Source organism: Schistocerca nitens, chromosome 1 (assembly GCF_023898315.1).
Source record: "Schistocerca nitens isolate TAMUIC-IGC-003100 chromosome 1, iqSchNite1.1, whole genome shotgun sequence".
NCBI classification, from domain to species: Eukaryota; Metazoa; Arthropoda; class Insecta; order Orthoptera; family Acrididae; genus Schistocerca; species Schistocerca nitens.
This window is the reverse complement of record NC_064614.1, coordinates 932,076,713-932,330,550: the sequence shown is the minus strand read 5'-3', so window position 1 is coordinate 932,330,550 and position 253,838 is coordinate 932,076,713. Positions and strand designations below refer to the sequence as shown.

General features: G+C 41.8%; 1 protein-coding gene across 3 annotated transcripts; it reads right to left on the bottom strand.

Annotated features, from left to right (window-relative positions):
* Nucleotides 1–66,293: 66,293 nt before the first annotated feature.
* LOC126193722 (transcription factor kayak) lies at nt 66,294–192,099 on the bottom strand. 3 transcript variants are annotated; one of them, XM_049932711.1, is made up of 5 exons: nt 191,946–192,099; nt 71,695–71,866; nt 70,674–70,882; nt 70,414–70,521; nt 66,294–70,238 (listed from the first exon to the last, which is right to left on the bottom strand). In XM_049932711.1, the coding sequence occupies exons 1-5, from the start codon at nt 192,063–192,065 to the stop codon at nt 69,660–69,662; spliced, it is 1,188 nt and encodes a 395-aa protein (XP_049788668.1). In that variant the 5' UTR covers nt 192,066–192,099; the 3' UTR covers nt 66,294–69,659. The 3 variants fall into 3 exon arrangements, with proteins under 3 accessions (XP_049788668.1, XP_049788667.1, XP_049788669.1); XM_049932710.1 differs by lacking the exon at nt 191,946–192,099 and adding an exon at nt 74,695–74,890; XM_049932712.1 differs by lacking the exon at nt 191,946–192,099 and adding an exon at nt 72,311–72,523.
* Nucleotides 192,100–253,838: the final 61,739 nt, after the last annotated feature.

Here is a 253,838-nt window from a genome sequence, read left to right as displayed (position 1 = left end):
CATCTCACTTGCTTTTCTTCTTCAGACCATAAACATGAACTGATATTCTGGTATTCTGAGCCTCAAATTTAGATATGTCCTCGATGTTGATGGGGTACTAGATACCATTCAAGTTATAATATCCACGAATATTATCACCTACATAATATGTACCAAGACGATCAGTGTGATCCCTGTATTTCTAATTTCTCTCCCAAGCCAGGATTGACCATGCAAAAGAAGCCTGATCCTTTCTGCTTTCGACATTAATGCATGCCATCTGATTAGTTATATCCTTAGAGCGCTTGATATAGCTGGAACTTTCATTTACCAGATCATAGACATGTGGATTCCAAATGTAGTATTCGGCTGAGTGCTTTAGCTGAATTTCTCACTTCTATCTCAGGAAACCGGTCCATTATAGCACTCAAGGTGGATTCAAGAAACAACTCAGCGATTGCTGTGCCCTGCGTAATTTCACCCAAAAGGTAATGAAGACTTGTCCCTTCAGCGCCAGAGCAACTTTGGGGCAGGTGCGATAGTTTGAGGAGGGCAACCCACTGCATTTAATTGTAAGATACTGTGGATCATTGACTACTTTGAGGAGCTCCATTTCCATGGCAGGAAGGCACGCTCTTAGAAACCAGAAAACCTGCAGTATGGTGTCACTGACCTGATGTCCTCTAAAAGGACTGGAGAGGGATCTGCTGCTAACAACAGGATCATCCCTATTACTAACAATACTACTATTAGAGGGTGATGATGTCCATCCTGACGATAATGGAGTCAGCGAGGTGCACAGGGGTATGTGCTGAGGCACAAATAACTTTCATTGCCGGCAATGATTCTGATGAGGCTGAGAAAGAGGATGAGGTGGAGCTTCTGGGTCAGGCCAGTAGGAATAGCCTGGCTATGGTGACGGCTCTCGATGCTGCTGCTGCTGTAGGCCTAACCTGCTAGCCTGAGGGCTGATAGCTCGTTGCTTGATTCAGAGACGCAGTGCTGGGATGACTTTGGCGGTCCAATGTGGCTGCAGCCTCTCATGTGGCGACTAGTGTTGCTTTTGCCGTGCAGCATTTCAAGGAGCCAATAGGAGTGCTGCATACCATCCCACCTGCTGATAAACGCTGGTCTGAGCAAGCAGGACAAGCTGGTGCTGGTCTGCTGGCCACGGATTTCGCGTTCTTTTGCTTGTGGGGTTTTGGAAATATCAACTTGTTATTTGTGCTGGAGTGCCACCACCTGCCAGCGTCAGATCCCTCTGTTATGAGCATGCCTCGTGTAAAATACTGAGAAAGTGTATTTAGCAATATTTTCACGTGATGTAAGATCGTCTTCAGAGTTTCGACGTAGTGTATTTGTGCTCATTTCTTTACGTTTCAGTTAATAAATAATATTCCCGCGCAATATAGTTTCGAGTGTATTTGCATTCATTTCTTTTTATATAACGTATTTCCATTCCATGTGCACCTGGGAAGATAGTGCAGTGTTTTATGTGCGAATGTATTTGAAACAAATCGTTTAAAGCAACATTTGCAAATGTAATGAGGCATTAAACATTTTACCTAATCTGTTTATGCACTCAGATATTGCAGAACAGTCTCGATCTGTAGTTTTAATTAATAGTTCCTTTATTTAATTTATGAAATATGTCCCAGCAGATTGTTTAACGATTTATTTATGACACGTCTTGGAGCAAACTACCATGCAGCGACTTTCTGAAAGTGTATTTAGAGACATATTCAATTGGATTTAATAACTTCTGAAGCAGCCTATGCTCAAAGACAAGTGAAGGCTGTGGTATTTCCCGCAAAAGCGTCCCAGAATGTCTCAGGGAGGAAGCCTGAGAGGTTTCACGAGTGTGCTGTTGTCTCTTTAGAGTCAATGTTAAGATGTTGGGGTATTCCTCGGAATAAAACATATAATTACATTGCAAATTGTAGAAAGGTATTCACCATACTTTCACCCATTATGTTTTCTTTCCATTCAGTCCTCAGCTGTGTGCTTCCATGTAGTACATCCCTGCTCATCACCAGGATTTCCTCAATTAAACATATGGATACTTGCGTCAGAATGGGTGAACGCTTTGCCTCTTGCACTTCAGAAGACTGATTGGTCTTTTATCGAATGATTTAGAGTTACAGTACAAGCATTTATCAGCATCAGCTGTGAAGTGTAACTTAGCCCCATCTTGCTATATCCTCATGATTTGATGAAGCATATTCGTCTTCTTCATACATTCACCAAATATCATTGCTTTCCAAGCATTTTGCAGGTGGATGAGTTCTCAGGTGCGTGATTACAGCTAATGTACCTACTTAACTCTTCCTTCTCTAGCAGACATCTCATCTGTTGAACACATAACAAACAGTAAAGCATTACGTCTAGGGGGAGGGTCAACAATGCCCTATGCTCATGGTGTTGTGAACTACGTCAGTTGGCCTCAGGACCGCAAGTTGGAAACACTGTATGGAGCTACTGTCTAGTGCTTGATCAATGACAACTGAAATTTTTAAATGAACAATATACCGAATTACATACAAAATAGTTAAGTTCATCCTATCTGGCAACCCAGCATAGACCTGACCTTTCCCACCAATTTCCAGATGGGCAGGGAGGGGAGGGTGGGGAGCAGAGGAGGAAGGGGAGGGGGAGTTAGGTTAGGGGAAATAGCCCAATTGACCTATTTTCCCGACAAAATTTGAACTTTCCACCATGACGTCAGTGCAACATTACCACATCTATGGCCGCCATCATAGATCTAGCGTCTTTAATGAATTTGGCAACACTGCAGAGTGGAGTGATTCTGTCTTTGGCCCACCACCACCACCACTTGTACTACTACTACTACTACTACTACTACTACTCTTAGGTAACTTTGTCAAAGCGTTTCCTAAATTTAACTTAGTTTCTACTGTATTAGTTAACTCTTTCTTAGTGGAATCTAACTTGTTGCTTACTGTTTATACTGTATTAGATAACTCTACCTTTGTGGACACTAACTTTGTGCTTAAATTCTTAATTTGCTACATAAATGCTTGTAGCCAGACGGAATCCTCGACAAATAATGCAAATATACCCTTCTCTTTTCCTCATCTTCTATTCAGCAAGGTACCTCACATTTTTACACTAACATAATAACACAGAAAAAATGTGACAATATCTCCACAAAACATTTTATAGCTCTTAATTTTAATAGCTCACCTTTTCTGTCAAACTACACCCTCAGATTTTGTAGCTGACGCAGAAGTGTGTATGATATTATGCACCGCAATGTGTTGTGCCACGTGACCCTGCCGATGTCTCGAAAGAAGCGATTCGACTGCAATGTGGCGCATCGCAACACCTCTGCAGCGTTGCTCAGCTACTACTGCATCACCTGCCACATCCGTCGTCAGGATTCGAAATCTTCTCCGAATCCGCCGAAAAAATCTTCTTCCGCGAACCCGCCAAAAATCATTTACATTGTAGGGAAACAATGCTTTTCTACACGTGTCGACATTATTTTCGGAACGCGTGAATTTGATTTCAGGTGATATATTTGTTAGTCAACAACTATAGAACTGTGGATTGTTTTCAAATTTCCTTACTTGTCCAGAATACATTGGTTCACTTTACTCATAGTATTTCGAAATAGCTTTTTGGCAATAAGGTTAAATACGTCCACTTATATCTTCTTAGTCGGTTTATTTTCTGTTGCTCTTGGGAACACTGTAATCTATCTCTTTGTTAATTTACGATTCACGCCTTTTTATGTCCTTCCTCCTCACCAATGCTCCGTGTCCTGATCACTGGACGCTAAAATGAAATGTTCTTGACCCTCTTCTCACGTGTTTGAAGCTGAGTCAGAACACTCACATTTGATCTGTTACCCAAAGTGTCGTGTGTTCATTTACTGTTATGTGGAGGTCTTGCAGAGCCGTGTGTAGCCCCAGAAAGACTTCAACTCTTCTCCTTTGCAGCTGTTATTGGTGGAAGGAAAAAACGATATCTACTCTAATTACGAAATGACTTCAACATTTCCTCATTCACTGTCTTGTATTTGTTTCAGTCAGTGTACGGTTCACGATTATTTCGTAACTTGGAGCAGATATAATACAAATTAAAAGCAACATACTCCTTGAAGGCTCGGCAAGAAGCAAGTGGCATTTCAGTTTTAGAGCTTCCTCTGTTCGTTACTGTTGACATTCTTTGAGAGGGTGTCTGATTCTTGACAGTCAAGACGCCGACAAACTGCGATGTCAAAACATAAAAGGCCCCGCCTGCAGCAGGTGAAGACGTTTACTCGCCGTCGAGCCTTGCCGATTACTCGAATTGTCTCTGGAAAAACTAAAAAGAGAAATACAGAAACAATTTAAGTGGGACAGGGACGTGATCTCTCCTGAGGCCTTGAATCTTTTAAGCATACCTATGTCGTATAATCCTTTATTTTGTCCTGTTTCAGGGCCTACCAAATGCATTCCTTTGAGATGCAGTATGTCTTGTACTTTGTATGGTCCCCCGTAATGAAGGAAAAATTTATTTGTCTCCTTCTTAAGATTGCTCTGTGACGAAAATCACGCACTAATACCAAGTCGTCTGTTTGAAAGCAAGGTGTAAGAGCATTATTCTTAAAGATCTTGAGTGTTTTCTGTGCCTGTGTATGCAGATTCTCCTGCACCATCTTCTGCAACTTTTCTGTCGGTCTCAGGCGATAATGGCCAGGTACGTATTTTCAAGATGGGTTCATCTATACATGTTTTAGTCATAATCTCTACCAGAGCCAATCCCGTTGACATATGTGGTAGTTCACCTCTCCGTTCAACTCTGTACGAACATGAAACGAGATTACTGTGCACAGTTTTCGCGACTTATTCCCTACCTAATATTACTTTACTATTTTATCATGATTCTCTTCCCTTGTCATAAACAGGGATGGGAAATGCCGTTTGTATAAACGGCATGTAACCCTGCAGACCCATCCCAGCTTCTGAACAATTAAGCTTCGACACACTGCAACATCAGAAATTTCCCAATTCTTAAAAATTCAAAACACATTTTAGCTTCTCTCTCGCTTTTATTTTGTGGATTGAGTCACGAAGATTAGTAAAATGGCTACACCTGCAAGAATATCAAATCACCATTACCTACATGCCTGGTGTATTGAATATTGTGGCCAATCCACAGTCCATGGTAGGATTAACAGAAACCAAGGAGAAGGATACACAAGAAGATCAGTAAAGTTTGTACTAGATGAAACAGATAACAACAGTTTTACCTACAGCAGCAAGGAATATCATTTCGGAGAACTTGGGGGAGCGTGTATTGTTATTGTGTATACAAGAACAAATCATATATGAATTAATATGATATACTTGTATGGGTTATGTACATTATATATCGAGATTATCTAATGTGTTAGCCACCTGGAAACCATGCCAAAAGTCAAAACCGCTAACGACACTGAACCAGGATCATCTATTTCCTACCAAATGGCTCTGAGCACTATGGGACTTAACATCTGAGGTCATCAGTCCCCTAGAACTACTTAAACCTAACTAAACTAAGGACATCACACATATCCATGCCCGAGGCAGGATTCGAACCTGCGACCGTAGCAGCAGCGTGGTTCCAGACTGAAGCGCCTAGAACCGCTCGGCCTCACCAGCCGGCTCCTAACAAATAGATTGAGACAACTAGCAGCAACTGATTTAATGGGACAGTTATCGCCTATGAGAAGGGGCTACAATTATATTTTGATAACGATAGACCTGGTTTTGAAATACATGATCTTGATGCCATTGCGGAAAGTTTCGGACACATTCCAGAAGGTAAACCTGAAACAAGTTGGGCAAGTGGACAACGTTATCTCGGACAAGAGTTCTTAATTTATGTCAATGCCGATGGAAAGCACTATTGAAGACACATAGGATTCGACTGATATTTCCATACCAGCCCTCCTCAAATAACTCTGAAAGCATTATGAGAGTACTGGGATTGCTCTGTCGATTATACCGCAGTAAACATTGTGCATTGTGGGATGTGTTGCTTAACGACCTTCAGGAAGTGATGAACAATTTGACTCTTAGTGCAACAGAGTTTACTCAGGTAATAGTGCTAAGAAATTAGGTAGTAGCAGAAAATATCACACAAATGATAGGTTCCCCAAACAGGCAATACCAGTGGCATAGAGAAGTGATCGAATCGGCGCTGAAGAAAATACGAACAATGGTGGCCAAGTGGAAGGAAAGAATGGATAAAAACACAAAGACAAAGAACAGTGAAATAGGGCAGAAGCTTTTAATATGGTAGCATAGACTATCAAGGAGACAGAAGGCAGTTTGTCATTAATTATTTCCTCTGGGTTATGGACCAATGAAGATCCAGCACATTATACATGCCAATGTCGTGGAAGTAGAGATGATCAAAACTGACAAATATGGTGGAAAACACATTTTAGAGAATGACATAAAAAAGGAGCAAAGACTTTGGGATATGAGAAACGTTGTCATTAAATGGCAAAAGTAGAAGAATCAGTTGATAAAATACGTGGTCGTACTAATGGTAGTATATTAGCAAAAGCAAATGTTGGCTTAGTGAAAAAGGAGACTAACTTGGGAATACAGTGTGTGGTTCAGAGGTCTAATAGTATTGAAGGAATAATAGAAATGAAGGGCAAATGTGAGTTAAGTGAGGATATGTTGCAAAGAGGATTATAAGACCCTATAAGAGGGTTTGTGGTATGGCATGAGAGGAGGTCGGGGACGTGAATGTAAAAGGAATGCACATAACTTTAGGTACACTGGGAGTTGGTCTGTCGCTTTGGGAAGTGAAACAGAAGAAGAGCATATGTATACTGAGTGATAGGTGATCATGTGTGTCCAAACCAAGTGAGAGTGACAACTTGATAAATAAGGGTGAACAGAGTGGCCCTTGGTCAGTGTACATGTGGTAAATTGTTGCTTTGGAAGGAAGAAGGAGTGATATTGTTTACAGTGAGTATGTCGCACTGCAATAATTGTCGAAGATAGCGAACAAGTGCTTTGCCTTAAAAGTAGTCGAGGGAAGTAAAGGATTAAATAATAAGTGGACTTATAAGTGGTGTGCACGAAATTATGTTCGACTAATCGAGTAAAATCTATATGATGACGATTTCTTGTAAGTTAAATATATGGATTTGTTTGTTCTTTGTTACATGTAAGTAGGAGTAACCCTACCCAGTTCAGAGATGAAAATATCTAATGCAGATGGAAGAAGTATATACACTGTCCATGACTTCACTGATGGCCATAGTGAAATCTAAGGAAGCCATACAGATCGCTGTTTATGGAAATGAATTAGATTAGATTAGATTAGATTTACTTTCATTCCAATTGATCCGTAGTGAGGAGGTCCTCCAGGATGTGGAACATGTCAGAAAAACAACAATACATGACAAATATTTACAATTAAAACAAATAAGCTAATGTACCATTCCACAGGTCCCAAGTGGAATGATCGTCATTTTTTAATGAACACTAAGAGTAATTTTACAAATACTAATGCACTGAATTTAAAATAAAAAAGTTTTTTATTTATTTATAAGGTAATACAACTACTGTAATACTTATTTACAATGAACACATTACTGCACTGAAATGGTGCAGAAGTTAGATTATACTAACACACACACACACACACACACACACACACACACACACACAAATTTTCAATGAACACATTACTGCACTGAAATTGTGCAGAAGTTATGTTGTACTTATATACAAATCAGTTGGTTTTACTAAGAAATTCATCAATGGAGTAGAAGGAGTTGGCCACCAATAAATCCTTTAGGCTTCTCTTAAACTGAATTTCATTGGTTGTTAAGATTTTTATGGCTGCTGGCAAGTTATTGAAAATGTGTGTTCCTGAATAATGCACACCTTTTTGTACAAGACTAAGTGACTTTAAATCCTTGTGAAGATTATTCTTATTTCTAGTATTGATTCCATGAATTGAGCTGTTGGTTTGAAAAAGTGATATATTTTTAATGACAAATTTCATTAAGGAATAAATATATTGGGAAGCAGTAGTTAGTATCCCTAGTTCCCTAAACAGGCTTCTGCAGGATGTTCTTGAGTTCACACCACATATAACTCTCACTGCACGTTTTTGTGCCCGGAAAACTTTAGCTTGGCTTGATGAATTACCCCAAAAAATAATCCCATATGACATTATGGAATGAAAGTAAGCATAGTATGCCAGCTTTTTCATTTTTATATCCCCTATGTCTGACAAAATTCGCATTGCAAACAGAGATTTGTTAAGACGCTTCAGCAGTTCTGTGGTGTGCTCCTCCCAGTTGAATTTTATTATCAAGCTTATGAGAAGAGAATACCACTAATCCACTACACTATAAGGTAAACCAGGTAATAAAATCGCATAAGACGGTATAATTCATTGATGTTTTGTTTTGATGATGTTCACAGGAAGGAGATAGCTGCACCAGAAAGAAATCGCCAAAAAGTGGACAGTCTCATGCAAGGTACAGAGGGTAAGGTAGGAATAACAGGATGGTTGACGGAATGAAAATAGGAAAGAAGGCAGCGTGGAGATCCACAGATAGGAGAAGGAGGCCCAATGTGCCATTAAAGAGTAAATTGTATTGGATGACAATATTTTGTTCCAGTCTATGAATTTAACATTAACAAAAAAAGGATGTATGAAAAAGTAACCATAGGCAACATATGTCATAAAACAGTTATATAAAACATAATAGAAATCATAATGTGTGTAAAGAAAACATTAAAATTATATAATGATGAGTTATAGATCAATACTTGTAACGAAAAGTGTATAAACCAAACATGGAGACTACCTAAAGGGGATTTTCATAGTAATAAATGTAACAGGATGCAAAGTTCTGCGATCAGGAAATCTGTATAGCACTAAGGAATAGTAGAATAGTACCAATGTGCAAATGAGAGCTCTTGAGGACAACCAATGTAGTAACAGATGCTAATGTCAAATTGAATTTATTTGATAGTAAATTTGTGTCAATACTGAAAGCTGCTTTCCTAAAAAATTATCCAGAAGATACATAAAAAAAGACAAGTAAGCCATGGATGACTAAACGAACATCTCATATAAGAGAAAGAGATACATTTATATAAAAGCCAGAGTAACTCAAGAGCCAATATTACTTCCATACCACAAAAATACTGTAATATTTTAAGGAAAGTCATTAAAATGTCCAGAAGTGTGCATATAATAAAATTAAAACTGTATGGGACATTGTGAAATGAGAGACAGGACACCCAGTCAGAGTACAAGATTCCACAACAGTTAAACTAAATGACAATGATGTGACTGATAATTCACAAGTTGCAAATACTTTTAACATCCACTTTCTAAACGTAGCAGCAAATATAAGATCAAATGGTTCAGCTGAAAAAGCAAGAGAACATATTAAAAAGTCATTCCACCAAACTTTAAGGAGCTAGAAGTACCACCAACATCTTTCACTGAAATAATACGATTATAAAAATTCTAAAAAACAAAAGCTCATGTGGGGCTGACGGAATTTCAAACATAATTCTGAAATATTGATTCAACTTAATAAGTAATGTCCTTAGCAACATAAGCAAATGCATCACTGTCACAGGGATTTTTTTGATATGTTGAAATATGCAGTAATTAAACCACTTCATAAGAAAGGTGATTAGTCATACTTTAACAATTACCATCTAGTTTATTTACTGACATCTTTCTCCAAAATATTTGAAAAAGTAATGTACTCAAGAATAGTTGCTCGCTAATGCGCAAACAATTTACTTAGCATATCACAGTTTGGATACCAGAAGGGTTGCTTAACTGAGAGTTTTATTTATACATTCACACATCAGATAGCACAAGCCATAAATAATAGTATATCTCTATTTGGTATTTTTTGTGATCTTTCCAAGGCATTTGATTGTGTAGATCATGATAATCTCTTAGAAAAATTTTCAAGTTTTTTGGAACCGATGACTTTACACACAGCTGGTTTGAACTATACTTTTTTTTTAAAAAAAAAAAAGAACAGAATACAAATGTTGTGCTCAATATTTCAGACAGTCTCGAAAAGGTAGAAAATCTTAGTGGCTGGGGAAAAAAATCACAAACGGAGTCCTACAGGATTCTATTTTTGGTTCACTCCTATTGCTTAAACATATGAACGAGGTTCCACTTCACATTAAACAAGCAAAACTGGTACTTTTTGCAGATTATATTAGTGTTATAACAAATTCCATTAGATAGAAAGCAACTCTAGAGTTGATAAATGCTATTAAGAACCATTAAGTGATTCTCTGAAAAGGAACTCTATCTAAATTTTGAAAAAAAAGCATTAAACTCAGTTCTGTACAACAAATAGAATCACACCAACAATTGATGTAGCACAGGACCAGGAGTCAGTAAGTAGGACAGAATGGTCCAAATACATATTGATGAAAAACTGAACTGAGTTCCTCAAACAGTTAAGTTCAGCTACGTTTGCTCTTCACATAATTGCTAATCTTGGAAACAATCGAATCAGCCTCCTGACATATTTCGCATATTTCTACTCAGTAATATCGCATGGAATAATTTTCTGGGGTAACTCGTCACTTAGAAAAAAAAGTATTTATTGCACAGAAGCGTGCAGTAAGAACAATATGTGGTGTTCAACCACGGGTGACATGTACGTACCTCTTTATGCAGCTAGGCATTTTAACTGCACCAACACAACACATACACCACTAATGAAATACGTCCTAAATATTCGATCACAATTTGAGAAGAACAGTGATTTACACATCTATAATACTAGAGGTCAAAAAGACCTTTATTACCCATTGTTAAAGCTGTGAGTGGCTCAAAAGGAGTTAAATATGCAGCTTCACAAATTTCTCATGATCTCCTGTCTGACAGGTAGCAAAGCAGGTTTTAAATCTAATTTGAAATCATTTCTCCTGGACATCTCCTTCTATTCCATTGATGAATTTTTACTTAAAAACTGGTAGTGTAGCTGTGTGAGTACAACTAAAAATAATAATGTGTTCATTAATGTTAACACCAAACATCTACACACCGTGTAAAAGCACTCTTTTCAAATCGTTTCGAAAAAAAAATGGTTCGCGTGATCTATGGAAAATCTAACTAACTAAGTGGAATGTACAGGACAGCACTGGAGCCATTGGTACACATGAGAGAGGTAAGAGCGGACACACAGAGGTGAAATCCGAGCCAGTTGACGGCCTAACTGCAGGGCACCTACCTCCAGGATGGGTTCAATGACTAACAAAATGAGGCCAGTTACCTGTTCCATTGTCTGGCAACCATCACAAGGATGTCAGCTATATTCAGCCACAACACAGAGACAAAGTCACTAGCAGTAGGGCAACATTCATTCTACGTCACTTTGTTAATGCAGGTTGCATACAGTCAGGCACAAGCATACATTCAGTGGCAAACTTGATTTATTTATGATCCCCTCCCACTCCCCTTAACCTATTGTTATGCTAAGTGATTTTTGGCTCATCCTTATGAGAAACACCACCCCTCTCCTCCTCCCACCCCTCTGGGAATTCCCCAACCTCCCCATCCCCCTCGCCAATACAAGCACACTTCTGATATAAAATTAATTGACAAACTAATAAAATTCATCAATTAATAACCCTCTTTTCCCTCCAGGGGACTCCCCAGTCTACCCCTTCCCCACTTTCCCTCCTCCCCTTCACTTGGAAATCGGTGAGTAAAGGACTCGTTCTGTGCTGGGATAGAAGGACCCCTCAATAGGAAATTCAATTACATTGCAGAGCGTATAATAATACCGGGTGAGTCACTAACTATTGCCACCTAAAACAGCTCTGGAAGTATGATAGTAGCTGAAAAATGTGTGGGACAATTGTTGCATGGGACAATGTAGGCTATAATGTGACGCTGGTTTTTTGTTGCTAGGTGGGGTCGCTTCAGAGACATGAAGGTGAATTTTGTTTTTTAAATAGGATGCTGTAGTTTGGTACTTATTTTCTGATAGCAGCTATCGAGACGAATCCAATGATGTGTAAGAGTGAGGTATTTGAAGGTCAATGAAGGTCACAAAGGTGGCATGAACGTCCATTTAGAGAAGGTGTACGAAGTGATGACTTTTGGTATCAATGCAGTGCTGCAATACTCTTATCATAGATTGAGCGGTATTCCTTATCACTTCAGCACTTATTAAAGCACATGCTCTGACAATTCTCTCTCGTATATCATGCAAATAGTAAATATTCGCTGAATATGGCGTATCCATTCCTGCAAGAAACATTAGGTCTGTTATTGGAAGAAATACCTTTAGAAACAAGGAACAGAATGTGGTACCAACACGATTGCTGTTCAGCACATTTTTCGCTGGTGGCTAGAAATGAGTTGCAGAGATAATTGCCAAATCGTTGGATTGGACGTGGAGGAGATGTGTCGTGGCAGGCTCTTTCGCCAGACTTGACGCCTCTAGATTTTTTCTTGTTGGGATTCGTAAGAGATATTGTTTATAAAGATGTTCCAACAACACCTGAAGATATGTGAGAGAGAACAGTCAGAGTGTATGCTTCGATAAGTGCCAAAGTGATGAGGAATACCACTCAATCCATGATAAGAAGATTGTAGCACTGCATTGATACCAAAGTTCATCACTTCGAACTCCTTCTGTAAATGGACGTACATGCCACTTTTGTGACCTTCATTGAGCTTCAAAGACCTTACTGGTACACATTATAGAATTCGTCTAGATAGCCGCTATCAGAAAATAAGTACCAAACTACAGCATCCCATTTAAAAAAACAAAGTTGACCTTCATGTCTCTGAAGTGACCCCACCTAGCAACAAAAAAACCAACGTCATATCATGCTCCCCATTGTCTCATGCAACTTTTGTCCCGCAAATGTTTCAGCTCCTGCCATACTTTCAGAGTTATTCTTCGTCCCAATAGTTAGTGACTCACCCTTTATATTGCTTATTTATAAATTTCAATTTGTAGCGGTTGGGGCTCTCTTTTACTCGCCAGGAAAAACTCACCATTCTCTGCAGTTTTTGACGATACAGATCTTGTAAAATACATCAAAAAGAAGTAATTAAATAGGTCGCTTTTTCCAATCGCGCAAGGAATACCGTCACGAAATCGACATAACTCACCGCACATAATTACTTTGTTAAAAAATCTGCTGAACCCGTCTTCGCACCTAACGCAGTGCAGATGGGCCAGGACATTGCGTGCCCATGCGCCATCCAACTAGCATATTATCGCAAATGCAGGTCAGGTGAGAGTCTGCACACAGTGTGGGAGACAGATTCATCCTATTCCACTGCCCCAGACAAAATGAACCAGACGCACTCAATGCAGAGACTCCTGTGTCTCCTATGAAAGATGTCTTGTGACTCTCGGACGTCATGGAACTTCCTGTGAATGGAGCATTGTGATTGGTTCTTACTGTATTTACCAGCCAAATTGCTGCTGTTGGTGTGGGAGCACTGTCCGCCACTAACTACAGATAGACTAATTACGAGAATTTCAGCGGAAAACTATTTTGAACGCATGGAAAAATATACAGCAGTCATATTGCACCGAAAATAAAGACCTGCAGAATTGGTCTACAGACCATGGAAAATGAAAACTATCGCCAAAGACACTGTGTCACTGACACTGCTCTGCTACAGTCGAGGAAAGCTTCAATTTTTCGGCGTGAAACCGATCTCCAACCAGACTACATCACCACAAATGACTATACCACCATACCATATCGTTGTGGTAAACACAATTCGTATCCTGCACCATACAAAATCATCACTTCTGCATCCTGAATATAGCTATTGACCACCAGACATTCGTACATATACCATGAAGACTGACAGATCACAGAAAACATAAGCACTTGCACCACATATAGAACTCACAGCACTAGATATTCCTTCAAGGTCAGTCGGTCATCCACCATGGCCAACAGTCACGAATCAACTGCCCAACGCACACGCTGCCCTGATGCAGATGGGGACCACTCTCTGAACTGGTGTACAAAGGCTGAGCTGGTTCACCCAGCAGAAAGACGTCCGTTAAAGGTACTGTTACTGGTCTGGTCTGCTTGCTGCTGTGGTATCTGCAGCGAGCTACGACCATCTCCAGACTCTGGGATTGCAAGAACTCGTGAAATAATTTCTATTTCAGCTCCAATATCCAATTTTAAAAGCCAGAAAACGATATATTGATGACATTTTTCTGCTGAAACCATCAAGGAGCATAATTATGAAAATTTCATGTATTTTCTCATAGTCTGCCAGAATATAATACCACTTTCGTGACTATTCTCGGTGTCAACCACACAGCAGTGTACTACCAATCTGTTGCAGAGTATAATTCCGAAGATAAAAAGTGGAAATTATATCTCTAGAAAGCCAAAACTTTAGCGAGGTTATTATGTGGGACATTCTGCAAGCCAATGAGTAACTAGATACTTAAACTGTCTGTGAAGTTTTTGTATGAAAACTCGAAAATAGAGGGAACTGGTAGTTCCGCTCGCGTTTTTTAACGAATATTGCTGTCAATGACATAACAGATTACTTGTACTTTACAAAGTCATGTAAGCCTTTAATACTCATACCCGTACGTGTTCCACATGTCTAGAGAATCATCAAATGTCTCTTCCACCTGTGTTTCACCATGCTGATGCAAACAACACATCACAATCTATGTCCCTTCCAACAATGATGGTAAATGTTTAGAATAGTAGCACAAGCAGTCAAAAGATCAATTTATATGGGTGGAAAATAAATGTCCAGTGCAAACACTCACCACTGAATCTTCTCACATTTCCACATAAGAATCAGAAATACTCGCAACACACGTCATCATGAAGGATCAGTATTAGTTTGCTATTCACCTGCCCAGAGGGCGACAAAGCTAGGTTAACTGCATCCCTGTTCCTTTACTGTCTGGTTTGGGAATCTCAGCGGCGGTCCGCACCTAAGCTGGATGTATTCATTCATTCTAGGCACTGACTATCTCCCCATGCGCCCCACACGCCAAGCAGTGTCTTCCCGGGAAACCAGTCACATATTTATTTGTTTACATACAATTAAATATTACAATTGCAGCACCGATCTGGTACATTCGACACTGTGTGAAGTATCAGATATACCTCCTTCTAACGACTGTGGCTGTGGAAATATCAATTTCCCACATAAACCTATTTCCTCCTTATGATGAGACATTTTTTTCCACTTATATTCATTCATACCCCTTATGGCTATCGACGCATTGAAATTTTAATTTCCCAATGCAAATCTATACCTCCCCTATAAACGGACATAATCATTTTCCCTGCACATACCGGAACACTGACCACAGAGACGTTATGTTCCAACAGTACAACATTCCTGACAAGTAACGTGATTATCATTTACATGCGTATAGCGTCCAAAAAACTATGGTATGTCCAAACTCACACCAGCTGGGTGCCTTTTGCTCAGCCTATCATAGCTTCCCAGAAGCAAAACCCTCCTGATACATTGTTGGTATCATGTTTTTGTCGAGCAATAAAGGGCTTAATTTCAGTTAAAGAGCCCTCGCATCTTTTATGTACAAGTACGTTACCTAAGTTCTTGCATGATAGCCAGCATTTGTCAGGGTAGGTAAAACTGATATCCCTAGCCAAGTCACAGACTCCTCTTGCTAAATCGCTCGAAATCCCTTCATGTTCCAACAGCACTGTTCCATAGTTAGAAGGGCTCTCTAGTGCTCCATCAATTGCTGACCAGGTAGAGAGCTATTGCATTGATAAAAATAGCATACTAACTTACAAGAGGAAATTCACAACCATGCAGAGTGTATGCAGACTACACAAAGAAATTTAGAAGCACAACACCTATAATTCATTGATACCAAATTACAGTCTATAAATATCACCATGTACATGTTCTTATCTCCTTTATCGTATACGTATGAGTGCCGCACTAGATATACAACAGTGTAATGGTGTTGTCGTTGGCTGCACATTCTCTCTCTCTGTCTCTCTCTCTCTCTCTCCACATTATTTTTGTAACATCTGATGCAGTAAGACTAGAAACTACAACAGCTTCGCTAACGTTACCTGGTAGAGAACTCAATAAGATTTTACCGTGTCTCTCTCTTCCAATATATCGGAAGCAAATACCGTCTGCACGTTGACAGCGACCATATGTGGAAATCCCATTAAATATACATACCTTGACCCACAGGAGCAGGCAGCCAGTGATGTAAGTTGCCTCCATGGACCTGTGTAAAGTTTATTCGCCTGTATTGGAGGAAATCCGTATCCCAAAGACTATCAATCACAATAGAGGGTTCCTGTGTTGTTGTTTCGTAAGCAGTTTGATTCCCTGTTCTGTTTTTTGCTGTAATACATCTAAGCAGTGTATGACTACAGCTGTATACAAATCCACACACTTTTCTTTTTTGTGGTCTTTGTCAGTTACTAAAGCGAAATTAATACGTTTCGGTCCATTAACCCTCACAGACTGCTGTGTAGCTGTTAGTGTTAACTAAGCTGCTCCCACAACACACAAAATGGTTGAAATAAAAGACAGAGGCGGTATTTTTATCGACAAAAACTTGGAAGACATCTCAATATATGGAAAATGGAAGAGTCTGCTGCAATGTAGAGCGTTTTCAACTTTATTGCAGCCTGGAAATGCAAAAAATGCTAAATAAATATTTTCTTTTGTATGAAAGGACACGAGGTGACAGAAGTACAAAATCCGGTAAGCTAAGATAATAATCGTGTCTGCGATGCAAAACCAAAGAAAATACAATGTTCAATGTTAACACCAGTTGTGTAAAGACTGTCATACGATTAAAAACTCTTCGTTAGGAATCCTTGGAAGAATTAGACGCAAACATTTTGTTACATGGATGGAAAGCTCTGTGCTGTGATAAATTCTGTTTGTTATCTCAGAATATAACGATTGTTTGTCAACATAGTATAACAGATTTTATCTAATGTTCGCTAGTGTGTAAAACACCTTTCCTTGGGTCTAGTGAAGCAGGGGATACAACCCGTCGGCTTTGACCAATGACGTCATACATTACTCATAAATAATAATGGGAGCGATGCGTATACGACACTGAAAATGGCAGTAGCGTCAGTTGTTGACTATGTTTGCTGGAACATTCTCTAAATTCACCTAAAGTGAGCACAGCGCCCACATACAGTATTAGCTAAAAACTGGCTTCATTAATCAAGAGAAGTAAAATGTTCAATCAGTGCAAGCACATAAGGACAGAATTGTAAATTGTTTCAGGTACATCAGGACGCAGCTCAATTTCACTTACGATTTTCAGCTACTTAACTTTCTAGGTTATCAACAGCTGTACTTGCAGACACCGCATTTACCCTAAAAATAAGATAGCTCATGTTCTCCTATTTAATCTGCTGTTGAAGAGATTAGTAGTAGTCTTACGAAGCTAGCTACATCTTTCAACAAAAAGTAATTATCGTGAGACATTCGACTAATTACATACAATGGACATAATTATTTTAACAGTGTTGCATATATCCAACTTCTGTGAGCCTCATATGAAACATAAAGAACTTTACTTTTCATTAAGTGAAGCAAAATTAAAGTGCAACTTTTTTTCTCCTTTATTCATCAAATACATCACCTTTTTTTAGCTAAGATAAATTACAGTTTCCAAACTGCTATCCAAAGAAGATGATCTCAACATTTAATCTAATCTTCCACAGTGACAGGGAAGCAGATGTCCAGTGTTCTCTTTTCGAAGAGACGCACAGCACTGATTCTTCATATTGGTGGTGCATATTGCATCCAGATATGTGATCGCTGTTTCGGTGTTCTAGATGGTAGTCACCCTGACACAAAAATCTTTGAACACTGCATCTTCCTTTTTTATGATTTCCAATTCATAATCATGTGTGGATCAAGGGGGTATTCTGCAGGACTTAAACATGGATAGTATGCACCACCAGTTGTCAATCCCACTGGTGGAGAAATGGAATGATTTTCACACACTCAGGGAAACATGTAAGTACCCTCATTCTTCCACATTTTTTGTCGTGTTTTCATCAATTTTACGTATTTTTCGACAATTTTTCGTAATTGTACCATGGTTTTCCAGGTTATCCGCAATTTCAAAGCACTTTACTCAGTCACTCGAGATGCAGACCATTACTTTCGACGAGTTCTCACGTCAACAAAACGCCTCATCGTGCCGAACTCGTAATGCAGTACGGTTCTCAATTTCTGTATCATTGCTAAACTACCCCCTCCATTACTTTGCGAGCGTCATGTACATATGGACATATTGCAAACCCTGTTACCCTGCCTACATCGCATGACGCAAATATTGTTTCTTAAGTAAGGAAACAGCCATCAGTAGAGAGGAGGTGCAGAAACGTCGTTCCTTAGCCGAAACAGTTTATAAATTTGGTAAAATTTTATTACGATTTGCCATTTCCTCTGATGTGGATGGGGTCACAAAGTATTCTCACATTCCTAGGATAAAGTCGGAGATTCGAAGATCTATGTACATAAATCACATTATTTCGAAACAAGCTACCACTTCATTGAACCTATTGGCTAAAGAGCCTCAGAAAAATCTAGATGGCCTCTCTCTATGGATCTCATAACCCTTCTTCTGTCTTTAACCAACGCTTCCTGCAACACTGTGTCCAGTTTAATTTGGAACAGACCACAAGCAGGAGGGTACTATAACCATTCGATGTCTCATGAGAAAACAGAACGAGCCGAGTTCCGCATAATCAATATGCATCGATATTTTGCTTATGCAAAGAGTGTAACATGTGTTCCAAACTAGTACTGAGAGACACTAGCGATATATGCAGGTATCCTCATACCAGTACTGTAACTGCCGTTCTGCAAAGACTGCTCTGTGCCAATCTTACATCACCCATCCTGGCCGGCCGGAATGGCCGAGCGGTTCTAGGCGCTACAGTCTGGAACCGCGCGGCCGCTACGGTCGCAGGTTCGAATCCTGCTTCGGGCATGGATGTGTGTGATGTCCTTAGGTTAGTTAGGTTTAAGTAGTTCTAAGTTCTAGGGGACTGATGACCACAGCAGTTAAGTCCCATAGTGCTCAGAGCCATTTGAACATCACCCGTCCAATTACACACAATCTCTCTGAATGCTTGTATGCTCAGGACTTTAGCACTTCTTATTGGCGTATAACAGATATGGGCCTGATACATTTGAGAGTATTGTGATGATATAACAGACGATTAAGAAGAAGAAGAAACTATGATTTATGCATAATGGGGCTCCAGATGGAAGAAGTTTGAAACACTTTACATAAATCACTTGCACTATCAATTCTGTAGAACAGTAATAGTGTTGATCACAGAACATAAACACACACTCTTAACGCTACATGGTTCTGCACTCAAGCTTGCTATAATGTTATAGCAGTGTGGTTTCCGATATATTAATCACAGGGAATAAAGCACTGTTAATACACCATTGTAGGAAAAATTTCCAACACATGACATGCATTCACCCTGTTTCCTTCCCTCTCACTATGGTGAGATACTTTATGATGATATAACCATTAATTTGTACACCAAAGACAAAATATATAAAACATACATTCTTGGTGATCCATGCACAATATAGCTTTGGGGAGGTACATAGCGTCGTCCACTGTTCGACCTACCAGGTTAGCCAAGAGCACTAATGCTCTGCTTTCTGGACTCGGGTAGGCGCCAGCCCCAGATCGAATCTGCCTGGCGGATTAACGACGAGGGCCGGTGTTCCAGCCAGCCTGGATGTGGTTTTAGGAGTTTCTCCACATCCCACCAGGTGAATAACGGGCTGTTCCCCATGTCCCGCCTCAGTTACATGACTCGCAGACATGTGCAAGACATTCGCACTATTTCATAACCCCACGATTTACAGTAGATGCAGACAGCTGGGGTTCACTGATTCTGTCTGTGTGTGGGGGGGGGGGTAATTGGGTGGCGGCAGGAAGGGCATCTGGCCACCCCCCCCCCCCCAGAACTAACCATGCCAAATCCGATTGTAATAGTGCCGACCCTGCGCAATCTATGGGACAAAGGCTCAAGCAATAGAATAGCGTCCACTGTTCATATCCAATTCAGGTTCAGAAATTATGCTATGCTCGCGTCAGTCCTATAAAATGATCATCACCGATGGAAAATGCAAGAATCAATGACATCTTATAAGTAAATGACAAACACCTAGCAGCAATGTTTGACATGTGAAATTACACACCACGTTGCTCTAACTCCATGAGCAGAACACAGTCTCTTCTATATATGCCTTCTGTCAAGAAAATGTATACACAGGGACTGCAGTACCCCACAGACCCCTGTCATTAACTTAGAATCACTGCAGTTGATGTGGCAGGGGGTTGGAGCACTTTGTGTACATCTTTGTTCATTTAGAGAAGGGTGTTTTTCGTTGGTATGGTGGACATATTTCATCACACATGCGTTGGAAGTCCTCTGCTGACTGCAGTATGGAGAGGTTTCCTGTTAACGACTGCACATAGATAGCACTGTAAGTGAGACACAGAACACATAGTTGTATACAAGTCAAAAGCAAGTTATACCACATGACTAATACACCCCAAGAGGGAAACGGAAGAAAATGATTAAATGAATGATAAATGCACTGCTGTAACATCACTCTGTCTCTAGAATGCATCATCAGTCTACCATTAAATCATACCTCGTTACAACCACTCCCAACTCATCACTCCATCTACTTTCTATCATCCTTTGACTCAGATCCATGCCAGTTTAGAGCCAGGTGGTTATCTTTTCCAGGAAAGCATCAAAAACAGCAGTCAACTTTCATGTATCCCTATTATGTAAATGGAAATGTAGCAGAATGTTGTTCAAAACCATGCAGCAACTATTCTGTAAGATATTTCTTAGTTGACACTTCACAGTAGTGACTGGTAAAGAGTAGAGAGAAGCACATTGTAAATACTGTCTGTTAGAATTTAAAAAGGTAACCATCCTTGCACAGGGTCAAACATGCGACTCATTCTGTAGTTGTATATTGCAGCCCCCAAGCTGGTAATAGAACACTCTTAGGCTAAGGACACTTTATAAAAATCTGTAAGGTGATCGTAAATAACTTTGGGGTAAAGCACTGGTATGAGTACATTCGAAAAGGCAACTTATACACACAAAATTTACTTGAGCTTATAATACTTACAGAGAGGTTTTTCAACAAGAGAAAACTTCTGAAAAAATTTTGTGGGCGGTTTAAGACTCTTGTTCGAAATAGTGTGTAGCCTATCACATTTATTCATTGCCAGACGAGATATAATCTCCAACCTTCCCACTGCATTCTTGTTAGCGAGCCATTGGCGCCTAAGCTATAAAGGCATTTCCAGTGCTGCTGCTAACAGTGCATTGATAGGAGTTGATCTCATCCATCCTAAACACGTCTGGATGCAGCTATACTGAAATGTCTCTAATTTATAGAGATACTTGACACTAGCATTACCATAGACTGTGTAACCATATTCAGTTCTACTCCTAATTAAAGCTCAATATGAGGTTAACAGAACACTGGGGCTCACACCCCACCACATTCTAGTTAAAGATATGATGATGTTCATAACTGGAAGGCAAGTATCAGTAATGTGCATGATGTCAGTAATCCAACTGAGTCTGGAATCAAACCACTTTTCCACGAATTTAGTTGCAAATATAATATGAAATGTATAGCTTCTTCCGTGAATTTCATTATGGTGCACTTAGCGCCTTGAAAATATAATAACTAGGACTTTGAAGAATAGATTTCAAGGCCATTAATGTGTAACCAGTCATCCATTTCTAAAGTTGCCTCTATCAGCTTGCTAACAATAGAATAGTCTGAAGATCCAAATGAATATAGATGTATATAACCTGCAAGCTGCAGAATATAAACGTTAGGAGGAATAATGTTTTCTAAGTCCCCAGAGGAAAGACTGTATAACAAGGGGATAAGGATAGCTCCCTGGGGTATGCCTCTGGAAAGAATCATAGTTCCCAGAAAGTGGTTCTGGTATTTTACATAGATTGATCTCTTCTTGAGGAAAGTGTTAATGCCATATTCCAGCTGACAGAAAGACTAGTTCACTTCAACTTTTCCAACAGCATGGAGACCTGAACATTATCATAAGCTTATGTCACATCTAAGAATAATCATACTAAAAACTTATTTTCGTGAAAATCAGATAGAATGTCACTGCACAATATTGTTAAGTTGTATAATGTCCTCTCCCCTTGATGAATCCAAATTTTGATCAAGATAAATATCCATTAATTTCCAGACAAAACTGAAGACGGTTTTTGACAAGTCTTTTAATAGTTTTCCCCACACTAGAAGACAAGGTAACTGACTTGTAAGAGGTGTGATTTTTTAGATCGTTCCCATGTTTCAAAGCAGGCATAACCATCTGTGTAGTCCATTCCTCCATAAGCTGCCCTCTTCCTCATTTCATTGCATACCCAAAGAAGAATAACTAAAGCTGCCATTGGAAGATTTGTTATCATCACATAATGAACATAGTCAATTCCTGGAGCAGTATTTGTCGAATTTTTCAAAGCCACCTCCAACTAATGTATGGAACGTGTAGCTAACAGAGGATGACTGATATCCATTTCTTATGGAACAGCCAAAGGTGCTTCAAGACAAGGAGGAGCTAATTTTGACACAAAGCCTTCTAACAATACAGGGTCCACCACTGAAGATCTAACTGCCTGAACATGTTTTAGAGAGTGAAGTATCTTCCACACTTCTGATATGTTAGAGTCCTTGTTCAGTGCATTACACTAGTTGATCCAAGCCACCTGGTAATTTGCATCAATTCTTTTGAACTCCAGGAATCTATACAGTGTCTGTTCACTACAATATTTCGTTAGTGCTAATCTTCTTTCAGCCACAGCCTTGCAACATTCGGTATCTCACAAAAATACACATGGTTTATAAGAGACAACTTCTGTTTTCCACTGGGAAATTGCATTGCAACCTGTTTGATCAATAGTTGCCATAAGAGCTCTGTAGGCTTCCTGTGATATCCATGCTGGCTGCAGTTTCCTGATTAATTCTTGTATAGTTTGTGGAAATGTCTTCCAGCAGACATCCTTTATTTTCCAGGACTGTTTGAGCAAAATCTCTATTTCAATGTTTTAATGTTTTGTAGGTCCCCATAGTAATGAATGTTTAACAGTGGGATAAGGATAGCTGCCAGGGGTAAGCCTCTGAAAAGAATCATAGGTCCCAGAAAGTGGTTCTGGTGTTTTGCATAGATTGATCTGATCCCATAGAATACCTTAAGGTCTCCCACTTAAAAATTTAGTGAAAATCAGGCGACACAAGACTGAGGTCCTCTTCAGACGGTCGTCTTTAAGGCGAAAGTAACATTGTTGGCGATCCATCATTCAAAATGACCGAATCTAGGTCCTCAATTGCACTGAAGAAGTGACAATCTTATGGATCATTGACAGCATTGCCCCAAGCACTGTGATGAGAGTTAAAATCCCTACAGATAAGTAAGGGTGGATGCTACTGGTTATAGCCCAGGGTGCTTTATATATGCACACAATACAGATGTTACCATCTAGTGTTAGTGTTTTGCAGCTGCTACTTGAAATGTTAAATAGTTAAAGTTTAAATATATCACGTTGTAACTAATGGCGGTCTTAATTAACAATGCTGATCCTCCTTTACCGTCTGGTCTATCTGACCTTACTAGATCATATCCTTTAAAATTAACTGGCGTTTGTGGTTTGAACCAACTTTCATGGACAGCCAAACTGGAGGTATTTTGTTTATCTAATTCTTTTTCCATTATTTCTAATTCAAAACTGCTGACCTAGCATTCCACTGTAACATATTAATGGGCATCCTGAAGTTTGATACATTTTTAGTGGAAGTGTGGTATGGGATGTATGTATTCAGTAGTGCTGTGTTGACCTGTGATGTTATCTGTTAGATGATGAAAGACTGCAAGGATAAATTTGTAGAAATGATTAAATGATCACTGACAGCTAGTTAACTTTTTTCACTGGCTCAGAGCTGACAGAAAGACCACCCCACTTTCCTGAATCATCTATTAAGGTGCCAATTGATTAAGCTTTTTGATTTTTATAGAAATTTTCTGTTAACATTGTACTCTTTTTAAATCATTGTTGACTTTGTTAAGTATAGTATTGTTCAGGCCAATGTTATGTGTGAAGATCACATGAAGTTTTACTCTGTCTTTTTGAATACATACTTCATTCTAAAATCGTTGTCTTGGAATATCATTTCATAGGAATAGTTACTCACTCCATCGCATTGTCTATTATTATACATTACCACATTGCACCATGTGGTATGCAACAGTTTGAATATAGTTAGGAAATTTTATTTAGAAATAAAAGTCTAGCTTAGCTGCTGCCTACTTGCTGTTCTGCTTTCGAGATATCTGCAACAACAAGACGCGAGTTAAGTGGAAATTTTGATTAAGATGAGATAATTCTTTTCTTCAGTTGCTCAATATAAAGACGAGTGTATTCAAATCAGTTAAAGTTCAGTTCAAATTAGGTTCCGATTAGTCAAAGGTTAGCAAGCGAGTTTAAATTGAATAACAGTTTGTGGGTACACAGTATGGTAATACATAAACTTTCATGGAGTGGGAGGTAGATCTGGCCTAAATTTCATACATAAAATTAATAAAGTGGGAAGGTTACATATGTCGACCAATTCTGCAAGGATAGTTTGTTGATTGTATTGGGAATACGTAGTCAGATAGTGTTGGATTTCTCGAAACTAAAAAGCATCACTGTGCTAATTTTACTAATGTTGTGCTCCTTCTTACCAGACAACGCATTTAAAATTTCGTGTCCAATTTGTGAAATTTTGTGTTGTGTGACGATTATTCATTACTTTATTACATAAACTGTCGCCATTATAGTACACGTTTTGTGCAGATTTCTTTCATTGTTGAATATTTGCGTATGTGATAGTAAAGTTTGTATTTTTGTTTCCTTGGTCATTGTAGCAATTTGTTTCTCCAAGAAATAGCGTTTCATAGCGTTTGGTACAACAGAAACCAATATGAAAATCCGTCATAACACAAGACAAGAGAGGGTGTAGCAACTTAACGATTCAGTACAGTATGAGATAAACCACCTTGTGCAATTAGCAAATACCAATAGTCTATATAAGACTACAGAAAATTGCGCGAATCCACAATTTTAACCAATTTATCGAAAACAATGAAACAGAGCAAACGATGGGTAATGAACACGTCAATTCTGAACTTTAGTCGGTCAGCGATCAGTCTCCCCAGTCTAACGGAAGCATAGTAAAGCCGCTACAGAAGTGCGGAACTTGGCTATTGGTTTGAGACACATCAGAATCAGATTCTGCGTCAGTGTCTTTTGAACAAACACCTTCATTGAAAAATTATATAGAACCACAGTGTGCGAATCCGACAAATTTTCTAGAATAATGAAGTTACATAATACGAAATTATAAGAATGAATGAAATATATAACAGAAAGAAGCAAAGAGTTTAAGTAAACAGTGGTTTTTGTTGGAGGTTTGATTGAATTATGGGTGCAGTGATTAAGAGGTGGATAAAGGATGAAATGCAACTAGATAGCGTGCTAATTATGGACTATATTGAGTATAATCATACATTTACTTTACTCCTGTCTTTATATAGGTAATTGCATACTGTAAATATAACAAATTCTAATTGATTGACCATTCACCACAAATGATTTAGACTTGCCAGGGTAGAGAAAATGTTGATGTTGTTGTTGTGGCCTTCAGTCCAGAGGCTGGTTTGATGCAGCTCTCCATGCTACTCTATCCAATGCAAGCTTCTTCATCTCCAAGTAACTACTGCAACCTACATCCTTCTGAATCTCCTTAGTGTATTCATCTCTTGGTGTCCCTATACGATTTTTACCCTCCATACTGGCCCCCAATACTAAATTGGTGTTATACTACTCGCTGTTGAGAGGAATGTCGTTACACGTATTGCCAAATACATTGAGGTTGACGGACATCATTTTGAGCATTTATTGCATTAATGTGGTATTTACAGGTAATCACGCTTTAACAGCATGCGTTCTCAGGAATGATGAGTTCGCAAAGGTACATGTATTACATTGGAACAACCGAAATAAAATGTTCAAACGTACCTACGTTCTGTATTATAATTTAAAAAACCTACCTGTTACCAACTGTTTGTCTAAAATTGTGAGCCATATGTTTGTGACTATTACAGCGCCGTCTATCATAATGCGAAAAAAGTGGTCCAACTAAAACTTTCATATTTCTTTATGTACTACACGAATATGTAATAAAAATGGGGTTCCTATTTTAAAAAAAAAAACGTTGTTGATATCCGTTTGACCTATGGCAGCGCCATCTAGCGGGCCAACCATAGCGCCATCTGGTTTCCCCTTCAAGCTAGACGAGTTTCGTTCTTTGTAGTTTTTTCGTTTGATGCTTATTTCGGGAGATATTTGGCCCGGTCACTATCAATGGACCACCCTGTATACTGTAATCTTCTCTGTCAAATGTTGGTATACTTCACCGATACAAGCTGCAACTGACTTTCATAAGGAACTGTTCAATACCACAAGATGGCATTGGAGTTATCAATGGACCTACATTCTGCTTCAAGCAGATACTACTACATCTTACTGTTTTTTGAAATGTACAGTTGTCAGATGAGCACTGTGCTTAGTCTCACTGAGTCTGTTTCCACATAGCTTCCCACAACAGTGACATTACTGCAACGAGCTAAAGAAAGTTTGATCGTTTGTGACAAGGGCACACCTACTTTCATCGTGCAAATTACTATGATATGACTGTGCTTCAGAAATGTAGGCCTTGTCTGATGTAGATATTTTAACCTACTTCCTGTGTGCTACAGAAACAATGTAGACAATCAGTATTACTACAATACAAAATGTGACAAACTTTCAAAACAGCCCTGTGCAGAACATTCTAATAGGCATCATGAAATACGATAACCAAGCTGTGGTGAATACTGTTGATTACTTAATTCATACATTCCTGAATTTTGTAAACATGTTCTTATTTCTATTTCTTTTAACTCACATTTTAGTAAAACTAGTTTTCTCTTTGTAGTTGTAACATGTTTTGTATGCTCCTATCCATATGTTTAGAATTTTCTCCTCATCCGATTCCTACCTGAAATGATTGTTATACAAAATTCTACTGGGTATAGGTGTAGGATATGTAAGTTAGTTGAAGTATGGTAAGCGATGGACATATTCAACAGTATCCAGCAGTGCTGTGTTGGCTTGCGATGGTATCTCTTAGACAAAGAATGATTTATTGTAAAGGACTGTAAGGATAATTACGATGTATACAATGAAAAATGAAAGAAATACAATTTTTGAATAAATTTTTTTAAGAGAAGAAGTTTGATGTAAGCCTGCAGCACTGCACACCTCATTTGTAGAAACGATTAAATGATTGATGTGATTCTTCAACTTCACCCGGCGTATTTCTTGCTCGAACAGTCCACGGATGTACTGCCGGTCCGTAGTGTCCAACCGGCACAATATTTCGGCGATCAGACATGTCGCCATCGTCAAGTGCGCTGACTAACTGAGCTCCTGAGGGCGGGCGGCCGTCCTAAATCCCCTTCCCCCGCGAGGCTTTCTCTCCGCGGTCCGCGACCGCGGCCGCGCGTCGGCGGTCGCTGAGTGGCTGGCGTCAGCGTCTGTCTGTGGTGGCGTCGGTGTAACTGCCTCGTCCGCCCTGGTCGCTCGTTTTCTTTGCTGATACTCTTTTTAATTAGACTCAGTGCTGGTTCCCAAGTCTTGCTGAGGTTGTAGTCGCAATCTCTGTTGACGAGTCCGTCCCTGGTACGAATTTCGATAGCCCCTCTAACGACGCTGTTCCAGTATTTAGATGTCTGTGCCAAGACCCTGGTATGTTGGTAGCCCATTTCGTGATTTTCGGACAAACAGTGCTCTGCGACTGCCGACTTGTTGGGGTACATAAGTCGAGTGTGCCTCTGATGTTCTCGGCAACGATCTTCGATGGTGCGCTGTCCAATGTAAGTCTTCCCACACTCACAGGGAATCTGGTATATGCCGGCCTTCCGCAAAGAGAGATCGTCTTTGACACTTCCCAGTAATGCTCGTATTTTATTGGGCGGGCAAAAGACAGTTCCTACTCGGTGTTTCCTCAATATTCGTCCTATTTTCCCCGATAGTGCGTCTGCATACGGTATATAGGCGGTGGCTATCTCTTCCTCCGTGACTTCGTCCATCTCCACACGCTGTACTGTAGAGGCGGGGCGGAGAGCGCGTCTGATCTGCCATTCCGAGTACCCGTTTTTCCGAAATACAGTTTTATGGTGTTCCAGCTCAGGGGGCAGACTCTCTGCATCCGAGACGGTGCGCGCCCTGTGCACCAGTGTTTTTAGTACTCCATTACTCTGTGAAGGGTGGTGGCAGCTATTTGCATGCAAATACAGGTCGAACATCTAATTCACTATGGAGACCGAAGCAGAAGGAAGTTTACCATTCCTGGACGTCAAGGTCAAAAGAAGAGCGGATGGCACCTTGGGCCAGGGGGTATACATGTAGAAAACGCACACCGACCTGTATTTGCAGGCAATATATATTTTTTTGTTTTCGTCGGAGAACAGGGAGAAAAATATATATTTTTTCATTTGATGCAACTACAGATTAAGAATTTTCGGAATTTTTCCTTTACTCGTATCGTAGAATACTGCTTGCTGCCACATTTCATGTTCTTGGTTAATGGGAAGTATCCTATCGGTTTTGATGAGTGAGTTTGCAAGAGTCAAAATATGTGACAAATAACCGTATTTTTTGATTTCATTGACTTACACGCTTAACTTTTTTACGCCGCCAAGAGACTGTAGGTCCCAGTATGTGACGTAAATTTCAACTTGATACATCATCCTGTTCAAGAGAAAAAGAGGTCTTAACACCCAGGCAGACAGACACACAGATAACAATCGTAAAAAAAAAATTGTGTTATATAATTTCAGTGAATGAGTTTGTATCAAATTATGTGACGTAAATGGCCGTATTTTTTGATTGCACTGATGTTGAAGTTTAAACTTTCTTCCACCGCCAAGGGAAGGCTTTAGTACCTCACATATATCTGAAGTTGACATGTCTACCAAATCATGATGGAAAGGGTTCTTAAGATTCATGAAAGCGGACGACAGAGAGATGGTCAACAAAGCGATACTATAAGGGTCTCACTTTTAGCAACTGTGGTACGACACCCAAAAAAATAATAAAATTTTTCTTTATGCTAAATATGACAACAGTTCATGTAAGATTACGATTTTTCCTTGTGTTTCTGCATGCACGTTTTTATACATGGCTGATATAAATGTACCTAATAATTTGAAAAGAATCCATAATAATATAACCTGAATAAAACATGCTCCTATTACAACACAAAAAGGCAGACACATAATGAGCAGAGTTCTGGTTCCCATCTTTTCGTCTACAATGATTTTCTATTAGACTGTCATAGCTTGACAACTGATGGAGATTTTTGTTGATTCAGATGACACATGATCTGGTATACGTCTTTTTATTGGCTTTAGAACCATGTTTCTTGAGTTGGACATAATTACTCTAGCTCTGCTACAGTTAGCTGCTTGGCATTGTTGAGCATGTCCAGTATTGCAAACTGTGTCCTTAGAGCATGCAAGATTCATCACCAAGTCAGTGTCACATGCCCACAGGAGATTTCTTGTTTTCTTTCTTATTTTTTCAATCATTTTATGTTCTTTATTATTTTGTTATTTTGTTTCATATTTTTAATTGATTTTAATTAATTTTTATTTTCTAATTTTCTGTTTTATGGTTAGATTTTATTCATATACACCTGAGACTATATAATCAAACATATGAAAAGTAACCATAAATACCTAATGCAATGCATAAAATAACAGTAAACATAAATACTGTACCGAAAAAACCATTAAATACTGTGTGAAATATATGATGTTAATGTATGAAAATAGTCTATATTATGTAGATAAAGTTATGGTATGACCATATTACATAGGGTCAGAATACCAGGTCACAAGCTCTTTCAAACCTAGTGCTGGACTGGGGCAGGTTACAGAGGATTTAGGTTGACTATGTAGAGGCTTTACTAAGGAAGATACCGTGGTTATTGTGGGTGGGCCAGGCAACAGTATTGACAGAGATCCGGGGTACAGCATAGAGTGTGACCTGGCAAAGATTGCATCAACATCAAGTCATACCACTGTTGGATTTGTGTCGGTTCTGGAGCACCACAACCGACCTCAATTGAGCTCTTCTGTCAGGAGAGTTAATTTGGAGTTGGAATGGCTTCTTGGATCTGGTGTAGGGTCACACATTGGTGTGGTTCCTGTTGATTCACTCTGTAGGTGGGACTATACTAGACATGGCCTACACCTCAACAAGAAAGGGAAGGGTAAACTGGCTGGGCTGATAGCAAGAAATTTAAAGGGGGGAGGAACTACATCTCATGGCGGAAACTCTTTTTTAGTGTAAGATCAATGTCCAGTGGGAAATTCAGCCAGGCAGGTGCTGAAGATGTTAAAAAAGTTAAAGATACAAAATTAAAGTGAAAAATAATGTTAGTATATTTCATCAAAATATTGGGGGATTGAAGAATAAAAGTGATGAGCTTCTGCTTTGTTTAGAAGATATAGAAACTGAGAATGTAATAGATGTACTATGCCTGTCTGAGCATCACATTGTCACTGATATGCAAAAGGTTAGCATCAATGGGTACACATTAGCTGCACATGTAAGTAGAGATAATATGATGAGAGGAGGAGTTGCCATATATGTCAAAAGCTTCCACAGTGTAAAAAACATAGAAACTAAAAAAATTTGTGTAGAGCAACATATGGAAGCATGTGCCACTGAACTTAAACTAAATGATGGCACTTTCATAATTGTAACAGTGTATAGGTCCCCCTCAGGGAATTTCCAGCTATTTCTAGAAAACTTGGATGCTTTGTTGTGCTATCTGTCAGACAGGGGGAAGCAAATTATCATTTGTGGGGCTTTCAATGTTGATTCCCTGAAAGAGTGTAATAGGAAGAATGACCTTGTAGTATTACTCAGTTCTTTCAATTTGAGCTCCGTCATTGATTTTCCTACTCGGATAACAAAGAACAGCAGTACATTGACAGATAACTTTTTTATACACCAAGATAAGTTTAAGGACATAAATGCTTATCCTGTTGAGAATGGTCTTTCAGATCACGGTGCACAGCTAGTTACAGTACATGACATAGCTCCATGCAATATATCAAATCAGACTTTCAAAGCAGTGCGTTCAATTAACAATATAAATATTGCAAACTTTAGGGAAAGCCTACAGCAGCTAGACTGGGATGAAGTGTATAAGGAACCCGATACAAACTTGAAATATAATTTATTTCACGATACATTTTTAAGGGTATTTGAAAATTGTTTTCCCAAGAAAATAGTTAAACATAATTCCAAGAAAACATATAAAAAAACCTTGGCTAACTAAAGGAATAAGAATATCTTGCAACCATAAAAGAGAACTGTATCTAACAGCAAGAGGGAGTACTGACCCCAAAATTGTTCAATATTATAAAAACTATTGTGCGGTACTAAGAAAAGTTATTAAAAAGTCCAGAAGCATGTGTATCATGTCTGAGATCAGCAACTCTGATAATAAAATTAAAGCAATTTGGAATATTATTGAAAGGGAAACAGGGCAACCAAGAGCACAGGAAGACTTAAGTGCCATAAAACTGAATGACAAGTGTACTAACAAACAATCAGAAATTGAAAATATTTTCAATAATTATTTTTTAAATGTTGTGGAGAAAATAGGATCTAGATCTTCACTAGAAGAGGCAAGGCTACTAATAGAAGAGGCCATACCTGTGCAGTTTGAAACAACTGTAATTCCACCAACCTCTCCCTCTGAAATCAGTAAAATAATAAACTCACTGAAAAGTAAAAGCTCTTACAGAATTGATGGCATTTCCAGCAAGGTACTTAAAGCTTGTTCCCCACAGATAAGTAGGATTCTCAGACACGTATGTAATAGCTCTTTGGAGCAGGGTGTTTTCCCTGATAGACTGAAATATGCCATTGTAAAACCATTGCATAAAAAGGGGGATACATCGGATGTCACCACCTACCACCCAATCTCTCTTCTGACAGCTGTATCAAAAATTTTTGAGAAAGTAATGTATTCAAGAGTAGCCTCCCATATTTGTAAAAATAAAATAGTAACAAAATGTCAGTTTGGTTTTCAGAAAGGCTTTTCAACAGAAAATGCTATATACGCTTTCACTGATCAAATATTAAATGCTCTGAATAACCGGACATCATCCATTGGTATTTTTTGTGATCTCTCAAAGGCTTTTGATTGTGTAAATCATGGAATTCTTTTAGATAAGCTAAATAATTATGGTTTGAGTGGGGCAGTGCACAAATGGTTTAATTCATACTTAACTGGAAGAATGCAGAAAGTTGAAATAAGTGGTTCATGTAATGTTAAAACAACAGCTGATTCCTCAAACTGGGGGGCTATCAAGTACGGGGTCCCACAGGGATTGGTCTTGGGTCCTTTACTGTTCTTGATATACATTAATGACTTACCATTCCACATTGATGAAGATGCAAAGTTAGTTCTTTTTGCTGATGATACAAGTATAGTAGTAACATCCAAAAACCAAGAACTAAGTGATGTAATTGTAAATGATGTTTTTCACAAAATTATTAAGTGGTTCTCAGCAAACGGACTCTCTTTAAATTTTGATAAAACACAGTATATACAGTTCCGTACAGTAAATGGCACAACTCCAGTAATAAATATAGACTTTGAACAGAAGTCTGTAGCTAAGGTAGAATTTTCAAAATTTTGAGGTGTGTCCATTGATGAGAGGTTAAACTGGAAGCAACACATTGATGGTCTGTTGAAACGTCTGAGTTCAGCTATGTATGCTATTAGGGTTATTGCAAATTTTGGTGATAAGAATCTCAGTAAATTAGCTTACTATGCCTACTTTCATTCACTGCTTTCGTATGGCATCATATTCTGGGGTAATTCATCGTTGAGTAGAAAAGTATTCATTGCTCAAAAACGTGTAATCAGAATAAAAGCTGGAGCCCACCCATGGTCATCCTGCAGACATCTATTTAAGGATCTAGGGATCCTCACAGTAACCTCACAGTATATGTATTCACTTATGAAATTTGCTGTTAATAATCCAACCCAGTTCAAAAGTAATAGCTGTGTGCATAGCTATAACACCAGGAGAAAGGATGTTCTTCACTATGCAGGGTTAAATCTTACTTTGGCACAGAAAGGGGTAAATTATGCTGCCACAAAAGTCTTTGGTCACCTACCAAACAGCATCAAAAGCCTGACAGATAGCCAACTAACATTTAAAAATAAATTAAAATAATTTCTAGATGACAACTCCTTCTACTCATTAGCTGAATTTTTAGATATAAATTAAGGGGAAAAAAACAAAAAACAAAAAAACTCAAACATTAGTGTCATGCAACATTTTGTATAATGTAATATCTTGTACAGACATCTTTTATTAACCTGAGACGTTCCACATCATTACGAAGTGTCGTATTCATGATCTATGGAACAAGTATTAATCTAATCTGTCCAATTTACTGGGAACTTTGTCGATCTGTGGATAAATCTAACTTACATATCAGCTGAGTAAATGTATTGTTTCGAAATATTTGAAAATTTCATGAATGATGTTGTAAATGACATGTTGCATCTGAAACAAAATAAGAAAAGAAGTGGCTGTGTTATGAATTGTGCAGTACATGAACAATAGGTGATTTACGCAGCAAATAATAAACTACTGAAAAGTATGCATCTTTTATTAAAATTCTTGCCACTGGTTATTTAAAGTATGCAATAACGAAAACTAAAAATTAAGAAAACGCCGCTAGAAAAACTTATGTGAATGATTTTAGAGGAAATGTCGCAACAATCAGTCCCAGTTATGTATGAATACGATTTGCTGAATCCAGCAGAAGAACTGCGGAATTCTGTTTGGCCAGAGAAGTGTGCTAAGGATTGTGAGAGTAGTTTTTACACAGCTGGTGGGGAGAGTGTGAAAAATATTCGAAAACTATGCCATTGGATAATGCTGGCAGCAAAACGGGAGAATGAGTAGGAAATCTGAACTGCACAAAAACTATCATCAGGTGTGGAGCAGTGCGCTTTTTCGACATTAAGATTCGTAACTGCCAGAGAATGAAAAGCATTCGCACTCGCGGTTTCGAATAAGGACATTCGAGCTCAGGCTGTGGAGTGGGAAAGATTCAAATCACGTTGTGGCGTTCAAGGCAGACTTCAGACCTGGAGATTCGGAATCAGATGGACTCAGAGCAAAGCAACAGTAATTTGGGGGGGGGGGGGGGGCGCTCTCGATTTACTTTGATTCGACGCCGACCATCGAAGCTCATGGCAACATTACATTGCATCACCAGCATGATAGGGACCGATAGGCATAATAACTTGTTGGTATGGATGGAAGGCTGATCTCTCTAACGGTCGCCCTGCCCCAGTATGATATTTGCCTCCATTTGCTGTCAGCTTCATGCCTTGGAATCACCACATACTCGCCATACAATTTCACTATTCTACAATCGTGGTAGTGAATTGTCATAACCAAATTGATGTCCTCATTCATCTTCGAACCTTGCCAACAACACTGGTTACAGTCACTAAAGTGACCCATCATGTACTGTTGGATGTGAGACTGAATAACGAATCTTCAATCTTTGCAAGTTTTAATATGTTGTTTGCAAAATAAACTCTAGATATATTGTATTCTATGATTTTACATGCATCAGTAAATCTCACGTCACAGAAAGGAGTAATAAAAAATTCAACGAGATCCACTCAGGGTACAGTGCTTAGGACCCCTATACCAGAGCACATTAATTAAGTTCTGTTGTGCAGCTTTATTAATCAGAGCACTGGCTCCTGAGGAGTTCTCTGCTACTGTAATTAGACCACTCAGATCAACTAGGTGTAATGCCTACATATGGGGGTGGAGTCTCACAATGGGCACTACAGATCTGACCATCGTTCTATGATGGGTCACAAGAGTGTTTTGTAAGCAATGTCCTTTGTAGATCGACTACAAGTTTCCAAAAATTCAGTCAATAAATCGAAGTCTGATATACCGTATGCTTCATTTACAGGTAAGCCTAGGTACTGTAATCATTTCATTTCAGATCCACACAAAATACTAATCAGAGGATTTTGTATGAGTTTATTCATTTCAGTGAGACCCACTGATATTATAATCTCCTCCTAAATAGCCGATGAGAGCATAACGTAGCAGAGGCTGTCACCCAAATGGCTCATTATGTGTGGGCTACACACAAGGAGTATTTTTCTTTTTTTTTTAGGTCAGCTCACTCTCAAACCAGACCAGATGAAGATAGTAGTAGAAGACCCTGAAGTATTAGTCTTAGGTACAAAGAAACACCCCACCCCCCTCTTCTTCCAAAGTGGAACTATAACATCCTAGTGAGCAACTGCTAAAGCATTCACAGAAGGTGGTAGTTTGAAGCACTTATGAGCAACAGTGGACCTCATATATACTATGCAGAGAAAGTCTGCTAAAACCCAATATTTGCAGCAGTGGAATTTTTGGGATGAATCTAAGTATATTTGAAAAGGATAGACTCAGTAGGTGCTGTATCCATCACAAATCCATTTCACGAAGTGAGAAATTGAAGTTGCATGCAAGATTGTTCGAACCAAGATTCAGTTTCATAGGTGGGTATAAATACATTCAAGAGTTCTCCCAAGAACCACCATTGCAAGAGGTGACTGTAGGGAGAGCGGAGATAGAGACTGTTATGTGTCAGGAAGCACTCTCCCTACATATCGATGTAGGTACTGTATCGATAATACTATGCCCTATCGATTAATCGATGTTGTAACGATCTTCCAGCAATGAGATTTGAAAAAACATGGGCAGGTTTGAATCTTAATCGGTGTCATTTTCTCAAAAACTGGAGATTGTATCTCCCATATAAAATAAAAATGGGAGACAGGAGTAGGCTTAAAAATTTGGAAGAATATGGGAGAGTTGGCAACCCTACCTTCTATATTATGTTCCCAAAATCCACAAACTAACAATTCTGAATGCCCCATTCTAGTGTAAATTTGTGCTCTTGGTGACCAACACATCCATACCATTGCCCAAAGATTATCTTCACATCAAAGATACTAACTGCTTCCTTCATTGGCTTTCCACCATTCCCACTTGTTTACCACCTGGATCCTTACTCATCACAGTTTTGCAGCCTTCCTATACACCTTGTGTCCCTCCCTTGCTCCTATCAAATACCACCTCTCCCAATGTCCTTGAGATTCCAAACATACTACCTCATTCCACATTTAATCAACCATCTATATTCTTAGACATTTCTCCTTCAAGGAAATATGAACAAATCTATGGCACAGCTATGGGCACCAGCATGGCACCCTGCTATGCCAACCCATTTATGGGCCATCTGGAGGAAACTTTCCTGGCCTCATAAAACATCCACAATTTCAACACCTTCTCTCACATCTGCTACATCTGGTCCTCCTTAACTCAACATGCTGCTTTCCTGGACATTGACCTTCACCTCTCTGAGGGCTCCGTCTACACCTGTCCATTAACAGTTTGCATTTTGATAGCTATCACTTCTTCCACACCAAAAAAATCACTCCACTGCAGCCTGGCCACCGGAGGATGGTATATCTGCAGCAGTGAGAGTACTCTTGAACAGTAGGGCCTTCACAGATAAACACAACCGCCCACTCCCCTCCAAACCTGGTCCATAAATAATTTCCCACACCATATCCCCCTAAACCCATAATCTTCCCATTCAGCTATGAAAGAACACCCTCTTCTTCACCCAGTATCACCCGGACTGGAATGACTGAAACATATCCTTCACAAGAGCTTTGATTACCCATCATGATTCCTGGAAATGGGCATCCCAGCCAACATCCTTCCAATCCCTCCTAGTGGTATTCCATTGCTCACCCAGCCTACACAATATCCTTGTCCATCCCTCTGCCCCTCCTACATTCAGCGCCTTTCCACAAGTGTCGTATCACTCAGGAAGATGCAGGTGGAATACCTGCCCAATTCACCCATCCCGTACCTCCCTCTCCAGTCCTGTCACAGGCTTATCCTATACCATTAAAGGCAGGGCTACCAGTGAAAGCAGCCACATCAGCTACCAACTCTGCTGCAATCACTGCATAGCTTTTCATTTCAGTACGGCAACCAGTCAGTTGTCCACCAGAATAAATGTCCACTGCTGAACTGTGGTCAAGGACAAAATTGACCAATTAGTGGTGCAACATGTAGTTAAGCACAACATGCTACATAGAGTTCAGTGGTTGCTTCATAATCCACACCATTTGGATCCTTCTCTCCAGTACCAACTTTTCTGAGCTATGCAGAAGGAAGTTACCCTTGAAAATATTGTTTGCTCCCTCAACCCTACTGGCCTCAAACTCTTCTAACTCACTGTTCCCACACCCTCCCTCAACAGTTTCCCCCTTTCCTGTCCTATCACTCCCTCCCAGTACACACTCTATGTCAACTTCATCATGTGCTACACACCACTGGTTCTTGGACCCATGCATCACATGCCTAGCTTATGCACCTGCTGTCCCTCCCTCCCATATTCCTAACCAAAAAATTTGCTGCATCCCTCTGGGGCACTAGCTACCCATTCCCCAACCCATCTTCCTCCCTCCTACCTCTATCTCTCTCTCTCTCTCTCTCTCTCTCTCTCTCTCTCTCTCTCCTTCTACCCAGCCAGCCCACCCCGCCTCCACCCCCACCACATCACCTCCACCACCACCATCCAACTACCACCATCCCACCACCACCACCCCCACCCTGACTTTGTAATGAAATGCTTCTAGTTGAAACTGCCACATTAAATCAAATATCTAAGCTCCTGGGATGCAAGGCTTAGGTGACAGAGGTGGCTGAGTTACATCACACCCTTAACTTCTGTACAGGTACAGTTACCTGCTCAAATACACTGCTGGCCACCGTAAATGCAACACCCTGAAGGAAGCATCCGAATCAAGTGAAATTTACACCATGAGTTTGCAGCGATGAGATATGCAACTGATTAGAATTTCAGCGCAGACGCACATCACGCGCGCCTGTGGCGCCACCTCATAGCGCCATTTAAGGCTTGGCGATTTCGACGAGTGTACGTTCGGCACGTGTGTTTACCTTGTGGTTGTTTCACAAGACGATTAGTTATGCCTCTTAGACAACAGCGAACATCTTTTGATCAAGTATCCGAGTTCGACAGAGGAAGGATAGTGGCTTACCGAGATTGTGGATTATCATACAGAGAAATCGCTAGTCGTGTTGGACGAATCCAAACAACTGTAATGCGGATATGTGACCGTTGGATGCAAGAGGGTACGACGGACCGACGTGGTCGATCGCATTCACCTCGGTGCACCACTGCACGTGCTGATAGGCAAATTGTGCGCATGGCAGTGACGGATCGCTCAGTGACATCCCGAACCATAGCACAGCACATTGCGTCTGTAATGCGTCATCCATTGTCTGCGCGTACCATTCGACGCCGTTTACAGCAGAGTGGTCTGTCCGCAAGACGTCCATTGCTTCGTCTACCATTGACGCAGAACCATAGACGCCTCCGTCGCCAATGGTGTGATGACAGACGGATGTGGACGGCAGAATGGAATGACGTTGTCTTTACTGACGAGGGACGCTTCTGTCTGCAGCACCACGATGGTCGGATTCGAGTGTGGAGACACCGTGGAGAGAGGATACTGGACATCTGCATTATGCACCGCCACACTGGTCTTGCACCGGGTATTATGGTATGGGGCAGTATTGGATATTACTCTCGCACGCCTCTAGTACGCATTGCCGGTACTTTAAATAGCTGGCGCTACATATCCGAGGTGCTGGAGCCAGTTGTCCTTCCTTACCTTCAGGGCTCGGTCACAGCCATATTTCAACAGGATAATGCGCGACCACACGTGGCACGCATTGTCCAAAGGTTCTTCGTCAATAACCAGATTGAATTGCTTCCCTGGCCGGCTCGCTCTCCGGATCTTTCGCCGATAGAAAACATGTGGTCCATGGTTGCTCAACGAGTGACCCAGATTACATCCCCAGCTGCCACACCAGATGATCTTTGGCAACGTGTGGAAGCTGCTTGGGCTGCTGTACCCCAGGAACACATCCAACGTCTCTTTGACTCAATGCCGAGACGTGTGGCAGCGGTGATCTCCAACAATGGCGGCTACTCTGGCTACTGATTCTGGCAGGAACCACATGTCACAGACGTCTGTAAACGTAATCATTTGATACTTGGTCAACATGTTATCTACAAAATAAATTTTGTTGTGCTACCTCTTGTCTTTCTTGGTGTTGCATTTACGGTGGCCAGCAGTGTATAATGGAGGTGAACTGTAAGGAGTCACGTGAAGAATGGAAAAATGGGATGTCATATAAATGCAGAACTATATGAGGAGAGTCAATGGTGCATTTGAAAAAACTGCAACAATTATTCTAATGTTCAATACTCTGGAATAACCTGAACATATTCTTACAGATTATGCCTTCATTTAGGTTCAACCATTTGTTCTTAGCCCAATATGATGCTTCAAATTTCAAAGATTTGGTCTTCCCACCATAGCATGTAATGGCAGGTCTACATGTGAAAATTGTGGAAGCTCAGCTCATGGAGGCAATTCTTGTATACTTGCTTCAAAATGAATAAACTACTCTGGGGATCATCCAGTATGGAGCAGAAAGTGTTAGGTTTATAATGAGGGAAGGAAACTTCATGAGTTGCAAGTTGTGACACACATACCCTACAGTGAAGCTAAGAAAGCATTTAAGGCTATACAGTTTCCAGTGTTAACTATTTCTTTGGCTTCAGCGCTTAACAAGCCAGTCATTGAGTATGATGTCTTCACACAAAAATCCAGACAACAGAATCAAGAATGAGTGTATACACCTATGGAAAAATGTGTGTGGTTTCAGTTGCCTGAGACTGCAGTTGAGTGTGTGTTTGTGTGCCCGCACGCACACGCGCACGCGCACGAGTGTGCACATGTGTATGTCTGTCTATTGTTGATGAAGGCTTTAATGGCTGAAAGCTATAATTGTGAGAGTATTTTTGTTGTGACTATCTGCAACTCAGTATCTCTGCTATATGGTGAGTAGCAACTTCCCTTCTTATAGTATTGTTATATACACTTATCAGCATATCTGTGGGGGAAAAGCTATGCATGTACCTCAAATCTTTCAGAAGCCATTGACCATTGACTTGGAACCTCAGCCACATACTGCTGCACACCATCAGGGCACCACTAAGCCATCCTCTCTATCTATGCAAGCAACTCCTCCCCTAGGAAAGGAAAAAAGTCACACGAAATGTTGTTCAAAATCGAAGAAACTGGCAGCTAAACCTTTGGATCGGCAAGCTCTCTCCCTGTCCAACGGTGATTTTACTGTTGAATATATTGACATCCACCTGGAGGAATCAGAGAGCTTGGTTCCATCTAACATTCCCTCTGACCTCCTCCACTGAGGAAGGAGGACAATAACCACTTATCAATGGTTCCCACATGGACTTCCATGTGCAGTGCACTTAGATATTGATCACATTTGGAAGAATTACAGCTGCTGGCCCAGGAGAGCCCATTCTGTATCTGCTTACAAGAAACTCATTTTTAAGTTACCAATACACCTGCAATAACGGGTTACAATCTTTACACGAAGGATGATGTTACTGAAGATATGGCAAAGGGTGGAGTGGCTGTTATTGTTGATGTCAGATGCCATTTCTCTCCTGTCCCTCTTACCATGGCTATACAATCAGTTGCAGTGGAAGGTCACACACTTGTTAAAATCACAGTGTGTTCATTATATTTTCCAGCTCATGGTCCATTGGATGCAGATGCACTGACAGAACTCTTCCAGGAACTTCTTCATCCATTACTCCTCATGGGGGACTTCAATGCACAGGACTACCACTTGCTCCAAGGGTTGAATTATTGACTGCCTTGTCCATTCAGAGAATATCTGCCTTTTGAACCCTGGTCAGCTGACACACTTTTCTACAGCTGCAGGGTCATTCTCAACTGTTGATCTTTGTTGTTGCTCCCCAGCTGTTGCAGACTCATTTCAGTGGGAAATGTTCACAGATCTGCATTCCAATGACTACATTTGGGTGTGAGACCATGGTGATGGGTCCTTCAAAGGGCAAATTGGTCAGTCAGCAGGCCATCTTTGAACAACAGGACTGTGCCAACAAGACAGTGGACTTTATCACCTGTAAGATCCATTGAGGTGCCACAGATTCCATCCCCCAGTCCAGCAGCTGCCTCAGACAGCAGCCTGTCCCTCGGCGGAATGACAAATGGCACTCGGAAATCAGAGCAAGGCATGCAGCTTTGCAGAAATTCAAACACTATCCAACCACAAAAACCTTCATGCTTTCAGGTCTGTGAAAGCCTAAGTGAGGTCAGTAATGAGAGAATAGCAGAACAACTCCTGGAAGGAATTCACAACTTCCATTACTCAGTCCACTTCCACTGCACAATTTTGAGCTTCAGTAAGGCACATTTCATGTGAAGGTGGTGTACATCGCTTTATAACCTTGTTGAGAAATGGGTGCACTGAATGACATGGTTCAGGTTTTAGCTGAGCATTTTTTTACCATCACTGCATCCTTCAGACAAACATCTGCATTCCAGATGTACTGTAGGACTGTGGAGGTGAGAAAACTTACTTCTTCTCATGTAATGAGGATGTCTACAATCTTCCATTCACCATGTGTGAAGTGGAATCAGCTCTGTCCGCAGCCAGAGACACTGCTCCAGGACCTGACCTATGCTCCATCATCTGTGCCCTGAAGGCAAAGGCAAGCTTCTATCTTGTCTCAGGCAAACCTGGTTTGATGGATTGTAACCCATGACTTTGAAGAAGTCTTTCCATTATGGAAAGAGGGGAAGTATCATACTGATCCTAACTATTATTGGAGTGTAGGCCTTACCATTTTTATGGGTAAAACTCTCGAATGCATTGTCAACCACCATCTCGTCTGGCTCCTGGAATCCCAAGGTCATCTGTGCCACTCCAGGGGCGGTTTCAGGCACTACCATTCCACCCTTGACAACTTCATTCTCCTGGCGACAGTCATACAGAGTTCCTTCTTATGCCAAAACCACTTGGTTAGTGTGTTTCTGACTTCGAAAAAGCGTGCGACACCACATGGAGGTACATCCCTTGCCGACCTTATGAATGGGGACTGTGGACATCAGCCACTTATCCAATCCTTCCTCAAGGACCAGTGCTTTTGATATCACTTTGGTGATACCTTGTTGATTGCTATATTCAGGAGAATGGGGTCACTATAGGCATTGTATTGAGTGTCACACTGTCTGCAATCACTAACAGTAGCATCTCACCTGCAGTCTGGAGTGCTGTTAAATGCTCTTTGTCTGTGGATGACTTTGCAGTCTTCTACTCTTCTTCCACTGTAACAGCAACAATGAGCCAACTTTATCTGACCATCAGGTGAGTGGAAGCTTCAACCAACAAAACTGGTTTTAGGTTCTCGCCATAGAAGACTGCGTGTGTCAATTTTGATTTGGCTCATTGAAGTTTTGAGCAACCAAAGTTCACAATGGAGGGCAATGTTTTACATTTTAAGGACACTGTGCACTTCTTGGACTTACTATTTGATTCAGAATTAACTGGCTCCCGCACATGGACGACCTATGGAACAAGGGCTTCAAATCATTGAATATTTTGAAATACCTCAGCGGAAAGGCGTGGGGAAGTGAGAAGTCCTACATCCTTCAGTTTTACAGGGCATTTGTCAGATTATAGTTAGATTATTACAACGTGTTTTATTTCCTACCTCAATATGTTGGACGCCATTCACCAATCAGACCAGCGCAGTTCAGAGTCTGTGTGCAGAGACTGAAGTACCACCCCTCTCGATTTGGTGGTGCCTAAAAATCTCAGTGTTGTCAATCATTGGCATTTAGTGTGGAGATCAACTCCAGGAACTGGCCCATGTGACCAAGCCATATGGGATACGTGCTACTGACTATTTCAAGGATCCAGATATATGTCCTCCAAATACACAGGCAGAGATTGAAGAAACTGCTGCTTTGATGTCTTCAATAGCCACAAGTGATTTTAGGCTTGACATAGTACAAGAAAACTTGTACTCCAGATCAGGTTTTTACAACATTGTTTTCTTCAATTTTATGTACATACAATAGTTTTATCATTATTTGTATGGGTGGGTCCCAGCAAGAGAATGTCCTCAGTGGCTTAGCTGTTTTTACCAGTAGGGTTTTCCAAGTATGCCTTCCAGAACAATTTACAAATTATGATGCAGAGTTGTATGGCATTATGACAGCACTGGAGTGGATTCACAGGCATCACAGTACAAGGTTTCTCATTTGTTATGACTAACTCAGTGCCCTAGAAGTGATGCACCAAATGTATCCTGTAGAATAGTTGATTCAGCTCATCCATGATCCTTTACAGTAGCTCCAAACTGTGGCAGTGAAGTGATCTTTTCCTGGGTACCTGGGCACATCAGGATACAGGAAAATGTCATAGCCAACAAAAGAATCAAAGAAGCATGTCTGGATGGTCTTGTACCATCCCCTTGCATGTTGTCATCTCATCATCTGACGGCAAATTGTGCATCAATGAGAAACTGGATACTGGTAGGTGGCAGAAAACAAGCTGTGGTTTTTCATATCAAACACACAGGCATGGCAGACTTCATGCCAGCTGCAATAATGGAAGGAAGTGCTGCATGCCAAGCTGTGTGTAGGACATAGCCCTTTAACACACAGTTTTCTTCTTCAGCAGTAGGATCCACCCCTCTGTGAAATTTGTGGTGTGTCACTTTTGATTTAGCATGTTTTGGATAGATGTGTATTGTGTACTGATATCAGGGTGACCCTCACTTTGGCTGGAGATCTGCCCACCATCGTAACCGATACTGACACCGGATTCTGAAATTTTGTGAACTGTTGGGCTTCATCCCTAAGGAGATGGGCAGGGAAGGCGAACTTTAATGCATTATAAACTACTCTGCTTGTGGGGACAGAATTTGTCCCCCCCTCCACTGAGAACGACATGTTCACTTTTTGTCAGGGCACAGATGTTGAGTGCCCCACTACCAGAATCACAGAGAAGTGTCTCACAGCAGGGAAATCTCTCCGCTAACATTTTGCAAAAAATTTGCTCTGGGTGCAGGCCAGCACGGGTTTTTTAGCTTGCCAATACAATTATTTGATAGGAGCTTTTATTGCTGTTGCATAAAACCCTTCTTTCTCATACTAAAAGAAACACACATTTGTCAAGAATATTTGAAAGTACTTCCGACTAATGCTAGTTTTCCAATATCTGCAAAATTCCATGTCTTGCTTAGTAATAAATTTTGTCATATCCATTCAAATGGTACTTCCATTGTAGAATTATTACTGTCCCTGCAGAGCAATAACATGCTGGGTGCTTGTGTGAGCTTTCTGTTTAATACAATATTGTTGATTCATATGTAATACAAAAACAAAATATCCATTTGGTAAGTTTCAATGCTTTTTAATTATAATCATTAAGTGTATAATTGCAGTTTTTTGTGCCCTCTGATGTTCTCTGCATGGTGGCTTCCTGTGAAACATTAACTGTTGACAGGGATTTGTCATTTCATATCAGCTTATATGATCTGTTCATACATTAACATTTTCATTTTCTATAATGGCAGATGGAAATTTGTTAACTGTGCATACTTCTTCGCATTTAGATGATGAAGTTCATATATGGGATGTCCAATTTGGCTACAGAGGGAGACAATCTAAGATTCTTAGGTCTGTACCACATATATCTGAACATTCTTGCCTATTTTTACCAGCTTGTCCCCTTAAGGTTTCTATTGAATTGTGTTTTCTTAATCACAGTACTTTGTAATTTTTGTGCATGGTAGTGGACAAGTCAAATTTCTATAAGCAAGTCAGTTACATGAATGTGTGTACAGTAATACAAAGACTGTCACAGGCATTTTATTTCAAACTGCTATAACGTCAAGTTTAACAAATATATTTCAGAACGACACAACACATATAAGTCACAGAGTAAGTTGGCAAGCAAGTCATGTGTACACGTTAGCATTCGAATGAGCACTGAGTCCCAGTCTAGCGGCCGCTGCTCGGCTGGCCGCTTAGGTGGCGCAGCTGCTGCATGGCTGGCAGACAGCGCCGCACGTAGAGGACGCGCGTAATTGCGCAGCGGCGCTTTGAATGATCGGCGAGTCACAACACTTTTCCCCCCTTTGAAATTATTGCACTGGTCTTGATGGAGGTGTCCTGGAGATGGCTAACGTCCATAGGCGTTGTTTGACTCGCCGTAAAGTCTCGAGGAGGAGGCTTCCCGTACGGACGGAAGTGTCCCCAATGATAACGGGTCGAGATGACAGGAGACATGGGGGTCGAATCTGCTGGGGCCCCCTGCACCAATCTGCCCGTTGCGGCAAGTCCAGTTGATATAACAGGAGACATGGGCGATGTGTCGGCGTCCGTTGGAGGAGGAGGTGAGTAGATTTGCTCCGACAGAGGATGGTCATGCGGTTCCTGCATGGGCACGTCTCCTGGTGACATCCGTTCTTGCGCTGGCATCGCGATGACGGTGAGAGGGATGCGTTGTGCGTATTGAGAGATGCCAAGATCCCGAGCGTCAGGTAGGGCCAAAAGTGGTGTAGCGGCATTTGGAACAGGTGTTGCTGGCACACGAGGCCGAAGCTGGTCCGAATGACGCACTGCAACACCCGTGTCCGTTTGGATTTCGTACAGGCGTCTGCCACGGTGTCTTAAGATGCGGCCCGGGCTCCATTTTGGCCGCCTGCCATATCCCCGTACCCAGACGAGGTCGTCGGCGGTGAACCGGCCAAGTGAAGGCACCCGCGGCCGTGAGGTGGAAGGCCGCAGAAGATGAAGTAGCGCGCGGGGCTGTCGGCCATGTAAGAGCTCAGCCGGGCTGTGGCCGCCCATGGGGGTGAAACGGTAAGACGCCAGAAACTGGAGAAGCGCATCATCAGCAGCAGAAGAAGTCAGAAGTTTCCGTATCTGAGCCTTAAATGTGCGAACCAGTCGTTCAGCCTCACCGTTGGATTGTGGATGGAACGGCGGGGCCGTGACATGCATAACGCCATGATGAGCAAAAAAATCCGCAAATTCGGAAGAGGCAAATTGCGGACCATTATCAGTAACAAGAGTAGAGGGGAGGCCTTCCAAAGAAAAAATGCGGGCAAGAGCACTGGTGGTTGCCGCGGTGGTAGGCGACATGCAATGGACAATGAAAGGAAAGTTAGAGTAGGCGTCAATTATGAGGAGCAATAAGTACCTAAAAAGGGTTTCGCAAAGTCAACATGAATGCGCTCCCAGGGCTTCTCAGGCGAAGGCCACGGTGACAAAGATGGCTTCGGGGCAGCGGCCTGTGATGCACAAGGGCCGCAGGCAGCGACCATGTGTGCAATTTCAGAGGCGATGCCAGGACAGTACACATGACGGCGCGCCAGAGATTTTGTGTGAGACACACCCCAGTGCCCTTGGTGAAGGAGGTGCAAGACAGAAGCACGAAAAGACGCAGGTACCACAACACGCGGCGAAGCATTGTCAGTGGAGAGGAGGATAACACCTTCCCTAGCCATAAGGCGGTAGCGCAAAGCGTAGTAGTTCCGCAACGGATCAGAAGTCTTAGCCGACGGGCGATCTGGCCAACCCTTCTGAATATAGTGTAAAACCCGGTAGAGGGTAGGGTCAGAAACGGTAGCAGCCGCCAGCCTGTCCCCAGTGATGGGGAACCCATCCACAACCCGCTGCTCGGCAACATCCAGGTGGAAACACAAAAGTTCGTCCCTATCGAATGCCTGATCAGGACCTATGGGAAGGCGAGACAGAGCATCAGCATTTGCATGTTGAGCCGTTGGCCGGAAATGAATCTCATAATTGAAACGATACAAGTAAAGAGCCCAACGCTGGAGGCGGTGTGCAGCCTTGTCGGGAAGTGACGTAGATGGATGATACAAGGAAACAAGTGATTTGTGATCCTTAACAAGATGAAATTTTGAGAGGCGTCTGTGGCAAGAACAAGATGTTGGCCAGGTCGATAAGTAGCCAGGCATGGGGCCTGTTTCAGCATAGTCTTCAATTTCTGGAAAGCCGCATCGCATGACGCGGACCAGTGAAAAGGCACGTTATTATGCAACAGGCGATGCAATGGTTGAGCCACTGAAGCCGCAGACAGTAAAAACTTGTGATAGTATGCTATTTTCCCCAAGAAGACATGCAGTTCCTTAACATATGTAGGGCGAGAAAGGGCATCGATTGCAGCGACAGTTTGCTGAAGCGGACGAATACCATCCCGAGAGAGTTGAAACCCCAAGTACGTGATAGATGCCTGAAAAAATTGTGATTTCTGAAGATTACACTTAAGACCGGCAGTCTGTAAGACATGAAAAAGTGTGCGGAGCTTTTGAAAATGTTCTTCAGTGGAGGAGCCAGTGACAACAATGTCGTCCATGTAATTGATACACCCAGGGACAGGGAGCAATAATTGTTCCAAGAATCGCTGAAAGAGAGCAGGGGCGCTAGCAACCCCGAATGGCAAGCGATGGTATTGATAGAGGCCGAAAGGCGTGTTAAGGACCAGAAACTGCCGGGAAGCAGCGTCGAGAGGAAGTTGTTGATAAGCTTCTGACAGGTCAATTTTAGAAAAATACTGGCCTCCAGCAAGTTTAGTGAACAGTTCTTCAGGACGGGGCATAGGGTAAGTGTCGATGAGGCATTGAGCATTTACAGTGGCTTTGAAATCGCCACAGAGACGAATATCACCATTTGGCTTAGCAACAACAACGACAGGAGAGGACCACTCACTGGAAATGACAGGAAGCAAGACCCCTGAAGTAGTGAGACGATCCAACTCCCATTTTGCCCGATCACGAAGGGCCACAGGAATGGGCCGAGCCCGAAAAAACTTAGGCCGAGCAGTGGGTTTGAGCGTGATATGAGCTTCAAAGTCGCTTACACGGCTTAACCCAGGAGAAAAAAGGGACGAAAATGTCGTCAAGGAATCCAGTCGAGCATAAGGAATAGCATCAGAGACAATATTGACAGAGTCATCTATGGAGAACCCAAAAACGCGAAAGGCGTCGAAACCAAAAAGATTTTCTGCGTTGCTCTCGTCGACCACAAATATGGGAACAGTGCGAACGACGGATTTGTAAGATACCTCAGCATTAAACTGTCCCAAGAGAGAAATCTTCTGTTTATTGTACGTCCGTAATTGCCGAGTGACAGGTGACAGGAGTGGAGAACCCAACTGAAGATACGTCTGAGAATTAATTATAGTGGCAGCTGAACCGGTATCCACTTGCATGTGAACATCTCAACCAAGGATTTGGACAGTGAGGAATAACTTCCCTGAAAGGGAAGAAGTGCAATTGACAGATAACACAGAATCAGAATCAGTGTCATGTTCATGAACATCATGTATGCGGTCAGATTTGCAAAACGGAAGACACATGACCTTTCTTTTTGCAATTGTGACACACAGCCCAACGTTGGGGACAATCCTCGCGTGAATGTTTCGTAAAACACCGCGGACATGAAGGAAGTTGCCGGGGGTTCTGCTGCAGTTTCTTAGCGGGTTAATTACGGCTAGGCCGAGGCTGCGCGTGGGAGCGCACTGCGGCCACGTCGGCCGGCGGGGGCGCGCCGCACGCGTCGTCAACAGCGCACAGAGGTTGTATTTCCCCGACATCACCCCACGCCTCTATTTGCGCCCCAGCGGCGCGAGAAATTTCAAAAGACTGCGCAATGGAGAGAACTTCATCTAGAGTCGGATTCGCCAACTGAAGGGCACGTTGCCGAACTTCTTTATCGGGCGCTGACCGGATAATAGCATCCCGTACCATGGAATCGGCATAGGATTCTTTGTGAACGTCAGTAACAAATTGACACTTTCGACTGAGGCCGTGAAGTTCAGCAGCCCAAGCGCGATAGGATTGATGTGGCTGTTTTTGACAATGATAAAAGGCAACACGAGAGGCTACCACATGCGTTTGCTTTTGAAAATAGACAGACAGAAGTGAGCACATTTCAGCAAAGGACAAAGATGCAGGATCCTTCAAAGGTGCCAATTGCGACAACAACCGATACATTTGAGGTGAAATCCAGGAAAGGAACAGAGACTTACATGGTTGTTCGTCCGTGACATGAAATTCCAAGAAGTGCTGTCGAAGACGTTTTTCATAATCAGACCAGTCTTCCGCCGTCTCGTCGGGTCAGGAGGAAAAGGAGGTACAGCCAACGACGAGAAACGCCCCGCATTTGACGCCGCGACGAAATCGCGAATCGCCGCTGTTAGAAGCGTTTGCTGTTCAAGGAGATTTTGCATTAGTTGCTCGACAGTAGCCACGGAATCCTGTGGGTCAACGGTGAAAAGGAAAAATCCCATCCTCGTCGCCAATTGTTATAACGTCAAGTTGAACAAATATATTTCAGAACGACACAACACATATAAGTCACAGAGTAAGTTGACAAGCAAGACATGCGTACACGTTAGCATTCGAATGAGCACCGAGTCCCAGTCTAGCGGCCGCTGCTCGGCTGGCCGCTTAGGTGGCGCAGCTGCTGCATGGCTGGCAGACAGCGCCGCACGTAGAGGACGCGCGTAATTGCGCGGCGGCGCTTTGAATGATCGGCGAGTCACAATACAAACATGAGTAACTAATTAGATGAGAATAAAAATGTAAAACTTTTATAAAATGTAGATGAAAATAACTTTTGACGTGATAAGAATGATAGGAGCATATTCTATGCAGTAACATGTATAACATAGGCTATTGTGCATACCAGATAAACTAAATTCATGAAACAGAACTTATTAAGTATACTTATTAAGTATAAGTCCCTTTAGTACATTGAGTCAATATAGTAGTTGCTTTAGAAAATAATTTACTGTGTAAATGATTAGCTGAAATTGATTTTTATTTTTGCATGAGAATTATCTTGATATTCCTGATTCTTTAGTGTTATTTGGTAAATTATTGTATATTCATTTGTACTCAACATTTTCTCTGTTTCCTAATTTAACTAGACTATGGAAGCATAGATTGTTTTCAATATATAGTAACGGACATAAAATAACTGACATTACAGTTTATACTATAATATATACAGAAATGTTGTAGATTTATTAAATTTATATTTAAGATAATGCCACATAACTTAATGACTGATGCAGTTAATGCTGGTGTCCATCAGGTTGGTGGAAAATGAATGTCACATTAGTTAGCTACATTTTCTGCAGATCCTCATGCAGTACATTGTAATCTTGTTTACATATTAAATTAAAATTACATGTTATATTAAAACCTGTTTAAATACAGTGCTTGCTGATCAATTGCACATGAGGTTACATAACATAACATTACATTTAGTTGAATAATATTGTTACACAAAAGAGCATTTCCCTTAGCCAATTAAAGGCAGCCATGAAAAAACAAAGCCTGGCTCTCATTTTGGTTGAGGAGGGCTATACTCCCTTAACTAATGCATCACCTCACTTGCCGTCCTATTTTGGAGACAGTTAGTTCACTCACATGAGCTACTGTACTGCAGCACCTTTTTACTTAAATCTTCATTTCATCATGCAATCTGTTCCTCAGTGATGTCACTGTCACTTTTTTTTTTTTTGTACTCTGTGATAATCAAGAATATTCATCACCACTCATCATTCTGCAGTGAAATATGACTTAATCATTGGTGCACTGACATGCAGTCATTGTATGAAAGCTATCAAACTTGAAACTATTGACACAAATGGACATTTTAGAAATATTTACATGGTGTGTATATTAAACATCTATTAGAACATAGGTAATGCTGAAAGCCTTACATAATAGAAAGTCGTTATCTATAATTTGTTTTACAAACCACATATTTTGTTTAATACAAGTAAAATTTTATAGTGTTTGTGATCTAGGAAACAGCTACTTTATCTCATACCCTACTCTGATGATACACAATAAAACACCAAGGAGCTCGTGTAATACATGAAGAAGAGCTAATAAATTTTCCTGTGACAGTATTATGAAAGCAGTGTTACAGCCATTAATTGTGAATTCCTGGTGTAAATCATCTCCCAAGTGGGGAGGAGAAATTTTTCTTTGTTCTAGTGAAATATGCATTGTAATTAATCCTAAATGAGCGAGCTAACCAGGAAAATTATAGAAAGAAAAAAATGTGCCATTCACTTTGGTTTCTGCAGTGATATTATCTAAATTTTAGAAAAGTACACAAAATTCAGTTCAAGGATGTTGGACATGTCATGATATTACAATTTAACAGGCATTTACAAGCCTACTTCGACAAGGATCAGATAGGTATTTTGTCATCACCTTATAGTGGGAATCATCCCAGCATTTGCCTGAAGTAAGTTAGGGAAACCACAGAAAACCTAAATCAAGGTGTGTAGATACTAAGTCTCTATCCTTCCAAATACAAGGTCATTCTATTTAAAACCTCATTTGGTTTATCCCTGATGTACAACAGACTATTGTTTTGGAAAGTGGTTAATAACAAACTAAAGTAAAGTAAACTACCAACACATTGTTCATTAATGTCTCATTAACAGTTACTGCACACATCACACACACACATTATCATATAATTTAATACTACAGACACACTATAAACTGATATTAGGGTCATAGCGACAGAGAGTATTTGCTTTCCATTTTGTATATCACAGCTTCCATTTACTTGTATGAAAAATTGAGTCAACATCTCTCTATTACAAGTGGCAAGTTGAGCTCAGAAAGAGTATAAGGTATTATTTAAGTAGCCCTTCACTGCATAGAATGTAGTGTTTAACAGGTACTTTTTAACTGCTTTTTTCTATAAGTTTGTTTCAGTAAACTGATATGATATTCATGTTACAAATAAAAGTTATTAACTAAAACAGTCATCATCTTTTAGATGGAAATGAAAATGATTGTATGGCATTATGGCATTATTGCCTGGGAGACTCCATCTGGGGTTTTCTGGCTGCCTGGTGCTAGTCTTTCTATTTGCTGCCTCTTTAGCAACTTGCATGTCTTATCGTTTAGAGTCTTCTGTTAAAAGGCCTTACAGTCCAGAATCAATATGTGAATCAGGAAAAATTGCCATGAGCATTGAGGAAATCATCCCACCAATGCACATGGTTGAAGACATCTGTCTAGTAAAACACTGTGTCCTGCTGCGTGAAGAAATCCGTAACTGCTTGCTGCACATACATATCGGACAGGAATCATCGACCTTTCAAGCCCTTTTTAAAGGGCCTGAGGATGTAATAATCACACGGGGAGAGATCATGATTATAGGGTGGCTGTTCAAGTCCCTACCACTTGAGTTGGTGTAACTTCTGCATTACGACATTTGTAACATAGGAACAAGCATTGTTATGAAGCAGCACACCCCTTGTTGCACTGTTTCACAACAGTGGTTTTTGACAGATGTGCTGCCCCATACATATTCTTCATTCTCTGAGAGATGTCAGACAGTGTTTGTCCTTCAGCAGCCAAGAAAAGAATAACAGCATGTCAGTCTTGTGTGGACGCATTTAGTAATAGTGTGACCATAGTTCATGTTTCCACATTTGCCACAGCCACAGTAGAAAAATACACATGCCACACTAATCACTTGCCCACATGTCAGTTCTTATATGCCCAACTTAAGACTCACACTACATTACACATACGCTGCAGCAATGCCCTCAAATGGAAACTTTTATTTTACTTATTTCACTCACTAATATTATTTGTTGCAATACCTTTACCATTTTATGCCTTAAACAGTTTTCATTACACAAATACTATCAGAAGTACAACTTGAGTTGTTCATTCTCAGTTTCTTCTATACGGCTATGAAAGCCGATTATTAACATTTTATCAGTTTCTATGCAAATTGTATCTTAACATGTCAGATTTATGTCACTAGTGGCAAGATAAACTGAAAAAAATTACCATTTTCATTTTATCATTATACTATAAAAATTACTTACGTAACAGAGTACTTCAGGTGATATCTTGGAACAAAGGAATTTGAGCTTGTCAGAGATCAAATGTAGCCCCGAACTAGCCACCAGAACAGAGATTATATAATTAAGAGATGAACATCAGAGCTAACTGTTCTTTCTGTAACCACTTCAGATAACATTAGGTCAGTGACTATCACCATTGGTCTGTGGTTACTGTCTTTGACTAATAACCAGAATGTACTGGGTCCTGGCTTTGAACCCGGCCATTGATTAAATTGTGAATAGAAATCAGCAGTTGTGGCAGCCAAAGACTTTCAGCATAAGAAGTCACCCTCATTCTGCCAATGGCTTTGTCAAAGAGGGTGATGGAGCAGACAGAGATTTAAGGCACTCACTTTCCCTTGGGGTGGGAAACATCTGCTGAAAGACAGGAGAATCAGCAATGATGAACAGCATGAGGAATCAGAAGGCAATGGAAACCACTGCATTAAAGACAGGCAGGGCATGTGGCCTGCATTGAAACAAGTGTCATGGTGATCTCTCCATTGTCAAAAGATTCTGGATTAGTCTCCCCATTCAGACCTGTGAAAGCAGGATGCCAAGGGCAAGGTGACCATCAAAAAAAGATGGAATAACCAATGACATGACAACTTTCTATGAGGTAGAGCACAGAATATCAGATTGGAAAAGTAGGAAAGCAAGAAAATCCAAAAAGGGAAAAGTAAAGGCTCTTTCTAAATGTAGTAGGAGTCAGTAAAGTGAAATTGAAAGAAGATAAGAATTTATGGTCAGACAAGTATAGTGTAATATCAACAGCAGCATAAAATGATATAACAGGGAAAGAGAATCATACATGAACCATAGATAGGATTTTAGTGGTGTAAGTGCAGGTATTGCGATCTTTGGTATCTTAATCTACTCACTTCGGTGTGTCAGTTTTTTTTATTTTTTCTCTCTGCATCTAACAGTCCTCCTGCAAGCAAGTCATGTAATTAACTATCTGATGTTTACTGCACGAGTGTAACTGCACTACTAAGCAGACTACACCTATCAGTATAGAATAATCATTTTGTGTGCACACCACCTGAAAGTAAGCTTAGTGGCTTGCTCTTGCCACAAGTAACTTGGAGGTACAAGCCAATCTAAAAATATAATACTCCTAATAGCTATAATTCTTAGTCAGCAAATGAAGTAAATACTGATATAATGTTGTTCAGTACGCTGTCCTCAGTAACAAATAAAAATATCTGCACTTACATGCCTAACACAGCATATATTTACACACACACACACACACACAAAATGCTTCATGTCACAAAGGGGCATCTATGCTCACAAAAGGATTTGTAAGTTCAATTCTCGATTGAGAATTATATTGTCAATTGTGTAGGTGCACAAAAGGTTTCACAAGCCAAACAGAAACCAAAGTATGCAAATAACAGCTTCATTCAACATAAATTTCTTCCTTCCAAAATATTTTTAAGGTTAGGAAGCAAAAAATTGTCACATCAAGACATACCTGTGGAATATGTGGATACAGAACATTTCACAGACTACTGTCTGTACTATTGCCATCCCAACAGCTGATTTGTAAGATGACGCATTGTTCTAGTGTGCACAAATTTTAATCACTTCTGCTTCAATTTTGGGAGCAGTCCAATAATACTGTGTGTTAGGAGTCAGTAAATGTTTGGCCATCCCCTACCCCCTTCAAATAATGAAATCGTGATTATACCTCATGATGCTCACAAAATAGCTGCCATAGCTTTCCTTGCCAAGAGTTTCCTCTTGTTTGATGGACATTATTCTTTATCAGTCCTCTGTCTTAACTGCAGTTTTGACTGCTGATGAAAGTTTCATCTAGAACCACACACAGACAAATGAAGTCTTCAACAGTTCCATTTTAATTTCCTTCCTTGAACACTACTAACCAGGAGGCAACAAATGCGAGACCCAACATGCACACAGCTCCTTTATGAGCAGATTTTAGTTATGATATCCACTTATATTTGATGCTCACTGTTTCAACAATCTCATGAAATCATGAATTTTGTTAATAGTCTTTTCAGAAAAGAAGCCTCATTTGTTTGTCCAGGGTGAGCCATGTTTTCTGTGCTTTATAAATTTTTTTAAATTTATTTACTTAGTAATAAATAGTTTTCAGTGTGGGTGTAGAACTCACATGAACATACTTTAACTCAGTTTATATCTGCCCCCCCCCCCCCCAGTCAACAATTATGAATAAAAAAGTCTTACTGCTGCACAGCACCAGTACTAATCTCTTGCACTTTGTTATGGATATCCTTCAGTATGTAATATGCAAAACATAATGTACTAATTTTAGCAAAATGTTGGGGTGTTTTTCATTCCTAGTGTAGTCATGCATACATTTTCTATGTGCAACGAGTTATACCATCAAGATGCTGTAACTCAAATGAACTGTGCTGACGTAGTACTGATTGCAAGATGGTATTTAAACCAGAAATCCACCTAGAAAACCTTTGTTCCTGTCTGACTGATCAGCTTGTTACACAAGGAGAGCTAGAGTTGTAATTACATATAAAAGATACCTATGAGATCACTGGACAAATGTAGTCTACATAAAACTGAATGAGGTGGTACTGTGGTAAGAAAGTAAACTTTAACTGAGAAGAATGTCAGTTCCAGATCCCAACTAGCCACCCAGGTTTAAATTTTCCACAGATTCCCTTAAAATCATTTAAACCAAATGCCAGGATGGGTCCTTTAAAAAGGGCACAGTGCTCTGCCTCTGATAGCATGACTTACAGAAAGTTAAACACTAATCTAGGTCCCTTCCTTTTTACAAGTACATAAGATTTATGTGATTATCATCATTTGCATAGTTCAAGACTGAAATGAAAATTTCCAAAACATATGAATTTCTGCTTCTCTTTTCTTCACGCATCATGTCTTGTGTATCCTATCATGAAGCAGAAACTTCTTCAGGGCTGTAGAATGATTGAAAGTATACTTTAATCTACTGGAAAATTAGAAAATTATGAGAGACTGCTGGTCAGCACTTACCTGTGTTGACATGTAGACTACATTGCTAGTATCCTTTCACTCAGTTCTGCTTTATGACATACTCAACTGTGGCATTGCAGCTAAGGTGAAAAAAGTGTTTAATCTATATAAGCATGCAATAAAAATATATGTAATAAGAATATTGTGTAAAGCTGATAACTTAATGCTTCCAAAAGCCCCTTCAAGGATCTAGGGATGGTTAGACTTACAAGCCAGTACTTCCTAAAGGTATTTGCAGTTAATAACAAGAGTGACTTTAGCAAGAACTCAGCACTTCACAGCCATAATAGTAGAAGTAGAAATAATTTCTGCATAAACTATGCTTCTCTCTGTAAGACTCAGAATGGGAACAATTGTCTGGGGAAAAAGTCTGTAACAGTTTGCCAGTGAAGATGAGGCAGAAAACTGAAAACCCCAAATATTTAAATACAAAGTTAAAGAATGCCTCATTAGCCATCCCACAATAAAATCTTCCTAACTCTAATACTTGTATCAGATAGAACCTAATTTTGCTAGTATATAGACAGCTAATAGTGGTCTGTGTAAAGTTAAAATGTCTTGATTGAAGAATTAGATAATAACAGCAGATGAATAGTGTAGAAGGTGGAGCAGTGGCTTTTTCAAAGTAGTAGTTTTTCTCCTTATGCACACATATAAAGTAATCTAGGAGCACCATAATTATCATTGTTAGGAAATTGGCACTCATCATAATTTTTTCTTAGCATACTTTACAGAAGTGGTTGCTTCCTTTTCTTAATGAAAAACTTGACTCAGGCCACATCCCTGAAGGCTGTCCATCATGATTGGTACACAGTGTGTAAATCTGTGTAAATGAACAAATGAGTGAATGAATTAATAACTCCAGGATAAGAGTACCTATTAATTTCCAAAGCTACTATAGTGTGTGTACTTTTTATACTGGGTGTGACACCTATTGGTGACTGAGTATGGTGTACTGCACAATATTGCATCAGTACTTGTGTAATTTTCAGACTCATAATTAGAGCAATTACAAATGGTACATTTTTAGGTTAGGTAGTACCTTCAATTACAAAGGGCAAAAGCAAGCCATAAATCCTTACTTGCCACTAGGCAGCAAGTCAGGTGTTTAAGTGTGGATGCATGGATGTAAAATGGCTAGTCTATACTGACAGATGTAGTCCACTTAGTGGTGCAGTTATGACCGTGCAGAAAACATAAGGCAGGAAAGTTTGTGACATTCGTGGGAAGATTGTTCAACACGGACAAAAGACAACCAACACACTGATTTGTGTACATATTAAGGTAACGTATATAAAAATATCTGCACCTATACCCATTAAACCCTGTATGTCTATTAGTACCAAAAGCTCAGAAATTTTGCCTTCTGATGGTAAGTAGGCAACAGTTATGTCTGGAAAGTTGAAATAATTATTTAACAGTGAAAAGTAGCATCAGAAACCACCACTGTAGTATGTATTTGAAAATAATTGTCGTACTTAAACTCTATATCGATTTAAAAAAAGGTTATTGCTGATGATCATAGAGTTGTATTTTGAAAAGAGCTGCTGATATCCCAAATCTACTAAGTAAATGTTGTCTGCTTACTTATAATTGTTTAATATTAGGGTAGTCTGGGAAACTATCTGCCTTAGGACTGAAATTTAGTCATGCTGGTACATGTTGTGCATTATCATAAATCAAGTATCTGCTTAACGTGCAGAAGATATAGGGGATTAAAAGGGTGTGCTTTGTGATTTTTGTTCAAACTGGTAAACCAGAATATCTTGCCATTATAAAATTTTTCGTTTTGTACTGTTTGTTGTAAACAGTAATTCATTCAAAAGTTGGTAAGTTCTGTATTAGTTAGTGACTAATTATACAAATATAGTTAACTGATACTTCATTCTGAGGGGCACATAAATGCTTACACTTACTCAGAACAAGTAACGATGAACAGTTAATTCATCTGCATTGTGTCATGGCAACAAAGACATATAGATCATAAAGGACATGTGGGCAAGATATAAACTGAACTTCACTGCAGATTAAATAATAATAATAATAATAATAATAATGCATGAAATGTTTTCTGTTATAGAAATTGCTTGGAGGAGAACACACATCAATATAGATTTTCTACTTTGAACTGCCTCCCTCATCTCTCAGAATATTATCTTCTTCCAGAACACAGTATACAGCACAAGTATGCATTACTATCTACTACACTACTGCCAGGGGTTTCAAATCTCCGAATCTAGGTGATTTGATAATTTGTAGCAGTAACCACAATTAGAATGTATTTTAGAACTTTTATCCCTCCAGTAGAGGTGCACTTAACAGACATTCTATCGTTTTAAACTGTATGGTGCATCAGAACACAAATCTAGGCCCAAAATTAGAATACTAAAACCAATTGTAGATTTTGACATCTTTGTACAGAATCTCTTTATTCCCGATAAAATACTCATGATTTAGCACAATTTTTTGAAATAATAGTAATGCTTGTGATAACAAATGAAAGTAATGAGTATATACAATGTGAACCATTTTCTCAAAATGATTAAAAAGGTCTTTGAAGGATGTACTAAGACTTGTAGTCTGAAATTGTCAAATTGCCCAAAAAATGTTCCAGAACTCATTAGAGACCAAAAATATACAAAACAATTTCTTTAAAGCACCTGTAGATAGAACCACATATGTTGCAAATAATACTAAACTAAGGCATTCCACTGAGTCTAATGTGTGAGTTTTCTTTTTCAATTTGCACTCATTTATTGGTATAACCAAAAACTGAATGCTGTCTACTTATTGCGTTCCAGTGTTGGAACACACTACTGCTGTAACTTTAGTGTCCACAAAAAGAACTGAACTGTATAATATTTACTCTTATCAAAATACATTGAGTGTTTTTTTACTCCACAGCAAGGTCACTAATGCTTGTTAATGCAATGACATTCAGTGCAAATATGGGTGGTTCAAATCCTGAGGAGAGATGGAATTTTGATTAGGGAGGGGAGGTTTTAGGGTGTAGTTCCTGACCTTGTGCTAATATCCTAGTTTAAACTTGAAACTTCTCCTGAGCATATCAGAGTGAAAGCATATGATACTGTTGGTGACAAGATTTCTGTTGCATGAGGATGTTAATTTCAGTGGTCCCTACTTGAGACAAGTTGACAAAGTTCTGGCACCAGGTTTCATTCTCTTTATTCTCACTCATTGTCATCAACATTACAAACATGGCCAGGCTCCTGGAGAGCAAGGATGGGCTCTAGGATAAGTCTTTTCAAACTGTCTGACTCGACTACAAAATGTACTCTAAAGGTTTGTTAATATTTTTAGGTTGTGGAGTCCTGTAACCAAATCTGATAATCTATTTTTGGTCATTAAAAATTGAAGAACATTCTTTATTCTTTCCAGCATGCTAAACAATCTTTCAGCTTTAGCCACAAACACTGATAAGTAAGAAAATAACTTAGAACAACACAAATGTTTGGGAAAATGTTGTTTAGTTTTTTTTCTTAAAATTTTATTTAGGAGCTGAAGTGGAGTTGTTTCTTCCACTACATCTATTGCCATATCACTACTACAAAACTTAGACCATCTTTTTCTCCTCTTTTCACACTCTACTCTGTATTAGCTAGCATACAGTCACAAGAAGCTGAACTATTTGTTTAGAGCAAGCACAGTGGCCTGTGAGGTTGCCTGTAACAGCATCTAGAACAATGTAAAACAAACGTTTCTTTTAATTTTTCTTTAGGATGATTACTACCACTCTCAGCTGCCTGATAAGAATTTTTTAATAAAGCATTATGGCTTCTCATAGATATACATTATTGCAAAATCTCTACCTCTGTCCTCATAACACTAGTGCAACATCCAATGTTACTTCTGTTGCCTCTAAAATGATCCTTCTACAGTTTATGGCTGCTAGTACTTTATACCACACTGATGACAGGGGCACACATTATTCTGGTAATTCACTACCTATTCATGATATGTATAGTTTCAGCACTTATGACAACTCCTTTAAGCAGAGAGAAATTATTATCTAAAAAATGTGCCAGGAAGTCTCCTGTAGCTGTTCAGATCCTGGGGATAGAATCCCAGTTCACTCACCCCCTGTCTAGTTGGGCCCAAGCACAACACTGAACACTTAACACAACACCAAAAAATCTCCACATAGAAAAGGAATGCGAAAAAAAAAAAAAAAATCTTTCCAATCAGGCAGCTAAAACTACTACTCGGGGTCTCCATGACTTCCTCTTTAGTCTCATGTTATTTCAAAATATTTCTTTAAGTTTGCTTAAAATTGAAGGCTAGAGCTATTTTTATTTGAATACTCATAATACCTGTGAGGAGAACAAAATTTGGATCTTATGCATCTTTATTCTAAAATACAACCTGGCAATGAAAATATAGGATGGCTCAGTTCAGTTGTTGGATGAAATCCAAACCGTCTCTAGCGATATTGTTTATGTGCCTATTTTTTTTTAATTCTGTTGTAGATAGCCTTCCTTAAAAAATCTAAAGAAACTAACAACAATTAATAGACTGGTCCTTACTATTGTTACAACTTCTTTTTGTGAAGGGGCTTCACTAAAGCATATTCAAGTCTGTCTGAAAAATACCACTTCCTAGTGTTTCATTACTCTAACAACTTAATTTATTACATTAATGGACATTCCAAGGTGGAAACAATAAACAAAAGATAAGAAAGGTAACCATTCATCCTTCCCTACTTGAAATATAGCACATAGAAATTGGAACAGGACAGAGAAATTAGTAGCTTTCAGCCAACTGTTATGTTTCTATAGACTGATTAATGAACAATGTCAGTTCATGCATTCAAGACTTGGATGGGGACTGCATTGTTGCCAGTTTCAAAAGGCAGCTGCAATCTGTGCACAGGGGGACTCTGCACTTCAGAAATGCGTGATCCTGCAGATTATGTCTCACTTATGTACAATTTGTCACATACCACCATCACCACCCATGGCAAATCAGAAGGAAAGGGAATAAAAATTCACTACATAACTCACTTCAATCACATTTAATGGTCATAGTGGCTACAGTTTTTACAGCACAATGCTCAGAATGTTACTGAAAGCTCATTGGCTGTTGGAGATTCACAGAATGAGTCTAAAGAAGACTGGTGTTATTTGTAACACAGACTACAGTGCAAGTACAAACATAGATGGGTGGATTTAAATGCCTGTGCAGCCACGGATGAACAATTGTGGGTCTCTTTGTGGTTTACGTGAGAATACACTTACACTAGAAAACAAAGAGATGGCTCAAAAATAAGACTCAGTATTTATGGATGAAAAAATATTTTTTCTTTGAAAAATACCATTGTAATCTAATAAATACTAAGCTAGCAGTAGCTAATAAACAGCAAGTATGTAATAAAACTGAGGAGGCAGCAGCTTTTTCCAAAGCAGTAGCTACCTCACTAACTGACTTGATTAAATTTAGGTGGTGTAAGTGTGAATCATGTTAATGAACACACTGACTACTTCCACACCCCTGAAGGTTCTCCTTCTTGAAGGGATCCACAGAACATGCCCACCAGACTCATCTCCTGATGTAACGGAAAACTTTGGAGAAAACCTCAGTTCACTTGTACATAGTTCCCCAATCATATTGCAATCATCATTGGAGGCTTTAATCATCCAACAATTAATTGAAAAAGTTACAGTTTTGTTAGTGGTGGGCGTGATAACACATCTTGTAAAACATTACTAAATGCCTTCACTGCATACTTCCTCAAATAGATAGTTCAGAACCCCACTCACAATGGAAATATATTGGGTTTAATGGTAACAAATAGACCTGACCTCTTTGAGGATGTGCACATCGAAACTGGTATCAGTGACTATGACACAGTTGTGGCAACAATGATTACCGAAGAATAAAGTACAACTAAAATGAACAGAAAGATACATACACGGATGATTTGAAAAGTTCTCAGAATCACCATGAGAGGTCAGCGCTAGTCCAATGAGTTGTTCACGTGATATTCATTGGACTGTTGTCTGTAAACACGTGCCACATCAGTGCTCTTGGAAGAGAGCTGTGGCGGTGATGTGGCTCTGTTGTTGTTCCTGGATAGTGATTTGCGAAGATGGAAAAAATCGAGATTCAAGCAGTGATTAAGTACTCCCTAAAGAAAGGTATGAAAGCAAAGGACATTCATGCCAATTTCCGGAAAACACTGGAGGACTCTGCTCCTTCATATTCAACTGTTGCCAAGTCAACAAATGAATTTAAATTTGGTTGGGAGAGCTTAGATGATGATCTATGCAGAGGTTGGCCAAGATGTGCCACTCCTCCAGAAATCACTGCAAAAGTGCGCAAAATGGTCATGGTGGATCGCCGATTGAAAGTGTATAAAATTGCTCATGCTTGCCAGATGTCATCTGAAAGGGTATATCGTACTTTAACTGAAGAACTAGAAATGATAAAATTATCAGCAAGACGGGTGCCATGACTCTTGATGCTGGATGAAAAACGCACAAGAACGGAGCAATGTTTAGCCCGTTTTAGGAGAATTGAACAAAATTTTTTGCACTGGTTTGTGCCCACAGATGAAAATTGGATGCACTACTATGCCCCAGAGGCAAAGCGACAGTCAAAGCACTGGAAACATTCTGATTCTCTGCCACCAAAGAAAGCAAAGACAATTCCTTCGGCGGGGAAAGTCATGGCATCAGTTTTCTGGGATGCAAAGGGGATTCTGTTTGTAGATTATCTCCACACTGGCCAAACCATTACTGGGCAATACTATGCTAACCTCCTGGGCAATCTGAAACAAAAGATACATGAAAAAAGGCCAGGTTTAGCAAGAAGGAACGTCATCTTCCATCAAGACAATGCACGTCCACACAATGTGCCGTCGCCATGGCAAAATTACACAAACTAAGGTATGAATTGTTGCCACACCCACCTTATTCACCTGATATGGCTCTGTCAGACTTTCACCTCTTCCCAAAACTGAAAATTTTTCTTGGTGGACAAAGATTCACTTAAAACTAAGAATTGATTGCCGGAGTTGACAACTATTTTGCAGGCCTGGAGGAAACTCAATTTCAAGATGGGATCAAGGCACTGGAACATCATTGGACCAAGTACATTAATCTAGAAGGAGATTCCATAGAAAAATAAAAAAAAAGTTTAAGTGATGTAAATACTTTCTTTCTATTCCATTCTGAGAACTTTTCAAACCACCCTCATATGTTCAGTAAACTAGATAAAAAATCAGTAGTTTAATATCTCAATGAGGAATTTGAAACTTCCAGCACAGGGCAGGAGCATGTAGAAGAACTGTGGCTCAAGTTTAAAAGAATAGTTAACCAAACACTGGATGGGTACACACCCATTAGACAGTTCATAACAGGAGGGAACCTGCATAGTATACTGTCGCTGTGAAGAAACCTCATGAGGAACAGAGATTACTGCCTAATAGGTGTAAAACAAAGTGCTGGACAATGGATAGAAAGATGCTGAATGAAATGCATTTGGCTGTCAAGAGAACAATGCATGATGCCTTCGGTGACTACCGTAGCAGAATATTGTCAAGCGATCTTTCATAGAAACCAAAGAAATTCTGCTTGAATGTAAAGGCTGTTAGTGGCACCAAAGTTAGTGTCAAGTCCCTAGTGAATATGACAGGAACTGAATTTCAGGGTAGCAGAACAAGAGCTGAAATGCTTAACTCTGTTTTCTCCACAGGGAAGTGTATTGTGATTCTTGCTGTTCATGTTCTATATTAATGACCTTGTAGACAACATTAATAGTAAAATCAGGTTTTTTGCACATGATAAAGGTATCTATAATGAAGTACTATCTGAAAGAAGCCACATAAATACTCAGTCAGATCTTGATAAAATTTCAAAATGATGCAGAGATTGGCAACTTGCTTTACATGTTCAGATATGTAAAATTTTGCACTTAACAAAATGAAAAAAAATAGTATGCTATGAATATAATACCAATGAGTCACTGTTGGAATCAGTAACTCATACAAATACCTGGGTGTAACACTTCTTAGGAATATGAAATAGGTTCTGTCTGAGGTAAAGCAGGTATTAGACTTCAGTTTATTGGTAGACTACTGGGGAAGTGGAATCAATCTACAAAAAAGAATACTTACAAATCACTGGCGCAACCAGTTCTAGAATATTGCTCCAGTGTGTGGGAGCCATACCAGATAGGACTAGCACGGGATACTGAATGCATACAGAGAAGGGCAGCATGAATGGTCACAGGTTTATTTAATCCAAGGGAAAGTGTCACAGAGATACTGAAGGAACTGAACTGGCTCTTGAAGACAGATGTAAACTATACTGAAAAAGTCTATTAACTAAAGTCCAAGAACCAGCTTTAATTAATTACTCTAGGAATATACCCCAACTCCCTACATATCACTCACATAGGGATCGTGAGGATAAGATTAGAATAATTACTGCACGCACAGAGGCATTCAATCAATCATTCTTCCCGCACTCCATATGTGAATGGAACAGGAAGAAACCCTAATAACTGGTACATTGGGATGTACCCTCTACATGCACCTCATGGTGGTTTGCAGAGTATAGATGTAGAATGAATGGATGCTAATTATACCTCTGTGCTGCTGTTGTGTGTTCCCACGTGCCATACATTAATCATACTACAGGCAAGTGGCTGACATTTCCCCCTTTTGTGTAATACCTCACAGTTTTCAAGAGAATAACATTGGATCAAGTCAACAATGATCACATCATATCTCCTGCTATACCTGTACTTGGCACAACTAAAATCATCATTTGAAGACTACAGGTGAATTTTGTGAAACCTGTCTCAGTACATAATTCTTAGCAACTGTTCAATCCTAAATTATCCACTACTAACGTGAAATAGTTACGGTCATAATGTTTAAAAGAATTTCCTTGGCTTGTGCTGTCAGTCTTATTGTTAATAAGCATACAACAAATCTTGTCTTACTCTAGTGGACCTTATTCTGTTCTCAATGTAAATATATAAATTCCAGATTATAATGGAATGTCATATTCTTGTGCCATTCACAACATATGATTTAGAAGTTTTTAAACTACTTGTATTGTTTCATTTTTAAGATAATTTTCAAAATGGAACATGACTAGACTGCACAATACATGATATTTTCCACTTACTCTACGTATATGGTGTAATCATTGCAATGAACCAAGCATTTAGTCAGCCTGCCATCCACCAAGTAACTCACATTAGACCCTGTACATCTGTTTTCCATTTAATAGCCACAAAATAGTACTGTCACCAGTTTACAATCTGGAAATAATTCCTAAGAAATGCACTATAACTTTATCCAGCATCAAAATGGCTTTAGCTTCTATACATTCTAATTCTCACTATTTCTACTTAATTTCACTCATATGAGATTTCTACTCTGACAAAATATGCTACATTGGTGCGAGGAGCTCATATTACAATATGACGAGTTGTTCCGATTACCAGAAGATAAGTGTGCTCTGTATGAAATGAAAAATCTGCCATTTGGTAAATATACATTCAATATTTTTTACCATTTACTACTGTGTTGTCGGTTTCCAATTTCATAACTGAAGCTTCACTATATTAAATATCAGCAGTTAAGCATCATAAAATCTAAGATATGCTATGATGCCTAGTGTGGAGCCGTACATAAAATTATTATCAACAACAGTGTTGTTGACCCCCATCACTGTGGCTGCTGTTTATAGATGGAAGTCATGCATGGCTGTAGAATAATGATGTTCTCCGACATTTAAATACCTTCTCACTATTAATTTATTATCAGGTATGTTTAGTAACATTTTTTTGTCAAATGCTCCATCCTAGTATTATATGAATTAGATCATTATTATCTATACAACTGAGAGGAAGAAGATAACAGTTCTTTTTCATGTTACTTATTCTATTATCGATATTTGGCGAAATGAGAATGGGAATGATCTTTTCCTAATATGGTAACTGTCTATTATCTGCAACATAGTTTTCATTAAGTTTCTTATTTACAATAACACTTATGTGGACAGATTCAGTTTGTGGGAGTCTGCACTACACACATAGTCAAATAACTATACCTTTTTAAATTGTTTATTACTTGCCACATTTCATGCGACAAAATATGTGAAAGAAACAAACTCAGAGCCGAACATATATTAAAAACTGTATTATCAAAAACATGAATACTCCAAGAATTACACCATTATACTTCACACTGTTTCTCAGCCATACAAATTGTATGGACTGATCATGCTTAGTTATTTTTAATTATAGATATTTGCACTGAGAGTTAATATGGTAGTTAATATTCATGTGGGTACAAGCTACTCTTTTCTTGTGTATTTTCAAACTGCAAATATTAAACTGTTATGATCCTTAACTGAAATATTTTATTTATGATAAAATATTCACTGAACCGAAAATTTATCACAGGTTAAAACTGTTTGCTGTACTGGGATATAAGCCAGGTCTACTGAACATAATCTTCCATGTCATAAAACTGGGCACATGGACAGTTTCAATTTGTCACAAATGTTCAACAAAGTGACTCTTCTCATGCAGAGGAAGCACTGAGAATTAGACCAGAACATATGATGAACGCTGCAGTTCAGTCATCAATTGCATCCTTGGTGTAATTTTTATGTATGATTTGAACAAACACTGCTACAAAGAAACAACACAAGTCTGAAATCTGAATTTTAATTTGTATCACCTTTTTCATATGACTTGTCAAATGCTTAAATCTTTGGTTCTATAGTACACCCTCTGAAGTAATAATGAAATGGAATAGCAGGATGGAGCTGCAAGCTGGTTCACAAAGTTTCCATGGGCCACTGAGCAGGAAGAGCACTTGCACCAGGTTCAAATCTCAGTCATGCACAGCAGCCTCTGATTTTATCAGGAACGGCTTTCTTGCTGACATTTACTATTGATAACTGAATCCACTGCATTCATTCTTTATTTGATACATAAACATTATCAAAAAACTACCTGGAAGAGTAAAGTTGTGTGGGCTATATGAGCTCTTTAATGCAGATCTTTTAACCATGTTAGCCAAAGTACTTTATCTCATCATTTAAATAAAAATTTCAGTCTTCTATTAGATCTCATCTTCTGAACACTTGCAGTAGCGGAGAAAGATGCACATATTTTTTTAACTTAACAAAGTACTGTTAGCCACGTCTAACACAAAGAAAGGCAGTGAGGTAAGTCACCTTGCACGTTTTTAACCAAAACCCTGACACACTTTAGACAGTTTGTGTATTTGTTATCAATATAGTTTTACCTTCAGGGCATGATTTCATCTTATTGTATGTCACTGGAAATAGTACTTACAGTGTCACTGAGAACTCAAATCAAGAGACAGTGATTACTCTTTCAGTACTTCATTTGATACAGAACACACTAAAGCATAACGAATAGTATGTGCCCACATCCCCTTTTTCTTTTGCCTGTGTGGATATAATATATTACTGATTCATGCCAAGTGGGTCATAAATGTCTTTAATATGGTGAACCATTAAAACTGTCTCATTATGAATGAGTTCTGGACAAGTAGTTAAATCATTTGCTGCTTGCCCTAAGAACTAATGGTACTACAGATAACAGAAGCAGACACCCTAAGTAATTTTACTATAAACGATTAGTCACGATTGCTTCGCCATCAAAGTAAAGTGTATTTGTGTAACAGGACTTGTGGAAACTGCCACTGAGAAATGATGACAAAATAACATCTTAAGAAGCAGAAGCACTTTTAATGCTTCACACATTTTAATAACCAAACTGTGGCAGTGTGGATGTTTTTCCTTCATATTTCACATAGTAGATCAGCCAAGGCCCAACAGCCTCTATGAATAAAACAAATACTAACTTTAATAACAGCTTTGTCCAACCTGCATTTGTTAGCCAGAGATCTGTAATGAAAAGAGGCAGCAACCCATCAAATTACCAAGCAATGCTTGAAAATTGTCTTTTTCATTTACTGTTTCTCTTTATGGTTTTTTAATACTGAACATTGAAGTAAAAGATCTGTTTACATGTTGTCCTACCACGGGAAGCTTTTACTCATACATAAATAATTCATATGTGTGTGTACTCCTTTCGTCTTTCCCTCTTTCCTGACAAAGCAACCGTTGGTTGCGAAAGCTTGAATTTTGTGTGTGTGTGTGTTTGTTTGTGTGTCTATCAACATGCCAACGCTTTCGTTTGGTAAGTTACATCATCTTTGTTTTTAAATATATTTTTCCCACGTGGAATGTTTCCCTCTATTATATACAGCTGTAGTGATGTTCACAACTGGTGGCAGTTATTAGGCGCCCATGAAACAAACTCGCAGTTATCAGCATTGACCAGCTAATATAAAATGCATCAGGGCTACTTTCTGTGTGTGGAACAAGCAGTTTTTTCTATCATGTGCTCTGGCTATTTATTTACAAAAGGCACAACACATTTTTACTTTTGTTCCCACAGAAGTATTTGAAATTTCACTACTAAAACTACAGATTTCTTCTCTATTATAGGACCAGTAATACACTATTCTGTATCAAAGCTTTCTTTTTATTCACATTATGACCATAATGCACATCACAAAATTAAATACAACATGCAATTGCGATATAAAAATCTCATTCTCCAATTGTTGGAAGACGAATTGTAAGTTACGCCTGTATATTAAATTATTACTTAATTATTGAGCTGTTTTCAATTTTTCATGTACGCGTATATATTAAGTACAATATCTATAGTACAGACTAGGATTTCACATACATTTCATTTCATAATGACATTCGCTTCATTATGTACAATTAATTCACAATTTTACTAGGAAAATAGTGAATGTTCATAAAATTGAAAGATAAAAGCACTTGGGTGATGTGTCTGCTTACGAAGTGTGATAAAATTTTACTTTTTTGGACTGTGTCAATGAGCTAAATTGACAAAACTTCCTAACAATTTGGATATGGCCAGTAAATCAAATGGCAATTTTAATCTTACAATCAGAGTGTCCTTCTCATACAAAACCTACACAATGTCCACAATTCATTGTGCAAACAGCTATCAAGAACTTGCTTCTGTGCTCTAGTGACTGATCACAATTCTAGTACTAATTACTGAATTTCAAATGCACTCGCAGAGCACTAGATGCCATCTTTCTGCCATTACTTGAACGCACATAATAAGTTCTGCATATCAAAATAGACAACTTTGTAGAAAATATGTATTGTAAAAAACCATGGAGGGAATAATTTATGTAATACAATTACACTTAAATCAGAAGACGAGAATACAAAACACATTATAAAGCAGCAGTCTTCCTGACTACAAATTAGGCGACACCTAAGAACAGGATGCAGCCGTCGACCGTGCAGGAAGGTTCAAGCAGACCTCACGGAGAGAGGAGTAGCAGACGGAGGCCCGTGCCGACAAGCGGCGAGGCGCGCCATCACAAAGACACAAGCTTCGCAGGAACAGCATCTGGAGAAGCCAAGTCGGCACTGTTGCGTTGCTGGCTTGAGCAAGAGGGAATGAGAGGTGCTGACACAGGCGTGAGGCCGGTTCCCCCTTCCATAAGTGAATCAAAGTTGAATGGCATTCCAGCTGAAGGTGTAGTGACAGGAACACCTGCAACCTCAGACACAGATGCTGCCACTTTAAGTGTCCCAGCAGCGGGGGTGAAAGCGGCCGCTACAGGCAACGAGTTTGGCCTCGGCGGCTTGGCTACACCACCGGTACCTGCAACAGGCCCCGGCAGTGATGGTTCTGGTGCTAATCGTTTGGCTGGAGGTGGTCCATGAGGATCCTCATCCGTTTCACGTTTCACACACATCTCCTCACTGACTGATGTCGGCGGACGATAATCGAACGGCTTGACTTCGAGAGGTGAGCACGATCCAGCTGTTCCATTCAGTCGGCAGTGTCTCTGGTGAGCTTCCAATAAGAACTCTAAGTCTTCTTTCTGTTGCGTAAGTTGCTGAATTTCCAATTGTAAACCTTGTTTCTTCTGCTCCAACCCCTCTGTTTCCTGTAAGAAGAGAAAGACACATTTCACATCTTTGTCCCACATTTTATGAAAAGAAAAGATAATACACTTGAAATAAAAACTCATGATAAACTTCATTTAGTTTAAGGAGTTTTGCTTAAGAGCTGTTACATGAAGTAAGAAAACAGGGTTTCTTAAATTGATGGGAAGAAAGTACCTGCAATAAAGCATTTGTATGATCCAGTCTCCTCTTTCGGCATCTGGCAGCAGCCATTTTGTTTCGTTCACGCCTCACACGTCTTCTCTCCTCCTCCTCAGGCGAAATCTAGAAAAGGAAGGATTAACATTAGCATTTCTTTTAACAAACTGATGGCTGTCATTATGTCTTTTGGAGTTAATACACCATATTTTTGTGCAACTTTATTTGAATATTTTTTTGTTAGCTAAATGTGCACGTCAAGAGATGAAAACACTAACCCCAGTATTCTTCGTCGGCCGCCGCCCGCCTACATTACGACGTGGAGCTGCAGTAATACTAGCAGCAGTGACTGGAATTGTAGCAGTGGTGGCCACTGTTGTTGGTAATACTGAAGCAGTTGTAACAACAGTGGGACGAGCAGCTTGTTGACCCACATCTGCTTGCCATGCGGGTTTGCTTTCCAAGAGACTCATGTACGTGCCGCCAACTGAAGTTAAAAAAATTAAAATACAAATAAGTCTTAAAAAGTAATTTCACAGTTTCAGTAAAAGGGAATAAAAATTTCTGAGTCATCAAATTTTAGTAATATTCTGTGGAAAATTACAACTGTCTACAGATAGAAGAAAGACACAATAGTGAGCACTCGAGAGATCTTACTTTTGAAAGAAATTAATAGGAGACTGACGGCAATACTGAAGGAGACTGATGGCAATACAGACAAATTAAGGATGCACTGAATTGCATAGTTTGAAATATCTGATTAATCAACTTCAGTGTAATGACAGTGAAGGAGAGCCCTATTCATGGCGACTGCAGTATAATGATAGTGAAGAAGAGCCCTGTTCGTGGAATGCAGTACATTTGCATTACATGAAAAGAAACAAAACTGTGTAGTAAAGAAACATTTAGCAATGCTTGACACTTTTAAACTATTAAAATTTGAAACTTCCTGGTACATTAAAACTGTGTGCCAGACCGAGATTCGAACTTAGGACCTTTGCCTTTTGCAGGCAAGTGCTCTACCAACTGAGCTACCCAAGCACGATTCACACCCCATCCTCACAGCTTTAATCCCGCCAGTACCTCGTCTCCTCTGCAGAGTGACAATTTCATTGTACAATTAAAATTTGAATGTTCAGTGATGACAAGCAATGAGAGTAGAATCTAGTACCATTGAAAGTTCAAGAAATTAACAGGAAAATGCGCAGAACTGTCAAATTTGCCTAAAATATCATTAACTTCCACTTATCAGTCCAAAACTATAACATTAAAATAGTACAATATTTCTAATTTACACACCTTGTGATACTGGCTGCACAACGGGAGGGACGAAGCCAGCCTCGTTTTGATGAGAGCTGACCTCACACTCCAGATCAATCAATGTTTGTTCAATATTACGTAGTGTGGTGGGAGTCAGTGTAGCTGTAGTTCTTGTAGGTACACCAGAGTTCAGGCCATCCAGAGTGACAAACTGGAAAGAGGAAAAGTTACTGTCAGTAACAAGTTTTGAAAGCGTTTAATAAAGATTTATGTTGCAGTGAAAGTAATTTGGAAAAAAAGTATGTTACATTCTCTGCTGTGGTACCAAGCGAAAGGGTTTTCAATTGTCATTTGACGAAATGTGGTTTCAGTACAACATTCAACCGAAACTGTCAGGAAAGAACATCAATAATAATCATAGCAACCTGCTTTACCCAAAAAGAATGCAGTTCGCGTACGGGAAAATTTAACTAGTGTTATTTTTGGCTCAATGAATCAGATCAGATACCTTTTCCAGTACCAAGTCTCAGTTTATTGTCATTGTGTGACCACGCTGCCAATGACGCAATAAATGGGTGAGAAAAGCAGCTTTTCTCATGCACAATGGGCGATTACGCATCTTTTTTCCCGATGGGTACTATGACGTAGGCTTTACCTGCTGAAACCACAACTCCGGCGGGATGAGGCTGCTCAAATCTATCGGCTCCATTTCGGCGTGTTTTTTTCGAATGTATCCCGTCAGATCGATCGTATAGCTCCTTCCCTCGTATCGTAGGCCGAAGAAAGGAGATCGTTCGTTCGAGTACGGAGGGCGGCGCGGACCCGTGCTCTCGTTGCGCCGAGTGGCCGCCTAACTGCGGCTGTTTTTAACTCTTGCCCGCCCGCTGCTGAATTTTCTTCTCTCCCTACTGCCGGACGCCACCAGCACCACAGTTTTGGCACTTCGCCGAGGCCAGGGCTACCCAAAAGCATCTCACAGTACGAATAACTACTGGAAGACGCTCATGCCCGACAACTGGCTGAAGAAACTGCAGGTTTTTCTCGATACCACCGAGAGCCAGTGTGATCCGAAACACTATTACCGTGAAACTTTTTTTTTTTTCTTCAAGTAACAATACAGACCTTTACGTACAAGCTGTTGTGGAACTTTCTTAGCCCTACGTGGGGCATTCTGGAAGGTGAGTCAAGGAGGCGCGTTGTGGATTTCCTCGGAGAGCAGGCTGCGGCATGTCCGGTCCGGAAATTCCTTCTGCCGCCCACTACGTCGCTACCTTCTGGGTGTCACTCTGAGCACCACACATCAAGGCTAATACGGAACCGCGTTTGCACTCCACCTACAAGTTATGTTACTTTATCAACTATCAGGAACATTTTCCGAAGACCGTCTCCTTTTCTCGAATGTCTGCGACGGAAAGACCATATAAAGATAAAATCCAATACTAGGTCAGCAATCATCTTAAGTATTTATGGATATTCCTATCTGCGTGACAGGAATTCTTAACGATTTTTGGGACATATCCTGTTCTTGATTTCGGTCTGAACATCATCAGAATACGCGAAAATATCAGGGTCCGGCAGCACGAAGCTGAAGCATGGCACGACCTACACTCCTCTCTCCATGGAACGTGAAGCTAACTTTTTAAGAAACTGCTGCTTCACGAACGCCTTAATTTTGACACACGTTGTACTGACAAAGAGACGTTGCCTGTCATTAAAATGTCAGACTGGAACAAAAGGCCTGTTCCTTGCATTAAACACTGATGAAAAATATCTGGAGCACACTGCGCTGATAATCTGAGGATGCGCTGGGATACACCTTGTAAATCTGCCATTCCTAGAAATGACAGTTAACGAACACCATGACCAAAAGAACAAACACCTCCCGTAATACGGTAGGAAACTTTCAATTTACTTGGATGATGCTACATGATAGTCAAGTTTCCATATTTGTGCGATTTTATAAGAAGCGTAAACTTTTGAAAAACGTAACTTGCATTTTCCATTTAAAAAACTACAGTGTCAGAACAATCAAAAGCGCGATGTCGGGAACTCACCACTTTATTCTATGGGTTTGGAATGCTAGCACAGCACACAAAGAACTGTCCAGATGGACAATGGCTGGAACACATATCTCTTTCACGTGACAACTCGGTCATGTGACTGCCGTCTGGACCTCTGGCACCGCCCTTACTGCCAGACCAACTTGCGCAAGAGGAAACTCCACGCCTCATTTGCCGTTGCTGTATTGCTCATATATGGCAATAACTATCGCAGTTTGGAATACTACCGAAATCTCAAATATCACTCTTCGCTTTACGTACTCTACAATACGATAATGCAAAATCGGTTACTTTAATCATGAAGGTAAGTAAACTAAAGAAGTTGGTGCGAATTAGTATTAACTTTACTATCTAGTTACAAGAAAGGCAGATTTCTATAGCGTCCAAAATCTTCATTTCATTTCGTTCTCTATTGCTACAGTGCGAGGTAATGACTTGGCAACGCCGTGCTCTCTCCAAGAAACGCATGACGTCATTCTGACGTCACAACAATTCAGGCCCTGAAATGCCACCTGACTGACGCAATGCAACGAATAACGATGCGTGTGCAGGATTTCGCATCAAATTTCTGAAATTATGTCGTCTGGCATTGGACATCCGTAGGTACATCATAACAACCGTTTGGCACTAAACGGGCTGCTAAAATCAGAGGGCACATGTCGAATAACAGAGAAAAAAATTAACGTATCTACCCTGAATTGCAAATTTTTATGGAACGCAGATAAACAGTAACCACTAAATGCCACAGTACGAATTGGAGAAATAGCAAGGGTTGCAGTAACGCACATGAGCAAGAATGCTTCGACGAGATTACTTCAATATCATTGTACACCAATATCGCTGCACATTGTTGTAGACTTTTAGAATAACTATATGCGATGTGTGTGTGACAGATTAAGACTGACGCAATTATCAAAAAAGTTTCAGAAAAATACAATATAGTCTTCGGTATGACTTAGCACTTAATCGTTCTACGTACCATTCGTTGTTTATCGCTGTTGCGACTCCAATCAGAGTACATAGTCAGCAATTGATCGTCCTCTCTGTCCAGCACTTGAGAACTCAAAGGTACCAGCTGAGGCATCAAATCCAAATTCATAAGGTCCGACGGGAGACGAAAAAGCTGAACGCTGCGAGCACTTCGCGACACAACCGCACTCGGCCTCTCTCCACGAGCGACTAACAGCCGTTCGGTGCGCGCCGTCACTTTTACAAGGTCGGCGCGCAGCGGCTGACGTCATGCGGCGTTGCTAGTTCGCGGAACTCCACTATCTCGCCTTCCGCAGGACAAAGTGCCCACTGCCGCTTCTCGGTAGCGAACCCGCCACCTGTGCTAGGTCCTTCGCTTTACTGGCGTTTTGACATACTTTCTTCCGGGCGATGGTCGAACGCATTAACTGGCATAATACCAAATTCAAACACCGTTCACAAATACAAATTCTAGAACGTTCTCTCATGAATCAATTTTGCTAACTGCGTTAGATTCTTTTTACACTGAAACTGCCTAAAAAAATGAAACTTTATCAAAGAACATAGGTAAGTCCGGTTTTAAGTGGCCTGCACACATTCAACGTTTTTCGACAATTGCATTATTAGTTTGTCGAATCTTCCATATATGATATCAAAGGTTAAGACGTCGAACTGCAGAAAAAACGTGTGCCGCAATATGTTACCTACAGCTGGTAAGAAACCACGAACTGAGGAAATAGGACCGAGAATGCCTTAAAAGAAGAAACGGCTTGTCGCATGATAATTTACTAACTACAATCAGAACCACGCACCCGAAAAATTTCATAAACTATTTCCGGATGAGTCTTACATCGTACTACGAATTACTAATGTTGATACGACATAAAATACCGAAGAAAAATACATTGCTGAGAGAGACAATTGCACTCAGAGAGAAATTGAGAATACCGTAACAAATTTCTAGCGACAGGCAGGTCATTCGAATGCTTGAAGCTAAGTGCTGTATTATCAGCACACGCAATCAACAAAATTGTAGAAACTTGTGAAGCAATTACACCTGCTCCGGAAAGATAAATTCTTACGAATTGTGATAATTTAGTGAGACACATACACTTTGCACACTTCTTACCAGTCACTGCATGCACACGGCGTACCATTCAAGCTAGAGGCGTTTTTCCACACACCTCTGTAATTGAACAAGCTAGTACTTAGTTTTCAAATTAATAAAAAAAAACAATGTCATAGTGAACCCTCCTGTGGCTATACGAAAGTCGTGAATACAATGACAGCTACTGCTTAACCCCGTAAAACTGTTTTGTGTGCTTGCTTAATAGGCATATTTTTCATAGACGGCATATTTTTAATATTTGTCTATATATTTCTATGAAGAGTGACCCCACAGTGATTACTGTAGTGCTCGATAAATTCAACCAACATTTATTTGGTCATTTTAGAAAGAACAATGAATTGTAAAGGCGTGAATATCTATTAAAGGAAACAAAGACGAACTGAAGAACATTAACGCTACACGCAAACACTACTTGGCTAGTCAATGAAGCTCTGTCAAAAACCCGAACGGCAACCCGTCAATGACATCACATGCTCACTACGTACTGACAATTCTAGTACATACATGTTATAAAATGTATATCTATGTATGTACGTTCCATATCTCCTCCTACACCACCGGTTCAATGTCAACCAAACTTGGAACACATATCACTGTCTGGAAAGAATCACTGTGGAGGGGGCGGTAAGAACAACCCAAACTATCAAAAAGGTGTGTGGGGTGAAAAATAGTGCGCGAATATCCAATCTTTATTCAACTAGTATTTGAGAATGAACGCGCTTAGTGACTTGCAACGAACTTTACACATCATGTCAAACCTTTACGGGTCTTTTTTCTCGCTGACAAACCTCCACAAAATTATACAAGTAAAATACGTTTATCGCTTTCTGCGTTTTCACTTTCATGCAGTAGAACTGCTGCATCAAGTTTGACGTTTTAATTTATTACTACTTTAAGAGTAACTGTCTTCCTGACTCATTTTGCAGACAGTGTTCATAGATACCAATGAATGTACTTAAATTTATATCTTTGTACGAATAATTGTTCAGGAGATACGATATTATAAAAATTGAGCTACATGAAAACTAAACTGTAGGATGACATTCTCTAGAGATACAGCTGAAATATGTGTACTAATATGTGTGAAATGTGTTAAATATATGTGACTTGTGGATATTCTGGCAAAGCTACAGGTAAAAAGCTCCTCCTGAACCCCTGGATCGATTTCGACCACACTTGGTACACGCATTACTCACTACCTGTAAAGAAATACTGTGGAGGTAAGAACTACCAGCCTGCTACTGGAGTTGGGGGATAACTTGGTGATAGTGAAAGAAGGTGGTGAGAAGGAGATGGTCAGAGGGGGGGGAGGAAGAGGTGGTCATAGAGAGCAAGAGGAGGAAATGGACAGAGAAAAGGAAGAGGAAGAGAGGAGGGAGGAGTAGATCGACCTAGAGGGGTGGAAGAGGAGATGACTAACACCGGGTATTTGGATAGTTGTGAGAATAATCTGGGTGTCATAAATACTGTTCATCAATATTTCTGATACTGATAATATGTCAATAGGCACTGTCAGACAGTCAGTGTATCGATGGTTCTACAATACTACTACATGTGTGAGGACCTCTAAGTTCGTCAACCGACTGTATTAACTTGAGTATTTCAAAGAGAGAACGATATCCTCAGGGATCACAATTTCCGTTAAGGCTCGCCATGATAACTTGGTGAAGCAGTCACGCCTGACGGTGGATATATTGACAGATAACTGCAAACACATACATAAACGTTAAAGTAAAAGAAACTGCAGCAAAACCAAATGAAAATCTGTTCCTTGAGACTACCATCGTCTGAAATACGTACATATTCATAGAAAATTAAATATGCTGTCTGTAAACTGAAACCGATTTGTGCAGTACTTTAAAAATGACTTTTCTTACAGTGTTGCTATCGCAACAGTACTCGTTTGCAAGTATGAACAATTTCACATCTATTATGTATTTTGCAGATTCGTTTGTACGACATTGGATGTACCAGGAAATATTCAGCGTAAGAATCTGCACCTTATCTGACGTCTTTTATGGATGGGTTCTGGCCTTTGACATTCGCTGGTTATGCAACACTTGTCTTTGCCTGTGTGTCTCGATATATTGACAGACCTAAAACGTACATTTGCACAACACATTCTTGCATGCCCAGTGTTTTGGCCAGTTCGCAAGCGGAAACTATTATACGTCGTTCCACAGTAGCTATCAATATGCTACGGTACGTGATTTATATTATAATGAAAAGATTATTTGCTACATTTTAACGTGAAAATTCACCATTAGTATAGATCTTTCCAATATTTTATCTTTTTGTTTTCGTGTATAGTCTACAACAGTATACGTATGACCACTTAAATGTAACAAGATTTTAATATTTTTATCAACGTATTACCTGGTTCTCTATAACTAGGTTTACATGCACTCACTTTTCCGCCAATACTTGTAGTGATTTTTCGGTACTTAAGATAGTCCCTTTTCAGTGTTCTAATTTAATCTCAATATACCGGGTGATCAAAAAGCCAGCATAAATTTGAAAACTGAATAAATCGCGGAATAATGTAAATAGAGAGGTACAAATTGACACACATGCTTGGAATGACATGGGGTTTTATTAGAACCAAAAAAAAAAAAAAAAAATACAAAAGTTCAAAAAATGTCCAACAGATGGCGCTTCATCTGATCAGAACAGCAATAATTAGCATAACAAAGTAAGACAAAGCAAAGATGATATTCTTTACAGGAAATGCTCAATATGTCCACCATCATTCCTCAACAATAACTGTAGTCGAGGAATAATGTCGTGAACAGCACTGTAAAGCATGTCCGGAGTTATGGTGAGGCATTGGCGTTGAATGTTGTCTTTCAGCATCCCTAGAGATGTCGGTCGATCACGATACACTTGCGACTTCGGGTAACCCCAAAGCCAATAATCGCACGGACTGAGGTCTGGGGACCTGGGAGGACAAGCATGACGAAAGTGGCGGCTGAGCACACGATCATCGCCAAACGACGCGCGCAAGAGATCTTTCACGCGTCTAGCAATATGGTTGCTTCTAATAAAACCCCATGTCATTCAAAGCATGTGCGTCAATTTTTACCCCTCTATCTACATTATTCCGTGGTTTATTAACTTTTCAAATTTATACTGACTTTTTGATCACCCAGTACATGATAAATATGTACTCACTAGCTCCATCCCACAGTGTTACTCGCGGTTGAACAGCTGGTTAAAAAAAAAAAAAAGGGTCTGCTTATGTACTTATCCCAATCTTCTATTAGTCCTCCCCTCCTCCCCCCTCCCCCTGTCCATCTCCGCACCCCTCTCGTCCACCTCCTCCAACCCCCCCCCCCACCCTCCCTCGACCGCATTCACTGTCGACTCCTGTTCCCCCTCTCCACCTCCTTCGCCGGCCGCGGTGGTCTAGCGGTTCTGGCGCTGCAGTCCGGAACCGCGGGACTGCTACGGTCGCAGGTTCGAATCCTGCCTCGGGCATGGGTGTGTGTGATGTCCTTAGGTTAGTTAGGTTTAAGTAGTTCTAAGTTCTAGGGGACTTATGACCTAAGATGTTGAGTCCCATAGTGCTCAGAGCCATTTGAACCATTTTTTTCCACCTCCTTCTGCCTCCTCTTCCCTCTTTCTGTCCATCTCCTCCTTCCTACATCTGTGTCCACCCCAATAGGAGGCTCGTGGCTCTTATCCCCACAGTATTTCTGTCCACATCGTAACTAATGTGTGTACCAAATTTGGTGGAAATCCTTTCGCGTGTATCACTAGCGAATTTCGCTCCACAGTTTCATTTTCACACAGCTCACTGTTTATGACATCGGTATCTCCTGAACTATGTATCGTATGATGTTATAATCTTGCTGGTACATTTAGTGGTACGTGTGAACACTGTCTTCAAAATGTGTTGCTATTGCAGTTAGCAGTAAAGAATTAATAAATTAAAGCGTCATGCTTCACACAGCAGGTTTTACTGCATGAAATGCAGTAAGCGATAAACTTTTCTCCCTTAGTCACTTTGTGGGGGTTGTCAGCGAGAAAAACTTGCGTAAAGTTTGAAATTATGTGTAGTGTTTGTTGTAAGTCAAGTCACTAAGTGCTCTCATTCTGAAATAATGGACGAATAAAGTATGGGTATTTGCGCGTCGTGGACTACTCTTTCACCCCAATCCCTTTAATAAGAAGGTATATAGAGTAGTCAGAAACAGTCTGAAAACTTTGTAAGAATGTTACAAGGTAGTGTGTGCTGAGAAATAATCGTTAAAAAAATTTGATACGTCGCGCAGTTGCCGAGTTAGTTAGCACTTATCCAATCGGGCCGTTTCGTTTCGCGCACATTCAAGCGACACGTCACATACAATTAGTGTTCTCATAGCGTAGAGGATAGCGCACGACACTGCTTAGCCTCTGCCGCGGGTTTGATCCTTACTACCATCCCATGTCCAATTTTTTACTGCTCTCTTGTTCGGTTTTAGGAAATCAAACGAAAAACTCGTTTGGCGAACACCGTCCCTGGCGGGCCGCTTGAATTTGCGCGCGCAACAGCCTGATTGGCTAACTTCAACGTTGATTCACTCTGAAACAGCGCATCGTCTTATTTCTCAGCACAACCTATTCTGCAACTCCCTTAAAGTTTTGCAGCCCGCTACTGGTAACTTTGTAAATATTTTGGTAGCATATGTGTTAATTCAGGGTTTAAGCAACCACCATTCACAATTTGATCCAAATCCGACCAGCCGTTTCGGAGTGAAGGTGTAACAAACATTAAATCTCTCTCTCTCTCTCTCTCTCTCTCTCTCTCTCTCTCTCTCACACACACACACACACACACACACACACACACATTAGTAAACACATTAAAAAAAGATTTTTTATCACCCCGGTTCCCAGAATTCCTGAAGATAGACGTTGATTATGGATATTATAACACAGACACAGTCCCTTTGTCTGTTCAGAGAGATCACAAAACGCGCCCAAAGATGTAAAAAACCATGCATAAGCACCGCCTTTTAGACGGGGGGCGTCCGACAGTCGATCAGTTCCAGTCATTCCACCAGGAAGGAGGTATACGGCTCGTGTTGTCTGTAGTTCAACCAAGCCTAGATGTTCAATATCGCAGTTCGATCGCGTCCGCATTGTTACTTTGTCCAGGAAGGGCTCTGAACAAGTGTCTAGGCGTCTCGGAGTGAACCAAAGCGATGTTGTTCGGACATGGAGGAGAGACAGAGAGACAGGAACTGTTGATAACTATGCCTCGCTCACGCCGCCTAAGGGCTACTACTGCAGTGGATGACCGGTACATCCGGATTATGGCTCGGAGGAACCCTGACAGCAGCGCCACCAGGTTGAATAATACTTTTCGTGCAGACACAGGACGTCGTGTTACGACCCAAACTGTGCGCAGTGGGCTGCATGGTGCGTAACTTCACTCCCAACCTCCACGGCGAGTTCCATCTTTGTTTCACATTCTCTTAACCGATGAGTGTAGCATATGCCTTCAACCAGACAATAGTCGGTGACGCGTTTGGAGGCAACCCGGTCAGGCTGAACGCCTTAGACACACTGTCCTACGAGTGCAGAAAGGTGGAGGTTCCGTGCTGTTTTGGGGTGGCATTATGTGGAGCCGATGTACGCTGCTGGTGGTCATGGGAGGTGCCGTAACGGCTATGCGATATGTGAATGCCATCCTCCGTCCGATAGTGCAACCTTATCGGCAGCATATTGGGACGACAATCGTCGTGCACGTCTTGTGAATGATTTCCTTCAGGGTAACGACATCGCTCGACTAGAATGGCCAGCATGTTCTCCAGATATGAACCCTAACGAACATACCTGGGGTAGACTGAAAAAGGCCGTTTATGGGCAACGTGACCCCACCAACCACTCTGAGGGATCTGCGCCGAATCGCCGTTGAGGAGTGGGAAATCTGGACCAACACTGCCTTGATGAACTTGTGAATAGTATGCCACGACGAATACAGGCATGCACCAATGCAAGAGGACGTGCTAATGGGTATTAGACGTACCAGTGTGTACAGAAATGTGGATCACCACCTCTGAAGGTCTCGTTGGATGGCGGTACACATGCAATGTGTAATTTTCATGAGCAATAAAAAGGGCGGAAGTGATTTTTATCTCTATTCCAATTTTCTATACAGGTTACGGAACTCTCGGAAGCGAGGTGAACTTTTTTTATGTGAGTACAAGATTATTCGCTGACGATAGGGTAGTAATAGCTGATAGTGAGAAATCCTTTCAAAGATCCGTTGAACTTATTATACCTTATAGTTAAATTAATAATTTTAACATCACTACTATCGAGACCAAAGCCGTGGCGTTTAAAGGACTAGGATGTACTAGGTGTAAAATACTGTCTCGCGCTGGAACTAAACTGCAGTGCTACTGGCAGCCTCTCGAGCGTTACGTAATATTGGAACGAGTCATGTTACTTCAGAGATAAGCCTCTAGTTTGCACACTGGAAGAGGCGCACTGTTTACGTATCTACTTTTTTTATGTAAGCCACATTACAGAACTTGTATTCGTGCTACAACACTGGCCGGAACCTGAGATACTGGAAGTAGACTTGGGCACTGTTTATATGTTTCGATACAGTGTATCGATACGTGAAACTGTTTCAGTGTTTCGGAACGGCTATGGTTCACTGTTTCGAAACAGTGGTGTTTCATTTCGCCCCTGTCTCGGACAACTGGACCAGATTCGATCTCGAGCCAGACACACAAACTGTATCGTTGTTTCAAAATAAGACTGTTTCAGTCCACTTGTGCTTGGAACGGACTAATTGTATCGAAACAGTGATGTTTCATTCCGCTCTGTGTCGGACGAGATTCGGGCTCGGCACAGGTACTGAAACACAACCCAACACTTCATGAAACACTTTCAAGAGTGTCGAAATCTTTTTGACAAGCAATAGCATGAAGCTTAAGATATCCGAAAATAAAGCATCGTTTCTAGCTGACTGTCCTATTACGAAATGGCGTAACATCTGCTTTATAAACACTAACCAAACAATAAAACAACGCATACTATTCACATTCAAAATAATAAATATGTGAAAATCATTCAGTTAAATTACACTTTTTTTATAACATACGCTTCTCTGTTCATGTACAGTAATCACATTAAGAAACGCAAGTAAGCCTACAACATTTTGAATAAAAAAAAGGCGTAGAGTGATAGTTATTGGACATATACATAAATTTGATGTAGGTATAATTGCAAGCAATCTGTTTGACGTATCACTGACAGTGTAATGGTGAACGGGAAGGGCTGGGAAGCATTGGTGAATTTATAGTAACGGTTCGAAACACCTTGAAAGACAAAATTTTTTTCTGTTATATTTTGTTATTTATTCGAATTATTTGGCGTTATTTGTGAGTCTATAGCCACTGTGCCTATTATCCACAATGATTCCCTTTATGTGAATGGAAATTAGCAGGATGGATATATTACCCATACTAACAGAATATGGGAAACCCAGTAGCATATCCGTTGTTTCTGCAGTTTGCTCCCACCTCCAGTTCCGTTCGTGGTGGTTCTTCTATCTTCAGCTATGGCTGTCCTCAGCCAATTGAAGAGTATGAAAGTCACACGACACGAAAGCAGCGCATTTGCTGCAGGAAATACGAAACTGCCAAGACGGCTAAGTGATAGTTTCATGCTTTCTGCGATATGATTTGTGTTTATATGGACATACTTGTAGAGTAGACATTCAAGATGATAAAAACGTGTAGGTTTATTAGATTACAAACTGTTTCACTGTTTTGAAACAGCGTATCGAAACATTACATTGTACTGTTTCATTTGTTTCGAAACAGTTACGTGTTTCAGTTTGCCCATCTCTAACTGGAAAGCAACCCACGGTTTTTTTTTTTTTTTACCGCAAATACTTCTACCAACAAACAAGCAATAACAATGTTCAGTCAAACACAAATAGTAAATCACACATTCGGGTGCATTTGTTCCGTATTCGACAAGCAGAATTCTTCGAAGAAAACCGTTTTAGTAAAAAAACATAAGATGGTGCTTCAACACTTATCCAATCTGTGGCAGAAGGTAAGAGAAATCATTGGACATAAATGTTAGAAGGTCTAGACATGACGACAAGGTGTCGAACGAGATGGGAATCTCCTATGTCGTCAGAATGAAACAATTCAGGCAATCATTTCCCCAAACCAAATAGCACAACAGATCTTTAAAAATGGTGAACAGAAAAATGGGGCAAAGGATCTACGACTATATCTAGAAGCGAATGAGCTGTCACCTCAGTTTTCTGAAAAAGTGCTGCAAAAAGCATAAAACAACGTAAAAGTAACAAGGCAGTAGAGCTCGCTTGGACGGCATGCGAATAGAGCAACAACAACACTGAATTTGGCTTGCAGTATTGTCATCTTTATTAAGATATCTGAAAAGATGCTTTTGAATCGTCCACCACGAAAAGACTGATAGCTTAGTTATACCTGAACAGACCGGTTCCAAGCCGCAAAGAAACTGTACAGCAAAATAACGCTACCTTACGCAGAACGTAAGGGGATGAATTTGAAAGCACTGGAGTGGCATTTACCGACGTTTCATCAGCTTGCGGAACAGTCCACTACCCGAAGGTTTTCTGTGCATGGAAGTGAAAGATAAGCCTTGTAAAATCGGACATTTCTACTGAAAATAAAAACTAAGCAGTCCTGTGCTTAAGTTAAAAATTAGTAAACCCTAGATTGTTTATTGAATCTAATTCCCAAGTATAAAACAGCTTCAGACTTCTGATTGCTTTACAAATGAATTAATGCATTAAATATTTGAAATTAAGCATTCAAGCGAAAAATTGTTTAGAAGACGTTTGAAATTGTGTTTAAAGATGTTTAGAAGTCGCTAAGTGTTCTCATTATCACACACTGGGTGACTATAGATTGGGTAGTTTGCGCTCCGTTATAAGAAAAAGCTAGTTTTTTTACACATCTGGATATTTATGACACTGTATCTCCGAAATGTGTATCCAATGACATAAATTTGCAGGTATAATTCAGTGGTAGACGTGAAGACTGCCTGCATAATTTATTGCAAATAGAGTTAGTAATAAAGAAGTAATAAACAAAACTTCATGCCTGCTGCGGCGGTTTTACTGCATCAGCAGCGAAAATGTAGTACGCAATAAACTCTTTTCCTTTCATCATTTTGTGTGGGATGTTAGCGAGACAAATTTTCGCAAAGGTTTGAAATTATGTCTAGAGTTGGTTGCAGGTCGCCATCTGTTCTCCTTCTCAAGTACTAGATGAACACGTGTATAGTCTGGACATTTCAGTGCTATGAGTTAACACTGCATCTAGGCATACAGGGTGTAACGGGTGTACCATAAGTGCAGCTATTTTCATATATGGTACCTTCAAATCTACACACACAAGTACACACAGAATAGCACAATAATAACAAAATATATACGCAAAATTTTGCCTCACCACAATCATTTTTTTAAAAAATCGAGGGATAACTTAATTCGCTCAAAAAAATTAAATTTACGTCGTTTGGTTTGCAGATGAAAAGCTATAAGCCCACGGCACCACAGAGATCCTGGAAAACCATATAATTTAAATTGAATGTAAGAACAAGAAAGCAACGAAAACTATCTTTAGTCATGTTGTTAGATCAATTACAACCTAAAAAATGTTCACTTTCTACAGTTATTCAATAAACAAAACCCACTGATGATGGCAGAGAGGTGTCAAAACATGTTTGGGTAACAAGAAGGAACAGTGTTTTGCGTAGAAGGCGGAACCTTTATCCAATAATTTTAACTGCAAACACACAAAAAAGATGAATGCGTACATACATCAGGGTGTTGCGTTTTTTTTTCTGCGTCGAAAAGTCTTCCCACAAACACGTTACAACGTTTACCACCTGATGTGTTCTACATCGTTGTAACTGCACCACTTTCGTGGACGACGTCTATAACTATAGACTAACCATTTTGCGCCCACAGTTCAACACCTGACCTGCCTGCCTAGGTGAATATAAACATTAATGGCTTGCTCTTGACCCATGCACTTAGAGGTACTATCCAACCTAAAAACATACCCCTCCTAACAGCTACAACTATTCGTCTGCAAATCGCTCAAATACTAGAGTAATTTTATTCAGTACACGTCCTCAGTCACCAATATAAATCTCTACACTTTTACCCGATACACCTTGTACATGCAATTTCTAGCTGTAATAACTGCCTTGTGTGTTAAACCTGTGAGATAAGATTATGCCTAATAATGAGCAGACTGTCACTGCGTTTTAAATTCGGTAAATAATTAACGGAATATTGGAAATCAAATTTTTGTTGCATCTGTAAACAGTAATGTAGGCAACTTGCAAGGGGGCCGTGTACCACGAACAATGAACCGAATTAGCTGATTAGTAATGCAGATTTACCGAATCGTTTTCGAAACACACCATCGACGATAGAAGATGGATGCATGTACAACACATTCAAACCACTACAGTACACGTAACCTGCGCTTCACAACCATGGACATGTTATATGGACTGGGCGCTGACTGACCATATTTTGATATTCATTTAAGACTGACAATTTTTACATCATTAGCCGCACTGGACATATCGAAGCATATTCAGTTGTTTGTATTACTATGGTACAGGACCTCAGTGAGTGAAAATTGAATTCTTATGGGTTGACCTTTTTGTCCGCGTCCGTCCGACTGTTAAAAACCCTTTAACTCAGGAAGGGGTCGATATATTAGTTGGAATTTGTCTCATACTAAGGTCTACGGTCCCTTGATGGTTTAAAAAATGTAAGGTTCTAAGCGAATGCAAAAAATACGGCAATTTTTGTCACATACTTTGATACTCGCAAATTCACTCATCAAAACATGCAGGGTACTTCCCGTTCACCGAGAATCAGGAAACTTGGCAAGAAGCAGGTTTTCATAGTACAAATAAAGGAACTGCTGTACAGGTTTTGATACGGTCAGGTAATTCCCGGGACCGATACCTCGCCAGTATCGATAACAGGCCAAAATGGTCGAGCTTCTCAGTTCCCGGGATGGCTGAACTGTCTACATATATAATTAATTTGTACGGAACCCCCAGTGCATGAGTCCTATTCGCACCTGATCAGCTTTTTAAATCCAAAATACACTAAAAATATTTTGGCCAGAAGTGTAACACATCAAACAGCTTTCCGACGTGTCCAGGTTACACGTTCAAAGTGCAAAAAGTTTGCGCAGTGGAAACGTTGAGCAAGCAGTGTCGTAGCAGTACTCAGAGCTTCAGTATTTGCCCAATCATCAGCGCTCAGCGCCCGCACTCTTCAAGGCGTGAGGAAAAATCGCTTTTTCAGCAGTCGCAGATCCATAGGGCGGGTTAAGGGTTGGGTTTGTTTTGGGGAAGGAGACCAGACAGCGAGGTCATCGGTCTCATTGGTTTAGGGAAGGAAAGGGAAGGAAGTCGGCCGTGCCCTTTCAAAGGAACCATCCCGGCATTTGCCTGGAGTGATTTAGGGAAATCACGGAAAACCTAAATCAGGATGGCCGGACGCGGGATTGAACCGTCGCCCTCCCGAATGCGAGTCCAGTGTCTAACCACTGCGCCACCTCGCTCGGTCTGGTTAAGGGAGTGGGTGGTTTATGCGGGTTCAAGATACCTAGGGCCCCCCCTCCCCCAAGTACGTGTGTCAATGTCCAAATTCCTAGAACAGAATTCCTAGAAAGCAATAGAAACTCTCGTGATGTGCGGGAGGGCATTATTTTGCTGAAACGTATGACCAGGATGGCTTGCCATGAAGGGTATCAGCCGGCCGCGGTGGTCTCGCGGTTCTAGGCGCGCAGTCCGGAACCGTGCGACTGCTACGGTCGCAGGTTCGAATCCTGCCTCGGGCATGGATGTGTGTGATGTCCTTAGGTTAGTTAGGTTTAAGTAGTTCTAAGTTCTAGGGGTCTAATGACCACAGCAGTTGAGTCCCATAGTGCTCAGAGCCATTTTGAAGGGTATCAAAACGGGGCTTAGAGTGTCGTCGACGTACCGCTGTCCTATAAATGAGCCGCCGGTTGACAAAGAAAGGGGTCGTACTACGAAAAGAAAGGCCCCCAGACCACCACTCCTAATTTGGGGGCGACAGTTGGGTTGGGACTGGCGGGCGACAGGTGGTTGCTGCCCCATCGCCCTCCGGGGCGCCTCCAGCCTCCAGACACGTGTTCAGCTTAGAATCTCATTGACTGGTGTAGAATTGTCTTCAGTGATGAGTCCCAATTCGAACTGAATCGATTACCTGTGAAGACGTGTCTCGAGACGCCCCAGGCAACGGTGGGATACCTACCTCTCGTCCGTCAAACGGCCCGACAACCAGGAATGATGGTCTGGGGTGCCATTCATTTTACAGCAGAACGCCTTTGGTTGTCGTCTCCGGAACGCTTACAGCACAGCAGTACGTCGACGATATTCTACGCCTCGTTTTGCTGCCCCTCTTGGGCTTGCATTTTAGAGATAATGCTCGCCCCTACACGGCGAGAGTTTCTACTGCTTGTCTTCGTGCTTGAGAATCTCTTACAAACTACATCGTCAGTCCAACAATTTACGACATATTTTTTACCTCGAGTGTGAGCGACGTCAGCGCAATAACTATGACGGCAGCTTGAATTAACAACTGTAAACAACAAACGTCCGTTAGAACACTCAGCTTGAGCAGGCAATGTTAAGTAACTGGACGTGCCACCGTAGCGTGTCAACATTGTTGTTCCATCACACATCTCTAAATCAAGGGTTCTAGATCTTCTTCAGAATGTTTGGAAGAAGACAAAAACGTTTGCTAAGTTTGTCCCACACACGCTACCGAACAAAATCTAAGTGTGGACGTCTACTGCAACCTGATTGAAATCACAATGCGGACAATCTTATTTTGAACAAATCATCATGGGAGACGATACTGGTGTTGCCAACACCAACCTACCACAAAAAAACAAAGTGCAGAAATCCATATGAAGGGCCAACGCTTTACCGATACGTTCGAGTCAATGTGACGTGCGAGTTGAACATCATGACAAACAAGGAATTTCCTGACAGTTTCACAAATATGAAACTTGTGTGCGTTGTGTTCAACTCTGGGGAGACATAGAACACCTGAAGCATTAAATCCAACATCTTAAGGTTTCTCCATTTTTTTAAGCCAGTCTCGAAACTTTTTGGACTGACGGGGTATGACACCAAAAAGCCAACCCTGCACCCACACCCGTTACGCAGACTAAATCTGACACCCTGTACGCAAGATAAGAGTGCACAATCAATGTAGATGCTCAAGTAAATAATAAGAATACTGGGGACGTCAGGTAGTGCCAAAAAATTATCATTCCCCGTAGGAACAGAAGGAGTAATATTTTAGCGTTTGAGCCACCAATAAACATGCAGTCAAGTGAAGTAGGAACCAGTACAGATACTGCACTGATAACACAAAGCTTTTTGGAGTACCGGTGGGAGTCGTTTCCGTTGTGATGATTAGGGCCACTAAACCAGTCGTCAGTGCCTAAGAACACAGCCATAAAGTTAATGCACTCCGTAGTTCATAGGTCACATTCACGATAAACGTTCAGATAGAGGACATGTCAGTGGAAGAAAGACTACGGACGGATACAATCCATATAAATAAAGATGTAAATGTTCCCAGAATGAGATTTTCACTCTGCAGCGGAGTGTGCGCTGATATGAAACTTCCTGGCAGATTAAAACTGTGTGCCGGACCGAGACTCGAACTCGGGACCTTTGCCTTTCGCGGGCAAGTACTCTACCAACTGAGCTACCCAAGCATGACTCACGCCCCGTCCTCACAGCTTTACTTCCGCCAGTACCTCGTCTCCTACTTTCCAAACTTCACAGAAACTCTCGTGCGAACCTTGCAGAACTAACACTCCTGGAAGTAAGGATATTGCGAAGACATGGCTTAGCCACAGCCTGGGGGATGTTTCCAGAATGAGATTTTCACTCTGCAGCGGAGTGTGCGCTGATAGGCCGGCCGCGGTGGTCTCGCGGTTCTAGGCGCGCAGTCCGGAACCGTGCGACTGCTACGGTCGCAGGTTCGAATCCTGCCTCGGGCATGGCTGTGTGTGATGTCCTTAGGTTAGTTAGGTTTAAGTAGTTCTAAGTTCTAGGGGACTGATGACCACAGCAGTTGAGTCCCATAGTGCTCAGAGCCATTTGAACCATTTTGTGCGCTGATATGAGCACTTGCCCGCGATGAGCGATCGTGTGACAGCCAACTCGCTTTATTTGTTCATGAGACCCAGAAAATATTAGATACAGGCTCCCAGGTAGATGCCATTTTCCTTTACTTCCGGAAGGCGTTCGATACAGTTCCGCACTGTCGCCTGATAAACAAAGTAAGAGTCTACAGAATCTCAGACCAGCTGCGTGGCTGGATTGAAGAGTTTTTAGCAAACAGAACACAGCATGTTGCTCTCAATGGAGAGACGTCTGCAAACGTTAAAGTAACCTCTGGCGTGCCACAGGGGAGTGTTATGGGACCATTGCTTTTCACAATATATATAAATGACCTAGTAGATAGTGTCGAAAGTTCCATGCGGGTTTTCGCGGATGATGCTGTAGTATACAGAGAAGTTGCAGCGTTAGAAAATTGTAGCGAAATGCAGGAAGATCTGCAGCGGATAGGCACTTGGTGCAGGGAGTGGCAACTGTCCCTTAACATAGACAAATGTAATGTATTGCGAATACATAGAAAGAAGGATCCTTTATTGTATGATTATATGATAGCGGAACAAACACTGGTAGCAGTTACATCTGTAAAATATCTGGGAGGATGCGTGCGGAACGATTTGAAGTGGAGTGATCATATAAAATTAATTGTTGGTAAGGCGGGTGCCAGGTTGCGATTCATTGGGAGAGTCCATCAACAAGGGAGGTGGCTTACAAAACACTCGTTCGACCTATACTTGAGTATTGCTCATCAGTGTGGGATCCGTACCAGGTCGGGTTGACAGAGGAGATAGATAAGATCCAAAGAAGAGCGGCGCGTTTCGTCACAGGGTTATTTGGTAAGCGTGATAGCGTTACAGAGATGTTTAGCAAACTCAAGTGGCTGACTCTGCAAGAGAGGCGCTCTGCATCGAGGTGCAGCTTGCTGTCCAGGTTTCGAGAGGGTGCGTTTCTGGATGGGGTATCGAATATATTGCTTCCCCCTACTTATACCTCCCGAGGAGATCACGAATGTAAAATTAGAGAGATTCGAGCGCGCACGGAGGGTTTCCGGCAGTCGTTCTTCCCGCGAACCATACACGACTGGAACAGGAAAGGGAGGTAATGACAGTGGCACGTAAAGTGCCCTCCGCCACACACTGTTGGGTGGCTTGCGGAGTATAAATGTAGATGTAGATGGCAAAGGTCCCGAATTCGAGTCTCGGTCCGGCGCACAGTGTTAATCTGCCAGGAAGTTTCATGTAAATGTTCGTTTGTTCAAAAACTGTTATTCTCGGGAAGTTCTTGATTGCTTTGAAAGTTTGCCACAGTGTTGAATTCTAATATGGGCGTGTTTTTAGCTATCTAATTCTATAATACGTGCATATTTTTAATACGTACATACATTTTGTGACTTATTGGTTTATGATTCGAAACTACTACAGAATCTGGATTTGCAATAACAATAAACAAGGCTCATGGTCAGAGAGACGAGGGAAGAGCAGATGGACAGAGGAGTGGCAGGAAATGGACGTGTGTGTGTGTGTGTGTGTGTGAGAGAGAGAGAGAGAGAGAGAGGAGGATGCATTGACAGAGGGAGAGGAGGGGGGGAGAGGGAGATGGAGGAGACGGAGTGAGAGCGGGGAGGAGAAGATGGACGGAGGGTGGGAGGAGGTGATCGACAAAGAGAAGGGAAGGACGCGGACAAAGATCGGGGGAGCGAGAAATGGACAGAAACAAGGAGGAAAAGGATATTAGGACGTATATCCAATTCCCATACTTATTAGAAACGTAGTCTTTCGCTTTTCTTTCTTTTCCATTTAAGCAGACTGAGCCAAAGTAAAGCGTGGCCGGGTACAGCAGGTTAGAATTAAATATTTGTGACAAGATACTGCCAATTTATAAGTTTGTAAGTGATTAATTCTGTTTACAAATCCCTCTAGGGTATAGAAAAAGTTGTTAGGAGAAACAACTACAACAGGTGGACGAGTGTGTCACAACTACCAACACAGTAGCCCATTTGTGCAGCGAAGTGTTCGGTTGTGATCCGTCAATCACCTCGTATGAGGAGGCCCCTGTCGCCGAGCGGTTCTGGGCACTTCAGTCTGGGACCCCGCGACCGCTACGGTCGCAGGTTCGAATCCTGCCTCGGGCATGGATGTGTGTGATGTCCTTAGGTTAGTTAGGTTTAAGTAGTTCTAAGTTCTAGGGGACTGGTGACCTCATACGTTAAGTCCCAGAGTGCTCAGAGTAATTTGAACCATTTTTGAACCTCGTATGAAAGTGCTCGCAGATTGCGACATTACAGAGTCACAGCTGTGCTGCCAGCCGGCACTCGGGAGATCAAACAGGTTTTCGCGACCTTGTTCCGATGATGACAGACGCCTCGCCAACGAATCGCCGTGCTGTTGTTCATTGCGTGGCCTCCCTAGACATTCTGCAAGCGCTTTGCGATGATCTGGTTTTCCGCCAAGAGAAACTCAATCATAGCTCTCTGCTTGTAACGCACCTCTTTTATGGACGCCATTTTGAGGGCTACGTATAGCACCGCCACAAATCTGAACTTCGTGAAACTATAGGGGATGAAGCGAGAATATTCCACGGTGTCCCACAGTAAATTCCGCATTTTTTTCAACCGAAATTGGACGAAGAAGAAAATGTGTTGCGTTACTTACTGAACGTCTCTCATAAGTTAGGATGAACATCTGTTGTGTGTCAGATTTTATTTCAAGGGTAATACAGCAATCAGAGTTTTACAGCTGTGCATTTCACACATTTCTGCGCAAATGTTAATCACTTGAGGGAAGATCAGATTTTTTCCTTCTCGTATTATATTGTTGAACGTATTTTCTGTTTTTCTAATTTTCTATTTTCTAATTGCAGTGGGTTGTTGACAACAGATTTCATCAATGAGTAGATGTACTACGAGGCTGTGGCTAATGTTTAGATTCAAAATGATTCAATAGGCTCTGAGCACTATGGGACTTAACATCTGAGGTCATCAGTCCCCTGGCACTTATAACTACTTAAACCTAACTAACCTAAGGACAACACACGCATCCATGCCCGAGGCAGGATTCGAACCTGCGACCGTAGCGCCTAGAATCACTCGGCCACTCCAGCCGGCGGTGACCTTTGTATCGGGTTAAATAAATTATTAAAGTGAATGTCTTGGTCACAAAAAATTTTATTAAAATTTATTACTGCTTTTCAGTCACCATCAACTGATGAACGTTTACAATCTTAATAGGCCGTTCGAAGCTGATCCATGTTCGTTAAACTAGAAAGACATCCGAGAAATGCTCTAAGCTGACCATGGTTTAAAAAAATAAAAGTTCTTCCAACATATGTGGCTGGCTCACTTCACTAAAACACAACCTGTATTTCCGTACAGTTGCGGTATTCCTTTGTCTACAACGTCCAAAATATTGACGCCTGCACGTGTTTTAAAGGAAGTGGTAATCTGAGTTTTCGAAATCTGACGTCATTTCACGGAGTAAATAGCAACGCTTCCGTCATACAACCTGTACTTCTTAGGGGGAAAGAGCGCGCGCATTTAAGGAAGCGCAACATTACGTCGTCATCGTTTTCATTAGTGACGAACTTTGTATGTTGGCCACGGTGGTACCTCTCTCACGTAGTTTTCCTTGTTCGAGGTACACGACTCAAATGGCTTCGAGGAACTGCACAGAACCTCATTAAATATTACGAGAAGGGGATTTGAACACCGCTAGCCGACCGCTGTAGACGAGCAGTTCTAGGCGTTTCAGTTCGGAACCGCGCTGCTGCTACGGTCGCAGGTTCACATCCTGCCTCGGGCACAGATGTGTGTGATGTCCTTAGGTTAGTTAGCTTTAAGTAGTTCTAAGTCTAGGGGACTGATGACCACAGATGTTAAGTCCCATAGCGCTCAGAGCCATTTGAACCATTTTGAACACCGCTACTCCCTGTGTATTTCACTGCGCTAAGTCCCGGAATTTCACACACATGCATTGGCCAAGAGTAAAGTTTGACGCGACAGAACAGAAAATGTTGCGTCAGCACGAGTTCGCGAAGACATCGTGACGCAGCAGTCGTGCGCCGCGGATGTGAATCCAAAGACCAGCAGCTTAACAGCTACTTCACAAGACTGACTCAAATTTTATGCTTGTTCCGGTGGTTGGTCTGACGCTCTATTTATTTATTGGGTTGGTGCATTAAGTGTGTAACGTTTTTCCACAGTTTTAAGAAACACATAACAGTTGCATCTAACAGGGACTTCAGTCATCAATAATACAGTCTCCTTCACTATTTTACGACAGTTTCCCAACGCTGGGCTAACTTCACGATTCCGTGGCTGTAGAAATCACATTGTTTTGAGGCGAAGAACTCGTCGAGCTTGCCATGTTTGGAGCACACTTTCATCCTGAAAGGAAGTGTCTCGAAGGTTGTTCGATAGCCAGAGGAGAAGGTAAACATTTGAGGGAGCAAGATCAGGTGAATAAGGTGAGTGCAGAACGACTTCCCAACCCAACTACTGTACAGCGTTTGGTGTCAGTCAAGCAAAATGCGAGTGAGCGTTATCGTGGACTAGCATCACTTCACGCAGTCGTCCTGGTCGTCGTTCTTGGATTGCGTCTGCAAGACGTAGTCGAAGTCATTGGTGTTTCAAGAGGCACCATATCAAAAGATTTATAACGCATACACGGCAGCCGGAAAATAATCATCCACCATGTCACAGCGCGGACGAAAGTGTGTACCGAGCGACCGTGACAGACCGTCAAGTAGAAGATGAAAAATAAAAGACAACAGCAGCAAAAATCACTGCAGAACTGTAGGTCGCACTCGCGAAGGCAGCAATGAGCACCAAGTCAATACGGAAGGAGCTCCATAAGCAGGAAACCGCAAGGCAAACAATTCCGAAATCACTCATCAGCTATGTAAACGCCCGTAGTAGTGAAACGTGGTGCCGAAGCTATAAAACCTGGACTGTAGAGCAAAGGAAGAAAGTCATTTGGTCCGATGAGCCTTGTTGCACGCTGTTTCCAACTTCTCGCCCAGTTTACGCCCCAAGAGTGAAACTTGACGGGGGATCGGTGATGATTTGGGCAGGCATATCTTGGTATTCCATGGGCCCCATGGCTACACCGCAAGGCCGTATTACATGCCACATTTAGTAGCGGCCGCTTGAGGCGTCAAGAAGAGAATGACGCCCAAGTGCGACATTTATATACAATGCGTTTCACAGTTAAGTAGCGAAAACTGACTTGACAAAGTGTACGAGGGAACAGCACGGAGGTGCAGAGCGCCTAATAGTAAGTCACTTGTGTGGAAAAATGTTCTTGAGCCGGCCCTGCGTATAGCTTTGGTTCATTTACATAAAAGAGTTCTTTGGAGCCACAGTAGACGACTCGATGTTTGGTCATTCGCATTCCGTCCCGTTCCAACGGCGTTGCCGCAGTGGTAATACCAGATCCCGTCAGACATTGAAGTTAAGCGCTGTCGGGCTTGGCTAGCACTTGGATGGGTCACCGTCCACGTCTGCCGAGCGCTGTTGGCAAGTGGCGTGCACTCAGCTCTTGTGTGGCCAGTTAAGGAGCTACTGTATTGAGAAGCAGTGCCACCGGTCACGGGAACTGACAACGGCCGGGCGAGCGGTGTGCTCACCACATGCCCCACATCCAGTGACACCTAGGGGCTGAGGATGACACGGCGGCCGGTCGGTACCGTTGGGTTCAAATGGTTCAAATGGCTCTGAGCACTATGGGACTCAACTGCTGAAGTCATTAGTCCCCTAGAACTTAGAACTAGTTAAACCTAACTAACCTAAGGACATCACAAACATCCATGCCCGAGGCAGGATTCGAACCTCCGACCGTAGCGGTCTTGCGGTTCCAGACTGCAGCGCCTTTAACCGCACGGCCACTTCGGCCGGCGGTACCGTTGGGCCTTCAAGGCCGGTGTTTATTTGTACATGAATCCTATGCAGATGAGAAGCCGCTGAGTATACAAGGGTTGGGCAAAAATATGGAAACACCGCGACTAATGCATACTTGAACACAAAATGCAGACGCTAGTCAAGCCTGCAGTTGTGCTGTTGCACTTGACCACGAACGGCACCTGTGCAATGCTCCCAACGCGTTGCAAGCGTCAGTAGCGGTCAGAACAGTGTTCTGTATAGCTGTGAGAGTATCGTATCGGAGCTAAGTTAATTCCAGCGTGGGTAAACTGTTCGTGCTCGTACGGTGGGCGGTTCCGTAACCAAGCTAGCTGAAGTGTTTGGTGTTTCAAGTGCCACCGTATCGAAGATGTATACAGCATACAGGGAAACCGGAAACTAAGGTTAACACAGCATGCTGGGAAACCGAAGAAACAACATCCGCTGTGCCGCTACGCGGACGGAATACAGTGTGTTGTGCGATAGGACAAGCGGTCATTAACCCTCTAAATACCGCGTGCACATCACAATCTCGTGAGAAACCGCACGCGGACCTGGGTGCCGCATTTCCAAAATAGTACCATCCGCACATTTTTGTAAATATTATTACTTGCATGGTGTCAGTACAATATACGCGCATTAAGCGTCACAGAAAAATAATATTTATTTTAACTTCGGGACTCACTTAAGAGATAAATGAATACGTAAGTATGCTTTATATTATAATAGCAATACCTTTGCTTTCAATAATGTATAATATTGAATATTTACAGCACAAATCACATACATGTAACTCTCATATTAACAGAAACTAATGATATTACAAATTACAACACATATAAATATGAAAACACTAAATATCAATCGCTCTGTACTCCCATTTCCCCATCTTCTCTTCGGCGACACCAATCGCAGACTACTTGGCGTGTTGTTTGATTCTCACGTACAAAATGTTTGCATGTCGATCAACGACAGTAGTCTTGTATTCTTGTGTGGTCCACGTTCCTGTCACGGACCTACTTGGCAAATTCTGAAGTTTTGCACGGTCTTTGTAATGTTCTTCAAGAAGCCCGAGAGCAATATTTTCGAGGAATTCCTGTCCACTACCAGTTTCGTGTGTATTATTCTACATCCACAATACGTGTGCATTTATTTCTGCAATGTCCAAAAACCTGAAGAATGTTGCCAGCGGCAACCTTTCCGTTTTTCTTGATGTCGAATAAAGCGCACACTTTTGGTCAACTGCGTCCACTTCCCCCACCCCCCACCCCTCCTGGTATGGTTATATAATAAGGGGCGTTCAAAAAGAAACAAGCCGGAGGCATAATTACAGAAACCAGTACCTGTATGTTAGAAGTATTGATCCTGGCTGTTGACACACTTGTCCCACTGTGACACAAGGCAGTGAATGGCTGTCTCATAAAATTCCCGGAGCTGCGATGTTAACCAGTTCTGCACGTACATCTGTACAGCTGGACGTCGTCGTCCACATGAGTGCAGAAAAGGTTATACTGACGTTCTTCTTTGACCAAGGTGGTCCCTTCTGATTCACTTCCTGCAGCAAGGAACAACAGTGAATGCCCAGCGTTACTCGCAAACCTTGATCACTCTTCGCGAAGCGATCAAATCAAAACGACCAGGCAATGTCATCCGTGGGGTCACATTCTTTCCACGACAATGCAAAGCCTCATACGACCAACTCAGTCGCAGCACTCCTGCAGAAATTCAAATAGGAGGTTCTCGGCCACCCTCCATACAGTCCGAACCTCTCTCCCTGTGGTTACGCCATTTTTGGTCCCCTTAAAAAGGCTCTGAGGGGCAAACGATTCACTTCGGACGACGACGTCCAGCTCTACGTGCTGAACTGGTTAACATCGCAGCCACGGGAATCTTATGATCATCCGCCTTGTGTCACAGTGCGACAAGTGTCTCAACAGCCAGGGTCAATACTTCTAACATACAGGTACTGGTTTCTGTAATTATGCCCCCGGCTCTTTTTTTTTGTTTGTTTTGGACGCCCCCTATAGTCCGTTATTGGGATAGGTTTTACCGTTCCTGTGGCTATTTCCTCTCAATCATTCATTTTAGATGACAGGACGAAACATTTTTTTCGGCTTTGGCATATAAGATACTTGGGTGAAATCGTCCTGGAATGGAAATAGCGAAGAGTTCCCTTCTCGGTATTTCAGATCCAGAAAGACAGATAATTTCTTTTTTATTCGTTTTCATTACGCCAAGAAACGTTACATTGTTCTGCAGAAGAAAGGGCGCTAATGAATAAAGAGGACAACGGCTGCAAAAGTCATTGCAGAGATGAATGTTGCACCAGCGAACCCTGTCAGCACCAAAACAACACGACGGGTGCTCCATAAGCGGGGAATTACAGGGCGAGCAGGAGTTATAAAACCGCTCATCAGTGATGCAAATGTCCGTAACAGGAAAACGTGGTGCCCGAAGCCATAAAACACGACCCATGGAGCAATGGAAGAAAGTCGTTGGTCGGATGAGTCTTGTTACATACTGTTTCCAAATTCTGGTCGAGCTTAGTCCCAAGATCGAAACGTGGCAGGGTTCGGTGACGATTTGGGCAGCCATATCGTGGTACTCAACGGACCACATGGATACTGCGCAAGGTCACATTACTGGCGAGGGTTATGTGACCGTTTAGGATAATCAGGTCCATCCCATGGTATTTTCCTCATTGGTGTTTCCGTGTTCCAAGACGACGGAGTTTCTACATTGTATGACTCATCACAATGTGTTCTCTTTCGGTGTTTCCGTAGTATTTGCCCCCCCCCCCCCCCACTCCCATGTATACTAGCATAATCAACAACAGAACACAGAAATTTGATTACTTTTTCCCAGGAATTCAAAAAATGATTCAAATGGCTCTGAGCACTATGCGACTTAACCTCTGAGGTCATCAGTCGCCTAGAACTTAGAACTAATTAAACCTAACTAACCTAAGGACATCACACACACATCCATGCCCGAGGCAGGATTCGAACCTGCGACCGTAGCGGTCGCTCGGTTCCAGACTGTAGCGCCTAGAACCGCACGGCCAATCCGGCTGGCTTTCCAGGAATTGCTCGACAGAATGGAAAGGAATGAGACACTAGGAAATCTTTCGGTTTGGACGTAAAAGTGCACGGATTACTGCAAAGACTTTTTTAATTCTTAGGGTTACTTGTTAAAATGGATGAAGCAGAATACTATAAGCCTTTCTGCTCAGGAGTCGGGGAGGTGTGATCCGAATGCAGACTGGATTTCTGCCTAATATTAACTGAGTGAATGCTGCCACTTTTCTTTGGAGTAAGCTCATGTTGTGAACAACGAAATGACATTAACGAAAATATATGTATATTGTCAGAATTCTGACTCTGAAACAGCGGTCGGAAACTAACACCACATACTGCTCACAGTGTCCGTTTCCGAATTAAATATTCCCTTCGTGAATGCGAAGAGTTAAACCAGAATACAATGCCTTAAGTCACAAGCGTTTGAAAATACACAAAATACAATGGTTTCCATGTTGTTCTATCCCTCACTGTAGACGCTGTTCTAGCGGTTAATACGGCAGCATTCAGTTTCTGAACGAGATCCTGAACTCGGGCGTTACATGACAGCTTACCATCTATCTGAGTACCAAAGATTTGGGTTCTTCAGACTCAGTAATCAATGACCGCTATATGTAATCAAAATGTCAGTTTTTGTCGAACTGCGTTTTAGAAACTGTAAATACTGAGCCTTAACTGCGATTTATCATCAATTTATTTTTTGCAATCCGTAAACGTGTGTCTTCACATCCCGTTCCGCAGATTCATGACTGTAGCGCCTCCCCGCAGAAGGTCTTCCTTATCGGAAACATTGCGCTCGTGTCGCCGCAGCCTTTAGGGTCTTGAGCCTATGCGGTTATTCGTTATTTTCATAGCCTGACGAACTGTGTACCCGCCGGGCCCCAGATCGAATCCGCGCGGCATATTAACGACGACGGCGGTCGATGTGCCAGCTATTCTGGATGCTGTTTTTAGGCGGTTCCCCCACATCCCGTGGGTGACTACCGGGCTCGTACCGACGTCCCGGCTCATTGACGCGATTCGCAAACATTTAAAAAGAGTTTCGCCCACTTGCATATGACTGACACTTTACTGATAGCCTTGCGAGAGCCAGCCATGACAAAACTCTTCCAACTGGTGTGCACGATGTACGAGACAGGCACAATACTGTCAGATTTCAAAAAGAAAGTAATAATTCCAATTCCAAAGAAAGCAAGTGCTGACAGGTTTTAATATTACCGAACTATCGGTTTAATATGTAATGTTTGCTAAATACTAACACGAATTCTTTACAGAAGAATGGAAAAACTGGTAGAAGCTGACCCCGGGGAAATTCAGTTTAGATTCCAGAGAAATGTGGCAACACTGACCCTACGACTTATCTCAGAAGATAGTTTAAGGAAACGAAAACCTACGTTTATAGCATTTGTTGTTGTTGTTGTTGTTGTGGTCTTCAGTCCTGAGACTGGTTTGATGCAGCTCTCCATGCTACTCTATCCTGTGCAAGCTTCTTCATTTCCCAGTACCTACTGCAACCTACATCCTTCTGAATCTGCTTAGTGTATTCATCTCTTGGTCTCCCTCTACGATTTTTACCCTCCACGGTGCCCTCCAATGCTAAATTTGTGATCCCTTGATGCCACAAAACATGTCCTACCAACCGATCCCTTCTTCTAGTCAAGTTGTGCCACAAACTTCTCTTCTCCCCAATCCTATTCAATACCTCCTCATTAGTTACGTGATCTACCCACCTTATCTTCAGCATTCTTCTGTAGCACCACATTTCGAAAGCTTCTATTCTCTTCTTGTCCAAACTAGTTATCGTCCATGTTTCACTTCCATACATGGCTACACTCCATACAAATACTTTCAGAAACGACTTCCTGACACTTAAATGTATACTCTAAGTAAACAAATTTCTCTTCTTGAGAAACGCTTTCCTTGACATTGCTAGTCTACATTTTATATCCTCTCTACTTCGACCATCATCAGTTATTTTACTCCCTAAATAGCAAAACTCCTTTACTACTTTAAGTGTCTCATTTCCTAATCTAATCCCCTCAGCATCACCCAATTTAATTTAACTACATTCCATTATCCTCGTTTTGCTTTTGTTGATGTTCATCTTATATCCTCCTTTCAAGACACTGTCCATTCCGTTCAACTGCTCTTCCAAGTCCTTTGCTGTCTCTGCTGCTTGCTCAATATACAGATTGAATAACATCGGGGAGAGGCTACAACCCTGTCTCACTCCTTTCCCAACCACTGCTTCCCTTTCATGCCCCTCGACTCTTACAACTGCCATCTGGTTTCTGTACAAATTGTAAATAGCCTTTCGCTCCCTGTATTTTACCCCCGCCACCTTCAGAATTTGAAAGAGAGTATTCCAGTTAACATTGTCAAAAGCTTTCTCTAAGTCTACAAATGCTAGAAACGTAGGTTTGCCTTTTCTTAATCTTTCTTCTAAGATAAGTCGTAAGGTCAGTATTGCCTCACGTGTTCCAACATTTCTACGGAATCCAAACTGATCTTCCCCGAGGTCGGCTTCTACCAGATTTTCCATTCGTCTGTATAGAATTCGCGTTAGTATTTTGCAGCTGTGACTTATTAAACTGATAGTTCGGTAATTTTCACATCTGTCAACACCTGCTTTCTTTGGGATTGGAATTATTATATTCTTCTTGAAGTCTGAGGGTATTTCGCCTGTCTCATACATCGTGCTCACCAGATGGTAGAGTTTTGTCATGACTGGCTCTCCCGAGGCCATCAGTAGTTCTAATGGAATGTTGTCTACTCCCGGGGCCTTTTTTCGACTCATGTCTTTCAGTGCTCTGTCAAACTCTTCACGCAGTATCTTATCTCCCATTTCGTCTTCATCTACATCCTCTTCCATTTCCATAATATTGTCCTCAAGTACATCGCCCTTGTATAAACCCTCTATATACTCCTTCCACCTTTCTGCCTTCCCTTCTTTGCTTAGAACTGGGTTGCCATCTGAGCTCTTGATATTCTCTCCAAAGGTCTCTTTAATTTTCCTGTAGGCAGTATCTATCTTACCCCTAGTGAGACAAGCCTCTACATCCTTACATTTGTCCTCTAGCCATCCCTGCTTAGCCATTTTGCACTTCCTGTCAGTCTCATTTTTGAGACGTTTGTATTCCTTTTTGCCTGCTTCATTTACTGCATTTTTATATTTTCTCCTTTCATCAATTAAATTCAATATTTCTTCTGTTACCCAAGGATTACTATTAGCCCTCGTCTTTTTACCTACTTGATCGTCTGCTGCCTTCACTACTTCATCCCTCAGAGCTACCCATTCTTCTTCTACTGTATTTCTTTCCCCCATTCCTGTCAATTGTTCCCTTATGCTCTCCCTGAAACTCTCTACAACCTCTGGTTCTTTCAGTTTATCCAGGTCCCATCTCCTTAAATTCCCACCTTTTTGCAGTTTCTTCAGTTTCAATCTACAGGTCATAACCAATAGATTGTGGCCAGAGTCCACATCTGCCCCTGGAAATGTCTTACAATTTAAAACCTGGTTCCTAAATCTCTGTCTTACCATTATATAATCTATCTGATACCTTTTAGTATCTCCAGGATTCTTCCAGGTATACAACCTTCTTTTATGATTCTTGAACCAAATGTTAGCTATGATTAAGTTATGCTCTGTGCAAAATTCTACAAGGCGGCTTCCTCTTTCATTCCTTCCCCCCAATCCATATTCACCTACTATGTTTCCTTCTCTCCCTTTTCCTACTGACGAATTCCAGTCACCCATGACTATTAAATTTTCGTCTCCCTTCACTACCTGAATAATTTCTTTTATGTCGTCATACATTTCATCTATTTCTTCATCATCTGCAGAGCTAGTTGGCATATAAACTTGTACTACTGTAGTAGGCATGGGCTTTGTGTCTATCTTGGCCACAATAATGCGTTCACTATGCTGTTTGTAGTAGCTAACCCGCACTCCTATTTTTTTATTCATTATTAAACCTACTCCTTCATTACCCCTATTTGATTTTGTATTTATAACCCTGTAATCACCTGACCAAAAGTCTTGTTCCTCCTGCCACCGAACTTCACTAATTCCCACTATATCTAACTTTAACCTATCCATTTCCCTTTTTAAATTTTCTAAGCTATCTACCTGATTAAGGGATCTGACATTCCACGCTCCGATCCGTAGAACGCCAGTTTTCTTTCTCCTGATAACGACGTCCTCCTGAGTAGTCCCCGCCCGGAGATCCGAATGGGGGACTATTTTACCTCCGGAATATTTTACCCAAGAGGACGCCATCATCATTTAATCATACAGTAAAGCTGCATGTCCTCGGGAAAAAATTACGGCTGTAGTTTCCCCTTGCTTTCAGCCGTTCGCAGTACCAGCACAGCAAGGCCGTTTTGGTTAATGTTACAAGGCCAGATCAGTCAATCATCCAGACTGTTGCCCCTGCAACTACTGAAAAGGCTGCTGCCCCTCTTCAGGAACAACATGTTTGTCTGGCCTCTCAACAGATACCGCTCCGTTGTGGTTGCACCTACGGTATGGCCATCTGTATCGCTGAGGCACGCAAGCCTCCCCACCAACGGCAAGGTCCATGGTTCATGGGGTGGGGGGTGGGTGGTTTATAGCATTAGACTTAGAGATAGCTTATGACAATGCTGACTTGAATACAGTCTTTGAAATTCTGAAGATAACAGAGATAAAATACAGGGGGCTAATGGCTATTTACAACTTTTATAGAAGCGAGACAGCAGTTGTAAAAGTCGAGGTGCCTGAAAGGGAAGCAGAGTTGAGAAGGCAGTGAGACAAGGTTGTAGCCTATTCCCAATCTTATTCAGTCCGTACAGTGAGCAACAGTAAAGGAAAATAAAGACAAATTTGGAGGAGGAATTAAAGTTCAGTGAGAAGAAATAAAAACTTTGAGGTCTGCTGATAATATTTTAATTTTGTCAGAGACAGCGAAGGACTAGGAATAGACAGCGTCTTGAAAGGAAAAGTAAAAGATGAACATTAACAAAAGCAAAACAAAGATAATAGAATCTAGTCGAATTAAATTGGGTGATGCTGAGGGAATTGGATTACGAAACGAGACACTTGAAGTAGCACATGAGCTCTGCTGTTTGGGCAGCAAAATAAATGGTGACGGTCGAAGCAGAGATGATATAAAATTGCTGGAAATGGCAAGAAAAGAGTTTCTGGAGAAGAGCAAATTGTTAGAATCATATATAGTTCTCGGGGTTGGGAAGTCTTTTCTGGAAGTATTTGGCTGGAGTGAAGCCATGTACGGAAGTGGAACATGGGCAACGAACAGTTTAGACAGATATAGAATAGAGCAGTTTGAAATGTGGTGCTACAGAAGAATGCTGAAGATTTGACGGGTAAATCGCGTAACTAATGACGAGGTACTGAACAGAATTGGGGAGAAATTTGCGGCAGAACCTGACTAGAAAAAGGGACACATTCTAAAACATGGGTGTCAACAATTTAATATTGGAGAGCATTCGGGGGGTAAAAATTGTAGAAAGAGACCAAGAGATGACTACAGTAAGCAGATTCAGAAGGTTGTTAAGTTGCAGTAGTTTTGCGGAGATGAGAAGAGGGCTTGCACGGGTTAGAGTAGCATGGAGAGCTGCATCAAACCAGTCTTCGGACTGAAGACCACAACACTTCAGGCAGACAGTCGGTTTACACATCTTCCGTCTTAGGGGTAACAGATTGGCGACCGGAAGAACGTCACATGAGCTAACCATGCGAAGTCCGTTCATAACCATACCAACACTGCGCCGCTGCAGGACAATGGCATAAGGAAAAGATGTCCCTACGGACTGTTCATTCTTTGTATGACCATGCTATAATCATGTTTCATTACAGACCACTAACGATGTGTTATATTAAGAAGTTGTCTGGTGCAATTTGTAAACTATCAAAAAAATGGTTGTAAAATGGGGAGCAGCAAAATGCCATGATCGCTCATTCAGCAAGGCATGCTAGTATATTCTACGGTTATGTATATTTCTATTTTCACTGTACTGTGATGACAAAACTTGTATAAGTGTGAGATGATCAATGGAATGAATAAATAAATAAAGCAACAAATAAATAAAACGAGACGCATTTTGTGACAAAAGACACTCTTCCTTGTAGTTGCACAGACGGAATTAAGAGTTGTTACACCCAAGTATTTGTGTGAGTTGGCTGATTGCAATTGCGACCGATTTATTTGGATTTTTGTGTGCTGCGAAACTTAGCAAGTAGCCAGTCTTTGCACTACTTTTCTGCGTACAGCACCTCCGCCGTGTGGCTATGGTGCATTGAAGACGCAGCCGATGAAGACCCATCTCTTAGTGCTAGTGTATCACGGTTTGTGTTTCGAATAGAGAAACCAGACGCAACTCAACGCTATGACAGGCCCACGCGGCGCCGGCATGGGCGGGCGGTCACGCGAGGCACATTAGCAGAGCCGGGCGCGCTCTTGACTCCTGTCCGGCCCGGCGGCCGCGTGCTGCGTGCGGCTGCCGCTGCGCTGACGTGCGCGCCCACTGGCTGCCCGCGCGGCGTTGCCAAGCGTGGCCCCGGCTGCCCGCGTGCCGTTAGTCACACAGCTGGCCAGATACTCGCCGGCACCTGTTGACGAGTCCGCCCCATCTCACAAAGGCAATTCCAGCAAGGCGCGTGCCCCCGTTCTCACGTTTACACATCTGCAGTCGCTGTCCACACTCTCTCACTCTTTGTCCTGGTCTGCTTTTGCCACTGTTAAACTTCTTCCTTTATCGTGAATAATTCTGGCTTTCAGCTAATTCTAAGTGAGTAATTAAACAACATGATATGAAGTGAACTCGTTATGATGAGGATCTTTTTATTGTTGCCGTCTTCAGTCCTAAGGCCGGTATTACACTATAAAATTTCCAAAGATTTGATCAAAGATGTGATCAAATATTTGGAAATTTTATTTGGCAAAGATCTTTGACGTAGCGCTAGAAGGGGTATTATTACACCGTCATATTTTTCGTCAAAGTTCAAGATGGCTGATTTGATTTTTTATTGGTCCAGTTTTATCATATAGCACAAATTGTACAATTGATATTGGACAGGTCAAAGATAAGTTACAATAATACATAGTATTAGCAATTAAAATTAGGTACCTACTACAATTAATTTTGTTACTTATTCAGAAATTCTCTGACAGAATTGAAACAGTGCTTTATTAGAAATGCCTTTAGTTTAGCTTTAAATATTGGATGAGTAGTATTTTTTATTTCCTCTGGTATCTTATTGTGTAGTATTACACCAATGTTAATTATGCTCCTCTGATAGGTGGTTGTTCTGTGATATTTTTGATGTATATTTGATTCCCTTCTGGTACTATAGTTGTGTACACTTTTGTTCTGTAGCAGTTTGCCTGTTTTCAGGAGGTAGTCCCTAGTGAACAAGATAGTTTCATAAATGAATGAACTTGGAACATTTAGAAAACCAAGCTCAGTAAAATGGGATTTACAGGACTCCATCATTTTAAGGCCACAAATTATTCTTAAAGCTCTTTTTTGCATTCTAAAAACCTTTACACTGTGATTTGAGTATCCCCAGAAAATGATCCCATATCGGATTAGTGAGTGGAACTGTGCATAGTATGCCTGCAGTACTGTTGTTTTGCTTGTTGTAGCCTTTAAAATTCTTAGGCCATAGCACACAGAAGATAGTTTTCTACACAAGTTATTTATATGTGTGTCCCACTTTAAGTCTTGCTGAACCCAAAGACCCAAGAATTTTGTGACACATTTTCTAGGGGATCATTTTTTAATTGGGCTTGAATAGACATCTGATTAGTTGGAGGAATTAAATGAAAATCGACACACACAGTTTTTTCAGTATTTATAACGAGTTTGTTTTTTGTGAACCACTCAGAGAGTCTTTTCATAGAACTTTCTGCTGTGGACCACAAAGTTTCTGGACTGGATCCAGTGAGCAATATGCTGGTGTCATCGGCAAACAGGATAGTTTTTGTGGGACTCATATATTCAACTAAGTCGTCCACACAAATCAAGAAGAGTAGTGGACCTAGGATTGAGCCCTGTGGTACACCATATTTTATTGGTAATTCCCTAGAAAGAAAGGAGTTGTTTGTTGTTTTATTCATTTTGTTGAATTCATACTGAAGTGATACTTTCTGCCTGCGGTTTTTTAGGTATGAACACAACCAGCTATGTGCTACACCTCTTACTCCTCGTCTTTCTAATTTTTCGAGCAGAATGTTATGGTCCAGGACATCGAAGGCTTTTGATAGATCTAGAAAAATACGTGCAGCTAATTTACGTTGATCAAGGGATTTTAAAATGCAATCTAAGAATTCGAAAATTGCTGTCTGTGTAGATTTAGACTTTCTAAAACCATGTTGTTGTACTATAAGAGGTGCATATTTATTTATGAAACTTAAAAGCCTGTCATAGAAGAGTCTTTCTAGAACTTTTGAGAAGGAACTTAACTGTGACACGGGTCGGTAGTTTGATATTTTTTCAGAAGGACCTTTTTTTAGCAGTGGTGAAACTTTTGCTATTTTAAAAATATCTGGGAATACACCAGTTTTTAAAGAGTGGTTGAAAATTTTTGCCAAGGGGTTTGCTATGTGGTGAGCACATGCTTTTAATATGAAATCAGGTACTTCATCAAGACCACTTGACATTTTATTGCTTAATGATTTAATTTTACTTTAATTTCATTGGGGTTTGTTTCATACACATACATAGAAGCATTGAAGGTCACTGGCTTGCTGGAGAAACTTGGGACTGGTCCTTGACAGTGTACTTGAATGAGGTCTTCAGCTAGTGAGGTGAAGTATTCATTGAATTTTTCCACAACTGAATTTGGGTCTGTGACTTTTGAGCCTTTTAGTGTTAATGATACATTCTTTTTCTTTGGCACTGAACTACAAGTTTCTTTCTTTATAACTCTCCACGTGGATCTCATTTTGTTAGATGAGTTTCTTATCAAATTGTCATTCCACATAATTTTCGCCTCTTTGACTACTCTACCATAGACTCTTTTGTAGGCTTTTGAATAATCTGCGAATTCTTGGGTTACTCTATATTTCTTACAAGAGTACTGCAGAAATCTGTTTCTCTCACTGGAAATTTTTATGCCTTTAGTTACCCATTGCTTATTATTGTTAGGTTTTACTGTTTTTACTACTTTTGGAAATGCTACATTAAAATAGTGAACAAAGATGCTCTGAAAACTCATATACATGCTATCAACATTGTTCTGAGTGGCGATGCTTTCCCAGTTTTCCTTCGCCAGTAAGAGATTAAAAATTCTAATGTTATCTTCAGAAAAGGTTCTTTTTTTAACTACTTTTCCGGAAGTGATACTACTTGTTGGCATTTCTATACACAGCAGCTGTGCCTCATGATCACTATAACCCATGCTCAGTACTCTGCTTGTGAATCTGTAAGTTGTTTCTGAGATGAATATTTGGTCAATAATGGAATTTGTGCATTCTGTTAATCTTGTTGGACAGTGTATTGTGGGGATCATATTGAATGTGTTGGTCATATTTATCAAAGCGTCTCTGCTGCTGCTGTCTTTTGAAAAATCAATATTGAAATCCCCACAAAGCACTATCTTCATATTTAGTGTACTGATCTTGTTCAACAGAACCTCTAGTTTATTCATGAAGACTGACAGGTTTCCACTTGGTGCTCTGTATATGTTAATAACTATGAAATTAAGCTCTGGCAGCTTGGTAATGGAAAGCTCAAAGTCTTTTTCAATTGAGTCAATATAACTTTTACTGACATCACAGAACTTTATTTGTTCTTTCACAAAGATAGCAGAGCCACCATGTTTGGAAAACTCTCGGCTGAAATGATTTGCTAATCTATATCCTGAGATTGAGGTTAATTTTACTTCGTCATTTCGTAGCCAACGTTCAGTAATGCACATTATATCTATGTTTAGTGCATACTGGAGTAGTGCTTCCAACATGGAAATTTTATTTGTGAGTGACTGAACGTTATGGTGTAGTATAGCAAAATCTGGGTACTTAGTAACTTTAGTTGAAACGGTTTCTGATTCTTTATCTAATGGCATTTCTAATACAGCACTTACCCTAAAAAATTTTCTGTATGTTTCTTGTGTGTGGCTTCTGTTCGCTGGTGGCAATCAGCAGGTGAGTTAACTTCTGGAGCTTGTATAAGTTTTTCCTCATCCACATCTGTCCTCTTCGGTTTAAACCATTTCGTAATTTTCGTTTGGCTGACGACTTGATTGATTGTTTTTTGCCTAATCGGTTTGAACCACTTGGTAATTCGCGTTTGGCCGAGGGTACAGCTTGTAACTCGTATAAAACACTTCTTAATCTCCGTTTGTTTGTCACTTATACTTTTTTCTTCACTCTTCTTCGAAATGCGAGTACGTATTTTTTCGGCTAGTAATTTCTTTCCTGGCGTATTTAAATGAAGTCCATGGACTGTATGGAACCTTCGCTCCAATCTGTTTATGTCTACAATATCGACATTCTTAAAGTTTGAGCATATTTCAGTGATACACTCGTTTGCAACATTAATTTCGCGGTTCACACACGACCAGGGTGGTAAATCATGACGATGCGGGATATTCACAATGAGTACATTTGTGTGGGTTAAATTATTTTGACATTTCTTCATTTCTGTAATCACCTTGTGTGTCTCGTTTCTATAGACGTCGTTTGATCCTCCTATTAACACGGCGAAATCGTCTTTATTCAAACTAGCTACGTCAGTTGATGTTGTTAGGTCCGTTATTTCACTCAATGGAGCCCCTGGCTTTATGAAACCAGATGCCTTGAAACTAGATGTTCTCATCAACACTGCGGAAATTTCACGGCCGTGACTATCACCTAACACACAGATTGTTTTGTGTTTCGCACTTTTTGTAACCGGAGGATTTAAGATTCTTCTTCTGACCTGACTAGGGTTGTTTTTTGGCCGCACGTGTTCTAAATGTTCTTCAGTTTGCAGTTTCGCTGGAGATAACTTTTTTAACGTAGTTTCCTTTGTTGCATTGTAGTCTGTGGTAGTGTAGGTGGGCACACTTATTTTAGGAGTTTTTAGAATATCTCCTGACGCAGTATTTTCATTGTTTGACCTACTTACAACGAGCAACGGTTTGCCTACTTTGTTTTCCAATTTTTCAACCCTTTCCGACGTGTTCACTGAATCCACGGCAGAAAGCACTTCAAAAGATTTTTTTTGCACTAAATTTTCACTTTCTTTCACATCTTTTACTTTTTTCGCACAACAACAACTTGTTATTAACCGCAGCAGTTGCATGTACCACAATTGCACTATGTGCACATGCGGAAGGGAAGCGGGGGATATCTGGGTGAACCCGTGAGTTTTACGACGACACGATAAAAGCATTCAACAAAACTTGTTACGTGAGCTTATAGTGGAGGACGACAAGTCGTACGTCAATTACTTAAGAAAGGATGAGCATACATTTCTGTATGTGCTCAGTGAAGTGTATCCTCATGTCACAAAGCACAATATTCACTTACGAACTGCTACATCTGCAGAAGACAGGCTCACTGTAACACTCCGGTTCCTTGCTACAGGAGAGGGTTAGGTTAGGTTAGGTTAGGTTAGGTTACATCAGGTTACATCAGGTCTACAATCTTCTTAATCTATTTTTGTATTCAGGGTGCCTCACGTTGTAAAGCGCCTCATCAGCTTCATACATCTCTATTAATTTTGTAGTTGTCGGCACACACCAATTGTATTTACCGGCAATGTTTATAAAAACACTATAGACGACAGAACGCTCCAGCGATACTAGCCCTCCCTGTGGTAACATGTCACATTGCAGTGAACAGAAGACAAGCGACTTCTTTGATCAAATCTACAGCGAGGCCCTACATTTGATCAAACATTGGACGACATTTGACAAAGTTCCCTATGACACCATCAAATATCTTTGACAAAGATTTTTGACAAAGAAATTTGATAGTGTAATACCGGCCTAAGACTGGTCTGATGCAGCTCTCCACTCTGTCCGGTGTCTCTTCACCTCTGCGTAACTGCAGCAATCTACATCAGTTTTGATCTGCTTAATGCATTCATCCCTTGGTCTCCCTCTGCAGTTATTACCTCCAACACTTTCTTCCATCGTGAATTTGACGAGTCCTTTGTGTTTTACAATGTGCTCTATCAACCACTCCACTCTGAACTAACGCTTAACGTCCCAGATGCGGCCTCACAGATCTCCAGCGTTTACTGTTAAGTCTGTTGTTAATGAATAGTGGTGAGGCAAGAGATAACGGCGATAACAGCATTGCCTTTGTTTTTCTTCCCCGAACCCGTTGAGGTTTCCTTTCTCAGTAACCACTTGTGTTCCGTGTTTCAGACCCTTGACATCGAAGATACTGATTTAAAATGGTTTCAGTAAAGGTTAGGAAGTGATGTTGGATCAGATATGACAATGAAATTGAAAGTGAAGACAAATTTGTTTTGCCATCTATGAGTTTCTTGTGCGAAACAAGTGATCAAGACAAAAGTGTAGAGACTGAAAATTTAGCTAAGGATTCTGTTAGAAATATTTCTGGTCGACATGTCCGTCGAACGCTCTTCCAACGATGGCCAGTAGCATTGTTTTTGCTCGTGTTGGACATTAATGGGATGAAAGCGTTTGTCTTTCACAGTTCCTACAAAGACAGTACACAAGAGTGTCGCTTAATTTTTTTAAAGAAGCTTCCAAACTAGTTGTGACACTACAGATAAAAAGCGAGTCATCGACTATCATTTATCCTGTGAACTTTGTGCAACCATTCACTGTGTTTCGGGTGTAGCAGAACCAAGAGCAGCAGTCTTTGTAGAACTATTGGAACAACGCAACACATGCTCCACCTGTGACCCAACACTAATTGAAAGACAATGCTGTAATCAGACAATCCAACTTGAATTCTCTACAACAATTTCCAATGAGTGCAAAGAAAACCTCTGAGAAGAAAAGCCTGAAAAGTACTAGTATAATTTTAATTTTATGAATGTTTTATGGCATTTTTGTGTTTTTGTTATATGTATAATGAACAATAAAGATACAGCAGAAAGTAAAATTTAGGGTCCAAGATATGTGAGTTTGCATAGCATTAACATTTCCATGTAATATTATGGTCATTGTGTGCAGTTTTCTGATTACATGCTGTTTTTTTCGTAAAAATAAACTTTAAAATTTACTTGAATATATTTTCGTGTGATGTTAATGTAACCCTTTACATAATAAACTAAACTGTTTTACTGAAATTGCTGAATTTTTATGAATATTTAAACACAGCAGTCTGTCAGGCGGCACCTGGGACAGAATGTGACAAAGAAATTATCTGGGAATCTAAGAGTTTAGTTGTGCTATAAATTTCATTTTGTGCCAATTCTACTTAGTACTTCCTCATTAGATACTCGGTCTATCCATCTACTCTTCAGCATTCTTCTGTAGCACCACATTTCAAAAGCATCGTTCTCTCCTTATCTGAACTGCTAATTGCACGCGTCTCTCTTTCTTACTAGACTACACACAACACAAAAAAACTTGAGAAAAGACATTCTAACACTTAAATTTATATTAGATAGTTACCTTGCTGCTGATACAGCACTACTGCTTCTAATTTCTCATTTCCTAATTCCTTCAGCATCACCTGGTTTCAGTCGACTACATTCCATTACCCTTGGGCAACTTTTGTTGATGTTCATCGTATAACCTCTTTTGAAGACACTATCCATTCCATTTAACTGCTCTTGCAAGTGCTTTGCTGTCTCTGACGGAATTACTATGCCACCGGCAAATCTCAGATTTTTACTTCTTCCTGAACTTTAACTCCCTCTCCAAACTTCTCCTTGCTTCCTTTATTACTTTCTCATTTTAAAAACTGAATAATGTCGGGAATAAGCTACAATCCGTCGCATTCGCTTCTGAACCTCTGCTTTCCTTTTATGACCTGCAGCTGTTGTAAGTGCCGACTTGTGATATGGTTTATAATCAGTTTTTATAACCACAGGAGTCTATGGATTGAAAGGAAAGCAGTAGTTGCGAAGGAAAGTGTGTGCACTGATCACGCAATAAAGGAAAGCAGACATTTGTTAAAGGAGAGGGCGAAACCTGGTTTGTACGATGTCTATTAATCGTTGGCAGTTCAAATGTACAGAGAATGATGATACTCTTGCGGAAATGGCAGCAACAGGCATGAAAAGACGCCAGGTGCACTCAGAGTGTATGCTCGGGACATCATTCAACATGTTGTAGAGCCTATTCCGGCAGCCACTGAGGGAACAGGATGCAACTATGTGCAAATTGTGGCACACGTTGGAACAAATGATGCCTGTCCTCTGGGCTCCGAGCTCTTACTTCGGTCATTCCAGTGACTGGCGGAGAAGGTTAGTAAGACCAGTCTTGCACGAGGACTTTCAACAAAACTCACAGTTTGCAGCACTGTCACCAGGATTGATCGTGACCCTTGATTCTGAGTCGAGTGGAAGGATTCAAACGAAGCCTTCGGAGGTTCTGTGAGAAGCTAGGCTGTGAGTTCCTGGATTTGCGCAATAGGGCTGAGAGCTGTGGACACCCCCTAAATGGGTCAGGTGTGCACTACACACATCAGAGGCTGCTAGCCAGGTAGCCGACTGTGTGTGTGTGGAGCGCACACAAGGGCTTTTAGATTACGCGTCTCTCCATTCAATCCAGATAACGATAGTTATAGGAAACCTAGAAGTACCAGTGTAAGATAATGGCTCCCATAGGTGAGAGTATTAATATGCTAGTGGTTAACTGCCGAAGCAAACGCAAAACAATACCCGAGTTCGAAGTACTCCTGAAAAGCAGTGAAGCTCACATAAAGTAGGTACAGAAAGCTGGTTGGAACCTGAAATTAACAGTAGTGAGATTTCTGGGGAAAATTTAATTGTATATCGAAAGAATAGGCTAATGGGAAGTGGAGGTGGTGTATTTGTCGTAGTAGACAATAAACTCAAATCCATCGAGATTGTTTGGGCAAGACTCAGTATCAGGAGTGCGCATAAAACGGTGATTGGATCCTTCTATCGCCCACCACTTATCTCCTGACGTAACCGAAAACATCAGAGAAAACCTGAGTTCTCCTGTATGTAAGTTCCCTAATCATACGGTAATTATCGGTGGGCACTTCAACAATCCAACAATTAATAGCAAATTCACAGTGTTGTTAGTGGTGGGCGTGATAACACATCCGGTAAAACATTACTGAATGCCTTTTTCGAAAACTGACTAGAACAGATAGTTCGGAACCCCACTAACGATGGAAATATATTGGGTCTAATTCCAAAAAAATAGACCTGACCTCTTTAAGGATGTCCACATCGAAACTGGTATCAGCGACTATGACGCGGTTGTGGCAACAATGATTAGCAGAGTACAAATTACAACTAAAACGAGCATTCAGGAAACTAGTTAAAAATCAGTAGTGTCATATCTTAAAGAGGAACACGAAACTTTCAGCACAGAGCAGGAGCACGTAGAGGAACTATGGTTCAAGTTTAAAAGAATAGTTGACCATGCGCTGGATAGATATACACCCAGTATTACAGTTCGTAATGGGAGGGACCCTCCATGGTATACAGTCCCTGTGAATCAACTTTTAAAGGAATAGAGCTTACTGCATAATAAGTGTAAAACAAAGCTTTCGACTATAGATAGAGACCAGAATGAGATTTTCACTCTGCAGCGGAGTGTGCGCTGATATGAAACTTCCTGGCAGATTAAAACTGTGTGCCCGACCGAGTCTGGAAGGTAGGAGACGAGGTACTGGCAGAAGTAAAGCTGTGAGGGCCGGGCGTGAGTCGTGCTTCGGTAGCTCAGTTGGTAGAGCACTTGCCCGCGAAAGGCAAAGGTCCCGAGTTCGAGTCTCGGTCGGGCACACAGTTTTAATCTGCCAGGAAGTTTTATAGATAGAGACATGGGAAATTAAACGCGTTTGGTTGTCGAGAGAGCAATGCGTGAAGCCTTCACTGACTACTGCAGCAGAATATTGTGAAATTATCTTTCACAATATCCATAGAAATTCTGGACTTATGTAAAGTAGTGGCACCAATGTTAGTGCCCAGTCCCTAGCGAATGAGACGGGATCTGAAATTGAGAGAAGCGAAGCTAAAGCGAGAATACTTAACCCCGTTTTCAAATGTTCCTTTAAAAAGGAAAACCCCGGAGAACTGCCCCAATTTAACTCTCAACCCACTAGAAGGTCGAGTGAAATAAGTAATACTGTCAGTGATGTTGGAGAAATAGCTGAAATCAATAAAACTGAATAAAGCTCCAGGACCCGATGGAATCCATATCACATTCTATACTGAATTTGCGCCGAGCTAGCCTCTCTTCTAGCTATAATCTATTATAGGTTCCTCGAACAGAAAACCGTGCCCAGCACAGGTCACACCCGTCTACAAGATGGATGGTCGAAGCGATCCACAGAATTACCGTTCAATATCGTTGACATCTAATTGTTGTAGAATCTTAGAACATATTCTGAGCGCAAACATAATGAGGCATCTTGAACAGAATGACTTTCTCAATATCAATCAGCATCGATTTCGAAAACATCGATCACGTGAAACCCAACTCGCACTTTTCTCAGTTGACGTACTGAAAGATTCGAATCAAGGCAGTCAGACAGATGCACTATTTCTTAATTTCCGAAAAACGTTTGACTCAGTACCACACTTATGTTTCTTGTCAAAAATTCGATCATAGGATAGGGGGTATCAAGTGAAATTTGTGACTGGACTGAGGACTTTTTGGTAGGGATGACAAAGCATTTTATCTTGCATGGAGATTCATCATCAGATGAAGTAGTTTCGGGTGTGCCACAGGGAAGTGTGCTGGGACCCTTGCTATTCATGTTTTATATTAATGACCTAGCGGACAATATTAATAGTAACCTCAGACGGTTTGGAGATGTGCAATTATCTGTTCAAATGGCTCTGAGCACTATGGGACTTAACTGCTGAGGTCATCAGTCCCCTAGAACTTAGAACTACTTAAACCTAACTAACCTAAGGACACCACACGCATCCATACCCGAGGCAAGATTCGAACCTGCGACCGCAGCGGTCTCGCGGTTCCAGACTGTAGCGCCTAGAACCGCACGGCCACTCCGGCCGGCTGCAGTTATCTGTAATGAAGCGCTGTCTGAAAGAGGCTGTATAAATATTCAGTCAGATCTTGGTAAGACTGGCCCCGCCCCACATCCCTGGGATACGCTGTAGCATTTCTCAACACACTTCCAGGTCGAATACAACGAATCATCATGCACCGAACGTTCTTCGCTATTATTCAGAGCGTACTTCAGAATTCTCAGCTAACTAGTGGTACAAAATAAATGCAAACAACTTTCTGGGGAGGGCAACCACTGCCCAGAGACATTGTAAACAACAATAAAAAAACACTCAACACCTAATAACCATTTAAATTATCAAAAAAATTATATCAATTTACAAGTCAAGGGTGCTTCCAAAGCCGTGTAAAAGTACTTTATTCGCAACTACAGGTTCCGCGTTTCTACAGACCCATCTTCAGGTTTATTTGCCAAGAATACAATACAGTGGGTGAAATTTTTCATAATGGTAGAAATAGTGAAGCGTAGATACTATTGGCATCCAACAAAAAAGTATGACACGTACTCACAATGGTTATATTGTTATAACGTAAATAGACAGCAATCTGAAAGCTATCCGCGTCAAGAGTTAAACCGCTTTGGCGAGTTGTCATAATAAAATTGTGTACACCCAAAAGTACAACGCCCGACTGCTGAACGAGCCAGGCCTAGCAAAAAGGGGGAAAAACAAATAATGGAAAGGGCACTACTGTGAACGAGGATAAAATGCCTAAAAATTAACTAACATCCAGGTGAAGTACGGTGAGAACACGGGAAAATATGATAAAAAATAATACTCTAGTATGAAACCGAAACGTCGAGAATGGAAGAAATATGAGAAATAGCTTACCGGATAACACCCTGCAGGATACACAGTATTACAAGATCTGGTAGACACTAGCTGTGTAAAACAGAGTACGTAAAATTTAAAATCCTGTATTATGTGCGTTCTTCCGCAGTATTGCTACGCACATAACACAGGATTTTAAGTTTTGTATAGCTGGTGTCTACCGCATCTTGTAATATATGCCACAGGGTGTTATCTGATAAGCTGTTTTTCATATTTATTTCATTTTCCACGTTTTGGTTCCAAACATCATTATTTTTTTGGATGATATTTCCCCCCGTACTTGCAGTACTTTGTTTGGACGTTAGTAAATTTGTAGGTTTTTATCCCCTTTTACATTATGTCCGATTCATTATTGATATTTCCCGCTTTTTTCTAGGCCTCTCTCTCCAGTAGTCATGTTTGTACATTCTGACAAGCATTTTTGGGTGTAATCAATTTTATTACGTCAAACCACTAACGTGGTTTGACTCTCACAGTGGATAACTTCCTTTATGCTGGGCAGAGCCGTATCTGCGATTAGGCAAGAGTAGGTGGCCGCCTAGGACCGGCAAAATTTTAGGGCGGCGAAGGGCAAAAAAATTATATGCGCAGATGAGGCGTAAAAATGAAAAAGAGGAAAAATTAAAACAACGAATTGTTTCCAAAAGCATACAGAAAGGTTGCATAATAAGTCTTTACTTACTTTGACGAAACTAAACGCATTGCCTCAACTTACCTCAAAACTAAAGCAGTCGCTACTGACAAGGGAACCTCCCCATCGCACCCCCCTCAGATTTAGTTATAAGCTGGCACAATGGATAGGCCTTGAAAAACTGAACACAGATCAGTTGAGAAAACAGGAAGAAGTTGTGTGGAACTGTGAAAAAATAAGCAAAATATACAAACTGAGTAGTTCATGGGAAGATATGCAACATCAAGGACACTGGGAAAGCAGGAGCGCCGTGGTCTCGTGGTAACGCGAGCAACTGCGGAACGAAAGGTCCTTGGTTCAAATTTTCCATCTAGTGAAAAGTTTAATTTTTTATTTTCAGTTTATGTGACAAACTCTTACGTTTTCATCACTTTTTTGGGAGTGATTAGCACATCCACAAGAAAACCAAAATCGGGCAAGGTAGAAGAATCTTTTTACCCATCCGCCAAGTGTACAAGTTAGGTGGTTCAAATGGTTCAAATGGCTCTGAGCACTATGGGACTCAACTGCTGAGGTCATTAGTCCCCTAGAACTTAGAACTAGTTAAACCTAACTAACCTAAGGACATCACAAACATCCATGCCCGAGGCAGGATTCGAACCTGCGACCGTAGCGGCCTTGCGGTTCCAGACTGCAGCGCCTTTAACCGCACGGCCACTTCGGCCGGCACAAGTTAGGTGGGTCGACAACATATTCCTGTCATGTGACGCACATGCCGTCACCCGTGTCGTATAGAATATATCAGATGTGTTTTCCTGTGGAGGAATCGGTTGACCTATGACCTTGCGATCAAATGTTTTCGGTTCCCATTGGAGAGACATGTCCTTTCGTCTACTAATCGCACGGTTTTGCGATGCGGTCGCAAAACACAGACACTAAACTTATTACAGTGAACAGAGACGTCAATGAACGAACGGACTGATAATAACTATGCAAAAATAAAGAAAGTAAAATTCTCACTCCAGGGAAGACTTGAACCAAGGACCTCTCGCTCTGCAGCTGCTCACGCTACCACGGGACCACGACGCTCTTGAGCTCATATTGTCCATGATGTTGCCTATGTGGCCCATGGACTACCCAGTTTGTATATTTTGATTATTTTTTCACAGTTCCACACAACTTCTTCCTGTTTTCTCAATTGATCTGTGTTCAGTTTATCAAGGCCTATCCACTGTGCCAACTTATAACTAAATCTGAGGGGGGTGCGATTGGGAGGTTCCCTTGTGAGCACAAATATGACCTTGATTCATCTCTGTCGAGCGCTGGCTTGCGATCCTGGACCCATCTCGAACGAATGATCAGAAGCCAATCATTTAGACCTGGGGTTCCTAACTTATCATCTAACAAAACATTATGAGAATCCTGGTACTCTGATGGTACAACTTGTTTATTTTGAAGGTTAATAAAATTAATGAAATTTAAAAAATAACAAAAACGTATTTCATTCAGTGATTACTTCAGTTTTAAATCATAATAGGACAAAAACCATAATGAAATTTTTTAAAAATAAAAAATGTCGAAAAAACGTCATGTTATTAATATTTTCACGAAACACTTATTCACTTTGAACACCAGCGTTCTGCGGAACACAAATTGACAAACTGGTTTAGACCACTGCGCCACCGGGTCGGCCAATAAAAGTTTTAGAACTCTCAACTGAAAAAGCAAACAGGGCGTTATTTATTTAAATCGCAAGGAAGTGGATGCTGAAAAAGACGAGATTTATTCCTCATTCTAAAAATATTTCAATTCAAACAGAAACGAAATAACACCACGATTATCCATATGACTCACACACTACAATATACTTTCTAAATTTAAAACAATCATTCGCATCAGAAAATAGTTCCGTATCTTTATTAGTTCATTTCCTTGCCATTAAACGAAATAAGTAATTGATGGCAAATTTTGTTGCTCTAGTATTTTCAGCAGAGTTCTAATTTAAAACGTTCAGGACACATTCTCCATATTTCAATAATTTTGGGAAATTTCAAAAACTGAGATAAAAAATACGAAATTAAGGGCGTTCGTTGTCCTCAATCAGTTTTAAAGGAATTGAGGACGAACCATGAAAATTGGGGACTGTACCGAGAAAATGAGAACACCTGGTCACCTCAGTTTAATGATTAAAAGTATAATAGGAGCGTGGTGCTGGAGTTGGGAGACCGGTAGTATTATAGGGCGTCAAAACAGCCTCCCTGATGCCGGGAGTCCGTAACTGTCCACATTATGAAAATATAACCATAGTGCCGCGCGGGATTAGCCGAGCGGTCTTGGGCGCTGCAAAATGGTTCAAATGGTTCTGAGCACTATGGGACTTAACACCTGAGGTCATCAGTCCCCTAGAACTTAGAACTACTTAAACCTAACTAACCTAAGGACATCAGACACATCCATGCCCGAGGCAGGATTCGAACCTGCGACCGTAACAGTCGCGCGGTTCCGGACTGAGCGCCTAGAACCGCTAGACCACCGAGGCCGGCTCCTTCTTTTGGATTGCGAACACTAGCTGTGGTTCTGTATTTCTACCATTTCAAAAAATTTCACACACTGATTTGTATTCTTGGGAGGTAAACACAAAAATTTTCTATACTGACATGATACCGATAGTTGCGAATAAAGCACTTACATACAGCTATGCGGCTTTTGGAAACACCTATCATTCTTGACTTTTCTAATTGTTATTATTTTTAAGATAATTTGAATAGTTGAGTGCTGAGTGTTTCTTATCGTTACAAAGTCCACCCCTTGCAGCTGAGTGGTCTGCGTGACGGAATGTCATATCTAACGGCCCGGCCTGAGCTAAGCCAGATAGTTCTATTTTAAGGAGTAGCAGGAAATGTTAGCTAAGATGTTACTGCTTTCGCATGTTACATTTCTTTGTGCCAAAATAATGTCGCAATAAAATTACGTAATGTCGAGTCTGGGTCTGATAAGCTTACGGCCCGGCCCGGCTGGGTCGGAGATTTTCTCTCCGATCAGGGACTGGGTGTTGTGTTGTCCTTATTATCATCACTTCATCCCCATCGACACGCAAGTCGCCGAAGTGGCGTCAACTCGAAAGACTTGCACCAGGCGAACGGTCTACCCGACGAGAGGCCCTCGCCACACGGCATTTATTTATCGTTATAAATTAAACTGTCACAGTTAATCACATGTTAAGGTCTCTAACTGATTCAACATCATACTGATGTCCTCTCTCCCCCCCCCCCCCCCACCCGCCACTCGTCCCTCTCTCGCGTTGAATTTTTTTGATACAGACACGCGACTGCTACGGTCGCAGGTTCGAATCCTGCCTCAGGCATGGATGTGTCTGATGTCCTTAGGTTAGTTAGGTTTAAGTAGTTCTAAGTTCTAGGGGACTGATGACCATAGATGTTAAGTCCCATAGTGCTCAGAGCCATTTGAACCATTTGTTATCTAGAGAGTTTCAGGACTGTGCTCGGGCTGGGAACGCAGCGCGGCTTTTCCTACCCACGGAGTAGATAACAAACACAAGCCCGACGAATACACCTCAGCTTAAGCCAGGTAGTTCTGTTTTAAGGCGTAGCAGGAAATGTTAGCTAAGATGTTACTGCTTTCGCATGATAAGTTTCTTCATGCCAAAATAATGTCGCAATAAAATTACGTAATGTCGAGTCCGGGTCTGATAAGCTTACGGACGCCGCAGGCAATGCACTGCACAGTTTTAGAAACCGCTGACTGTACGAAGTTGTGCTCTACAAAAAGAAAGAAAAGAACTCACCTATTTTAGAAATCAATTACACCACAAAGAGGAACTGTATCACTTTCTAATGGTGACAGAAAAACAGATGTTTCCACTATTTCAGCTGCCAACTGATTAACTGTATGCGTTTTGTACGAAAATCTCGCAGAATATTTGTGTGCATTGAGGCGTGTCCTCCTTTTGTGACTGAATCACACTTCACCACTGAGTTCGATTCCACTAAAGCGTGTTATACACTCTGAACTTTTAAAACTGTATTGTAAAGGGTGGCGCAAGCACAACCGGCCCCAACAATAAATAGATAAGCATGTGATAATAAAGAAATGACAAATAAGCTAATGGCCGGCATCTCGTGGTCGTGCGGTAGCGTTCCCGCTTCCCACGCCCGGGTTCCCGGGTTCGATTCCCGGCGTGGTCAGGGATTTTCTCTGCCTCGTGATGGCTGGGTGTTGTGTGCTGTCCTTAGGTTAGTTCGGTTTAAGTAGTTCTAAGTTCTAGGGGACTGATGACCATAGATGTTAAGTCCCATAGTGCTCAGAGCCATTTGAACCATTTTTTTTTTTTTTTTTTTTTGAATAAGCTAATGCATTGGTCTGTGTTTACTGAACTGATCTTGTCTTTTACGTTCTGCTGAAAATGGCGTCCTTGTGGTTCCATGAACTTCTGCGCGCGTCTAACACGTTATTATACACTTTCCACAACCTGCGCCGCATCCGTTCTCAAAATTTCGTTACGAATATGTTATTCAAGACTTCTAGCTTATTGGGTTATTTGTATACACTTTTCCCTTTAGACTTCCCCACAGATAAAAAGTCACAAGTGTTAGGTCAGGCTTACGCGGCGGCCACAATCCTTTCACAATCCTTTGGTGACAGTCCTTTCTTCTGTGAATCTTCATGAATTCGTAAGGTTGACTCGCGTGAAGTGTGACAGGTCGCCCAACCCTGTTAAAAGATAGCATACATACGTTCATAGGGGTGGAGGAAGGCGGGGGGGGGGGGGGGCGTAATATTCCTCAACAATTAGCATATGCACAGCAGTGTTTACTGTTGTTTTTGAAAACCATGGGACCCACAATCTGATTTGCTGGCATAGCACACCGCACTCGATTTTTTTCACCGTGACGAGGTTTCTCATTAATCTCATAGGGATTATTTCCTGACCAGCGTCCTGCGTCAGCTGGAACCAGGCTCGCAACTGACCCTGTAGTTCGCCACTTTGTCAACAAATTCTGTATACTGGCACGCAGATCCCTTTACAAATGCGTCCCGCGTATTCTTAACTGAACCGATAAACACGTACGCCTTCACTATTGCGATTATTTCTTAAAGAGAGTGCGTCTCGCTGAGATATTTACTCCACACGTCTTAGCCAAGTCGCAACGGCTTTCTTACTGACAATACAGAACGTAGTGGGCCACAACGAACGGTCTAGTACTCGGGGCCGACTTTTAGTGAGCTATTATTGACACATTATTTCAGCTGGTAGGAGTAGCAAGAAATCTTCGTTGCGTCCTTCGGGCAACGGTAACTGCATTGATATATTTGATTTCCCTGAATCACAAACACCTAAATGAGAATCAGCACGAAATCTTAAGCTCGTTCGTCTCGAGTACAAGTCCAGTTACTTTACCATTCTGTAAATTACGAAAATCTACCCGAACAGATGGGCGCGCGCGCGCGCGCGCGCGCGCGCGCGTGCGTGCGTGCGTGTGTGTGTGTGTGTGTGTGTGTGTGTGTGTGTGTGTGTGTGTGCGGGGGGGGGGGGGAGGAGGATGATGAAGGACGGGGGAATGGGGCGGGGGGGGGGAGGGGGGGGGGTAGCAGCGTGAAACTAACATCCAAAGACAGAAATTGAGCAAGTTGAAAGCGACGGATTTTCTGTTAAGCTCCGCTCTCAGCTGTCGCTACTTACTATTATTTACTGCATGTTGTACGCGCAGCAGTGCGACCTGTTTCGTGGAAGGGAGGGGTGGGGGGAGGACGTGGAATCCCAGGCCACTCCAGTTTTCGAGAACGATCGTTAAGACTGTCTCGTGGAACTGCTGACCGATACTGTTGGTGTCACTCTCTAGACTCACTAGCTATTCTGTGGAAAATGGGCATGGGATAGGGCAGTGAAGACCCTGTAGGTACAATCTGTTCTACGATTATCGTTATGATTTCTGTGCTATTAGTTATAATGTAAAACTTAAGTAATCTCCTGAAGGGTTTAGATAACTTATTAGTTCGAAGCGTTTCTTAGCTTTCTGTACAGTTCTGACGCAGTCTGCAAGACACATGCTTATGAAACACATGCCAACGTAATCGCATGCATAACAAGATCTCAGTTCCAAACGGAGAAGCATCGCAAGAAATGCACTTAGTATGGCGTGTGCCTCTGAGATGGTCTCTCTCTATGCAGACCGTCCTCTCTGGAGAGTAACTTTACCATGATGCATAATACAAAAAGAATGACTGTAGATTCGGATGTTACGTGAAGGTATTTAGGGACCTAAGCACGTACAGCACAAGGAAGGGAAAGTATATTTCAAAGGGAACTTTGCCATACTTTCCTTAATCGATTTGAGGGAACGATGAAAAACCTAAGAACAGCACCGAGGTTTAAACCTTGCACTTCCGAAATGCAAGTCCAGTGCCTTAATCGCTGCAACAACTCTTCAGTGGAGATATGTTGTGACGCCCGGTATGTTGGTGTCTGATGCGTTGACTTCTAAAGATCTATGAAGGGAATGAAACGCGTGAAAGATTAAAAACCACAGTAATGTTTCAGTACAGCACTAACGGCGAGTCGATTGTGAATGATCTCGTTTAATCGTGACTGCACTGTACCATGGCAATAAGAAGAGCTACATTACATGGAGATCAGGTTAGCTGATGTTTTTCAGGGAGGTGGTGGGGGTGGGGGTGGGGAAGGGGAGTTGTTTTAGGGCCAAAAATAACTGAGGTCATAAGCGCCCTTGCCATAACCTTAAAACACTAGTAAGTACAAGAAGCTAAAAATGTCTACACGCTAAGCCCAATCGACGGAAGGAAAGAGCGCTCAAAGGACTTGGCCGGCCGCTGTGGCCGAGCGGTTCTAGGGGCCTCAGTCTGGAACCGCACTACTGCTACAGTCACAGGTTCGAATCCTGCCTCGGGCATGGATGTGTGTGATGTCTTTAGGTTAAGTTAGGTTTAAGTAGTTATAAGTCTAAGGGACTGATGACCTAAGACAAGTCCTATAGTGCTTACAGCCATTTGAGCCATTTTTTAAGGACTTCCCCATGGAGAAAGGTCCACAAATTACGTCATAGAGACAGCGGAGGTCCCGAACCGAAGATTAATGTCCGTCGCCATATTGCTACGATGAATAAAAAGTAAAACGCGGTCGAGCAGCAGCCGTCATGGAGTCATTGATCGGTGCAGTGTTTACGGTTTCATGAATACACATTCGCACTGCAGTTCAGAGGACGTTGGAGGCTAAATATCACAAGCCACCACCTAAAAGACAAACTATTATTACCTGGTACAATCGTTTCACCGAAACTGGCAGTGTATCACCCAGGATGCCAGGTCAAGGTCGGCCAGTTGTGTCTGACGCAGCAAGTGAACAAGTTCGGTAATCTTACATTCGTAGTCCGGGTAAATCAACGAGATGTGGTAGCTTGTAATTGAAGATGAAGTGTTACAGAGTGGAAGGTATTACGGGAACGCCTGTAATTCAAAACCTACAAATTGGAACTGTTGCAAGCTTTAAGAGAAAGTGAGAAAGATGAGGACGAAGATGTGAAGATCAAATCATAGGCATCGTTCAATATGCCCTAGACAAGTATGTTCTGAGTAAGGTTTTAAGTTCCGGAACGGGAAGGCGTGCCGGTCCCGGGCACGAATGCGCCCGGCAGATTAGTGTCGAGGTCCGGTGTGCCGGCCAGCCTGTAGATGGTTTTTAAGGCGGTTTTCCATCTACCTCGGCGAATGTGGGCTGATTCCCCTTATTCCGCTTCAGTTACACTATGTCGACGATTGCTGCGCAAACACTCTCTCCATGTGCGCGTACACCGTAATTACTCTACCACGCAAACGTTGGGGATACATTCGTCTGGCTCGGTGTGGGGCGGCGGTGGGGTGAGTGGACTGCTGTAGCTTGTTGTGGTGTTGTGTATCACTGAGGGCTACGGTGGATACGAAGCCTCTTCGTCGTTTCTGGGACCCCAGTTCAATAAATACATACATATAAGGTTTTAAGGGATGGGAAAGATCCACCATGGTTTAATAGCCGTGTTAGAGAAGCGATACGCAAACAAAGAGCACTTCATCTCAGATTCAAGAGAAGTAAAAACCTAGCTGACAAACAGCGTAAATGAGCGTAAGGAGAGCAATGAGAGAAGCGTTCAATGATTTTGGAAGTAAGACGTTGTCAACCGACCTGACTAAAAACTATAAGAGATTTTGGTCGTCTGTAAAATAAGTAAGTGGGTCAAATCTATTCATTCTCTCAGCGACGACACCAGCACCGAAACGGAAGACAACAGAAAGAAGGCCGAAATAGTGAATTCGGTCTTCCGAATTTCTTTCACCGCAAAAGATCATAACACTGTCCCTATGCAGCTACAATCGCTTAGTAGTGGAAAGACTTCAGGACCAGATGAGATACCTATAAGATTCTATACAGATTATGCGGAAGACATTGCTCCCCTTATAGCAGTAATTTATCGTAGATCGCCTGAGCAACGAAAGGAACCTAACGACTGAAAAAAGGCACAGTTCATTCCCGTTTTTAAAAAAGGTCATAAGACAAGCGACTGGCTGATCACTAAGCAATTAAGGATGTGCCACCATTCTTCAACACACCTAAACTACCACCCCAAAAATTTAGGATGGTGGGAACAAAATAGAGTTGATTTGGGGGAGGGGACCAAACAGCGAAGTACCATCTGATTAGGGAAGGATGGGGAAGGAAATCGGCCGTGCCCTTTCAAAGGAACCATCCTGGCATTTGATGGAAGCGACTAAGGGAAATCATGGGAAACCTAAATCAGGATGCTCTCGTCGTCGTCTAAATGGCTCTGAGCACTATGGGACTTACCATCTGAGGTCATCAGTCCCCTAGAAATTAGAACTACTTAAACCTAACTAACCTAACGACATCACACACATCCATGCTCGAGGCAGGATTCGAACCTGCGACCGAAGCAGTCGCGCGGTTCCGAACTGAAGCGCCTAGAACCGCTCGGCCACCACGGCCGGCCGTCGTCTAAAGAAGAGGGAAGGTCCCTACTTTAGTACTGCCCTCTCGTCAGAACATAAAACACACACCGTTAGAATGTGACGTATCCAAATACAGTCTTCTCGTGCTGGTGGTTCCTCACGATGGAACAAGCAGCCATAGCTCAGAGGACTATGATGTATACGAAGAGAGTTCAGCGCCACATCAGCTCGGTGGGACCCGAAACAGGACCGCGTCGGCGCATTAATCTCAAAGATCACAGGTTAGACTGCGGTCACTGTGGCACCGATATCGGTGCATTCCGCCGACGACCGACGTAGGCCGAAGGAGGTCGATCTTTTCAAATCAGTACGCCACTCCGTGCGCGGTCACAGTGCAGCAGATCTCATCGTCCGAAAATACAGACTTATAGACCGGCGATCTGTGATACTCAAATCAGTGTTTTCTTCGGACATATCGACCGACGTTCTTTCACGCGAAATATAGACTGTAAAATTTAGTCCAAGACAGAAGGATTTTGAGGTATCTTGAGGAAGAAAAATGACATAATCGGTATATAGTTCGGAATCTGTGGACCGAAATCTTAGCTTTATCGGAAATTTTAGGCTTCAATTATAACCTCAAAAAATGATTTGCTCAAGTGAGAAGTGTGACGTTTCTTATGCTTAAATTTACTGAAGTGGATCTTTTTTGGATTGTGGTTGGTGGACATTAGCTGCCTACATATTATTATTACTGCTTACTGGTGTTTTTATGCCAGTAGGGTGGTGATTCTGTTATATGACGTGGTTTGTAAAAGTGCTTTATATGTTCCCACTTATTGAGTGCTTTAGGCGTTCAGAGCGTCTTGTTCTAAAATTTGTGTTTATCATTCACATGTATGCCGAATGACTGTAATTAAAGGTTAATTTGCTGAATTTGTTTGAAGTTGTGTACGGTGTTTGTAATCTTGTTTTTCAGCTTCACCATGAATCATCTAGAGTATTTACTAGAACGTCTCTCTCTTCGTCGCATATATTTGTAACACTCGTCAGGTTATTCCAGTAACTGAGTAAATAGTTTACAGTACTCGCCACGTTCTTTTCGAGACAGGTATAGCTCATTCACAAGCATTCGGCCCTTTTTTTTTTTTTTAACAGCAACAGCCGCAATGCAGCACAGAGTGTTCGTGGTATCCATCCCGCACAAGGGGGTTAAAATCCAACCTGCTCCATACAATATGTTCTAAGATAACCTAACGTAACTTAACCTCCTTGACTCTGATCTAGATATCGGCCGATGTTATCGGGCAACCTCTGGAGACGGCATCTGTTGTCGGTGCCACTGGAACAGCCTTATTTTCCGACACTACCATCCATTCTGCCTCGAAATGGCTTATGATTCGCTGGTTCAACAGTGGGGAAATGGCTACTAGGGAGCAGCACATGTTCTACAGTGTGCCCCTGACAACCTTCCTTGGCTGTAATGTCAATCAGCTCCTTTCCCTGGATCCCGATAAGACCTGGTACCTTCTTTGAGATCCATCAGGGTATTCTGAAGTAACTGCTGGAGTGTGTGCGCTGACTACATAACAGTTTCTATTAAAAAACAAAACTAATAAAATAAAATAAAATTAGTACTTGACAATGCTACATCAGGAGGTATAAAACATGGAGAGTGATACACAATCCAATTAAAAGAAGAATCAATTATCAGTGTAACTAAAGAATACATAAGGAACTTAAGCAATATCAATAAGATAGATAGAAATAAATAAATGCAGGAAAATAAGAGGAGTTTGGGGGAACATACAGTAAATGCAATCTTTGAGACTTATGTAGGCATGATGGTCCTATTTTGTGTTAAAGTTTTTCCTGTCTACTCCATTTTTATTTATTTACTGTTCAGTTGTTTTACTTTTTCATTGCATTACCACCACACTCTCAAAATGTTACTTACTGTATGTTTCTGCTTCAGTCTTCTTTTCCAGTGTTGTTTGGGCCTTGTATGCCGAAAACCGGTTAACACGATAAAAGTAATACTGTGGAACAAAGCAAACTGATGCTTTTCATTTACTAAAGCAGTGCAGTTCATTGCTACGTCATTTACTGTCTCTGCAATGCTGTACCACTTATTATGCCATGGGTTTGTTCCTCGTTTCTACTGGCATTGTCATGGAAAGAGCACTGATCGCTTTTCCCATTTTCCATAATAACCCAGTATTTCAAAACAGTCGAGATTTTACGAATAAAAATTATTTTTTTAAAAAAAAAGGTTTACTTAAAAACGAAATATTTTAGCGCTGCTGCTGTGGCTAATTGATATTCCGTTGTTCACTCGGTTATCAGTAAAAAATAAGGAATACGTATTAAAACAGAGACCAAACAAATACCAAAAAATAGCGACTATTTAGAACTAAAGAACCGGTATCAGTTTCAATCGGTCGGTTTTTGCCATCAGTATGCGCTACATGGCCGGCGATAAGCCCTGAGCAGCGAAGTGCTGCTTAGATCCACCAGGATACACTGAGGTGACAAAGGTACGGAATAGCGATAGGCACATATACAGATGCCGTTTGTATCACGTACACATGGTGTAGAAGGGCAGTGCTGTCATTTGTATTCAGACAATTCGTGTGAAACGGTTTCTAACGTGATTATGACCGCACAACGGCATTTAACAGACTCTCAATGCGGAATGTTAGTTGGACCTAGATACATGGGACATTTCATTTCGCAATTCGTTAGGGAATTCAATACTCCGAAATCTACAGCGTCAAGAGTGTGCCGAGAATACCAAATTTACAGACTCATCACGGCCAACGCAGTGGCCGACGGCCTTTACTTAATGACCAAAAGCAGGGAGCATTGAGTTGTCAGTGCTGACAAACAAGCAACTCTGCGTGAAATAACCACAGAACTCACATCGGCCGTACGACTAACGTATCCGTTAGGACAGTGCGGCGAAATTTGGCGTTACGGGCTGCGGCAACAGACGACCGATGTGAGTGCCTTTGCTAACAGCCTCTCTTGGGCTCGTGACCATATCGGTTGGACCGTAGACGTCGCAATTTCAGGTGGTAAAAGCTAAAGGTAGAGTTCGAGTGTGACACAGATCCCACGAAGCCGTGGACCCAGGCTGTCAAAAAGGCACTATGCAAGCTGGTGGTGGCTCCATAATGGTGTAGGTGTGTGTTTACTTTGAATGGACTGGATCGTCTAGTCCAGCTGAATCGATCACTAACTAGAAATGATTGCGTTCGACTCCTTGGAGACCATCTGCAGCCATTTATTGACTTCAAATCCCCAAATGACAATGGATTTCTTATGGATGATAAAGCTTCATGTCACTGGGCCAAAACGGTTCGCAGTTGGTTTGCATAATATTGGGGCGAAAGATATAGACAACCAGATCGTCCGACATGAATTCCATCGAACAGTTATGGGACATAATCGAGAGGTCAGTTCGTGCACAAAATCCTGTACCAGCAATATTTTCGCAATTATGTACGGCTATAGAGGTAGCATGGCTCAAATTTCTGCAGGGATTTTCAATCACTTGTTGAGTCCATGCCACGGTGAGATGCTGCAACAATCGGCAAAAGGAGGTTCTACACGATATAAGGAGTTATCCCACGACTTTTTTGTCACCTCAGTATACAGTATTGCAGAGGAGCTACAAGTACTTACATTTTACATTATATTAATTGTAATCTGTGCTCTCCACGGAGAGGGGCTCTGGAATGTGGAAAGAAGCCAACGAAGTACATTTTATTTAAGTGCAGTATCATTAAATGACCTAATATTACGCAAGACGAACTTATTCTAGTGCTAATGCTGGCTATAATATAGCTTAAAGCATTAATTTTCAGAGTTTCTGCGAAAATACCCTTCAGGCAAAATAAAGAGTCGCCTCCGTAGCCGAGGGGCCGTTATAATGATTGCCACGCGGAAGACCCGTATTCTATTCCCGGCACTGCCAAGGATTTTTCCTTAGCGGGAGGACTGGTCCGGGGTGCACTCAACGGCGTGATGCCAATTCAGGAGCTACTCGAACGAGTAGCAGCGGCTCCACCACTGGCAAAAACGACCGGGAGAGTGGCGTGCTGGCCACATGTTCCTCTGTACGGCATCTGCACCACGCCGCAGTGCACAGGGTGACACGGCGGCCGCTAGATGGCGCTTCTATCTATCTATCTACATCCCTACTCCGCAAGCCACGTGACGGTGTGCGGCGGAGGGTACTTTGAGAACCTCTATCTGTTCTCCCTCCTATTCCAGTCTCGTATTGTTCGTGGAAAGAAAGATTGCCGGTATGCCTCTGTGTGGGCTCTAATCTCTCTGATTTTATCCTTATGGTCTCATTGCAAGATATACGCAGGAGGGAGCAATATACTGCTTGACTCCTCAGTGAAGGTATGTTCTCGAAACTTCGACAAAAGCCCGTACCGACCTACTGAGCGTCTCTCTTGCAGAGTCTTCCACTGGAGTTTATCTATCATCTCCGTAACGCTTTCGCGATTACTAAATGATCCTGTAACGAAGCGCGCCGCTCTCCGTTGGATCTTCTCTATCTCTTCTATCAACCCTATCTGGTACGGATCCCACACTAGTGAGCAATATTCAAGTAGTGGGCGAACAAGTGTACTGTAACCTACTTCCTTTGTTTTCGGATTGCATTTACTTAGGATTCTTCCAATGAATCTCAGTCTGGCATCTGCTTTACCGACGATTAATTTTATATGGTCATTCCATTTTAAATCACTCCTAATGCCTAATCCCAGATTATTTATGGATTTAACTGCTTCCAGTTGCTGACCTGCTATATTGTAGCTAAATGTAAATGATGTTTCTTTCTATGTATTCGCAGCACATTACACTTGTCTACATTGAGATTCAATTGCCATTCCCTGCACCATGCGTCTATTCGCTGCAGATCCTCCTGCATTTCAGTACAATTTTCCATTGTTATAACCTCTCGATACACCACAGCATCATCTGCAAAAAGCCTCAGTGAATTTCTGATATCATCCACAAGGTAATTTATGTGTATTGTGAATAGCAACGGTCCCATGAGACTCCCCTGCGGCACACCTGAAATCACTCTTACTTCGGAAGACTTCTCTCCATTGAGAATGACATGCTGTGTTCTGTGATCTAGGAACTCTTCAATCCAATCACACAACAGGTCTGATAGTCCATATGCTCTTAACTTTGTTCATTAAACGACTGTGGGGAACTGTATCGAACGCCTTGCGGAAGTCAAGAAACACGGCATCTACCTGGGAACCCGTGTCTATGGCCCTCTGAGTCTCGTGGACGAATAGCGCGAGCTGGGTTTCACACGATCGTCTTTTTCGAAACCCATACTGATTCCTACAAAGTAGATTTCTAGTCGCGGCCACGCGAGGAGCTGGTTTTTTTCCTTAAAGCAAATAATCTTGATCTCCACAATTATGTTCTGGTAGGTTGTTTAATACATGTCTACCTATGTATCTGACTTTTTCCTATACTAATACACAAGACTCTTGCTTAACCGGCCATCCCTCGCACATATGGATGCCGGATTATCGGAAGTGCCGGATTGTTGAGAGTGTCTAAAATTTAGTATGAACACACAGGGATTGTACTTTAACAAATCAAAAGATACATTTTTACAGAAAACTTAGTCCTTGAGTGTGTACATGCATATTAGTATCGTTCAACATTCACTATTAACCACGTCCCAAAGTTTTAGCTGCCACCATGATGATAGGCGACGGTAATATGCTTTATCACACAACGGCTTTACAAGCATTTCGTAGGTCCTACCGTGTTTCTGATTGTTGCATAATGTACTCCAGAAGGCGTCTCCAGCTTCAGCGCCGGTCGTTTTGAGATATCCTCAAGTTTTCCCCCTGTATGTCCTCTTCTTCATCAGTTTCATCATAACTTTACTGTGAGCTTATGCATATCTCTTCTGCTGATGTTTGGTCGTCCAAGACTGTTACCAGCAACAATGGTTTTCTGTGAAGAACCTCAATTCAGTTCATATCTAATTTCGAGTTGAGGTTTAGCATAACGTGTTTCTCTTTAGAAGCCATGACAATCATCCGTACGGAAAGCCACAATTTCGAAGAGTACAGGAATGTTGAACATTATAATTAACTAACAACATTGTTACAGATGAAATTTCATTATTGTAGGCGTCATTTCAAGTTGAACGACTAGAAGCTGGAAGCGTACCGGATTACTGAGAGGTCAGACTTCTGAGGGCCGTATTAGCGAGAGTTTAGTGTATTAACCCTTAAAATCTTCGTAGAGGTTGTTCTTGTTTCTAGTGTTATATTGAAGATTGCTTTGAAGCAGGCCGAAGTGGTCAGAATATCGAGTTTTTCTGATAAGGTATCTGCAGGATGCTCTGGAACTCACGCCAGATAAAATTATTATTATTCGTTACATTATTCTGGAAATACTCTCCTTATAAGACAAATTTCACCCACAAAGAAATTCTAATGTTAGTAACCGGAAGTATACAGTAAGCAAACTTCTTCGTTTTTAAATCCTTTTTTTTTAAATGCTTACTGCAGACATACCGGAAGTAAGGTGCTTTAATTCAACGAAGTACAAGGAAATCAGATCGACCTGGTGTTAAAAAAAGGGGGTGGGGGTGGGAGAGAGCAATGAGTTACGTGGTGGCTGGCGGTGAAGGAGAAGGAGGAAAACGGCGAGGCTGTGCTGCCGCTACTTGGACTCGTGCTTATCGAATGTGAAACTGCTGCAGACGTCAACCGCCGCGGACGTCGATGCCTCGTAAGAACGTGGAGTCAGTGAGGCTTGTAAAGACAATAGCTGGTCATTTGTGACGCAGCTCACTGAGGGCCACGGCGCTGCGGCAGTGAAGTGATAGGAAAGAGGTCACGCGTATGTGAAACAAGAAATTCGTTAATTACGGATGTTGTGAACATGGTTACCTCGTGACTGGAGCACGGATGACAAACGAATTGCGCAGAAAGACGTAGCTCGCCTAATATAACAGCCGACTCTCGATGAATCGAAGTTCAAGGAATCTAACAAAAAGAGCAATGGAGAGTTCATGTAATGAAAGTTATTCTGATCAAGGTGGAATCAGGAAATGTCAAACAAGAGTGTAACTTTAAAATGGCAACACTGTTTCAACACCATTCCTGTGCCTATCATAAATATGTTAAAAGTCGACTTTGTTTTAATTTGAAATAAACAGCACTAATTTATTTTGACATTTCAACGGTAGGCACGGGATTGTCAGTCGTGTCTGTGACAGTTCTCGCTACATCCTCAGTTTTGGTCGAATACTTTAGCGAAACGAAAACAAGACTCGCAAGAAATTACGCAATGGATATTTCGTCCGAATTCCGACAGCCAAACGAAGAGTGGGGAATGGAGAAATGTGATATCAAATTGGCCAGCGTGAGCTTTCTTGGTCTATGTATACTGTTAATATCAGGATATCGATCGATATTTAAATATGCGTATTATGTTTCACGCTTTCTGAACAAAATTTGAAAATAAAAAATTCAAAAAACGGTCCAATATTTGTGAAATAATAGGCCTAAAAGTAAAAAATTACATTAGAGAACGCCCCTTTAAATAATGCTCTAAATGTTCCAAACAAATATCCTCTAGTACTCCCAAGTTAAATATTGAAAGTCAAATTCTCTGTCAGCGCCTCATTTGCTGTACATGATTTCAAGCATCATTGAAAAGCACGTCATATGTTTCTCTAATCTGTTGCACTTTGTACTGCTAGACAAATAATTTCACAAAACATTTGACTGCTCTTTTTTATTTTTTTAAATTCCAGTCCACATTCCACGGTTTCAATATACTGCTTCTTTTCTGCGAAAGTCAAACACTTGAATTTCTTTCGAGTGATTTTTACAAGTGATTTGTACGCTTCAGTAAGTTATGCATTGTTGAGAAAACAAAAGTGTCGCGAAGAGCTGAATGTTGGAATAATTATCTAAACAATAGACGAAACAATTCGGATTCATAAGTGGTGCTGCTGACTTCCGTTACAGAATGTCGGAGCGGTGGGCTGTACTGACAATCGCTTTGATTTATCGAGTGTACCCTAACACAAAGGATTTCTTCGATTTGGCAAGGTTTTTTCAAGGTACTTTATATCTATTTCGATTTATCAAGGTTGGAATCAGCAAGAGTCGTCTGTATTGTTTAATGCTTTTCATGCCGAAAGGACATGCGGTAATCGTCTGACATTGTACTTCCACCCCGATTTCTGATTGTTGCTTTGGTTATCTTCATAAAACATTTATTCGGATTTTGATAGACTGCAGTCGATGGGGTAAGAAAGTAATGGCTCACTCGGTACTCAAGTGAATCCTCTTATGGTAGCATTCTTGTGTGGAGGATCCTTATCAAATTGATCGACTGAAGAAAAATATGACACGGGTGAATGGTTATTTGTTTATTTACTCGGTATGAGGGATTTACATAGACGCTCAGAGAACTTAAGAGATTCTTTGGGAAAAAAAAGGCATTGTACCTCACGTGAAGGGCTACCTATATGAGGAAATGTTACTCGATCCATATACATATTCCGCTAAGACGAGCATTATACTTGAATACGGAAATTAAGACAGAATAGATGCACAGACAATATTATCCTTTCGAAAGCCCCGATTGAAGTATGACGAGGAAATATTCTTAGAAGGCATTATCTGGCATACACTATAAAATTTCTTACGCAATACGGCGTTTGGTGTCACTGCCGAGAACTCATTCAGGTGCCATGAATGTTTGCAATGCTTTGCAGTCACGAATCCACGTTCGAATATATTTCTCATAAAGAAAATACTGCCTCACATATTCGTCATACAAAAATTGTTATTTTAATTATTCTTACTCTGATAGGAGTAGTTTAGTCACAATTTTTTCTGTGACAATTTAAAACCGGCATTCCAACACAAATCACTACTTTGGGGGCAAAAATTTTATAAAGTGATCTAAACGATTTGCGACTTCAATGTGCTCTTACTCAATGGAATATAAATCAATGTCTGAGAACATCTACTGCTAACATGTCCCAAAGTACGAGTTGTTATGTGGATTGCTCGCAAAAGGTTAGAGTCCAGGTTCGAAGTCAGGTCTTGCACCAAGTTTTAATTCAGGAAGACACTTCACTACAACGTAATTACGGTTGCAGAGTGGAGGTTCTTCTTTCTAGGAACAGGAAAGGTTTTTTTTATCGTAATAAATTGTTGCTGCTGAAATCAGTGGCGGTCTTCAGAAGTTGGCATACACTTCACAAGGAAACTGCTTATATCGACGCTAACCTGTTTCGGCAACAAAGATCACTATTCAGCTTCAGATTCTTTTTTTTCCACAGCGTTTCTTAATACAGGTTAGGGGCACCAGCTAACTGGCCCGACGTCTTCCCACCTGCAGCGCTGGTTTCTGGCAGACCGCAAGGTTATAACCTAGATCGTGCAGTATTTTGATAGACGCAGTTCTCATCAGCTTGTTGGGCATCTGATGGCGCGTCAAGGCCGCTAGTTGCGCAAGCTGCAGAAGACTGCGAAGCTGCCCCAGCTGCCGCGATGAAAGTTCACACCGTCGACATTTTACTGCTGTTCGACTGTTTGCCTTTTAAGACGTAGTCTCCTATTCTGCGCTAATTGCAGAAAAATTCAGTCGCTCTTGTAGAAAAGTAGGGAGATACTTTGCTGATGTGTATTGGCTCGGAGCACTATGGGACTTAACATCTGTGGTCATCAGTCCCCTAGAACTTTTTAAACCTAACTAACCTAAGGACATCACACACATCCATGCCCGAGGCAGGATTCGAACCTGCGATCGTAGCAATCGCGCGGTTCCGGACTGAGCGCCTAGAACCGCTAGACCACCGCGGCCGGCGCTGATGTGTATTAAGAGCCTACCAAATGACCGACTGTTAACATAAGAATTTGAATTTATTTAGTTGCAATGTGTTGTTCTATGTAATGCACAGATGAAACAAAGCAAGGACCAAATTAAGGTAACGAGGGCGAGAAAAAACTATTTCTATTGTGTATGTGACTGCGCGTTCCGTTGGCACAAGCATTTTTATTCGGCGTTTATCACCTGCAACTAAGAATGCTTTACTGTTTCATTTTAGATGTAGCAACGATTGACTGCAAACTGCAGGTTTGTGGTAAGATCCTATGGGACCAAACTGCTGAGGTTATCGGTCCCTAAGCTTACACACTACTTAATCTAACTCACGCTAAGGACAACACACACACCCATGCCCGAGGGAGGACTCGAACCTCCGACGGGGGTAGCCGCTCGGACCATGACAAGGCGACTGAGACTGCACGGCTACCCCGTGCGGCGATGATTGACTAAAAGGTAATATTACTAGCTGCGATTACTGGAATTCCATCACACAGTGTAACCATGGCTGGAACTCAAATAATGTGCCACGGAATCGAACATTGCGCTATGGGAAAAAGCTTTTTTTAGAGTGTGGTCAATGTAACCGAGAATAGATATTTTTACTGCAGCTCTACAGAAGCGCGCTGAAGATTAGACGGATAGAATGAGCAATTAAAGATGAAGTACGGAATCGAGTTGACGAAATAAACGCTTTGTGGTACAATTTGACTAAAACAAGGGATAGTTTGATAGGAGACCTCCCGAGACACTATAGAGTAGTTAATCTGGTAGTCGTAAGGTCGTGTAGTGGATAAAAATTATAGAGGGAAAGTTAAGTATGTTCAAATAGATGTACGATGCAGTAATTAAGCAGATATAAAGAGCCTTGCAAAAGACAGAGTAATGTGGAAAGCTAGATCAAAACCGTCTATCGCATAGTAACAACATTAGGTGTTTATGAGTTACTATTGGATACTGTGGAGGAAAAATCCCTTCGGATAGGCTTCTATAGCTAAATTTTATTTTCAGCAAGCAGATTATTTGGAAATATGCAGTCTTGTTGTGCGTAAAATATTGGATTTTGAAACATTCTCACCGCAAGGGAAAGAAAAACGAGGAGAGACGGATTTGACCCCTGCCCCTCCCTAAAGCGAGACCATCCCCGTAACAATTGCGTCACTTCGTGAGGAAAAGTTTCCTTCAAAGGCTAAATACTTCTCCTGGCACATTACAATAAAGCGCAAATCCCAACAACCGAAGCCAGCGCACTGGCTCAGGTCTGCGTGGGCGTCAACACGTCGATCGCCGCGTCGCCTTGACCCTGCTGAGCTAACGCCGTAAAGCCGCAGTTCTCTCACTCGTCCTAAACAGCTGCCTACTCGTATATCAACAAAGACGGCAGTCTTAACAGGTTTCTTTTCAGTCCTTGTTAGTACGGTATACTGCAACAGCCCTACCGAATAAAACTTAAGTCAGTCTCAGCAAACCTTGACCGGTCAAATGCAAACTTACTGTTGAGATTAAGATGTGCGAAAGCTACGGGACTGTTCTTGTGGGAATTGAGGACGCGTGTCCGGCAGACACAAGGAATCCATGTTTATTCTGAGCAGTGTGTTGGAACTATCCCTTTCTTTAGCTCACTAAGGATTTACAAGGAAGACAGAAAAAAGATCGGTGATGTTATGTACAGATCCACATCCTACATGAGTGCATAACAATGCTGAAACCGCCGACAAGGAAACAGTATAATTCTCCGTGAACAAACTGACAAACAATGTAGTCCAGAATGAGACTTTCACTCTGCAGCGGAGTGTGCGCTGATTTGAAACTTCCTGGCAGATTAAAGCTGTGTGCCGGACCGAGACTCGAGCTCGGGACATTTGCCTTTCGCGGGCAAGTGCTCTACCAACTGAGCTATCCAAGCACGACTCACGACCCGTCCGCACAGCTTCAATTATGTCAGTATCTCGTCTCCTACCTTCCAAACTTCACAGAAAGTCTTCTGCGAAGCTTGCAGAACTAAGTAGTTTCAAACAATGTGGTATTTACTATTTTTAGGTTTCTATGCCTGAATCTGAAAAAGCGGAACCCTTACAGGATCGCTTTTTTGTCCACCTGTCCGACGGTTACGAACCCTTTTTCTCGGGAAGGATTAGACGTTGAAAGGTCTCTGTTGGATTCCTTTCATGTTAATTTCTTAAATCTGTTGTCATTTATGGCATAAATTCCTCTTCTAAATTTACTGTGGTGTTTCTGACTATCTGGGAGGAGACTGAGTAGTGGAACGTGTTACTTTTACACATAAACAAGAACGATCTGTCACACTACTACACTTTAAAACACAGTTTACATGTAATTCATGTCACACAGTCTCATACGGAACCTACATCCGCTTTCTTTTATATACTGTATATGATAAGATACTGTCATCCCTCTTCCCTGCTGTGTGAAATAATGAATGAGCAAATGTATTTCTAGTTGCATGCTGGATGGTAGCAGACAAGCCTGTCTGCTAGAGAACAGTAGTACCAACGTCGGAACAGGTAGCTACGCTTTCTAAAAGCAAAGAGGTTTCTATCCTTAGTATGGTCCTGTCCGTCCCTTGTCATGTTGGTATAGGAAGCTGCCTCTCTGGTCACTTCCGTTTGTATTTGTGAGGCACCCCTCAGGAAGGGACCACAGCAGTCTGTCCGCGGCGAGCGTCTGAAGTGGTAAGATCTCCGGCTAAGCGCGTGTCTGCTAAGTTCAGCCTAACTGAAAATTTAATCATCTTTATTTCAGGTTTAGCTCTAAAATATCTAATGTTATCTTAAATTGCAACGCAGTGTAATTCGAGTGTGAAATTCAGAATATCTTCCGGTAGTTGCTTTGTCACTACTTTGTGAGTAAAGTGGAACCACGTGTTGATCAGTAACTCTAACTAGCATCATCAATCTTCAATGCGAATGTGCGTGAGATTATAACGTCTCGTCTTGACAATATTTTTCAATATAGCAACTTTTCTTTATGTTAAACCCACGTGGGGTGTACTTTGTGAGACCAGTACTACGTGCTTATACAATTGTTTGACCCATCAGGTTAATAGTAAGGCGTTAGTAACCAGTTCGAGGTTTTTTTTTTTTTGCAAATTGCTTTTCGATCTAATTTATTTTAATTATCAAAATTATTGTGTGGTTACACTCTTTGTGTAAACCAAGTTGACCACGTGGAGCATGTGGTGTAATCATCAAAGTAGCCCTCAGCTATTCTTTTCGGGAAGATTTCACAGAGAGTTAGTATGAATTTAGTATACCAGTGTGTGGTAATTACATGACGGACAGGATTGCGCTACGAACGTAACTTCTTTGGGTGAAAATTGAATCGGTTGGTTGTGGTTAATTTCCTCTTGCATATGTTTCAACGTTCTTCGTGTGTTATTTTATGAATGGAGTGTTGTATGTAGTCTCCCAATCTTGGCTCCCTATTTGCTGTGTTCCGTAAGATTACAAACTCACATTTACGCAATCCTAAATAAGACACCAGCTTAGTTATGACTCAAGTTTAATATGCTGAAATTTCAATGATCAATGTTAAAATAAATTTCCAAATATAAACTGATTTATTTCTTTTTATTTAAATTCTCTTTGATATGTATATCACCGGTTGTCGTATGACTATTAAAAGATTATAATTAATGTTAGTCTGGTTGGGAATTTGGTAAGCTAGACTGGATACCTGGTGAAACAGTTGCGCAGTAATGCAAGGTTGACTTCCCCAGACAGCTCACAGCTTTTAAACCGCTTTTATTGTCTATCAGCACCGCTTTCATGGAAAATTAAAGCAACAACGTTACAACGTATCGAATATGTAATATATGGTCGCCATAGACAATCAAAAGATACGGTCATTTATGTGACACACTTAAACACTCGAAAACTCACTCATCAAAACGTATAAGGTGCTTCCTACTGACCTAGAATCATGAGATTTGGCAAGAAGCAATGTTTCACATTAAAATTCAAGGGAAAAATCCAAAATTGTTAATTTGTAATTATATCACACGAAAATTTTTTTTTGTCATTTCTATCATGAAATTAAAACATTACCTAATGTCTTGGAATCCCTGGGATCGATATCTCGCCAGCATCAACGTCAATAAGAGGCAAAAATTGTCAGTATCCCCAATTCCCAGAATGGGTATGCTGTCTATATAGATAATTAAGTTTGCGCGGAACCCCTGTCCGCGAGTCGTACTCACATCTAGCCTTTTTTCTTTTTTTAAATACAGCCACTGTGTTACCCCTAACACGCGGGTAATTAGTATCACTTAATCATTTCTAGAAATACGTGAGAATTCTGAAATTAACAAAAAAAGTCTATCGTGGTTTCCAGGAGGGTAAGTGGCCCTCTTGCCGCCCCTCTCCCCCGTTGGGACTCCTATTGCCATAAGGTAATCAACGATATACAATGGTCGAGCATGAGAGAGGCCCCTCCACAACGCCATGAGCTTTTTCCCGTTGGTTTACTTAGAAAAGATTTGTGGCCTTTGTTTTTTTTGAGGAACAGATGGATACAGCATTCACATACCTGAATGCGCTGCCGATCGGGCTTTTTCCACAATTGCGAGAACATGCCATTTTTCAGCAGGTCGTAGCACCACCAGACTGGCACCTGCATGTAAAAGAATGTCTTAACAACGAGTTGCTTCAACCATGGATCATATGTAAGGGCCTTACTCATTGTGCAGTTCATAATTAGCCTCCAAGATCGCCAAATGCTATGGTATGAGGTTCTTTTTAAGGGGTTTGTGAAAGATTCCACCTGTTTGCTCCCTCCTTCCAACAATTTTGCGTGAACCGTGACACGGCACAGCAACAGCAGTGAATGCGGTGAATATGCTCGCAAAAGCACTAGACAAGTTTGTCATGCGTCCGACAGTGGGCACATTGAGCATTTCTGTACGGTAAATGGAAACTTTGATCCTCTACACAATTGTAAAAAACTCGAGGTGGTACGTGTGTTTTGAGTACAAGGTGTATCCTTATAAAATCGAACGGTTCTTTTGAAAATAAAAACTTCGTTGTTCTATGTATTAAAATTTAAGCCACACACCTCTCTTCATTCATGTGGGAGATAAAAGTCTTGTGAAATCTGATCAATCTTTTTCAAACGCTCTGTATTAATTCAGAGAGGCTTAAGTGGAGCCGGAATTTTGGACGAACAACTTAAGAAGCAGTAACAGCGTGCCATACCTCCGCTCTGTACCATCTCTACTGATCTGTTTCTGCCTATTCAAATGACTCAAATTCTAGTACCATATACCATTTAGACAACAGGGTATATCTGCAACCGGATAGACGCAACAGCATGGTTTGTGCAAAGCTACATTCTAAGTGCACTCAAAGTTAAACCATACTAAGGGAAAAAGGAAAAAAAAGAGTAAAGGTGAGCAATCACTATAAATGAGCGTCAAGATTTCTCAGCAAGCCGGAATTTTATCAAGAGCTTTGGATGGAGTATTCCTCACGCCCATTAATCACGCAATTCAAAGATATACAAAACAGTAAATTAATACCATAATACCTCTGATGTAAATAGAGAATTATAGACCTAAAATCGCAACAGTTACTAAGTGGCATTTTCCCGACAAACGGCTCTGCTAAGGACGAGAGCAGCATTTTTCTTTCCCCACTCCAAGGAGTAGAGCAGTCTGTTGGAGATCAAAATGGGTCAAATGGGTCTACGAACTATGAGACTTAACATTTGAGGTCACCAGTCTCCTAGACTTAGAACTACTTAAACCTAACTAACCTAAGGGCATCACACACATCCATGCCCGAGGCAGGATTCGAACCTGCGACCGTAGCAGCAGCGCGGTTCCGGACCGTAGCGCCTAGAACCGCTCGGTCACGACGGCCGGCTGTTGGAGATCCGGCCTATTTATGGGATGCGGTTGGTTGGTTGGTTGGTTTGGGGAAGGAGACCAGACAGCGTGGTCATCGGTCTCATCGGATTAGGGAAGTCGGCCGTGCCCTTTCAGAGGAACCACCCCGGCATTTGCCTGGAGTGATTTAGAGAAATCACGGAAAACCTAAATCAGGATGGCCGGACGCGGGATTGAACCGTCGTCCTCCCGAATGCGAGTCCAGTGTCTAACCACTGCGTCATCTCGCTCGGTGGGTTGCGGTTCTTTTCAACCTATGTCCTAGTGTTTGGAAGTGCAACAAAGGGATCCACAAGTGGTAATATCTAGGAGGGTGCTTGTTGTTCCGGCATTACATCTCGCTGATGACAGTACAGAGAGAAGTTTGTTATGGAGTAAGTAACATTGAGATTTAACTATCAATGGAGCAGTTTGCACCTCATAAATAAAACTCGCGTTCAGCTATACTTCATATCGCACTTTTTTTCCGGTTTCTTCTACAAATAAGTCCGCATGGAACTGCATTGAAGGTTTAATTTCTCACAGCTAGGGATATCCACCGTATGGACTAGCTAGCAAGGTCTCTGGTTTTTAATGTTACTGAGTAAAGCTTTGGAATTGTGAAGACTATAATACTGGGCGCTAATCGCTATCTGCAACTTGTGTTTAGACCAATCTGCAATCTACAAGTCGAAGGACAGGGAAGGGAAGCAGCGACTGACAAGGGAGTGAGACCACAGAGAAGAAATATCTCTGTAGAGAGCATTCAGATGCGCAGAATTGATTTTGTATTGTCAACAAGCATTGCTACCGTGATCTCGGGACGGCATAGGTTTGTCCGTAATGCGTCCTACAAATTTTGAATGTCATTATCAGTAGTTCAGACAGATCCCTTCGTTACGTGCTGTGGGTTTAGCATAGGCGTTTTGTACACACCGTAATAATTTGTGTTTGATTCCTGGAATAAAGTAGGCTCTTAACTTTGTTAAGTTTGTTCTGATTGAATAATTACTGAATATTTATTGAGAAATATTAGTCTTTTCGAGAAGTCTTGTCTCTTCTACATCTAGGAAACGAAATTTACTTGTATGAGAATAAAAGAAAAAAGAGTTACGGAATGTAACTTATACACTCCTGGAAATGGAAAAAAGAACACATTGACACCGGTGTGTCAGACCCACCATACTTGCTCCGGACACTGCGAGAGGGCTGTACAAGCAATGATCACACGCACGGCACAGCGGACATACCAGGACCCGCGGTGTTGGCCGTCGAATGGCGCTAGCTGCGCAGCATTTGTGCACCGCCGCCGTCAGTGTCAGCCAGTTTGCCGTGGCATACGGAGCTCCATCGCAGTCTTTAACACTGGTAGCATGCCGCGACAGTGTGGACGTGAACCGTATGTGCAGTTGACGGACTTTGAGCGAGGGCGTATAGTGGGCATGCGGGAGGCCGGGTGGACGTACCGCCGAATTGCTCAACACGTGGGGCGTGAGGTCTCCACAGTACATCGATGTTGTCGCCAGTGGTCGGCGGAAGGTGCACGTGCCCGTCGACCTGGGACCGGACCGCAGCGACGCACGGATGCACGCCAAGACCGTAGGATCCTACGCAGTGCCGTAGGGGACCGCACCGCCACTTCCCAGCAAATTAGGGACACTGTTGCTCCCGGGGTATCGGCGAGGACCATTCGCAACCGTCTCCATGAAGCTGGGCTACGGTCCCGCACACCGTTAGGCCGTCTTCCGCTCACGCCCCAACATCGTGCAGCCCGCCTCCAGTGGTGTCGCGACAGGCGTGAATGGAGGGACGAATGGAGACGTGTCGTCTTCAGCGATGAGAGTCGCTTCTGCCTTGGTGCCAATGATGGTCGTATGCGTGTTTGGCGCCGTGCAGGTGAGCGCCACAATCAGGACTGCATACGACCGAGGCACACAGGGCCAACACCCGGCATCATGGTGTGGGGAGCGATCTCCTACACTGGCCGAACACCACTGGTGATCGTCGAGGGGACACTGAATAGTGCACGGTACATCCAAACCGTCATCGAACCCATCGTTCTACCATTCCTAGACCGGCAAGGGAACTTGCTGTTCCAACAGGACAATGCACGTCCGCATGTATCCCGTGCCACCCAACGTGCTCTAGAAGGTGTAAGTCAACTACCCTGGCCAGCAAGATCTCCGGATCTGTCCCCCATTGAGCATGTTTGGGACTGGATGAAGCGTCGTCTCACGCGGTCTGCACGTCCAGCACGAACGCTGGTCCAACTGAGGCTCCAGGTGGAAATGGCATGGCAAGCCGTTCCACAGGACTACATCCAGCATCTCTACGATCGTCTCCATGGGAGAATAGCAGCCTGCATTGCTGCGAAAGGTGGATATACACTGTACTAGTGCCGACATTGTGCATGCTCTGTTGCCTGTGTCTATGTGCCTGTGGTTCTGTCAGTGTGATCATGTGATGTATCTGACCCCAGGAATGTGTCAATAAAGTTTCCCCTTCCTGGGACAATGAATTCACGGTGTTCTTATTTCAATTTCCAGGAGTGTAGAATACTGAGAGGATTAGGGTCAGAGAGGTGTTATGCGTTACCGCGTTAGATGCCTTTCATACTAGCTAAATCCATTACGTACTCGGCAGTCCAATTTTCACAAAGCGATATTGTGTCTTTACATGAGTATAATAATAATAATAATAATTACTATCACTTTGTGTTTGTCTGATAACAACTGCATGAAACGTATCTTTTGTATCAAACGTTTCACCTCTACCGTTTGTTCGTACATGCTTCTCTACATGTGTTCATGTTCTGGTTTTATAGCCGTTGTTCTGCTTATTGTTATTCGAAATTTCAGTTGCACAGCAGTAGAAAATGAACAGTCATTACTTCAACAATTTGACAAGAACATCCAAAAAAATCATAAACTGAGTGTTCATTTCCTAGCGCTCTGCTAATTAAATTGCGCATGGCAATAAGTAGAAGAGCAGCTATAAAAGCAGAAGAGCAACATATGTGGAGCAGCACCTACTAAATTTACTACTGTATATGCCTTTCAAATAACAAAGGCGAAACGCATATGGCATGAAAAGTCGTTTTATTCAGTTCCAATTAAAGGAGCCCAAAGTGATGGTTGTTAACGTAGTTTTAGACGCAACTGAGGTCAACAGGACGACAAAAGTAAAAGATGTTATGTGACAGTGTTACAAGAGAAAGAATATTATTCCAAATAATCAAAAGAGAATTCTATAAATGAAATATTTTACATTCGTTGTGAGTTCCTCTTGTAGCGTAGACACTAAGTCACAAAGTCATGAGGAGGCGATATGCACACATACAGATAGCGGTAGTATCGCGTACACAGGGCTTTAAAGAGCAGTGTACTCAGATGATTATGGGGGAGTCGTGGGTGGAGGTAGCTGCATGGGACGTTGCATTAAGGAAATCGTTAGAGAATTCAATATTCCGAGATGTACAGCGTCAAGAGTGTGCCGAGAATACCGAATGTCCGGCAACACCTCTCGCCATAGACAACGCAGTGGCCGACGGCCTTCACTTAGCGACCGAGAGCAGCGGCGTTTGCGTAAAGTTGTCAGTGCTAAAAGACAAGCGACACTACTTGAAATAACTGCAGAAGTAAGTGTGGGGTGTACGAAGAACGTATCCGTTGGGGCAATGCGGCGAAATGTGGCGTTAATGGGCTATGGCAGCAGACGATCGACGCGAGTGCCTTTGCTAACAGCACATCACCTGCAGCCCCTCTCCTGGGCCCGTGACCATACCGGTTGGACCCTAGATGACGAGGACTGTAACCTGGTTAGATGAGACCCAATTTCAGTTGGTAGGAGCTGATGGTAGGGTTCGAGTCTGGCGCAGAGCCCACGAAGTCATGGAGCCAAATTGTCAACAAAGCACAGTGCAAGCTTGTGGTGGCTCCGTCATGGTGTCGGCTGTGTCTACGTGGAATGGAGTGCGCCAGCTAGTCCAACTTAACCGGTGGTTTTCTGGAAATTGTTATGTTCGGCTACCGGGAGACCATTTGCAGCCATTCAAGGACTTCATGTTCTCAAACAGTGATGTCACGCTACCGGGCCACAATTGTTCGCGATTGTTTTGAATAACATTTTAGACAATTCGAGCGAATGAATTAGCCACCGAGATCGCGCGACATGAATGACATCAAATATCTAGGTGGCATAATCGAGAGGTCCTTTCGTGAAGATAACCCTGCACGGGCAATACTTTCGCAATGAAATGATCGTATGGCATTTATTGGCCGGGATATCCCCTTCGGTGTGCGGCGGCCGTATTGCAAGTCTTTCTAGTTGACGCCACTTCGGCGATTTGCGTATCAATGATGATGAATGACAACACCCAGTCCCCTGCCGGGAATCGAACCCGGGCCCCACTGCGCAGTAGGCGGTAGCGTTATCGCTGCGCTGGGGAGGAGGACACTTTCGCGATTATGGACGGCTGTGGAGCCGGCGCATAGCTCAACATTCCAACGACTTTTTGAACCCATGTCACGTCGAATTACCGCATTACGCCCGGTAAAGGAAGATCCGACACGACATTGGGAGGTATCCCATGACTTTTGTCATCTCAGTATATAAGCTGCCGTAGACAGCAAACAGATAAGTGGACGCGAGAAGCGAACTGTGTGTGAATTTTTCGCGTGGCACGAATAGGCAGTTACTCTGCTGAGGCTGGCGCAGGCAGGCTGCGACCTGCAGCGTGCAGACACCAGGTAATTGCAGCCGGCCCAGACCAGTCGGCGCTTGCCATACCGCGGGCCGGCGATATTGCTGTCCCATCGTTGTCTCCGTCTCCAACACTGGAGAACAACCTGGGAATGGCGTTACACGTCCACAGCGTGGCGCAAAGGCAGAGCAAAATTAATCACGGACTGTTTATCGCTGTAAAAGAATTAAGCACTTCTCTATGATGAATATACTTCAAAATAAGAATCGGGCTTGCTGGCCTAGTGTTAAGTACATGGCTGGAAACCGAATGTCTTCATCTTTCAATGACGTGGAGTCATGCCACGGTTGACACCTGGTTCGCCTTTCACATTAAGGGGGGACGTATGAGAAATTACTTGGGTACATATAAGCCAATGTAACTTTTACTGTATGAAAGATAATTCAACCAAATTTTGCACCTTTCATCAGTATATTATTGGCTGTAATCTGGATGTTTTTCTTTTTTAGCCAAATAACATTATCAGGACGTTGCTTCACACTTTTAGAACACATTACCTCACACGAGGAGCATTTTCGCAATGGTTACTCTTCTTATTTTAAAAATGGCCGGTCAGTGTGGCCGAGCGGTTCTAGGCGCTTCAGTCTGGAACCGCGCGATCGCTACGGTCGCAGGTTCGAATCCTGCCTCGGCCATGGATGTGTGTGATGTCCTTAGGTTAGTTAGGTTTCAGTAGTTCTAAGTTCTAGGGAACTGATGACCTAAGATGTTAAGACCCATAGTGCTCAGAGCCGTTTGAACCTTTTTTTTTGTGGCACGTTATTCTTAGTAACTATGTAAACAAATCTGTGAGCCAGTTTTTAATATCAATCAAGGAACTCCCGCAACAGTGTTTTAAATTCATGTATACGATGGTAGCAATTTGTAGTTCACAAAAATTTAAATAAATTTGACTGTAATGCACTTTCAAAATTTAATACCACAGGCAGCTGTACTATAGTATGTGCAAAGTCTGTACGGAATTTCAACTTTTTATCTGCAATGGTTCAACAGAAAATGTTCATTATCACCGAAAAATGAAAGTTTCAAGAAATGCAGAAAAAAGATTTTCTTAGCATTTATCCAGAAACATGTACTTTAATGTTAGCCGTGACTTGCATTTAGTCTTTTTGGTCTTCACGTAGCTCTTTTCATTTAGTCTCACCCTTCTGAGACACCATTTTGACAATATTCTTCGATGACATTTCAGATCTAGCAAGACGCACATCAACCTTCTTCAGTAGGTTTTCAGTTAAGCAAACTGAATCCAATCCTAGTCTCACAAGGGTCGTGACTCTTTCAGTGTCACCATCACTGAACATCAGACAAGCGTAATATGAGGAAATTTTAGCAATAGTAAATGGGCGAAATGTTATCTTTCGCCGTCTCTTCTAAATGAGGTTATTTAAGCTTGCTACCGGGTTGTGTGTTCCACCTTGTTTGCATTTCTTTAATAAATCGTAATTAATCACATCGTAAATGGCCTCACAGCTTTCTTTACAGATGTCTTCTCTCATGGCAGGAAATAATAAATTGTCGCAAACAAGTGCAGAGTCGTGTAGAAAAGGAGGCTTGGCATTGCGCTTTGGGTGAAACAAGATTGCTTTTACATCATTTGTAGCAGGGATAGAACTCTGAAAATTTAAGATAATATTTCTTTCATGCTAAAGAGCTATCTGGAGAGAAAAAAATCGAAACTTTTGACTGATTTCACATACATCTCTCATTAAACTGTAGTTTCCTTTCCTCTGGCGAGTCTACTGTAGCGAGATAGGCGTGCACAAGTCGCCGTAGTGGCACCAAATTTAAAGACGCGGATGAACGTCTCTCTTGAGGGACTCGCAACCAGTCATATAATACGACTATTTGTTTTTTGAAAATAAGATTTATTAAATACATGGTGGACCTAAAGTCTTTATACATTTATCAATGTTTATTTTACAAAAATATACAACTTATAAATTTGTGGTTTGTGTCAAATGAAAACATAGATCATCAAGCTTTTTTGCTTATCATAGCTGTAGGCAGAAGTTGGTAGAGGTGTAGCTGTTGTAACATGACTTCAAGCGAGGAGAAGGCGCGATGGCTTCTTGAGTACCACTAGACAAATGTCTCCAATTACTGTGCAGTGAAATTTTCGGTGGCAATACATAACTGAAGCACCTAATAGAAGGCTTATTCTTGGGGCTGGTACATGGAGTTCAGACAGATCAGCAGTGTGTTTGATCTCCCACGAACTGGGCGGCTTTCGATCAGTGAATAAAACGTCGGAGCTGTGCAACAAGCGTTCTCACGAAGGCCATCCAAATCTACTCGTCGCGCATCTCGTGAATTAGCGATTCCTGGAATCACAGATTGCACCTGAAAGCATATAAGGTCCAGACATGAAACGCGTTACAGTCAGATGATAGAAGCTGTAGAGCAGCTTTGGCTACTGATGAAGGCACGAATCGACAACAACAATGAATATCTTCAACGAATTTGTTTTTCACATGAGGCTACTTTTCACATATCAAATGCTTCAAATGACTCTGAGCACTATGGGACTTAACATCTATGGTCATCAGTCCCCTAGAACTTAGAACTACTTAAACCTAACTAACCTAAGGACATCACACAACACTTTCACATATCAGGTAAAGTTAACAAACATAGTGCGAGGATATGGGATCTGGAAAGCCCACACGTTGCCTTAGATCACGTTAGTGATGCTCCTAAAATGAATGTGTGGTGCAGTTTAATGTGCAACGCAGTCATTGACCCTTTCTTTTTTGTCGAAAAATCAATAACAGTTAACATGTATGTGGATATGTTAGAACAGTCTTGCGGAACTGCGACTGAGGGACTTGCAGCCCGATGTGATTTTTTAAACAACATGGTGCACAATCGTTTCTTAATGAAACATTTCCTGGCAGGTGGATTGGGCGTGATAGTCCCAATGCCTGGCCTTCAAGATTACCAGACACAACTCCTTTAGATTTCTTTCGTGGAGCTACGTAAAAGGAAAGATTTACGCTACACACTACCTGACCTGGAATCTGGATACATTAAGAAGGATAACAGACGCTGTTGCTGGTGTTACAGAAGGAACGTTGCTAGACGTATGGCGTGAAATCTAATATTGGAGCAACAAATGGGGCACATGGCGAAGTTTATGGATCTCAACAGAAACTTCGTGATTTATTCTTTCATCTGTCGCAAACCAAGAATTTGTAAGTTCTACAGTTTTTGTAAAATAAATATTGAAATGAAATGATCGTAAGGCATTGTTGGCAATTGGCAATTGATAATTGTACACAGAATTTAGGCCCACCTTTTATTAAAATGTTTTAAGAATTAAATCCGCCGTCGCCACCATTATTTACGAATCTCAACACCAATTTAACAAGAACATGTATTTTGAGATTATGAGATGAGGTTATAGCCTGAGCGAAGAACCTGAGATATCTGGGATGTCTGCATACCGAGTTAAACTGAATGAAACGTTTGCAGGAGACCAAATTTCTACACAAATTTTTTCTTCTGTCCATTAGGACTTTCATCTCTAACTCAAAATTGACTTTCCCGTCGAGACCACATGCGATACTATTGAGAGCGTTTAGACACTTGAACACACAGTAGCATTTGACTCCTTGTAAGTGGTCGTTTACTGACCCTTGTCCCAAGAAAAGTTCACTGCGTAGCCGCCTTTTCACATCGTGGCTGTCCACCAACGATATCTAACTACTGCTCGGTGGCCGTGCCGTCCAAACATGACGGCGTAGAACTGTAATAGAACACAAAAGATAATATTTTCTTGCCTAACCACAACACGGAAGGCGATGCAGGCGAAAGTAGTCTGCGGGCGAGTTCAATTTCTATGCTCAGAGACCAAAGTTTTCTATACACGTAGCTCGGAGATCCGTTTCGAAACAGCTTCCTGCTCCAGGGCTACGATAGCAGTGGGAAGGCTTAAATAAGCACGGCCTGGCACAACGCCCCTCCCTACACGAGCCTCGGCAAACAGCGGTATTTGCAGGATCGCGAGATAACAGGTCGCTGCATGCCACGGCCGGCCGCTATTTCCCTTATCGCTCTCCAAGCACGGGAGGTGCCTCTTGTGACTAGACAGCAATTCCTGCCCTGCTCGCAACTGCACCTGCTGTGACAGAATCGCCCTCAAATACGTGCCCCACATCTATCAATATACCATACTTATTCCTTTTACAGGAGCCACTAAACGCCGTGACAATTTTTAACCCTGGATCACTATGGTGGGATACATTTTTCTTTTAAATATTTCTAACAGGTCGTACCACTTCATTATTCGAGATTCCTGCTATGTTTTGGGCACGTAGAGAGCTATCCAGCAGCAAATCCAAACTGATTTGAAGTACTTGTGTTTTTCACTAGCAGCACTATTCGGACACCAAGTATCCCGTATAGCGTAACTAATTTTTTATCCATATTTCCGTTTCTATGAAATTTTTTATAGTGATATAAATCTGTGCTTCTGTTATAATAATAGTAATACTACTACTACTACTACTACAAATAATAATAAAAATGAAGTAAATTACACAAGTCGTCCCACACTAAGATCGTTGCGTAACAAGTGTACCACATTGTCAGAAGGGAGTACATGTTCCGTGCTTTCTACAAAAAAATGGTTCAATTGGCTCTGAGCACTATGGGACTTAACTTCTGAGGTCATCAGTCCCCTAGAACCTAGAACTACTTAAACCTAACTAACCTGAAGACATCACACACATCCATGCCCGAGGCAGGATTCGAACCTGCGACCGTAGCGGTCGCGCGGTTCCAGACTGTAGCGCCTAGAACCGCTCGGCCACTACGGCCGGCGGTTTCCTACAGACACAGTTTTTTTAAATTTCGTATAGCATCAAGGACACATTACTTAAATCTAATAATAACGGTGTTAATATAATACAATATATATATAACGTACAGATAAAATAAATTACATTTATTCCTGATTAGGAAAATCTTAGGTTAAGTCGACAGGACAATATTATCCAAGTGAAAAGAGTAAATTAAAAAAAAAGCACTTGGATGAATTACACATAAAAGAAAAATAGGTAATTTTTATAAACAGAACACATGCTGTAAGTTTACGATTGTAATAGACAGGAAAGTTCTTTAAATATTTGCAAGTCATGTAGGAGTGTAGCCATCATTCTAGTAAATATGCGTAGATCTGTTTTTGAGCTGGCTAGACCGCATAAAAAAAAAATCATACAAAGGGTGAAGTAAAACTTTATTGATCACAAAGTATGACTAACGCGTTTCGGAATTATTTCCATCTTCAGAAATCCAAGTGCAAAGGTAGCACAAGGACCTGCGTACGGGCCGGCCGAAGTGGCCGTGCGGTTAAAGGCGCTGCAGCCTGGAACCGCGAGACCGCTACGGTCGCGGGTTCGAATCCTGCCTCGGGCATGGATGTTTGTGATGTCATTAGGTTAGTTAGGTTTAACTAGTTCTAAGTTCTAGGGGACTAATGACCTCAGCAGTTGAGTCCCATAGTGCTCAGAACCATTTGAACCATTTTTGAACCTGCGTACGGAACATGAGGTATCAGATCGATAATTACGTACACAACAGGCAACACTCTTGTTGTGCTATCTTTGCACTTGGATTTCTGGAGATCGAAATAATTCCGAAACGCATCATGCATACTTTGTGATCAATCAAGTCATTCTTCACCTGCAGTGTGACTCTTCATTCGACCTAGACAGTTTACAATATTACTTATAATCCGTCTTGATTGCAAAATGTTTATTCATATGACTGGTTTCGCTTCCTCTAGAACCATCTTCAGATCTAGAGGAACCGAAACCGGTCATATGAATAAACATTTTGCAAACAAGACGGATTATAAGTAACATTGTAAAATCACTGATTGCGGCTTTCCATCAGACATTATGTCTGTTTTTGCAAATGCCTAGTCAGTTTAGTTACAGATCTACGCATATTTGCTATATACGTGTTTCTCCGCTGGTTTTCGCCGATTGAACAGCACTTGCGAGCCGTTGGCAGCGGGCGGCTGAGACGCGGCCATCAGTGAAGCTGCTGTCAGGCGCCCGCGTCCGGTTCCGTCCGCCACGCCTCGCGCAGACCCGGAGCTGCGAGGAGATATGAAGCGAGGCGAGGTGAAAGCGCGCCGCGACACGGCGGGTTTCCCTGGGGCCGGCCGCTTCCTCTTCGGGAGGCTGCACTCAGCCCGTCTGACGTAACCGCGTCCGGTTTCGCTTCATTGCTGTCATGCACTCCGGCTACAAAGCAGCCGCTTGTTTTCGCTACGGGCCGAACAGCCAGGCTGCTCTGTAGCCAAGATAAAAAGGGGCAGCTAAGATGAAAATCTTGGCCTTACCCTAATTTCTCGCTTTTTTGCCAGCAGTCACCTTAACCATTAAGCTACCGAAACAAAGGACCAGGTCTGACTCAAGCATTAATTGTCACTGATGTCTGCATCAATGATTTCTACCGAGTGCTCGGAAATTTCCATTACAACCTTCTAGGACTTATAGAGGGGTGCGAGTACATATCGGCTGATTAAAAAATCAGTATAAATTTGAAAACTTAATAAACTACGGAATAATGTAGATAGAGGGGTAAAAATTGACACACATGCTTGGAATGACATGGGGTTTTTATTAGAACAAAAAAAAAACCATGTTGCTAGTCGCGTGAAAAATCTCTTGCGCGCGTCGTTTCGTGATGATCGTGTGCTCAGCCGCCACTTTCGTCATGCTTGGCCTCCCAGGTCCCCAGACCTCAGTCCGTGCGATTATTGGCTTTGGGGTTACCTGAAGTCGCAAGTGTATCGTGATCGACCGACATCTCTAGGGATGCTGAAAGACAACATCCGACGCCAATGCCTCACCATAACTCCGGACATGCTTTACAGTGCTGTTCACATTATTCCTCGACTACAGCTATTGTTGAGGAATGATGGTGGACATATTGAGCATTTCCTGTAAAGAACATCATCTTTGCTTTGTCTTACTTTGTTATTCTAATCATTGCTATTCTGATCAGATGAAGCGCCATCTGTCTGACATTTTTTGAACGTTTGTATTGTTTTGGTTCTAATGAAAACCCATGTCATTCTAACCATGTGTGTCCATTTGTACCTCTCTATCTACATTATTCCGTGATTTATTCAGTTTTCAAATTTATACTGACTTTTTGATCACCCGGTATTACGGAGTCCGCCAGAACAATATATAAACACTTTAAGGAACGAAAAGTATTACTTATGTGTTATTTTACATTTCATAATTGATCACACATCTTGTACAACCTTCAGTTTAACACATGGTTACTTTAAATGTTGTTCACCTTTGTCGGCTATATAGATAACAGAACGCCGCAACTACGTCAGTCAGTGTTACAGTGGAGATCGCTGCACATGTCGCTGTATCTCCTAACTTCCTGCACCGTGCGTGGCTTACGTCGATAGACGTTATCTTTCCCCAAAGTCCATAGGTATTAGATCTGGCGACCGTGGAGGGAACTCAATGGGCCCTCTTTGTCCAATCTAATGCCCTGGAAAATTGTCTTCCTGGAAAGCTCGTACGGCTAGGTGGTAGTGTGATGGTGCCCGTCCTGTTGGTAGAAGACCTTTGAAATTATGAAACAGTCGTACACAAAAATAAAATAAATATAGTGTACAAATGAGCAAGTATAGTATCCACTTTTTTGTAAAGCTCTCTATGGCAACACCTCTCATAACTCTATAGATGGCTATAGCTTTCGGCTACAACAATTTGCTCTTCGCGGTTAAAAGCTGTCAGAAGTGCTGCCAGGTATTATGGGTTTCCCTCAGCTGACTCGACTGTAGCAGTAAAGTTGAAAGAATAACTTCATTTTATGACGTCATATATCCTGCACTATGATGGGTGAGTGGGTAATGGGTGGGTGGTTCTTGCTTCCCCCCGTGAGTGGGTAATGGTGGGTGGTTCTTAAAGCGCACGTATACCTGACAAAACTGATGTGCGCAAAACATTTCCAGGTACACTTTTCTAGTGATAGTAGCAGCAAAGAAAAAGGGTCCTACTAAGCCCCTAGATGGTAGTCCACACAACACCAACTCGTGGTAGACTGACCGCTTTATCCACACAACCGCGCGGTCTAGGGCGTCTTGTCACGGTCCGCGAGACTCCTCCCGTCGGAGGTCCGAGTCCTCCCTCGGGCATGGGTGTGCGTGTTTCCATAGCGTAAGTTAGGTTAAGTAGTGAGTAAGCTTAGGGCCCGACGACCTAAGTAGTTTGGTCCCATATGATCTTACCATAAATTTACAAAATTTTTTATCCACATAAACATTCGGATTTTCCGGTGCCTAGTACACACTATTATGCAGATTTACGGTGCCATTAAGTTTAAATTGTGCCTCGTCACTCCACACTACCTTCGACCCAAATTTTTCGTCATCAGTTACCATAGGCTAATACCATTCGCAAAATTTCACTCGGCGATCAGGATTGTCATCATTTATCGCGTGCAGTAATCGTGGAATGTAAACTTTCCACTTTGTAGCTTTCATAATTCTTCGTACACATGTAGTGCTAACTCCCACTTCACGTGCTCATTGCGTAGCAGACTTCTGTGGAGAATTAACAAACGTTTCCAACACGAGAGGCGACGAAGCAGGGCTTGTAGCTGTACGCTGTCTTCCTGATCTTCCTTTGTGAACATCACAAATCGTTCCATGCAATTCAAACATGTCAATGATGCGTTTAATTGGTAGGCGGGTTAACGGTTCTGTTTCAAACTCCCGCCTCCACTGATGTTGCACTTCAACGGCGTTACCAAACTTGAAAACCCACTTCACAATACATTTTCGTTGCTCGAATGTCAAGCGGGCTCCAGCCATCTTGTTTTCTCAGTACCGAGATGAAAGCACTAACATCTGTTGAGCCAAGGACCATACTACAACGCACTCTTAACTCAAATCGAACGACAATATCGTTATCTCGATAGAGCCTGACAGAGTGCATACATTTTTCTGGCGGACTCTGTATTTTGAACAGGAACCCATGTCCAGAAACTGACCGTTTCCGTTCTACGACGGTTTCAATTCAGTGTCCAACTCGTCCACTTCTGCTTGAGGAACTGAATTAGGCGTGACACAGTATAATTATTAGGTAAAATTCGGAAACATAACGAAATATCCATGTATCATTTAAGCACATTTGTTTCTATAAACACTGCGTTCTGTACGTACAGTATGCTGGGTTCTTTTTTTTTGTTTTGGAATAATGTAAACATGTTACGTTTAAGTGATAATACAAACAAATGTGCTTAAGTGATCAATGGATGTTTGTTATGTTTCCTTTTGAATTGTTACCTAATAATTGTACTGCATTATGCGTAATTTCCTTCTCCAAGCAGAAGTGGACGAGTTAAACATCTAAATTGATACACTCATAGAACGGACACGGTACGTTTCCAGACACATGTTCATAGGACCTTTTTTCCTCCTTTTCCAGTCAGGAATCCGTCCCTGTACTTTGTCAGTCTTATTATTTTTCACCCTGTATGCGTAAACTTCACATCAGTGGTAGTTATGCCTTTACTTACCGTAGTTGTGTGAAACACTCATTAAGAGACAATAACAAAGTGCGGTTCCCCCCCACACTCTTGTGTGCATCATAACATCCTGGCAATATAACAATTTTTATTGTGATGTAGCTTGAAAAGGCCCAAGTGGGCTATATAATGGCTAAATAATGAACTGAGGTGTTATTTTACAGGCAAATGACTTCCTTAAAGACTCAAGTTCTGCTGATTCACAGTGCCTTGTACGCAGAATCTCTGCCGACTCTCGTCACACCCAAATCGTAAGGAGACAACTGCAGCAGGCAGGTCGCCGGAAGTGCGGCGTTCTGTATCTTCAGCCGTACAGCGAGCGTCGTGGTCAGCGGTAATAACAACCTGCCAACGCGGCTGAATGATCCACCGCTGCTGCCGGAACAGCCCTTGTCTGGCGAACTTGAAAAATATGACGCTCGATGAATGGCGACGAAGGGCACCGACAGCAAGAGGGGGATGATACAAGTTGCTGCTGGATGTAAAGAAAACACAGCAATGAAATTATTCACTTCGACAAAGAGTTGGGTACATATATTTACTGAGAACAGCCGAGGGACGTTATCTAACTTGTGCTTCACACTACCTTCGCGTTTTATGACCACACTGTCGTGGCTAGAAAAATGAATTATTTCTTGTGTTGTGCTGTCATTGTCAATAATCTTTAACTGAAGATCGCATTAGACTAATTCACTAGACTAATTTCAGCTTGTTAAATCCACTGGACACAAAACTTTTCCATTTTTGTTTGTAGTATGTCTTTGTCAACTGTCTGAACTGAGCAAAAACAAGACTACCTAGAAATTACACAATGGATTCCTGTCGGAATTTTTATAGCCAAACTAAGAGTGAAAAGTGGGCAAATGGGGTATCGAACTGATCAAAGTGAGGTCTCGTTTTGCCGGCCGAAGTGGCCGTGCGGTTAAAGGCGCTGCAGTCTGGAACCGCGAGGCCGCTACGGTCGCAGGTTCGAATCCTGCCTCGGGCATGGATGTTTGTGATGTCCTTAGGTTAGTTAGGTTTACCTAGTTCTAAGTTCTAGGGGACTAATGACCTCAGCAGTTGAGTCCCATAGTGCTCAGAGCCATTTGAGGTCTCGTTTTGTGAAATAAAAAGCAAATTAATTGCTTGAAAGTAATCGAAGCAATTTTGAAAAACTCAGTGATCGTGGTATCACATAACACTACTCCACAGGCACCGAAGATGGCAATGCAACTACAAGTTTCAGCCGACAGCAGTGGCGGGGGATTCGGCGGACCCAACAGTGCGCGCCCGCTGACCCGCGCCTCTGGCGGCTCTGGACTGGGCCCCCCCTCCCGCGACCGGCGGCAGATACACGCCCACTTGTACTCGGAGCCTCTTCGCTACACCATCGTCCGTGCTTAATCCAGAGGGCCTCCTCGTTGTTGCTATTGTATGAGATGGGCTCTTACTTCTTGCTGTATTATTTGTAATGAGTCTTCGTACACTTTGAGAAATACGAGTTAAGTAAATCTTCTGTTTACTGTGTTAACTTGTTCGTTGATCATTTCTGATTTTGTCCAGGTTACCTAGGACGACAGTTGCCACACCACTCTGCAGCCCACAACAGTGATTTGGGAGAAAACTGAAATATTTCCTGAACAGCTGCTACTAGCCATGTGAATGAAATGTCAAAAACTTCATCGCTTCAAGGCCTAACTATTTTGCGCAAGGAAAGTTACATTAGTGTGTTATTTAACAGACAATTAAAAAAATTACAAATAAAAAACTGGAAAAAAGCACGGTCAACCGTTTTGTGGAAATAATTTGTATAAAAGTAAGAAATAAAAGAGAGTAGAGAAATTTTTGATGTGCCTTGGAATGATGCTCGAAATTAGCCACAGCAAGTGAGAATTTAAAGTTCGGTTTGTAACTTATAATTTTAAAGAGTACGAGTGTATATTTGTCTTGTGGATTGTATCGACTGTGCAGTCTCATTTGCTGTACATGATTTCGAGCAAAATTCAGAGGGTCGCTTAATGTTTCTCTGACCCACTATATTTCTTACTTTTAGAGAAATCATTTCAACAAATCATATGACCGTGTTTATTTTTTATTTTTTTTGTTATTCCTGGTGAAAACATCAAAACAATGAAACAAAAAATAAATACTACGTAAATCAAGTTCAATAAAGTAGATAGGCCCAGGTAGAGGTGCAAGGGGGATTAAATCGTGGATGACCAAAATCTAGAACCTTCAAGAACGCTTGGGGAGTTGATAAATCTTCTACGGCGTAGGGTCGGGACAAAGAAGGAAAAAACACAGGGGATCCATAGTTTACGCTTGTCGGCAGTCGTAGTTGGTAGTCACAAAACGAGTGAAAATCCCCGTTTTTGTGGATCACATCTGGATCTTCCGACCCCAGACAAAGGGCCACTGAGAAAACGCCAAGAAGTTCATCTTCTCTTGGTGGCCAGATATGAGAATTTCAGATAACTGAAGCCAACGAGGATTGTTTACAGCTTACCCTGTCCTAGTTTCATCATTGCTTTGGATGGAGTTGATAACAAAATGTTGCTTTTTTTTCATAATGCTTTTCCTGAAGCTCAACCTTTGCACGGCTGTTATATACACTCCTGGAAATTGAAATAAGAACACCGTGAATTCATTGTCCCAGGAAGGGGAAACTTTATTGACACATTCCTGGGGTCAGATACATCACATGATCACACTGACAGAACCACAGGCACATAGACACAGGCAACAGAGCATGCACAATGTCGGCACTAGTACAGTGTATATCCACCTTTCGCAGCAATGCAGGCTGCTATTCTCCCATGGAGACGATCGTAGAGATGCTGGATGTAGTCCTGTGGAACGGCTTGCCATGCCATTTCCACCTGGCGCCTCAGTTGGACCAGCGTTCGTGCTGGACGTGCAGACCGCGTGAGACGACGCTTCATCCAGTCCCAAACATGCTCAATGGGGGACAGATCCGGAGATCTTGCTGGCCAGGGTAGTTGACTTACACCTTCTAGAGCACGTTGGGTGGCACGGGATACATGCGGACGTGCATTGTCCTGTTGGAACAGCAAGTTCCCTTGCCGGTCTAGGAATGGTAGAACGATGGGTTCGATGACGGTTTGGATGTACCGTGCACTATTCAGTGTCCCCTCGACGATCACCAGTGGTGTACGGCCAGTGTAGGAGATCGCTCCCCACACCATGATGCCGGGTGTTGGCCCTGTGTCCCTCGGTCGTATGCAGTCCTGATTGTGGCGCTCACCTGCACGGCGCCAAACACGCATATGACCATCATTGCCACCAAGGCAGAAGCGACTATCGCTGAAGACGACACGTCTCCATTCGTCCCTCCATTCACGCCTGTCGCGACACCACTGGAGGCGGGCTGCACGATGTTGGGGCGTGAGCGGAAGACGGCCTAACGGTGTGCGGGACCGTAGCCCAGCTTCATGGAGACGGTTGCGAATGGTCCTCGCCGATACCCCAGGAGCAACAGTGTCCCTAATTTGCTGGGAAGTGGCGGTGCGGTCCCCTACGGCACTGCGTAGGATCCTACGGTCTTGGCGTGCATCCGTGCGTCGCTGCGGTCCGGTCCCAGGTCGACGGGCACGTGCACCTTCCGCCGACCACTGGCGACAACATCGATGTACTGTGGAGACCTCACGCCCCACGTGTTGAGCAATTCGGCGGTACGTCCACCCGGCCTCCCGCATGCCCACTATACGCCCTCGCTCAAAGTCCGTCAACTGCACATACGGTTCACGTCCACGCTGTCGCGGCATGCTACCAGTGTTAAAGTCTGCGATGGAGCTCCGTATGCCACGGAAAACTGGCTGACACTGACGGCGGCGGTGCACAAATGCTGCGCAGCTAGCGCCATTCGACGGCCAACACCGCGGTTCCTGGTGTGTCCGCTGTGCCGTGCGTGTGATCATTGCTTGTACAGCCCTCTCGCAGTGTCCGGAGCAAGTATGGTGGGTCTGACACACCGGTGTCAATGTGTTCTTTTTTCCATTTCCAGGAGTGTAGTTATGTTATGGATGTATAGGCTCGATGACCAGATTTGCTCTTTGCACACCGTCAGCAACCTCACTATGAGTTTGTGTGTGTGTGTGTGTGTGTGTGTGTGTGTGTGTGTGTGTGTGTGTGTGTGTGTGCGTGCGTGCGCGCGCGCGCGCGCGCGCGCAAAGGCGGTTTATGCTGGGTCCACAATTACATCGTTAAGATTAAATTTAAAGAATATTCAGAAACACCGGAGAAGAGGCGCCTGCCAACTCTTAAGAGAGGGATTCGCATTTGGGAGGACGACGATGCAAACCCGCATCCGACCATCCAGATTTAGGTTTCCCATGATTTCTCTAAATCACTCCAGGCAAATGCCGGGGGACTGTTCCTTTGACACCATCAGAGCCTCTAATAACCTCGTTGGCGATGGGACTTTAAACCCAATCTTCCTTCCAACTCTTAAGACGGTCACCATTATAGGCTATGAGATAATATGATAATGTGTGTATGTATGCCTCGCGGAGTGGCACGGTTAGAGGCGCCATGTCACGGATTGCGCATAAGTTAGTTTAAGTAGTGTGTAAGTCTAGGGACCGATGACCTCAGCAGATTGGTCCCTTAAGAATTCACACACATCTGAACATTTTTTGTGCATGTATGTGTGTTCCTTACAGCCACTGCGCGGATTAGTATCAAATGAACACAAATTGTCCAGCGCGAAAGGAAAAATTCTGTATGGGTATACTACAAATAACCTATCCGTAACAGTAGACAAGGACAGGAGGCAATCTTGAGACACACAGTCGCTTAATGTGGGACGAGAAAGTTTATTATCCTACACTGTATTAGTGGATTTAGTGAACATGTGATTCTGTGGTGTCGACGTCCGCAGCTCGTGGACTAGTGGCTAGCGTTGCTGTCTCTGGATCACAGAGTTCCGGTTTCGATTCCTGGCCGGGTTGGGGATTTTCTCTGCCCAGGGACTAGGTGTTTGTGTTGTCCTCATCATTTTATCATCATTCGTGAACGTGTCGACATTGGACTGTGTAAGGATTGGGACTTTGTACGGGCGCTGATAACCGCGCAGTTGACCGCCCTACAAACCAAACATCTATGGTGTCGAGAGCATATAGTGCTAAGAGCAGGAAACAAGAACTTATTACCGCAGAAGCAATGTTTCAGCTGCAGTTACACTGGCGTTATCTTCTTTGTTACAGCTCGTGGCCTCGACCGCTGCGTGGAATACAACAACCGCACAGCATTGAGAACGGTTAGTCCTGCCTGACTACAACGCACTATGTGACGTCCTTTCTGCTTTCTGAAGGTCGCGCGTGCCACAACTAAACCTGCCGTGTTTTCGTTATGATTTGAGAGCGACCACGGGAGGGGAGATTACTGCAGTTTTTCCTAGGAATTACAGCTAGCCCGTAATTTTTGTACGTCGAATCTCGCACTTCGATAAAACGTTAGAGAGGAAACTTCCAATCAACCACTCAACTTAACAAGCAACCACCTTAAATAAATCAACAAATAACAACTAACCAATGTATGAAAGCCTGCTGTTTTCTCTTCAAGTACCGTAGCTGCTCACTTGTCCTCATTTGAATGACTGCACACTTATCCAGTCCTCCGACCAAAAAAAAAAAAAAAAAAACAAGGTCCCACAGTAACGAATGTCGAAGCTCGAGCATTCACACTGCCAGTCAGTTAGCAAGGATTGTCCCAAATCGGTAGTCACGAGCAGAAATGCTTTAGTAGCTCACCTCATAAATATTGCTTTGGGTGATGTTGGTTTTCTACCACGCAGACGCATAAATGTTCAACAATAAACTTCTCAGAGCATTTCCCAACATGTTAGAAAATTTGTCGGTGTTTCTGTGGGCTCACAGTTGTGATAGCAAAATGTATGGGGGAGAATTAATGAAGACTAACACTTGAAATTTTCGTAACTGGTTATTTCTTTCACAGTATGGATGCTACCTAATCGGTTCCCAATGACTTCTATAGAAATCGTTCAGTGACTGGGAGGATAAATGTTTAAGGTAAAATATTTCTTTTTTCTTGCAGACTTGTCAAATCGACTGAGATGCCTAACGACCTATCCACAGGGACAATTCGTATATTTCACAAAATACTGACAGTAATAAAACTCTCACCACTTTATCTACTTTCCCTTTCATACTGTCCGCAGCTCGTGGTCGTGCGGTAGCGTTCTCGCTTCCCACGCCCGGGTTCCCGGGTTCGATTCCCGGCGGGGTCAGGGATTTTCTCTGCCTCGTGATGACTGGGTGTTGTGTGATGTCCTTAGGTTAGTTAGGTTTAAGTAGTTCTAAGTTCTAGGGGACTGATGACCATAGATGTTAAGTCCCATAGTGCTCAGAGCCATTTGAACCCTTTCATACTTTACAGCCCACCTAGCGGTATGGCCGAGGATACCACTATCAGTTCCTCCCCTTTTCGCAAGTGGCACGCGATAGTCAAATGGCTCTGAGCACTACGGGACGTAACTTCTGAGGTCATCAGTCCCCTAGAACTTGGAACTACTTAAACCTAACTAACCTAAGGACATCACACACATCCATTCCTGAGGCAGGATTCGAACCTGCGACAGTGGCGGTCGCACGGTTCCAGACTGTAGCGCCTAGAACCGCTCGGCCACGCGGCCGGCCACGCGATAGTCCAAACTGTCGATAAGAATTTTCATGAACTGGAACTTCTCCGATTTTACTGTGTTGTTATTTCGCGAAATGTATGTGGGAGGAATTGATGTGTTTCTTGACTCTTTTTTTTTGAACTTTTACACTCGGAATTTTAACAGCAAACAGTAAACCCCAATGCGATGCATAACACTTCGTGTAGCATCTGTCACTGGAATTGTATGACTGTGCCTCATGATCATTTCGCGCTAGCTAAATGAACCCGCGATGAAATATGCATTTAATCCTACCTGGTAAACGTCTGACTGACGAGCAATATTTAGGTATCAGTCGAACGAGGGTTTTGGGTGAATTAAATAAACTTAGAATTTTCCGTCTCAGAATGGCATTTAACTTTCGCAGTAGGGGCTTTCCACTTTAAATTGTTATATTCTGACAGTATGTCTGTAATAAGGGAAAAAAGTCATATTCCACCAATAGATGAAAACATTTTCTTGTAAGAAATTCTCAAAGATTTTATGTATTCTTAAAGGAGTGTGTGGGATACAATTGAGAAATACGGTGTTAGACTGTTTGCTGTTTCCTGCTTGCCCATCTTTCAGTGAGCACAACCTTGTCCGAAAATGTATCTCTGGAACATAATCTTAATCAGATATGCCTGTCTAGGCTCATCTATTGAAGCAACTACGTACCAAATGTAATTGCTCCACTTCAGTGACAGGAAACAGTAGACAAACGCAGTCCTTTAGTGGCCGCAATCGGCAGTGGCAGGGGTACACTTTACATGCCGCGCATGTCACCGATTTCACTCCGTGTACTGTACTGTACACGGCCACGAGTCCCTTCCGGGACCATCCGACCGCCGTGTCATCCTCAGGGGATGCGGGTAGGAGGGGCGTGGGGTCAGCACACCGCTCTCCCGGTCGTTATGATGGTATTCTTGACCGAAGCCGCTACTATTCGGTCGAGTAGCTCCTCAGTTGGCATCACGATGCTGAGTGCACCCCGAAAAAAGGCAACAGCGCATGGCGGCTGGACGGTCACCCATCCAAGCGCCGGCCACGCCCAACAGCGTTTAACTTCGGTGATCTCACGGGAACCGGTGTATCCACTGCGTCAAGGCCGTTGCCGTACTGAAAACTGAGGTCACAAAAATGTATACAGATGATGGTAGTATCACATTCACAAGATATAGAAGGGCAGTGCTTTGGCGAAATTGTCACTTGTACTCAGGTGATTCATGTGCAAATGTGTCCAACGTGGTTTTTGGGGGAATAGTAGTTGGAGGTAGACATACGGGACATTCCATTTTGGAAATCGTTAAAGAATTCAATATTCTGAGATCCACAATGTCAGCAATGTGCCGAGAATACCAAATTTCAGGCATTACCTCTCATCACGGACAACCCAGTGGCCGACGGCCTTCACTTCCCGACCGAAAGCAGCGGCGTTTGCGTAGAGTTGTCAGTGCTAACAGACAAACAACACTGCGTGAAATAGCCGCAGACATCTATGTGGGACGCACGACGAACGTACCCATTAAGACAGTGCGAAATATGGCGTTAGTGGGCTATGGCAGCAGACGATGGACACGAGTGCCTTTGCTAACAGCACGACGTCGCCTGCAGGGCCTCTCCTGGATTCCTGACCATATTGGTTGAAACCTGGACAACTGAAAAACCGTAGCCTGGTCAGAAGAGTCCCTAGTTCAGTTGGTAAGAGCTGATGGTAGGGTCTGAGTGTGGCGCAGACCCCAAGAAGCCATGGACCCAAGTTGCAACAAGACACTGTGCAAGCGGTTCGTGGCTCCAGAATGACGTGTGCGATGTTTGCATGGAACGGACTGGGTCCTCTGGCCCATAATTGACTCGAAATGGGTATGTTCGCTGCCATTAATGTACTCCATGTTAAAAAAAAACCAATGGAATTTTTATGGATGTATACCGTTGTATATCATAGCCAAGAAATGTTGAAATGTGTGTGAATTTTTAAGGGACCAAACTGCTTAAGTCATCGGTCCCCAGACTTACACACTACTTAAACTAACTTATGCTAAGAACAACACACACACCCATGCCCGAAGGAGGACTCGAACCACCGGCGGGAGGGGCCGCGGAGTCCGTGACATGACGCCTTAAACCGCGCGGCCACTCTGCGCGGCAGCCAAGAAATACATACATACATTGCCCCCATGTGAATTCATGACCGTGAAGACTAAGATGAAAAATATCGATAGAAGCATTTTAATACCCTTCGTACATCGTGAATTTCTTTTTCTATTTTTCTACGTAAAAATAGATTTTTTAAAAATTAAAATCATAATAAAATCTTTTGGTCAGAGAACTTTGGCAGAGAGGCCAAACAGAAACAAAATCTGTATATGTTTTGCTGTTAAACATATGATATGGCGTTTCATTTCTTCTCGCCATTTTGTGGCGTCCTTTCTTATCTGCCTGTTACAGACTAAGAACACGTTCCTACGTATCTTAGCTTTACATAAAGCACATTTTTTAATAATGTATAAGTGGTATTTAATTATAGTATCAAACCCGATTAGAACGAACGAATACGTTACGCGTTCTTCCGTTACCTATTCAACATCGCTAACCAGAACCATCCTGAGACTGAGCTGTCGATCAATTTCCATTCCTTATGTACATTTTTCTTCTAGAAATCATGTTCGGTTGACTGGTCAATTACCTTCGAACAATGACGTCGGCAGTCGCTTCAGTGGCTTGATGTACAGTGGCTCACGATATTAATAGACGGTACACTCACAATTACGTAAATACATTATTTACATCATTAATTTCATTTATCTATGCTTTTTGCTCAGGTTAGCCGTCACTGAACGTTTCTCTTGCCCGTCACGGAATTGCATAATAATCAGTACTTTCATTTTCCATGACGTACTGGGAAACTTTTTCACAATAGTAATTATCCCAGTACTTTATCTTGTACGATAAATTCCAGAGCCAACCGTTTCAGATGACAGTTAGCCATGTTACCGGACCGCAGTTGTTCGCGATTGGTTTGAAGAACATTTTGGACAATTCGAGCGAATGATTTCGTCATCCACATCCCCGACATGAATCCCATCGAATATTTATAGGACATTACCGACAGGTCAGTTCGTGCACAAAACACTTTCGTGATTCTCGATGGCTCTAGCACTGCTTAATATTTCTGCAGAGGACTTAACAACGACATGTTGATCCATGCCACGTGCAGTTGCTGCACTATGCCACGCAAAAGGAGATGCGACACGATACTAGGACGTATCTCGTGACTTTTTCACCTCAGTGTAATATCGTTGGATTTCATATAAGAGGTATGGGATATACGGTTTTAGTTATTATGTATACGACTTCATTTCACATTATTATTTAATATTATTTGAAAGACTTGAAGATCATGTGTAATTGACTAAATACATCATGTCTTTAAAACGAAATTACGAATCTCAGTAATTTCAAAGAGCATAGTTACGAGCTTATCTTCAGAATTGTCAGATCTAGAAGAATAACAACTCAATCATAAAACGCTGTTATTTTTTGTATGGAATTATCGTTTAGAAATTCCCAGAAACTACGCTTGAAAAAAATCGGTACAGTTTACTAATGTAGAACAATGCACGAAGTAATTTGCTGAGTCAAAAAAATGTGTTTAGAGATGAAACATGCATAAATGTTAGCAATTAAAATAATTAAGTAACTCTGGTAGAAATCTGGATTTTTTGGAACTATTTGTTTACAATCCATATTTTACGAAATTTTGTATAAAGCAGGGACTACTTTACAGAAGAAAATCTGTGTCAAACATTTTCCCCATTATTGTAAAACACAGTGTTGCTCTTTAAATTTTCGAGAATGTTTATTTTTTCATGACAACTTTTTTAAAAACACCAGTTTTAATAATGTATTTGTCATCATGAATTGTTACGATTTTACCTAGTCGGTGCAAGGCCGATGTACAGTCATACAATTCCGACTTTGTTCAAGCTAGCTCTAAACTGTTAGAACGAATAAAAGAAGAAAATTTATGAGTATATCTATGGCGGATCTTTTTATTTCGCGAAGTTTGCGAAAATTGCTAAGGAATTCATTGTTATGCACGAAAGCAATGAATTCAGGCTATTTGCAGCGAAAAGTAAGTAATCAATATAAAAGTAATGTTTCCTGCTCAAAACTTATACGATTAGCAAAAATTCCTCGATCACTTATCGAGTGAAATGAAATCTATAATTAGAACTTTGAGCAATTTTTGAAGTCTACTTTCAGTGTCGGAACGTAGCAGTACACGTCAGTAAATACACATTCTAAGCGACATATCGTCCCAGAATTTAAATAAAAAAAAGTTCCATCCCCTTGTTCTGACCAAGGTAAACAGAAACAGAAGCTGTTCTTTGGTTGTAAGGCAGGTGCTGGTACTGCTGTCGCAGATATTGTCAGTTGCGGCTCCTTCTACCCAGGGTGCGATTTGTGCTTTTACCAGTGTGGGGGGGGGGGGGGGGGGATGTCTTAGGGGGTTATTTAGAATTATATATGTTACTAGCTTGGACCGTGGCGTTACGCATGGTTAAACAGCTATTTATAAATAGATGTTCATGCCGAAACTCACTATTCACGCGTATGCACAATCAGAAAAGCCATCCCTTGTTATATCTTTAAAAAGTACATTATAGGTAAAGGTTATTTACAAAATCATCTACATACAGGTATACGAGGGGAATTCAAAAAGTAGAGGCACATTTGTGAAAAGCTGTACTTACTCTGATGACAGAAAACTGAAACATATTAATAGTAAGACTTATTAAAAACTTTCAGTGGTCGGCTCCACAAATTTAAATTATATGTAAAGTTTTACTCCAGTGCGTGGGAAATAAACATCCCAGGTTGGGATGCATAAACTAAAACCAGAGGAGGGGATGGTCTGATGCAGAGGGGGGGGGGAATCCCCCCCATCCCCCCCTGCCAGCAAATCGCGCTCTGCTTCTACCCCACTGAGAACATCTGGTATTTGGCTGCTAAGTCCTCGACTCTGCAATCCGCCGTTATTTGAACAGCTCGCTCTAGCTCTTGATTTGGGGAATGAAAAGTATTTAAAGACCGCCTATAGTGACCCGCAAAACAAAGCAGTAGTGCCAGCTGCCGAGTTACGCGTACGTATCGTGACGTAGCACGAGGCGAGCAGCCCAGTCACGTGCATCTGCTCCCCAGCAGAGGGGCAGAGCACGGTATAGCGTGCCGGCTGCGGCTGTAGGGGCGTGCTAGCGTGGGTTTCCCCGCCGCGCCGCACGCTGCGCTGCTGTCGATTTGTCAGGGGCACCGAGTACACTACTGGCCATTAAAATTGCTACACCAAAAAAGAAATGCAGATGATAAACGGGTATTCATTGGACAAATATATTATACTAGAACTGACATGTGATTACATTTTCACGCAATTTGGGTGCATTGATCCTGAGAAATCAGTACCAGAACAACCACCTCTGGCCGTAATAACGGCCTCGATACGCCTGGGCACTGAGTCAAACAGAGATTGGATGGCGTGTACAGGTACAGCTGCCCATGTGGCTTCAACACGATACCACAGTTCAAGAGTAGTGACTGGCGTATTGTGACGAGCCAGTTGCTCGGCCACCACTGACCAGACGTTTTCAATTGGCGAGAGATCTGGAGAAGGTGCTGACCATGGCAGCAGTCAACATTTTCTGTATCCAGAAAGGCCCGTACAGGACCTGCAACATGCGGTCGTGCATTATCCTGCTGAAATGTAGGGTTTCGCAGGGATCGAATGAGGGGTAGAGACACGGGTCGTAACACATCTGAAATGTAACGTCCACTGTTCAAAGTGCCGTCAATGCGAACAAGAGGTGACCGAGACATGTAACCTATGTACCCCATACCATCACGCCGGGTGATACGCCAGTATGGCGACGACGAATACACGCTTCCAATGTGCGTTCACCGCGATGTCGCCAAACACGGACGCGACCATCATGATGCTGTAAACAGAACCTGGATTCATCCGAAAAAATGACGTTTTGCCATTCGTGCACCCAGGTTCGTCGTTGAGTACACCATCGCAGGCGCTCCTGTTTGTGATGCAGCGTCAAGGGTAACCGCAGCCATGGTCTCCGAGCTGAAAGCCCATGTTGCTGCAAACGTCGTCGAACTGTTCGTGCAGATGGTTGTTGTCTTGCAAACGTCCCCATCTGTTGGCTCAGGGATCGAGACGTGGCTTCACGATCCGTTACAGCCATGCGGATAAGATGCCTGTCATCTCGACTGCTAGTGATACGAGGCCGTTGTGATCCAGCACGGTGTTCCGTATTACTCTCCTAAACCCACCGATTCCATATTCTGCTAACAGTCATTGGATCTCGACCAACGCGAGCAGCAGTGTCGCGATACGATAAACGGCAATCGCGAAAGGCTACAATCCGACCTTTATCAATGTAGGAAACGTGATGGTACGCATTCCTCCTCCTTACACGAGGCATCACAACAACGTTTCACCAGGAACGCCGGTCAACTGCTGTTTGTGTATGAGAAATCGGTTGGAAACTTTCTTCATGTCAGCACGTTGTAGGTGTCGCCACCGGCGGCAACCTTGTGTGAATGCTCTGAAAAGCTAATCATTTGCATATCACAGCATCTTCTTCCTGTCGGTTAAATTTCGCGTCTATAGCACGTCATCTTCGTGGTGTAGCAATTTTAATGGCTAGTTTATATATCAACGTGTTCTGCCCCTCACTTTGTGCACAATCATCGTTACTAAGATCTGTTCGCACGTGGGTACACGGCGTGTAACAAAAGACTGTGGCCAGACTTTCAGGAAACATTCCTCACACGCAGAAAAAGAAAGGTATATGGAAATCTGTCTGGAAACGTTTGAGTTTCATTTTGCACCTCAGTTTCTACAACTCTTCAACAGATTACGTACCTTTTTTTAAACGAAACCTCGCCCGTGGTTAGCTCATTCGCAATAAAGTAAGGATAGACTGGACCATTCGCAGAAACGTACCCGTGCAGGAAAATGACCTGCTGATTGTGCCTGCACACACTGTACACCACGGCCGGCCACTGCCTCTCTCTCGTTCCGTCCCTGAAGTACTCGGTACACCGCGATATTTCCTGTAGTACTGCGGTGTAGCATTTTTTTTTTTTTGTTTTTTTCGGTCAGTGCAACTCTCTTCTGTTCGGCAGACACGTGGTGGTAGTGCTGTTTACTGCAATGGATACAGCAAATTTGCTGTGAAACGTTATTACAGTACCATGCAGAAAGAATTTAAAGATTTAGTTGGCAATGATACAGCAACAAATTACAACGATATACAGATGGAACTTATTGTTCCGTATATCTAGTAGCACTTTGCCCCAAATTTACAGGCATGCAGCATATGAAGAAATTGGAGGCATGAACAGTGAAATTTCTAAAGTCTCACCCATTATTCCACTGTCAGCTGCAAAGGTTTTTGATGGAATTGGACGACGAGTACATTGTACATTATATGTGGTATTGATAGCTACGATGCCACGGCGTAGGTGCAAGTTCGTAGGTTGGCACTACGACAGACACCGACGACAGTGCCCTCTAGCCTGCGCTGTGCAGCTCTACCAGCGCCGCTCCAGTATCCCCAATTGATTCAGAGTAGACGACCAAGCAACACTGTTTCTATTTCATACTGGACGAGCCACTACGTATTTTGCATGTGTGACTTTTGTGAGATTTGTTACATCCGGCTTCCCAACTACGTGCTCCTCAGTGCAAAGTTAGGTATTCACGTTATTATGTATTCAAGTTATTATTGTTGTGAGATAGTAAAACCACCTTTACCTTAAAAACTGTACCGAGAGATTTTTACCTCACCTGCTCGCTTCCTACATTCGGCCTACTCTTCAGTTTACAGGAGATACCCACGCACCGCGTTCCAGGCGGGATACAAAATTATATTGGTCAAGTCAAGGAACTATTTTTCGATTTAAAATGAGTTTGTGAAGGAATAACGTGTTCAGGAACGAAAATTTGATCATTCGAAGTGGAATGGTGGCGTCGCATTTTAGTTGGACTTCACAGCACACTGCCCATAGTAAGATACCGAAAAAGAAAAGAAAAAACGCGTTATAGAAGGAACACATTCTAACAAAATAAAACATCGTCCGCTTCCCTAAACTTACTGCTTTTAAAGAAAACGCAAAGTCTGAAGACTTCATTGTGGCCCCGAAAGAATTGCAAAGATAGTTTCTTAACCGTTTCGAGCACACTGCCAGTCTCACTTCTGTTTTTGAGCTGTATTCGAGATCGTTTGCTGTTTCAGTTGAAAGCGCCTCCGTGCATTTGAAGATGTGAAAGATTAAACTGCAAGGTAATTTCCGTTTTAATGGCAGACACTTTTACGGTAAAACTGTCCTGGAGGTCTACATTGCTTTCCTGAGGTGGAATTTTCAGGATCCATTATGAGTTTGCGAAAGTGCTACAATATTTCGTTCCACATATTTGTGTGAATAGCTCTTTTCGATTGTTGTTGTTGTGGTCTTCAGTCCTGAGACTGGTTTGATGCAGCTCTCCATGCTCCTCTGTCCTGTGCAAGCTTCTTCATCTCCCAGTACCTACTGCAACCTAAATCCTTCTGAATCTGCTTGGTGTATTCATCTCTTGGTCTCCCTCTACGATTTTTACCCTCCACGCTGCCCTCCAATGCTAAATTTGTGATCCCTTGATGCCTCAAAACATGTCCTACCAACCGATCCCTTCTTCTAGTCAAGTTGTGCCACAAACTTCTCTTCTCCCCAATCCTATTCAATACCTCCTCATTAGTTATGTGATCTACCCATCTAATCTTCAGAATTCTTCTGTAGCACCATATTTCGAAAGCTTCTATTCTCTTATTCTCTTCTTGTCCAAACTATTTATCGTCCATGTTTCACTTCCATACATGGCTACGTTCCATACAAATACTTTCAGAAATGACTTCCTGACACTTAAATCAATACTCGATGTTAACAAATTTCTATTCTTCAAAAACGCTTTCCTTGCCATTGCCAGTCTACATTTTATATCCTCTCTACTTCGACCATCATCAGTTATTTTGCTCCCCAAATAGCAAAACTCCTTTACTACTTTAAGTGTCTCATTTCCTAATCTAATACCCTCAGCATCTCCCGACTTAATTTGACTACATTCCATTATCCTCGTTTTGCTTTTGTTGATGTTCATCTTATATCCCCCTTTCAAGACGCTATCCATTCCGTTCAACTGCTCTTCCGAGTCCTTTGCTGTCTCTGACAGAATTACATTGTCATCGGCGAACCTCAAGGTTTTTATTTCTTCTCCATGGATTTTAATACCTACTCCGAATTTTTCTTTTGTTTTCTTCACTGCTTGCTCAATATACAGATTGAATAACATCGGGGAGAGGCTACAACCTTGTCTCACTCCCTTCCCAACCGCTGCTTCCCTTCCATGCCCCTCAACTCTTATAACTGCCATTTGGTTTCTGTACAAATTGTAAATAGCCTTTCGTTCCCTGTATTTTACCCCTGCCACCTTCAGAATCCGAAAGAGAGTATTTCAGTCAACATTGTCAAAAGCTTTCTCTAAGTCTACAAATGCTAGAAACGTAGGTTTGCCTTTCCTTAATCTAGCTTCCAAGATAAGTCGTAGGGTCAGTATTGCCTCACGTGTTCCAATATTTCTACGGAATCCAAACTGATCTTCCCCGAGGTCGGCTTCTACTAGTTTTTCCATTCGTCTGTAAAGAATTCGCGTTAGTATTTTGCAGCCGTGACTTATTAAACTGATAGTTCGGTAATTTTCACATCTGTCAACACCTACTTTCTTTGGGATTGGAATTATTATATTCTTCTTGAAGTCTGAGGGTATTTCGCCTGTCTCATACATCTTGCTCACCAGATGGTATAGTTTTGTCAGGATTGGCTCTCCCAAGGCTGTCAGTAGTTCTAGTGGAATGTTATCTACTCCCGGGGCCTTGTTTCGACTCAGGTCTTTCAGTCAAACTCTTCACGCAGTATCATATCTCCCATTTCATCTTCATCTACATCCTCTTCCATTTCCATAATATTGTCCTCAAATACATCGCCCTTTTATAGACCCTCTACATACTCCTTCCACCTTTCTGCTTTCCCTTCTTTGCTTAGAACTGGGTTTCCATCTGAGCTCTTGATGTTCATACAAGTGCTTCTCTTTCCTCCAAAGGTCTCTTTCATTTTCCTGTAGGCAGTATCTATCTTACCCCTCGTGAGATAAGCCTCTACATTCTTACATTTGTCCTCTAGCCATCCCTGCTTAGCCATTTTGCACTTCCTGTCGATCTCATTTTTGAGACGTTTGTATTCCTTTTTCCCTGCTTCATTTACTGCATTTTTATATTTTCTGCTTTCGTCAATTAAATTCAATATTTCGTCTGTTACCCAAGGATTTCTACTAGCCCTTGTCTTTTTACCTACTTGATCCTCTGCTGCCTTCACTACTTCATCCCTCAAAGCTACCCATCCTTCTTCTACTGTATTTCTTTCCCCCATTAGTGACAATTGTTCCCTTATGCTCTCCCTGAAACTCTGTACAACCTCTGGTTCTTTCAGTTTATCCAGGTCCCATCTCCTCAAATTCCCACCTTTTTGCGGTTTCTTCCATTTTAATCTACGGTTCATAACCAACAGATTGTGGTCAGAGTCCACATCGGCCCTGGAAATGTCTTACAATTTAAAACCTGGTTCCTAAATCTCTGTCTTACCATTATATAATCTATCTGAAACCTGTCAGTATCTCTTCTTGAACCAAGTGTTAGCTATGATTAAGTTGTGCTCCGTGCAAAATTCTACCAGGCGGCTTCCTCTTTCATTTCTTACCCCCAATCCATATTCACCTACTACGTTTCCTTCTCTCCCTTTTCCTACTGACGAATTCCAGTCACCCATCACTATTAAATTTTCGTCTCCCTTCACTATCTGAATAATTTCTTTTATTTCATCATACATTTCTTCAATTTCTTCGTCATCTGCAGAGCTAGTTGGCATATAAACTTGTACTACTGTAGTAGGCGTGGGCTTCGTGTCTATCTTGGCCACAATAATACGTTCACTATGCTGTTTGTAGTAGCTTACCCGCACTCCTATTTTTTATTCATTATTAAACCTACTCCTGCATTACCCCTATTTGACTTTGTATTTATAACCCTGTATTCGCCTGACCAAAAGTCTTGTTCCTCCTGCCACCGAACTTCACTAATTCCCACTATATCTAACTTTTACCTATCCATTTCCCTTTTTAAATTTTCTAACCTACCTGCCCGATTAAGGGATCTGACATTTCACGCTCCGATCCGTAGAACGATAGTTTTCTTTCTCCTGATAACGACGTCCTCTTGAGTAGTCCCCGCCCGGAGACCCGAATGGGGGACTATTTTACCTCCGGAATATTTTACCCAAGAGGACGCCATCATCATTAACGATACAGTAGAGCTGCATGCCCTCGGGAAAAATTACGGCTGTAGTTTCCTCTTGCTTTCAACCGTTCGCAGTACCAGCACAGCAAGGCCGTTTTGGTTAGTCTTACAAGGCCAGATCAGTCAATCATCCAGACTGTTGCCCCTGCAACTACTGAAGAGGCTGCTGCCCCTCTTCAGGAACCACAAGTTTGTCTGGCCTCTCAACGAATACCCCTCCGTTGTTGTTGCACCTACGGTACGGCTATCTGTATCGCTGAGGCACGCAAGCCTCCCCAGCAACGGCAAGGTCCATGGTTCATGGGGGGGGGGGGGGGGGCTTTTCGATTATGAAACTAAATAAGTCACGTGTATGTGGCAACCTGAGTGCGATAATCTGTGAATGTGCCTCTGTCTGTTCGTATGCCGACAGATGTACCAGATAAAAATTTAAATTGTCTTCAGCGCGCCAAAAATAAATTAAATAATACTGAAAATTTGTTTTGTTTGCGACCTATGTTGTTGAGAAATGTGAAACAGAAAACCAAGTCGTATGCAGTGCGACTGGATATCCATTTAAATACCGCCCGTTCATATTTTTTCCTTCACCACCGTCCCGCGCTCAGGCAGCGTGGCGTGGAGATGGGGAAAATGTGCAGCGAGGCTGAGCGCTGTGGCCTGTAGGTCGAAATCTTGGCGGCCTATGCTGTACACGGTGCGGCACAGTGGGTTCTCATGTGGCACTCTCCAGACATTCATGAGGTCAACATTACTTGTTGCAGCCGATTGTCTTACGCTGACATTAGGATCGTCGTCAACTGCACGAAGTTGCTCCTCCAGTTGGCATGACCTTGTTTTTCTGGGTCTTCCCATAGTCGCAAGTAGCAGGCTTAAAGGTCCCATGCTCCCTAAGACGACGATCAGATTCTTCAGACGTCCTCCTGTAGGTGCAATCTTGTTTAGGAAATATCACCCGATACAGGTGTTGAGCAGCATGGCCATTACAATCTGCTAATCCCTAGAGAAGATGGGAATCTGCCAACTCCACATTTGAGTACACTTCTATTGCACTCCACCGGACACCAAGTCTGTCATGAAAACCAAACAGTTAATGTTACGTGCTTGATACTACACTCATGCTCATAAATTAAGGATAATTGCAGAATGTGGTGCCACACAACGTGGCACTACACAAATCTGGCGCTAATAGCATAGGCACATAGGGAACACACACGACACAGATCTGTAAGTCCACGGTATTGCTGATAAGTTGAGAAAACCGCCCCGAAACAAATGCGCTACAAAACGCCAGTGTTTCCAGCGCATGTACCCCGACATCAATACGGGATATGATCACCATGCGCACGTACATAGGCCGCACAACGGGTTGGCATTCTATGGATCAGGTGGTCGAGCAGTTGCTGGGGTATAGCCTCCCATTCTTGCACCAGTGCCTGTCGGAGCTCCTGAAGTGTCCTAGGGGTTTGAGGACTTGCAGCGATACGTCGACTGAGAGCATCCCAGACGTGCTCGATGGGGTTTAGGTCTGGAGAATAGGCAGGCCACTCCATTCGCCTGATATCTTCTGTTTCAAGGTACTCCTCCAAGATGGCAGCTCGGTGGGGCCGTGAGTTACCATCCATCAGAAGGAAGGTGGGACCCACCGCACCCCTGAAAAGGCGGACGTACTGGTACAAAATGATGTCCCGATACACCAGCCCATTTACAGTTGCTCTTTACAGACATGCAGAGGTGTACGTGCACAGCCGGCCGGAGTGACCGTGCGGTTCTAGACGCTACAGTTCGGAACCTCGAGACCGCTACGGTCGCAGGTTCGAATCCTGCCTCGGGCATGGATGTGTGTGAGGTCCTTAGGTTAGTTAGGTGTAAGTAGTTCTAAGTTCTAGGGGACTAATGTCCTCAGAAGTTGAGTCCCATAGTGCTCAGAGCCATTTGTACGTGCACTGATCACAATCCCATCGCACACCATCAAACCACGACCCCCATACAGGTCCCTTTCAAGGACATTAAGGGGTTGGTATCTGGTTCCTGGTCCACGCCAGATGAAAACCCGGCGAGAATCACTGTTCAGACTATACCTGGACACGTCCGTGAACATAACCTCGGACACTGTTCCAGTGACCATGTACTGTGTTCTTGAACCAGGCTATACGGACTCTCCTGTGACCTAGGGTCAGTGAAATGCACCTGGCAGGTCTCCAGGCGGACAAACCATGTCTCTTCAGTCGTCTGTAGACTGTGTGTCTGGAGACAACTGTTCCAGTGGCTGCAGTAAGATCCCGAGCAAGGCTACCTGCAATACTCGGTGGCCCTCTGAGGGCACTGATGGTGAGATACTGATCATCTTGTTGTCTTGTACACTGTGGACGTCCCGTACTGTAGCGCCTGGACACGTTTCCTGTCTGCTGGAATCGTTGGCATAATCTTGAGCTCACACGTGGCACACGGAGGGCCCGTGCTATGATCTTCTGTGTTTGACCAGGCTCCAGTCGCCCTAGTATTCTACCCCTCACAACGTCATCAATATGTGTGCCTTGAGGCCATTTTCAACACACAGTCACCATTGGCACGTCTGAAAACGTCTGCACACTTACTCGCTGCATCGTACTCTGACATGCACCAACACACCTCTGCGTATATGGACTGCTGCCAGCGCCACCGTGCGACGACCGCAGGTCAAATGCACAGCATGGTCACACCCCGAGGTGATTTAAACCCACAAACCCGCCCACCCGAGTTTTGTTTCACCACGTATCAGCATCATCCTTAATTTATGAGCATGAGTGTAGTAGAGCATTGAAGTGAATCACATAAAAACATTACTTTACCTCGTTTGGAACAAAGAATAGTGATTGTTAACTTAAGATTTACAGTTTACTGTATATTCTAATCAAACATAACCGTAAGGTTATTTCGAACATTTCCTGTAAGAAAACGTTTCAGGCAATGCTGATATGTTCTGCTTGTGTGTGTTTCCCATGATTAATTCGATCATGAAGAGAAGTAGAAAATGAGCTCTAACATGGAAATGAAGAGTTTCCGGACCCATGTTCATCTAACGCAGTTTTTCCTCTATAGGTGAGGTATGTTTCCTGAAGATTGGAAATATCTTTGTGACACTGTGTGTACCAGGTGATTATAATTACAGGGCAGCTACTCACGGAGGTCTAGTGCGGACCGTAATTATCGTATGGCAGTGAAACTTGGTAGACAGGCTTATGTATTAATGTGAAACCACTTTAATCTGGAACAAAAATTAGTCCAAATTTTGGTCACCAGATGAAAATCTAGAGCTGTTCAGCATCCCGTCGACATCTCCGGTGTTCATATTGAACGAACAGTGTGAGCGGCGGTTAATAATAAAACCAACATTGTACCTTTCCCACTTGTTTGACCTTTTACTGCCCACGTCCTGTTTCTAATTCATTACACATGGATGTATTCCTATAGGTCGTTCTGGTATTCACAGCCCCAGATCTGCACTCGGTGACCAAAACCTGAACTATTTTTTTCCAGCGTAAATTGGTTCCGCATTAATGCATTAGAATATGTACAAAGTTTCGCTGCCGTACGATAATTACAGCACTTTCATTCATCCACCCGGTACTTCTGGAAGTCGACGGTACTTGCTGAAGTAATCAAGGTGGCGGTGTTTCAGTGTCAGACAGGTTGCAGAAGTAACTTATAGAAGTGACTTGCAGAAGTTTGCTTACTAGAGGATATAGCCTCTACAGTATGCTCAACATTCCTTAAGCTGTTTGTAGTTGTAGTCCTTCACAATTCTATTAAAATTGGAAATAGAAGCTTGCCGGCGCGGCTGACTGCACGCGGCCATCTGCTCCGCCGTCAGCGACTGTACGGGGGTGGCACCCTCGCTGCACGTGAATGGCGCCCCCCGCCAATCGATACTGCAGCAGGAGTAAACAACTCACTGCCGCCCTGCTTCCCCCATTGAAGGCCAGCCGCGTTCACAACCCTACACCCAGCTGTCTGAAAAGTTTCAGACGGTCCCTTCGCAGGTTTGAACGCATTAAATGGAGGTCATTGACCGCCACACCTGACTTTAAATTAATTCGTGCATACATCTCGGGTAACAAGATTATTTAGTTACACACAGTTCTCCATAGTACCATTGTCATAGTATTCTATGCGTGATAATATGTTTGAACTACGTACCAGTTATCCAATTCTACATCTGTATTCACATGAGTATTCTGGAATTCGCACTTAAGTTTAGTTGTACCAACATTTCTCAACTGTTCCTCTCTCTTGTCAGCCGGCTTGGCTTCATCTACATCTACATCCATACTCCGCAAACCACCTGACGGTGTGTAGCGGAGGGTACCTTGAGTACCTCTATCGTTTCTCCCTTCTATTCCAGTCTCGTATTGTTCGTGGAAAGAAAGATTGTCGGTATGCCTCTGTGTGGCCTCTAATCTCTCTGATTTTATCCTCATGGTCTCTTCGCGAGATATACGTAGGAGGGAGCAATATACTGCTTGACTCCTCGGTGAAGATATGTTCTCGAAACTTCAACGAAAGCCCGTACCGAGCTACTGAGCGTCTCTCTTGCAGAGTCTTCCACTGGAGTTTATCTATCATGTCCGTAACGCTTTCGCGATTACTAAATGATCCTGTAACGAAGTGCGCTGCTCTCCGTTGGATCTTCTCTATGTCTTCTATCAACCCTATATGGTACGGATCCCACACCGGTGAGCAATATTCAAGTAGTGGGCGGACAAGTATACTGTAACCTACTTCCTTTGTTTTTCGGGTTGCATTTCCTTAGGATTCTTCCAATGAATCTCAGTCTGGCGTCTGCTTTACCGACGATTAATTTTATATTTTATATTAATTTTATATTTTTAATTTTATTCCATTTTAAATCACTCCTAATGCCTACGCCCAGATAATTTATGGAATTAACTGCTTCCAGTTGCTGACCTGCTATATTGCAGCTAAATGATAAAGGATCTTTCTTTCTATGTATTCGCAGCACATTACACTTGTCTACATTGAGATTCAATTGCCATTCTCTGCACCATGCGCCAATTCGTTGCAGATCCTCCTGCATTTTAGTACAATTTTCCACTGGTACAACCTCTCGATATACTACAGCATCATCTCCAAAAAGCCTCAGTGAACTTCCGATGTCATCCACAAGGTCATTTATGTACATTGTCAATAGCAACGGTCCCACGACACTCCCCTGCGGCACACCTGAAATCACTCTTACTTCGGAAGACTTCTCTCCATTGAGAATGAGAATGGTAAAAGTGTTTGCCTACCATGCGGCTTCCTTTATTATGTTTACAAAATGTATATATTGTTTACTCACACTCTCCTCTCTGATTCTTATGTAACATGATATTGTTTTTCAGTTTACCCTCCAGTTTGCACTACGTGTCAAATTTTCCTCCAATTTTGCTCCATCTGTCATGCTGATGTTTTCTCTCATATTACCCTAACTAACATTGCTGACTGAAGAAAGAAAATCAAACCAGCATGCACAACCTGTCTGTGGCATCATAAAGTGCATCACACACACACACACAAAATCTGAACTCAATAATCAATGATTATGTTGACGCTAGATGTACGTTATTATGCCTGTTCTGCAATGGTTTATCGACAAAAAGATGACAAATGGCCATGAAAACGGGTTCGAAAAAGAACAACATGGGAAAATCAAAAAGGAAAAGCATATAAAAACGAGTAACTATAAAACGACAATAATGTTAACCAACTGCTTAACAGAAAGAAACACTTAATAGTTTAAATACATATATATGGTAGCAAAAAAAGGTTAGATTCCAGGCCGGATTGGAGATTTTCTCCGCTCGTGGACTGTGTTGTTTGGTCCTCATCATCAAAAAATGGTTCAAATGGCTCTGAGCACTATGGGACTTAACATCTATGGTCATCAGTCCCCTAGAACTTAGAACTACTTAAACCTAACTAACCTAAGGACAGCACACAACACCCAGCCATCACGAGGCAGAGAAAATCCCTGACCCCTCCTCATCATCGCCGACGCCTAAGTCGCCCACTACGGCGTCACCTGAAATAAGACTTGCACCCGGAGGCCGAATTTCCTCGGTTGGGGCCTCCCGGCCATCAATGCCACACGATCATTTTCATTTTACTTCCACTCTCTTATAGCACCCAAAACGCCGTGCGAGCCCTGATGTCTCTTATTTTATTACGATGACAATTCCTTCCCATACATAACATTTTGGCAATCGGGGGTGAAGGTTGGAAGTTGGAATAGACTGAAATTACGTGAGAAGACTTCACCGCAGAGAAAAATGCCTTTGTTTTAATGATTGGCACCCAAATTCTCTTATCATGTCACACACTCTCCCTTGCTTCGCGGTAATACGAAACGAGCAGGCCTTCTTTGAAATTTTCGAAGTCTTTTCACACAAGCCACACATACTTTATTCGGAGGTAATAGTTGATAAAGAGCACAACAACACAGAACAAACGAGTTTCGTAACCACATTTATATACGACTACACATTATTGAACAAAAATATGTATCAAAAATTTGCTATTCACAAACAAAAATATCTTATTATTTTCCTCGTTGTCCCAAATCAAGCATGAATACTTTGGTAGGGTCAACTCGTTTCCATGTAATAATCTGGCAACCATATTTCGACTTGCACCTATCTTGTCTTACGGGGATCACCATACTAGAACGACGATAAAACATTTGAATTCTCTGTTTTTGAGAAACTGTGTTCACCATTTTTTATTAACGCGATGTCTTCTGTCCAGAAAAAATGTGTCATCCACGAAATTAATTTCATCTGACCGCCGCGAATAAATCAATAACCAGATTTATCGCGAAGACCTGAATATCCAGATTTATCACTTGCGCGTCAACAGGACGGCATTGCATAGCTAGAACAGAATGAGGAGAAAAGAATCATACGAGAATTAGAAGAATGGTTCGGCTGCGGTTAGTAGCCTTTACCAGCAAAAATATCGTCACCGCTTTGACACCACGTCCATCCAGCTACGTAGTGTCTGTCTTGTTCGAGAGAGACCATCGCGTTTGATACAAAAGCCTTATTTTTTCCATTAATACATAGAAGTTTATACGTATCCTTCCCCTTCCTGCACACTTCCAGTATCTTGTAAAATTTTCTGTACTCGTACCGGACATCCCTAATGTTATCTCTGCTGAGATAACTGTTAGACAAACATAAACAAGTTTGTCAGTTCCCAGGCATACAGCTGCGATAAACGGCCAGTTTACTGTTTGTCCTTCAACTCGACTCAGACAAAGAGCCTGCGGTCCTATCTTGTCCCTTTTGTCTGATTTACTCCGCCTGCGCTTAGTTCTTCCATGGGCCCTGTTACTTCCCTCTCTCCGCAGCTAAGAGCTAATTTGAGTAGACTGTGACATCATCTTCCAGTCAAAGATCCTGAAACATGTTCTTAGCTCTGATACAAGGAAATTTTTAAATACAAAAAAATAAAGTTTGTGGCTAGCTCTTACAATTCTTGTCGGCGAGACAGGCTTTTACCAGAAATTCAATTTACGTTGAACGTTTCCCCAGTTTAGTGGGTAATTCAAGTATCTTAAAGAGGGCAACACATTTTTACTGTCGTCGGTTTAGGAAAAAGTATAATCAAAGAGTTCAGTATGGAATACAACATCATGTACACAAAATACGTATAGAAACTTACCTTAAACGTGGATAGACGAGTGGTCCATATACAAGTAAGATAGGTCCACTAGTATTCGATTACGCTGGTAGTGATATGTGTCTTATATTGCTTTCCTATAATCCGGTACAAGTCTAGTTTAATGATGGTTACAATGTCCACCTTTTACAGTGTATGTATATCCACAATACAATGTCCTTCGGACACGCATGCAGAAACAGTAGACGTCAACGATGCATATCCATGCCTCGACGGGCTAACATGATGATATAATATTCCTATGCGGAATTACGAATTGTGCGAGTATGACCACAACAACAACAACAACAACAACAACAACAACAAGAGTAGGGACTACGTGACACATAGAAGTTTGGATCGGTCCTCGGAGGCGTGCTCTGGTAGCCGGTCCGGGTTGGTTAAGGCTACCGTTCGCAATAAGCGGGAAATCCGGGTTACAGTCACGGTCAGGCACAAATTTTCATGTGTCGCAAACAGCTGAGGTCAACGCGTAGTCGCAAAATGCGAGTCTATTTCGTAATAAATGCTAGTTTAATCTTCTGTACGCAGGGCTAATATGAACTTCGAACTATAAAGAGAACGTCGGAATAACTTACGTTAGTGTCTGCGAAGGAAATCGATTGCTATATCGGTACTCCTGTGTGATGTATCCTTTAACATTGTTCGATCGTTTGGATTCCCACCTAGCAAGGCTCATACGCTAAAGTTTACTGGTGGTAGACTGCTGGATAGACTTAAAAGTTGGTGAACATTCATTGCAAGTTGGCTGCGAAATGATTCTGCTGCCTCTGCGTACACTTCGCATAAAAACAATAAGAATAAAATGACTGTCGGTGACCTCGGCCCCACAACCACGAATTTCCAAAAATGACTGAAGCCTGCATACTCGAATACAACTATCTGTTTCACTATATTGTGGTTTTAACATCTTAACACCATTCGTGTTATTTGGAGTGTTTTAGCATATGGCATTTGCACTTTGAAGTATAAAGCTAAGTGACTGAATTTTCTCATGTTGAGAAATCAGAAATTTTTGCTCGGTAAGAATTTTCTAAAGCCAAGATCGTATAAAATTTCTTTTATTATTTCGGTGGTGGTTAGTGTTTAACGTCCCGTCGACAACGAGGTCATTAGAGACGGAGCGCAAGCTCGGGTTAGGGAAGGATTGGGAAGGAAATCGGCCGTGCCCTTTCAAAGGAACCATCCCGGCATTTGCCTGAAACGATTTAGGGAAATCACGGAAAACCTAAATCAGGATGGCCGGAGACGGGATTGAACCGTCGTCCTCCCGAATGCGAGTTTTTATTATTTCGAAACAACCGGTGACGACAGAATTTTGCTGTTATCTTCAGGTCTTGAAATATTTCTGATATAAAATGTGTTCATTTTGAGTTGGCACATACGCGAAACTGTCCTGTAGGTAAAATGTATCACGTTACATGAAGGTCTGTCACAAATATAACTTTAAAAAATCAAAAAGCTCCTTGGGTGTATGGTCATGTCCATGTATGTAACGCTCAGCAGACGATTGTTACGTTATAAAAAAGACAGTACCTAATAAAATGCACAGTAGCACGTCTGTTTACGTACTCTGGACATATTCTAATTATTGAAGATCCACCTTAGACAGCATATAAGGTACAACGGCAGTTGTCCGACTAATGTAAACAGAAATGCTGCTGTACATTTTATTGTGTACTGCGTTTTTAATGGCGCAACAAGCGTCTGTCAGGCGATACATATATGGGCATGGCCATGTGCACAAAGTGCTTTTTGATTTGAAATATTTTATTAATGACAAACCTTTATATAATGCGCCACATTTTACCTAAATGACAACTAGGCGTGAGGACCAACTCAGAATGAATACATTTTATAACAAAAAATTTTGAAGACCTAAGACGACAGTGAAGTTCCATCGAAATCTATTGTCTGTAGTTAAAGGAATTCTTATGCAATTTTGGCTTTACGAAGTTTTTACACAGCTAAGTGGCATGCCTAATGTCAAACACTAACAACAGGCCAGTAACTTAATATTTGCCGCTGTAGGGATTTGATAAACAAAAAGCATACAATGAGTATGTGTCGTAAGTTACTGCATATACCTTAATATAGTATTAGGAACGGAAAGTTGGTTAAAACCGGAAGTGAACAGTAACGAAATCCTAGACACAGAATGGAATATATACCGCAAGGATAGGATAAACGCCAATGGTGGAGGAGTATTTATAGCAGTAAAGAATTCAATAATATCCAGTGAAGTTATTAGCGAATGCGAATGTGAAATAATCTGGGTTAAGTTAAGTATCAAAGGTGGGTCAGATATGATAGTCGGATGCTTCTATAGACCACCTGCATCAGCAACCGTAGTAGTTGAGCGCCTCAGAGAGAACCTGCAGAACGTCGTGAAGAAGTTTCGTGATCATACTATTGTAATAGGGGGAGACTTCAATCTACCAGGTATAGAATGGGATAGTCACACAATCAGAACTGGAGCCAGGGACAGAGACTCTTGTGACATTATCCTGACTGCCTTGTCCGAGAATTACTTCGAGCAGATAGTTAGAGAACCAACTCGTGAAGCTAACGTTTTAGACCTCATAGCAACAAATAGACCGGAACTTTTCGACTCCGTGAATGTAGAAGAGGGTATCAGTGATCATAAGTCAGTGGTTGCATCAATGACTACAAGTGTAATAAGAAATGCCAAGAAAGGAAGGAAAATCTATTTGCTTAACAAGAGTGATAGGGCACAAATCGCAGAATATCTGAGTGACCACCATCAAACGTTCATTTCTGAGGAAGAGGATGTGGAACAAAAATGGAAAAAATTCAGAAACATCGTCCAGTACGCCTTAGATAAGTTCGTACCGACTAAGGTCCAAAGCGAGGGGAAAGATCCACCGTGGTATAACAATCATGTACGAAAGGTACTACGGAAACAAAGAAAGCTTCACCATAGGTTTAAGAGTAGTCGAATCATAGCTGATAAGGAAAAGCTGAACGAAGCGAAAAAGAGCGTAAAGAGAGCAATGAGAGAAGCATTCAACGAATTCGAACATAAAACATTGGCAAACAATCTAAACAAGAACCCTAAAAAGTTTTGGTCATATGTAAAATCGGTAAGCGGATCTAAATCCCCTATTCAGTCACTCGTTGACCACGATGGCACCGAAACAGAGGACGACCGAAGAAAGGCAGAAATACTGAATTCAGTGTTCCGAAACTGTTTCACTGCGGAAAATCGTAACACGGTCCCTGACTTCAGCCGTCGCACGGACGCCAAAATGGAAAATATTGAAATAAACGATATCGGAATTGAAAAACAACTGCTATCACTTAGTAGCGGAAAAGCATCCGGACCAGACGAGATACCCTTAAGATTCTACAGTGATTATGCTAAAGAACTTGCCCCCTTTCTATCAGCAATTTATCGTAGATCTCTGGAAGAACGTAAAGTACCTAGCGACTGGAAGAAAGCACAGGTCGTTCCCATTTTCAAGAAGGGTCATAAATCAGATGCGAATAATTATAGGCCTATTTCACTTACGTCAATCTGTTGTAGAATAATGGAACATGTTTTGTGTTCTCGTATTATGACGTTCTTAGATAATACAAATCTCCTTCATCATAACCAACATGGATTCCGCAAACAGAGATCATGTGAAACCCAGCTCGCCCTATTTGCCCAAGAAATTCACAGTGCCGTAGACACTGGCGAGCAGATTGATGCCGTATTCCTGGACTTCAGGAAGGCATTTGATACGGTTCCGCACTTACGTTTAGTGAAAAAAATACGTGCTTACGGAATATCGGACCAGGTTTGTGATTGGATTCAGGATTTCCTAGAAGAAAGAACACAACATGTCATTCTTAACGGTTCAAAATCTGCAGATGTAGAGGTAATTTCGGGAGTACCGCAAGGAAGCGTGATAGGACCTTTATTGTTTACAATATACATAAATGACTTAGTTGACAACATCGGTAGCTCCGTGAGGCTATTTGCAGATGACACGGTTGTCTACAAGAAAGTAGCAACATCAGAAGACTCGTACGTACTCCAGGAAGACCTGCAGAGGATTAATGAATGGTGCGACAGCTGGCAGCTTTCCCTAAATGTAGATAAATGTAATATAATGCGCATACATAGGGGCAGAAATCCATTCCAGTACGATTATGCCATAGGTGGTAAATCATTGGAAGCGGTAACGACCGTAAAATACTTAGGAGTTACTATCCGGAGCGATCTGAAGTGGAATGATCACATAAAACAAATAGTGGGAAAAGCAGGCGCCAGGTTGAGATTCATAGGAAGAATTCTAAGAAAATGTGACTCATCGACGAAAGAAGTAGCTTACAAAACGCTTGTTCGTCCGATTCTTGAGTATTGCTCATCAGTATGGGACCCTTACCAGGTTGGATTAATAGAAGAGATAGACATGATCCAGCGAAAAGCAGCGCGATTCGTCATGGGGACATTTAGTCAGCGCGAGAGCGTTACGGAGATGCTGAACAAGCTCCAGTGGCAGACACTTCAAGAAAGGCGTTACGCAATACGGAGAGGTTTATTATCGAAATTACGAGAGAGCACATTCCGGGAAGAGATGGGCAACATATTACTACCGCCCACATATATCTCGCGTAATGATCACAACGAAAAGATCCGAGAAATTAGAGCAAATACGGAGACTTACAAGCAGTCGTTCTTCCCACGCACAATTCGTGAATGGAACAGGGAAGGGGGGATCAGATAGTGGTACAATAAGTACCCTCCGCCACACACCGTAAGGTGGCTCGCGGAGTATAGATGTAGATGTAGATGTAATATAAGTTTTGTTTACACGCTGTTTTTAACTGAAAACGATGTGCTGAAGATTTGACAGCGTGTTTTTGTTGAGAAATTCTTGCTAACAGGGACCTTGAGAGAGGTCAAATGTCGACATTTTGTGACCGTGCGAAAATAAACCAAAAATTAGCAGGTGCAGGCGACATGGAATCATTTAAGGCATTACAATCAGCTAAGCGAGAAGAGTAAGGGTAGGAGACAGATATTGCGATTTCTTGTTTATCCATACAAATGAATCAAAATCTACATAGTTTGCGTCTATGGTTTTTTTGTTAACGTCTCTTTCCTATTGCTGCTGAGTGTTCTTTGCGATATAAATGCCTGTTCTAAAGATGCTCTAATTCAGATCTAATCTCAATTTAACCAACTTTCGGTGGGTTCTTTCTTTATATTTGAGAGCTCATACAATTTCAGTGTGTATTACAACTTGTGGTTCAGCTGGAGTTTGCCAGTGCATTTTACTTTCAATAGACGTGATGGTTCGCCGTGACGCACTGTAAAATTTAAACTAGGTCCGCTTGGATCACTTTGATTACATGTGCCTTTTTTCGTACTTTTCATTGTCTACCCCCAAAAGCTAGAGTGAACTGTTCGCATTCTGACTACTGTGGAGTCAGTCGTCGAAACCTAAATACCAGGCAAACTGGTAGCGGAGCATGAGGAGACCTAAACGGCCATATAAATACTGAAAACTGTGACCACTCACTTTTTAGAAACACTGGTTTATTACATGAACCGGACGATCTTCAGATGGTGCACAAGAGGTTACATGACTGTTTCATATCGTGAACTGGGTGCTGGTTCGGTGATAGAATGGAACACGCTTTAATACATCGCCGTAACTAATGTTCATATGGCGATTTGTATCCAAAACTGATTTCTGTACTTACTGCGGCAGGTATGGCCGCCTTTGTAATTACTATACATTTAGCAGCTTACTTTGTGATGGACTGTTGGTTACATATCACTAACTTTTCACTGGTTATGAATACACTTACCGATTATTAAGAAACTTTGTTAGCAACCAGCATGTGTTGTACAACTGATGTTAAAGATCTTCGGAGAAAGATATAACAGACTTCGCTAGGAGACATGATTTGTCTTTTGTTTGCATATAATACAATGTGTAGGCAAATCCTTTGATCAGAACTGGCATTAACGCGAATGCTCAAAAATAAAATAAAGTTATAATATTGGCAGAGAACTGCAGCTCTGTACACTGATGTGACAAAAGTTATGGGATAGCGATACGCACCTATACAGATGACTTTAGTATCGCTTACGCAAGCGATAAAAGGACAGTGCATTGGCATTGCATCCATTTGTACTCAGGTGATTCTTGTGAAAAGGTCTGCCAAGTGATTATGGCCGCGCCACGGGAATTAACAGACACTGAACGCGGCATGGTTGTTGTGGCTAGACGTACTGGGTATTCCATTTCGGATGTCGTTAGGGGATTTAATATTCCGCGATCCACAGTGTCATTCACATTAACGTCAGTTCTAATCGAAGTATTTACCTACACATCGGCTGTATTACATGCAAACAACAAACAAATAACGTCTCTGAGCAAATTATTTTATGTCTTCGTGCGAAGATCTTTGTAACAAACAGCACATGGTGGATGCTGCCAAAGTTTCGTAATAATCAGCAAATATATTCATATCCAATGAAAAGTGTGTGATGTGCAACCAACACTCCATCACAACGTAAGCTGCTAAATTGATGATAATTACAAAGCAGGCCATATCACAACGTAAGCTGCTAAATGGATAACAGTTACAAAGCCAGCCATAGTGTCGCAGTAAGTACAGAAATTAGTTTTGAATACATATCGCCTTATTAACATTCCTTATGGCGATTTATTAGAAGATGATCCACTTTCTTGTCACAGAGCCAGCACCCAGCATCACGCTGTTTGAAGACGAATCTGGGAAGGTACGAAATCCGGTTTATGGAAACAGTAAGTATTTCAGAAACAGACTGGCCGCAATTTTCTGTATTTGTACTGAATAAATAGCCGCCGGTTCAAAACATCCATAATGGATAAGCTTAAAGGAATTGATAATATTTTGGAGCGGATTTTTGGTTTCGACAATTGACTTAAACCCATAGGAAACGTACCGAAAACCTTCGCCAGGTATGTGAACTAGTCTTAATTTACTTCTGGGAACAATACGCCCCAGACGAAAAATTTAAAGCCTGCTGTGTTCGACAGCCTATTTGTTCATGTGCATAGAGAGTAAAGTCGATGATTCGTTCGATACGTACATCGCTCCTGGATCGCTATCGATCTCAACCGATGTGAAGAATGAATGGAGCGTCTTGTGTCAGGTCTGTTACGTGCAGTCTCTCTGGGGGCTCGTCGATGACCCGGTCAGCGTGACTGAACGGCGTCACCTGCACGGCTTACCCTCAGAGAACGCCGCGGGTCTCCCTTCTGAGGTTCGCCCCCTTCGCGGCAGACACTTTAACAAGCATTTGCCGCCAGCCGGCGTTGCAACACGGAGAGATCGATATTGCGCCGCCGACGCGACGCCGGCTGCATCCTGCCTCTGCCGCGACCCTCACAGCTCACCCCACGCGCCGCTCGAAGTACGCTCCGCTCCTATTACACCGGCACCGCAGTGCTCCAGTTACTCTCGTAACCCCCGAGTGGACTACTCTGTAGTAAGTACGCACAGACCGCAGCAGGTCAGCTGGTTCGGCGACCTATTCCTCTACTCTAGTGACATTTACTCGGACAGTAAAATTCTACATAACTATAAAGAAAATAATCTTTTACTGTTTCAATTCTTAGCCCCTCGTATCTATTCCTCTAGACAGTTTGAAAGTGAAAGATATGAATTTTTCTGTAGCATTATTTTACTCGTGCTGATGACGAGATCGGGGACCACTGCGATGGCTACAATCAAATGAAATAAAACAAGCAGACACTTGTTTTGCAATGATATGTGTCGGGCTTTGACAATCTTCCAGTAGTTTAACGTTGTGGCGTAGTAGCTGTACTTTTAACGCTTGTATTTATCTAATTGACATTGATGACGTGTTGGTTTGGGCGCACGACGTCGCGCTCATATTTATATAAAGAACAAATTCTCGATGGGGCAACGGCAGTATTAATAATTCAGCCGATAAAAGATAACTACCCGGTTGCATCTCTGAGCCATACGGAGACAGACTAGAACTAGAAACAAGTCGTGGCGAAATGAAATATAACGGGCTGCTTGCTATATTCATCAAATTTTTCAGCGCTTGAAAAGACAAGTGTAAGAAACCATTGCGGCTCGCGCGCTCACACACACACACACACACACACACACACACACAGGAAAATTGGTATTTCGCATCTGTGTACAGTAGAAAGATGTAAAAGATGAGCAGCAGCAGGATAATCTTCTCCATTTGTAGAAACCACTTGCGTACGAATATTTATATTGTCATAAGAATCTTCACAAAAGCAAATTAGTTCTTTCGATGACTACCAAAACAAAGAAAACCTGCGTTCGGCACTGGTGCGAGCAACAAACTAACAACATTTAGCTATCACACTGACAGATACAAAATATACTGTGATTAGGTATCTATTCAGCACAACAGAAACTAAACAATAACACGAAAATGCAGTTAATTTATTTACACATGCGCCTGATGTATCCCTTTGTTGTAAAGCGAGATATCAATTCAAAGAAACGAGGATAGCGCAAAAGGAGATTGTAACAGAACGACTAATGACAGACTACATAGCGATTTTGCGAATCTAAAAGACGTTACCTTCTTTAAATACCAGACAGTAACCAATGAGTAATATACACACACATTAACATGTTATGTCACTGTGGAAAACAAGGAGTTGCCACTGACATGTGCATCTATTCTGATATAAGTAGAGCCGCATGAAATAAGTAACGCTGCGCGATAAACAAGCTGCTGAGCGTTTCCGCAATAAATACAGACAACTTGCCCTTAAGAAGAACTATTTCCTTTGTGGTTAAAGGCGAACATGTACTATGCAATTACATAGAATTTTCAAGCACACCTAACCTCTGGTAAAGTGAAGGTCTGGCAGTCCTTGTTTCGAAAGGGCAGATTTCGATGACGAAATCGACAGTTGTTTTCTGCAGGAACACATGTTTCAATAAATGATGCGAAATGTAACTCTGATATCATACGAATATTAATCTTCATAGTAACGTGGTCGTTACTGTTGACATACATATCATTAGCTGTAGAATACATTGAAAAAAAAAAGAACATGATTTCTTTATGTAACAAGCAGGTTGACTGAACTCAGTAAACAGCAGCTTATTTGGAGGAAATGGATAGTGTCTGAAAATTTGCTGCTAATCAAGCGGAGGGATGATATTTTTTTAGTTATTACATTTGTTACGTTATAGGCAAGGATCATTCTGCCAGCTGTGCAGGGATAATATCTACGAATATAGAAACACGTGATTGGTGTTACGTAATACGGGTATATGTCATGTGAGCGCTAGCTTGGAGCAAAGCGGCTTTGCATCTGTCAGTTTGACGGCACTCCTGTTCCTCTTCTTTGTTGTAAGTTATTTTAAAAAGCACTCACCGTAGTTGGAGTGATGACATCTCCTCCGTTGGCGACCGGCATGAAGAAATCTGTTGTCGATAGCCGCGAATCCTGGCTGTCAGAGTCACTGGAATGCACGGAATTGCCTGCCGAGTACATCGCTACGCTACGCCGTGAGGCTGCGTCAAAAGCTTTTCGTTGTCGGAGCGGGTCCCCCTATCCAGAGCTTCCACCTGCTGCCACTGGCGTCGCCAGCTCTTGGATGACTCACTGTCTACGGTGTTGCCTTTGCCCGACGGGGGAAGCCCTCACTCTCTCTCTACCTCCCGACCCGCTCCGTACAAAGACTCCCGAGTAATGATGTCATACCCACCCTCCGCTATTTTTAGGTCGCTGAGCTCACTCGCAGCCGTCACGTGGGCGTGACGGCATCGGCCGAACGCCGCCGGTGTCTGCCGAGCGGAGCCGAAGTCGCCCGACGGCCCCTACCCCTCCTTCGGCGAACGTAGGTGAAAGCCGCATGCGATGACGCATCGGGGTTGCCGGAAATGGGCGTACTGTGCTATGCCATCACGGGACCGAATCCTGCGTTACTCATCGCTCAGGAATTTCGTAGCGGCCTCGCTTAGTGCGGTGCTACACTTGTTACCTACGTGTTCCTCGACATACGCGCTCGTGGGTGCCTATCGAGCGGCGGCCGCTGACTCACCGGCATGCGAGCAATGCGCGCGATTATTGATAAACAGGTGCGGTGTTTGTGGTGACAAGCACAAAATCGCGAGCCGTTGCAGTCGTGCATAGCGCGACAGCACTTGGCCACGCCTCCGCTAGCAGCTGTGCCTTTGAGAGGACTGACTGAATCACGAATCAGACTGGAGGCTGATTCAGCAGCCACCACGTGTTGGCTGGGCGCACCAGACACAACCCGACCTTCGTTGTACGTACGTATTTGGACTCGTGCGAAATCGAGACCGCGCTGATGCTGTGCGAGCTACACAAACGACTGTCGACAGGAAAGCTCAGAGTTAAATGTTACCTACATCTGTGAAGCAAATTAACCTGTTTATTAACAAAAAAACCGCTCCAATTGCTTAATTAGAATTGCAGTAAGTCCATACGATCGGTTTCGGCCCTTATATTTGGCCATTACCATCTGTAACTGCCAAATGTCAATACGTAACATGCTGGTTATATAGACCTTTTTGTTTATAACAGAAGACGAGAGAGTGTTTACTGTACAAGTACAGAAAGAATATGCATCTTACGTCAACTGTTGATAAGCAACATCAAAGAATAGAAACAGTAAGAGTCAATTAGATTGCCGGCCGGAGTGGCCGAGCGGTTCTAGGCGCTGCAGTCTGGAACCGCGCGACCGCTACGGTCGCAGGTTCGAATCCTGCCTCGGGCATGGATGTGTGTGATGTCCTTAGGTTAGTTAGGTTTAAGTAGTTCTACGTTCTAGGGGACTGATGACCTCAGCAGTTAAGTCCCATAGTGCTCAGAGCCATTTGAGCCATTTTTTTCAATTACATTTAAAAATTTCGTGCACAGTGGCGTCAAGAGAAAAATGGGCGTGCCGTAATTATAAAATCTGTGCAATCCGACTTATTAAAACTGTTACCAATATTTAGCGTAGAAAGCGTTATCTGACGTTTTTCAAAATTACATTGTATGTTTTTCAGGTAAAATGCTGATAGTGAACGATAAAACAGTAAAAATCAAGTGGATTTAGAAACAGTTTCGCGCTCAATGACGACACGAGAAAAATGGACGTGTATCAATTATAAAAAACTGTATAATCCGATAAATTAAAACTATTAACATGGTTTAGCTTAAAAAGACTTATATTCTGACATATTTTAGGATTAAAATTGCATACTTTTCAAATAAAATGCTGAAATTAATTATCTGGAATTAATAAAAATTTAATATTGTTGCAATGAACGAGGCATTTCTTTTCCACGAATTTGTTAAATAAATCGATTTACAAACTGTTTTACGTTAGGATAGTACTTTTTATCTACAACAGAGCTACTCCAGATAATTTTTTTGTTTCTGTTATCCGTCGTAAACTTGTGAATGGAACGATAACTGTTGAGTGCATTCTACGTGATCCCTAATTCTTGAAAAGAAGCTCGTTATCACTCTTTAAATAAGTGATCAGTTCTTACAAGAGGCCTTTTTATGGACGAACTTCCCATCTTCCGTTTTTAAGGGAAGGTGAGATGCAGACTTCTCTTTGATGAACACTACACTTGTGCTACAAAAGTTGATTTTAACCTAAAATGCAAGAGAAAAACACTACAAAATGTAATATAGCAGCATATAATATCTACCACATAACATATTTATTGTATGTAAAAAAACGGGAATATGTATTACAGGCCGCTAATGATGCTTCCCTAATAAATGAAGCGAAACGCGTATGGCAACAAACTGCCTTCAATTGCTTGCATAGACGGTACATACCTCCAAGTATTATATTTTTGTTTAGACGGCGGAATTAGTCATTTTGGATGTAACGATGTCGACTAAAGCTGCATAATATCAATATTTATTTACAGCCTTTCCGAATTAATAGGCGTTATGCCCTACTTCAGCGGCATGCTAACTCAAAATGTGGCCAAACTGTGACATTAGAAAAAAAATTAAAAGCAGTAAATACATTATCTAGTCTACACAACACTTACAGCAGGTAAGTGGATCAACCATCGGATTACTTTCCGTTTAGTATCAGCTTAATTGTTCCCGATACTACTTCGGCAAGTCTAAGAGTAAATATTCGTATTTTGCTGCTTCAGTCGATATATTACATCGAAAAAGCCCTGCATTCAGCATATTAAAGCAGATGTGCAGCATGTTTTAATGTGACTGCGTAGCGTTTGAAGAGATCTGAGACGAGTCTCTCAAGCACCAGCAGCATCTACTGAGCCAACCTGTTGATGAACTGAATCAGTCTTAAAGTCAGGCAAATGAAAAATAAACATTCATCAAAACGTATGCTTTCAACTCTATTAGGGGACAGAAAGAAGACACAAGTTGAACAATAGAACGTATGCAACATACATTGACATACAGAAGGCTTTTGGTAAATTGATCTCTAAGATACTGTTTGGAAAACTAAATGAAACTGAAATAGATTGAAGAGGTAAAAGACTATTTCTCAACCTACACAATTACAAGATTACTGAAATAGACGTCAATGGCACTTGAAAGACTCTCGGATAAGTGTTTGAGGACGCTGTCCTCTCTCAGCACATTTATTTAATTTATTTGTGGTGTGATACAAAAATGAAAAGCGACGTAAAAGGGACTAAAATATATGATAAATACATTGTATTCGATTTGTTGACGATAAAGTAGTCTTAGTCGATTTTGGAAAGGACATGAACTAAACGATAAAATATTTTGTCTCATGCCTTGGACAATCATAAACTGGAAATAAACACAAACAAGACTGGCATAGTGGTGTTAGATACACCGAACAGACAAGTAAGGGAAAGATTAAAATATCAAATAAAATACCACTGCGAGTGATTGAGTTTTGCTACGAGGGAAGTACAATAAAAGATGACAACAGAAGTACAATGAATATCAAAAGATGAATTGTAGTGAGGAAGCAAGCGTTCAGAAATCAAAGTAATTTGTTAGCAAACACCCAACTTAAGGCAGAAACAAGAAAGAAATTCATCAAGACATTTATCTGGAGCATTTTAAGCCGTGATTAAAAAGGGGCGTCTCTGGGGAAACAAGAAAAGAAAAGAATTAGAAGCAGTAGGGATATGGACCTCATGAACTGGAAGACGATGTAACAAGAAAGTCCTAAAAGAAATTAAAAAAAGAATGCTGATTAACATGATGCAAAGAAGAAAACTAAAATTAATTGGACGTATACTTCGACATAAAAGGTTCGTAAAAAACGTCTTAGAAGGAAAAGTTGTGGGATGATATCAAAAGGCCGACCCAAAAATAGTCTTCTTGTAGTGTTATCAGTTGAATGAACTGTAAGAACTACAACCAAACAGAAAAAATGCCGAGTTGGCAGGGAAAGATGGTGGCATCAACAAAGCGTTGCCTTTGATGAGATAATTTACAAATTTCGTAAGTTACTTTTTTTCCACATTTTGCTCTCCTAGTGTGAATGACACCCATTCACTATGGCACCATCTGCGGTTTTTGTGCCTATGTGGCCATATGATTACCAGTGGCCTTTATAATATTGCGTTTACCTGCAGATCACACTGCTTGACACGCATGAGGTCACATTATGTGGTCTTCTTGAGACGTAGCAGCGAGACGGCGTACTTGTTCAGGTTTTTATCTTTGAGTAGCAGGAAATGTCATCTGTTGTTTGAGTTTCCTTCCGTCTTATTTGATATAATGACTCGTGGTTTTTCGCAAAACATATCTAGCGACTGGATAAAAGAGCTCATTGCATTATACTTAAGCTGGAATATTTTTACTCTAGGCAGAGTGTACGATTTATTAAACATATCGTGCGAAAATTTGAAACCTCACCATCTGACAAAAAAGTGAAGCACTCAGAAGTGGAGGAGGAGTGGAAATGAAACTTCACAGGCTAAGCAGGTCTATGATTTTGTTTCAGTGATTGCAAATCGATTCAAATTTACAAAGAATTTGGCAGTATGAGTCCACTTATCAGTAGCGGTTGCATCCGCTCTGTCGTGGATGCATGCAGTGACTGTGTTGTCAAGGGTATCATAAAGCCGTTGTATCGTCTCCCGAGGCAGCTGGCTCGCAACTGTTGCAACTGGTCCTCGATATTAGCACCGGGACGGAGGTAACACGTGTGGTAGTAGCGTGACGCCCCGCTGTGTAGCTATGGCCTAAAGCAGTAACCGATAGCTCCCCACAGCATGACACCAAAACACTGGATAGTACAGAACCGCGATTCGCCGCTGAACACAATGTGATTCCGTTCACCAGTAATCCATGATCCCGGTCACGGGTCTAGTCCAAACGTAGCCATTTGTGTTGTGGCTTTTAAAGCAGCCGAGCACATGGCACGATAATCCCGTAGTCCAGCTGCTATTAGTCTCTGACCCACGATGCAGGATGACACAGAATGTTGCTGGGAGTGCGTTACTTGTATTGGGTGGTAGGCACAGATGTGAAAGCGTTACTGATGTGTTTGTTGCACAGTCCCGCGGTCCTCTCTTGTGATGGTCACACGTGGTCGGCAGGAACCTTAACGACGAGTATGCCTGCCATCACTTTCCCATGTAGCCCAGCATGGGCATCGTTATATCCTAATGCTCAATAAATGTGGATATTGCACGTTTCGATCAGCCAGCCAAACGGAGACCCCCTTTCAAATTCTGTCAGGTGCTGATAACGCTGTCTCACACGAGTAGGCGGCATCTCCGTGTCCTTGACAGGGGTTACTCGACATCCGACGCTGTTCATGACTCCTATACACTCCACCAGGCCTGGTAACACCACTAATGGCGAACATTAACGCATCTTGTGGCCGTTCTACCTGCCACGCCGTAGGTGTGTAAGTGTACGAAGTTACACTGATATTCGACCATGTCTTATGGATGCCTTTTTTTCACTCAGTGCCTACATCTGGCCGATAATTGAAGTAGGCGCCAGCCTTTCGTGGGCATAATTTTACCAATTGGGCTACATCAGTAGGTATCACGGAGCGTCCCAAATCTTTGAGTTTCTGTCGGTTACATTCCAATATTTCAATTTCTAACGCTTAATCAAAATATCGGATACCATGCCAAAAGCTCCTCCCTATCACCGAGCCCATTGCTAAGTCGAAGTCTCCGTTAGACTTTTACGCTCGAAATACTAGTTTCATAGTATAGCGCGCCTCTGTGGTGTTTGGAAGGTATGGAGAGGAACTAGTGGCATATTTAATTTTAGAATCGACTCCGAAAGATTTGACTCAATAGTGCTACTGCAAGCGTAGCGTGTGAGGTAGGAAGGCGGCTGGGTTCGAGAGCCGGTCTGGTGCAATGTTCTAACACACTTACTAATGCTTGTGTAAGATGGGAGATATGATACCTTGAAAAGAATTCAACAGATCACAGAGAAATCTTAGCTGAAACAAGGTCCCTGGAGCGGACTACCCTCCCTCTGAATTACTGAGATTCTTGGGAAAGACACTCATCTCAAAACTATTCCAACTGGTGTGCAAGGTATATGAGACAGGCGAAGTACTCTCAAACACCAAGAGGAATGTAATAATTCGAATTCTAAAGAAGGAAGATGCTCACAGTTTTAGATACTACCGATTATCAGTTTAATAAGTAATGGCTGCAAAATACTGACACGAATTATTTTCAGAAGAATGGTAAAACTTGTAGGAACCGATCTTCGAGAAGATAACTTTGATTCCGGAGAAATGCAGGAAGACGTGAGGCAGTGCTGGCCCCACGAAGTATCCTGGAGGATAGGTCTAAGAAAGGCAAATCTATGTTTACAGCATTTGTAGATTTAGATACGGTTTTTGACAGTGTTGACTGGATTATACTCATCGAAACTCTGATGGTAGTACGGATACAATACTGGAAGCAATAACTTATTTATAACTTGTATAGAAACCAGACTGCTGTTATAAGTACGATATTGCACTGCCTGCGTTATTACAAATTACGATGCAATGTCCTTCGAATTTGCATGCATGTCCGAAGGAACAGACACTGCGGCGACTACAGCCGTTATGAAATACGTGAAATGTATTCGCAGTTGCGAATATGGACAACCATCAGCTGTATAATGGAATGACGACAGTGAAAATTTGTGCCGGACTGGGAATCGAACCCTGATTTCCCGCTTATCGTGAGGTCGCCTTTCCATTAAGTTATCCGAGCACGACTCACGCCCAGACATAGTTATAAATATCAAAGGACAGTAAACGGAAGTAGTACAGGACTGAGCAAACAGTAGGGCAAACCAAGGAGATATTTGGAAATTGGGTCAAAGTTCAGGGAGAAAAAATAAGAATGTTGAGTCTACTGGTGACATAATTCTGCCAGAGATATCACAGGACATAGAAGAGCGTTTGAATACTACGGAAAGAAGTGTCTTGAAAACAAGTTACAAGTGAACTTCAGCAAAAGTAACAGGGGTAATTGAAGGTAGTCGAAATAAATAAAAAGATGCTGAGGGAATTTGGTTGGGAAATAAGACACTAAAAAGTAGACGAGTTTTGCTATTTGGATAGCGAAATAGTTAATGAGGGCCAAAGCTTCTATGCTATAAAACGCAGATTGGCAAAAGCAAGGAAAACGTCTAACATAAATTTGTGTTAACAAGTCTTTTCTGGAGGTATTTGTCTGGAGGGTAGCCTTGCACGGAAGTGAAACGTGGGCGATAAGCAGTTCAAACAAGACGAGGATAGAAGCTTTTGAAATATAGTGTTACAGAAAAATGCTGAAGATAGATGCGTAGATCAAATGACAAATGATGAGATACTGAATCGAATTGGGTGCCAAATAAATTTACGGCACGACTTAACTAAAAAAAGGGTTCAATTGATAGGACACATACTCAGGCATCAATGAATAGTCATTTTAATGATGGCGAGAAGTGCGCATTTGTATGTGTGTAACGGGAGAAGGCGAAAGAGGGTAGGGGGCGAATTACAGAGGAAGATATAGCCATGAGTACAGTAAGAAGATTCAAATGGAGGTAGGTCGCAGTAGTTATTCAGAGCTGAAACTTGTACAGGATAGACTAGTGTAAACTGGACCAAACTAGTCTTCGGACTGAAGACCACAAACAACAATAACAACAACGACGACAACAATACTGTGAATAAATTGGTTAATGTTAAATATTTCAACGCTAGGAAGGCCTTGACATGTCTAATGTAAACAGAACGTGTTTGTCATAAGAATCCAATTACACAATTTAACTTTCGTCGAACTTGTGTAAGATGGCAAGAACTATGCCCCTTACATGAAGTCATGAAAGATCACCTAACTCACGTTGAGCGATCAGTAAGGCTGAACAAAAATGACTGACAAGGCACAATGCATCTTGTAGAGGGTATAGTATGGACGTATTGGAATAATTAATGTCGGGTGATGGTTTTAAAGTAATTCACATGACATGAAAAACTTTGTGGAAACACGTCGATTTACTGGAGGCTAGTTTATCCCAGGGAATTACAGAGTTGATCATGGTGCGTGGCTTGGGAGCGGCGAAGGGAAGCGACAATAGGCAGCTTAGGGTGGCTCAAGCTCTAAGAAAGCGGTAACGGGGCGCGACCTCCAGCTGCCTTAAGATGAGTGACAGTGGGTGGTTGACCCCGTACTGGTGTACCAGGAAGCAGACGGAGAACTTGTACGCCTGTTGATAAGTGTCTGTCATTCCGTTTTCAGCGAAACATGCGAGTAATCCGCGCAAAGCTACTTTGGAGCGGTCAACAGAGGCCAAAATATGTGTGTTCATGACTATAGCAACTTCACGCTGAATTCACGGTCCGCAGAGTCTGAAGTAAATCAGGTGAAGAGTGACAGAATGAAATATGCCGGCCTCCGATGGGAACATAGGACCAAGGAATTTGAAGTACTCTCCTGGGAGTCAGAATTCCGGAAAAATTGGTGTTTTGTGCAGACGCTAACCTTGATGGGTGGCCTGGGAGGAGCTAAATAGCAGAAGTTGAGAGGAAGGGAAATTTTGTGGGAATTTGTTCACTTCCCAGAGCAGGCATTGGTCGGCACTGGAAGCGACGCATAATTAACGCGACTTGCGCTGCAATTGGTGTAAGTGATTTTGCTGGAGGGGAAACCGAGGCAAAGAGCGGACTGGGTGAAGTCCCCGTAGAGGTCTTCGGTTCCCACCTTGCCTAGAGTGCAGAAGTGGCGTTCTTTACTCAGCTTGCCTGAGAAAGAGTGAGCATCTCTGCAGTTCAGGACTTAGCAAATGGAATGATTGAGCTTGGAGATAGGAAGTTTTGGTTCAGCTATGTACTGAACAAGATAGCTAGGAGTGAATAGACGAGCGCAGCCTTGCAACACCAAGAGGTCGGCCAACGTCTGGACAACGACGCTGCTCCGCCACGCTGTATTCGGTGATATTGCACCCGCTCCGACCACTGATTAATTTGTTGGATCACGTCGACAAAGTTTCCATGAGGGTTTCATGGGCCATGTATTGTAGAATTCTTCTCGCACTTCGCATTACGCCTGCGTCAATCGATAGGAATTACTTTTGAGTTATCGCTCTTTACTCCACGCAAACGCAATTTGTTACCACTGCCTGGTAGGAGAGTCACATAATGTGATGATTGAAGGTCGTGGGGTAAAATAAATTTGTGCTAATCGACTGCATCTGTTTTCAATGAAGTAGTTGAAATCCCAAGTCATTTTCTTAATTAATTTTATGTTCAACATTTGCATCTGGTGTTCAATAGCTGCATATAACATCAATGTGCACCCCTTATTAATTAAAATTGATCAATTCGGAATCAATTAATGTCAACACTGCCACCGCAGTTCAATCAGGAGTCACAGGGCCTTATTACTTTCTTTGCGTTATCCGATATTGCGGCAGTTTTGCACTCTCTGTTGATCTGTTGGTCAATTAGCTGGGATGAACACACGCCAAAACCAGATAAGTGACGGGTGGAGTGTTACATATGGCTGACCCATTGCAGGATACGATACTTTGGGATTTGCTAGTAAGTAGTCATGAAAAAGGAAATTTTACCATGTGATCCATTGCTTAGCCATTTTTAATTGAAAAACGGGTAGCTCAAATGGCTCTGAGCACTATGGGACTTAACGTCTATGGTCATCAGTCCCCTAGAACTTAGAACTACTTAAACCTAACTAACCTAAGGACAGCACACAACACCCAGTCATCACGAGGCAGAGAAAATCCCTGACCCCGCCGGGAAGCGAACCCGGGAACCCGGGCGTGGGAAGCGAGAACGCTACCGCACGACCACGAGATGCGGACAAAAACGGGTAGCATTAGTTACAGTAAGTTACATTGTCTTCTTCATGTGCTGTCCTTTCAAATTGACATTTATAGGTGCCTGTGCGTTGTATTTGTGATTTGTTGGAGTACTTATGATGTGCAGTGCCGTAATCAGCCGATGCTGAGCACACAGAACACAATCATTGGTACTAGACTTTCTGCCTTTTTGGGGGAATTCTTCATGAACTGTTTGTCGGGTCACTACTCACACCCAGTGTATCAATTTGTGTCCTGATATATGTTGTGCGTTATCTAATTATTGAGTGTAAGGGGTACCTGGGTGTTGAGTTTTCGTGTAACATAAAAGTGCAAATGATAACGAGGGGAAAAGCCAAGACAACGGCAGAATATAATCAGACTGTTACTCGGCAGAACATGGGTGATAGTAGGAAAAGGTCTACCGATGAGCGTGACGAACGCCAGTTGCAACTTCCTGAAACTGCGTCTCACGACTGGTTTAGTCCGCTGAATAGCAAGGACGTTGATTCAGGCAGTGATACTGAGGGCTCGGAGGACGCAGGGAGTACAGGATTAATCCATAAGTATGGAAGATCCAGCCTAAGAAGCTAGAGTGTGTTGGAACAAAACGGTGTCCGACCATTATCAAACGATTCATTCACAAGTGATCCGACGGGGGCGCGGAGACGGTACTTGTCTAGATATCGAAGGGTTCCTCAGAACAGAGGAGAAGAGTCGCATTCTCAACCACAAAAGAACGAGGATCAAAATGCAGCTACTCTCAAAAACATTACGGACCTATTGCAACAGATGCAAACGGTGGACTTAGAGCAGAGCAGGGAAGTAAAAGAGGAGGTAAAGAATCTAGGCGTCAAAATAGAGAAAGAGATTGCCATCATCAAACGAACGGCAATTGAAGCCAAATTAATTGCGAAAGGTGCAAGGAAAATAGCGAGAGAAACTCGGGACTCCAAGCAAAGCACGGCAAAAGTAGGAAAGGTCATGTTATCAAGGCTACAAAGCCAGATAAAACGTGTCGAAGAAAAGCAACAAGAGCAACCGGACATAGGGCCAAACGAGATGTTGAAAGAGATTTAGAGGACCAGGTAAAACGTCTCATTACAGAGACATCAGGAAAGGAGAAAGGTGTAATTACTGCGTCGACGGAACCGTCACTTGCCGGAACACAGATAACCGCTTCACGGTGCGACAAAGTTGACACTATAAGCAACCGGAGCCACGCCTTGATTCACAGCTCTGAGGCAACGACCGAGGTAAACACGGACAGCGCGCAGCAGTCCAGTGAGCACAATTGCTGTCAGCTGATTAGATGTACCGAGCAACTGTCGAACATACAGAGGGGGAGAGATGACGATAGCGTGTCGGAACGAATTAGTCCACGTCCCGAAGTTCATACGAATCGTAAGAACGGGCGAAATGATAACTGGAATGATGACCGGTTTGACTACAAGCATTTTGTATCAGTCCGAAAGTTCCATCACTACAAGGACGAAGGTAATAGCTTGCATCTAAAAACTTTTATGGGACAATTCGAGTTATCTTTGCCCCCACACTGGCCATTGATGTACCAGCTGGATTTTGTGTGCTCCCATATGGAGGGCGCGACCGCTGAGTACATGAGAAATGTAGCGAAGACGAGCGTCTCGCTCGAAGAATTCAGAAATGCCTTCTTGTGCAAGTATTGGTCTACAGAAACTCAAGAAAGGATCAAACAAGAAATTATAAAAATGGTTCAAATGGCTCTGAGCACTATGGGACTCAACTGCTGAGGTCATTAGTCACCTAGAACTTAGAACTAGTTAAACCTAACTAACCTAACGACATCACAAACATCCATTCCCGAGGCAGGATTCGAACCTGCGACCGTAGCGGTCTTGCGGTTCCAAACTGCAGCGCCTTTAACTGCACGGCCACTTCGGCCGGCCAAGAAATTATAATGTCCAGAGATATGGAGGGGGCAGGGTACCGGAGTCCGGTCAAATTTTTTGAAAATATGACAAAAAGGAACCAGTACCTAGACAACCCATGTAGCGGTGCGGAAATCATCAGATTATGCTACATGAAACTTCCCATCTCCTATCAACAATCACTTGCCGGTCGTTGTGGTAGCGATACTGAGGTATTCAAGGGCATTTTGCGCGAATTGGAATTCGCATTTCAAGAGGAACAGGCGCGGGAGAAACGCCGACAGCGTGAACAAAATAACAACCGTCGCAATAATGGACCCCAGTGGGATAGTAGGCCAGCGCCGAACTACAACGGCCACAATCAAAATAAGAGTAATGGCAACTCGAAAAGAAGGTACACGGAAGAAGAGCGACACTCTCCGGTGCAACATAGTAAGTCACAAAGGACCTGGGGCGGTAATCAGCAATCGGGAAGGAACAGGAATTATGGTTACCAAAATAACAAACAGGAAGAGGTCGAAGTCCGACCCCCGAAGCCTGGTCCATCCCACCTTAACGGGCAGGATTACGAATGACTAGACCAGAGCGCGGACAGGAGTTGCAAAACGTCTGTAACCTCGGAACTAGACAGTAACATAAACATTATCGAATACGAGGATGTCACCGAGTTACTCCTCGAAGAAAAGGAAGGGCAACAAAATAAAGAAGTATACCCAGTAGTCAAAATCAATATAGGTGACTTAACGGTGGCCGCTATAATCGCTTTCAGCGATCTCAGAAGAGGTATTTAAGACATGTAAGAATGTGCTGAACCCACCGACTCTTGCCACACAAAAGACGAAGGACAGAGGTGCATTACTTGGAAAGAGTATAGAAATATCTCAACAGACACGTTTAGAATTCGAATGTTAGGGACATCAGTTGACTGCTAATCTTTTTGTCATTCCTAAACTGTCCACCGATATTATCATTGGTATGGATTTCCTATCAACGAACAAAGCCACAATCGATTTGGGTCGAGGAGAAGTCACATTAGGAGAGAGTGACAAAATCCATCTTCGTTTCGATGAACAGGCAATCCTAGGGCAGGTACAAAAGAGCTGTCTCAGACTACAGTTTCCAAAACAGGAGGAGTCAACAGGTGAAGCCGACGGCGGACAGGACAATCGAGAAAGTACTTCGAAAGAAGCACAGTTAGTAGAAATACATAAGGAAATAAGCGAGAAATTGCAGGGCATAAAGGTCATAAGAGACGCAGAAAAAGAAGGGTTAGACAATGTGCTAAGAAGGAATATTGAAGTGTTTCTCCCCAAGACGGGCTCCATAAAGGGCTATCAATATAAATTTGACGTAAAGAGGCACAAACCGTTTCGAGTACCGCCGTACCCGATTCCGTGGCCGTACCGAGATCGTGTTTTTATCGAACTCCAGATGCAGAGGGAGGATGTGATAGAGCCAGCAAAGTCACAATACAACACCCCCCAGAGGATAGTAGACAAAAGGAACGGGGAAATTCGACTTGTGTTAGATTCCCGGCAGATCAATACTATCATAGTTCTGGAAACCGACAGACCCGAGAGGCTCGATGAGTTGCTGCAGAAATTCCATGGAGTTTCGGTGTTTTCCTCTCTGGATTTGAAATTCAGCTTCTGGAAAATCGAATTGGATCCAGAATGTAGAAGATACACGGCGTTCATCGCATTTGGTAGATGCTATCGATTTAAGAGACTCCCCTGTGGCCTGAATATTTCGTCTGCAGCATTTATAAGAGGATTAGGAACAATTTTGGATGAGGGGTTAAGGGAGAGAATAACATGTTACGTCGATAATATCCTCATTGCGGAAAAGACATGGGAATCTCACAACAGTCTTCTAGGAGAAGTGATCTCCAAATTAAGAAAACATGGTGTGACGGTAAATGTCCTGTTTTGGAGGAAGACAAATACATGTTTTGGGTCATGTCATCTCAGGGGAAGGAATTATGCCAGACCCAGAGCAGATGAGGGCAATCCCAGAATTTGCAACGCCTACCACAAGGAAACAACTGAGAGGCTTTCTCGGTGTTGTAAATTTTTACAAAAAATTCATATATATAGAGGCATTGGCGACACCACGACTGTGTCAATTAACCGGAAGGAATGCAGCGTGGGTATGGGACAATGATGCAGAAAGCGAATTCAGCATAAAATCAGCTCTGGTAAAAGCTCCGATTCTGTCGCATCTTGATCTGGGGCATGACTTCTGTATGGCCACGGATAGCGCGAAAACCGGGCTAGGCGTAATGGTCTTCCAAGAATATGAAGAAGATGGAGTAAAGATACACAAAACGATCGCGTTCGGGAGTCGGGTGCTGAGTAAAAGCGAAAGAAACTACTCAGTAACCGAACTGGAGGCCCTCGTTATAGTGTGGGGGTTCCAGAAGTTCAAGTACTTTTTATTCGGACGTAAGACACATGTCTATACCGATCATAGAGCTCTGGAGTTCTTACTTACGGCCAAATTAACGCATGGGAGGCTTGCGAGATGGGTTGCTGTCCTCCAGGAATTCAATTTCACAATAGTCTACGTACCGGGACCCACAAATGTAATAGCGGATGCACTATCCCGTTCCCCTGTGGGGATAAGCGATTATCAGGCTGAAGAACTGGAACAAGAACATTTCTCCTTGTTCTATCTACGAAAAGTGGCATTTGAAAATTATATCACAGTGACAATGCGTGATATTTGGCGAGAACAAGACAAAGTTCCTAGCTGAGAGGAATAAAAGAAAAGTAGAAAGATAGAACGCAAGCCAGGCTTAGGCAGCATTATCTGTTAAGAAAGGGGGCGCTGTTTTACAGAAGAAATCCGGGTGAGACGTTGTGGGTCGTGTGTGTGCCAGAGGAAGTAATAAACAAGCTCATCTGGTATACACATCTCAGTTATGCTCACTTCGGACCCAGGAAGTGCTTCTTGAAACTAAAAAGCGTCTGTCTTTTCAAAAACATGGAGAGACGAATACGCAAGGTTCTCGCGGTATGTAAGAAGTGTCAGAAGGCGAAAACAAGTACTGTAGCCATTCAGCCGCCTCTGTACCCCATTATTCCGGAGAAATTAAGACAAACAACGGCGACGGACTTAATGGGTCCGTTACCAAACACACAAAGGGGTTACAGATACGTCATGGTGGTCTTAGAATTAACGTCTAAGTACGTCACCCTGACACCATTGAAAAGAGCAACCGGGACAACGGCGAGCAGGGCGCTACGTAAAGATTTCCTGGCAAAGGTAGGGCCAGTAGAGTATATTTTGTCAGACAATGGGCCACAGTACAGGTCGGAGGTATGGAAGAGAACACTTGAAAGTCATGGAATTAAACCAGTTTTCATATCCCGCTTCCACCCCAGTTCTAATCCCTCTGAAGAACAATGAAGGATTTACGAAACCTTTGCAGATTGTACTGCAGTAAGAAGCACGCCACGTGGGACATCTTCATCAAAGATTTCCAGGAAGTAATTAATGAGATACCCCACAGCACCACACTGTTAGCTCCAATTACGGTACTAAAGAACCGGGACCCGCCGGACAGGCTCCGTCAGTTAGTGGAGTTTGTCCAAGAACACGTCAGCGACATGGGACCGTCGTGGAGGAAGCCCTACAAAATATCCGACGTGCAGGCGAGAAGCGCAAAGCACGAGCGGGTAAAGGGGCGCGAGTACGACAATTTGTGGTTGGGGTAAAGGTACTCATTAAGACACACCGGCTGTCAAACAAGCAAAGGAAGTTGTGCCACAAGTTCTTCGCCACGTATAGTGGGCCTGCGAGCTATTCTTAGCGCATGCCAACGCATTGGAAGTAGAATCTATAAAAACAGGAAAATCACTGGGAGTGCATCCGATAGCACATGTAAAGGCATTTGTGGAAGGATGACCTACAGACTTTGTACATGGAACTGTAGTAAATATAGGCTTAGAATAAGGATTTTATTAAAGTGTCTTGTTTGTTTGTATATGTACTGATCTTAGTGGTAGAATGTCTCGTTTATATGTGCCTATATTTTGTGTTTTTATTATTAATAATGATATCTCGCCTCTAGATGTTGAGAAACTGAAGCGCACTAGATTATTTTGTAAAAACACATGATTAAAGAATGGAAAACAAGTATTTCTGGACGTACCCTAGAAAAAGGTAGATTAGGGACTCTGTAAGTTATAGGAACGTTCACCGTAACTGTATCTCCGTCATTGGAGAACATATTTAAGGTGGCCAGTCTCGTAGGTCGTTACGAGGACGCTTTGACGCATCTCGTATGCCCCTGAATACGTAAGAAGTGGACAGCTATGCGCAGTTGCGTGAATTAGCGCACCCAGTGCATGTAAAAAAAAGAACCGGATGTAATCATCTACAGAGCCAACAGCAGCATTAATACGCCAGAAATACTTGTTGATACCAAGATAGTGTAACAACTGCGAGTGTGAGCAGTGAGCTATATTTATGTTGTGCCATTGTGACATTGCTAATCCGAAACACGTTCACAGGCCTTATAAAACCATTCGTGAGAAAAGGAGAAAACGGGAAGAAAATAGAGGAGAGAAGAAGTGTCGCAATAGAACAAAAATCTTGGTAAGACTGACACATGTCTAAGTTTGTTGTGTTCTATACATGTTCACAGGCACAATAAGAGGGACGTCTGCCACATAGGGAATTCAGAAGAAAAAACAAGATTAGAGATAAAAAGTAGTAAATAGTAGATATGTAGTCGGGTTGGCCAACACCGTGTTAGTCATAGGAATTGGTAGTTAGAAATGGTGATGGGATCCTGTCCAGATAATCTTGATTCCCTATTCCTTGATTGTGTGTGCGTGTGTGAACGACTGTGAAGCAAGTTGTCTTGTACATTTTTATGTTTATGTATAAAAAAAAGGTTCTGTTACATTTGTATTTTAATTGATCCTGAATTTGATTTACAAACAAGTAAAATTTTCATTTTGTAATGAAATAAGTTCATTGTCTTCAAGCAAATGAAAAAAAAGTGTATGGTACTGATGGTTAAACATGAGCACTTTCCATGTACTAAAATTAGTTGTCTTAGTGTGTTAAGGTGGCATAACTGAGCAAGAGGGAGTTGAAGCTACGACACCTGGCACACCACACACGAGCTGACAAGGAACGAGGACGACAACAATGAGGGGAGCACACAGCTGACGATGATGATGGCATGCAGACCACGCCCTGAATCGACGGGGCCGGTGGTCAACTCAGCAGCCAAGGAGAGGTGAGATCCAGCACCTCTGTGTACAACAAAGAGGTCGGTCCTGGTCTCTGTACACGGTACGGATCAGGGGCAGCAATGAAGCGGTCCAAGAAGGTTTCTATATTTGTTGCTCACCACGTCAGGTGGAGCGACAGCCCAGCTGACCTTTTGTGCCTAATGACACCAACTTTGAGGACCTGAGCTAAAAATAGCCTCTCGTCTGATCACGGACCCTCCCTTGCCATAAAGCATCTATAGAAGGAGCAATGACCTGTGGCTGAGCTGCAAGAGGTCACCGATCAAAGATGCACCGATGGGATCTTGGGCCTGTCTGACAAGATGTCAACAACGAGCTCTTAGGTGAGAGCCATCCTGCCTCAAGAAGATGCGGGTGCCTGTGGCGCCATTTCGGTAATCGACGTTGATCTCTTCTCAGCCGTTAGCCATCGCTCAACTTGCTAGTCAGAACTAATGTCACTTCCGTTCCAGCAAGAAACTTGTACCGTGTGCGTGAGTGTGTCAGTGTGGATTCAAAATGAATAACATGCACCTCACCGAATGTAAAGTACTCATTTGTTCTGTTTATGATCATGTTATAAGAAGGTTATGATTTTATAAATGTGCCATTTGTTAAAACGTCATATATTTGTCATGCCACGTCTCTTTGAGTTAGAATAAGATTTCATACTTATACCTTGTTACAAATACACAACAGTGGTTGCTCAGAACGCAACGATTCTTGTTATTTTGGTTGTGTTTTATACATATGTATACATAAAAAAAGCTACTGTGTGTACACAATCCCAGACACTGGACTGGGCCAGACCTTGTTGAATTGCGTAAAGATGACACACCATGCACAATATAAACGTCCAGAGACAGACACAAAAAAACTTTATTTATAAAATGTCAAATGGGCATTCACATATAATTGAATGAGAGCAACCACTATCAACTTCACAAAATGTTACATGAATATTGTTCATGTATGTCTTTAATAATTTAAGTCGAGTAGGGATGGATAACTGAGAGTGAATGGACCTTAAGTTATAATTGCGGGTTTTGCCATTCAAATGACAAGCACAGAGGTGCTTAAACATGTGTATTTGCCCTTTGTGACGTGTGTCCTTGTAATATAATTGTAGTTTTCTTTTGAGTACTCTGACCAATAATTGTCTCAGGAATCGGCAGAGATTAAAGTAAAATTAGACTAAATAATGACCATGTCTTTAACATTAAATCCAGTCATTGAAGGCAGGTACCCTAGGAATGAGTGGGAGTTTGCATCAGAGAGGAGGCAGTGGTAATCAATCACCCGTAACTAATCACACGAATGGATTAAAATATCAGTTATGGAGATATTAATTTTGTACCACAGGTGGTAACACCATAGGAGTCATCACCTGTACTACAAAATTGATTTGAAGAAAGGGGCTATGTAAGATGGCAAGAACTATGCCCCTTACATGAAGTCATTAAAGATCACCAAACTCACGTTGAGCGAACAGTAGGGCTGAACAAAAATGACTGACAAGGCACAATGCATCTTGTAGAGGGTGTAGTATGGACGTATTGGAATAATTAATGTCGGGTGATGGTTTTAAAGTATTTCACATGACATGAAAAACATTGTGGAAACACGGCGATTTACTGGAGGCTAGTTTATCTCAGGGAAGTACAGAGTTGACCATGGCGCGCGGCTGGGGAGCAGCGAAGGAAAGCGACAATAGGCAGCTTAGGGCGGCTCAAGCTCTGAGAAAGCGGTAACGGGACGCGGCCTCCAGCTGCCTTAAGATAAGTGACAGTGAGTGGGTGGTTGACCCCATGCTGGTGAACAGGGAAGCAGACGGAGAACTTGTACGCCTGTTGATAAATGTCTGTCATTCCGTTTTCAGCGAAACATGCGAGTAAGCCACGCAAAGCTACGGTGGAGCGGACAACAGAGCCCAAAATACGCGTGTCCGTGACTATAGCAACTTCACGCTGAATTCACGGTCCGCAGAGTCTGAAGTAAATCAGGTGAAGAGTGACAGAATGAAATATGCCGGCCTCCGATGGGAACATAGGACCAAGGAATTTGAAGTACTCTCCTGGGAGTCAGAATTCCGGAAAAATTGGTGTTTTGTGCAGACACTAACCTAGATGGGTGGCCTGGGAGGAGTTAAATAGCAGAAGTTGAGAGGAAGGGAAATTTTGTGGGAATTTGTTCACTTCTCAGAGCAGGCATTGGTTGGCACTGGGAAGTGACGCATAATTAATGCGACTTGCGCTGCAATTGGTGTAAGTGATTTTGCTGGAGGGGAAACCAAGGCGAAGAGCGGACTGGGTGAAGTCCCCGTAGAGGTCTTCGGTTCCCACCTTGCCTAGAGTGCAGAAGTGGCGTTCTTTACTCAGCTTGCCTGAGAAAGAGTGAACATCTCTGCAGTTCAGGACTTAGCAAATGGAATGATTGAGCTTGGAGATAGGAAGTTTTGGTTCAGCTATGTACTGAACAAGATAGCTAGGAGTGAATAGACGAGCGCAGCCTTGCAGTACCACGAGGTCGGCCAATTTCCGAACAACGACGCTGCTCCGCCACGCTGTATTCGGTGATATTGCACCCGCTCCGACCACTGATTAATTTGTTGGATCACGTCGACAAAGTTTCCATGAGGGTTTCATGGGCCGTGTATTGTAGAATTCTTCTCGCACTTCGCATTACGCCTGCGTCAATCGATAGGAATTACTTTTGAGTTATCGCTCTTTACTCCAAGCAAACGCAATTTGTTACCACTGCCTGGTAGGAGAGTCACATAATGTGATGATTGAAGATTGTGAGGTAAAATAAATTGGTGCTAATCGACTGCATCTGTTTTCAATGAAGTAGTTGAAATCCCAAGTCATTTTCTTAATTAATTTTATGTTCAACATTTGCATCTGGTGTTCAATAGCTGCATATAACATCAATATGCACCCCTTTTTAATTAAAAGTGATCAATTCTGAATCAATTAATGTCAACACTGCCACCGCAGTTCAATCAGGAGTCACAGGGCCTTATTACTTTCTTTGCGTTATCCGATATTGCGGCAGTTTTGCACTCTCTGTTGATCTGTTAGTCAATTAGCTGGGGTGAACACACGCCAAAAACTAGGGTACACCACTATTAAGACCTATGGAATCAATATATAGTGGAACAATGAAGATTGAAAGTAAAATTACGAGAAACCTGTTTGTTTACAATTCGTTTGTACAGCATTGGTTCTCAAAGAACACAACAACCACTAAAATTAATACCAAGTTTGGGATTCGAACCTGACTCTCCTGCTAACCACTACGTCATCTTGGCACAGCCGTGCTAGGGTACTTAGATTAAATTAGATTAGATTCAGTTTTCGTTCCATAGACCCAAAAAATGAGATTATTCTCGTGGGTGTGGAACATGTCAGAAAGTATAACATAAAACATTTGAATGTAATACTTACTACCCTGATCATTTGTCAGGAGGTTGTCGAAATAGGTGAATACAATGTGGTAACCTGGAACAGCCGATATTCACAGAATTAACACGCTGTCAAAATGAAACACTGTTATGCACTATTAATAAATTTATCATACACAAAATACCTAATTATTGACTGTTGTGGCTAAGTGCTGTCAAAACTGAAATCTAACAGACATTTTTACTTAAGCTAGTCTAACAGTCTCTGTTAAAATATTCATCTGCAGAGTAGAAGGAGTTGCCTATCAAAAAGTCTTTCAAATTGTGGTTAATCCGTACTTTATCTGAAACCAAGGTTTTAATGATTGCTGGCAATTTATTGAAAATGTGTGTTCCTGAATATTGGACCCCTTTTTGGACCAAGGTAAGTGATTGTAGGTCTTTATGTAGATTGTTCTTATTCCTGCTATTGATACTATGTACTGAGCTATTGGTTGGAAACATAGATGTATTATTTGCAACAAATTTCATTAAGGAATAAATATACTGAGAAGCAGCGGTTAGAATACCAAGTTCCTTAAACAGGTTTCTATATGATGTTCTTGAATTTACACCACAAATGATTCTTATCGCACGCTTTTGCACCCTAAAAACGTTTGCTCGGTTTGATGAGTTGCCCCAGAATATGATCCCATATGACATAATAGAATGAAAGTAAGTACAGTATGCAAGTTTTTTAATATTTCCATCTCCTACATCTGACATCTTTCTTACGGCAAATACAGACTTGTTTAGGTGCTTAAGCAGTTGTGTGGTATGCCCTTCCCAGCTGAATTTATGATAGAGTTGTAATCCCAGAAATTTAAGACTATCAACCTCTTAGATCTGCATGTCTTCATATGTTATACACATGCTGGAAGGAAATCTCTTACAAGTTCTGAACTATTTTTTGATGACAGTGAATTAGCTTCAAACCACATATTAATGTCAGTGAAAATGTGATTAGCAGCTATTTGTAAATCTGTACTTGACTTGCTACTTATTGCATATGCAATGATGCAAAGCCAATGGGCCAGAGTGGTGTGGCAATTAGTGCATCTGCCTAGTGAACAGGACAGCTGGATTCGAATCCTGGCCTTGGTACAGATTTTCATTCTTCACTCCATTTAGTATGAGACACATGTTTGAGACTTGGAAAGGTCAACGAAACCATACAGTTTCGCCTGACTAAAATAAGTACCTACAAATTTAAATTCAGTCAATCATTACCATAGAGTAACTAGTTCTGAGATCACTTAGTACATTATTTTCTCCATGACGTGTGGAGAATCATGTAATTGTTTGAAAACAGTGTAACCATCCTCAGTATGATTGAATGAACGTCTTATCTCTCAGTAACTAATTTCAGGCATAAGTTCATCTGCAGACAGCAGAGTACATTTATTTTGTTTAAAATAACTCAAAGAACTGAATATATTCAATGTTTTTTCTTAAAAAAGATTTCATATGCAGCACGAGAATTATGTAATTTACATAAGGAATTCCTCCCATTGTAGGAATATGTGATTACGCTTGAATCTAGTAATATCTACAGAAACCAGTCACTCGATGAAATTCTGACTAGCCACAGTTTTGTTATTCGTTGGATAACTGTGAACAGTGGTGAACAAAATTTAAGGACGAAAGTACCTTCGCGTGATGTGTCACTGTCAAGTAACATAGCTCGGTGAAACTCGGGAGACCATACATAAAAAGAACTGCTACAGTATAGTACAGAAGGTAACTGAAAGAAATGTGCAATGAGATGAAGAGAAATGACACTTTCATTCAAGGACAATAACTACGTCGAAATCAACTTGGTTTATGATGTTCCCCTGGACATAACAAGAGGACTTGTGATCACCATGGACGGCTATGCAGGCTCTGCAACGTGCTCCCATGCCGTCTACAAGGCTGGTGAGGAGTTATTGTGGTAGGGCGTTCCAGTCCTTCACCAGTGCAGTTGATCTCTGCTGGGCGGTCGTTGGTGCATGTGGACATGCTACAGTCATCTCACCACCCCATCTCACATGTGCTCGACGCGATTTAAGTTTGGGGAACGGGCACTCTAATCCATTCGTGCAATATCCTCTCGTTCCAAGAGCTTCTCCACTTCTGCTGTTCGGTGAAGTCGTGTTTTGTCACCCAAAAACATGAAGTCAGGGTCGAATGCACACCCGAAGAGACGCACGTGGAGAAGGAGTACAGAGTCACAATAACGTTGACTGGTGACTGCGCCGCGTTCAAAGATTTGGAAGTCAGTATACCCATGAAAATCGACTTTCATACGGAAAGAGCAGGAGACCCTACTCTTCGTCGGTCTAGTCCCTATGATCCTGGCACCATCAGAAAGGCGCCGAAGATGTGCGGCTGTTTACAGAACACACAGTACTTGTCGCCGGGAAAAGAGACCAACCCCATTCAGTCTCCATGCCACTGTGGAATGTAACATTGCGTGTCTTGCAGTCCTGTAAAATGCAGTTGCGATATTGTACCAGATGTTTGACGTAGATCCCTTCTTGCCTGTTGCACAATGTATCGGTCATCAGATTCTGTAGTTTGCCATGGTAAGCCACCCCCTCTCTTTCGGGCAGCACTGCCTGTGTTTCGGAATGCTCCCCACGCATATGAAAGAATGCTGTCAGCAATACTAAACTCCCGGGCTACACTCGTCATTGTGTATTGAATCGGGGATCTAGAAGCGACGGAGAGGCTTCGTCCCGCCGTAGCCCTCAGCGGTTCACAACCCCACAACAGGCCACAGCAGTACACCCAGTCCACCTACCCCACCGCCGCCCCACACCGAACCCAGGGTTACTGTTCGATCCCAGTGGATCCCCCCCCCCGCTGGAATGTCTCATATGACACGAGTGTAACCCCAAATGATTGCATGGTACGGTAATTACGAGGTTCGCGTACATGGAGACTGTTTGCGCAGTAATCGCCAACGTAGTGTAACTGAGGCAGAATAAGGGGAACCAGCCCGCATTCGCTGGGGCAAATGGATACCCGCCTTAAATTCCCTGCACAGGCTGGCCGGCACACCGGACCTCGAGACAAATCCGCCGCGCTGATTATTGCCGGGAACCGGCGCGCCTCCCCGCTCAGGAAGCAGTTTCGCGATGATTCTTCTGCCCCGTGTGCAGACATCCAAATGTTTACTCTGGGCCATATTACACTGAAGCGCCAAAGAAACTGGCATAGGCATGCGTATTCATATACAGAGATATGTAAACAAGCAGAATACGGTGCTGCTGTCGGCAACGCCTGCATAAGACAGCAAGTGTCTGGCAGAGTTGTTAGATCGGTTGCTGCTGCTACAATGGTAGGTTAATCAAGATTTAGGTGAGTTTGAACGTGGTGTTATAGCTGGTGCACGAGTGATGGGACACAGCATCTCCGAGGTAGCGATGAAGTGGGGATTTTCCCGTATGACCATTTTACGAGTGTGCCGTGAATATCAGGAATCTGGTAAAACATCAAATCACCGACATCGCTGCGGCCGGAAAAAGATCCTTCAAGAATGGGACCAACAACGACTGAAGAGAATCGTTCAACGTGATAGAAGTGCAACCCTTCCGCAGATTGCTGCAGATTTCAATGCTGGGCCGTCAACAAGTGTGAGCGAGCGAATAATTCAACGAAATATCATCGATATGGGCTTTCGGAGCCGAAGGATGGGCGTCTACGGGTGTGGAGAGAACCACATGAATCCACGGACCCTGCACGTCAGCAGGGGACTGTTCAAGCTGGTGGAGGCTCTGTAATGATGTGGGGCATGAGCAGTGGGAGTGATATGGGACTCTTAATACGTCTAGATACGACTCTGACAGGTGACACGTACGTAAACATCCTGTCTGATTTCCTGCATCCATTCATGTTCATTGTGCATTCCGACGGACTTGGGCAATTCCTGCAGGACAATGCGATACCCTACACGTCCAGAATTGCTGCAGAGTGGCTCGAGGAACACCCTTCTCAGTTTAAACACTTCCGCTGGCCACCAAACTCCGCAGACATGTACAGTCGTGCACAAAAGTATCCGAACGACCTGAATTGCATTTCGCCTGATTCGAATACAACCCACATAGCGCAACTGTCTACCAGGTTCTCTAATCGCCCCTCGGTACAGTCGTTTGACTATTGAAAATGGTTCCAACAAGTCACCACTAGAAAACACTGATCTGTATCGCAATAACTCAAGATGTAAAGTAATACCAAGGTACTACAAATATCAGGGAACATCTTATCACATATAAGACGGTTTTTAAGGCTTGTAAGCTCACATTTATTACAATAAATGACATACATGAAATGAAATGTTACCTCTCTCATTATTACGTCGGGTAGGTAATTCATGTAGTAAGTTCATCGTATTCATGATTTTCTCTTCAAAATAACATACCGTACTTATTATTTAACACAAAATGACATTAAAAATTTAAGTTATTCACGAGCAGATAGTTGAGAATACGTATGAACTTCAAATGACACATGCCCGCATCTCGTGGTCGTGCGGTAGCGTTCTCGCTTCCCACGCCCGGGTTCCCGGGTTCGATTCCCGGTGGGGTCAGGGATTTTCTCTGCCTCGTGATGGCTGGGTGTTGTGTGCTGTCCTTAGGTTAGTTAGGTTTAAGTAGTTCTAAGTTCTAGGGGACTTATGACCACAGCAGTTGAGTCCCATAGTGCTCAAAGCCATTTGAACCATTTTTCAAATGACACGACGAACCGTCTCGTTTTGCATATGGATTCAAACCCAGGGCATGCAGACTAAGCAAAGACTTCGTGACTGACGGAAACTAACAGTCATTCCTGACTAGGCATACAGAGAGTGATATACCTCGATTTTAGACAGTATCAGTTAGCAAATATCAACTTAAATTACATAAAGTAAATATTTTTAACGGACGCGAATTCCTACCCAGCATCTATTGTCCTTGTTAACGAACTACGAGAGATGTTAAATATTGCTTCTTCACAAGTAACTTACTTGAAATGCCGTGAGGTAGAGCTTTGTGTTGGACAGGGATTCTAACCCAGAACCTAATTGGATTGTCATCGAAGCACAATCAACTGTGGCATATCGGATTTTCTCGGCAGTAGCTAGATGTTTTAATTGAAATGACGAGACGAAACATTAATTTTTTCTTTCCCAGGACTCCAACCTGGCACCTATCGCTGTTATATTTAGAGAAAACGAACGTTAAAAATGGGTTTGTTACACCAGCAACGACATGTGAGCATGTCTGAACTAGAAATAATATGACGAACAGTTCAGTGCTGACTGGGAATCGAACCCCACACATATCGTTGTTGGCTGCACACAGAGAGACGTCAGCCACCGAATTTTTCTCCACCAGCAGCTAGGAATAACATCCTTGAATTTACAATGATTTCGCAAACAGTTCTGTGTCTCACTGGGACTCAAAAACGTCAGATATCGTTAGTGTTGACAACGAATGAAAATACATTAAAAATAAAAATTATTACCCACCAGCAGATAGGTGTTCTCATGCTAGAGCTTGATAATACATAGTGAAAGCTTTAGTGCCGGGACAGGATTCGAACCCTTTCACGCGCAATATGTGGAGATGTTGAGGAATCTGCAGTTTTGAACAAACAACAAATTGCAGTCGTGCTGTATTGTCACGAAGGGATCAAATTCCGCGTTAAGGGCGGTCTGAGCTGCATTCCCAGTTCAGAACCAATTTTACGACATACAGAAGCTCAAATAAAAGATGGAATAAGTGTCCTGTGACCCTACATAGCGTTTGTTTCGTCACTAGAAATAAATAACTAGTATAAGAAAGGTTACTGTTGATAGAGTTTCTACATGTCGCGACTCCTGACTTTATTGTGGTTCAACCTAACATCTACTTGGTAGAGAAGGAATATCATGTTTAACATGAATGTCAGACCACAATGCCATTATACCTTCTTCACTTGGTGTAGCCACAAGAGAACAGAATCTGTCTCTCCTTATCAAAAATCATCAGCAGAAGATGGAATCGAACACAGACCATAATTTTATGAAGCTAGCATCAATCCAAGAGACCACCAAATTCTCTTCTCTATCTTCATTTTTCTATCATAACAATGTTGCGCCACACTGGATGAGCATTCTGACACACAGGCTCCCTGTAGTAGTTTGCAGCATGTTCAGTACATTCATTTACTTGGTTGACCGAATCGCCATGAACTAGCTGCCGTGGCTACCAACTGCATACATTCGACTCTATTTTGTAATCAGCGAAATAAAATCACGTAACTGACACCGACACAGAACTGCCAACAGTGCAGGATGCAGAAATTTAAATAGGAAGAGTTCCTTTCGACTTGAGCAATTCTATTGCGCTATCTGTTTGTTAAAAACGTCGTGCAGTGCGAAAGAAAAGCTGTAACTGTCTGTCGCTCAGAAGTCTAGATCCGGCCATATGCATTATCTCACATTACTGTGCAATGCGAAAGTTCTGGAGCAATTGTTATTGAGTTCTGGAGGTGTTGTAGCTACGTGTCAGCTAGTAGCGTAACGATAAGCATCGCGCACTGTTGATAAAGAGGTCGCGAGTTAGGGAACATTCACTGCTACTTTTTTTAAAACGCCATACTGCTGTCTGCTGAAGTTATCGATCTAATGGAACTTTGAACATAATTCCCTTCACTTCTCAACAAAAATTGTCGCATGTGGAAAAAGGGCTAACTTCTGCGACAGTTTATTCTTTTCAGGTTTAATAGATGGCCAGGCTGCAGATGCATCTCGAAACTTTTGTATTATGTATGGGGAGAGCGCATCGTGCCAAAATACGTCAGAGAAGTATTTTCTACATTAGCTGTCGTGTGGCGGTGTCATTTTATTCTTCATCAAACCTTGTTTGGCAGATTTAACTCAGAACAAGTTTTCTACATGCATGTAATCAATAAACTGTGCATTGTCAGACTGTTATAGATAACATCAGAGAATTCGCATATATCGTTGATGATTAATTTCTCTCTCATGTTAACTAATGTTTTAACAACACTAAAAGAAACCTTACGAAAATTGTGCACTGTATTATAAGAAATGAAATAAAACTACCCACGATAACCTTACGACGAAAGTCTGTTTCAATAAAACTGAGTATCTGTACACAAGCGTGCCTCTATCGGCACGAATCAGTAAAATACTAATCTCTTAGATTTCGATTGGGTCTGTGTTTGATTGGTATGCTGTGTCATTGTCAAGTGGTATGCAAATGTGGCGTTTCAGAAATAAAGTTATGTAGTCCTAAAAACCCAAAATTTGCTTGTCAGCTGGGGAAAGAGGCGTTACCTGTTGTGCAGCATTGGAAGTTTTTCACCATTGCACTACGAGCCGAAAGTATTTTCTTGCGATTTCCTTATCGATGTGTGATCTGACTGCTTGTAGCTCTTTCACAGAAGGGATAAAAACGTTACAGTCAGCAAGACTAGAACCGGAAACCATAACACACGCTTTGTCACAGGTTAGCACCATTCCACGGAGCTAAGGAAGAAGCATGGGTCTAGGTTTCCTCTTACGAGACCAGTAGTGGCTAGAACTCGTTAACTGCTATTTAAAGGACGAGATTAGATGCGATTTTCACGTGCAACGACTTTCCTGGGCTGAAAACCGTATATTTGCAATCTTTTGTTACAGCTCAAGCGTTAATAATAACTCAGATTATTCAGTGGAAATGACAGGAAAAATCAAGTGAACTTTGAGGCTTAATTCCGTGCACACCAGGAAGTAACTCGTCGATCACAGAGTTGCCAAATATACCTTGCCTTGTTGCCAAATCTCAGTTACATTACCAGCAGGAAGAAGACGAACCGATGTGATCCTACAGTGGGCTAGGAAGTGACCATAGCTGGCGTCTCAAAGACGCGGCAGCTACGGCCTGGAATACGTAATCCGTCTGATTCACATTTCTGTAACTGGGTTAAGGGACTGGAGCGTAGTTACTAATGATACTCAGAACTGACTGCAAACTAAGCTTGATATATCAGTAACTCTCAAAGTTGTTTTTATATAGTGTACTCAAAACTAAGAAAATCATTGACAAACGTTTTCGTGCCTCGCCGATAGTCGAGCACAAGAAACAAATAAAAATAAACAAAGACTGTGTGTGCATGTGTGTGTGTGTGTGTGTGAGAGAGAGAGAGAGAGAGAGAGAGAAAGAGAGGACAGAGAGAGTGAGGGAGAGAGAGAAAAATAAAAAAAGAATGAGAGAGAGAGTAAAAAATTGTTGCAAAGAAACTGAATCATGGTATGTAAAGAAATCTTTCATAAAAATGACACGTTCTACATCATTACGAATTGTCGTATTCCTGATCAATGGAACAAGTATTAATCTAATCTAATCTAATCATATCATATTGCTGACTAGTCATGAAGAGGCACGAATTACAGAAATTTTCGCCAATATCAGTAACCAAATCTAAACATGAAAATAAAAGACGACAGTTTTTGTAATAAACCGGGACTCCTGTAAACACCCTTTCGTCCCTGTTAACTAACCACGAAAGAGGTGTGATATACCTCCATTCAGAAGGAACAAAGTGTTCACGCATTTAAGGGTGAAGCGCATGATGTGAAGATCTGTGACGGAGATACGAACCCAACAAGCCATCGGATTGTTAACTAGTAAAATCAAATGTTACGTATCGGTTTTTCCTAACAGCCGCTAGATGTTTGAATCTAAAATAATGATACAAATTTATGTGCCTGAGCGGCAATCGAACCGCACACGTACCGTTCTTCTTTATCATACACGAAAATAGCTTAAGGAACACTTGCTTACTCACCAACAGTAAGATGTGTGCGTCTTTGACCATAAATAACTACACCTATTGCGATTATTGGCAACACACGAACAGACATTAAAAATTCACGTTAATTTTCACTAGCAGACTGGTATGCATGTGATAGGGCTTGAAATGAAATTATGAATATTTTTGTTCTGGATCAGGATTCGGACCATATACTTACTTTTGCAGAAGAACTAGAGAAGATTGCAGTCTTGGGAAAAGGAACCAAATGTTTGAACTATACTGTTCCGAGACATTCAGATCCTCGAAAGATGAGATACGAATTCGAATCACAGTCCAGCACCAAATTTTTGTTGTCTCTAGTTCAATCAAGTACAAGACAAATATCAGACCTGTTCCTTTAAATGGCTATCGTTTCATCAAATAAAGTAAAATTTTCTAATGTAAGTAAGTTTACTGGAGACAGTATTTCTGTTTACCATGACTTCCGCCTATGTCATTTCCCAACGTAAACCGGCTCTGCTCAATTGATAATGAAGGAACGTGATGTTTTATGCGGATTCTGGATTATAATGTTTTTTCCTTGAGGTTGCCAGAAGTAAAGTAAATCTGTTTGTGCCTCTTAAAAGTAGAGGCCTGAACCCACGCATTGCACCTGTGATAGTTCGTTCCATCAGACCATTGTGGCCACATTTCTCAGCCCCAGGAGTCTGCTGTAACGGATGATGTGCTTAGCTTACAAAATTAGTCACGGTGGAAAAAATGTGAGTCTATTAAATGGTTAAGTAGAAGCGATCTTCTGACGTGGGGATTATGCTATTCTCATGTCAGCAGGATGTAAAGACTCTCCTAGGCATCATAGTCTCAATGTGAAGCCATTTTGAAATATTCTCTAATTCAGTAAAGTTCTTAGTTCGAGAAAATCCATTGTGAAGTGTGAAGTTACCGGATAATTCGATTATTACCGTCATTGTTACTATCATTTTCTTCATACCATTGCTGGAACACATGTGCTTGAAGATCATTTAATTACTTTTGGTCATTATAGAAGTAGTTGCCCAAGAAGAGGTTCTTTCCCTGTCTACGGAATCCTTTTCATGTTAATATCAAACATCAGCAATTACTCGCAGATTACATTAAAACTAAATTAATTGATGAAGACTTTACTTGATAACAAAAACGCGCTGCCTTTCTTAATTTACTTGCGCCTAGAAATGGCTGTCGAATACTGCCAAACCAAAAGCCAAGGGATCTTAACTGCCTTCCGTTATACGTCGCTGTCAGTTCTTCCACATGATTTGGTCGACGTGACCTGTTTCAAGTTGTGTATGGCAGAGAATGTTTTAGAAAATCAATTGTTTTCCTTCGCAAAAACAGAAATATTTTCATTGTAAGCTATCCACGTTCAAAATTTTCGCATTATTAGTTCAAATTTAATATTCACTTCTATAATGTAGGAAAGTATTTCACAGTTGCAAAGCCCGCATTCGACTCATTGACCTTATACTTAGTCGCTGACCATAAGTTCTAGCTCAGAGTGACATCAGTTTAAGTAACCTAATGTAGCGAAGACTGTTTGCCAGTGGTCTTTTTCACCGGAAAATATGCAATTCGCTCATTGGGCTCCAATAGTACACTGTAATAATAATTTCTGTGTGTATGCAATGCATGTGGATTGTGGAATTTAGTGGTGCTCTCTCTTCCACTTCTGTATACAATACGCCTGACCTAAACGGGCCATTTATCATTACAAGCCCTGGGCAGTGCAAAATCATACTGCCAGCAGTAATGTGCTTATACTGACAGCCTCACTGTTCGTTTTAGCTGATTTTGAAATCATTTAAATAAAACAACATGACCTTCCAGTGGGAGACATTTCGTCTGCCTTTTCCTTGTGTGAAATTTGTCAGTAAGATTTTTTCCTTCCAACCAGCGAAATGCGGCAGAGTACAGCCAGTAAACGATTCACAAACCACGATTTAGTGCCGTTAAGACGATTTCTTTAAACATTGTCGTAGCTGAAGGAATTTAGTTTCTTCTTAAATCATCTCATGCAGCAACGTTCACAGATATCTCAAATAGAAAAAGCTCTTTATCCAGGTACGAAGGTTGTGAGACAAACTTCCCACAGTTTGTGTCAGGTTGATCTTTTCGTCATAGCACTGCGTAAGTATTTTATCCAAGAGGTATGACAAGTAGTGTTCCTGTAGCTATGAGAATCATTGGTTGAAAACGAGTTTAACACCAGTGGGTACAGTACTGCCAAATATTCAAAATGACTATCAACCTAAGTCTGAGTTCATCCACAAACTGAGGCTTATTTATAATACTGTAGCTAGACTGTGTATCCTTGTCTTCCTTGAGTGGGCATTGGAAGACATTTACACGCACTTATGCAATACTATGAATACTTCGAAAGCTGTAGCGAACGTTGCTCTCAAAAGTAATTTTAGTAGATGGGAGGATACAAAGAAACAATTAGACTCCTCGGTGTGGACAGAAACTTAAGTGCAATTGCGGTCACTATGCAGATCTGCGCTTTTTCATGTTCAGATCTATACAAATAATGTATACAAATCAACTTATGCATGGCTTTAATAGTGTTTCCCTCTTGTTTAGTCTTCTAATGATGAAGTGGATCCACACCCATGAGTCTGATTGTTTCTTTGTATCCTTCCATCTACTATCTTCGTGTGTTACTGCTCGGTATTCAAAAAGCAATAAATTATGCCTGCTCCCACGATTTATTAGAATGAGGTCGCAAGAAGGCTAACGAATTATAATCAAAATACACTGAGACACTAATTTGTCCGTCGTCATGGTGTTAAGTCGGTAGAAATAGTTGGGTATTATTGCCTGCATCACCGGCATCCCATTGCCGTCTTCTCTTTCGTTTGTGTGTTGCGCATGGTGCAAGAGATATTTGTGTTTTGCTTGCTTCTGTGACGGGTTTCAGTCCACTGAATGCGAGCAAGCTCACGAATAGACTGTCAATAATTGGAATTACGCAATAATACACTTAAAATATGTATTTTTGCATTATGTATCCCGATGAAAATAACTGTAAATAGATTATAGGCCTACTTGCTTATTACTCGCGCTTCTCGATGCTTTTCTCAGAAAATAAAAAGAAAAATAAAGAGTGGGAGAGAGACAGAGATAAAACAGAAATGTGTTTCAAATATCAGTTTGGTGACGCCATGTTCGTCTCGTGATGTAAAGCAAGGATAGTTGATAGGTAGTATCTCGTTGCACTAGCGATATGTATGGCTACAGGGGTCTTTCTTTTCTCTCTGCAAACAACCAGAACAGAATTCAGTAACAAAGAGGTAAGAAGACCTATGCAGTGCGACAACTAAACACTCAGTCTTTCTTGGTTATTATGTTAATCCTTAACAATTGTCTGTAATGCAGTAAACATCTTTGATTACTGATTTTTTATTACTACCATTATCATTGCTATTCGTCACCTCACAACAGATTTCCTATCACTCACTGCTGCCGGTGCACGTTACGAATGGATCACGATGAATGGAATGTGGGATGTTTCGTCACAGAGAATATACACATTTCTCTCGGGGTCTTATGTTCGGGGTAGTATGAAAATCTCAATAAGAGAAGGCGACAACGATACAGGCTCGTGATACAGGCAATAATAACCAACTATTTCTGTCGACTTAACACCATGACGAAAGACAAACTGGCGTCTCGGCGTATTTTGATTATAATTCGTTAGCCTTCTTGCGACCTCGTTCTAATAAATCGTGGGAGCAGGCATAATTTATTGCTTTTTGAATACCGAGCAGTAACACACGAAGATAGTAGATGGAAGGATACAAAGAAACAATCAGACTCATGGGTGATGATCCACTTCATCATTAGAAGAGTAAACAAGAGGGAAAAATTACGAAAGCAATGAATGCGCTGATTAGTATACATTATTTGTATAGATCGGAAGATGAAAAAGCGCAGATCTGCACTTTACTTTCTGTCTTAATGGGCATGATTTTTAGTTTCTTCTCTTCTGAATTTTCAAATGAATTGATTATTACATGGCACAGAATAGTTAGTTAACTGTCTGTCTTACAGCTTCCATTCGCACCAACATTTTTCTACATTCTCGTTCAATTCATGAAATTCTACCTGTGTGATCACAAGACTGCACATAGATGCAATCGATTTCGAGGTTCATAGTGTTAATTATCTTACTTTTTGTGACAGGTGGGCCAAGTTTATTTCCAAAAACTTTTTATTGTACTGAAATAATGTTTTGTCACAAAGTAACAAGGTAAGTGTTTTATTTGTATATATTTTGTGGGAAACTTTAATCGTTATGGAAGATTATACACCTGAATGTTTGACACAACAGGTAAGAGAAAACGCTGCATATTAACCAAGCCACACACATCCTCTCCGTATCCTTCTATGACATGAGCATGGGATTCTCCTCACATACCGCTACAGAGCTGTTCCTAGCACAGTGAGAATTGGCAACACCGTCACAAACATTTGGCAACACTGTGACAGTGCAATCACTTCCACGTATGGTACTGAACTGACTCGCTAAATTCGCTTGATATTCCCTTTCCATTTGAATGACTCGTCCTATATAATCATCATGTAAACTAAGACACTGAGACTGAAAATTCAATTTTTTGGCTAAAGAAATGCTGTTCTTCACATAAGTGACAACATTTATTATCTTTCACGATGTGTTATGAGCGACCAATATCATGATGAGAGTGAAGTGCTGCTAGCAGTGTGTCCGTAGCCCCGTGGTACAGCCCGTGTCTCGTGTCGCAACGGCCCAATGAATCGTCAGTTCTAACTGTGGTAGGGGCCAGTGTGTGCGAGCTTTTTTCTGATTTATTTTATGGAGCTACGAATTTCGAGAAAAAATTCTGTAACGAAATCGGAAGATAAACCTTCACACTTCAAGTCCTCTTGGTAGCTCGACCCAATAAGGTGTGTTAATGGTCATAGATCTCGGCTTTCTGACTACCAAGCTGCTTCACAATACAAGCGTCTCTGAAAAAATTCGAATCGACAGTCAACGATACGAATTTCAATATTGTTCTTCACATAAGACTCACATGCCAGGGTGATAAGTATGAAGGGAATGAACCTCTTGATTACTGTAGGGCCTCTATGTTAAATTTTTACAGTAGCAGTTAGGAACACTCTGCAGACATTTACTAACAGCGACTCTAGCGACTTACTTTTTCTCTGGGTAGCTTCAAATATGGGCAATTTTGTCGCCTTAAATCCAGTTGAATATTTTAAATATCACTTTTGAACAGCGTTTTCCATTAATTAATGTATAGTCCTCAAAACAAGGAATATGCCTCAGTAGCTATGTAGCAGGTTCTGAAAGGTATTGACACTATGTTTTGCATCCATTTACCATAGAGAATCAAAGAAAGGAACCAGACACATTACACTGCATTTACTCTCTGTGCATTGACTAACACATATGAATCCATGAAAAAAAAATTATTTGAAGAATCTCCTGTGAAAGGAAAAAGAAATGGATATGACACTTTAATTATAGCGCACTAGATCACAATGAAATTAAATCTGTGCCACATTGATGTATTGCATACTAGTGTAATAAAATACTCACCAAATAAAAACGGTTTTGTGCCTCCGTTGTAATAGAGTGTGAAACGCAACTCGTAGTCAGATTTTGTGGGTCACCACTCAACAACATTAAAGCATTTTACGTCGTCGAGAGTGAGGAGTGGAGCAGACGTTGCCGTCAGAAGGCAGCGCAGTGCCTCAGCCCACGCCGGTAGGCAGCAGAATTCAGACGCATGCGGTGTTCAGAGGGGGATGGTCGGCCAAGAAATCTCTCACTAAAATATAGTTTAACCAAACAGTTATTACCAATGTGACAGAAAGCGAAATATTTTGTAGATTCGCTTGAAATACACTCATAGCTTCAGCACCGAGAGGAAAGGGGCGATAAAAATTATGTCGACGTACGCTCTCGGTTGCCAGATGTCGTAGTAGCTAGTATTGCGTTTTACCTCAAGACTACAGTCGCAGAGGAAAGTGATGCACTCAGACTGCACTCAAGACTTCCTCCAGGAAGTGACGCAGTCTACAATGTAGCCAGATCGAGCATATTTCCGGACATAGAATTCTGATGGCAGACCGATTGTATTGTCCACCTTACGGACATTTTTTTTGTTTAAGACTGTATTTACAAAACATATTGCACGCTGAACACCCAGAAAAATTAACAAAACAAAATTATTTTATGAGAGCAACGTTAGCTACAGCGTTCGAAGTATTCATAGTATTGTATACGTGTGTGTAATGCCCACTCAAGGAAGACAAGGATACACAGTCTAGCTACAGTATTATAAATAAGCCTCAGTTTGTGGATGAACTCAGACTTAGGTTGATAATCATTTGGAATATTTGGCAGTACTGTACCTACTGGTGTTAAACTCGTTTTCAACCAATGGTTCCCACAGCTACAGGAAGACTAGTTGTGATACCTCATAGTCAAAATACTTATGCAGTGCTGAAAGACGAAAAGATCAACCTGACACAAACTGTGGGAAGTTTGTCTCACAACCTTCGTACCTGGATAAAGAGCTTTTCCTATTTGAGATATCTGTGAACGTTGCTGCATAAGACGATTTAAGAAGAAACTAAATTCCTTCAGCTACGACAATGTTTAAAGAAATCGTCTTAACGGCACTAAATCGTGGTTTGTGAATCGTTTACTGGCTGTACTCTGCCGCATTTCGCTGGTTGGAAGGAAAAAAACTTACTGACAAATTTCACACAAGGAAAAGGCAGACGAAATGTCTCCCACTGGAAGGTCATGTTGTTTTATTTAAATGATTTCAAAATCAGCTAAAACGAACAGTGAGGCTGTCAGTATTAGCACATTACTGTTGGCAGTATGATGTTGCACTGCCCAGGGCTTGTAATGATAAAGGGCCCGTTTAGGTCAGGCATATTGTATACAAAAGTGGAAGGGAGAGCACCACTAAATTCCACAATCCGTATGCATTGCATACACACAGAAATTACTGTTACAGTGTACTATTCGAGCCCAATGAGTGAATTGCATACACACAGAAATTACTGTTACAGTGTACTATTGGAGCCCAATGAGTGAATTACATAGTTTACGTTGAAGAAGAGCACTGGCAAGCAGTATTCGCTACATTAGGTTACTTAAACTGGTGTTACTCTGAGCTAGAAATTATGATAAGCGACAAAGACGTTGAAAAATTTGGTGCTGGACTGTGATTCGAATTCGTATCTCATCTTTCGAGGATCTGAATCTCTCGGAACAGTATAGTTCAAACATTTCGTTCCTTTTCCCAAGACTGCAATCTTCTCTAGGTCTCCTCCAAAATATTCATAATTTCATTACAAGCCCTATCACATGCATACCAGTCTGCTAGTGAAAATTAACGTGCATTTTTAATGTCTGTTCATGTGTTGCCAAAATCGCAGTAGGTGTCGTTATTTATGGTCAAACATGCACACATCTTACTGTTGGTGAGTAAGCAAGTGTTACTTAAGCTATTTTCGTGGATGATAAAGAAGAACGGTAGGTGTGCGGTTCGATTGTCGCTCAGGCACGAAAATATGTATCCATATTTTGGATTCAAACATCTAGGAGCTGGTAAGAAAAGCCGATACTTAACATCTGATTTTACTTAGTTAACAATCCGATGGCTTGTTGGGTTCGTATCTCCGTCACAGATCTTCACATCATGCGCTTCACCCTTAAATGCGTGAACACTTTGTTCCTTCTGAATGGAGGTATATCACACCTCTTTCGTGGTTAGTTAACAGGGACGAAAGGGTGTTTACAGGAGTCCCGGTTTATTACAAAAACTGTCGTCTTTTATTTTCATGTTTAGATTTGGTTACTGATATTGGCGAAAATTTCTGTAATTCGTGCCTCTTCATGACTAGTCAGCAATATGATATGATTAGATTAGATTAGATTAATACTTGTTCCATTGATCAGGAATACGACATTTCGTAATGATGTAGAACGTGTCATTTTTATGAAAGATTTCTTTACATACCATGATTCAGTTTCTTTGCAACAATTTTTTACTCTCTCTCTCATTCTTTTTTTATTTTTCTCTCTCTCCCTCACTCTCTCTGTCCTCTCTTTCTCTCTCTCTCTCTCTCTCTCTCACACACACACACACACACATGCACACACAGTCTTTGTTTATTTTTATTTGTTTCTTGTGCTCGACTATCGGCGAGGCACGAAAACGTTTGTCAATGATTTTCTTAGTTTTGAGTACACTATATAAAAACAACTTTGAGAGTTACTGATATATCAAGCTTAGTTTGCAGTCAGTTCTGAGTATCATTAGTAACTACGCTCCAGTCCCTTAACCCAGTTACAGAAATGTGAATCAGACGGATTACGTATTCCAGGCCGTAGCTGCCGCGTCTTTGAGACGCCAGCTATGGTCACTTCCTAGCCCACTGTAGGATCACATCGGTTCGTCTTCTTCCTGCTGGTAATGTAACTGAGATTTGGCAACAAGGCAAGGTATATTTGGCAACTCTGTGATCGACGAGTTACTTCCTGGTGTGCACGGAATTAAGCCTCAAAGTTCACTTGATTTTTCCTGTCATTTCCACTGAATAATCTGAGTTATTATTAACGCTTGAGCTGTAACAAAAGATTGCAAATATACGGTTTTCAGCCCAGGAAAGTCGTTGCACGTGAAAATCGCATCTAATCTCGTCCTTTAAATAGCAGTTAACGAGTTCTAGCCACTACTGGTCTCGTAAGAGGAAACCTAGACCCATGCTTCTTCCTTAGCTCCGTGGAATGGTGCTAACCTGTGACAAAGCGTGTGTTATGGTTTCCGGTTCTAGTCTTGCTGACTGTAACGTTTTTATCCCTTCTGTGAAAGAGCTACAAGCAGTCAGATCACACATCGATAAGGAAATCGCAAGAAAATACTTTCGGCTCGTAGTGCAATGGTGAAAAACTTCCAATGCTGCACAACAGGTAACGCCTCTTTCCCCAGCTGACAAGCAAATTTTGGGTTTTTAGGACTACATAACTTTATTTCTGAAACGCCACATTTGCATACCACTTGACAATGACACAGCATACCAATCAAACACAGACCCAATCGAAATCTAAGAGATTAGTATTTTACTGATTCGTGCCGATAGAGGCACGCTTGTGTACAGATACTCAGTTTTATTGAAACAGACTTTCGTCGTAAGGTTATCGTGGGTAGTTTTATTTCATTTCTTATAATACAGTGCACAATTTTCGTAAGGTTTCTTTTAGTGTTGTTAAAACATTAGTTAACATGAGAGAGAAATTAATCATCAACGATATATGCGAATTCTCTGATGTTATCTATAACAGTCTGACAATGCACATGCAGTTTATTGATTACATGCATGTAGAAAACTTGTTCTGAGTTAAATCTGCCAAACAAGGTTTGATGAAGAATAAAATGACACCGCCACACGACAGCTAATGTAGAAAATACTTTTCTGACGTATTTTGGCACGATGCGCTCTCCCCATACATAATACAAAAGTTTCGAGATGCATCTGCAGCCTGGCCATCTATTAAACCTGAAAAGAATAAACTGTCGCAGAAGTTAGCCCTTTTTCCACATGCGACAATTTTTGTTGAGAAGTGAAGGGAATTATGTTCAAAGTTCCATTAGATCGATAACTTCAGCAGACAGCAGTATGGCGTTTTAAAAAAAGTTGCAGTGAATGTTCCCTAACTCGCGACCTCTTATCAACAGTGCGCGATGCTTATCGTTACGCTACTAGCTGACACGTAGCTACAACACCTCCAGAACTCAATAACAATTTCTCCAGAACTTTCGCATTGCACAGTAATGTGAGATAATGCATATGGCCGGATCTAGACTTCTGAGCGACAGACAGTTACAGCTTTTCTTTCGCACTGCACGACGTTTTTAACAAACAGATAGCGCAATAGAATTGCTCAAGTCGAAAGGAACTCTTCCTATTTAAATTTCTGCATCCTGCACTGTTGGCAGTTCTGTGTCGGTGTCAGTTACGTGATTTTATTTCGCTGATTACAAAATAGAGTCGAATGTATGCAGTGGGTAGCCACGGCAGCTAGTTCATGGCGATTCGGTCAACCAAGTAAATGAATGTACTGAACATGCTGCAAACTACTACAGGGAGCCTGTGTGTCAGAATGCTCATCCAGTGTGGCGCAACATTGTTATGATAGAAAAATGAAGATAGAGAAGAGAATTTGGTGGTCTCTTGGATTGATGCTAGCTTCATAAAATTATGGTCTGTGTTCGATTCCATCTTCTGCTGATGATTTTTGATAAGGAGAGACAGATTCTGTTCTCTTGTGGCTACACCAAGTGAAGAAGGTATAATGGCATTGTGGTCTGACATTCATGTTAAACATGATATTCCTTCTCTACCAAGTAGATGTTAGGTTGAACCACAATAAAGTCAGGAGTCGCGACACATAGAAACTCTATCAACAGTAACCTTTCTTATACTAGTTATTTATTTCTAGTGACAAAACAAACGCTATGTAGGGTCACAGGATACTTATTCCATCTTTTATTTGAGCTTCTGTATGTCGATAAAATTGGTTCTGAACTGGGAATGCAGCTCAGACCGCCCTTAACGCGGAATTTGATCCCTTCGTTACAATACATTTCGACTGCAATTTGTTTGTTCAAAACTGCAGATTCCTCAACATCTCCACATATTGCGCGTGAAAGGGTTCGAATCCTGTCCCGGCACTAAAGCTTTCACTATGTATTATCAAGCTCTAGCATGAGAACACCTATCTGCTGGTGGGTAATAATTTTTGTTTTTAATGTATTTTCATTCGTTGTCAACACTAACGATATCTGACGTTTTTGAGACCCAGTGAGACACAGAACTGTTTGCGAAATCATTGTAAATTCAAGGATGTTATTCCTAGCTGCTGGTGGAGAAAAATTCGGTGGCTGACGTCTCTCTGTGTGCAGCCAACAACGATATGTGTGGGGTTCGATTCCCAGTCAGCACTGAATTCTTCGTCATATTATTTCTAGTTCAAACATGCTGACATGTCGTTGCTGGTGTAAAAAACCCATTTTTAACGTTCGTTTTCTCTAAATATAACAGCGATAGGTGCCAGGTTGGAGTCCTGGGAAAGAAAAAATTAATGTTTCGTCTCGTCATTTCAATTAAAACATCTAGCTACTGCCGAGAAAATCCGATATGCCACAGTTGATTGTGCTTCGATGACAATCCAATTAGGTTCTGGGTTAGAATCCCTGTCCAACACAAAGCTCTACCTCACGGCATTTCAAATAAGTTACTTGTGAAGAAGCAATATTTAACATCTCTCGTAGTTCGTTAACAAGGACAATAGATGCTGGGTAGGAATTCGCGTCCATTAAATATGTTTACGTTATGTAATTTAAAGTTGATATTTGCTAACTGATACTGTCTAAAATCGAGGAATATCACTCTCTGTATGCTTAGTCAGGAATGACTGTTAGTTTCCGTCAGTCACGAAGTCTTTGCTTAGTCTGCATGACCTGGGTTTGAATCCATATGCAAAACGAGACGGTTCGTCGTGTCATTTGAAGTTCATACATATTCTCAACTATCTGCTCGTGAATAAATTAAATTTTTAATGTCATTTTGTGTTAAATAATAAGTACGGTATGTTATTTTGAAGAGAAAATCATGGATACGACGAGCTTACTACGTGAATTACCTACCTGACGTAATAATGAGAGTGGTAACATTTCATGTATGTCATTTATTGTAATAAATGTGAGCTTACAAGCTTTAAGAACCGTCTTATCTGTGATGAGATGTTCCCTGATATTTGTAGTACCTTGGTATTACTTTACATCTTGAGTTATTGCGATACAGATCAGTGTTTTCTAGTGGTGACTTGTTGGAACCATTTTCAATAGTCAAACGACTGTACCGAGGGGCGACTTTACATAATAGTTTACACAATACACAAAAAATCAGTTTATACAAATGTTCACATAAAATGCTTTCAATGATTAAAAAAAAAAAACAAGTAGTTGATAGTTCCAGCAGTAGCACCCAGCAATGGTCAACAGGTGCGAATACCAAGCAGTAACATCATTTCAGTAGAAACAGTTCCAACAGTGGCACCCAGCAATGTTTAGGTGCAGACACCGACAAGTGACATCATTCAGCAGAAACAGTTCCATTAGTGGCACCCAGCAATGTTGAACAGGTGCAGACACCAACAAGTGACATTATTTCAGTAGAAGCAGTTCCATTAGTGGCACCCAGCAATGTTGAACAAGTGCAGACACCAACAAGTGACATTATTCAGCAGAAGCAGTTCCATCACTGGCACCCAGTAATGTTGACAGGTGCAGACACCAACAAGTGACATCATTTCATTAGAAGCAGTTCCATCAGTGGCACCCAGCATTGTGGAACAGGTGCAGACAGCAACAAGTGACATCATTTCAGTAGAAGCAGTCCATCAGTGGCACTCAGTAATGTTGAGCAGGTGCAGACAGCAACAAGTGACAACATTTCAGTAGAAGCAGTTCCATCTGTGGCACCCAGTAATGTTGAACAGGTGCAGACACCAACAAGTGACATTATCTCAGTAGAAGCAGTCCATCAGTGGCACCCGGCAATGTTGAACAGGTGCAGACACCAACAAGTGACATTATCTCAGTAGAAGCAGTCCATCAGTGGCACCCAGCAATATTGAACAGGTGCAGACACCAACAAGTGACATTATTTCAGTAGAAGCAGTTCATCAGTGGCACCCAGCAATGTTGAGCAGGTGCAGACACCAACAAGTGACATTATGTCAGTAGAAGCAGTTCATCAGTGGCACCTAGCAATGATGAGCAGGTCCAGACAGCAGTCCATAATATTCACTATCACTAATCACACTGTTCATCAGAGTTTATAAGCAGAAATTAAACATGTCCTAGTGGCACCAATCATGTAGAAAAAGTGCAAGTAACAGTTCATAATGTTCACTATCACTAATCACACAGTTCATCAGCAGAAATTAAACATTTCTAAGTCCACCCATTATGTTGAAGAAGTGCAGGTAACAGTCCATAATATTCACCATCACTAATCAGACAGTTCAGGCATGAACAATAGTTTGAATGCACACACAATTGCTTTTACAAAATTATTATCAATGCTCTTACACTAAACATACAAATTATAATAAACACACAAATGATATCAGATAATTGTCATATTAACTATTACAAATACACAAATATCAGTAAACCTATAATATTTATGGGTGTCAATGCAAGCCACAACAAACAAGTAAAATAATATTTAGGAGATAGGTCGGTAGCAATTATTTGGGATTAGGAAAGGAAAACACACAAAACACACTCACTCATCTTTCATCCACATTAAGTGCTACTGTGTAGTTGAATAGTGTTAACTGTGTAAATGCAATTCTGTCAAAATTTTATGTTCATCATGTGTATCAAGTAGTAGTGGCAGCAATGTATAACAGTCAATAATAGTTAGTCAACGTCATAGTCATCATGTCAAGACCAATGTTTGCCAAGCCAATTCAAATGTACGGTTACTGAACAACTGTCAGTGAGCCAAGATATGCAAATGCTTCCTCTCACAAAAAAGTATATATTGCTTAGTGATTTAACAAAGTGTGTGTGTAGACAATCTTCTTTTCACTTGAGTGTTCTAGTCTGCCATCTTCATCCTCCTTGTTCCATATAAACCAACAAAAAAAAAAATATGCTCCTCACTTACTTTACCTCTTATCCATCAAAACTCCAATAATCATCAGCATCACATAATCTCAATACTTCAATAATACCTCTTACGTCGATACATATAAATCTTATCATCAATATCATTTACCTTACCTCTTGTCCACCAAAACTCCAATAATCATCAACTTCACATAATCTCAATACCTCAATAATACCTCTTCAATACGTCGATACATATAAACCTTATTACCAATATCATTTCACTTCCATAACAACTCTTTCCTCTAGTCAGTCTCCTCGAACAAGTACAGATAAAATCTAGTGCGAACTTCAATTCATTATCCCATACAATCCGAAGACACTGTGTCCACACACAACGTCTGTGTAATCCATCTGACCCATATCTTCTACTCATTATGAATCATAAAATACAATTTGGTTTCCTTGTTCATCATTAAATAAAAGAAATGCATACATGACTTCTAACAGCCTTTAGTTTGAATAACTCTCAGTAAGTAAGTACGAGTACGTAGTATGAAAGATCACATAAGACTTTGAGTGAATAAATCGTAATATTTCACAGTGTGTACACCACTTCAAGAATCATGGCAGAAGCAAACATGTGGAGTATTTTTTGTGTCAAGTGTCACTTGCTATTTCAATTGCTCACGAAGAATGCAGTGTAATAGCTGTCAATGGTCTAAACCTAGTGTTGGTATGTCATGTCGTTAGCTTCCTTCCTATTAGCATAAATTTATACAGCTTCCATAAAACCTCCAGCTCATGTGACTTCAATGAAGTTTCTTGTGCCAACGTCGTTCGTAGAATTATAGCAGTTCATTTTCTTATCTTAAAATATAAAGCACTGAGCGTAAGCAAAACATGCAATAGCGAGTAAATATACCAGTAAAGAACAGAATGTCAACAAGTGGATGCAGCACAATCCCTACAACGAGGCTCTGCCAAGCGAACAATAATTAATACCATAGTGTAACCTAAACTCTATGTTCGTACACTGTACATCAGCATTTCTATATACCAAATTAAAGAGTAGTTATGACAACAAACAGAAATGTATAAATATGCAATCAATACGCACAGCAGCAAACATATATCTTACGTAATAAACAGGTCATTAGCATCATATCAGCATAAGCAAATAAATGTTCATATGAAATCTTAATAAGTAAACATGAAGGCGCAAGCAGATAAATCACAAAGTATAACTTACATCCATAACAATATCAGCACAACTAATCAGGTGACAATTATAATTTAAATAAATAAGCACAGCAGGCACATAAAAAAATGTGACATCAGTGAAAAAGCATAGCAGCCAAGCGATGCATAATATACATAAGTAACAAACCTGTTCATTAATCAATCATTGTCAAATCAGTTAATGTACGCAAGCACGTCGCTTCACAAGTAAATTCATAGAACATAAAATTTAGCACAAAGTATAAATCACGTAATCGCGAGCAGCAAATTACGTCTAAAGTACGTACCTAAGGGGAAATATGTCACCTGAAAAATAAACTCAATTAATAGTTACCTTTTTAGTTTATTAGTTTCTTCTTCGAAATTACATTCTTCCCGAAAATTTCTCGATAGCAAGTCCTCTTAACGTCGGACACACACTGAATTTACCTGAAGTTCTTAAATATTTTATACAACCGTATCCTGAAAAATACTGAACGTTAATAACATAATTTATCAAGTCACTATAGCTTTATACTGAAATTATTCGGAGAAATTAGACTGTGTATTTGTTTACGGCTGTCAGTGCATTCGCACTGAGCGCTCGATCAGCTGTAGGCGCGTGACGTAGGAAGTTATTGTTTGCGGTCAAGGACTGCCTTGTGCGGCGCGCAGACTTGATTGTTGCTTTGAGTATGTGCCGCCGCCGGAACACGGCGCGGTATCCTTGTACTCTCCGTGTGTTTACATGTAACTGTTAGTCTCTCAAAAGTATGTCATTCCACAAAAATTTTAACGTTAGATATATGATGTATTCCCTTAGAGCGCCGAGATTTAAGAGTTTCTACTTCAACAGTGTTATCATGAATAATTTTGCGAATTCTATATGGACCGTTATAAAGCAGAAAAAATTTGCGACACAAGCCTTTTCCTTTGTGCGACAAACGGTGAGAATTAACACCTTCTGACCAACTGACAAGATTTTTAAACGACCAGGATGTTTAGCTGATTTCTCTCTTTTAGCAGCCGCAGATGCAATATTTTGCAGAGCCAGGTTGACAACTTCAGACTGCCGCAATTTCCGTGTAGGCGGAAAAGGAACGATTTCAGAAATGCGATTTGTCGGTGCTTTATTTTTTAATATCAATATAGGCGGTAAAGAAGTTGAATCATTAGGGAGTTCATTCAGAATGTTTTGAAAAATATGAAGATATTGATCCCACGTTCTGTGATTCTGATGACAATAAAGACGACACAATTTATTGATTTCCTTCATCCATCTCTCTGAAGCGTTAGATTGAGGGTGAAAAAGTGAAATGAAAATTGGTTTAATCTTACGACGCCGTAGAGTACGAAGCCAAATTTTAGAGCGAAACTGTGATCCATTATCTGATATAACCTTATCAACATGACCCACTTCTTTAAGAAAATGTTTGATGAAAGCATTAGATACTGAACGAGCTATTGCTTTGCGTAAAGGTGTAAAACACACATCTTTTGATTTCAATTCCACTGCTACCAAAATGTACGCAAAACCATTAGTAGAACGAACCACTGGACCGAACAAATCGACTGCAGCCATCTCCTTTAATTTCGCTGGAATGATAGGAAACAACGGTGCTCTGTGAGAAATAGTTGGCGGCTTAGCCTTTTGACATAATTTGCATTTGGCAAGAACAGATCGAATACGTTTTTCCATATTACTGAAGTAGCAATTTTCTCGTAATTTATGAAAGCATTTTCTGGGACCAAAGTGTGCATAACTGAAATGTGTGTACCAAATCAATTTATTGACCCACTCATCAGGAATACAAACTAACCAAACAGAGTTGTCAACCGATTTTCGTTTAAAGAGAACTTTCCAGATAGTTCGCAAAAACGAGGTGTGGCCAAATTGTCCAATCTAACAAAGCGTCTAAGAAAATTACAGACACCAAGGAAACTGCGAACATCACGTTTTGTGGTAGGAACAGCATAATTACGAATAGCGTCTAGTTTCTCTGGATCAGGAAGAATACCTTCTGTAGAAATAATGTGACCAAGAAATTTCACCTGAGAACGACCAAACTCAGATTTTTCCAAGTTCACTGTAATGCCAACTCTTGCAAAAATACGTAATAATGAATCCAAAATTTTGTTATGCTCACTCCAAGAACGTTTAGCAATAAGAATATCGTCAACATATGAAGTAATATTGTCACGAAGATAAACAGGTAAGATTTCGTTTAAACTACGAACGAATGCTGCTGAAGATACAGTAAGTCCAAATGGTAATTTCCGAAATCACTTTTAGGTAAAATAGTCATGTCCGGTTATTCTTTACCGATTCTCTAGATAGATTGATAGTCGAAGAGTTATTCTAATAGATGCAAAGAATAGTAAAAGAGTAGGCAGCGGTGCAGAAAACTAAAAGGGAAATAGCACCACTACAGCTCGGGGCCCTATGCACGCTACGGCACATATTCACTTAGTGTAGTGAATCCCTTGAGGACTTTAATAGCCGCACATAAATTCTAGTTTGTGACTTAGTGGCCTACTTGGTGGAAGTGCGTACGTAAATTGATCTAACCATGCACATGGATGTATGTCATTCTTAGAATTGCGAAAGATCTTAAATTTCCGAACAGTTAAGAAGTGTTTATAGTCAAAGTTTTCTCCTCGTGGCGACAAAGACCTACCGCGACTGTTCCAGTCCGAATGTCGATTATTGTCAAGTTCGCGCGCCTGGCGCTCTCTTGTTGCTTCTCGTAAATGAAATAAATTATTTTCTTCAAAGCCCTCTGCTATCTGTGATTCTAAATTTCTTCTGCTGTCTTTTCCAACGATTTCGCTTTCAATATGTTTGACTTGCTTTCGTAATGCCTCAAATTCCCTTTTAACGCGTTCATTAAATTTTCCCTGATTTTCAACATGTTTATTTATGTTCTGATACTCTTCAGTTTCTGCAAATGGTAATGGAGCTGTATCATCCGAATCTCTGTCCCCATTTAAGCTAAGACTTGTCAATTTATCTGAAATCTCCTCCACTCTTTCCGATAAGTCACCTATTTTTTCTTTCTGTTTATTTACGTCTTCCGTAAGTGTCGCGACTCGGGTTTCAGTATTAACACATTTAGTAGTCAACTGTTCATACTGTTGTCTGAGGTTATTTAATCTGTCATTTGGTACGGATTCCACGATTCTCTCAAATATTTCTTCCTTATCGTGTGCACGTTGTAAATTTAACTCTGAAAATTTTTGTACTATCACGCGATCTCTTTCTTCCTGTTCTCTATCCTGTTCCCTTTGTCTAATCTCTACTGCAATTAATCTATTATTGTGAGAATTCAAAATCGGTTGTACTTCTTCTCTAATTTCTTTCTTTAATTCATCTTTCATGTTTTTGAAACATGTCCCTATTCGTGAATCTAACCGTGTTTCCATTGTTTCCATCTCTGTTTTAATTGTTCCTATTTGTGAGTCTAACCGCGTTGCCAAAGTTCCCATCTCTGTTTTTAATTCAGATCCTAACTGTGATCCCAGTGAGTCTAACCGTGTATCCATTGTTCCCATCTGTGTTTTTAATTCAGATCTAAACTGTGTTTCCATTCGTGCTCCCAAATTTAATATAGCACCCATCAACTGCTCCATATTAGCCGGTTCGAAATTCTTTTCGCCTCTAACATTTCCCACAAAACCAGCTTCCTTCGTCATAGCTGTAAAGCTATCTGTGTTCGATACTATTCCAGAATCTTCTGTCGTTAATCTCGAATTCTGAAAATTTTCTAATTGTGAAAAGTTTTGAATTGGTTCCGGACTATTTTCCCGACTTATTAAATTGTTTTCAACTTCATTATTCATCACACTGTTCTCCTGTGTTGGCGAGTTCGCCATGTTAACAATTTCGTCATTCTCACTATCCATCATTTTTGCCTTTTTCATCGATCGCGTAATCATTTACAAAATGTACAAAACTCGTCACTGTACGAAAATTACACACAATGACTCTTTATCCCCAACAATACCATTCACACGAAATGTTTCCCTCAAACACGATTAACGAACAATTGAAATAATTGCACTAAACTGTCAAACCCGTAGACAAGACAACAAAAATTAAATTCTACAAAAAAAAATACCATTAGAAGAATGACAATTACCAAATCTACACATGCAATATAGACTACAATTACTAAACTACAATTACTACAACAATACTACTGTCTACTATTTTTACAATCAGAAGAATTCCAAGGGATGATCCGAAGCAGCGGTCGCCACGTGCATGGGGGCTTAATTATTTAGAATGCAAATAATTTTAATTTTTTGATTTAGTAGCTGTCTGTTCGGTTACGAAGTCTCGTAAACGGTTGGCCCCGACTAGTTTTAGTACGCAATCTGACTGCATAGAATAGCAACAAAGAATGAAAGAAAACTTCCGTTAACACAATTAATTAATTAAGTCCCCAGCAACTATGAAAGCTACGAAACAACAAGCCACAAGTGTCGCTGTTCTGTGTGTGGAAGTCTGATTCAACGTACACATCTGGCACGGTTCTTCTTCAATAAGACAAGAAATTTTAAATACCATTTATACTGAAGTAATTAAAAAAAATAGAAATACTATAATTGCGTAAGGAAACCAGAATTACACTCTAATACAAGAACACAAGCCAGATGCTTTGTTGACTGAACCTGTAATGACGCATTATTTAAGACATTGAAATAATAAAAATAAAAGGGAATTTTTTTACCTTCATATATATTGACGAAAAGCACTCTGATCATTACAATATCTCCATTCGAACAACGTCTGCTGTCTAGCCCATCAAAACTGCATAAAACATGGAACAAGCACTCCCTACTACAACATCTCAACAACGACTCTCTACCACCACATCTCAACAAGCAGTCTCCACTACGACTTCTCGACAAGCACTGCCAGTGGAGGCGGCGGAATAAAACTCTTTGGCGCAATCTCTGGCGCTGTGGCTCAGTGTAGCCACCTTTCAGTGGGTTGCATTCGAATTAGGCGAAATGCAATTCAGTTCGTTCGGATACTTTTGAGCACGACTGTACATTATTTAGCTGATCTCGGATGCCTTGCAACGTGCTCTTCAGAAAAGAGCTCCATCCCTTCGCATTCTTAAGGATTCATGAACAGCCCTGCATGATTCTTGGTGTCAATTCCCTCCAGCACTACTTCAGACATTAGTCGAGTCCATGCCACGTCGTGTTGCGGCACTTCTGCGTGCTCGCGAGAGTCCTACACGATATTACGCAGGTGCATCAGTTTCTTTGGCTCTTCAGTGTATGATGAAGAACGCCACCACAGTGCACCGTAACTGCTCGCTAGTTTACAGACACCATCTTTTTCCGTTCCTTCAACTGCCTCCTGTTGCGGGGCCAGACCCACCTGGCGCTATAGTTACGTTGACTTCATTCCATGTGAGTCTAATTTTCTGTGCACGATTGAGTGAGTAGTTCGTCCTTAAGTTTTGCAGAGCAGTGTAAATAGGTAGCACGTAGCACCGGCTAAGATCTGATATGACAAAATGGTTTTGTAACACAATGACAAGTTGCGCAAATGATCCACGGAACAATCAACACTTTTAACTAGCTAAAGGGAGCCCCTACAATCCCTGCATGCTGGAAGGAAGACTCCACTGGCGCATATGACATGAATGGCCTCGTCACGACAGCTAGACTGAACACACACGCCAACATTGGCGCCAGCTGTGGCACCACTAGAATACGAGGAGAAGCCGCAACCAATCTCAGCACTTCCAGGTCGCTTCCAGAAGTTGTGCAAGGCGTCTGCGGCTGCAGCAACCTGCTGACGTTTACAACACGGACACCATCACTGTGATCACCCATTCTCTTGCCCCGCGTCCATCGTCCCTCGAGGAACGCTGCTGCCCCGCAGTCGTGTGATGACTGACTCGCAACAGACGGCCTTTAGCGGTAAACTTGAACTGAGGCTACCTGTTGACATGTACTTCCCAAACACACCTCCAAGGTCTTCTGCTATTTCGTGCCGTGTTAAGTCAGAACGCGTGCCCCACTGGATGCTCAATACCCGCTTCTCACAAAACCTATAATTAGCCTTTTCGGTGCTCTTTATATCGATTATAAAATGGCTCTGAGCACTATGGGACTTAACATCTGAGGTCATCAGTCCCCTAGAACTTAGAACTACTTAAACCTAACTAACCTAAGGACATCACATACATCCATGCCCGAGGCAGGATTCGAACCTGCGACCGTAGCGGTCGCGCGGTTCCAGACTGAAGCGCCTAGAAGCGCTCGGCCACACTGGCCGGCTTACATCGATTATAGATCACATTTATTATTTAGTGGTTGTCTGATTTAGAAAATGTTCCCTCCGGGCAAATGATAAACTACTGTTTGAGGAGATCGGAACACCGATAGAAAACAAGCAAAACTTATGATATTGGTAGAACATTTAAAGTAATGTACGACATCTGGGTGACAATAATTACGGAGCAATAACAAGTGGATGAATGTGCAATATGTCTGATGATCATTGTGAAATGCCATGCTTGGCGACTGTTAACTAGAATAGTAATGGAAGGACCAGGACAAAAACTGAAAACTTCCTGAGTCGTCACTGATCTCACTTGAGTAAAGATAAAAGCTGAAAGAGATGCATTTCTGACTTTCATTCTATTAATGGTACGAAGAACAAAAGATATCGGCCGGCCGGTGTGGCCGTGCGGTTAAAGGCGCTTCAGTCTGGAACCGCGTGACCGCTCCGGTCGCAGGTTCGAATCATGCCTCGGGCATGGATGTGTGTGATGTCCTTAGGTTAGTTAGGTTTAAGTATTTCTAAGTTCTAGGGGACTGATGACCACAGATGTTAAGTCCCATAGTGCTCAGAGCCATTTGAACAAAAGATATCAAGATAGTTTTGCAGCGTAACTTAGAGAAAGACATCTATAGTGTAAAACGGAATAAGACCTTTAAAATTGGGAGGTAAATGGGGGATAAAGTACAGATACAGATAGGTGAGCTAAAAAATTTATAAACATGCAGTGATAAGGAAGACTAGGCAGTCATAAGAGATCAGGAAGAGAGAAGTAGTTAATCACCATTTATTTAAGTCGTGTGCTGAAGAGATAACCAGAAAAGTGAAAGAAATTTTGAGAAGAATAATAGAAATGCATTCCGAAGAGTTACCAAAACGACTTCTTCCAGACGACTTTGTTCTGCTAACAAAACATGAGAAAAGAACCTATTGTATGCGGTGTACGTAATAAAGAATTTGTACTGACAATAAATGAAACTGGAGTAACTTATAGAGAACAGTGCAAGGAAAATAGTTTTTCGCTAAGCACCTATCAGGAGAATATGAGTAGTAGGAAGATGGGGCTCTCACCCCAATTTTGATATCAAATTGATATGGAGATTAATTAAATCGATCACCTTCGGAACCTACCCCGGACGTACTGCATTGCAGATCCCCCAGTGGGTGGACGTGGTCGGGTTTACTGGAACCATCCGCAACATCTGCGTAGTAGACAGACGTACAGAAAAATAGAACAAATGCATTGCATCTGTAGCATATTTGGTTGTGAGTGACTGGACGCATTCGAGTAAAGCACTGTACTGTTCAACTAATATGTTGCTCTGTACTGTAAATAACCATAATACTCATGAAGGATTGTCGCTCTCCATACGATGGACATCTAGTACACAATAGCGGAATGGGGATGATTGTTCCATCATCGTGGGTCTTTGAGAGTATAAAAGTAGGCGTGATAGGCACAGCAAGATGCCATGGTTTGTTGTTATTACTGGTGAATCTCGACGATATTGTTACGATATATCGGTAATACGACATGCATCTAAGATGGTATTCTCTTTAGCAGGGTATTTAAATGTGCTTTCATCCCCTACTAAATCGCTTTGCAAAGTGTGTTTCTCTATTTGCGGGGCTGTAGCACTGTCGAAAATAACGTACAAGCAGTTGAAATCGAGGCGTTGCGATTGGTAATAAGCATTCATAGTCTGTATATGTATGTTTGTAGTGCTGTCAGTGGTGGACGGCTGTGGTTCAAATGCATAACTTGTTAACTGTTCATCTAAAAATTACGCTGCTGGGGGATGCGCGCTCTGTAGGTACGGGGAAGGGAAACTCTCATGGTCCAGGATGCTGTGTGCAGTCGACACACTGTCAACTACCGAATAACTTATTACTAAGATAAAAAACTGCCTGAAATCAACAGTCTGCAGATGTCCTGACGTTGGTTGTGAGGGGCTATCAGAGTTGGGTGATGTAAACAAAAGCAGCGTAGCTCATATGGTAAGCGATAGGAGCACATACTTATGGGGAAAAAGAATATCAGAGCAGCAACAGAAACACTTCCGTACACATGTCGACTCCCTGTTGCAAATCCCTAAATGGCAGAGCGGAAGTCAGATGAACGTGTACAACAGTGTCAAATCAAACTTTGAGTTTCCATCAAGTGCGTGGCTGCGTAAGTCTGGAGACAAGCTCTCTTATGTGCCGTAGAAGTACACTGATTTGTGTCCAGACTACGAGTTTCCAAAGTTCACTACTCGCTGAGTCTAAATGGTTCAAATGGCTCTGAGCACTATGGGACTTAACATCTGAGGTCATCAGTCCCCTAGAACTTAGAACTACTTAAACCTAACTAACCTAAGGACATCACACACATCCATGCCCGAGGCAGGATTCGAACCTGCGACCGTAGCGGTCTCGCGGTTCCAGACTGAAGCGCCTAAAACCGCTCGGCCACACCGGCCGACTTCGCTGAGTCTCATCAAGGCATAAGACGAGTGTTACTATACGTTTCATCACCCTTCTATGCATAATGCGTGCATGTAGATCATCAGGAAGAGGGGAATTCTTAGAGTTTTTTTAAAAGGCATTTGCATAGGATAGGCAAATACCTTCATATACGAGTAAAATCGAATAACGCATGGGCATGTATGCTATACGACCAAATACCCATGGTTAAAGATTTAAAAAATATGAAAAAAGACATTAAAATCGACGAAATCCCCGGTACAATTACGACAAATCGATGGGAAATACGTAAAATTGAGGGAAATACGACGAAATATGTAAAACTGCGAAAAACTTGCAAAATTACCTAAATTGACCGAGAATACATAAAATTAAAGAAAAAGTACCGCGAAATACGGGGAATTGAGGAGGGTTAGGGGGTACCCGTTCACTCAAGACCGAGTAAAGCGTAAAAATTATGGTCTGGCTGCGTTCACTTTTAACCCTCCCTCTCCCCCTGCAAACTACGTGGGTTTCCGTAACACACTCCAACAAAGGCAATATATGTAATACACAGAGGCGTCATTTCCGAATTACGTCCTGTTCTCACAAACAATGTTATTCCTTAAGTATGAAAGAGAAGAATCATAGCATTTAAAGAGTGTTCTATTGGAAAGTGGATCGATGTGAAATACATCACCTTAAATACTGTGAGGGGGAGCTGTGTACTCGAGAGATGTGGTGTTAGGATGGAATTGATATATTATCCTAGACATGATCAAAACTATCTAACATGAGACGAGGACTTCTCTGTGAGAGGAATGCTACCAGAGCTATGGTGATGCTATTGTAAACCTCAATAAGACTGTTACATCTCCTTTGTCTACTGATTGTGATGCTTACTCCATTGTAAGAAGTTGCGGCTTCTTCATGTGCATTTTCCTGCAGCAGCGTGTGTGTGGTACCTCAATATATCAGCCATCAAAGATATTCAAGTCGGTTTTTCTTCGCTCTACATCCTAGTGAGACATAGCCGCATCTGTCAAAACCGATACTACTATTATTACTAATAATATGCACGACTGACGATTGAGGGTACGTACGTTTCCGACATAAAAAGACATATGCCATGCATTGATTTCTTAAGAGACAGAACAACAGGCTCCAGACTTCATTCTAGTTGGTTTACAAGCAGCTCGAACTGTGGGTACACACTGATGATGCTCTAGTAAGATACCAGAATAGTGTAGAAGGAAGTAGTTTTATAATTTTAAAATTTTTCACAATAGTGAGTGGGATAACATACTTGGAGGGTGGCTATATGTCTGATGTTGGACAAATATATCCTCCATTAGAGTATTAAGAGCGTTACATTCCACACAACTAATACTTCGGAAACTGTGTGGCTTTAACCGTATAGCATTGTTAAGTGCAGAACCGTGTAATCATTGGAGTGTGCGCTTATGCTCTATGATCATTTCGCTCATGCCGGTACGTTTCCTGTACTGGCTCTGAATAGTGGAATAATGCTTCAGAATTGATTGCACGGTTGATTTACGTGAAATGTTTCAAACTCCATACGTCTGGACCTCCATCATGTATAAACCGTCTGTTATAGCAATGCAACACTTTCATGTCTACTCTACACCTGTAAGAGGTGCGACCCTCCTCGACACGTACGCATCTGGGGAGATCTTGTGCTTTTGGGGAGGTGCCGTGAGTAAGATTAGTGTTGCACGAAGGATTGGTCAAGGACAATGTGGGAGGGATCTTTCAGTGTCCGACTTTATCGTATGAATGTGACAATACTCTGTGACGCCTATCCACAGAGGGAAAGATGACCAGTCGTAATCGTAAATTTTGCACTATGATCGATGTGCTGGAAATATGTAGATAACCTCTTTGCATCGGTATAGGACGCTGTCTGGTATACTTTGGTGTATATGGTCAACTGGATGTACTGCACAGTCATATAGCTGCATTCGCAATCGAGTATATGGTAGTAGCAAAATAGTGGAGCGGTGATTTAGCGATGATGTAGAAACTGGGAAGCGTTCTAATGTGTCACTGACTGACGTTGAAATTATGGAACAATAGGCAAAATTGCTAAAATTGATCTCGCTATCAACTGCGGTGTGTATTACAATACACTGTGTCATATCAGCGGTGTCTTTCACACTGGGTATGCAATTGATTACTGCACAATAATGGACTGACACCAGTTGAGATGGAGGGAGCCTTGGCGGAACACTGGATATCTGCTACTTGTTGCTGTGGAACATAGAATTAAATGTGGAGGTCATCACCTTCATACAATAGTTTGGAAGCGTTCCTCAGTGCTGAAGACACGTCCTGTTTCCATATGCTGCGATGCCCTTCACATGTTTTTATTTTTGTTTTTTAATTTTTTTCATCAATAAGGTAACAGTACTTCGTTTTATTTGTACTAACTCGCGCGTGTTGTCATGCCAGAGAGGGTCAAGACCGGAACCAGTATTATGTACATGACTGTAAAATGAAGGAACAATGTTTTTCGAAGTGGAACACTGATACGTCCGCTACCCTGTCGATGGGGAAGATGAGATTAACGGTATAGGTCATCACTTTCGAATAGCTGTTGGAAGCGCTCTACAATACTGCAAACTCGTCCAGTTTACATATGTTTCGATGTCTTCCACATTTTTGTCAATGTGAAACGTCACCTCTATGTTTTATTTTTGCCAGTCTGTGTTGTGGTAGCTGTATACCTTACGCCACGCGATGTTCAGCTTTCTGTGAGGACCAAAGGATCGAAACATGTTAATGTCGGTTTAAGCAGCAGCTGACACAGATCACTAAGTCATGTTAGAAAAAACAAAGTGTATGGATGTGTTACAACCAGAAAAACAATGTATTAAACTGCTTATGAAGGAACAATACAGGAACCCTCTCGTGTGATTGATAGTCTGTTGGACACGGTCCTTCTTCAATACAGGTGATGAAACTTTAGACTGGTCTGTGGAAGCGACTTCGATCACGAGCCACCTGCTCCAGTGAACCAATACCTGTATACTTAATAGGATTGCCACATATGGCCAATGCCGGAAAGCAGATTCTATTTGTTTCAGATATAACAGAAGACAGGGATGTGGTAATATCTTATCGAGTTCTCTAATGGATGACATTAGCGGAGATTTTGTAGTTCGTAGGTTTTCGCTGTTGGATGGTACAAAATATAAAGGTGAGAGAGAATGTTTGGGTGATAGATATGAATATACCCTGAGAAACGAAGATCTCCTTCAGAATGCAGTACCTCTATGTGGTTTGGAGATGTGCCGCAGTGCAGTAGCAAAATCCTCGTTCTTCCTCCATGCCCTGTATTATGTGAAGTTTTCCTAATGTTCCAACAAGAAACACCACCGTAACTGTTCGTACTATCTTTTCTGCTACCTCGTGTTGCAGGGGAAAGCTTCGTTTGGTGCTGGCCTTACACATTGTACACCGTTGGGGAGCTACAACAATATGTTCCCATTTACAGCAAGAAGTCAAAACGAGCTCCTGTCACATTAACTCAGCTCATCCTGTCTCTCCTCGAGATGCAGGAGGTCCAAGATATAGCGCTTTCCGTCTTCTATTCAGGTCCGACTTAAATTGGGACGATCACATGGATGAAGCTGCAGGGAGGACGGGGCAGAGAGTTAGGAGCAGATACAAGATGCAGAGGGACTGTCTAAGAAACAGAGCTGGAGCTTTTGCTGTATAGGTTCCGTAGCAGATAGGTTCGAAAAGAGGTGACTCGATTCGAGATATGAGAGTGGCACAAATATGATTCACTAGTGGCTGTAATCATTAAATGACATCTCTAGAGGATCCAACTCAAGTATGTGGTAGATTGATAGAATTGGTTCCAAATCACAGACAGCATTTCTACCAGAAAGTGTAACGCTATCAGCGACTCAAGTGTGGCTGTAGACTCAAGACCACTTTTTATGCTTTTTCTTAAATGCTAGTATGATACAGCATTGAATTGGTAAAACGGGACCTGCCAGTGTGCAAAACAGCTACGTCCTCTTGAATTATAGCTTGGTGTTGTCGAACGCAAAACGAATGTGTTTCTTTCTAACATGTGAGCCAATAGATTGTATTCTCTTATGTTATTTCATGTGTCTGAAATGTTTGTAATACACACATGCATGACAGTTTATTTACAAACACTGAACGTGAGAGACACTCTCAGGCTGCGTAATTTGTCCATCAAGCTGAAAGAAATTGGTTAATATAGATGTGTTTTTTCTTTGGAGTTTAAATTATCACTTTTTCTTTACTCTGGTGACGGTTTAGAGGTAAAAAGGACATTCTGCGGTGATCGGTAATTTCCGCAACAAAATAATCGAACATGTTTTTCCTGATTTTAGGCAAGATGGACATGTCGCTACTGATGATTTGTGATAGGTGGTGGTGCATTTTGTTGCATCCTGCAATCGAAAGTAAAAACTATACCGATTTTGCTGATAAAACTGAAAGTAAATGGAATGCACATATTTTCGGGGAAAGAGGACATTTATTATCGTCGCAACTTTCTCCATTTTTAATAGATGCACGATTGTAAGAGACGTGTTGATGTCACAGTTGTTCTCCATCGCAGAACGGCGAGTGCGGGGAGCGAGTCTACTGTGGGCGCCGCCGCACATAGCTGCGCTCCGACTAGGGATATCGCGAGTGACCACAGAGGGCAGCGGAAGGTCTGGTGAGACCAGTTACCGCAGAGGGGTGGCAGTGGGCCACAAAAAAAGCGATTGGCGGAGCAGCGAGCCATGTGAAAAAGCGATCTGGAGCGTTCTCCGAAATTTCTTTGTTGTTGCAGAGGTGCCCAGTCTTTCCGAGAAATATGTTTAATAGACTGCAAGAAAGAGTTGCGTTGATGATAAATACATCCATCGCCGAATGGTGGGTTGCTGTGGGCGGGGGGGGGGGGGGTCTACTATGGGTGTCGCCGGACACAGCTGCGGAATGCGGTGGCTGAGTCACTATATTTTAGACAAACAAGTTGCACGTGGGGCGGCCGTCCTTTTACCTGCTATTGTTTAGTTGTCTATACATGCTATTGTGATGGCAGAGGAGTGTCGCCTCAAGGTTGTCAGCGACCACGCAAAGTACGGAGCTGGCTGTTTGAAAAAGCCTGTGTCCTCCCCATATGTGGATGGATGGATGCAGAGAGGAGGCAAGAGGGCCTCGATTTTCGTCAGTTTGTGAGCGCCCATCGTTGAGAATGCATGTTCAACTACCGCTCTCTCTGCATTCTTTTAGGACGAAAATTTTCTCCAGTACATGTGTTGCATTATGACTTGTTCATTACGAGTCCTGTTTTTTTCACAAAAATTTCGAAGTGCAGTAAGAACTGTGATAAATTTTTTCTATCAGTTCTGGTAGCGTGCATTGGCTTTGGTTACATGGACTGCATGGTGGTTTTTGAGAAGGTGTCCGAAGCAAACTCTGACATCAAACAATGATAGATACTGTATGCTACAGGTAATACATTTTTTGAAACTCCTCCCTGTCCAACACCAGCATCTCGTCACTTGACCGTATTTCCAGCCAAAAAAGATAACTATAGTACGTTACACCCCTGCCTTTTCCCCACCAGCTCGTAGGTGAAGGGTAGAGTTTGAGTGTGTCTGTAACTGGTTTGGAGTGGTATCGTGAAACTTTTTGACAGCAGGATAACACCATTTGTATGGTATCGCCAGTTTCTGAGTTGTATTGCGATTTTAGGCTGTCATTGTGTAGCGCTAGGCATATTGTTGTGTAATTAGGCCCAATCTTTATGATTAATTACTTAATTAGGACCTATCTGTACTTCATTTTCCTGACAAAAATAAATAAAGTACACTAACCTAACCTTCCTCTCTTGCATCTGGACAGTTCCCACGTGTCGTGTGGTGCACTTTGGCTTTCCATCCAGTAGAACGAGCATTCGAGTCCTGGAAAGGGCACTACCAATTTTAATTTGCCATCAATCCCAAGCGCCTCTGGTGATATAATTGTGTTAGGGGAGTGCACTTGGGCTTTCCGCCCAGAAGGGCTTGGGTTCGAGTCCCGGAACGGGTACTGCCATTTTTAATTTCCCACCAATTCCTGGACGGGGGGGATGTCAACATAGCCGTGGGACAAAGAAATCCCCGCCAAAATTCGAAATTCCCTCCAGTAGGTTAGGTTGGGGAGTGGGAGGGGTTCGGGGGAGGGTGCTGGGGCCCATGTGCAGGCTGGGGAAAACACATGACGTCATCTCGGTTGTGGGCGTGGTCGGGAGTGGCGGTGGTCATGGTCGGGGGGGGGGATTAATTGTTCAATTGAATTAATTTGCGTATCAATTTGATTTCAAAATTGGGGTGAGGGCCCCATCTGCATACTACTAATATGCGGTGAATAAGAAAAACACTTGTCCCATATAGGAAGCAAGGTTGGACAGGATGACTGAATGTTGGAAGATATCAGAAGAGGCTGGTGCTTTCTTCAACGAAAGAGCTCCATTTCTATCGACTACTGCTGTGGAGTTGGCGGAAAACGTTATGTTGAAAATAACTAGGACAGAAAAAAGTACGAAACGATGGCGGAAAGCCATGGAAATACATGAAAAAAGTCTTGACGAGAATGAGGGAGAGATTAGTGGAACATCTGCAAAGGAATTCACAAATACTTAATTTGGCATTAGAGATAGCAATAGAAAGGGGAAAATACCGAGCAAACGGAGATTAAATTATTGCAGATAGATTATGGAAGGCACCTACATCCACATACACACTTCACAAGACACTGTTCATTGAATGGCGGGATATAATGCTTCTGTAGGCATGCTGTGATGGAAATAAGAAGGTAGAAAGATCTGCAGGACGGTGTCAAATCAGAGCTAAGAAGCAAATATCACCAACTTAACCTCATATTTTAAGAAGGAAAACGAACACACGCAATATATCAGCCCCAGCAATCGACCGCAAGTTAAAATTTGGGCTGTAATTCAGATTGTACGCAGTTATGACGTACTCAAACAAAGTACAGCTTTTAAACTTTGGCACCCGGCGTTTGTCAGTCGCTCCGCCCCAGTTCAGACGCTCAGTGCCCGAGCGCGAAGTACTGCGTGAGTGAAGAGGAAGGAAAAGATGGACAGATTTGCCCACGGGCTTTGAAATCTTGTTCGAGAACATACGTTATTTTACGGGGAAAGTGCGTAGTAAGTAATATGAGGTTATATGTGCAGGTAATGTGTCAGCCTCACGCATGAACACATTCAATATTATTTTAACACTATTCTCGTATTGACATTCTACACACACACACACACACACACACGCACACACACACACACACACACACACACACACATACAGGGTGTCCCATTTATCTTGTAGCTCTGGTTTTTACAAAGGTATGAGCCGGCCGCGGTGGTTAGCGGTTCTGGCGCTGCAGTCCGGAACCGCGGGACTGCTACGGTCGCAGGTTCGAATCCTGCCTCGGGCATGGGTGTGTGTGATGTCCTTAGGTTAGTTAGGTTTAAGTAGTTCTAAGTTCTAGGGGACTTATGACCTAAGATGTTGAGTCCCATAGTGCTCAGAGCCATTTGAACCATTTTGAACAAAGGTATGAACAATGGTATGTCTTTTTTAAATGGCGCCCTGTATTTTTTTTTATTCGGTAATTTATTTCCTCTCCTAAAGACCTATTCAAAAATGTATCACAGTTTACCATTCACTGAAACACAAAGTTATTAATTACATAACACAACACTGACGTTGACGCTCCCAGCGCTTAGTGCACGTATTCGGGGTATTGTAACACATCCACTTACTGACGTTGACAGTGGACAAATGTAAACATAAGTAGAATGCACAACAGACTGCGAAACAACTCCACTGCCACCAACGTACATTTCGCATGAGTACCATGAAGATATGATTTGAGAGGTATGGGCTTGGGGGAAGGCATATAGACAGTCGTTTTCCCTCGCTGTATTTGTTAGTGGAACAGGTAAGAAGATAACTTGTAATGGTATACGGTACCCTCCGCCACGCACCATATGTTAGCTTGCGGACTATTTATATACATGGTGGTCCATTGATCCTGACCGGGCCAAATATCTCACGAAATAAGCGTCAAACGAAAAAACTAAAAAGAACGAAACTTTTCTAGCTTGAAGGGCGAAACCAGATGGCGCTATGGTTGACCCGCTAGATGGCGCTGCCATAGGTCAAACGGATATCAGCTGCGTTTTTTTTAAATAGGAACCCCCATTTTTTATTACATATTCGTGTAGTACGTAAAGAAATATGAATGTTTTAGTTGGACCACTTTTTTCGCTTTCTGATAGATGGCGCTGTAATAGTCACAAACATATGGCTGACAATTTTAGACGAACAGTTGGTAACAGGTAGGTTTTTTTAAATTAGAATACAGAACGTAGGTACGTTTGAACATTTTATTTCGGTTCTTCCAATGTGATACATGTATCTTCGTGAACTTATTTCTGAGAATGCATGCTGTTACTGCATGATTAACTCTAAATACCATATTAATGCAATAAATGCTCAAAATGATGTCCGTCAACCTCAAAGCATTAGGCAATACGTGTAACGAGATTCCTCTCAACAGCGAGTAGTTCGCCTTTCGTAATGTTCGCACATGCATTGACAATGCGCTGACGCATGTTGTCAGGCGTTGTCGGTGGATCACAACAGCAAATATTCTTTAACTTTCCCCACAGAAAGAAATCCGGGAACGTCAGATCCGGTGAACGTGCGGGCCATGGTATGGTGCTTCGACGACCAACCCACCTGTCATGAAATATGCTATTCAATACCGCTTCAACCGCACGCGAGCTATGTGCCGGACATCCATCACGTTGGAAGTACATCGCCATCCTGTCATGCAGTGAAACGTCTTGTAGTAA

Excerpts from the sequence above, each read along its gene's own strand:
- LOC126193722 (XM_049932711.1), bottom strand. The coding sequence starts at position 192,065 with ATGTACTCGGCAGGCAATTCCGTGCATTCCAGTGACTCTGACAGCCAG. Across the intron at positions 71,867-191,945 it reads ATGTCATCACTCCAACTACG|TTTGTCACTCTGGATGGCCT; the intron begins GTGAGTGCTTTT and ends TCCTCTTTCCAG. Across the intron at positions 70,522-70,673 it reads GGCCGACGAAGAATACTGGG|ATTTCGCCTGAGGAGGAGGA; the intron begins GTTAGTGTTTTC and ends TTCCTTTTCTAG.